This window comes from Jaculus jaculus, chromosome 7, assembly GCF_020740685.1.
Source record: "Jaculus jaculus isolate mJacJac1 chromosome 7, mJacJac1.mat.Y.cur, whole genome shotgun sequence".
NCBI classification, from domain to species: Eukaryota; Metazoa; Chordata; class Mammalia; order Rodentia; family Dipodidae; genus Jaculus; species Jaculus jaculus.
In genome coordinates, this window is record NC_059108.1 from 38249692 (window position 1) to 38523143 (window position 273452).

At 45.8% G+C, this 273452-nt stretch overlaps 1 protein-coding gene across 1 annotated transcript; it reads right to left on the reverse strand.

The window, feature by feature from the left end:
- Nucleotides 1-102139: 102139 nt before the first annotated feature.
- Foxo3 (forkhead box O3) lies at nucleotides 102140-221293 on the reverse strand. The gene is made up of 3 exons (XM_004660615.2): nucleotides 220631-221293; nucleotides 125911-127346; nucleotides 102140-106810 (listed from the first exon to the last, which is right to left on the reverse strand). The coding sequence occupies exons 1-2, from the start codon at nucleotides 221258-221260 to the stop codon at nucleotides 125946-125948; spliced, it is 2031 nt and encodes a 676-aa protein (XP_004660672.1). The 5' UTR covers nucleotides 221261-221293; the 3' UTR covers nucleotides 102140-106810; nucleotides 125911-125945.
- Nucleotides 221294-273452: the final 52159 nt, after the last annotated feature.

Below are 273452 nucleotides of genomic sequence, written 5' to 3' on the forward strand. Positions count from 1 at the left end.
AAAAGGAGAGATTTGGGACCAGCCTCACGTGTTGTGGTTTACATGAGACATCCATCCAAGTCTCCTGCAGCGCACCCACCTTTTTACTTCCTTGGCTGGGTTTCTATCATGTGGGTCTGGGAGTGCTCCCACTAAGGTGGTGATTCACAGCTTCCTGAACACTCTGCCACATTATCTTGTTTGCATTTTGATTCTCACGCTATTTCATAGAAAGGGTGAGGGAGGCATCATCATCTGCAGTTTACGGCCAAAGAAGTCCAGGCCATGTTGAAGGTCTCCAGGCACATGGGCAGGCATGATCTCCCTGACACCACGCCCCTGAACCTTGGAGGAGTTCTTCCAGGAAAAGCAATGCTGGCCCCAAGGTACCACCCAAGGAGATGCTCTTCATTCCCAAATACAGTCATGGAGCGTGGGTCTCGGGGTGGGAGTGGGGCATCTGCCCATCCATGCCATGGTGTTCATAAACCTGACTGTGTGAACAAAGCACATTGAGAAAGTGGAACTGAGCAAGGGCTCCCTGCTGAAGAGCCCCCTCTTACAGAAACATGAGAATCCTGTGATATCAACACATTAGTTAGCATCTACGTACTGTTCTTTTTCCTCCCTCTTGTGCACCAGTCACAATGGTAGAAAGGTGACAATTCCCCTCTGATGGTGCCTTAGTCTTCACTCAGATGATTTCTACCCTACATGGATTAATTAGGAAATCTCAACTCTCTTCTGCCCACATTTGTGTACATTCCTACACAGACACACATATTTGTATGCATGGATACCATTTTATGTCTTTCTTTATTTTAATTTATTTTTTTCAAGCAGAGAGAGAGAGAGAGAATGGGGGCACCCCAGGACCTCTTGCCACTGGATACCATTTTTTAAAAACAGCTCTCTTAAGATACCAATTCAGATAGCATGCTGGGGTAGAGCACTTTCTGGCCATGATTTCAGGAGTGCTTTAGGTTAGAATGCTGTCCTCTGAGCAGAACTCCGTGACCCTCTTAGTCAGAAGAGCTGTGAATAACCTGAGACCTTCCAGACAGGGAGGAGGTAGGGAGGGTCAGCCGATCTCACCTGAGATCCAGCCAGTCCCTCCTGCACCTGCCTCGCAGCTGGAGGGAATTGTATCCAGCTTGGCAGAGATCTCAGGAGATGCCCAGCTGGAGTACAGAAGACACATGGATTGGTAGAAGAGGAATCCATCCACGCAGCTATAGGGAAGCCACTGTCAATTCTGGGGTGACACTTTCCAGCGACCCAGCAGTTTTGGAGTCACTAACACTCTTGTAAGTGACCCTCACCTATGGTCCTGTAAGTTAAGCTCAGTAAGCTCACTCATTCACCAGATTGGACTTGGGCAAAACCCTTACTTTGGTCTGCCTGTCATTAGTGTCCTCTTTGGTGGGGGCAGACATTTATTTATGTCTCCTTGGGAAAAGTTGATATGACAATGAGGCTCTGGGTTCAAGGTCCAGCCCTGCAAAAGTAAATACAGTTGATTCACATCCACATGATTCATTCATTTGGAATGCTTAATTTCGGCTGGGAAGATGGCTTTAGTGGTTAAAGGTACTCGCTCATAAAACTTGGCAGCCTGTGTGTGTGATTTATTGTTTATTTATTTATTTAAGAGAGACAGTTCCAGGACCTCTAGCCACTACAAGCAAACTCCAGACACATGTGCCACCTTGTGCATCTGGCTTTACATGGGTACTGGGGGATTGAACCTGGGTCCTCTGGCTTTGCCGGAAAGTGCCTTCTCTCCAGTCCCTGAATGAGATTCTTATTCTGTGGGGGATCTCTTCTAGGAATCCACTCAGAGGGGAAGAGAACAAGGAAGGGCTCTCCAGGAGTGGGAACAGTGTGCGTGTGGAGCCTCAGTCTCCCTGCACAAGGCTGACTTATGAACCCCTCTGGAAGGCTCTCAATAAACTCTTATCACCTCTGCCACCAAAATCCTCCTTTGGGATGTCATTACTGCCACTGGCTGTGAATATGGACAGCCAACAGGCAAGCCTCCTTGTGAGGATATTTTGTGTAATTAAATTTACCACCCTGGCCGCCCCACAAAAGAGGGCAAGAGCTCTGGGTATAAATGTTTTTTTCCTAATCCTGAGTGACAGCAGGCTATTGTTGATAAATGCTTATTTTTTCTGCCTTTCAGATAGAAGGTGACTCAAGGGGTCATTTTCATAACATGTCTGTAAGTAAGCAGGCAGTTACTCTACTTAGATGCTCTTTAAAATATTATCTGCTAACTCTTGGACTGTGTATGTGCTGGTGTGCACATTAGACATAAAAAAGGAAGAAGGGGAAAGTCTTTGCTATTGACCCATCCTATTTAAAAGGTTTATTGCATGAGGGATCTGGGGTTAAAACATAAGACTTTAGGGCTGGAGAGATGGCTTAGCAGTTAAGCGCTTGCCTGTGAAGCCTAAGGACCCTGGTTCGAGGCTCGGTTCCCCAGGTCCCACGTTAGCCAGATGCACAAGGGGGTGCACGCATCTGGAGTTCGTTTGCAGAGGCTAGAAGCCCTGGCGCGCCCATTCTCTCTCTCTCCCTCTATCTGTCTTTCTCTCTGTGTCTGTCGCTCTCAAATAAATAAATTTAAAAAAATTTAAAAAAAAAAACATAAGACATTAGGAATGCAGTATTTGGGCAGCAATAAAGATTCTCTGGTATTGTCTCTGCATGCAATTAAAGAAGAAAAAAAAAAAAAAGGTTTGGGGACTGAGGAGATGGATCAATAGTTGAAGGTGTTTACTTGCAAAATGTGCCGACCCAGATTCAATTCCCCAGGACTCACGTAAAGCCAGATTGTTGCAGTCAGGTTTATGTTGCTGGTAGAAATCACCCAACCAAGAGCAGCTTGTTGGAAAAAGAGTTTTATTTTGGCTCACAGACTCAAAAGGAAGCTCCACATGGTAGGGGAAAATGATGGCATAAGCAGAGGGTAGACATCACCCACTGGCCAACATAAGGTGGGCAACAGCACCAGGACAGTGTGCCAAAGACTGGCAATGGGCACTGGCTATAATACCCATAAGCCCGCCCCCAACAATACACTGCCCCAGAAAGCATTAATTCTCAAATCTCCATCAGCTGGGAACCTAACATTCAGAACACCTAAGTTTATGGGGGTGAGGCACCTGAGTCAAACCGCCACATTCTTCCCCTGGCTCCCATAAACTGATAACTATACATGATGTAAAATGCAGTGTATTTATCCAACTTTCAAGTCCCCATAGTTTTTATCAAGTCCAATGATGTTCAAACATCTTCATAGTCCAAGATCTTTTAACTGAGCCATGATATAAAAAAAAAAAAACACCCATAATGTTACAGAATAAACACTCACACTGCCAAAGGTGGCATCAGGCATAGCAAAGAATATTCAGTCAATACAAGATTTAAAACAACCAGGGCAAAGATCAAACTCTTTAGTTCCAAGTCCAATAACTCTAGCCAGTGACCAATCTCGAGCAACCAGCAATGTCCCTGGCATTCCAATTCCGCCCCTCCAGCTAGGCTACTCATAGTCTTGGAAAACTTCATCTGGCCGTCAGCTCTCCTTAGCAGCCATCTCATGGTCCCAGCATCTCCACTGGGTCTCCACTGCAACCCACGGTTCATCCTCACGGCCCCATGGGGTCTCCATGCAGGCATCCAGCAAACCTGCTTCACAATGCCCATGGCCATTTCCAAAACACAAGACCATGTTGCAAACTCAATGACCCTCTCTTTCCTGCATTTCTTATACTCCACAATACCAGATAGGGTGCCAACTTGTTAATCCAGGGGGGAATAAAGCAGACTTTGAAGAACAAGACACACCTTGAGCACTCAGGCCCCTTCAAAAGTCTACATTCTTCCTGCCCCAACGCAGGTCAGCTAGCCCAGTCTCAAAGGTTGTAATCTCTCAATTACAGCTGAACAGGCAGTAGTTCATCCAAAGATTTTTATTTCTGTGCTATATCCCTCTGCTCACACCAGTTCACTTCTACACAAAGCAACCCTGCACAACTTCTCAGGACCCAGGCATAACAGCAAGCTTCCCACACAAACTGCTAGCCCAGTCCAGGCAAAGCTCTTTCTCACCCTCATAAGCCAAACCTCACAGTCCATAGTTCTTACTGCATTCAGGCCTTTCAACTCTGACCAGAGCAGTCAATCAAGCTGTACTTACAGCACTGCAAGGTGTCTTAGAGGCCAAGGTTTCAAATCCTTCCACATTCCTCTTGAAAATCAGCCCCAAGAGGCCAAAGCCACACAGTCAGGTGTCTAGCAGCAATCCCACTCCTCGGTACCACTTTACTGCTGCAGTCAGGTCTGCATTGCTGGTAGAAATCACCCAACCAAGAGCAGATTGTGTAAAAAAAAAACAGGTTTATTTTAGCTTACAGGCTTGAGGTAAAGCTCCATGATGGCAGGGAAAATGAAGACATGAGCAAAGGGTGGACATGCATCTGAAGTTCCTTTACAGTGGCCAAGGGCCTTGGCACACACTCTCTCTCTGTAAGTAAATAAATAAATTTTTTTTTTTTTTTTTTTTGGTTTTTCGAGATAGGGTCTCACTCTAGCCCAGGCTGACCTGGAATCCACTATGGAGTCTCAGGGTGGCCTCAAACTCACAGTGATCCTCCCACCTCTGCCTCCCGAGTGCTGGGATTAAAGGCGTGCGCCACCACGCCCGGCTAAATAAATAATTTTTAAAAATTTAAAGTTTTTCTCTTTGATTTTGTTTTTGTTGAGAAGAGTCTTACTTTGCAGCCCAGGCTGACATAAAGCTTACTATATAGCCTAGGTTGAACTTGAACATTTTGTCTCAGCCTTCTAAAAGCTGGGATTATAGGTGTGAGCTACCATGCTAAATTGAGATCAAAACTTTTCATCCATGCTAAGTTTTAATTAAATGAAAAGCAAGAATCCCCACAAAACCAAAACACACAGACTCCTACTTGAGGAATAAAGCAAACACAGGAAGCTCAATGTTTGTGATTGGCACTGCCAAAAATATGAGCAGGCTTTTATAAACATGCAAGCTTGTATTTTCAAAATCAAAGTAAACTGAATATTTCATTGAGTTATCAAGAAAAGCCAAGAAAATGGGAACTTTTGTGGGGGATTGGACTACAAGAGGGGCAAAATTGACCAGAACTGTAGCTCACAATTGTAATCCCAGCACTTAAGAATGAATTTAAGAGGCTGAGACAGGAGGGTTGTGATGATATGATGAATTTGAGGCCAGCCTGAGCTACATTGTAAGACCCTGCCTCAAAAAAAAAAAAAAAATCTAGGCTGGGGAGATAACTTAGTGGCTATTGGTGTTTGCTTGCAAAGCCTGCCAACAAGGGCTCAATTCCCCAGCACCCATGTAAATCCATAATAAAGCCAGATGCAAATTGGTGCACGCCTCTGTGCTCTGAAAGCCCCCATAATAATGACAGGTTGAGCCAGAAGGATCCAAAGCTCCTGGGCCTCAAAGAAGGCAACTCCTCTGACCTCCACACGCACACTCACTGTGTCATGTGTATACACACACACACACGTGCGCGCGCACACACACACACACACACACACACACACACACTGTAAGTAAATAAAATTTTTGTTTGTTTATTTAAGGTAGCATTTTTCTCTAGCTTAGGCTAACCTGGAATTCACTACATAGTTTCAGGGTAACCTTGAAATCACAGTGATCCTCCCATCTCTGCCTCCCAAGTGCTGGGATTAAAGGTGTGTGCCACCATGCCCAGTTAAAATGTTTTTGAAAAGCAAGGGCTAGAGAAATGGCTTAGTGGTTAAGGCACTTGCCTGTGAAGCCTAAGAACTCATGTTCTAATCTCCAGGTTCCACATAGTCAGATACACAGTGACACAAGCATGCAATGTTACATATGCACCACCAGGGGGCTCATGCATCTGGAGTTTGTTTGCAGCAGCTTAAGGCCCTTAAGACACATCCATTCTCTCTCTCCTTCAATAAATAAATAAATAAATATAAATAAAAATAAAAAATAGGGCTGGAAAGATGGCCTATCGGCTAGGCGTTATCCTGCAAAGCCTAAGGACCCAGGTTTGATTCTCCAGAACCCACACAAGCCAGATGCACATGATGGTGCTACATGTCTGGAGTTTGTTTGCAGTGGCTAGAGGCTCTGGAGTGCCCATTCTCTCTCTTTCTCTCTCTCTTTCCCTCCCTCCCTCTCTCTCTCTCTCTCTCATAAATAAATACATAAAAAATAAAAAAATAAAATAAAAAAACATGTAAATGAAAAATGTCAAAATTCAGTCTAATAAAAATTACAAAAAGATAAACTATGCACATGTATATGCATACAATCATCATACAATTATGAACTTCTTTATAAACAAGAAAATGTTCTTTATCCAGCCAGAGATTTTTCTCTACAGTCAGAGAAATTTTCTCTCCCATCAGAACATGATCTGGCAAGTATTCTGATTGCAGAGAAAAGCTCTCTTAGAGATCATAGGTCTGTTTGGTATTAAAATAGAAGTATAATTATGTTTGCACTTGCTGAAGAATCAGTTCTCAGCCAAGTATATTCAACACTAAAGCAATCCTGGTGACTAAGTTGTCACCAGGACTCAGGAACTTAAACCTTTAGGACCATCATTACAAACATGAAGTCACACACCAAGGCAGAAAAACTGAACTCCAGTTGGCGGGGTGTGGGTGTCTCAAACTGAAATGTTCCTTTTTTTAAAAAAAAAATCTTGCCGAGCATGGTGGTTCACGCCTTTAATCCCAGCACTCAGGAGGCAGAGGTAGGATTGCCGTGAGTTCGAGGCCACCCTGAGACTCCATAGTAAATTCCAGGTCAGCCTGGGCTACAGTGAAACCCTACCTCAAAAAAAAAAAAAAAACAGAAAAAAAAATCTTTATTTATTTATTTATTTGACAGAGAAAGAGGGGAGAGAGAGTAAACTAGGGCCTCCAGCCACTGCAAATGAACTCCAGACACATACCCACCCCACCACGTACATCTGGCTAACATGGGTCCTGGGGAATCGAACCTGGATCCCTTGGTCCTGCAGGCAAATGCCTCAACCACCAATCCATCTCTCCAGCCCCTCCCTTTTGCTTAAGACTGACTCTCTTATGTAGCCCAGGCTCTCCTTGGACTGGGGATCCTCTTGCCTCAGCCTCCCCAGTGCTAGGATTGCAGGCATGTGCCAGCATGCTCTTGGAAGGGTTTAAGTACTCAGCTACTGGTGGAACCCCAGCACACCAAGAGAAGATACCTCTCCGTTTTGCTCTTTAAGGGTGCGCCTTGACATGGTTCCAGCATAGGATGAATTTTTTTTGAATAATATTATGGATAAGTGAATAATTCTGTAACAGCAAGTTGGATTTTTTTTTTTTCTGTTGCTTAACAATGAGCTTCTGCTGATGCCCAAAGTTGACCTAGGTAGCAAGTGGACCCCTATACTAAAGAAAGATGCAGCCAGCCTACCATCGACATAGGTCCTTTAATAAAATTTTTAAAAATTTATTTGTAAGGAGAGAGAGAGAGAGATTGATTCCTTAAGAGAAACCTAGTTCCTTCTATTTGACACATTCCCAGATCCTGGAAGGAGGAGAGAGAGCCATGAGGCTCATGAGACTTAGGGAACTCAGAAAGTTACTAATATCCCTAAGACCCCTCCCCAGGGTTTCATACACAGTAAACAACTGCTAGGATGGAGAAACTCTTTTTTTTTAATTAATTTATTTATTTGATTGAGAGAAAGGTAGAGAGAGAGAAAATGGGCGCACCAGAGCCTCCAGCCACTGCAAATGAACTCCAGATGCATGTGCCACTTTGAGCATCTGGTTTACATGGGTACTGGAGGATTGAACCAAAGTCCTTTGGCTTTGCAGGCAAGCACCTTAACCACTAAGCCATCTCTCCAGCCCAGGATGGGGAGACTCTTTGGTGGAGCTGCCAACAAGTTGAGCAGGGAGCTCCAAGGATACAATTTTTGTGAACTATTATTACTCATGCTGGAGTGATATAGCTACCTTTGAGTCACCCGTGGTCCTATAAGTAACCCTTCACCTACGTTCCTATAAATAGCCCCAATAAACTCATTGCTTCACCAAAGTAGAGTTGAGCAGAATTGTTTCTTTGATCTGACCTTGATGCACTAGCTGGGTGAAAAAAACGATTGCTCACATTTCCCCAGGAAAAAGCCACACCACAGTCTCCAGCCAGTGAGCCAAGTCAGAATGGCTTTAGAAGTATCACTTTGAGAGTCGGAGAACTGGCTAGCGACACTCCAAGTCTGGAAGCTTCCCTCTTCCTAGTACGTGCTTGCTGAACTACTAGGTCTCAAAGACCTTCTCTGACCACCAACCTCTTGGGAGTGAACATCTCGTGGAAAAGCTTGCAATTCTGAGCTTGCTAGGACAAGAAGTGATAGGTAGTCCATAATCCACATGGGCTCTACAGATGGTAGTGGGTATGGGTGCCCTTGATGGGACTCTAGCTCAGGGCCCTTACTACCAGGGTGAGGTGAGCCTGGCATTTGATGGTCCCTGGAGTTGAAGGGGAACCCCGAGTCTGCCAGGAGGTGCATTCTTCCAAGTCCAGGCACTGCAAGGCACCAAACCAGAGACTGCTAAGGTGCCTTTCAAGATGCCAGCATCTATACTCAGAGGACATCACACATCAAAGGTGATTATGGGGGATCTAGAGAGATGGCTTGGTGGTTAAGACACTTGCCTGCAAAGCCAAAGGACTCAGGTTTGATTCCCCAGGACCCACATAAGCCAGATGCACAAGGGGGCACATGCATCTGGAGTTTGTTTACAGTGAGTGACTGGAGGCCCTGGCATGCCCATTCTCTCTCTCTCTCTCTCTCTCCACCTGCCTATTTCTTTCTCTCTCTCTCAAATAAATTAATATATAAATAAAATATTTTTTTTTTAAAGCTAGATTGTGGCAGCCACAGCTAATGAGGAAGGAACTTCTGCATACTTATTTTTTTCTTTTTGGTTTCCAAGGTAGGGTCTCACTCTGGTTCAGGCTGGCCTGGAATTAACTATGTAGTCTCAGGGTGGCCTTGAACTTACGGCGATCCTCCTACCTCTGCCTCCCAAGTGCTGGGATTAAAGGCATGCGCCACCACGCCTGGCTTTCTGCTTCTTTTTTATCTTTCCCTCTTCTCCCCACACTCCCCTGCCTTGGCCTCGGCTTAGGCAGGCAAGAAACAATGCAAGGCAGACTGTGCAATCTTTTTAGTTTGGATCAGGTCTGAGCTGGGGAAAGAACTAAGAGCGTTATAGAAAACAGTTTAAAATATATATTGGCCTGGTCTGCTTACTACTCTGACATAAGCACAGTTCATGAATGCCTGTGATGGACTGAATTGTCATCATGGGATTGCCTGAGAGACTGACCAGAGGAAAAAGACCTAAGAGAGCAGGTGTAAGGGCAATGATCAGAGAAGGGAAAAGGCAGGAACTGCTGCAATTTCCTGGTAATTTCCCATCAAGTCCTTGCCCATTGGATACATTTTCTTCCATTTAGTTGGTGAATAAGAGAGTGAATGACTTTCTGTGTAATTTGATTGTCACTATGACCACCGTACATATGGTGGTCCATACATTGCTATGTCCAGCGCCCCACACTCACCCTACCTGACAGCGGTCAGAGGATATCTTTCCTGGAGCTTCAGGTAAAGGATAGGCTGAAGGCCTCCAGTAGCTTGGGAGGTGTGGCTGGGAAGTCACCAAGTTCGTGAGTCAGGTGAGGTTGTCCTTGGCCACTCCTGGCTTCTCTCAGGTATGCCCGCAGGTTAATCACCTTATCGTGACTGCTGCCTGCTCCTTGACCCCAATAAGAAACAACTTCTAGAGACAAGTTAGCAAAGTGTTGGGGTGTGCCATCACTCTGTGTTCTGTACAGGGATAGCCACACCTCCAGCCTGGGCAACATGCCTGAGAATATTTCAGAGCCCTCACCTTGCTCTGTGGGTCTGTGTATTATGTGGGGGGAGGGGGAACCCTGCCTTCTACCCTACGAGAAGAGTGAATGTTCCTGTTCTAACCCTTTCTCTCTACTGGAGAACACCACACACACCCCAAGATGAACCCTTCTTTTTTTTTTTTTAAGTTTCTGTTTATTTATTTGCAAGCAGAAATAGATAGAAGAGAGACGAACAGAATAGGTGTGCCAGGGCCTCCAGCCACTGCAAACAGACTCCAGATGCATGCACCCCCTTGTTTGTGTGGCTTATGTGAATACTGGGGAATTGAACCTGTATTTTCAGGCTTTGCAGGCAAATGCGTTAACCACTAAGCAATCTCTCTGGCTCTTTTATTTTCTTACTTATTTAATTTTTTTTTTTTTGGTTTATTTTGATTTACTTATTTGAGAGCGGCAGACAGAGAAAGAGGTAGAGAGAAAGAGAGAGAGAGAATGGGCGCACCAGGGCCTCCAGCCACTGCAGACAAATTCCAGATGCGTGTGCCCCCTTGTGCATCTGGCTAATGTGGGTCCGGGGAATCGAGCCTCGAACCGGGGTCCTTAGGCTTCACAGGCAAGTGCTTAACCGCTAAGCCATCTCTCCAGCCCTAATTTTGTTTTTTTGAGGTAGGGTCTCACTCTAGTCTAGGCTGACCTGAGAGTCACTATGTAGTCTCAGGCTTGCCTCCATCTCACAATGATCCTCCTACCTCTGCTTCCTGAGTGCTGGGATTAAAGGTGTGTGCCACCATGTCTGGCTCTCAAGTGGCTTACTTTAAAAAAAAATGTTTTATTTATTTATTTGTGAAAGAGATAGGAGAGACAGAAGGAGGGAGGGTGGGAGAGAAAGAGAGAGAGAGAGAGAGAGAGAGAGAAAGCATGCCAGGACCTCTAGACATTGCAAATGGACTTCAGATGCATGGATCACTTTGTGCATCTTGGCTGTACCTGGGTACTGGGGAATTGAACTCAGATTGGCAGGTTTTGCAAGTAACTGTCTTTGACCATTGAGCCATTTCCCCAGCTCAAGTTGCTTATTATAAGCAGAACCGCAGGAGGAGGTTGGATATGGTGGCTCACATCTAGAACCCCAGCACTTAGGAGAATCACTGTGGCCAGGCTAGGCTACAGAGTGTGTTCCAGATCAGTCTGGACTAGACCAAGGCCCTGCTTCAAAAAGAAAAAAGGAAACACAAAAAGAAACTGGAAGGCAGTGCAGCAGACATCTTTCCCCACATTTCATGGGCACAGGGGTGAGGGGATGTGCCTGAACGGGCACAGGTATTAAAGGAACAATGCATGATGACCTCAGACATGTCCTCCCAAATCTGTGAGTGGCCACCAAATGTGGTCACACCTAACCAAATGTGCACAGTGGGGCATCTTGAGGAACAGGCAGATGTCCCTCTGAGCTATGGACCTGGGTCAGGAGGGCAGATGGCTTTCTGTTTTCACACATCTTTATGAGGCTTCTTCGAGGCTGTCCCATATGGGTTCCCCCTCCCTCCCCCCCCCCCGCCCCCGCCCCCGCCCCCGCCCCCGTGAACAGGACAGAACTCTGATTCCCAGGGGAAGTGGTGATGAGGCCCCTCCTCCTCATTCCCCTGCAGTGTCCCAGGAGCCTGTGTGCTGAGCCTAGTGCCAACTTGGGCTTCCAGGGCTCCTGCTGAGCCTGGGCAGGACAGATCACTGGATATGGAAGTGGCTCTGGGGTAGAGACACTGCCATCTGGGAGCAGCTACTGTGCCAACACTGCCATTTCCTCTCCAAAAAGTCAGGCAAGAGGTGAAATCAGCAACGGACAAGCTTTGGTTTCTGTTGTCAGTAGCCAGCATGTTTCACTTGCTTTGGAGGAGCATCTCAGCATAAAGATAAAACAGCTTCTCAAATTTGGCATTTTCTAGGGTTTAATTGACAAAGTTAGGTCCCGCAGATGGAATGGCTTTCTAGGTTTTGTTTTGCTAAATGACATGCCAGAAATGTCTTTTAATATTCAACTGGCTTTGTCTTTTTTATTTTTTTATCTTTTATTTTTTGGTTTTCTGAGGCAGGATTTCACCCTAGCTCAGGCTGACCTGGAATTCACTATGTAGTCTCAGGGTGGCCTTGAACTCACAGTGATCCTCCTACCTCTGCCTCCCGAGTGCTGGGATTAAAGGTGTACGCCACCACATCCAACTAGCTTCGTCTTTTGATGTCAATACCAGCTCATGCTGAAGGTAACAAACACTGTAGTGTCTTGCCCAGTTAATATTCATGAAGAAATTCAGAAGTATGGCTTAGGTGACAGAGGTGTGCTCAGCACTGAAACATCTCTAACTCACCTTCCAAAGAGCACGGTCCATTGCAGAAGAGGTGGCAGAAAGAATGTAAGAGCCAAAGGAAGGACAGGACTCCTGACAATGCAATCTTCTACACACAAAAAATACCAGTGCCTGGTACTACCTAGAGAGACTAATTGAGAGGGGGAAGGGATATGATAGAGAGTGGATGTATGAAGGGGAAAGTGGAGGAGGAAATTGTCATGGTTTATTGTCTATAAATATGCAAGTTGTAGTAAAAAAAAAAAAGAAAAAGAAAACAAGTGACAATAAATGCTGGCAAGGATGTAGAAAAAGAGGAAAACTTCTACACTGTTGGTGGGAGTGTAATCTGGTACAGCCATTGTGGAAATCAGTGTGGAGGTTCCTGAGACAGGTAAAAATAGATCTACGAAATGACCCAGTATAGCACTCCTAGGTATATATCCTAAGGACTTGTCTCACTACCTTAAAGATACTTGCACGTCCATGTTTATTGCTGTTCTAGTCAGAATAACTAAGAATAGAACCAGCCTAGACGTCCCTCAACTGATGAACGGATAAGGAAGATGTGGAACATTTATGCAATGGAGTTCTATTCAGCAGTAAAGAAAAATGAAATTATGAAATTTGCAGGGAAATGGATGGATCTGGAAAGGATAATACTTAGGAAACTCAGGCCCAGAAAGCCAAACGTCACATGTTCTCTCTCATGTGTGAATCCTAGCTACAAATGTTTAGATTTGTATGTGAGTTGGAGTAAAATTCAGTAGCAGGGCTGGAGAGATGGCTTAGTGGTTAAGGCGCTTGCTTGCAAAGCCAAAGGACCCAGGTTTGATTACCCAGGAACAACATAAGCCAGATGCACAAGGTGGCACATGTATCTGGAGTTTGTTTGCAGGGCTGAAGACCCTGGTGTGCCTATTCTCTCTCTCTCTCTCTCTCTCTCTCTCTCTGTCTCTTTCTCTCTCCCAAATATAAATAAATAAATAAATAAATAAATAAATAAATAAATAAATATTTAATAAGTCAGTAGCAGAGGCCAGCAAGCTAGAAAGAGGCTATAAAGGAGGGAGGAGAGGGTAGGACTTAAGGAGAGGGTATTGTATATATGTAAGTAGGTGAACAGATTACTGGAAGTATAATGTCCTAAGTGAAGCCAGGGAGAGAGATTGAGTAAAGGAAGTGTGAGAGGAGAGTTAATAAGATTTTAAAATGTTATAAAGCTGGGCATGATGACACACACCTTTGATCCCAACACTTGGGAGACAGAGGTAGGAGGATTGCCATGAGTTCAAGGCTACCCTGAGACTACATAGTGAATTCCAGAATAGCCCGGGCTAGAGTAAAACCCTACTTCGAAAAAAAAAAAAAAAGATGTTATGAATAAGTCATGTGGAAACCCACTTCTTTAGATCATGCCACATCCAGAAGCCATAGATTGTTACTAGAAAAATTTCAGTGCCAGGGATGGGATACTTTCCAGTGACTTGTTGGCAAGGGAGGTCCCTGAAGCCCTAAAAACATTACAGGTCATTGCCAAGGTTCTTGGTTTTATTATGTAGATAGTAAGACCTTATTGCTGAAGATTCCACATGTTTGTGCTTCCAGGCCACTGAGAAATCAAGCTGAGCTAAAATCCTCTTCCCCGTGGACCAGCTGACAGAAAGCTGGAAAAAGCTACACTGTATGCAGCCCTATGGGAGAGAGAAGTCATCACTGGAGATAAAGAACAGTGGACACTGCAGCTTTAAGATTGGCCAGCCAGGCCAAATGTGCCAACAGGTGCAATAGTGTCATGTCTGTTATGGGAGAAACCAACTGCTCTCTAATTGTACTGGAGACCAACTCCACAGGAAGGAAAACATGCATGGAACTGATAATCTAGTCAAAAGTCTGTGGTGGGGAAGGTCATGAGCCCTAGGAGAGTAGTGACTGCTGCTGTCTGGCTAAATGTATATATTATGCCCACCAAACTACCCTATAAGCACTTTTATTTCCCTTTAAAAATATTTTTCTGCTACGTCCACGGCGACCTCGCCTGTGTAGCAAGCAGAGATGCTTCTGTACTGGATGAGAGCTGAGGACAGAGGGCCAGCACTCCTCGGAGGGATGCCCCCGGTGACCCCTTGGCAGTCGGTTACTGTAAAGGTTCCTGCTGCCCATGAAGTCACGACGACCTAATTGCTGGTGCCAATGAGCTGTGTTCTACGCTCTGTTTCTTTCCTGCTCCCTTCTAGTTGTTTGTCAAAGAACAGCTAGTTTCTACGCTACACTTACTATTAATCATGCACACAATCAAAGTAACAATTTGAGTATTGAATGTGCCCCTCCTATGATTAGGGCAATGGAGGAAATGTATAACTCTACTAGGAATAAAAAATTAACTCTAAAACAGTTTTTAGATGGTGTAAAGTAGAAACAGCTTATGATGTTTTAGAACAATACTGATCCTGAGAAAGTGAAAGTAGAAATGTTAATCGGTAATGTTCATTAGAAGCATGACAGTTCTACAGGAAAGGAGTTACAAAACTTAGGCATTCCCACCAGGAAACTTCCTGGGGGGTATATTCAGCACTTGATCAAGGGCTGATAGTAGACTCCCAGAGCTGGGAACTACCTAGATCCACTCCCCTATGAGGGAGGATATGATAAATTCGGTAATAGATGAATAAATTATAAAGGAATAAGGAGGCTATGGCATTCTCTTCCATTTATGAAATGCTTAGCAAGGACACGTAAGCCTTAATGCTTATACTCTAGACAAGAAAGAAAAGAAAAAAAAAAATAAATAAAAAAATAAAAAAAAAAAAAGAAAGAAAAGAATTCCTGGAAAACATTAAACCAGCCTTAAAATATTGGTGGTCTTTTGGATAAAAACACTTTTATAATAAATATGAGGATTATATAAATAATCTAATAAGTGAAAAGAGATGGCTCTCTGCTCGGTTTATAAAAAATAAATAACCTATTGTTCACCTTACATCCCTTACCCCAAGCTTCTATTCATGTAAAGCTGTGGTCAATGATACAAGATGTCCTTCTTAAAAAATGGGTACAGTTTCTGCCTGATCAACATTACATGTATGCTTACAATAGAACAATACTCAAGATTGTTTAGATTAATGATTTCTGAAATCACTTGTTGGCTTGCTAAGTTTCCCTGTGTAATCTGTATAAAATCTTTATGAAACCTTCAGTAAATTGCAGCAGCATATTCTACCTAGAGTGTGTCTGTCTGTCATTTCCTCGCTGAATCCCGAGTTCTCCTTGAGCCTTCGCCCTTGTTCTCCCTCGGTCCTGATCTCCCCGAGAGTCAGTCCGCGGCATTTTTCTTTATTGGCAAGGGGGAAGAGAGAGGGGGATGCAGATAGAGAGAAAATGGGCACACCAGGGCTTCTAGTCACTGCAAATGAACTTCAGATGCATGTGTCACCATGTGCATCTGGCTTACATGGGTTCTGGGGAATCAAACCTGAGTCCTTAGGCTTCACAGGCAAGCACCTTCATCACTAAGCCATCTCCCCAGCCAGGATAACTGTCTTTTTTTCTTTTTTTGAGGTAGAGTCTTGCTCTAGCCCAGGCTGACCTGGAATTCACTATGTGGTCTCAGGATGATCTCAAATTCACAGTAATCCTCCTACCTTTTTCTCCCAAATACTGGGATTAAAAGTGTGAGCAACCACCTCCAGCTTCTCTTAATGTTCATACCCAATATTAATAATAGTCTCACTTCTGGTTAGCGAAGCTTCTCTTTTCAGATGGCAGTAACCACTGGAATGACTCAGAAGGCACCATAGTGCTGAGAAGAAGTGACAGAGGAGAGTGCTCACCACTGAAACATCTCTATCACTCCTTCCAAGGCTCAGGGTCCATTGCAGAAGAGTTGGTGGAAAGAAAGTCAGCACCAAAGGAAGGATGGGGCTGCTTACAATGCAATCTTCCAGTCACAAAATGGCCTGGACACCTATGATCTCACAATGCTTGGTATGACCTACACAAGATCTTTTTTTTTTTAATTAATTAATTTATTTATTTGAGAGCGACAGACACAGAGAGAAAGACAGATAGAGGGAGAGAGAGAAAATGGGCGTGTCAGGGCTTCCAGCCTCTGCAAACGAACTCCAGACACGTGTGCCCCCTTGTGCATCTGGCGAACGTGGGACCTGGGGAACCGAGCCTCGAACCGGGGTCCTTAGGCTTCACAGGCAAGCGCTTAACCGCTAAGCCATCTCTCCAGCCCATGATCTTTGTAATAGGAGGAAACGAGGACAACATCAAAATAAAAGAGAGCTAGGCGTGGTGGCGCACGCCTTTAATCCCAGCACCTGGGAGGCAGACGTAGGAGGATCGCCGTGAGTTTGAAGCTCCACATTGAGACTACATAGTGAATTCCAGGTCAGCCTGGACTAGAGTGAGACCCTCTAAAAACAAAATAAATTAAATAAGTAAATAAAAAAATAAAAAGAAGTATGGCTTAAGTCGGGCATGGTGGCACACGCCTTTAATCCCAGCACTCAGGAGGAAGAGGTAGGAGATCACTGAGTTCAAGGCCACCCTAGACTACATAGTGAATTCCAGGTCAGCCTGACCTAGTGAGACCCTACCTCGGAAAAAAAAATAGAAGTATGGCTTATATAAAGGGTCTTCTTCCCCCTTCTTCTTCTCCTCCTCCCCCCACTTCTTTCTCCTCCTCTTCCTCCTCCTTCTTCTTCTGTTTTGAGGCAAGTTCTCACTCTGGCATGGGCTGACCTGGAACTCATTCTGTAGTGCCAGGCTGGCCTCAAGTTCACAGTAATTCTCCTACTTCAGCCTCCTGAGTGCTGGGATTAAAGGTATGAGTCACCATGCCCAGCACATTGTGTTATTGTTATAGCTCGTGTGGGCTGGTGGTATATGCATGTATATGTGGCCATGAGGTACCCTGCTGCACTTGACTGTGGGGAGAGAGGTGCTCACCTGCAGGAGCCAGAGCAGAACTTTGGTGTCCAGCGCCATTGCTATTCCACCTGTTCATTATTATTATTATTTAGAAAGTGTATGAATGCATCACGTGTTGGTACCATCATTTCCCTCCTCCCTGCCCCATTCCACTGAGGGCCCTCCTCAGTGGGATTGCTGGCATTCACCATGGGGTTATGGTTTATGAATTGTGAGAGCAGCAATCAGTCATGGGGCCTGGGAAACAAGGCCTCTGGATATTCCCTCCCACCTTGTGGCTCTTACAATCTTTCTACCTCCTCTTCCACAAAACTGCCTGAACCTTGGTGGATGGTTCAAGTCTACTTCAGTGTTGAGCTCTCAGCAGCTTCTGGATTTCGGCTTTGGGGCATTTTAAGTACCCACAGTGTCTGTCTCCATCACCCTGGTGCAGGTTGTCAGGCTTGAGGTGCAAGCAGCATTCTAACTCATCTCGCCAGTTCCCCTGGGGTTTCACCTGGGCCCTGGCTGCTGTGTGAGGGGTGCTTCATCTCCTGCTGGGGAGTCGGCTATATTTTCTTGTCTTGTTGATAGCTATTGGTGGTCCTTGGATTTTACCGCCTTTTATAAAAGAAAAACAGATTCTCTAATGGAGGGTGAGATCAGCATAGGTTAAAGGGGATCAGTATAGTTAATTAAGAGAGATTTTGATGGGTGTAGCCTCTGTATTGGCCAAAGGCTAGTGGGAGTTTCTCACTGGAGTCCATGACCCTGGTCTTCATAGGATTCTGATTTGGTTCCCAGTTCCAGCTATGAGTTCCTTTCCATTGAGTGACTCTCTTAGCCAGTCAATAAGCCATTAGTTACCCACACAGGCCGGGTGCTACCAGTGCACACGAGTGTACAACTTCTCAGTCTGGTTGCTTTCATATAACAGTGATCCTTCATGCTCACAACATTGTTGCCCATTTGAATCAGAGTCTCTTACTGATCCTAGAGCTTGCTGGTTTTTTAATTTTATTTTTGAGAGAGAGAGAAAGTGGAAAGGAGGAAGGGAGGGTGAGAGAGAAAGAGAGGGAGAGAATGGGCACTCCAGGGCCTTTCAGCTGCTGTGAATGAATTCCAGACACATGTGCCCCCTTGTGCATATGTGCGACATTGCATACTTATGTCACTTCTGCATCTGGCTATATGTGGGACCTGTAGATTCGTTCAAGAATTCTTAGGCTTTGCAGGCAAATGCCTCTAAGCCATCTCTCCAGACCCCACTTTTTAAAATATTTTATTTTTATTTATTTATTTGACAGAGAAAGGGGGGAGAGAGAGAGAGAATGGGTGTGCCAGGGGCCTTCAGCCACTGCAAATGAACTCCAGACGCGTGAGCCCACTTGTGAATCTGGCTAACATGAGTCCTGGGAATCAAACCTAGGTCCTCTGGCTTTGCAGGCAAATGCCTTAACTGCTAAGCCATCCCTCCAGCCCCAGCCCCTGTTTAAAAAAAAATTATTTTATTTATTTATGACAGAAAGAGAGAGAGAGAGGGAGAATGGGTGTGCCAGGGTCAGTAGCCACCGTAAACGAACTCCAGATACAGGCACCCCCTTGTGCATCTGGCTTACATGGGTACTGGGGAATCGAACCTGTATCCTTAGGCATCGCAGGCAAGTGCCTTAACCACTAAGCAATCTCTCTGGCCCCTGGTTTTTGTTATTTTGGGTGTTTTTTTTTTTTTTTTCCACGAACTCTAGCAATCTTGGGTCTCTGCTCTCCTACCAGAGTAGAATTACAGGCACCCATGGCCACACCCAGCTGTTTACGTAGATTCTGGGGATCAAACTTGAGCAGCCTCTCGGGGCTCCTCAAAGCCTCATGTTTGAACAAGAAGTGCTCTTCACTGAGCCGTCTCTTCAGCCCCCAAATTACTTTCGGATTTTAATGACAAAGCATGTGTAGACAGACTAACTTTGGCTAAATAAATAAATATAAGTTCAGAGACTTCACTTTACAAGACCACATTTCAAAAGCAACGGGAGACATGAAAGGCAAAAAATTCTACTCAGACTCAAATAGTTTCCAAGGAAAATTTCTGTAACCTTGAAGAATAATAAAAGTTCATGGATGTATTTGGAATTTCTGAATGGTGAAACTGTTTCCAAGAGAGAGTTTTTTTGTTGTTTTTCTTTTAAATCCCAAATGAAAAAATTAGAACAAGTTCTAAATTGTTTGGTAAAGTGCAAGAAGCTCAAGAAAATGAGATTGAATGAGTCAAAAATGTGGCAAGTGGCCTTGGATACTCTCCACTCAAGTGCATCTTTGACAGTGTTTGCAAGCCATTAGTATGTATAGCTTTACTTAAAACGTTTTATTTATTTGCATGTGTGACTGTATACCTTATGTCCATGCACACACACACACACACACACACACACACACACACACAGACATGCAAGTAGTAGGTTTCTTTCTTTCTTTTTTTTTTTTTTATTTATTTGAGAGCGATAGACACAGAGAGAAAGACAGATAGAGGGAGAGAGAGAATGGGTGCGCCAGGGCTTCCAGCCTCTGCAAACGAACTCCAGACGCGTGCGCCCCCTTGTGCATCTGGCTGATGTGGGACCTGGGGAACCGAGCCTCGAACCGGGGTCCTTAGGCGTCACAGGCAAGCGCTTAACCGCTAAGCCATCTCTCCAGCCCAGTAGTAGGTTTCTTGCCAAAGCAAATGGATGCCTATCCAAGTTTACGTGGGTAATGTGGAACTGAATCCAGTCCAATGGGCATTGCAAGCAAGTGTCTTTAATCGTTAACACATCTCCCCAGCCCTTCATTTTGTGCTTAATGAAGTTTTTTGTTGCTTCAAAAAAATAGTACAAGGAACTAGAGATTGACATAAAATATGAATAATAGCAGGGTTTTTTTTGTGGAGGAGCGTGTTTCAAGGTAGGGTCTCACTCTAGCCCAGGCTCATCTGGAATTCACTATGTAGTCTCAGGGTGGCCTGGAACTCATGGTGATCCTCCTACCTCTGCCTCCCGAATGCTGGGATTAAAGGTGTGTGCCACCACACCCGGCTAATGGCAGTTTTTAAATTTTTTATTTATTTATTTGTGTGTGAGAGAGAAATATGTAGATATATATATATATATATATATATATATATATATATATAGACAATGGATATGCCAGGGCCTCCAGCCACTGCAAACAAACTCCCAGATGCATGTGCCACCCTATGCATCTCATTTCATGTGGGTCCTGGGGAACCGAACTCGGGTCCTTAGGCTTTGCAGGCAAGTGCCTTAATCACTGAGCACTTTCTCTAGCCCAATGGCAGTTTTTGCCTGAAAACTTTGCACCCAACACCACATACAAAGAATATATATTACAGTTATTGTTTGTATGGTTGGATTTGTGCCAGGGGTGGGTGGGCACAAGTATGCCACGCATGAGGAAGTCAGAGGACAACCTTGGGTGCCAGCCTCAATCTTCCATCTTGTTTGAGGTGGGATGTTGTTGTTTCCATGGCATCCACCAGCTAGAGAGCCCATGAACCTCCAGAGTACTGTTCCATCTCTGCCTCTCTTCCCAGTGTCCTGGGATCTCACATTCCCACTACAGCCTCTGGCTTTTATTTGGGATTCGAACCCAGGTACTCACACTTATACAGCAAACACTTTATCCACTAAGCCATCTCTCTGACCCTGTACAGTTAGTTTTGAGACTGGATAGTGCAGACTGGGCTGGCCCTGAAGTCACTATGTACTCCAGGACACACTGTGCTCCTGATCTTCCTGCCTCGCCTCCTCTCCCATGCTGGGCTAACTGGCGTACTCCACTGCTCTCCATTTATTCCTTTTATTTATTTATTTATTTTGCTATTTGAGGTAGGGTCTCACTGTAGCCCACACTGACCTGGGATTTACTATGTAGTCTCAGGCAGGGTGGTCTTGAACTCGTGATGATCCTCCTACCTCTGCCTCCTGAGTGCTAGGGTCAAAGGCATGCGCCACTACGGTTGGCTTATTCTTTTAATGTTTAGGTCTATTTCATGCCATCTTGAATCCTCCGAGTTTTTCTTTTTAGGACAGGTTGGTGGGATCATAGCTCTATTGAGTGGGGCTTACCAGGCAAAGGGGACAAAGCAAGCCCTTTTTCCTGTTTCCGTGGGACTCCAGGCCATCTAGTGCCCCTCTCAAAACATGCAGTGGGCAAGGTGCTGAGGGTGGGTGCTGCGGCCACGCCACAGGTGACTTGAGCCATGGTTCAGATTTACGGTTGTTTCTGTATTGAAGGTAGGAGGGCCTTTGAGAGCAAAGGAGTAATGAGTCACGAGGAGGAAGGGACTCTGGATGCACTCAGGGGACCCTGAAGCCACTGAAAGTGACCCCATTCCAGTGTTCTTGCATCCTACATAGGAGTGAAAGCGAAATGTCCACAGCTCTCTCTCTGGTTTCACAGACGCTCTTCCTGGCCTGGGGCTGAGTTCTAGGGTCCAGGCTGGAGGGGATGTCCACCCTCGCCCTTCTCACTGGTGGCCATCTAACATCCCAGACATGGGACAGCAAAAGTGCCTGACAAGCTCCCTCCCACGGACTGGACCCAGCAATGAATACAAGCCTGAAGGCTTCTAGAGGCCAGGCCCCCATTCTGCTCCTCTGGGGCCCGCTGGCATTATTAGGTTTCCCAAGTACCCAAGGGTGTTTATTTATACCCCATTTTAATGTCACGAATGAAGGGAGGATTGCAGAATAACTTTGGCAACATGATTCAGATGTTGCACTTTTCCCCTTTGGCAACGTCATCCCAATTCTTTAACACAAAGCATCAAACTTTGCCCGACCATACCCACCCAGCTCCTCTGGTGCCTGCAAAGCCTACCCTACCTTGTTCCCCTGTCTTGTCCCCCACACACACACCACCACCTCCAACAACGGCATCAGGGGAACTGGGCGGGGAACGTTCAATCTTTTATTTAGTGAGAGCAAATGTAGCCTTCTCCCTTTGACCCCCCGCTACCAAATACACACCTTGCCTGGGGCCAGGCTACAGATCTTGCACCAAGCTCTGTTCTAGAAACCTACCTACCCCATCCTGCAGCTTAGCTGAGGTCATTAACTAACAAGTCCATTAACATAGGCTTGCTAAGAAGAGTCACCTCGCTCTGGACTACCATCCCTAGGGGCTTCCAGTAGTTCCAAAGAGGTGCCTCAGAATCTATGTTAAGGGCCTGGAGAGATGGTTTAGTGGTTAAGGTGCTTGCTGGTAAAGCCAAAGGATCCAGGTTCAATTCCCCAGTACCCACATAAGGCAGACACACAAGGTGCCACATGTGTCTGGAGTTGGTTTGTAATGGGTAGAGGCCCTGGCGTGCCCATTCTTTCTCTATTTGGCTCTTTGTCTCAAATAATGGTAGATAGAAAGGAAAAAGAAAGAAAGAAAGAAAGAAAGAAAGAAAGAAAGAAAGAAAGAAAGAAAGAAAGAAAGAAAGAAAAAGAATCTGTGTTAAGTACAAAAGGATATTTGTTGGATCCCATTCCAACCCCTTTCAAAAACTGGAGAGGGTTAGAGAGATTGCTTAGTGGTTAAGGTACTTGCCTGTGAAGCCTAAGAACCCATGTTCAACTCCCCAGATCCCATGTAAGCCAGACACATAAGGTGATGCATGTGCAAGGTCACACAAGGTGGTGCATGTGTCTGAAATTCATTTACAGTGGCTGGAGGCCCTGGCATACCAATTCTCTCTCACTCTCACTCTTGCTCTTCCTTATAAAAAAAGAAAGGCATCTGTTGGGCTTGCCTCAAAAGAGGGAGAGAGAGAAAAGGACTTTATCAAAGTGAGGCATAGTTTGGATAATTTCAAAAGTCTGGAGCTAGCCAGGCATGGTGGCACATGCCTCTAATCCCAGCACTTGGGAGGCAGAGGTAGGAGAATTGCTGTGAGTTTGAGGCCACCCTGAGACTACATAGTGAATTCTAGGTCACCCTGAGCTAGAGTGAGACCCTACCTTGGAAAAAACGAGTCTGGGGCTAAAGGGATTGCTTAGTGGTTAAGGCACTTGCCTGCAAAGCCAAAGGACCTACATTTGATTCCCCAGTACCCACATAAGCCAGGTGCACAAGGGGGTGCATGCATCTGGAGTTCATTTGCAAAGGCTGGAGGCCTTGGTGTGCCCATTCTGTCTCTCGCTCCCCCTCTCTCCCTCTCCTGCTTTCTCTCTGTCAAATAAATAAATAAATAAATAAATAAGGATATATTTTTAAAAACAATCTGGAAGCTGGAAACTTATAACAGGCTCCACAGTGAGTAATTCTCACACCCAAGGCTGCAAACTTTACCAACGAGCTGGGTTGAGAGACTCAATAGCATGTGCTCACGCGCACACACCCTTGTCTGCATCTCTCTGCACCTGCTGGCCGTCAGGCACCAAGGTGGCTGCTGTCTCCTCCCTCACCTGTCAGTCAGACCTGAAAAGCTTCAGGTGCCCGGATCACTCTCTTCCACTCCTACACATAGATACACGTTCCCAGGGCTGAGGCAGAGGTCTCGTGCAGAGTAGATGACATCAATTACCTCCAGCAAAGTTTGCTCATGCAACTGTTTGATGAGCTCTGTCTCAAGCCCTGAAGAGGGCTGTGGATATACAAAACCCAGCCCTTGCATTCCAGAAGGCTGTATCTTCATGCTGGGCACAAGAGAAGCTAACCTTTAGACCTAAACAAGGAGGGAGTCGACAGATGCGCAAATGGAATGGGTCTGGCACAAGTTTGCTTCCATTGGCAGGACAAAGCTACTCACATTACTTGGGAAGAGAACTGGCACCTGAACCCCAGAAGAAACACGATGTGCCTGGACACCAGCCCTTTCCTCTCCAGCCTATCGCCGTAGCTATGGCAACCAGTATGCACTGCAATGGTTTTTCTTGGAACCATGGAAAGGTCTGACTCATTCAGTGTCCTGGAGACAGGTACACTGGGAAGCATAAGAAAGATATTTAGGAAAGATCAGAGGTAGAATTCAAGTTTTTAGAACTTGTCCAAAGTTAAACATATGCAAACTAAGAATCCATCCATATCAGTCCATCCACCTATATCCCCACTCACACCATCCACACACATTCCCTCTCATCCACCCATCGACCAGCCCAACTAACCACTCATCCACACATCCACCTTCCCACTCATCCCCTCCTCCTCGAGCCCATCCTTAAACATACCCATCCATTCATGCATCCACCCATTACACAGCCACCCATGCAGTACTATTTCTATTTCGCCATTAGAAGGGACAATAAAGGCAAGAGAGGGCCACAGTATTATGGAATGCAGGGAGGGGTTTCTTATTTTATTTTATTTTTTGAGGTAGGGTTTTGCTCTAGCACAGGCTCACCTGGAAGTTACTATGTAGTCTCAGGGTAGTCTAGAACTCACAGCAATCCTCCTACCTCTGCTTCCCAAATGCTGAGATTAAAGCCATAGGCCACCACCCCTGGCTTCCTGTTTTTCTGTTTTAAAAAAAAAACAAAAACAAAAACAAAAAACTCTTCTTTATTGGCAACTTCTATAATTATAAACAATAAATCATGAAAATTCCCTCCCCTACCCCAATCTCCCCTTCACAAATCCACTCTCCATCATATCCCCTCCCCTTCTCAATTAGTCTCAATTAGTCTTATGTCATCATCTTTTCCTCCTTTTATGAGGGTCTTGTATAGGTAGTGCCAGGTACGGTGAGGTCATGAATATCAAGGCCAATTTGTGTCTGGAAGATTGTATTGTAGGCAGTCCTACCCTTCCTTTGGCTCTTACATTCTTTCTGCCACCTCTTCTGCAATGGAGCCTTAGAAGGTGTGATGGAGATGTTTCAGGGCTGAGCACTCCTCTGTCACTTCTTCTTAGCCCCATGGTGCCTTTTGGGTCATCCCAGTGGTCATCATCATCTGAAATGAGAAGCTTCTTTAACCAAAAGTAAGAATAGCATTGATAGATGGGTATAAACATTAAGAAAAGTGCTTACAGAGCAGTTTGGTGAGTATAATATACATATTTAGCCAGACAACAACAGATGTTACACCCCTAGGGCTTGCAACCTCTGTCACCATACACTTTTTGACTAGGTTTTCAGAACCAGGCATGCGTTCCCTCCTGTGGAGCGGGCCTCCAGTCCAATTAGAGAGCAGTTGGTTTCCCCCATGAAAGACATGCCACTACTGCACCAGTTGGCTCATGTGGCCTGGCTGGGCAAACTTAAGGCTTGCAGCGTCCACTGTTTATTCTCATTGATGACTTCTCTCCCTCCCTTAGGGCTGCATGCAGTGTAGCTTTTTCCAGCTTTTTGTCAGCTGGCCCATAAGAGGTTTTTCACTTGATTTCTCAGTGACGTGGTAGTACAAGCATGTGGAGTCTTCAGCAACAGGGTCTTACCATCTATTCCTGCTGGGAAACCAAGAGCCTTGGCAATGGCTTGTAATGTTTTTGGGGCATCAGGGACCTCCCTGGCCAACAACTCATTGGAAGGTATCCCATTCCTGGCACTGAAACTTTTCTAGTAACAATCTATGGCTTCTTGGTGTGCCATCATCTAAAAAAATTATTCATAACATCTTAAATTTTTAAAACCCCTCCCCCACCCTTCTCTTTTACTCAGTTTCTTCCCCTGACCTCAGTTAGGACATTCCACTCCCCGTAATCTACTTACATGTATACAATGCCATCTCCCTAAGTCCTCCTCTCTCCTCCCTCCCTTAAAGCCATTTTCTAGATTACTGGCCTCTGCCATTGCTTTTTACTCCAACTCATATATGTCTAAACATTTGTATCTGGGATGCATATATGAGAGAGAACATGCAACATTTGGCTTTTCCCTGCAAGTTTCATAATGTCATTTTTACTTACTGCTGAATAGAACTCCATTCTGTAAATGTACCACATTTTCATTATCCATTCATTAGTTAAGGGACATTTAGGCTGGTTCCATTTCCTAGCTATTGTGAATAGAGCAGCAATAAAAATGGATCAGGGGCGAATGGAGAGATGGCTTAGTGATTAAGGTGCTTGCCTGAGGAACCTAAGGACACAAGTTCAATTCCCCAGTGCCCACGTAAACCAGATAGACTTCAAACCAACATAACTGAGGAAAGATAAAGAAGCTCACTTTATACTGATTAAAGGAACACTCCAACAGGAGGACAGTACAGTCTTAAATGTATATGCACCTAACATGGGGGCTCCCAATTTCATCAAACAAACACTATTAGATTTAAGGTCACAGATAACACCAAGCATAGTTGTAGTGGGTGACTTCAATACCCCACTCTCATCAATTGATAGGTCATCCCAGTAAAAAAATAAATGGAGAGACATCTTGATCAAATGATGTCATGGAACAAATGGACATAACAGATATCTACAGAACATTCCATCCAAATGTTGCAGAATATACATTTTTCTCAGTAGTGCATGGACCATTGTCCAAAATAGACCATATAGTAGGACACAAAGCAAATCTTAACAAATACAGGAAAATTGAAATAATTCCTTGTACTCTATCTTACCACAATGGGATTAAACTACAAATCAGCAAGAAGAAAAACTACAGTGTATACAGAAATTCATGGAGACTACACAGTACAATATTGAATCATGAATGGGTCATTGAAGAAATCAAAAAGGAAATCAATAAATTCATAGAATCAAATGATAATGAGAATACAACATACCAAAACCTTTGGGACACAGTGAAGGCATTGCTAAGAGGGAAATGTATAGCTTTAGGTGCCTATATTAAGAAATTAGAGAGCTCACAAGTAAACAATTTTTTGCTTCACCTTAAGGCCTTGGAAAAAGAAGAACAAGGCAAACCAAAAATCAATAGATGGGAAGAGATAATAAAGATTAGGTCAAAAATTAACAAAATAGAAAATTAAAAAAAAAATCAATGAAACAGAGTTGGTTCTTTGCAAGGATAAACAAGATTGATAAACCCTTAGCAAATCTGACCAGAAGAAAGAGATAAGAGACAAAAATTAATAAAATTAGAAATGAAAAAGGCACCATTACAACAGACACCAAAGAAATTCAGAAAATCATAAGGACATACTTTAAGAATATATATGCCTTAAATTTGAAAACCTGAAAGAAATGGATGATTTCCTTGATTCATATGGCCTACCAAAATTAAATCAAGATGAGATAAACCAAAATTTAAATAGACCTAGAACATCTACAGAGATCCAAGCAGTTATAAAAAGTCTCCCACCTAAGAAAAGGCCCAGATGGATTCACTGGTGAATCTTAACAGGCCTTCATGGAAAAACTAACAGCACTGCTTCTCAAACTTTTGCATAAAATAGAAAAGGAAGGAATTATACTGAACTCCTTCTACAAAGCCAGCATCACCTTGATACCAAAACCAAACAAAGACAGAACAAAAAAAAGAGAAAATTACAGCCCAATCTCCCTCGTGAACATAGATGCAAAAATTCTCAACAAAATATTGGCAAACAGAATACAAGGATATATCAGAAAAATTATTCACCCCGACCAAGTAGGCTTTACCCAGAGATGCAGGGATGGTTCAACATACGCAAATTGCTAAATGTAACACACTATATAAATGGACTGAAGGATATAAATCACCTCAATAGATGCAGAAAAGGCATTTGACAAAATCCAACATTCCCTCATGGTAAAAGTCCTACAGAAACTGGAAATAGAAGGAACATATCTCAATATAATAAAAGCTATTTATGATGAAACTACAGCCAACATAATACTCAATGGGGAAAAACGTGAAGCCTTTCCAATAAATTCAGGCACAAGACAAGAGTGTCCACTGTCCCCACATTCACTTAATATAGTAATGGAAGTCTTAGCTATAGCAGTAAGGCAAAAGACACTCATAAAAGGGATACAAATTGGAAAGAAAGAGATCATTATTTTATGATATGATTCTATACATAAAGGACCCTAAGACTGCCAGCAAACTGTTAGAGCTGATAAACACTTTTAGCAACATAGCAGGATACAAAATAAATACATAGAAATCAGGAGCTTTCCTATATACTAACAACAAACATGTGGAGGATGAAATCAGGGAATCTCTCCCATTAATTGCCTCAAAATAAAGAAAGAAAGTACCTTGTAATAAACCTAACCCAGGATGTGAAGGATCTCCACAATGAGAACTTTAAAACACTCAAGTGAGAAATTGCTGAAGATACTAGGAAATGGAAATATATCTCATATTCTTGGATTGGAAGAACAAATATTGTAAAAATGTCAATCTTACCAAAAGTTATCTACAGAGTTAATGCAATCTCCATTAAAATTACAATGGCATTCTTCACAGAAATAGAAAAAAACAATCCTAACATTTATTTGGAAGCACAAAAATCCTTGAATACCCAAAACAATTTTGAGCAACAAAAACAAGGCTGGTGGTATCACCATGCCTGATTTTAAGCTATATTACAAAGCCATAGTAACAAAAACAGCATGATATTGGTACAAAGCAGACATGTAGATAATAGAACAGATGTTAATCCAGGCAGTTACAGCCATCTGATTTTTGACAAAAATGCCAAAAATATTCATTGGAAAAAAAGACAGCCTTTTCAACAAGTGGTGCTGGAAAAATTGGATATCTATATGTAGAAGGATGAAAATAGATCCTCATCGTTTTTCATGCACAAGAATCAAGTTCAGATAGATCAGGACGTTCAAATCAGACCTGAAACTCTGAATATGCTAGAGGAAAATGTAGGGGAAACTCTTCAACATATTGGCATAGGTAATGACTTTCTGAATATAACTCCAATTGCTCATGAAATAAAACCACTAGTCAACCAGTGGGATCTCATGAAATTACAAAGCTTTTGTACAGGAAAGGACAATGTGAATAGAGCAAAAAGACAACTTACAGAATGGGAGAAAATATTTGCCAGCTATACATCTGGCAGAGGATTAACATCCAGAATATACAAAAAAAATTTTTTAAAAATAAGAAATCAAACAACCCAGTTAAAACTTGGGCTATGGGCAGGTCATGGTGGTGCATGCTTTCAATCCCAGCATTCAGGAGGCAGAGGTAAGAAGATCACCGTGAGTTTGAGGCCACCCTGAGCCTACATAGTAAATTCCAGGCCAGCCTGGGCTAGAGCAAGACCCTGCCTCGAAAACCAAAAAAAAAAAAAAAAAAAGATTTACCATATGATCCAGCTATAGCACTCCTAGGCTTATATCCTAATTACTTTTCTCACTACCTTAGAGATACTTGCACAACTATGTTTATTGCTGCTCCATTCACAATAGCTAGGAAATGGAACCAGCTTAGATGTTCCTCAACAGGTGAATGGATAATAAAGACGTAGTACATTTACACAATGGAGTTCTATGCAGCAGGAAAGAAAAATGAAATTATGAAATCTGTAGAGAAATGGATGGATCTGGAAAGAATTATACTAAGTGGAGTAACCCAAACCCAGAAAGCCAAACATCACATGTTCTCCCTCATATGTGGATAGCTACAAATGTTTAGACTTGTGTGTGAGCTGGAACCAAAATTCAGTAGCAGAGAACTGTAAGCTAGAAAAAGGCTATAAGGGAGGGAGGAGAGGGAAGATTCTAGGGGATATTGTATATATGTAAGTAGAAGAACAGATTACAGGGAGTGGCATGGCCTAAATGAGGCCAGGGGAAGAGATTAAGAGAAGGGTGGGGGAGGGTCAATCAAAATTCAAGATATCCTGAGTAAGACATATGAAAGCCTACTTTTAAAGATGACGGCACATCCATAAGCCATTGATTGCTACTAGAAAATTTTCAGTGCCAGGGATGGGATACCTTCCAGTGAGTTGTTGGCCAGGGAGGTCCCTGTTCCCTCCAAAACATTACAGGCTATTGCCAAGGCCCTTAGTTTTCCATGAGTAACAGATGGTAAGACCCTATTGCTGAAGACTTACATGCCTGGGCAGCAAGGTCACTGAGAAGTCAAGCTGGTGCTGAGCTGAAAAAACTTTCCCAGTAGCCCAGCCAACTGAAAGCTGGAAAAAAGCTGCATTGTATGTAGCCTTATGGGAGACAGAAGTCATCAGCAGAGAAAACAGTGGACACTGAAAGCCTCAAGTTTGGCCAGACAGGCCAAATGACCAAACAGGTACAATAGTGGCATGTCTGCTCTGGGAGAAACCAACTGCTCTCTAATTAGACTGAGGCCCACTCTATGGGAGGGAACACATGCCTAGTACTGAAAACCTAATCAAAAGCCTATGGCAGGGGAGGTCATGACCCTTAGGGGCATAAAGCATGCTCTTATCTGGCTAAATGCCTATATTATTCTCACCAAACTGCCCTGAAAGCACAACACATAATGTTCATATTCATATATTAATGCTACTCTCACTTTTGGTTAGAGAATCTTCTCTTTTCAGATGGCAGTGATCACTGGGATGACCCATAAGACAATACAGTGCTGAGAAGCAGTGACAGAGGAATGTCCAGCACTGAAACATCTCTACCACACCCTCCAACGCTCAGGGTCCATTGCTGAAGAGGTGGCAGAAATAATATAAGAGCCAAAGGTAGGGTACCACTCCTTACAATGCAATTGTCCGGACTGAAATTGGCCTTGATATCCATGACCTCACAGTGCCTAGCAATACCTTCACAAGACCCTCATAGTAGGTGAAAAAGACAATGACATCAAAATAAAAGAGAGACTAATGCAGAGAGGGAGGGAATATAATGGAGAGTGGAGGTGTGAAGGGGGAGGTGGGGGAGGGAATTATCATGGTTTATTGTCTGTAAATATAGATGTTGTCAATAAAAAAAAAAAATAGTGAAGCTGTCCACTAGGATATCAATCAAATCTACCACATGATCTGCCCTGACATGGAAGGTAGTTAACACTTCCAGAGCCGGTCTATATGCCAGGCTTTGGGTCCGGTTAACTTTTGAGATGGCTTCGGTCTGTCCTATGCTGAGTGCCCACTTGGGTCCCTCTTTACTGCTCTGTGGACTTGGGTAGGCTGGTTGGGTCAGTGGATCTGCTGTTCTGGTTGACTATCTGGCCACGATCCCTTAGTGGTCCCCAGGGGTTGCTGTGCTGGCCGCTGGGGGAGGGGAGCCTGTGGAGAGCGCCTGAAGTCCCCGGCTGCTCAGCTGGTCCCTGCAGTCTTCTCTTTCAGGTTTCTTGACTTTTGGGGACTGGTGTGAGTGGAGAGTCCCTTCACCATGGTTCTGCTCCCCAGGCTCAGGCAGGGGCTGGTGTGCACGTAGTTCTTCCCAGCAGACAGCCTACCCGGTGGGAGCCGATCCTGGCCGCTTGCGTAGCTGCTAGAAGCTCTGGGTCTCTCCTGCTTCTCTGCTGTGGTTGATAGATAATTCCTCATACACCTTCACTTTTCAGTAGAAGAGTGTATTGTGCTATTTTATTTCTGCTGATTTCCCCTCCCCAGGCTGCTTTGGCGTGGCCACTATGCGGCCATCTTGACAGGAAGTCTCGGTTTCCTGTTTTAATACATTATGCCAACCAAGAACTCTTCTTACAAAAGCCACTGAGTTTCATGGGGAAATAAATCAGACCGCACTACATGGGAAGGTTGCGTCTAATTGGAGTTGTGAGGAAGTAGTCAGTTGTATTCTAAGCTCCCTGCCCTCACCCCAGCAAATACAGTCTAATTTGAGAGCAGAGACATGAAACTGGAAGGAGATATCTGTTTCCATGTGCCCTGAAAGGAATATTTCTCCATAAACAACTGAGGGCAGGCTTGGAAAACAGGTTTCCAGACGAGACATGTAGAACTTTGGCATGAGGGTTCTCTGGAAATGCCCACCATCCCACTAAGAGGCAGGAAGTACAGGAATAAATGTGTATTCTGGCTTTTTTCAAACAAAATTATTTAAAGAGATTCAATTCATAAAGCTACCCAGCTAATTTTCCAAGAAAAATGAGCATATTTTGTTTTTCTTCATTCTTCAAAGAATATTTGGACCATGAAAAGAACTGAGGCTGAATTTCCTTAAAGGACTTAATAGGGGCAATGTGATTTATTGGGAAATAATGATGAAAAAAGCAAGTTTAACATAAATAAAACCTTTTTATTTTTAATCTAAACTTTTTATCTTTTTATTTTTATTTTTTTTTACAGGCATGGTGACGCACACCTTTTTTTATTTTATTTTATTTTATTTTATTTTTTATTTGAAAGTGACAGACACAGAGAGAGAGACAGATAGAGGGAGAGAGAGAGAGAATGGGCGCGCCAGGGCTTCCAGCCTCTGCAAACGAACTCCAGATGCGTGCGCCCCCTTGTGCATCTGGCTAACGTGGGACCTGGGGAACTGAGCCTCGAACCAGGGTCCTTAGGCTTCACAGGCAAGCGCTTAACTGCTAAGCCATCTTTCCAGCCCGAATCTAAACTTTTTATATCTTAGAAATTAGACAGCAGAGGTGGGTGTGGTGGTGCACAACTATAATCTCAGCACTCAGGAGACTAGGTAGGAGGTAGAAGGGTCACCAAAACCTTGAGGCCAGCTGAACTACATAGAGAGTTTCAGGCTAGACAAGACTACATGGCAAAATTCTTGTATAATACCAATAATAACAATTAATAATAATAGAGGCTAGGGAGATGTTTCGATGGATAACATTCTTGTGCAAATATGAATATATGAGTTTAGATCCCAGGGCTCCACATAAATGCCAGGTGGGTGTGGCAGCCTGCCTGTAATCCCAGCACTTGGTTGTAGACAGGGTCATCATTGGAAGAGGCTGGCTGAGACAATCACTGGGGTTGGGGTTCAATTGAGAGATCTTGTCTCAGTAAAAGAAGTGGAGCGTGCCATCAACCTCCAGGTTCCTTCACGTACCAGCACACACACAAACACACATACCACCACCACATATACACATGCATGTGTACACCACACACCCCATCACATATACACCACATATACATATGTGCATGCACACCACACACACACACACACATACACACACACATAGACATATCAAAAACCGACATCAGTTTAGCTCTTAGAGTAATCTCAAATTGAAAGGTACACACCAATTTCTTCGAGTTTTGGAAGAAATCTCGTAGAGGATACAGTTCAGTTCTCTAGGTATGTGTTAGCAGCTGTAGTTTTTCTAAGACACGAAGAGCACAAACTTCAGTTATAAAAGCTGGCATTTTCATACCTACATGGTCCACTTTGCCCAGACTATCTGTTAGGACCTTATGTTGCTACATACATAATATATTTTCCTTTAATCATAATTTTGTTTTTTAAAAAGCATTCATAATGTAGTTAAACACACAAACACACACACACACACAGAATTACCACCTATTCAGTCTTCTGGGCCCTTCTTCTCACCTGTCCACCTCCACCTCTATTACCTGTTGATCCAGGTGGCCCCTGGCAGCTAGCCTGCTTATCTTTGCTCTCTAAGGCTACTGCCCCCAATATGAAGCGTTGTTCTTCCCTCATGACTACTCCAGGGCAAGGCTGGTCTCCCCAGCTCTTCACTTCTCTCCCATTCCTTGAAATAGGGAAATGAGAAATCAGTTCCCCTTTAACTTAAAGGACTTACTGCCAGTGCCCTCTGGGGAAATGCTGAGTGGCCACAGTCATAAGAATAAGAATAAATTAGCACACATCTTTAATCCCAGCACTCAGGAGGCAGAGGTAGGAGAATCTTAGTGAGTGTGAGGCCGCCCTGAGACTACGTAGTCAATTCCAAGTCAGCCTGGGCTAGAGTGAGACCCTACCTCAAAAAAAAAAAAAAAAAAAATCAAACAAGCAAAAAGAATAAGAGAGTTGTGAAAGGTCAGTGATGCCCTCTCAACCTCCAAGAGGCAGCCCCCTGATGAGCTCTTGGCAGCTTCTTCTGTGTGGGATGTGGCGTTCACACCACAGGAACCACAGAATCGTCTGCGATCATCTAAGGTAGTCCTGTCTGGGATGCAGGAAGCTGCTGTTCCTCTAGTCTGGAGCTGCAGCAGGCTCAGGTAACCAAACACAGATTCTTGCGGAGCCCCTTCTCACAAGGTGCTCCCCCTCTAGCAGCTTTTTGGCATGAGATAGATTTATTTATTGTACCTGCTATACTGGGTCACATCCTGGTGCGCTGTGTGAGATGTACACACTCACAGTTAAAAGCCTATGTCCAGGGGCTGGAGAGATGGCGCGGCAGTTAAGGCATTTATCTGCAAAGCCAAAGAACCCAGATTTGGTTCCCCGGCACCCACATTAAGCCAGATGCAGTGGCTAGAGGCCCTGGCACACCTATTCTCTCTATATATCTGCCTCTCTCTTTCTCAAATGCAAATAAATAAAATTTAAATATTATTTATTTATTTGAGAGAGAGAGAGGAAGGGGCAGAGAGAAAGAGAGAATGGGCATGCCAGGGCCTACAGCCACTACAAACTCCAGACACATGTGCCCCCTTGTGTATCTGGCTTTCATGGGTCTTGGGGAATCAAACCAGGGTCCTTAGGCTTCACAGGCAAATGCCTTAACCACTAAGCCATTTCCCCAGCCCCCAAATAAATAAAATTTTAAAAGTCTATGTCCATCTTCCAGAAAAGCTTGTTTTTGATGTTTTCTCAGGGAGAGCCATCAACAGATAGGCATTTGGGTATTTGATGATGTGTGTGTGGTGTGCAGGACTAAAGTTTTTTTGTTTGTTTGTTTTGGTTTTTTGAGGTAGGGTTTCACTCTAGCTCAGGCTGACCTGGAATTCACTATGTCGTCTCAGGGTGGCCTCGAACTCACAGCGATCCTCCTACTTCTGCCTCCCGAGTGCTGGGATTAAAGGCATGTGTGCCACCACATCTGGCCAGGACTAAGCTTTTTAACAACTCTCACCAGTTACCCAATTAGTGCATACGAATTAAGCCAGGGGCTAATTCGTACTTGGTCTAAACATGGAATAGTAAATTCACCTGATGAAGATGAAGAGTTTATTCTGGTTTCTAGAGAAGGACTGGGGGAAAACTTCCTATGGGATCCTCTGCAGGGGAGGAAGGCGGTAGGGAAGACAGACTTGGCAAACCCTGAGAGGTGGTCAAGGAAGTGACTAGATGGGGAGCTTCCTTCCAGCTCATGCCTTCCGCTGCAACCAGTTTGTAGGGTGCCTGGAATCAGAGCTGGGCACACAGCCAGTTGACTTTAATGGAGGCAAATGGGCAGGCCATAGAATCTCAGAGAGATTTACTAAGCAGCATTCCCGGATGTAGGTCTTGTTAGAATGAACAAGCTGTCATGGGCCTCACCTAGCTGCACCTTCTCGCTGTGATACACGTTATTGGAATGTATTGTATGGAACAGCCTGTGGGGGCGGAGCGACAGCGGGACAGTAAAAGGGCAGATGTCCAGCTACCCATGGGCTAGGGTTGGAAAGGAAACAGAGAGAGCCTTTCTTTCCCAGTCCCCGCCTGGCCCGGGTGCTACAAAGCCACAGATCTGAAACACAGCAGAACTATTTAGTGGAAATTAAAGCCTAATTTAAGAAGAGTCATAGGTTGAGGCATATGAATCATACATCAGTTTCTCTGGCCTCCTCTGAAGTCTGAGCCCAAGGGTGTGGCTGGCTTATCAAGCATCTGTCCCGTGTGGGTGACTCAATTTCACTGGATGGGCCACTGAAGTATCTGCTGAAGACCCTTGGGTTAAAAGGCTTTGTCCCCAAGGTGGTGCTGTTGGAAGATGGTGCCCTAGGTCATTGGGGGCATCCCCTTAAAGGGGATAATACATTCCAGTTCCTTTGTCATCTCCCTGGCCGTAATATGTCGCCTCAACATAGGCCCAAACCAACAGGGCTACTCAATCACGCACTGAAACTCCAAAACGTTGAACCAAAAACAAAAACAAAAGCAAAAACAAGGGGCTGGAGATATGGCTTAGCGGTTAAGTGCTTGCCTGTGAAGCCTAAGGACCCCGGTTCAAGGCTCAATTCCCCAGGACCCACGTTAGCCAGATGCACAAGGGGGCACACGCGTCTGGAGTTCATTTGCAGTGGCTGGAAGCCCTGGCGTGCCCATTCTTTCTCCCTCTCTCTCTCACTCCCTCTTTCTCTCTCTGTTGCTCTCAAATAAATAAATAAATAAAATGATCAAAAAAATTAAAAAAAAAAAAAAAGCAAAAACAAAATACCCAAAAACCTCTTTGCTCTGGAAAGGTTGAACTGACTGAGAAGTTTTTGCTGCTTTCTTTGGGCTATGACATTTTTTTTGACATTATTTAACACTTGGTTCCAGTGAACAAGTTTTCACATCTGCTTCATCTATAATCTTTAACTATACCAACCAGTTTTATTTTGTTTTCTCAACTTAGGGTACTTTTAGTGTTTGTGTAACAACTTAACTTTAAAATTCAGCATTTTGACATTTGCTCAATAGCAAATTAAAAATATATTAGTGGAGCTGAAGAGATGGTTCAGCAGTAAAGGTCCTTGCCTGCAAAGCCTATCAACCTGGGTTTGATGCCCCAGGACCCACATAAGGCCAGATGCACAAAGTAGTGCATGTGTCTGGAGTTCATTTGCACTGGCTAGAGGCCCTGGAGCATCCATTCTCTCTCTGTGTGTGTCTCTCTCCTCTCTCTCTCTCTCTCTCTCTCTCTCTCTCTGCTTGCAAATAAATAAGTACAAATATTTTAAAATATGTATGTTAGTAAAAAACATAGTAAATTAAAAATAGATTAGTTGAGAAAAATATAAATGTAAAAGTTGATTTCTCTCAGGTATTTGTTATAGTAACACAGAGCTAACTAACAATATCATATTGTCTGCACTGAGCCAAAATATGCCTGACACATCACAAATCAGCTGGAATGAGATTAAAAGTTAACACTAGTAATATAGCTCTGCATCTAAAGTTGAGATATACTTTTAATTTAATACATCCCATAGTTCTAGAAGATAGATTCTAAAATGTCAACAATCTCTTGACTTACTCTGATTAAAGACCAATTCTAGGTCTCTAACTACGATCTGAGGAACGTTCTCTGGGCTGCTTCTGGGTCACTGCGAACATATCCACATGTTCAAATAGTTAAAACCATGTATCATTAAAAATGTCGTGAGGAGCCAGGCTTGGTGGTGCACACCTTTAATCCCAGCACTCAGGAGGCAGAGGTAAGAAGATCACCATGAGTTCGAGGCCACCCTGAGACTACAGTGTGAATTCCAGGTCAGACTGGGCTAGAGTGAAGCCCTACCTTGAAAAACAAAAACAAAATCAAAAAAGTCATACGGGAACTGGGAAGATGGCCTTTGTTGTGCCAGCCTGATGACTGTAGTTCAGATCGCCAGAACAGAACGCACATAAAGCCAGACACATTAGCACATGTCTGTAACCCGTGCATGCCTATGGGCAAGATGGGAGACATGGAGTCAGGGGAATATTCCTGAAGCCTCTGGGCCAGCTAGTCTGGTATATACAAGAGATGACCTGTTTTAAGCAAGGGGAAGGAATGGTCAGACACCCTGAGGTTGTCTTCTAACCATCACCCGTGTGTCATGGCATGTGCACACACACACACACACACACACACACACACAAAAGGCATTTTGTATGCATGTGGATTTCTGAAGGGACAGCCTGCACGTGTAAAAGAAGTTCACCTTCTTCTCTGAATGTAGTGCCGAGGTCTGACCTCTCTGGGTGCAGAAGTTCATATTTCTCCTTTTAACTCTTCTTTTCATTTCTGGCCAAATAGTTTTCCTTTAAATTAGGTATGTCCTGAGGCCTGGGACCTGATGTCAGCGTAAAAAAAAAAGGTCCTTCTCGGTTCGCTGCTATTTTGCCGGGTGGTATGATGGACGCATCCTATGACTAATGGAGGCCCACCCTCACCGTCTCTCTCACCCCTTTCAGGTTTCTGCAATGACTCACTTCTCCGCACAGCAACGCCTCCCCCACCCACCCACCTGCTCCCTGCAAGGGATCTTGCTGGAATGTCCATTTTGATGGGCGTAAACTAGATGAGATAAAGGAATTCTCTATTGAGGGTGGACATCCTTAACAAGAACACGGGAAGCCAGACGTGGGGGCACGCTCCTGTAACCCCAGCATTCAGGAGAGGCAGGCGGAAGGATCTTTAGTTCAAAACCTGCCTGGGGAGGCTGGAGAGATGGCTTAGTGGTTGAGGCACTTACCTGCAAAGCCAGAGGACCCACGTTCGATTCCCCAACATCAGTATAAGTCAGATGCACAAGGTGGTGCACGCACCTGGAGTTCGTTTGCAGTGGCTGGAGGCCCTGGTGTGCCCATTCTTTCTTTCTATCTGCCTTTCTCATAAATTAATTAATTAATTAATTAAAACAGTCTGGACTACATAATACAACTCAAAACAACAAACCTTTGGCCTTCATTCTGGAGTCTCTGAGGTCCTTGGCTAACCCCTTTTCTCCTCTCCCGGGGGTCCCCATCACAAGACAATGACTAATGACTCATGTGTCCCATCTTCCCAGGCTGAGCCCTGGGGCTCCTTGTAGTGAGTGCTCCACTGTCTGCCAAGCGGACTTCAAGCAGGTTTGGCACATTTCCCCATTTTTGTAGGGAAAAATGAGGAAAAGAGAATTTCTTTAGTAAGGGTCCCAGATAGTCATCTCTGGATCCGCCGCTAAGTCCCTGTGGCAAGAAGGTTCATGGCCTGGTCTCTGGTTTCCTTTCCCAGTCCCTCTTGGGAGGGGTGGGGCAGAAACCCACCCAGGCCCTGCCCAGGCCTAGTGAGGTAGAAACGCCCCTCTCTGAGAAGCCCTGGAGTGTACTACCTTAGAGATCAGACCCCTCGAGGCCATGGGGACACCGTGGCTGCTGCCCGGGGAGGCAGTGAGAAATGAGAAGGGGACAGTGAGAAGGGGGTAGGGAAGCTGGCAGGGCAGCCCCAGAGCTTTGAAAGGACAGTAGGAGAGGACATCGGTTTGGTCCTTTATTGTATGGAAGGGCCCCACCGCGGGATTTCATTTAAAGGGTGCAGCACTGCCTCTCTCAGCATAGCTGAGGCTCAGGAGGGGCGGAGAGGACCTTATTGCTGGTCTTCAACTCTTAAGGCCCTTCCCAGGGCTCCAGGACAGCCCAACACCTCAGTGACTACAGCCCTCTGTTACTAGTAGCTGTAAGTCCTCCAGCAAGGTCCATCCAAGACCTTGTCACATCACCCTTCAAGGCCACAGTGCCTGTGGAAATCAACTTCCTTCCTTCCCTCCCTCCCTTCTTTCTCTCTCCCTTTCCTTTCTATTCTTAATACTTTTTTTTTTTTTTACTTTGATTTACTGTTATTTATGTTTAGCTCCATTTATCAAGGCTTTTCATCATGTTCTTACAACTTAAGTTTCACCTCTCAAAGAAGTCATGGTATTCAGGGACTGGGAAAGGGGTGTTGTCTATCCTGCAGGTGGAGTTGCCCTTCTCCATCCTTGGAATTCCAATTTGGAAAACATATTTATCAGAACTTTAAAGGAGGCGGTCATTAGAACAGCAATTAAAAAATTATTTCTATTTATTTATTTGAGAGAGAGAGAGAGAGAGATTGAGAAATAAGCAGGTAGAGAGAATGGGCACACCAGGGCCTCCAGCCACTGCAAATGAACTCCAGACATGTGCGCCCTCTTGTCCAGCTGGTTTATATGGGTACTGGGAAATTGAACCTGGGTCCTTTGGCTTTGCAGGCAAGCGCCTTAACCACTAAGCCATCTGTCCAGCCCAATTCTTTTTTTCTTTTTTAATTTTTATTTTTCAGATAGGCTCTCATTCTGTATTTGTAGCCTAGCTAGTCTGACCTTGAACTTGTGGCAATCCCAGTTCTTAAAGTAAAGCATAGACCAAGGTTTTAAAATAAACCAACAAACAAAAGACCTCAAACCTTTTAGTATTGACTGCAATTATTTTCAGTTTCTGGACTATACCTCAACTAAACGGAGGTATGAAATTTACTAAAAACTTTTAAAAGTTGGACAGGGTGGCTCGCCTTTAATTCCAGCACTCGAGAGGCAGAGGTAGGAGGATTGCTATAATTCGAGGCCAGCCTGGGATACAGAATAAGTTGCAGGTCAGCCTGGGCTACAGTGAGACTCTACCTTGAGAGAAAAAAAATAAACAATAATCTCTTTAAGTTTATGGCTATATGATAGACATCTAGCTTTGCTTAAATAAAATTGCCAACCTTGCAGTGGGTGGGGGGAGGACGCGTGGGTCCACATCCCACCTCTGCATTGGGGTTCGTGAGGCTGGGGGTGTTGTCCACCCAGGGGATGGGTGGGCAGACACCTTCAGGGCTCCTTACCACCCAGGGTTGTCAGCCCCTGTTAACCAGAGTTCAGTTAAGCAATTCCGAAAGCCAGCTCTAGCCACGGCCTTCTGGGATCTCTGCTTTCTCCTTTGACGGGCTTGCTACAGTGCCTTGATTCTCAAAGTATGGCTCCCAAGCAAGTATTGCCGATATCACCTGAGATTTGTTTAAAAATGTGAAATTCTCCAGCCCCATCCCAAGCCTACAGAGTGAGAAACTGGGGCCTATGTTTTATTATTTATTTATTATTTTTATTTTTAGAGAGAGAATTGGCACACTAGGGCCTCAGCCATGGCAATGGAACTCCAAACACTTGCGCCACCTAGTGGGCATGTGCGACCTTGCTCTTGCCTTGCCTTGGTGCAGCTGGCTTATATGGGATCTAGAGAGTGAAACATGGGTCCTTAGGCTTCACAGACAAGCACCTTAACAGCTAAGCCATCTCTCCAGCCCGACACTATGTTTTAATGAGCATCCCCCCCTAATGATTCTGATTCCCCTGAAGACTGCTACAAAACAATGAGATAACTAATGCACCCCAACAGCATCACTTTGAAAACCATAGTTCCTCATAAGGGCTGGCCACTGCTCATCATCAAGGCTCTCTGTAAGACAAGGACCTGCAGGGCATGGTGGCACACACCTGCAATCCCAGCATTCAGGACGTGGAGGCAGAAGAAAGAGTTCAAGAACAGACTGCGCTACATGAGACTCTGTCTCAAACATGCCCCCCGACACAAATAAACATCCGATCCACCCCACGAGAGGCACCAGCTTGTTCTTGAATGGGTGTCAGTCACTATCAACAAGCAGAACTGCCCATCAGATGAGAACAAACCCTTTCTACAGCAGAAGGCTGAGAAGGGAAGGAGTGTGCATGTCAGACGAGGGGCCAGGAGAGAGGAAGGCAAAGCTTGAAGTCATACAGCGGGGGTCCTTATTCCAGCGTCACATGTATATGCGCTGGGGCCAGCTCCTCTTCCTCCTTCTTTTGGTACAAATGTGCATGCATGTGTATGTACAGAACATTGTGGTAGCATGTGGTATGGGGTGTGCATGTGTAGTATGTGAATGTGTGTGTGCCCCGTACGCATGTGTGCAGAGGAGAATAGCGAGTGTTCTTTTTATTTAGCTCATCCGCCTACTTCCTTGAGACAGGATCTCTCACTCAACCCAGAGATGCAGTTTTCACTGTGTTTTTGGTCAGCAAACTCCAGTGGTTCTCTGGTATCCAATCCCCGCAGGGCTGGAATTACAGACACGTGTGACTGAGCCCAGGTGTTTACTTGGGTGTTGTGGGGAGTCTAACTCTGATGGTTTCGGGCCCTCTCAGGCCTCATGCTTGCACAGCAAGCACTGTTCATTGCTGAAAGGCCAGATTTTTAAAAAGTATTTCATTTATTTATTTATTTGAGAGAGAGAGAGGCAGAGAGAGAGAAAGAGAGAGAGAATAGGCATGCCAGTGCCTCTAGCCACTGAAAATGAATTCCAAACACATGCGCTACCTTGTGCATCTGGCTTACATGGGTACTGTGGAATTGAACCTGGGTTCTTAGGCCTTGCAGGCAAGTGCCTTACCCACTAAGCAATCTCTCCAACTGGAGGGGCCACATTTTTTTTTCAAGCCTGAAACTGCTCTTTTTCAACTTCTATATTAAAATACAGAACACAGGATAGCTTGTGAGGAACCAGAAGGAACCATAGCTTGTGAGGAACCATTTTGAAGACAGGATATAAGGCTGAATCCAAGCATCTTTTCTTTTTTCTTTTTCTTTCTTTCTTTTTTTTTTGAGGTGCCTTCTGATATTTTTTAAATTTAATTTAATTTAATTTTTCTCAAATTTTTAAACATTTTCCATGATTATAAAAAATATCCCATGGTAATACCCTCCCTCTCCCCCTTTACCCCTTTGAAATTCCATTCTCCATCATATCCCCTCCCCATCTCAATAAGTCTCTCTTTTATTTTGATGTCATGATCTTTCCCTCCTCTTATGAGATGGTCTTGTGTAGGTAGTGTCAGGTACTATGAGATCATGGATATCGAGGCCATTTTTTTGTCTGGAGGGAACACATTGTAAGGAGTCCTACCCTTCCTTTGGCTCTTACATTCTTTCTGCCTCTTCTGTATTAGACCCTGAGCCTTGGAAGGTGTGATCAAGATGTTACTCGGTACTCCAGTCACTTCTTTCCAGCATCATGATACCTTCTGAGTCGTCCCAAGGTCACTGCCATCTGAAAAGAGAAGATTCTCTACCCAAAGTGAGAGTAGCATTAATATAAGGGTATGAATATTAAGAGAAGTGCTTACTGGGCAGTTTGATAAGCATAGTATATATATTTTTTCCAGACATCAGCAGATGTTACACCCCTAGGGCTCATGACTACCCCTGCTTTAAGTTTTCAGTATCAGGGATATATTCCCTCCCTTGGAGCGGGCCTCCAGTCCAATTGGAGGGCAGTTGGTTTCCACCATGACAGACGTGTCACTATTGCACCCGTTGGCTCATTTGGCCTGGCTGGCCAATTATAAGGCTTGCAGTGTCCACTGTTGAGTATCTTCACTGGTGGTATCTCTTTCCCCCATTGAACTGCATGTAGAATGGCTTCTTCCAGCTTTCTGTCAGCTGGTCTACATGGAGGAGGTTATCAGCTCAGTTCCAGCAGGATTTCTCAGTGGCCTTGCAGCCCAAGTATGGAAAGGCCACATTTTTAAAGGACCCCACAACCCTATGCTGATGATCCTCACAGGAAGGTCACCGGAAGTGTCAAGCACACATAATACAAGGCAAAGTTCATGTAGATATTCAATAAGCCACTCCCATCCTTAGCCACAGGGCATCCAGACTCATACCCAGACCTGGTCCTCACTGCTCTCCCTACCATCCACCTATGACTGTACTGTCATCACCACAACTTCCTGTCTTAAGGCGAGAGACGGCTTAGCAGTTAAGGCGCTTGCTTGCGAAGCCTAAGGATCCATGTTCCACCCTCCAGGTCCCATTTAAGCCAGACACACAAAGGTGAGGCAGAAGCAAGGTCGCACATGCCCACTAGGTGGCACAAGCATCTGGAGTTCGATTGCATTGGTTGAGGCCCTGGCATATCTCTCTCTCCCTCCTTGTGTATCTTTTCTGTCTCGCTTTCTCTAAAAAGAAAAAAAAAAAGTCACCACCCAGAGATTCACCACTGAGGAAGTCTAAGAATCTACCTGCTGCAATTGGGTTATTTTCTGGTCCCCAGAGATAGCCCTGATATGGACCACATTTGGACACCTGAAAGATGTCAGGCAACCAGAGAAACAGGTCTTTCCTTGGCTTCCTACCTCAAACTGATAGCCAACAGAGGGTGTGCTCAGGGGCAGCAGTCAAACAGAAGAAGGAAAGCGCTGCAACGGGGCTGCTCCCTTTGGAAGTGCCCTGAGCAGGATGGGAAGCTGGGCCCCAGCGAGGCGCTCCATTGCACACTCCAGATGACGGGGTGAGGTCCGGCAGGGAGACACCCTAGAGGCAGCACCCGCGCACCCTCTCCCTAGGGCTGGAGGTGTGGCAGGTGGGGCCCTAGATGGGCAGAGCAGGCAGGAGACGACCACAGCCATTGTTAACACCGGTGGATCCGGCTCACCCAGATTTCATCCCCCAGGTGGCTCCGGACACCTGTCGAGCCAGGTTAAAACTCCGAGCTGGGTCACACGGGCTTGGCTCTCTTCCCTGCGTGACTCAGTGCCTGCTTGCTGCCTAGCAGTGGTCCTCAGCTCCCCTCCCACTAATGAGAGGGTTCCTTTGACTGAGTAAGGACACTCCTTGAGGCTGCCTTTTGTTTGTTATCCCTCCACAGTGGGAATTCTTTAATGAGCAGAGAGTCACGCCCTCCCCTCCAAACAGGGAGGCTATGGCACCCCGACAGCGCCCATTTCCCAATAGCCGGCCCACAGGTGAGGGGCCCAGGGCAGGTGTGGCCTGGGTGGCCTGGGAGGGCCACCCACTTCCTGGCCTGCTAGCTCAGTCCCCCTGGGCTCCTCCACCTGGGCTACTGCACCCCCACACCCCACCTGTCCAAACATCCGGGGGAGGCGCGGTGGCGCAGGCGAGGGAGGCAGAGGAGAGATGGAGGAGTTGTGGAACTGGGCACCCCACAGTCTTTGAGTGGAAACCAAAAGAGGCTGTAAATGGGAGGGGCGTGGCCCCAACCTGCTGGGTCCATCACTCCAGTGCCCGTTGCAGCCCCTTCAGCGGACACACGCTGCCCCACGCTGTCGCGTCTGAGTTTAGTCTAACCAAGTGCTGGAGAGTAGTTTTTATCTCGCAGGCGGTTCAGGAGAACCTGGGAACTCACCTGGGGTCACAAGCGGGTAAGGGGTACACCTAGGACCTCTAACCACTGCAAAAGAACTCCAGACGCATGCGCCGCCTTGTGCATCTGGCTTACAAGGCCAGCAAGAGCCTTAACCGCTGTGCCATTCATTTCTCCAGCCTTTCTTTGCTATTTTCTATGAACTTATAAGTTCGTTCAACATTATTTTTAAAAAAGCTTTAAAAAATCTTATGTGGATCCCCAATGGTTGCAATTTATGAATGAGAAGCAATTACGAAGGAGAAATGTGTACAGATGTGGTGACGTATTTGTAATACACATGGGAAGCTGAGGTAGGAGGATTGCATAGACTACATAGTGAGACAAAGATCATGTCTCAAAAAAAAAAAAAAAAAAAAGATCTAGATGTGGTGATGTAGGCCTTTAATTCCAGCACTTGGGAGGTGAGGTAGGAGGATCACCATGAATTCGAGGCCACCCTGAGACTACATAATGAATTCCATCCAGGTCAGCTAAGGTGCTTGCCGGCAAAGCGAAAGGACCCAAGTTTGATTCCCCAGTGCCCACGCAAGCCAGATGCACCAGGTAGTGCAGGCACTGAGTTGGTTTGCAGTGGCTAGGAGGCCCTGGTGTGCCCATTCTCTCTATCTCTGCCTCTCTCTTCTTCTGTCACAGAAATATTTTTAAAAGGTTGGAGAGATATAGCTCAGCACAGAGCCCTTGCCTAGCATGGAAAGGGCCCTGGATTTGATGGTCAACTACACATGGAGAGAGAGAGAGAAAGAGAGAGAAGAATATGGTGCCCTTGAAGGACAATGTGAAAAGTAAGCAGTAGGGTAGCGGAATGGGGTTCTGGGAACTGAACATGTTCAGTACCTTGAGCTGGGCTCACTATACGGATGTGCTCAGTTGGTAAAAGCTCATTGAATGTTGGGGATGTGGCTGGCTCAGTCATCGAACGCTTACCTAATGAGTGCAAGACTCTGGGTTCCATGCCCAAAACAAAACCGCTTCATTGAGCTGTGCGCTTATAGTCAGCTCACTTTCCCGTGTGAATGTGGAACTTCAAAAAGTCACAAGCAGGGCTGGAGAGATGGCTTCTGGTTAAGGCACTTGCCTGCGAAGCCTGAGGACCCAGGTTTGACTCTCCAGATGCCATTTAAGCCAGATGCAAAAGGTAGTGCATGCGTCTGGAGTTTGTTTGCAGTGGCAAGAGGCCCTGGCACGCCCATTCTCTCTCTCTGCCTCTTTCTCTCTCAAATAAATGAAATCTTTTTTAAAATTTATTTATTTATTTATTTGAGAGAGAAAGAGGGAGACGGGGAGAGAGACAGTGAGAATGGGCACACCAGGGGCTCCAGCCACTGCAAACAAACTCCAGATGCATGCGCCTCCTTGTACATCTGGCTTACGTGAGCCCTGGATAATTGAACGGGGGTCCATTGGCTTTGCAGGCAAATGCTTTAACCCCTAAGCCATCTCTCCAGCCCCAAAATCTTCATATATATATATATATATATATATATATATATATATATATATATCTTCATATATATATTGTTTATTTTTATTTATTTATTTGAGAGCGACAGACAGAGAGAGAAAGAGGCAGAGAGAGAGAGAATGGGTGTGCCAGGGCTTCCAGCCACTGCAAATGAACTCCAGATGCATGCACTCCCTTGTGCATCTGGCTAATGTGGGTCCTGGGGAAATCAAGCCTAGAACCAGGGTTCTTATGCTTCACAGGCAAGCGCTTAACTGCTAAGCCATCTCTCCAGCTTCCAAAATCTTTTTTTTTTTTTTAAGTAAAAAATAGGGGCTAGAAAGATGGCTCAGCAGTTAAGGCACTTGCCTGCAAAAGCCTAACAACCCATGTTCAATTCCCCAGTACCCACAGATGCACAAAGTGGCACATGTATTTGGAGTTCCTTTACAGTTGCTATAGTGCCTTGGGGTACCCATTCTCTCTCGCGTGCTGTCTCTTTCTGTCTTGCAAATAAATGAATAAATAATAAATAAAGTAAAAAATATATCAAAGTGGCTTGGTGACCACCTGTAATCCCAGTGTGAGTGAGACAGAGGCCAGATTCCTAGGGCAAGCTGGCTAGCTAAGACTGACTGAACTGGTTTTGATTTTGGGACTCAAGTGAGACACCCGCCTTAGTAAAATAAAAAGACCAATAGAGAATGCCCCATGTCACGTTCTCACCTGCACATGTGCACACACGTACACCCACACACAGATCAAAGGGGAGGTCTGTGGTTGAACAGGAAGAGGGGTGGAAGTCACCAAGTTTTCCTGAATCTCCTCATTTTAATGTACATACTTTGGGGGAGAAGGATTTGGAATTGGGGCTCTGATTTCTCCCGTCCAAGCCAGGCTGGTATCTTAATGCCATTCCCCATTATTTGTCATGGATTGGATATGAAATGTTCCCTCAAAAAAGCTCATGTGTTGAAGACCCAACTACTGATGCTATAGAGAAGAGGTTGGTTCATGAGAGCGCTGACATCACCCATGGCTTGGTGCATCAATGAATTCATAGCTGAATGCAGTTTTAGGATGTGAGGCCTGGTTTAAGGAAGCAGGTCACAGGGGCCATGTCTGTGAACAGTATATCTTGTCCTGGATTCCCTCCTGCCTCTCTCTGTCTCCTCACCCCTGTGAGATGTACAGTTATATTCCACCATGACTTTCTGCCACATTGTTCCACCTTACCATTAGCCCAGAAGCAATGGACCATAGACTGCAACGTCTGCAATCATAAGCCACAATAAACCCTTCCTCCCTTGAGTTGATTTCTAAGGTATGTCACAGCAGTCAAAGCTTGATTGAGTTATAAGCCATGGGCCTCTGTTACACACGACTGCTCACACACACATGAAGAGGAAGAGGCATTTAATCCTGGTGTGGCAGATACAGGACAACAAGACACCCAGTACAAAAGTTGGCATTGGGCACTTGGAGTCCCACTGGGACAGGGCAGCCTCATACTGACCATGTAAAGTGAAGGACTCCCAAGGAAGGCTGAGTTAAAAAATAATAATAAATAAATAAATAAATGCTGTGTAACATGAAGGAAGTGGTTTAAACTCACAGACACAGCTTATGGGAGGAAGGGATTTATTTCAAGCTTTCAGATCCGGGGGAAGATCCATCAATGGCGGGAGAAGCTGCTCACTTCCATAGCAGAGAGGAAAACTTCAGCAAGCAAAATACCAATGGCCTGGCCAGAGCTCACACCGTTCCCTACACCTTGGGGCTGGAATCCAGATTCCCTCCCAGTGACGCCCCCACCCCCTGTAGCAGGAGTCTGCCAGCTAGGGGCTGAAGTGGTAAGCTCAACTTTCATAAAACACCTGAGTCTACGGGGCCACCCACAGTGCCTTAGTGGAGTTGTTTGTCCCCTTATGCTTGGAGGATGCAGTTAATTTTGCCTTTAATACACCATGTTAGTTTCTGCGGGTCCATGCCCATTGCTATAACTGGAGTCCAATGTGTGGCTAACAGCACATGTTAGTGGGCAGTGAATTGGACCAAATTAAAACTATTACAGTTTAACACGCTCTCTCCAGGGCCTATCATAGAAGAGCTTCTGCGAGGTCCCCCAGGTCTTAAGGAACTTTGAGGGAAGTGGCTCTTGCTATTAACAGTAGCAAGGTCCCCCACTTTATTTGTCAAATAGGAACTCCACAGACTGCTGGAGGACAGGGTGACGAGACAAAGGAATACCTTCCAGAGACAGCGGTTCTCTAAGGAGTTTAGGAACTATAAACAGAATGAATCAGACTTGAGACAGGATTACAGGGTCAGCATCTCCTACGTATACGGAGCTTTGCTGCGATACAACAACTATCCCAGAAGAGAAATGGATCCTGTGATACCCTCTCCTTCACGAGACCCTCCATTGCCAGAGAGACCGGAGGTCCCAACTGATGGAGTTTAAGTGGCTGGGGCAATACATGGCTTTTACAAAGCTGCCAACCAGCCCCGGTCACAGGCGACATTCACTGAAGGTTTCTAGCCATCTAGGGAAGCGATGGTGTGGTCCTCTCTTGTTCTCTGGACACTGGATTTGCAGAGTCAGTACAATCCTGGATGGCTTACTTAAAAGCACACTGGCATTCCAGAACCTTCTAGAAAAGGGAACAGCATGGTAAAATGTCTAAAGCTGAGCTAGCAGAAGAGCATTGGGACGTGTGGGCCAGAGAAGAGAGGGCTTGTCCTGGGGGTGGGGCTGAAGTGGAACCTCTGGCAGCAGTTATAACGGGGGGCTGTCAAAACCCAACTCCAGCATTGGCTTTCGCATGCCCTGCTTACCTATGTAAACACAATATATACTATGAACCCATGCAGTGCCCACAACAGCCTATGGAGCATCAATTCTAATTATTATCTCCATTTTACAGATGTGAAACAAGTTCAATAACTTTCCCAGTCTACAATGAAATTGGAACCCAGCTTTTTTTTTTTTTTTTTTTTGAGGTAGGGTCTTGCTCTAGTCCAGGCTGACCTGGAATTCACTCTGTAGTCTCAGGGTGGCCTTGAACTCAGGGCAATCCTCCTACCTCTGCCTCCTGAGTACCAGGGTATAAAAGCATGTGCCACCACACCTGGCTCAGTTTTCATATATATGTAATTTATTTATTTGTTTGTTTGAGAGAGAGAGAGGAAGAGGCAAAAGACACACAGAGAGAATGGGCACCCCAGAGCCTCCAGTCACTGCAAAGGAGCTCCAGACACATGCGCCACCTTGGGCATCTGGCTTACGTGGGCACTGGGGAATTGCACCTGGGTTCCTAGGTGAGTGCTTTAGCCACTAAGCCACCTCTCCAGCCCTGAACCCAGCTTTCTTACTAGCCCAGGACTTCTCAACCTCAGCACCCTGGGAATTTGGGATGGGTCATCCTTGGTTTCTCTGAGAGCTTGTCTCTGGTTTCTGTCCACCCAATGCCAGTAACACTTCCCCACCATGAATCAAATGTCCCCAGACGTTTGTCAAATGTTTTCTGGAGGGCGAAATCATGAAATGACCCAAGATGATCACTTGCCACATGCATCAGAGGAATTCCCGCTGCTATACTCCTACAGGACCCTGGGATGGATGCCATGGAGGTTCGACCAGCCACAGAGCCTCATGGGGAACAGTGTAGTTGTACCAGACCCTGTACCTGCCTAGGGGCATCCTAGTTCTAGAGGTGGTTCGGTTTGTAACAGTTCCTGCACGTCCCAGCTTTGTTGTCATTTGCCTCTGGCCCCAAAAGCTGAGAGCCAAAAAGTAATTTGGATTCATTTGACCCCCCCCCCAAAAGCGCAAAAGCTTAAACTTACCCAGTGCTTTCAGTATGTGCCTACATAATCTTCACAGCCACACTACAGTGGTACTTTCATCCCCATTGTACAGACAAGAAAACCAAGGCCCAGGAAGTTTAGTAACTTGCCCAATGGCATAGCTAAGAAGTAATGGAGCCAAGATTTGTAGCTACATCTGTTGACACCAAAATCCCTAAACTGGGGCTGAAGAGATGGCTCAGCCGATATAGGCACTTTCCTTGCAATGCCTGCTGGGCCAGGTTCGATTCCCCACTATGCAGGTAAAGCCAGATGCACAAAGTGGCACATGCATCTGGAGTGTGTTTCCAGTGGCGAAAGGCCCTGGAGTGCCCATTCTCTTTCTCTTCCTTCTCTTCATAAACAGATCAAAGAATAATATCGTCGGAAGCCTGCTGACACCCCATGCTTGCAGGGGGCACTGGAGGGAGAGCTTCAGGAGCTGGAGGGCTGTGGATGGACGGAGAGGTTGGAGAGCTCTTTCCTTTTCCTCTCAGTGCACAGCTGAGTCACGGTCACTGTCGGGCTGAGACCAGACTCAAAGAGCAGATTGGGGTGCAGGGGGGCTATGTATGCCCAGCCTCCTCCTTGTCCAGCTCAGGCCATATCTTTTTTGCTGGGCCTGCAGCATTCTTTGACTCCCTGCCTCCTCCCCGGCTTCCAGAGTGATCCATGAAAACCACATCACCCTGTGTCACATCCCCCCGCCGCTGACCTCCACTCAGAGTAAAGCTTGGTTCCTCACCTTGGACGGCAGGCAACATTGAGCAAATATTCATATTCATAAACTCTCCTACCATCAAGACCGTGAACACTTTCATATCCCCTGAAGACTTCCTTGTGCCCAGTACAATCTATCCCTAATCCATCCTCAGATACCCAATGACCTACTTTCTACCACTAAAGGTTAAATGTGCTTTAAGAAAAAAAAAAAATCTATAGGGCCTGGGGAGCTGACTCAGCAGTTAAAGATGCTTACTTGCAAAGCCTTCCAGCCAGGTCCAATTTCCCACACCCACATAAAGCCAGAATCAAAAAGTGGCACATGTATCTGACATTGGTTTACAGAGGCAAGATACTCTGGTGTGCCACCATATGCATGCATGCATTCATGTGCACGCAACACACACACACACACACACACACACACACACAAATAAATAAGCAAAAATATTTTTTACACTCTTTTTTTTTTAAAATTATTTATTTACTTATTTGAGAGCGACAGACAAAGAGAGAAAGACAGATAGAGGGAGAGAGAGAGAGAATGGGCGCGCCAGGGCTTCCAGCCACTGCAAATGAACTCCAGACGCGTGCGCCCCCTTGTGCATCTGGCTAACGTGGGACCTGGGGAACCGAGCCTCGAACCGGGGTTCTTAGGCTTCACAGGCAAGCACTTAACCGCTAAGCCATCTCTCCAGCCCTTTACACTCTTTAGACGTTTCTAGCATATGCATTTGGGAGGCATCTGGCTGCTTTTACCAGCATAATGATTGTAGGATCAGTGGTGTCGCTGCATAGGTCAGCAGTTGTCTCTTTCATGGCTTAGCAGCATTCTGTCTCAGCCATATATCATAATGTGTTCATTTGTTCCTCTGAGGTTGGATAGGGATGTTGCTTCCCAGTTGGGCTTATTACAAATAACTCTTTTTTTGTTTGTTTATTTAGTTGAGAAAGAGATAGAGAGTGGATGCACCAGGGCTTTCAGCCACTGCAAACAAACTCCAAACACACGTGCCACCCTGTGCATCTGGCTTACATGGGTCCTGGGAAATCAAACCTAGGTCCTTTGGCTTTGCAGGCAAGTGCCGTAACTGCTAAGCCATCTCCCCAGCCCACAAATAAGACTTTTTAATGTGTGCTCCTTCTGTGGGCATATGTCTTCATTTTTCTTGGTAAATTCCTGGAAATGAATGGCTGAGCCATTTGGGCAGTGAATATGTGACTTTTTAAGAAGTACAAAACTGTGGGCTAGAGAGATGGCTTAGCAGTTAAGGTGCTTATCTGTGAGGACTAAGGACTCAGGTTTGATTCCCCAGGACCCATATAAGCCAGATGCACAAGGCGGTACATGTGTCTGGAATTCATTTGCAGTGGCTGAAGGCCCTGGTGCACCCATTCTCTCTCTCCACTTCTATCTCTCTCTCTCAAGAAAAATAAAATAAAATAAAATAAAATAGAAATACAAAACTATCAGTATCCACGTAAGCCAGATGCACAAGTTGGTGCATATGTCTGGAGTATATTGGCAGCAGCTGGAGGCCCTGGTGAGTCCATTCTCCCTCTCCCTCTCTGTCTCTCAAATAAATATTTAGAAAAAAAATGCTAAACTGTTTTCAAAGTAGTTGCATTATTAGCTTGCCTTACCAACACTGCAAGGCCATTGCAGGGGCCCCATGTTTTCCTGATATTGACCACAATCAGCACAGAACCTCGGCCATTCAAATAGTGGTTTAGTGGCAGTTTGTTGTGGTTTTAATTCATATTTCCCTGGTGACTGAAAATACTGACCACTATTTATTTAGTTATCTATTTATTTATTTATTCATATGAGAGAGAGAATGGGCAAGCCAGAGCCTCTAACCACTGCAAACAAACTCCAGATGCCTGTACCACCAGGTGCGTCTGGCTTATGTGGGTTCTGTGGAATCATCTCTCTAGGCCCTGACCACTTTTTATGTGCTTACTGGTATTTTATAAAATATCACAAAATATCTGTTCAGATAGTTTGACCATTTTTATTGCCTTTTAAAAAATTTAGCTGTTGGGCTGGAGAGATGGCTTAGTGGTTAAGCGCTTGCCTGTAAAGCCTAAGGACCCCTGTTCAAGGCTTAATTCCTCAGGACCCACGTTAGCCAGATGCACAAGGGGGTGCACACATTTGCAGTGGCTGGAAGCCCTGGTGTGCCCATTCTTTCTCTCTTTCTCTCCCTCTCTCTCTCTCTCTGTCACTCTCAAATAAATAAAAATGAACACAAAATTTAGCTGTGCTTTCTTTATATGAAAACATCCTTTACCTAGTACATATGTAATGAACTGATTTTCCCAGTGGTTTGGCTTTTCACTTTTTTATTAGTCTTTCAAAGACAAAATTTTAAATTGTAATGAAACTAATTTATTGTCATTTGGTGAACTAAGAAAGCTTTGCCTACTCCATTTTCTTTTATGTATACTATGTTGTAAAAAAAAATCTATGACAGAGACAGACAGAGAGAGAGAGAGAGTAAGTGTGGGGAGGGAGAGAATTGGCATGCCAGGTGCTCCAGCCACTGCAATCAAACTCCAGAAACATGCACACCCTGTGAGCATGTGCGACCTTCTTCTCTTGTATCAACTTGTGTGTCTGGCTTACATGGGATCTGAAGAGTCAAACATGGGTCCATGAGTCCTTAGGCTTCACAGGCAAGCGCTTTAACCACTAACCCATCCCTCCAACCCTGTATTCTACATTTAAACTTTATGGTCGCTTAATTTAATTATTATTCATTTACTTATTCACTCACTCATTCATTTAGTCATTCAGTCAGTCATTTATCATTGCTGGGATAGAACCAAGGCCTTGCTCATACCAGGCGAGCACTCTGCCAGTTGGTGCCCATTACCAGTCCCTTGAGTTGGTGGAAAGTAAGAGATAATGTTCACTTCTTCCTCTATAGTATTCAGTTGTCTTTCATCATTTGTTAAAAACCTTCCTTTCCACTATTAAATGGCTTTGATACTTTTCCTTAAAAAAAAAAAAAAAGCATCCTTTGCTTTGTGTAGTACACTGGATACTCTTCATGTTTCTATGATAAAATATAGGCCAAAAGCAACTTAAGGAAGGAGATGTTTATTTGGGCTCATGGTTTGAGGGGATCTACTCAACCCATCACAGTGGGGAAGGCATGAGAGCTTGGATGTGAGGTGGCTGGTCACATCATGTCTACAATCAGGAAACAGAGAGATGCGTTCTGGTACTCAGCTCACATTCTCTTTTCCATGCAAGTCTGGGACCCCAGCCTTTGGGAGGATATCACCCACATTCACTCAGTTAAACCTCTTTGGAAATGCCCTCAAAGACATCTCCAGAGATGTGTCTCTTTGGTGATTCTAGATCCAGTCACGTTGACCATTAGAATTAGATATCAGGGGCTGGAGAGATGACTCAGTAGACAAAGTGCTTGCCATGCAAGCATGAGGTACAGAGTTCAGATCCCCAGGACCTGTGGAAACCCAGAGTGGACAGAGTGGCTTCCTGTCATCCTGGCACTTGGGAAGCAGAGACAGGAGGTCCCTGGAGCAAGCTGGCCAGCTAGACCACCTGAATTGCTGGGTGTTGCAGTCTGGTTCGCATTGCTGGTAGAAATCACCCAATCAAGAGCAGCTTGTGGGAAAAAGAGGTTCATTTTGGCTTACACACTTGAAAGGAAGCTCCACGATGACAGGGCATAAGCAGAGGGTGGACATCACCCCCAGCCAACATCAGATGGACAATAGGAACAGGAGAGTGTGCCAAACACTGGCAGGAGACACTTGCTGTAACACCCAGAAACCCGCCTCCAACAATACACTGTTTCCAGGAGGCATTTATTCCCAAATCCCCATCAGCTGGGAACCTAGCATTCAGAACACCTAAGTTTACGGGGGACACCTGAATCAAACCACCACACTGGGCTCAAGTAAATCAAATCAAATCAAAGTAAATAAGATTGGTAAATAAAGGAGAAATGTTAAAGAAACGACTTAATATCAACCTTCGGCCTGCAGATACATGTAATAGCACATATGCACACACATACACATGTATGTATGCCCACATGCATACATACCACAACATTCATATGAAAAGAAGAAAAAGGATTAACCATCCATCACAACTTGCTATATTTTCAGACTCTCTGAGAGTTTATATGTCACTGCAGATTTTTCTGGATTACTGCAGCATTACAATAAAGTTGTGAGGGCAAGTAGGAAAATTCCTCCAATTTAAAAAATTAATTTATTTATTTATTTGAGAGAGAGAGAGAAAGAGGCATATATATAATATACATATAATAATATACATATGCATATATATACATATATATTATATATAACATATATATGTAGCATATATATTATATATAACATACATATGTACATAATATACATATGCATATGTATATATACATATATATGTGTATATATATATATCTATATATACATATATATATATATGTATATATATATATATGAGAGAGAGAGAGAGAGAATGGGTGAGCCAGGGCCTCTAGCCACTGCAAACAAACTCCAGATGTATGTGCCACCTTGTACATCTGGCCTATGTGGGTACTGGGAAATCAAACATGGGTCCTTAGGCTTCACAGGCAAGTACCTTAACTGCAAAGCCATCTCTCCAGCCCAAATCCTCCAACTTAAAATATATATATATTATTTATTTGAGAGAGAGAGAGAGGCTGAGAAAATGAGCATGCCAGGGCCTCTTGCTACTGCAAATGAACTCCAGACACATGCACCACGTTGTGCATCCAGCTTTATGTGGATACCAGGGTACTGAACTCAGCCAGCAGGCTTTGCAAGCAAGTACCTTTAACCACTGAGCTATCTCCTCAGCCTGCTTTGATGTATTTATTTAAGAGAGAGGGAGAGAAGGAGGCAGATAGAGAAAGATGGGCACACCAGGGCCTCTAACCACTGAATACAAGCTCCAGATGCATGTACCACCTTGTGCATCTGGCTTATGTGTGTGCGGAGAATCAAATCTGGGTCCTTAGGCTTCACAGGAAAGCACCTTAACCACTAAGCCATTTATACAGCCCATTCTTCTCTCTTTTTTTAAAATTGCTTTTCTATGTGTTCTATGCACATGTGTGTGTGAAGATACATGTACCCATGTGGAGGCCAGAGGAAGGTGCAGTTTGCTGGGGTTTTTGCTTAGATTAGCCAACCAGTGAGCCCAGCAATGCTACGGTCTCTGTGCTCCTCAGCACTAGGGTTACTGGCATGCACAGCCAGGCCTATTATATGCAGGTACTTGGGACTGAACCCAGATGCTCATGCGTGCACTGAAAGTGCTCTTAAGTGCTGAGCCATCTTTCTAGCCCTCTTTGGGTTGGTTGTTGTTTGGTTTTTATTTTTAACATAGGGTCTTATGCTAGCTCAAGCTGGCTGGCCTTGAACTCAAGGCCATCCTCCTCCTACCTCAGCATCCCTAGTGCTGGGATTAGAGGTGTGAGCCACTATGCCCAGCTTTCCTTAATCCTCTCTCTCTTTTTTTTTTTTTTCCAGGCAAGCCCAACAGACTGGCCTTGCATATATATATATATATGTATATATATATGTGTGTGTGTGTGTGTGTGTGTGTGTGTGTGTGTGTGTGTGTATGTATATGTATATGTATATGTATATGTATATGTATGTATATATATGTATATATTCATATGAGAGAGCAAGAGCTAGAGAAACACAGAGAGAGAATTGGCACACCAGAGCCTCCAGCCACTGCAATCAAACTCCAGATGTGTGTGTCTCCTTGTGCACATGTGCAACCTTGCACACTTGTATCCTTTGTGCGTCTAGCTTATGTGGGATCCAAAAAGTCAAACATGAGTCCTTAGGCTTTGCAGGCAAGCATATTAACTGCTAAGCCATATCTTCAGCCCTCATTTATGCTTTTTTAAGTGAGTTTTTGCTATCCTGTGTCCTTTGTATTGTCACACACATTACAGGATCAGTTTCTTGATTTTTTACAAAAGATCTTGAGATTTTGATTGAGAATATATTGAATCTATAGATGAATTTGGGGAATTGTCATTCTATAGATGAATTTTAACAATGCTAAATCTTTCAAAGAACACGGTATAACTTTCTATTTATGTCATATATAACACCTCAGAAATGATTTATAGTTCTCAGAGAAAAAGCCTTGGATAACTTTCATAAAATTTATTTCAAGCTAGTTTGTGTTTTGCTGCTATTATAAATGGCATTACTTTTTGAAATCTCATTTTCCAATTGTTTGTTGCAACAATTTATATAAGAATACAATTTCTGGGCATGGTGACACATGCCTTTAATCTCAGCACTTGGGAGGCAGAGGTAAGAGGATCACTGTGAATTCAAGGCCACCCTGAGACTACCAAGTGAATTCCAGGTCAGCTTGAGCTAAAGCAAGACCCTACCTCAAAGCAACAAAAAAAAGAAAAAACAAAACAAAAACCCACAATTGATTTTCCCCCCGCCCCCGCTTTCTTTTATTCCACGATAGGGTTTCTCTGTAGCCCAGGCTGACCGGGAATTCACTATATAGTCTCAGGGTGGCCTCGAACTCATGGTGATTCCCCTACCTCTGCCTTCCGAGAGCTGGGATTAAAGGCATGCGTTACCACACTTGGCTAAGAACACAGTTGATTTTTATAATAATTTTGTATCTTGCAACCTTATGAAGTTCATTTATAGTTTTATTCATTATTTTGTAGAATAAGGGAGAGAGAAAGAGAGAGGGTGTAGGAGAGAGAGAATATAACCCCAGGCCTTGTGCATGCTTATGGTGGCTTGAGCATGGAATGTCCCCCATTGGCCTCGTTGACTGAGCCTCATGCTTGATCACAGCCGGTGGAGCTTTGATGGAGGAAGTATGCTGCTAGTGGTGAACCTTTAGGTTTATTTAGCTAGCTAATTTGCTCTTGCTACTTCCTCCCAGCTAGTATGTGACCATGTGAGCCAGCTTCCTCCTCATGCCATGCTCTCCTTGCCATGATGAAACTTCCTTTCAAAACTGTAAGCCAAAATAAACCCCTTTCTCCCATAAGCTGCTGATTTCTCCAAACAACAATATGGTAACTGCTACAGAAAATTGGTACCAGGAATGGGGTCATTGCTGTGATAAGACTGACCATGTGATTTTTGGTTGCTTGGAACTGGTTTGCAGGAAAAATATGGAAGGATTTAGAACCTTAGGCTAGAGAAGCAGAGCTCAATGGGACATTCTGGTGAGAATTTGAAAAAAAACACAACATTCAGAGAGGCATGTGGACTGTGCAGGCTCGGCTTATGAGGCTTCAGGGGAGACAGAAGACTTTGTTGGGAGCTGGGTGGAGAGGCTCGCTGCATTTTTGGCTGTGTCCTTAGAGTTTAGTAAAGTTGAATGTAAGGTTAATGGATGGGTGTGTTTGGCAGAGAAGACATCAGAGTAGAAAGAACAAAATTTGGCATAGAAAAAGTGTGTGCAGGTTTAGATCCTGGGCACAGAGACTATGGAAGCTTTAGCTGCAATATTTTAAGAGACTGCCACTCTTAAGGATGGGCCAGCTGCTTGGCATTGGGACAATAGGAGGACTGCTGATTCTTCTGAAAAAAGAGGGCCTGAAGAAAGAATGCCGAGGGAGTTTCCTGCTCTCAAAGTAGGCTTCTTTCTCCCTGCTCAACACATTTGGTAGCACACAATTTGGTACTCATTTTGGAAGTATAATAAATATAGGAAGTAAAGAGATATTGAGCCCAGCCCCAGTTCTGGGAGCTGCTGAGGCTTGATAGTTTGAAAGCAGGGTTGAGGACCCTTCGGGAAGACCCTGCAAAGCCCCTGCATGGAGCTGTGAAGATGAACTGTGAGTTGCAGTGGGGTCCCCAGGATTTTGGAGATGCTAGAACTGTAGGATGGGTACAGGCTCAGGGTCGATTCTGCCCAGGTTACCAGCAGTACAGCTGGAGGGAAAGGACTGAGTAAGCCTTTGGAGCCCAGAGGATTTCATCAGGAGTCTCAGGTGCCAGATATGGCCGTAGGATTTGATGTTTGCCCTACTGGTTTTCTATCTTGCATTGTTCTAGTCTTTCCTTCCTGTGCACTCATTTCTTACTCTTGGAGTGGGAATGTTTACCATGTGCCATTATGTGTTGGAATTATATAACCTCACAGTTAAGAGACTGTCTTGAATCTCAAGTGAGACTTTGAACATTGGACTTTTGAACAGAGTTGAGACTGTTAAAGAGTTGGGACTTTTATAGTTGGAATGAACATATTTTTCATTATGAGGTGGCCATGAGTCTATGGGGTCCGGGGTTCGATTCCCCAGTACCCACATAAGGCCAAATGAACAAGGTGAAGCATGATGGAGTTCATTTGCAGTGTTTACAGGCCCTGGCAGGCCCATTCTCTCCCCCAGAACTCCCCACCCTCCATCTGTCTTTCTTCTCTCTGTGTCTGCTTGCAAATAAAATAAGTGAAAAAAATTTTTTAAAGGTTTCAGTGAGGATTATTAGAAAATGCATGCATGATGTCTAGTACACATATATGATGTATACTTCTACAGCTGCTGCTGGATGGGAAACTGAAGGTGTTGGTTCTTGAGAGCAGACTGTCTGCAGTTATTCACGTGTACAACTGTGACAAATAAATAAACATCCCAAGCCACCCTCAGCTAGGGCTATGGATCATTCTCCCTGCTTTGTTTTCTTGTGTTCTGTTGACTCTGAGCACCGTCCGAACCAGTGAAAACCATGTGCTGCCAAAATGGCTTTGGTTTTTGCTGCAAGAAAAAAAAAAAAAAAAGCCCAGATGGCGGTGTACATGAATCCAGGATATAAAGCTTATCGTTTGCAAGAAAGGCATGCATCTAGAGACTATTCATTCAGTCACAGATTTAAAAATAATTCATGATGACTAAATGGGTAGTCACGGAACACCCCGAGTTTAGGTTTCCAATTCAACTTAAAAATTATCTTTGAAATTGTCACAGCAAATTAGATTACCCAATCCTTGGGAAAGACCACACTGGGAGCAGAGTATGAATAGTCCGACAAACAAAGGGTCCCCAAGGTCAAATAAATGTGTCAGCACTGGGTTAATCATAGGTAAACATTCCTGTGGAGTCACAGGACTTTAAGATACTAAATGTGAGACTTCAGGATTCATTCAATCTCTCTTTCATTCTCTCTCTTTCTCTCCATTTTATACATACATACATACACACACACCATATAGATGATATAGATATAGATATAGATATAGATATAGATATAGATATAGATATAGATATAGATATAGATATAGATATAGATATAGATGATATAGATATAGATATAGATATAGATATAGATATAGATATAGATATAGATATAGATATAGATGTAGATGTAGATGTAGATGTAGATGTAGATGTAGATGTAGATGTAGATGTAGATATAGATATAGATATAGATATAGATAGATATAGATATAGATATAGATATAGATATAGATATAGATATAGATATAGATATAGATATAGATATAGTTTTTTCGAGGTAGGGTTTCACACTAGCTCAGGCTGATCTGGAATTCACTATGTAGTCTCAGGGCAGTCTCGAACTCATGGTGATCCTCCTACCTTACCCTCCCAAGTGCTGGAATTAAAGGCACCATCCCTGGCTAATTTTGTATATATAATTTTTAATTGTTTTTATTTTTATTTATTTATTTGAGAGAGAGAAATAGGCAGGGGGAGAGAGAGAGAGAGAATGGGCATGCTAGGGCCTCCAGCCACTGCAAATGAACTCCAGATGCATGCACCTCCTTGTGCATCTGGCTTACATGGGTCCTTTGGCTTTGTAGGCAAGCATGTTAACTGCTAAGCCACCTCTCCAGCCCCTAATTTTATATTTTTTGAGACAATGTTTCTCTATGTAGCCCAGGCTGGTCTTGAACTCACTGTGTAGCCCAGATTAACCTCAAAGTCACAGTAATCCTTCTGCCTCAGCCTCCCCAGCATAGGCTTACAGGCCATGCCACCACATCCAGCCAAATCAGACATCGTTAGGACAATTTAAGTTTCCTCCCCACAACTTCCACAGAGCCTAGCCAATAGTTGACTACTAATGGGTTAGATTATCTGAACCCATTTTACAAATGAGGAGGAAAAGTCACAGCAGATGCGAAACACTTTGGGGTTCATATAAATTGATCATCTCACAAAGTAAGCGTCAGTGATGCCACATGACAGCAGTGGCAGATGAAGTGACTTGTCCATGGTCACACAGCTTGAGGAAGAGTCTGCGTTGGTGACACAGTGATAAATTGGTGGAAGAGTAAGAAAGGGTGTCCAGGCCTCTGGCACTGGAATAAAAGTCCATCCTAACTGCCTCCATTTACACGAGGTAAGCTAGTCACTGGGACAAAACTGGACAGAGACATAGGTGTGTCTTGCAGCTGGCTCAACCCCCCTGCCTGCCTCCCAGGTAGAGCTGAGAAAGAGGAAGGAAAGAGAATGTAGGTGTTAAGGCACTTTAAGCTCCCTGAATAAAAAGGGTTTTGTTTTCTGTGACACCAGATCTCTTCAGGAGAACTGTCATCCTACATGACAGTGTGCAGATCTATAAGGCTCTATCCTTAGCTCCCATTGACCTTACTGGTTCCATCTGACTGACCCAGTTTGGAGTAAAGTGGGCATAAGCCCTCCCTCAGATGTCCACACGCATGCGCTCCCCTGCCCCTGGCCTTGCCTCAAATGATGCTGAGTGACAAGGAGAAGTGAGCTTTGAAATTTCAGGAACTCGTGGGTGGAGGGCCATGAGGAAAAGTGTTGCCCTGACATTTGAAATTAAAAGTTGTCCACAAGGCGGTTACTTGATGCCACTAATTGGAAGGGTGTGGAGAGGAAAAGACCTCATTGGAGGAGGAAGCAAAGTTAATAATCTTTCAGAGACACAAAACAGATGCTGTGCTCAGACTAGAAATCTGGCTTGAAAGGTGCTTTGTAGGTGGAGGACAGGACACAGTTTGCCTTGCATTTGAAGTCACTGAGCCTTGCCACCTGGTGTCCAGGTTGAGGTTGGAATGTGATGGGGAAGGGCAGGGCTGGGGAAAGATGGGGAGTGAGATGTTAGCTTGTCAAAGCTACACCACCCAGAAGCTTCCTTGGGTCCAGTGATTCTCACATAAAGATTACCTCAGCTGGTCAGAGTGGCACACGTCTGCATTCGCATCACTCTGGAGGCAAAGGCAGGAGGATCGTGAGTTCAAGACCATCCTAGGATACATAGGAAGACCCTGTCTCAAAACAAACAAAAAATCACCTATGAAGATAAAACAAAAATGAAAATGAGAAATTAAACAGATTGGAGAGATATACAGACAGGCTACATGGCATCAAAGGTTCAGGCAATAGTTTCATCCTCTGTAGAGTCATGGATCCCCTTGGGAAGCTCATGAAAACAGATACAAATACATTGAACATTTTATAGAACCTGAAAGTGCTTGCTGTCCCTGGGGACCTGATCTTGGACTTCCCAGGCATGGGTAGCCTAAAGCAAGGAGCCCTGATCTTGGCAGAAACCAGATTTAAATGGGCAAGTGGTATTAGGATTCTCCCTTTAGTTATGAGGTAATTAGCCAAGACAACTTTCCAAGCTGACTCTGGGGCAGCTCCAAGAAATCATTTCACTTCATCATCCGAGGAAGTCTATTAAATATTGGCCCTTCTGAAAACCTGCCCAGCAGTCTGCCAATACTGGTGATTTATGAGACTTGATAAAAGACATCCACCTATAGAATGAACTTGGATCCTATTAGCCCCTCCCTGGCTGGGGCACAAATATTGAACAAAATAGCAACATTTAATGAGATGGGCTTCGGGGTGGGCTCTTCAACCTCACCAACTATGGATTCCAAGGGAATTGCTTTTGTTCTTGGCAAGGCACACAATGTGACAGACTGAGTCTTTGTTCTTTGTTTCATAAGTTTTCTTCTCCACGGAACAGTTGGAGAAGTGAAGGCAGAGTAAGGTCCTAGAGTGATGAGGGAAGATCTTACTGCTACCCTCCTCATAGTCCAGGCTAGGAAGGGGAAATGAATGAGTTGGAGCCACCTGCTATCCCAGCTGCCCTTTGACTTAATACAAAGAGGATGGAGAGGCAGAAGAGTATGACCCGCCACAGAGCAGAGATGGCACTGCCCAAGTCCTCCACATGTGCCCTGCCAAATGTGTGTGGCACATCCACAATTTTTTAGCATGTGTATAATTTGCTTTAAACATACTCATCTTCCAACATCCACCTCTGTTGTCCTCTGTCCCTTCCTTTTCCCAAATGGGCCTACTTCTACTTTCTTTCTTTAAAAAAAATATTTTATTTTATTTATGGCAGAGAGAGGGAGGGAGAGAAAATGGGCACGTCAAGGCCTCTAGTCATTGCAAACGAACTCCAGAGGCATGAGCCACCATGTGCATCTGGCTTATGTAGGTTCTGGGGAGTTGAACCTGGGTCCTTAGGCTTCCCAGACAAGTGCCTTAACAACTAATCCATGTCTCCAGCCCTACTTTCAAGTTTTACGTATTTATTTGCAAGTATAGAGGGATAGAAGAAAGAGAGACAAAGACAGAGAAAGAATGGGTGCACCAGGGTCTCCAGCCGCTGCAAACGAGCTCCAGATGCATGTGCCATCCTTTGCAACTGGCTTTACATAGGTACTGGGGAATCAAACCTGGGGCTCAGCTTTCACAGGCAAGTGCCTTAACTGCTAAGCCATCTCTTCAGCCTCCTATGTGGTAGTTCTATTTTTAGTTTTTTTAAGAGTCTCCTTACTGATTTCCAAAATGGCTTCACCAATTTCCATTCCCATCCATAGTGTGTAAAGTGTAATAACAATGTAATTTGAGTCAAAATATGAGCTGGGACTCTTGTGGTCTAGTCTTGTGGTCTGTGTGCGGAAGATCAGGGGAGAGTCAGCACAGGCCAGGGCTCGGAGCTGAGAGGCTGGGAGGACCACATGACACATGAAGGTGGGCCTCATGGCATGCATGTGAAGGCAGAGGCAAGTGGCCAAGCTTGTTTTTTAGGGGCAAATGGCCAATCTGTGGCACACTTCCAGGTACTCATAAGTGACTATATGACAAATGAGGTTATATTTCAGAGTTTAGATTTGAATCCACATGCTGATTTTTCAGATTTTTTTTTTTTGAAGAATAATGAAAAAACCCTTAAAATTGAAGACGAGAAACCTATCAAGCTAATTTACCCTTTGCCTCCTCTCCTCCTCCATGGAACCCTCACATCCAACACTCTCTCCCTAGAGATGAGAAGAGACTGCATTCTTTGCCTTGGGAACAAATCACTCCAATCCAGTAAACACTGCTGAGAATCCCACCATTTAAAGTTTTATAGAAAGGAGAGAAGCGTGAGGGGCTGCCAGAGAGGGTGTGGGGAATTATTACTGCTGGTATTACCTGGATTAAATTTTAATATGGTTGTCTGCTTATAACAGACATTTCCTTTCAGCCTGGCTTCCTGTTTCCTAAAAAATTAGTAATAATCATAGTTTCTCACCTCACTTTCCATTAAGACTAACAATTAAAATGTATTTCTAACTGTCTAAAGGATTTGGATTCCATGAGAATTCTTTCTATTCAGACTTTCTTTTAAAATTTTTTTATTTATTTATATGAGAGCGACAGACACAGAGAGAAAGACAGATAGAGGGAGAGAGAGAGAATGGGCGCGCCAGGGCTTCCAGCCTCTGCAAACGAACTCCAGACGCGTGCGCCCCCTTGTGCATCTGGCTAATGTGGGACCTGGGGAACTGAGCCTCGAACCGGGGTCCTTAGGCTTCACAGGCAAGCGCTTAACCACTAAGCCAGTTATTTGAAACAGGAGCCTAAAGATGTATATTTCTGGGCTGGAGGGATTGTTTAGTGGTTAAGGTGCTTGCCTGCAAAGCCTAAGGACCCATGTTAGGCTCCCCAGATCCCATGTAAGCCAGATGCACAAGGTGATGCATATGTCTGGAGTTCAGTTGCAGTAGCTGGAGGCCTTGGCATGCCAATCCTCACTCTCTCTCATAGAAAAAATTTATACTTCTTATGGCTCCCTAGCGGGGCAACCTTAGGAGGCAAACACCATCCACATCCCTTCAACTCTCCAACTACTGGCTTTTCACATTGCTTTAATTAAATGTTCTCCAAAATAGCTGACCAAGAAGTATTGGGAGGCCAATGAAGCTAGGTTGTGTGGTAAGCAAAGGATGGCAGTGGGCAGCCACCAAGTAAGATGGAAAGGTGAGCATGGCACTCACATCTCTTTATATCTGGGAAGCTGCTGGAAGGACTGCCTGCTCTGGGGGGGGAGGGGTCTTCCTTCCTTCACTAGTCTATCCTGGAAATGCCCTCACAGATCATCAAGTCACATCCCTTAGTTGATTTTGGATCCAATCAGCTTGACAAACAAGATTAACATTATAAGCCACAAGGCATATTGGAAGAATATGTTCCTTCCCTTATCAGCTGATGATGTAGTCTGCGCCACGCTGCTGGGATGAACTTCCAAACAGACACAGGTTATGGGAGGAACGGGATTTATTTCAGTTTACAGATCCAAGGGGATGTCCTATCAGTGGCAAAAGAAGCTGGCTCCCATTCATAAATCCAAGGAGAGACAGAGAGAGGGAGAGAGAAACAGAGAGAAGGAGAGAGAGAGAGAGAGAGAGACCACCAAACAGCCAGAACCACAAGCACAAACACAAAGGATAGCAAACAGCAGGGAGCCCAGGCAGAACTCAGACCTCTCTATATACCTCTGCCCTGGAAATCAGATCCCCCCCCCAGTAACACCTTAGGACTAGACCCAGGATCTGCCCACAGCGATGTCTCTTCCAGCCAGGCAGCTGGAAATCCAAGTTTTATTACAACACTGAGCCTATCGGGGACATACCCTCAAAGTCCCATAGCTGGTAATGTTAAAAAATCATTTAGTTTCTCAGAAACTCCATTTTGTCTATATAAAAATGAGTGTGATGATGTGTCAATTTGTATTTGAATACTAAAATCAATGACATCTGAAATCCTGGGGAGCTGTCATTTATAATCCTGCCCTAGCCCCCACATCAAGGGGATCTGGACCACAGTGAGCTGGTTCTTGGAAAAACAGAGGTGGGCAGTACATGGTACTGCATACCTATAACCGCAGCATGTGAGAGGCTGAAACAGGAGGAGCAAGTGTTCAAGGCCAGCCTGGGCTACGTGGTGCAAAGCCAACTTCAGCCACTTAGTGAGATCCTGTCTCAGAAAACAAAACAAAACAGTAAAAAATAAAATAAAATAAAAATCAATCAATCAATCAATCAAGCAACAAACAAACAAAGCAGAGGTGGGATATTGTAACTTCTCAAAGTTATCAAATAAATTGTGAATGTTCTCATCACACATACAAAATGTGCTAAGTTGGTAAAGTGAAGTACCTATTAATCAACCTGATCAAATCTTTTTTTTTTTCTAATTTATTTGAGAGCGACAGACACAGAGAGAAAGACAGATAGAGGGAGAGAGAGAGGGAATGGGCGCGCCAGGGCTTCCAGCCTCTGCAAACGAACTCCAGACGCGTGCGCCCCCTTGTGCATCTGGCTAACGTGGGACCTGGGGAATTGAGCCTCGAACCGGGGTCCTTAGGCTTCACAGGCAAGCGCTTAACCGCTAAGCCATCTCTCCAGCCCCTGATCAAATCTTTTTACAACATAAAATGTATCAAACCACACCATGTACCCTATCAACACATTATTCTCAATTAAATCAACAAATAACTTTTTTGTGTTTTTTTTATGAGAGAGAGAATTGGCACACCAGGGCCTCCAGTCACTGCAATCGAACTCTATCTTGTGAGCATGCGTGACCTTGCACACTTGTGTTACCTTGTGCGTCTGGCTTATGTAGGATCAGGGAGTTTGAGCATGGCTTCTTAGGCTTTGCCAGCAAGTGCCTTAACCACTAAGCCATCTCTCCAGCCCAACAAATGATTTTTTTTAATTTTTTATTTATTTATTTGAGAGCGACAGACATAGAGAGAAAGACAGATAGAGGGACAGAGAGAGAATGGGCGCGCCGGGGCTTCCAGCCTCTGCAAACGAACTCCAGACGCATGCGCCCCCTTGTACATCTGGCTAACGTGGGACCTGGGGAATCGAGCCTCGAACCGGGGTCCTTAGGCTTCACAGGCAAGCGCTTAACCGCTAAGCCATCTCTCCAGCCCTCAACAGATGATTTTTTAACAAGGGAGATTGAACTCTGAGATGATGAAACGTGGAAACTCAGAGTACACAGAGAAGTGGAATGGTACCCATTGCTTGGAGGGAACTCCTTGACACTTTGGGGTCAGCACACACTCAAAAATAATTTTTAGAGGGTAAGGGGGGTTCTCTTAAACTTTTTGCTTTTGTTGTTTGAGATAGGATCTCACTCTAGCCTAAGGTGATCTGGAATTCACTATGTAGTCTCAGGCTGGCCTGGAATTCACAAGTGACTGTCACAGGCCTGGCTTCTAACAATTTTTATGTATGTATATGATGGACATTGATCATAAGCTACTTTCTTTTGTCCCCCCTCCCCCACCTATCTCCCTTCCACAGAACCTCTTCTTCTTCTCAACCAGTCCCTCTTCTACTTTGATGTCTTTTTGTCTTCCACTCTTCCACCATGCGTGATGGGCCCAACGTTGTACCAGTCTTATGCAGGTAGTGACAGTTGCTGTGAGGTCATGAATGTAATAGCCACATTGTGTCTGGAAAACCTTGTTCTGAAGCACTCCTCTCCATCCTCTCCTCCTTACATTCTTTCTGCCCATCTTCCACAACATTCCCTAAGCATTTCAGGTCATGAGAGAAAGGTCTGAGCTATTCAACAGTCGTTTTTCAGCACTTGGATGAGTTTTGAGTCTCCCCAGTGGCCAACACTAACTGCAAAAATAAAGCTTTTCTGTGAACATTTACTGAGAGTGGCAGACTTTGCTCTCTATTGTCACAGTCTTCCACAGAGGTGATAATAGTCTCATCTACTTTCCCAGTAAGGAAACAAGCCAGCAAGTTAAGGACACTCAGCCGGGAAGTGGCATAACTGGTGTCCAGATTCCCAAGTCTGAGCCCTGCCAGGCTGGCCTCAGACACCTCAGTCTACTCCCCAGCCCATGAAGATCGGGCATGTGTGGGTGCGTCCACAGCTTAATCACGTTCCTGAAGTCCCTACCCCTCATCAGAGAGAAGACACAGGACATTCTCCCAGTCATCAGGACGCACAAGCCTTCCTAAGTGTTCCCAACTCCCAGTTAACCATTCCTGCTTTCCTTTCTCTGGTCCCTCGAAGCAGTGTCTCAACGTCTCAGCTTCAGTCTCCCAAATGCTGGAGTTACGAGTGTGATTCACCACGCCTGCCCACCTGCATCACAAGACCAGTGTCCAGATCGCTGCATCCTTTCCTGCTCTCTGCAGACCACTCTGCCCCACCTGGGTCTCTTGAAGCAGAGACCCAGAACTGAAACCCATGTTTGAGTTGCCTGCCCTGCCCTTGTGTAAGCAGGATTGGGAAAGCACTTCTGCCCATCATTTACACACACACAGCAAAGGGCAGAATTAGCCTGTGGGGCAGTAGACAGTGGTTAACACCCACTCTGTGCAGGAGACAGCCTGCTCTGAGGAGGAGGGCATTGGCCATTTTAACAGAAGGCGCTCAGTGTCACGGTGGAGTCCCAGAGAGAGCAGGCCAGGGGATGAGTGGCCCTGCCCAGGTGGGACTGCAGAGCTGTGTCTTAAAAGGCATGGTGGGCTGGCTGTGGTGGCACACACCTCTAACCTCAGCATTTGGGAGGCAGAGGTAGGAGGATCGCTGTGAGTTCGAGGCCACCCTGAGACTATATAGTGAATTCCAGGGCAGCCTGGATTAGAGTGAGACTACCTTAAAAAACCAAAAAGAAAAAAGAAAAATAGAGAAAAAAAAAGCATGGTGGCATACACTTTTTTTTTCTTTTTTTTTTTTAATTATTTATTTTTTTATTTCTTTGAGAGCAACAGAGAGAGAAAGAGGGGGAGACATAGACAGAAAGAGAGAGAGAGAGAGAGAATGAATGGGCGCGCCAGGCCATCCAGCCACTGCAAACGAACTCCAGACGCGGCATCCCCTTGTGCATCTGGCTAACGTGGGTCCTGGGGAATCGAGCCTTGAACCAGGGTCCTTAGGCTTCCCAGGCAAGCGCTTAACCGCTAAGCCATCTCTCCAGCCCGGCATACACTTTTAATAGGAGGATTGCTGTGAATTCAAGGCCAGCCTGGGACTACAGTGTAAGTACCAGGTCATCCTGGGCTAAAGTGAGACCTTACCTTGAAAAAAACCAAAAAACAAAAACCAGGCATGGTGGCACATACCTTTAATACCAGCACTCAGGAGGTAGAGGTCGGAGGATTGCTGGAAGTTCAAGTTCGAGGCCAACCTGAGACTACACAATAAATTCCATGTTATCCTGGGCTACAGTGAGACCCTAGCTCAAGTTCAGTAGTGGCGCAGAGCCAGGGTGGGAAACCAACTGCTCTTGATTTGGCTAACTGATCTGCTCAGTGGAATGGGACCCATAGCTAGAGCTGGGAAACAAGTCAGAACGATATCCAAAATTGAGCCCACTCTCCATTGTCAAGCTTCCACCAATCATGGGCTATTAGAGGGTCTGCACCTATTAAATTCTCTCTAAAAAATAATGGTTTTCCCATTTATCTTGTTCTAACTTACTCTCCATTGGAGAATCTGCTTCTCTTTTTCAGATACACACAGATCCTAAGGACAGAACCATCCCATCATGCCTTAAAAGGACCCCAGCTGAAACTAAGAATCATTGGGGAAACAAGCAAAAGTGCTGTTTTCTTGGTGAACCTGGTACCAGCACAAGGGTGAAGGAGATAAACACAGAGAATAATCAACTCCTACCAATCCAGATATCCACAGAGACACAGAGGCTCCCAAGATCTCATCACTGAAGCAGACCTAAAATAAACCCAACATGGCTCAGGGAAATTTTGTGGAAGAGGGGCAGAAAGAATGTCAGAGTCACACATAGAGCCATGATATACAGAGACATTTTCTCCTACCCATAACTGATGGCTAACTCCACAATGCACGACCCATATTCCCCAACAAGGAGGAAGGAGGGACCCTGTGGATGGGAAGGACAGGGAGGAGGCTAACGATGGTACCAACTTGACTGTATTCCCTGAGTACAAAACTAATTTAAAAAAGAAAAGAAAGGAAGGAAGGAAGAAAAAAAGAAAGAGAGAGAGAAAAAGAAAGGGTGAGCTGCTAGAAATCTAGCAGGTGACCTGGGGAAGAACATGAAACAGTGTATGGGGGGTGGGGTGGGGGAGAAGGTTGTGATTGGTGGCCAGGTCACATCTTAAGGCCCTGCTATGATCTCAGGAGAGACCTGGAGCCCAAGGGAAAGGAGTTTTCTGAACCCCTTATAGTGTCTTGATCCTTGTGAAGTCATTTCAAGCTTTCGGCTAAGATCTTTTCTTTCTTTTTCTTTTTTTTTTTTTTTTTTTTTTCCATGTAGGGTCTCACTGTAGCCCAGGCTGACCTGGAATTCACTATGTAGTCTCAAACTGGCCTCACACTCACAGTGATCCTCAAACCTCTGCCTCCTGAATGCTAGGATTAAAGGTGTGCACGCAGCTGAGCTACGATATTTATGACCTTCTCACCCTATGTCATCAAATGAAACCAAAGTTTGGAACTTTTCACTCACCCCACTTTAATTTCATTGCCCATTACTTCAGCCTGTCTAGATCCTGTTTATCATATCTAAACTGTTGAGTGTCCCTTCCCCGATGTTGTACATCTGCCCTTTGAAATAATGATTGAGGGCTGGAGAGATGGCTTAGCGGTTAAGCGCTTGCCTGTGAAGCCTAAGGACCCCAGTTCGAGGCTTGGTTCCCCAGGTCCCACATTAGCCAGATGCACAAGGGGGCGCACGCGTCTGGAGTTCGTTTGCAGAGGCTGGAAGCCCTGGCACGCCCATTCTCTCTCTCTCCCTCTATCTGTCTTTCTCTCTGTGTCTGTCGCTCTCAAAAAAAAAGAAAAAAAAATTATTAAAAAAAAAGAAATACTGATTGATTACCAGTGTCCCAGAAACAACAGGGCTCAAGGCAGAGCCTTGCTGACCACCCCCCCAATCCCGACACACACACACACACACACACACACACACACACACGATTTCCTCTGAGTTCCCATGGGCCAGCATGCTTCAGGCTTATGGAGGCCAGAGGTCATGAGTTCTGAGTACAAGCCCCCCCAACTCACACTTTCCCAGTCCTTGTTCCTTGTTGGTCCACAAAGAAGTCACAAGAAACTGTCAGCTGTCTTGCTGAAATCCAGATGTGCCATATCATCAACATTGGCGGGATCTACCAGTTCTGTGAGACCATTCATTGAGGAAACACAGGCATGAATGACCCCTGGAGGTCATGGTGAGCTGGGTGCGCTCCTCTTTCTTAGGGGCATGCACTGGTGGCTGGGGAGCCCCATGACACTCCTTTTGGCGTCCCCTTCACGCTTGCAAGATCTAAAGGGCTCTCATCCCCTTGCACAGTGGGACTCCTGCCTGACCCACTCTTTGGGCTGCCTGGCACTCTCTAGGGTTTGAGAGATGAATGACTCTCTAGTGTTTCTGTTGCTCAAGAATTTGAACGTGACCTGGTGAACAGCGACGTCTGAAGTTCTTTAGAGAGAGGCGTGATGCGGCCCGATGTTCAGTGGAGAGTTGAAAGCGTTTGATTACCAGGTCGTTAGCACATGACGTTAGCTTTTACCTGTAACTGTGAGAGGCAGTGCAAACATGTCTGCTATGCTTGGCCATTTTCGACTTTCTGCAAAGAAATCAGGGAGTTTCCGGAAGTAGCTATGAGAAGGATGTGGAATCTGACAGATGTGGGTTTAAACACCAGCTCCATGGCTCCAAGGCAGGGAACCTAAACAGTCGTTTTCATACCTCTGAGCCCCAGTTTCCCCATCTACAATAATTATTCCCACCTGTTGTGGTTTGGCTTTGAAGGGTCCCCCGTTCAAGATCTGGTGTTTGTACACTTGCTAGTGGCAACCATGGAAAGGTTGTAGAATCTTGGGGAAATGGGACCTAGTTAATGGACATAAGCCACTGGGGGCAGACATTTGATGTGTATAGGTGAACTTTGTTCCTGGTCTAAACTCTGTTTCCTCATCCACCAAGATGTGAGCAAGCCTCACTGTAAACTCCAAGCTGAGGCCACCACCATGCCTACCCCACCATGGTGGACCCATTCCATGAAACTGAGCCAAAGTGCACTGCTCCTCCCTGAGTCCCTTCTGTCAGGTATTTTATTTTATTTTATTTTATAGAGCGAGAGTGAGTGAGAGAGAGAGAGAGAGAGAATTGGCACACCAGGGCCTCAGCCACTGAAATTGAACTCCAGATGCTTTCTCCACCTACTGGGTATGTGCGACCTTGCGCTTGCTTCACCTTTGTGCATCTGGCTAATGTGGGATCTGGAGAGTCGAACATGGGTCCTAGGCTCTGCAGGCGAGTGCCTTAACTGCTAAGCTGTCGCTCACAGTGACAAGAAAAGTAGCTACCACAGCACCTCCCAGGACAGCTCCGAAGGCAGAGCTCATGGATGGAGCTTCCAGCGTCAGGACTGCACAGAGGTCACCGTGCAGGATTCCTAAGTCTGAGGTCAAGGGACATCCTCCTGGAGCACCTGGGCAGAGCAGGGTCCAATTATCTGTGGGCTCCGTGCCTATAAAACACCAAGCCCACAGTGAACTGCTGGGGAGGCTGGCAATGAACTCCTACAGTTTGGGCATTTGTGCCATCCTAATCAGCACAATTGGGTGTGGGGACTCAGGGTTGCAGGGTTAATAGCTGGAAGAACCGGGTTTGGAATGTACCTTCAGGAGTTGGTCTGAGCGACTCTTCAGAGGAGCCCGGAGCCCGGATGGGAGGAAATGGCACGCGTCCCAGGCCACTGTAGCTTCCTGCACACGTGGCCTCCCACACACCTGTGCCACCTCCTCCCATCCAGCTATGGGTTTGCAAAAGGAAAATGAAGCACTCCCAGAGGAGGCGTGGTGAGCGACAGGCCAGCCATGCCTCCACCCAGTGTCTTCCCATCTGCTCCTGGTCGGCCTTCCACAGCTGAACAAACTGGCTCTAGAGAGGGCAGGAAGGCTCGGGACAGGCTGCCAGAAGCAGTCACAAGTCCACCCAACGTGACTTCCTCCAAATAGACACAACACACTTGACCCCATCAAGAACCCCTGAACTTTACAGTCACTAAAATAACGTCTCAGGCGAACAGTTAAGGGATGCACAGGATGGTGCATTTAGTCCCCACTGGGTGCCTGTGATGAGGGTTATAGCGCCCCCCCCCCATTTTATAGATAGAAAACCAGCAGCTGAGCTATCAAATATCTTGCCCAAGTTCCCATAACCAAGTAAGTGACAGACATGGGATTTGAACTCTCAAAAGCTTACTTGCTTCTATTTCTTCCTATGCCATAAAAAACTGGAGTTTTGTACTGTTTATCATATGCCTAATAGTTGCTCAATAAACATGCTTTGGAAGAATGACAGGCATGGTCTTGTCAGGAACACCCAAATCTAATGCCAATCCTTGTGCAGTGGTCTCTCACACCTGTGGTTTCACATTCCACACTCCCATTTACCAGTAGACCAAAGTACACTAAAAGAAAATTTCTAGAAATAAGCAAGTCCTAAGTGTTAAAAAAATTTATTACAAGAAAAAAACTGGAGTTTTGGAGGCCTAATGAGAACCAGTAACCAGACTCTGGGCCCCAATTCACTTCCTCTAGGGTCTCTTCCAAGCAAGAATAACTCTAGACAGTCTAGTGGCCAGATTCATTTGAGCTTTTAGGACCACTAGAGAAGACCAGAAGCAGAGGAGAACCCCCTCGACTCCCTCCTACACACGCGTGTCCGTGAACACATGTATGAGCGCACACACTCAGTTCCTACTGCTCCTAGGTTCAGGCTGCAGCCATAGCTTGAGTCCTGGATTCTTAATTCCACCTTTTTTTATTGTGGTAATATACACACAACAAAACTGACCATCTCAACTATTTTTTTTTTGTTTACTTTTATTTATTTATTTGAGAGCAACAGACAGAGAGAAAGAGGCAGATAGAGCGAGAGAATGGGCACGCCAGGGCCTCCATCCACTGCAAAAGAACTCCAGACGCGTGCGCCCCCTTGTGCATCTGGCTAACGTGGGTCCTGGGGAATTGAGTCTCGAACCGGGGTCCTTAAGCTTCACAGGCAAGCGCTTAACCGCTAAGCCATCTCTCCAGCCCTCAAATATTTTTAAATGTATAGGTCAGGAGTGCCAAGCTTACTCTCAATGCTAAATATCCAGTCTATAGGACATTTTCATACTGTAAATGGAATTATGTAATATTTGTCTTTTGTGGATGGTTTATTTCACTTAGCATAACGTCCTTGTAGTCCCTTCATGCTGGGAATGACAGTATGTCCTTCCTGTTTAAGGTTGAATAGCATTCCATTGTGTATATAGAACACAGTTCTTATCAACTCATGCATTTATGGCTATTTCAAGGCTACTATGAACATGAGGGCTCAAACTTGCTTCAACTCTCTTGGACGTATAGCCCCAAATGAGATTGCTGAATCACATGTTATTTTTCATTTTCTGAGGAACCTCCACCTTATTATTTTTATAACAGTGACACCAGTTTACCATCCCACTAGCCTTCCATGAGGGTTTAAATTCTGAACATCTTTGTCAACACTTATTATTTTCTGTATTCTTTTTTTTTTGGTTTATTTTTATTTATTTATTTGAGAGTGACAGACAGAGAAAGAGGCAGAGAGAGAGAGAATGGGCACACCAGGGCTTCCAGCCACTGCAGACGAATTCCAGATGCATGTGCCCCCTTATGCATCTGGCTAACGTGGGTCCTGGGGAATCGAGCCTCGAACCAGGGTCCTTAGGCTTCACAGGCAAACGCTTAACTGCTAAGCCATCTCTCCAGCCCTATTTCCTGTATTCTGATGGTGGCCATCTTAGTGTCTATGAAGTCCACACCTATCTCTTATGCTGACAGTCCTGCGCAGGCAGGCTGGAGCACGGGGCCTCCCTAGGCTCAAGACACACAGCAACAAGAGTTCCCAAGAGGTTTTTGCCAAGTGATTCTGGAAATGCATGGACATGTTACTGCTTAGAGAACTGCCGAGGAATTTCTCTGTGTTCGTGGAAACCTTTCCTGGGTGAGCAATTTTCAGTGTGTGATACGTGGACATTAATGGTGGCAGAATGTAAGCTCCAGGCAGGCAGACACATTTGGCCGGTCACTTTTCCCGCGAGCACTTGGTACATGAGAAGTGCCTAATCAATATTTGTTGAATGAAGAAATGAAGAATTGTCTAGCCTTCTATGTTGGTAGAAAACAGACCCACTGAGCTAAATTCACCCATAGCGATGGCCACTTGCTGGCTAACAGCTCCACATTCGGTAGCTTGTAGACTTTCCTGAGAAAGCCCAGCTGCCCTCCCTCCCTTCTGCTAAAGCATTCTACATCTGGCTTCCAGCCACTGTCCCGTTCCTGTCACTCCTCTCTTGAGAATGATGCTGGATTTTGTCATTCTGACTAGGCTGACAGGGAGAGACTTTAAAACGTTTGGGAAGTGATGCCTTAGAGGGAAGTTTTGGCAGGTGGCGATGAATTGTCAGCTTTGCTTCAGAAAAAAAAAAAAATCAGTGTCTTTTCCCCCTCTTTTTTTTAAAAAATTTTTTTATTTATTTGAGAGTGACAGACATAGAGAGAAAGACAGATAGAGGGAGAGAGAGAGAATGGGCGCTCCAGGGCTTCCAGCCTCTGCAAACGAACTCCAGACGCGTGCGCCCCCTTGTGCATCTGGCTAACGTGAGACCTGGGGAACCGAGCCTCGAACCGGGTCCTTAGGCTTCACAGGCAAGCGCTTAACCGCTAAGCCATCTCTCCAAACCCCCCCCCCTTTTTTTTAAGAGAAAGAGGTAGATAAAATGGGCATGCCAGGGCCTCCAGCCACTGCAAACGAACTCCAAACACATGCACCACCTTGTGCATCTAGCTTACGTGGGTCCTGGGGAATCAAACCTGGGTCCTTTGGCTTTGTGGGCAAGTGCCTTAACCGCTAAGCCATCTCTCCAGCCCATCCTTTTTTTTTTTTTTTTTTTTTTGAGGTAGGGTCTTGCTCTAGCCCAGGCTAACTTGAAATTCACTATGTAGTCCCACCAAGCTGACCTTGAATTCACAGCAGTCCTCCTACCTCAGCCTCCAGAGTGCCGGGATTAAAGGCATGTGCCACCACACCCAGCTTTTTGTAGCAAACAGTGATATCTCACAGTTTGCTAAACACACCTCTCTGGACACAAAGACATTTTAGTGAGGAATGAGGATGAAGGGTTTCAAGTAACACAGACACAACAAAACTCGCTTCCTCCAGCATTGTAGGAGAAGAAGGAAATGAAGTGTGGCCAGCTGAATGCTCTAGTTTGACGTCATAGCCAGTAAAGAACTGAGTGAGAAACACAGTGTTCCTGGCCCTACTCCAAGTGCTTAACACACAGCAACCTTTGAAATCTTCCCTCGGTTTTAGAGGAGATTCACATATTCATGTTCACCCATTGAATGGTTGGCAAAAGCAAGCCACTGAGAGGTGAAGTCACCTGCCTCTTGGTGGCGAACTTCTGATGTTCTTTAGTTAGTTGTCAACTCATTTCTCAATTCAACAGCTGTTTATAGGGAACCTACTATGTGCAGCTTCCAGTCTAAAAAAGTATGCCAATTCCATACAGTATCTTTTTTAAAAAAAAGGTTTATTGTTATTTATTTATTTATTTGAAAGTGAGTTAGAATGGTTGCACCAGGGCCTGTAGCCACTGCAAACTAACTCTAGATGCATGTGCCTCCTTGTCCATCTGGCTTACATGGGACCTGGAGAATAGAACCCAGGTCCTTAGGTTTCACAGGCAAGTGCTTTAACCACTAAGCCATCTCTCCAGCCCCCATATAGTATCTTTTTTTTTTTTTTTTTTTTTGTGAGAGTAGACCAGGCTAAATGAGACCCCGGCCTCACAAATTGCAAAGCCAACGATATCTCCCTAAAGTAGGTCTTTTTACATCACTCGAAGTTTGTACTAACCCTACTAAATACCTAGAAATGCCAAGGTCAATTTAGGTTAGAGGAGGTGGAAACAGTAGCAGGATCTTCCAGTTCCAGGTCTATCCAGTAGCTGAAACTTCCTCCCTCCAACCTTGGCCTTAGCCTATTGCGTGTGTTCACACCTGGAGTGCCTTTCCCACCCCACTTGCCCTTCTGGTTTTCTTGTCAGTGAGACTTTGCAGCAAGCAGACATTGGGGACAAGCACTTGCCTGAGGCCTTACTCTCAGAGCAGAGGCAGGACAAAGAGGGAGAAGCCAAGGACGAGCTCAGCCCTACAAGGGCCTCCTGAGTATGCGCCTTTGAGCCACTCCTGCCACAGAGAAGGGGCAAGAAGCAAGAGCAGGCCTAGGGAGGTGGCTCAGCAGGGTTGGAGGCCCTTGCTTGCAAAGCCTACCAGGCCTGGTTCAATTTCCCAATACCCACACAAAGCCAGATACACAAAATGGCACATGCATCTGAAGTTCATTTATAGTGGCAAAAGGCCCTGGTGCACCCATTCTGTCTTCCTCTCTTTGTCTGTCTATCTCTATATCTATCTATCCATCTATTCATCTATCTATGTGTCTATCACAAATAAATAATTTTAAAGGGAAAAAGGAAGCAAGAGCAACCTTGGTGGTTGCTGGAGGCCGGAGTGGTCTGCTCCTGTTATGAACTGCTCCAGGGAAGGCAGGCTTCCCATTCACATATCCATAGGCTCTGTGGGTCTGGAAGGCCCAATTCCCAGAGATCAGACACCCTCACCAGGCACAGAGCCCCACTGAACAGAGCCTCAGTCTATGGCAACCAAAGGGTTATGGGAAGAGGGGGGCTCCCCCACTGGTAGGCCAACAGGCTGAGACACTTTGCCATAGGAGCAGGGATCACTCTCCCGGAGCAGGGAAGGAGGTTGGGGACCCACTCAGTGGGCAGTGGGACCAGGTTGTAACATGTGTGGAACGCAGGGCACCCCCAGGTTACACCCCAACCAGTGTAAACTGTGACCAGGCCATGACAGCAACTACAGCCATAATAAGCAGGGCCTGAGACTCAAGGACGAAGGCCTGCGTCACCTCCTGGGGGAACAACAGGGAAGCGCCAGGTGGGAGAGGGGAGGTGGTGAGGAAAGTCACGTGGCCTCCTGGTGAGCCCTTCTCTGGCCAGTTGCTCTCCACAGATTGCCAGTCGCCATGAAACAGATTCCAGAACTTCAGTGTGAAATGGGAGGGGACAATGTCTATGTCCTATCCAGGCCCTGCCAAATCCCTGTATCATTCTTGTTTGGCTCTAGCCTGGGTGCCCTCTGCTTTCCAGCCCACTCCTGGTAAGCTTGGGTTCCCCAAAGCAGCACGCTGTGTGCTGTGAGGACACTGGAAGGTGGGGGGCAGGTGGGCAGGGTCAGATTGCTGCCCACATGAGTAGAGGTGCTCCAGGCTGCACGTCAGCCTCCAGGCTCTGCCCAGCCAATACAAGCAGGTCCAGAAACCCCAAGAAGAAAGGAGCCATAGTGCTTTGGTAGCTAAAACACCCCAGAGTGCATCAAAAGAAGTCAAGTAGGGTCTGGAGAGATGACTTAGTGGTTAAGATTAAAGCCTAAGGATCCAGGTTCGATTCTCCAGTACCCACATGAGTCCAATGCACATGGTGGTGCATATGTCTGAAGTTCATTTGCTGTGGCTAGAGGCCCTGATGTGCCCATTCCCACTCTATCTGCCTCTCTCTCTCTCTCTCACTAAAATAAATAAATAAAAATAAAAGTTGTTGTTTTTTTTTTTTAAAGTAGCCAAGTAGTGTTGGGGGAGGGTAGGAGACCATTGATATCTTCTGTTCCTTCTCTACTGTGAAAATGGTTTTGGGAGCCATTAAAGGTGTGGTGGCGCACACCTTTAATCCCAGCACTCAGGAGGCAGAGGTAGGAGGATCACAGTGAGTTCCAGGCCATCCTGAGGCCAAATAGTAAATTTCCACGTCAGCCTGGGCTAGAGCAAGACCCTACCTTGGAAAACAAACAGAAAGAAAATGGTTTTGGAGCCCTTCTGCCCTGGCAAGAACAAATTCAGGCCCAAGTGAAGATAGTGAGGCCTGAACTGCACTGGAAGTGAGGCTCGTGTGCAAAATAGGAAGGCGAGATGCTACCAGCAGCCACCTGCCTCCGTGGACCCTACCTTCTGGGCTGGGAGAGAGTTAAAGCCATAGGCCACGCAGCCTGTTAGTTCAGGATAGGAAGAAGTGCTGCCCCCTGGAGATCAGGGACTGGTGAGGTCACTGGCAACCCAAGAGGTGCAAAAACAAATCAGACCAGACAGAGAATTGGCATTGACAAGTTCAAGACACAGACTGCTTCTTCAAATTACACTTCCTTAAGTTTTTGCTTGGGCTTGCTTTCAAGCTGGGCGACTTTCCAAAGGTCCAAAGCAAGCCATCCATTGGTTTATCCACTGCTTTGTCCTTTCAGGGCACATTCCAGGAACCCCACTGTCTTGGAGGGCTGGGGTGCAGCTCTGTGGTCGAGCATTTGCCTGGCATGCCATAGGTTTGAGTTCATCCCCAGGACAGACAGGAAACAGGCCTTGCATGTGGACAGGCCTCGGGGAAAAACAGACATCCTGCCCTTATGGGCTTTACAGCTTAGTAGGGCGATAGTCATTAAACCAGGAAGTGCACACAAAAATATGGAAATGCTGCCAAATGTACCAGCGGGTGCAATGGTGGCATGCTTGTTATGGGGGAGACCAAATGCTCTCTGATTGGACTTGAGGCCCATTCCACGGGAGGGAATTCCCAGCTGGTACTGAAAAGCCTATAGCTTCAGAGGTCATAAGCCATAAAGGGGAAAGTACTACTGTTGCCTGGCCAAATATCCAACGTTATGCCTACTAAACTGCCCTCTAAATACTTATGTTTATGCCTACATATTAATGCTACCCTCAGTTATGGTTAGAGAAACTTCTCTTTTCAGATGGTGGTGAATCAAAACTCACTAAAGTGCTGAGAAGAAGGGACAGTAGTCCCTCCAAAGCTCAGGGACCATGGCAGAAGAGGTGGCAGAAAGAATGTAAGAACCAAAGCAAAGGTACAACTGTTTACAATGCCATCTTCCAGACACAATATCAAGTGGCCTTTATATTCACAGTGGCTGACACTACCTACACAAGACCTGCATAATAGGAGGGAGAAGAAAAGATGAGATCAAAGGCCAGGTGTGGCTCAGGCCTTTAATCCTAGCACTTGGGAGGCAGTGGTAGGAGGACTGCCGTGAGTTCGAGACCAGCCTGAGACTACATAGTGAATTCCAGGTCAGCCTGGGCTAGAGTGAAACCCTACCTCAAAAAATAAAAAAATAACTAAATAGAAGAGATACTAGTTGGAAAGAAGGAATTCAGAGGAGGGGGTTTTGAGATGGTAGGAGGGGATTATGATGTCATATATTGTTTAGATTTATGGAAGCTGTCAAAAAAAGTTAAAATAAATGTGAAAATACAACTTGTGATGCTGTCTTCAGGAAAAGCTGGAGTGCTCTGAGGGAGAACAACATTGATTTTCCAGACAAGAGCCCTCTGAGGCAGTGTGAATAGGGTCTGAAAGACCAGGAGGAGGAAAGGACAGGGGGAGAGAGGTAGACATGGTGAGGGGTGCTGTCCTGCGCAGTGGACAGTCTGGGTGCAGGCCTGGGATGGGGAAAAGTGGTGACCGAACAGACACTCAAACTCAGCCACAGCGAGCAAGCCCACCACAGCTGGCTCCAGTCCCCCAAGGGGTGGATTCTGTGTGCGCAGCCAGGTGAGGCCCTGGAACAGTGATACGGATACCCATCAGCCCAAACTGTCCCTCATCACAACCTTAAATCAGACAGAATAATTAGCCATCCTGCCACAAGATAAGTCCGCACAGCCCTGGGTTAATGTAAAGTCCTGGGGTGCCATGTCCAGGGCGAGCCTGTGGACAGGGCCACTGGGGAAGGCAGTGAGCAGAGGAGAAGGGAGTCTGGGAACAGAATGAGGAGAAAAAAGAGGCAGTTTCGAGTCTGTAAGAGGTTGAATGTTCCAGCATTAAGAAATAAAAATGTTCTGAGGGTGAAGAATCAAACCAGTGAGTTAAGAGTATATAAATGGGAAGGGATGTTGAACAGAAGAGGAATGCTGGAGAGATGGCTCCACAGTTAAGGCGGTTGCTTGTAAAACCTAATGATAGAGGTTTGATTTCCCATTATCCAGTACCCATGGAAAGCCACATGCATAAAGTGGCACGTGCATGTGGAGTTTGTTTGCACTGGCTGGAGGTCCTGACACACCCATTCTCTCTGTCTCTTTCTCTCTTTCTCTCTCTCTCTGCTTGCAAATAAACAATAAAAATATTTTTTTCAAAAAAAGAAGAGGGGACTTTTCCTGGATATGTTGACTCCCACCTGGAATCTCAGCATGCTGGAGGCTAAGGCAGGAGGATACGGCACAAGTTCCAAGCTAGCCTGGGCAATATACTGAGTTCCAGATAGCCAGGGCTACAGAATGAGATTCTACTAAAAGAAAAAGAAAGAAAGAAAGAAAGCAGAGCATGGTGGTACTCTCTTTTAATCCCAGCACTCAGGAGGGAGAGGTAGGATTGCCATGAGTCTGAGGCCAACCTGGAACTACAGAGTGAGTTCCAGATCAGCCTGGGCTAAAGTGAAGCCTTACTTTGAAAAAATAACAACAAAAGAATATACAATCTTTTTATTTTTTCCCCTCTGTAACAAATAAATTTCCTTCAAAATTCTGATAGATTATATTGAAGCAAGTAGGTCAGGTCCTTGTGAAGTGAGTTACAGTTCAGTAAGAGGGAAAAACAGTAATTTAACACAAGAACAAATAGATAATTGTAAGTTGAGAAGAGGTATGAAGAAGACATCTGTTTTGGGGGGGCTGTGCCAGTGTCTTAAAGAGGGGTACCAGTTTCCTTGAGGAAGTATTACTTACCATTTGTGGATAAAACCAACAGCAATGATGTCTGAACAGTGCATCATGCTTGACCACATGATTTCAGATATTTTATTTATTTTTTATTTTTAGTTATTTATTTATTTGAGACAAAGAGGCAGAGAGAAAGAGAGAGAATGGGCATGCCAGGGCCTCCAGCCACTGCAAATAAACTCCAGACACATGCGCCCCTTGTGTACCTGCCTTACCTGGGTCCTGGAGAGTTGAACTGGGATCCTTTGGATTTGCAGACAAATGCCTTAACCACTAAGCTATCTCTCCAGCCCGACCACATGCTTTCAGATCACGTGAGTCAATTCCCCAAACAACCTATTGGAGACAGACCTTGCATCCCTGTCCATGGATCAGGCTCAGGACTGAGTGCCATTCTCAATGCCCCTCATTTATTTATTTTAGAAAGAGGCAGAGAGACAGAGAACAAATGGGCACACCAGGGCCTCCAACCACTGCAAACAAACTCCAGATTCATGCATCACCCTGTGCATATGGCTTATGTGGGCCCTAGGGAATCAAACCTGGGTCCTTTGGCTTCACAAGCAAGGGTTTAATAGGTAAGCCATCTCTCCAACTCCACCAGGTAATTTTTCTTTTCTTTTTTTCTGCTTTTTTTTTTTTTATGGTAGGGTCTCGTTCTAGCCCAGACTGGGTGTGGCAGTCCACCTGGAATGCCAGTGTGTGGGAGGTTGAAACAGGGGTTGCCCAGGGGCAAGCTGGCTAAGTAGACTAGCTACATTGGCGAAATCAAAAAAATCTGGGTTCAAGTGAGTGACCCTGTGTCAAGAAATAAGGTGACTAGTGATTGAGGAAGACATTTGATATCAACCTCTGGCCTACATGCATGCATGCCCTCAAACATAAGAACATAAATATATATACACACACATACACATATTAAAAAGTTAGTATGGCCGGGCATGGTGGCGCACACCTTTAATCCCAGCACTCGGGAGGCAGAGGTAAAAGGATCGCCGTGAGTTCGAGACCACCCTGAGTCTCCATAGTGAATTCCAGGTCAACCTGGGCTATAGTGAGACCCTACCTCGAAAAACCAAAAAAAAGAAAAAAAAGTTAGTATAGGGCCAGAAAGATGGCTTAGTGACTAAGATGCTTCCTGGCAAAGCCAAAGGATCCAGGTTCAATTCCCCAGTACCCACATACTGCAGGATGCACCTGGTAGTGCATGCGTCTGGAATTTGTTTGCAGTGTCTGAGGGTCCTGGGACATCTATTCTCTCTCTTTCTCTATCTGCCTCATTCTCTCTCTCAAATAAATAAATTAAATTAAATAAGTTAGTATATAAAACAATGTGCTTCATTATGACATTTTAATAGATGCATATAATTATACTTTTCATATTCATATCACTTTGATCCTTCCCTCTCCCCTAATCCCCTTCCTATCCTCTGAATAGTCCCATTTCCACTTTCAGGTTATTCATTCACACACGTATGTATGTATATATGTATGTATGTATGAACATATGTATGCATGTTTGTATGCATTTTAAATATCTAGGATTGGGGATAGAGTTAGGTTCATAGAGTGCTTGCATGGCTTGCACAAGGGTCTGGGTTTAATCTTTAGTACTTACAACAAAAAATTAGGTTACAGCCAGTTGTGGTGGCACACACTGGTAGGAAATCACTGAAAAGGTGGAGGCAGGAGGATCAGGAGTTTGAGGCCAGCCTGGGCTACACATTTAAAACAGAAAAAGAGAGCTGGAGAGATGGCTTAGTTGTTAAGGTGTTTGCCTGCAAAGCCAAACGACCTAGGTTTGATTGCCCAGGACCCATGTAAGCCAGATGCACAAGGTGGCATATGCATCTGGAGTTTGTTTGCAGCAGCTGGAGACCCTGGTGTGTACCTTCTTTCTGTATCTGCCTCTCTCTCTCTTTCTCTGCTTTTTCCTCTCTCTATCTCAAATAAATAAAAAATAAAAAGGTTTTATTTTAAAAAAGAAAAAGAAGAAGGGGGCTGGAGAGATGGCTTAGCAGTTAAGCTTGATTTTGTGGGGTTTTCTGGATCAAGGGAGTAGAGAACCATTTTCAAAGGTCACTTCAGACCTCTTACAGAAAGAAGAAAAGCTTTGTAAAAAAAAAAAAATATATATATATATATAATATAATATATATATATATATATTTTTAGGGCTGGAGAGTTGGTTTAGTGGTTAAGGCATTTGCCTGCAAAGCCAAAGAATCCCAGTTTGACTCTCTAGGACCCACATAAGCCAGATGCACAAGGTGGCACATGCATCTGGAGTTCGTTTGCAATGGCTGGAGGCCCTGGCACACCCATTCTCTCCCTCTTTCTCTCTGCATCCTTTTCTCTCTCAAATAAATAAAAAAAAATATTTAAAATACTTTATTCCTTTATTTGAGAGAGACAGAGGTAGAAGGGCAGGAAGGGAAGGAAGGAGGGAGGGAATAGGCACACCAGGGCCTCTAGCCACTGCAAACGAACTCCAGACGCATGCACCACCCTGTGCATCTGGCTTCATGTAGGTACTGGGGAATTGAACCTGGGTGGTTAAGTTTCACAGGCAAGTGCCTTAACCACAGAGCCATCTCTCCAGCCCCCCCTTTTAGTTCTTTTCCCCCTCCTTCTGCCATCAATACCTTTCTTCCTCCCAAATAGTCTCCCTTCTATTTGAATGTCCTATATAGGTGCGTGTCATTTTTATATATTTGGATTCCACATATGAGAGAAAACATGATTGTTAGACTTATTTGTAAACAAGCAGAAAATCTGTCTTACTTTGTCAAGTGTATCTTACACTATTATATGAATGAATAATTACTGAGTGTTTATTCTGGACAAGACCATGTTTTCACATTTTACATGCCTTAATTTACTTAATGGAATGGAAGAGTCCATTGCTGTCCATTTTCATCAGTTGTACAATTTGACCAAGGATGGGTCAAGGGTGAAAGATGACATATAATTCAAAAAACAAAGCCAACTCCTAACTAAAAAGTTAGTCGGGCGTGGTGGCATACACCTTTAATCCCAGCACTTGGGAGGCAGAGATCGGAGGATAGCTGTGAGGTCAAGGTCACCCTGAGACTACATAGTGAATTTCAGGGCTAGAGCTAGACTTTACCTCAACCCCTCCCCTCCGAAAAAGTTGAGACAACATCTATCTATGGGCATTAGTTGGTCACAGGAGACTTTCTTCCACTGTGTGCTTCCGGGTGGAGGTAATGAGATACCCAAAGCAGTATGGGGGAAAAGAAGGAAGAGGAGCTTAGTCATCTGTCCCTGAGTGTCACAAAGTTTCGTTTGCATGTAGCAGACATCAAATAATTGCAGGTTTGGTCCATAGAATGAATGACAGGTGTGAAACAAAAAGGAATGAGGGTGATGTGGAATTGATGGCCTAAGACCTTGCCGAATGGAAATAGAGATTGAGGCTATTTGTCCAGAAAGGTAGAAATGTATGCTAAGATCAGGTGGGGATATGGAAGAAAATGCGCTCTGGCTTCAGCTTTAGCTCCAGGCAGACACTGGAGGGCCTGATACTCCTCACCCTATTCACTCCTCTAGCCTAGGTCTTAGGCAGTGTGTGCTTTATTCTTGTTTTATTATTATTATTATTAGTAGTAGTAGTAGTAGTATTTATTTTTGAGAGAGAATGAGTGTGCCAGGGCCTTTCAGCTGCTACAAATAAACTCCAGATGCATGCGCCCCCTTGTGCACATGTGTGACATTGCATGCTTGAGTCACTATGCATCCAGCTAGGTGGGACCTGGAGATTGGAACATTAGTTCTTAGGCTTCACAGGTAAGCTCCTTAATGGCTAAGCCTTCTCTATGCTTTATTCTTATTATTGAAAAAACTCTAAGTAGCTCCTTCTCTGTTCTAAAGAATTGCTTCCGCCCATGAAAGCAGTGTGAGGTGGTTGAAGGGCAATTCTACCTTGCTTGCCCAAGTCTAGAACAAGTCCACCTCAGTACAGATGGGTGACCTTAAGCCAATCATTTCATCTCTCTGAGCCTCAATGTTCTCTGTGAAATGGCAATGATAATAAGAGTTGTCAAGAAGACATAAAGCTAGTGGAGTGACTGTCAAAATATGAAAGCTAGCAAGGCATGATGGCACACACCTTTAATTCCCGCACTTGGGAGGCAGAGGTAGGAGGATCTCTGTGAGTTCCAGGCCACTCTGAGACTACAGGGTGAATTCCAGGTCAGCCTGGGCTAGAGTGCAACCAAAAAAAAAAAAAACATATATATACTTACATATGAAAGCAAACATGAATGTTGGCTATAGCAGTTACTTAATTCAGGATCCTGGAGCATGGAGAGAGGCTGTATATAGTTTTCAGTGATTGGTTCTCACATTTGACAGGCAGCCTCAGGAGCAACAATGAGAGAGAGAGATGGAGTAGGAGACAGGAAGTGGACATGTGCATGGGTAGAAGTTTACTCCAGCAGCAACCAGCCAAGACTTTGTGGAGAAATATTACAAGATCCATGAATATGAGAGGTCAAGAGCCTGAAGTATTCTGTCTTCACCCAAACCTGGGAGAAAGCTTCTTGTTCAGAATGCCACAGCGGGCTAGAGAGATGGCTTGGCAGTTAAGGCTCTTGCCTGTGAAGCCTAAGGGCCCAGGTTCAATTCCCTAGGACCCATGTAAGCCAGATGTGCAAAGTGGCTCAGGCATTTAGAGTTCATCTGCAGTGGCTGGAGGCCCTGGCGTGCCCATTTTCTCTTTCTCTCTCCACCTGCCTCTCTCTCTCTCTCTTAAACAAACAAACAAATAAATATCACACACACACAAAAAGAATGTCACATGCCCCAACTTCCCCACCTTCTCCTCCCAGAAATACTGAGGCTGGATGGACTTAGGTTGATGGTGTAGTTGACACCACCCCTTAAAGTCAGAAGGGCTCCTGCTCTTTACTCAGTAAAGTAATAAAAACCAATGATTTGGGGCTGAAGAGATGGCTCAGTGGTTAAGGCACTTGCCTGCAAACTCTGAGAACACAGTACCCATGAAAAGCCAGATACACAAGATGGTACATGCATTTGGAGTTTATTTGAAGTAGTTAGACACCCTGGTGTGTCCATTTTTTCCCTCTCCTTGCAAATAAATAGATAAAAATAATTTTTAAAAACCAATGATTTAGGGCTGGAGAAATAGCTTAGCAGTTAAGGAATTTGCTTGTGAAGCCAAAGGACGCAGGTTCAATTCCCCAGGACCCACAAAAGCCAGATGCACAAGGGTGGCACATGTGTCTGGAGTTCATTTGCAGTGGCTGAAGGCCCTGGCGTGCCCATTCTCCCTACCCCCATTCCCCCCCCCCACGCCTCTTTCTCTCTCTGTCTTAAAATAAGTAAAATAAATTTAAAAAAAAACAAAAAACAGAATGATTAGCCGGGTATGGTGGCGCATGCTTTTAATCCCAGCACTCACTTGGGAGGCAGAGGTGGGAGGATTGCCATGAGTTCAAGGCCACCCTGAGACTACATAGTGAATTCCAGGTCAGCCTGAGCTAGAGTGAAACCCTACCTCAAAAAAAAAAAAAAAAAAAAAAAAAAAAACAGGGCTGGAGAGATGGAATAGCAGTTAAGCACTTGCCTGTAAAGCCTAAGGACCCTGGTTCGAGGCTCGATTCCCCAGGACCCACGTTAGCCAGATGCACAAGGAGGCGCACGCGTCTGGAGTTCGTTTGCAGTGGCTGGAGGCCCTGGTGCGCCCATTCTCTCTTTCTCTCTCTATCTGCCTCTTTCTCTGTCTGTCACTCTCAAATAAATAAATAAAAAGTAATAAAAAAATTAAAAAAAAAAAACAATGATTTAGCTCAGAATGTGAACTAAGGGGTGGTTTCACCCAAGTGCATTTACATTTTATTCCCGACTTTCTCTCTGACATGCAGTCTTGTGCCCCACCAAAGCCAGCAAACAGCACCAACCAGGGCGACCCAGCAGGCAGCCATCTATGAGTCAGAGATGCCACCTCCACGTCCAGTTCTGTGTGGCGCTGGGTGGTTTAGTTGCCTATTTCTGTCCTTAAAACCTTCATTAAAGAGGCCCTAAAGTCCTTTCCAGACCTAAAATAAATAAATAAATAAATTTGATTTTTAAAAAAAGGTATCTGTGGCAGTGGTTTTAGTTGGAGAACCTGAAATCAGACCAGAAATCACCCACAGACATGTATGGTAAGCCCACACCCTGCCTGCTCCAGGCAGTGTTGAACACCCACCCACAAAATATACATCTCACCTAGTCTCCCCCTTCCCCATGTGAGGACAGGATCACCAAAGCCAGGCTTTGAGGGTGATGGTGCTCCTCTCCACTTCAGCCTCACTGTGAAGTCTCCCCCATTTTCCTCTCTTCCCCTGCCCTCCTACCCCCTTCCCTACCTGGCAGATCTACGGAGCAGTTCAAAGAAGCAGAGGACATGGGGCTTTTCCTGCTTCCTCCCTCTCCCCAAAGGCTTGCATCTAAGCTGGCTTCAGTTTCTAGCAGTTCGCCTTGTTCTCCCCAGCCCCCCATAGGTAAAAATACCCCTGCCTGGAACATCGCAGCTGCTCCCAAACCACCGCTCAGACCTCCTGGCCAGCGGCGGGCGGGCAGAAGGCAGCCTTGGGAAGCGCTCAAAGCGTGGAGTCTAATTAAGTGCCAAGGAAACAAACCAAGGCCTTCAATTTGAAGCTCTGAAAATAGTCATGGCTCAGGATTCCTCCTGGTGACCTGAGCTAGATTTGTCTGCCTTTGCCTGAGGGGCCAGGAAGCAAGTGAGAGAAGCAGTCTTCCCTTGGTTGAAAGGGAGCCAAGCACCCCAGAGAGTGGAGCACCCCCCCCCAAAACTGTCTATGAAAGGCATCCTCACCCTGGGCTCTGGACTGAATAGACATGCAGGAGTTCTGTGTTCTAATAAATGTACCTCCAGGGCCCAATGTGGCAGCTACGAATGCTAAGCTTTGGCCAAAGTCGTTGAGTCTCTGGGACAGGGACAGATGCACCTTATAGTGTCATGCATACTCAGTCCCCCTGAGCAATGAGCATATCCAAAAACAAGTGGATACGTGCAAAGGAAAGTTAGTACAAGTCAACTGATTGTCTAAGTGACCACTCCGATGTGACCCTTGCTCCTAGCATCTTCCCATCCCATCCGCCCCCACCCCAAGAGCCAAGTCACTCTGGGTGTTGGTGAGAGGGGGGTGGACAGGCTTGGGAACAACTGACCACACAAATTATGGTGTGTGGCCATTTGGCTAACTCACTGGCCATTGGCCCCTCCTTGAACACGATCACTTAGGCTCCGGTCTGAATGCATGAGTCCACCCAGAGGGCGACTGGCTGGCAAAACTGGCAGGAGGCCGCTTCCATTCATGGAAGCTATGCAGACAAGTGTCTGGGGTGCTGTCCTCCCTGCCCCCCCCCCATACTCACTGACCCTGGAGAACTGCTGGAATAAGAAGAAAGGAGAAAAGGCAAAAGGCAGAAGGCAGGCAGAGGCCTAGGCTCTTACTGCTTCCATTTTGCAAGAACCCATCCATCAAGGCAAGGTTGCCTAAAGGGGGCAGATCTCTTCCATAGCCCCTCAGCATCTTCCTGAGGCCCCCTCAGGTTTCTGTGTTTCCTTCTTTATTAAATCCCGTGCTCAGTGTGTCTTGAGCGCCTACCACAGCTGTAAGGACAGCAAGAGCCCAGCCAGCCATGTGGGTAACTTGTCCACCTCTACTGAGGCTGAGAGGAAAGGGGACCAGAACTGAGGGGAGTGGGGTCTGGGCAGAAGACCCCTGGCTGCCCGCAGCCATGCAGAGGACTTCTCCCCTCAACCTCTCCCAGGTGGGGCGGTCTCCCTGCTTTCTCTGTTTCTCCCAGCAGCTTTAGCCCACGGTGTGTGGTTGTAGGGGAAGCAGGCTGTCAGAACACAGTCACTCTGCAGGGCACCTCTGGCCCCTCGTCTCTCTTCTCTGCTTTCTGGACCTCCTACCTGATGCTAAGCGCCCCTTTCCCCACCCCACCCGTAAGTCTGACCGTGAGCTTGCTATCCTCCTGCTTCCGGCCTTAATAGGATGACAAGTAGCACTTTGACACCCAACATGCACGAGGCCAGAATCCAGGCCACACCAGGGCCATGGTAATTATGCCCAATAAAGGGAGGGGTGAGTGGCCGAGAAGCTTTTTATTTTATTTTTTTTTTACCATGAAGCCCCACCCTACGGGGAAATGTCCCAGGCCTGACCGTGCTTGTGGAGACACATCTCAGGAAGGCCAAACCAAACCACAGCGTCCGCATTTGGATGGTCTTGTTTTCTGACCGTTGGCTCGGCATCAGTGGCAATGGTACCCCACAAGTGGCAAGCCACTGACTTTGGGAACCCCTGGTGCCAGGGCTCAGAAACCAAATTCCCATACTAGGGAGTCCCTTTAGAGTGTAGGACACGTTCAGAAATATGAAAAACAAAGTTTGCAGCCCAAGTTTCCTGCATGGGAGACACCCTGGGCTGGGCCCCTCCTCATAGCTGTGAGGCTTTCCCACTTCCTGGGCTGGCCCCTCATTAGGAGCTAATGATCCCCAGCTGCACCAGCTTCTGCGCCTCCTTGTTAACCCCTTGGCTTCCTTTGTCACTGTGGGGAAAATATAGAGCCTCAGAATTCCTGAAGAATCCCCCCGACAGACACAACACTGGAGGGTAGGAAGCTTTTATCCTTGGAGCCTGTGTGGCCAGCAAAGGCAGGCATGATTTAAACTTGCCCTCTGGGCTCTTCTCAGCCACCCTGCCTTACATTGGCAAAATTAGATCTTCATTGTGCAGATTAAAGAGATAGACACCTTGGCATCGTCCACCGGTAGTCGCTTTTAAGTTTGAAAAATCATAAAACTCTGTGCTGAAATTGAGAATTGGAGTTTCTTTCTAGCCAAAGGGGCCTGGTTGACTTTTGGACATAAAACAGTTAGTTTCCCTGAACTTCAGCTACCTTCTCTGCAAAATAGGGCAAAAAAGAAAATATCTGCCTCTTTGGCTGAAGGTATAGCTCAGTGTCAGTGTGCTTGCTTAGAAAGCATAAGGACCTGCATTCTCTCCCCAGTACTGATAAGAACTGATAGAGAAGTAGATGACAGACCAATAGATAATAGATAGATGGTAGATTTGCCTCTCTTCCCTCTTGAACCTTTTTTTCTTTGTTTTGTTGTTTGGTTTTTCAAGGTAGAGTCTCACTCTAGCCCAGGCTGACCTGGAAATTCACTACGTAGTCTCAGGGTGGCCTCAAACTCACAGTGATCCTCCTACCTTGGCCTCCCAAGCGCTGGGATTAAAGGCATGCGCCACCACACCCAACCCTCTTGAACTTGTTTGAAAAGCCCAACATACAATTGGGAAAAACCTTGTGAACTCTTGAAGGCTCTAAAGAAAATGAGACTCCCTGACTCCCAATGGGAACACACGAAATTACAAGACTGGCAGACTTAATCAGGTTGTTTCTGAGTGAGTTTGAGGGCCTGGTATCCCAAAGAGCCCTTCATTCCATGCAGAAGAAGCCGGCTCTGAGGTCCTCTCTGCAACGCGTCTTCAGTGCTTTATGTTAAGTGAAAGAAGCCAGATCCAAAAGACGGCATACAGAATTACAGTGTGATTCCATGCGTGTAGCCTTGCTTGCCAGGAAGGAGGGCGTGGGCCTACCCTTGGTGTCCCTATCTCCAGTGGGCACTGGTGTGGGTGGTGGTGGGTACCCTACCCTGGAGGGAAGGCTCCTGGTGTAGTCCTTTTCCTTTCCTGGGGTTCTAGGAAGAGCTAACTGAGCCATTTTCAGGTCTGGGCCCACAGGATGAATGATATGATAGAGACTCTCTGGCCCTCCAGACTGTAATTTGTGAGCCCCTGGGTTTAGCAGGTATCTGAGCACCAGACTGTAAGGAAATAGGAATAAATGGCAGAGGGGGCCAGCCCAGCCATGAGGACAGCCACAAGCCATCCTACACTCCACGGCCAGATATAGATTTCAGTAGGTCTGCCATATCCAAGAAAGGACCCAACTTGGAAAAGAGGATTTACTGACTTCCTACTCCTGCTTGTGACAAACCACCATGAACTTAGTCACTTGACCCCTCCTGAGTTGATTATCTGATTCTGGAGGTCAGAAGGCCAGAGTGAGGCTCACTGGGCTAAATCAAGGGATCTGCTAGGACTGGCTGTTTCTGAAGGCTTGAGGCAAGAACCCACTTTTACAATGCCCCAAAGTCACCCTCACTCCCTCACTCAACCCTTTCTCCATCTCCAATCCCTGTAATGGCTGGACACGTCCTTTTACACTGGCTTCCCTCTGGCTTTGAATCTGGTTCCTCTATTCCATTCAAGAACCATATGATGTCTGGTCTGTTGTTAATCCTTAATTTCCCTTGCTGTATAGCCAAACATACACACAGACCTGGGATTAGGACCTGGACATATTTGCCTACAGAGGCCATTTTTACCTTTGACCCCCCACCTAATCTTTAAACCTTAATATACTTCAGAATCATGGGAGACAATGTTCCCAAGTATTAAGCTAAATATTAAGACTTCGTGGGCTGGAGAGATGGCTTAGTGGTTAAGCACTTGCCTGTGAAGCCTAAGGATCCCGGTTCAAGGCTCAATTCTCCAGAACCCACATTAGCCAGATGCACAAGGGGGTGCATGCATCTGGAGTTCGTTTGCAGTGGCCGGAGGCCCTGGCGTGCCCATTCTGTCTCTCTCTCTATCTGCCTCTTTCTCTCTCTCTGTCCGTCGCTTTCAAATAAAAATAAAAATAAACAAAAAAAATTTAAAAAAAAAAGACTTCGTTAGATTCTGTGGTGGTTTGATTCAGGTGTCCCCCGTAAATTTAGGTGTCCTGAATGATAGTCTCCCCAGCCGATGGCAATTGGAAATTAAAGCCTCCTGGAGGCAGTGTGTTGTTGGGGGAGGGCTTATGGGTGTTACAGCCAGTTTCCCCATGCCAGTGTTTGGCACACTCCCCTGTTGCTATTGTCCACCTTATGTTGGCCAGGGGATGATGTCCACCCTCTGCTTATGTGAGCCTGTAAGCCAAAATAAACCCCTTTTTCCCCACAAGCTGCTCTTAGTTGGGTGATTTCTACCAGCAATGCGAACCGGACTGAAAGAGAGTCTAAATATCAATTTATTTATTGAAGAGAGAGAGAGAGGGCACGCCAGGACCTCTAGCCACTGCAAACAAACTCCAGATGCATACACCACTGTGTGCATCTGGCTTATGTGGGTCCTGGGGAATTGACCCTGGGTCTTTAGGCTTCACAGGCAAGTACCTAAACCGCTGTGCCATCTCTCCAGCCCTCACTAGCTTCTAATTCATTTCTTCTGGCCCAAAGTATCTGATTTTTCAGCTAGCTCCCTCATGCCTTCCTGATGCAAAGACCACAGACTGAAGAGCCCTGTTTTCCTTTATTATTAGTGACAATACTGTATGGTGGCTACATTTTAGATACATAATTACAGGACCTGTGATCAGGGATTAACTGATTCCAATATACTAATAATTCCACTATACTAATAAATATAGCTAAGCTAAGCTTAAGTTCTTACTCTGAGCTAGGCTCTAAGAGCTATTCATGCAATATTGTATTTAATCCTCACAAGAACACAATACTATGATTATTATTGCCATTTCTATTTTGCAGATAAGAAAGTGAAGGTTCAGGGGTTAGGGACCTTACCAAAGGTCACACAGTTGAAGCTGGCTGCTCCCATTGCCTTTCTTTCCTTAGCACTTAAACTAACCACATACGGGCTGGAGAGATGGCTTAGTGGCTAAGCGCTTGCCTGTGAAGCCTAAGGACCCCGGTTCGAGGCTTGGTTCCCCAGATCCACGTTAGCCAGATGTACAAGGGGGCACACGCATCTGGAGTTCATTTGCAGAGGCTGGAAGCCCTGGCGTGCCCATTCTCTCTTTCTCCCTCTATCTGTCTTTCTCTCTATGTCTGTCGCTCTCAAATAAATAAATAAATAAATAAATAAATAAATAAATAAATAAAACTACATACTAGTCCTGGGTCGTTCTCCACAAACACATGTTGCCTCACAAGGTGAATGAATACACGGCTGGTTGGCATGCCTTAGCTCTGCTTCTTGTAAGGACCCTCACGGGGGGTGTTATTATTTGAAGCAGACATAGGCTCTGAGGCTTGGAGAAGCTCAAGTCCCACAGTAGTGTCTATCTCCAAAGTCCATGAGCTCGCTACAGCAGGAGACGTAAAAGACACAGGCCATATATTCCCACAAAAGCCTGTTTTCCCATATGATACCACCAAAGTGTGCACCATTCTAGTCTTCCTTTGCTTGGGGTTCCTTGGCTAACAAACATTTCTATCACAAAGAACCTCTTTGTTGTCAGATCTATGTGGGGTGTACTACTCAGGGCAGATGTTTGTACTCTTCCAGAGGTGGAGCCAACCTTTCTCTCCCAGCACCTCACCTGGGCATTGCCAGGGCTGGGGGAGGAAGCTTGGATCCTTCCACTCAGGGAGGCATAAACATACGAATAAAGCTTAAACTACCCTGGTAGGTCCTCTTTGATTACATTCTTTCCCCAATACCAGCAAGGCTGACAGTCCTATGGGCAGGAAGTGGTGGACTGGTGCCCATCCCAGAGATGGCAACATCAGAGGGCACCTGTCTCCCTCTTCTTCTCTCTCACACACAATCCAGGAGACAGTTTTCGTATGTGGGTTCCAAGTCGCTCCCATTCTCTGTCCCCTTCAGCCTAGTGCCAGATTCTTCTGGTCACCTCTCGGCGTTAGGCAGTTGATCCAGCTGGATCACTGCGGGTCCCTGTTTCATTTGATGACGTCTTTGAATAGAAATCAGAGAGACTGCGTGTCATGCCAGGCCACATATGGCGCTGGAGTCTGTGCTTAATGCATCGCCTTTTATGAAATGGACATCATGAAACAGGCTCTCTCTCCCTCTCCCCCCACCCTTCTCTCTCTTTCTGTATTTGCTGCTCACCAGTGCTCTGTGCTCCACCTCCATCTTCTCGAGATCTCCAGTCCTCATCTCCGTCAGTATCTCCTCTCTCCTCACCCCGCCCCCATTTCCATCTCTCTCTCTCTCCACGTTCTTTACCATCCTCACTTCTATCCTCATCTTCATCTCCTCTATTTTTTAAAAAAATTTTTATTTATTTATTTGAGAGCGACAGACACAGAGAGAAAGACAGATAGAGGGAGAGATAGAGAATGGGCGCGCCAGGGCTTCCAGCCTCTGCAAACGAACTCCAGACGCGTGCGCCCCCTTGTACATCTGGCTAACGTGGGACCTGGGGAACCGAGCCTCGAACCGGGGTCCTTAGGCTTCACAGGCAAGCGCTTAACCGCTAAGCCATCTCTCCAGCCCTCATCTCCTCTATTTTCATCTCCATCCTCATCACCATTTCCTCTATCCTTATCACGATTTCCATCTCTCTCTCTCCCCCATGCTCTTTTTAAAATATTTAATTAATTTATTTATGAGCGAAAGAGGAAGCTAGAATGAGAGAGGAAGGGAGCGGGGAGGGAGAGAATGGGCGCGCCAGGGACTCCAACCTCTGCAAATGAGCTCCAGGCGCGTGTGCCACTTTGTGCACCTGGCTTTACATGGGTACTGGGGAAGGGAACCTGGGTCCTTTGGCTTTGCCAGCAAACTCCTTAACCTCTAAACCATCTCTCCAGACCTCCTCCCCCCATTTTCTTTATTTTCATCCCACCCCCCACCATCTCCATCCCTCTCCCCATCATCTTCTCATCCCCTCCTCCATCATCGCCGCAGTCTGCATCTCTATTTCCACTTCTGTCACCGCCCTCACCCTCGACTCCACACTCATTTCCATCTCTGCCCCAGTTTCCCCTCTGGAGAATCAACATATTAGCTACACCAGCTTCTTAACTAAGAGTGCCTGCGGCCCCGACGCAAGCTTGTGGGTGTGTAAGGCGTGTGCCCCGCTTCCTGAGGTGTCCTTCCTCACCACCTTGTGAAGTGTGAGATGCTCTGCAGCTAGAAACAACAACGACAACATTTTTTTGGGGGTGTTTTGAGGTAAGGTCTCGCTCAAGCCCAGGCTGACTGGAATTCATTATGTAGTCTCAGGCTGGCCTTGAACTCATGGCCATCCTCCTCTTCCCCAAGACACAAGAGTCTCTGGGATCATGACTGATTCTACAGTACACAGCATGGAAGGAAGCTGACCATACACATGGCTCCCACCAACACATCCTAAAGAACATCAAAGAAAATGAGGGCAGAAAAGCCTTACAAGCTGGTTACCTTTCATTCTTTACTACTCCGCAATCTAATTAGGCTAATGAGTTCATTACTATTGGATTAGGTCCTCTCTCCCCCACCCCGCCAGGTAGCGTCTCACTTTGGCCCAGGCTGACCTGGAATTCAGTCGGTAGTCCCAGGGTAGCCTCGAACTCACAGCGATTCTCCCACCTCTGCCTCCCAAGTGCTGGGACTAAAAGCATGCACCACCAGGCCCGGCTAGTTTTTTTTTTTTTTTTTTTTTGAGGTAGGGTCTCATTCTAGCCAAGGCTGACCAGGAATTCACCATGTAGTCTCAGGGTGGCCTTGAACTCATGGTGATCCTCCTACCTCTGCTTCCTAGATCACTGGGATTAAAGGCATTGTTGCATGTTTTCACTCAGTAAAGTTGACGATCACCCATGGAGTGTGGGCTGACGAGATGGGTCTGCAGAAATGAGACCCGGATGAAGAGCTTGCTCTGGACTTGGCTTGAAGGGACTTCTGGGCACATGCACAGGATTCTCCACCTTGATTCCCTTTCACCGGGACAGAGGCTCAGTCATGAATGGACTCACTTAGCATCATTCCGCCGGTGCCTGGCAGTGCTGCATTCAAGGGGACTGCTCTCTCTCCAAGGCTGAGTTTCCCGCCCTGCCCGACTCTGGCTCTGCAGTCCATAGAGGTGGAAAGGGCTTAGTCCTGACCTGGCTTCCTGTCGGCAGGGTCAGTATGTCCTGGCTGTCATGCCAACCTGCCTGGTGGGTTATTCCAAGAGTGGTTGTGCAATCTCACTCTGAATATGTCTGGGCCAAGGAGATCAGCCTTGTTTCTATTGGGGTGACAGCTTCCCTTTGGAATTCGCAGATGAGGGAGCCCATTTGTGAGGTCACGCTGTGGATCCCAGGTGGGTTGGTCCAAGCTGGTGGCCACGGGAGGGGAGGCACCTGTGGCCAGACTGGACAGACAGGCTATCAGAGTGACTGTGCCTTGAGTGGTGTGGCAATCACCTGAGTGCGCAGGGAGCCGTCAGCAGTCTATCCAATCTCCTAAGCCTCCCTCCTGCTAGCCACTCCCATCCTCACCTGGCCAGGTCATTGTTTAGTTTACCTTAGAGGTAGGGTCTCACTCTAGCTCAGGCTGACGTGGAATTCACTGTGTAGTCTCAGGGTGGCCTCGAACACTCAGCGAACCTCCTACCTCTGCCTCCCAAGTGCTGGGATTAAAGGTGTGCGCCACCATGCCTGGCTTAAAACTGAATTTTTTAAAAAAGAAATTTATTAACTTCATTTATTTGCAAGCAAAGAGAGAGAGAGAGACAGAGAGAGAGACAGCGAGAGAGGGCATACCAGGGCCTCCAGCCGCTGCAAACAAATTCCAGAGGTACGTGCCACTTTGTGCATCTGGCTTGACATGGGTGCTAGGGAACCAAACCTGGGTTTTAGGCTTTACAGGCAAGCTCCTTAAACACTGAACCATCTCTCTATCCCTTAGAATTGTATTTTAAAAATACAAAGCATATGAGGCTGTGAGAAAACAGGGATTCTAATACATTGTAGGTGTTGTGAATTGGTTGGTACAGTGGAGAATAGCCAGGTCAGCTTCCATCAAAATTATTATTTTTTATTTATTTATTTTTTTAAATTTTTTTTTTTTTTATTATTTGAGAGCGTCAGACACAGAGAGAAAGACAGAGGGAGAGAGAGAGAATGGGCACGCCAGGGCTTCCAGCCTCTGCAAACGAACTCCAGATGCGTGCGCCCCCTTGTGCATCTGGCTAACGTGGGACCTGGGGAACCGAGCCTCAAACCAGGGTCCTTAGGCTTCACAGGCAAGCGCTTAACCGCTGAGCCATCTCTCCAGCCCAATTCCATCAAAATTATTAATGCCCATACTTTTAGCCCAGGAATTCTACATTTGGATATTAGTCCTACAGAGATTTCTTGCATATGTATGAAATAATATGTCCATGAGGTTATTTTTCACAGTATTGCTGAGAGCAGATGCTGGGAAATAATCCAATGACCATGTCTATCAACAGGGGATTCCTGGTTAAATGAATTATGATGCATTAACAGAATTAATAGAATTCAGCCAGAGATGGTGGCTCACACTTGTAAACCCAGCGCTTGAGAGTCTGAGATAGGAGAATCACTGACTTGAGGACGGTTTGGTCTACATAGCATGACCATGTCTGAAAAGCCCAAGCAAACAAACAAAAACTATACTGTAATTCTAAGTAACCATAAGCAAGAATGAGGGAGCTGCTTATAAACTGTCACCTCCACATGAGAAAGTCATCCAAAATGCAGGCTGACCAGTGGTGAGAATAATGCCTTCTGGACAATAAAAGCAGGAAACAAGAAGTGAGGCTTCCATGACTAGAAGAACATACATAGACCTTCTAAAAGGGCACAAGAAGAACTCTGGGGTGCAGGGCTGGGGGATGGCTTGGTGGCTAAAGGCACTTGCTCTGCAAGCCTGCCAACTAGTTCGGGAGCCCGAGCACCCACATAAAGCAGATGGATGCAAAAGCGGTGCTCATGTGTGCAATCCCAGTGCGCCCACAGTAATGGGAGGCGAAATCAGGAAAATTCTGAAGGCCCAGGCCATTCCAGGGGCAAACAAGAGGGAGCCTGTCTCAAACAAGGTGGAAGGAGAGGAGCAACGCTGTAAGGATGCCTTCTAACTGCATTTCTATGCTTCCCCCACACCAACAAAAATAAATTCTTTAAATAAAGGAGAGTTGGAGTGGAGAAACTAAATAGATGGCGTTTGAGGATGGGAGGAAGACACTCCTTCTGTGTGGCTTTTTATACTTTATACGCTTTTAAGTCATAAAAATTCATCATCTTTCAAAATATTAGGGCTGGAGAGATGGCTTAGCGGTTAAGCACTTGCCTCTGAAGCCTAAGGACCCCGGTTCAAGGCTCGATTCCCCAGGACCCACATTAGCCAGATGCACAAGGGGGCACACACATCTGGAATTCTTTTGCAGTGGCTGGAAGCCCTGGTGTGCCCATTCTCTCTCTCTCTCCCTGCCTTTTTCTCTGTCTGTCACTCTCAAATAAATAAATAAAAAATATTAAAGAACAAAATAAAAATAATTTTGGGGCGGGTTAGGGTCTTGCTCTAGTTGAGACTGTCCTGGAATTCACTATGTAGTCTCAGGCTAGCCTCAAACTTAAGCAATCCTCCTACCTTGGCCTCCTGAGTAAGAGGATTAAAAGCATGAGCTATACCGTGCCCAGTTTAAAATGAAGATAATTTTGACAAAAAAAAAAAAAAAAAAAAAAAAATCTCCAGGTCCCAGTTCCTGAAATACAAAGAATATTTGTCCCCGGGGGGACTGAGTACCCCCTTCCTACTTGGGGAATAACCCACCGCTTGCATCTTGGTGGGAAGAAAGCATCCTCTTCTGGAGAGACCTGCGGTTTCCTGGTCCCGGCTGTGGCCAGCAGGGGGGGAGGGGGGTGTGGAGTTTGCAAACCACAGGTGGTGACAACAGCAAAGGTTCGAGTCCCGGTGGTGGTGGTGGGCGGGGCGGGGGGAGCCCATAGTGTTTAGGACTTAAGCACTATTACTGATCTCATTGTTTTTTGAGATAAGGTCTTGCTCTAGACTAGGCTGAGCTGGAATTAGTCTCAGGCTGGCCTTGAACTCACCATCCCATCTCTATTGTTATTTTCATATTTACACTGCAGTACTTCTCCATAGCCAATTTTACAGGGTGCATACTAGTATTCTGCATTGCATTTTTCTTACGTGAATAAATAAAACTGTAAGAACAATCCATTTCTGAGTGTCTGATATGAACGTTTTCTATGTGTGAGGAGAGTTTTATAATTATTATTTTAATGGTTGTTGTGATTAGGTACTTCCTGACACCCAAGTTGCTGACAGGAAGGAGGTAAGGAAACCCAAAGTTATGAAGATGCAAATTTGCAACCACCCTATTCTTTCAGCAGCTAGGTACTTTTATTTATTTAAATACTTTTATCTGCTGGGCATGAGGGTGCATGCCTTTAATCCCATCACTCAGGAGGCAGGGGTAGGATTGTTGTGACTTTGAATTTCAGGTTGGCCTGGGCTAAAGTGAGATCCTTCCTTGAAAAGATAAAGAGAAAAATAAAAACTCATTTATTTATTGAGAGACAAAAAGAGAAAGACAGAGAGTATAGGATGTACCAGGGTCTCCTTGCCACTGGAAATGAACTCCATATCCATGTACTACTTTGCCACTGCCTCCAGATTTACCATGTCGCTCATTATTTCTAGATTCCAGCTTCTCACAGAGATGCTCACGCCAGGACAAGCCCCAGAGACAATGTCTCTTGTGTTAGGACAGCTGGAATGTTTGGCCTGTGGAGTACATGGCTGTGATCTGATCTGGCTTGCTCCATCACTCTGTTGGGTCACATAAATGTCCTCATCTATGGGTGCCGTGCCATGGAATAGTTTTCCAATTACCTTCGCCTCTCCTTCCTTAACACCTTCCTTCTAGGATCTCTCTCTCACAGTGCACTTTAGGTCACTGCCCTTCTGGCTCCCACATAGCTTGGTGGGTACCGGCTATGGTTTTATGACTTCGTGAGCATGTTGGAGGCTTTGCTGCTGAACGGTCTATGACTGACTGCTGGTAAAATCAATCTCCTGAAGTAGTAGAGATTAGTCCAGAGATGCTGAGGCAGGGGCAGTCAGCCTGGCTTGGCTCTTTGCTCCTTCTGATAGAGCCAGGTGCATCTCATTGAACTTGTGCATGACCTGAAGGCCCGGGTCACCATTCTCTTGGGGTGTCGCAGGCCACCGCCACACAGTGATTGACTTAGTGATCAATGATCATTAATTTGAACTAGAGTTTTGTGGCATTACCTGGTTTTGGAGAGCTCTAGTGAGGCTTGTGGTAGCTGACGTAGGATTTCCATTTTTAATCTTTTGGGAGAGGAATAAGAACTGGGATGTATCCTACGTGAGAAAGTGTTTCTCAGTTGGCACTGGTATTGGAAGATGGTCAGGCTTGCCCCCTGTAAGTCATTCAAACAATGGTAGAGAAAATAACTGAGGGCACCACTCACACAGAACTGATCCAAAGGGCCTGCTCTCAAGTCTCCCTATCTTTAAGAACCCATTGTATGACTTGGGGGCCCCTCAACACAGCACAATCCACACTAAGAAGAGTATATAGAATAGGGCTGGAGATGGCTTAGCAGATAAGGTGTTTTTGCCTGCAAAGACAAAAGACCCAGGTTTGATTCCCCAGGACCCACGTAAGCCAGATGCACAAGGTGGCACATGCATCTGGAGTTTGTTTGCAGCAGCTGGAGGCCCTGGCATGCCCATTCTCTCTCTCTCCCTCCCCCGCTTTCTGTCAAATAAATAATTTTTTTTTTTTTAAAGAGTATAAAATAGTCATGCCATTGCTGTCAGAAACCAGCAACACTGTGCTTGGCTTTCCATGTGCCCAAGGATCCTGTGATGACCAGCACTCACTTCTCGCTCTCAGGAATTCGCCAGGGTCAACCCGCTGCGCTCGGTGGAGGCCGGCTTCCTGCCTCCACTCTGAGCAGCTCCTCGGGGCTGCTGACTTGGCGGGCACCGGAGCATGGCCAGGCCTGCGGGAATCGACTTCTATTAAATCGTCTGCTTGTCTGTGGAGGTCAAAAGTGGGCCAGGAAAAGGTTCCTAGGCTCATGTAGGGATCTTCTAGTGAAGTCTGTCAGCCTCTCCCAGCCAGTGACACAGCTCCACTGGAGACTTCCACGTAAATAGCTGCTTCATTTTTGGGAAGGAGGGATGATGATGATGATGATAACAGAGTGAGAGAGAGAGGAAAAAAAAAGACTTTCTGGAGTAAGATAGAGTGTCATTGATGCTTTATTTACATGCGTCACCATCTCTTTTACAAACTGGATTACGGATTTAAATGGAATACACAGGCAATATCTACAGACACCAGGAAAGAAAGCGCTGCATTTCCACGTTATGTGGAAAGGGGAAGGTTCCCAAATCAAACTGGTTCTGATCCTTGAAAAGAGAGGCGGCAGAGTTAACTCATGGCAACATAAGGTTAGACAAACTCCTCAGTAAGAATGCAAGATGACGGTGTCCGCTTTGAGAGGACAAGGTGCTTTGAACCAAAGGAGGGACTGCTGGACTCTTGGGTGTTTGAATATGGCCATGCGCCATAACTGAATTCTAGCTTGGATGGGGGATCAGCAAGAAATCAAAACAGATAAGACAGTTTTACAGATACTGTATACAGAATTGTTTTCCCATTCATGCAACTTTTTTTTTTCTTAAAAAAAAAGTTAAACATGTGAAGCCAAAATGCATAATACATTGTTCTCAATATTCACTAATTGATCTGGTCCTCCTCACACCTGATTACATTTCCCACGTGTATGTATGGGCAGGACAAGAAGACGAGAGAAGGCTGATTGCCGGGCAATGAGATAAGTGTAGAGAAATAACTGACCAAACACACAGAGATTTTTTTTTCTTTAAAGCAGCCACGCAAGTTATTTCTGGAGTGTAGCAAAGGCCTTGTAATCATTCACTCATCCAAGAAAGATACGTACGAACAAAACTAAACAAGAGGAATATATTCTATTCACTCCATCTGCGTAAATATGATTCACTTAAAATTTAGCCTTAACTCTCACATAATTTTCAGTTACTTGTGCATCTGCTTTAAGATCTTGTTGGACAGACACGATTCCACAAAAACTTCACTGCCCCCCCCACCCATCCACCCAGAGGTGATGTTGCCCTCTACAAAAAGTTTGCTTTTCTTAATTACAAAAAAGTTAAAACCCAGTAATATTGTGCCTAATCATATGATGTTCCCAAATATACAAAAATGTCAGTCAGAGCCTGTGTCAAGGTTTTCTTATGAGATGAGAGAACACAGGTAAGTTTTATTTCCTTCATCAGTCCCTGACACCAGCTTACACAACGGAGGGCTTACTTGTTGCCCACTTTACTCTTGGTCTTTTTCAAAAGGTTTAAATGTTCCTTTTTTTTTTTTTTTTTCTTTTTCTTTTCATTCATTGGAGCTTCTTAGGAAAAGGTAAAGAAATCTGTCCCTATGAACCTTAAACCTGTGTACAGGTCTGGAAGCTGTCTGCAGTAACACCTGAGATGGGGCGTACCTGTCCTGAGTAATGAGCTGTGATGTCCTCTCCTTAGGCTGGGGAAGCCACACACACACACTAAAATGCTAAGAATCAACACCAAAAACAAAGTCCATCTGGTACTACACCTGTGTGCATCATCTTCTATCAAAAGGATCCCCCCCCCACCGCCAAAAAAAAAAAAAAAAAGTGTGTCAGCAATCACTCTGTTGGCAGAGGGTTCAACAAAGAAAACCAACCTCAGGTGCAGTCAGTCAGTGGGTGCCCTGGACCTGGTGCTTGGTTCTCATGCCAGGACAGTGATGGCTTGTGGTAAAGCTCTTTCCTAGCTTTGGTACAAAGGTGTCAGGTTCTGGAACAGGAAGAGAACCATAGGGTCCTAGCATGCACACCTGGTCTTCAACACTAGGTGCTGTGCTTTCTAAATTCCCATCCCAAAGTGGACTGGGTTCCCTAAGGCCCCTTAAGGGACCCTGCAGAGAGTTTTTATCAGGATTCTACCATAGCTACTGGTCCTGACCCAGGGGCTGTGGAGTCATCCGCTGAAATGTCCCAGACACAACATTTATTGTTAGGAACTCAAGACATTCAGAATGCTATCAGGTGGTCAGAAGCTGGTCTACTCTGAAAGCAGGGTCCCGACAGAAGGGAGAGAGGCCCCAAGCTGCCCCTCTACCCAGTCTGACCACTACAGTGGACCTGTCTAAGGAGCCCGGCCTCTCTGTGTGGCAGAATCTGAGGGTGAGGACGCAGGAGTCCTGGACCGACTCCTGCTCTCTCCATAACCCTCTACATGTGCTGTTTGTGTTCTATTAAAAAAAGAAAAAAAAAGAAAAAAAAAAAAAGCAAAGAAAATCAAAGCATTTCCCTTCTGCTTTCCTGATCTGTTATGAGGCCTGCTCTGGCCTCAGACCTCCTGTCCCTCCCTCAGCTGTTTCAGATCAAATTATAATCTCTTTCTGGGACATTTTGTAAGACACGGTGCCTGAAACCCAACAAACATTAGAAAAGAGAATAAATGAGATGCCACATGTCTGAAAGGAATTCAACATTTTAAAGCTGGAGGAACACATTGGAAGATTGCCTTTCTCAATCCCAAAGCAGTTCCCAGGGACTGTAAACGGCATAGGCAAATAGCTATCTTGTGAGTTTGCTCATTTCTCTGAACTTGGGAGAGAATTCTCAGGGCCCTCATGTTGGAAGCACTTGGGATTCTGCCTGATACCTGAGTTCTCCCCAACTCACCCTGTGTTCCCTCCTTCTTGATGCACCCCACCCAGGCAGCAGCAGCACTTAGGAAGTCAGAAAGGCAGCCCTGTGCCCCAAGTGGGACAACTTTTGTGGACAGCCGACTGCCAAAGAAGCAAGGAAGTGGTTAGCATCGTCGTAAAGGACTACAGTAAGCAAGTGTGGCTCACTGAAGAGCAGACCACATGGATACAATACGTCGTTTTCAAAATTATACATACTTTAAAAATGAAGAGCATAAACATGTGGCGGTTTAGAAAAGGTGATACGCTACAGGTCTACTATAACCACAACTGTTCGATGATTGACAGATCTGCAAAAGGCAGGGTGAAATCAACAGGGCTATTGCTCAAACATGACGATGCAAGCGAGGCAGTAGACGTGTGACAATACCAAATGGAACGCTTAACATGTGGGGAGCTGTGATGACCACCAATATCACCCCCAGAGGAGTTATGAAGCAAAGGCGCACAAGGGGGTCCCTGGTAGCCAGTGGTGGGTACAGGGGGTTGGGTGGCACATCTGCGTTGGTGCCCACTGCCCCAGTGCAGGCAACAGCGAGAACTCAAGTGGAGAAGTCTATGCTGAAACATTAGCCTGGTTCCTAACGCCCATGCATAAGGTTCCATTTCTGTACTGTACATGATAAAATATATTTATACATTTATATGCCTAATGCTTTTTATGCAAAGAAAAGAGTCTTCATGTATCACTTTGGAGAAGTGCGTATATGCTGTGCTAATCAGAGCGGCCTCACACCAGTTTTAATGTACCAAAGGTGTTCCCAACTAGTCCGTCCACCAAAGGGAGTAACGAATACAATCACACTTTGCAGGTTAAACAGAAAGCACCTATACAGCACCATAACTTTTTGGAACAAAACAATGAAATCCATAGAAGCAGGAAAGTTTAAAAAAAAACACACAACTTAAACTGCCTTGTACTTCTGTTGTGTGACTTGTAGAATTACACTCTAGGCTTATATAAAAACTCAATTTTCATATGCTATTGCCTTTCACTCATTCACTCCTAGGTCAGATTATACACCGCAAGGCTGAAAAATATCACAAACAGTGAAGTTAGACCTCGCTTAGTGCAGACCTGGTGTGTTCTCTCCACACATTGCTCACTGCAAGCTTCCACGACTCACCTGTAACTTCATGTCTTTTGCAAAGCTGAACAGGACCCTTTTTTTCCCGTTTATTTTTTTTTTTTTTCTGTCCTTAAAACTAAATCCTTTACTGGCATTTGGCAATGGGTGGGTAACTGAACTGATTTCTTTCTTGAAAAGATCTTAATTGCTCATCAACAGACCAATACTGTCTACCACATTAGCTGAGGGGAGTAACATGACTCAAAGTCCTACGAACTGGTCAGCTGCAGACCAGGCACTGGAGGTCTCATCCACAGACCCCCCCCTAGCCCCCCGACTCAGCACTGGAAACTACTGGGTCAGATACTGTGCTCCACTCATTTTGCTCATGTGTGGTTTAGTCCTGGACGGGTACGCAGAGCAAACAATTGTGCCATTGTTGAGGTTTTAGAAAAGGATAATTTTCTACCAAACAAAAGGAGGAAGAAAAACTCTCCTTGCTTATGTAACGTGTTAGTTTATGATGTTCTATGGGCTCAAAAGCTTGTGGCACCCAATGCCAGAATGGTAACTGGTATGACATCTTCCTTCTACTGGAAGTTTGCTAGGGGAAGATGGTTAGCGATTTAACAACAACAACAACAAAAAATACTGCAGGTTAATGTGCGTGGAAAAACTCAGGAGGGTCAAAGGAAAATAACACAAACACAACACTTAAACATCCCATAAACCATCGCGATTTTAAAACACCACAGAATCGCCAGTGGGGGCTCCCGGTGTGCTCTGGAGGAGAGTGGGTGGTGCTGACGGGTGCTGTCCTCGCTGACAGGTGGCTCCTCGCCACCCCGATGAGGAAGACTTTGCATACTTTATAGAGTTCTGTTCCAGGGTTAAGTGCTTCACCCAGGGTGAGGGGCTGATAACAGTCTCTGCTGGGTTAGGAAAATGGCGTGGGATTCACAAAGGTGTTAAGCTGTAAACGGTCTCACTGTCCACTTGCTGAGCAGATTTGGCAAAGGGTTTTCTCTGTAGGTCTCGTGTCAGTTTGAGGGTCTGAAGGAGGAGAGAAGAAAACCAGAGATCACCAAGAGCATTCACACAGCAGGAATGGGCGAGGGGGCCACGCTTCCTCACCTGCTATGTGCTTCCCCACTGGGAGCCCAGGGCACGTGCAGCGACGATGTCATTATGGCATCTGAAAGACTGGGACGGCAGGGACACAGCAGGGAGATGACTTACCTTATTCGTTTTGTGTCCTTGTTACAAGCCCAAAGGAAATGGAATCATGCATGTTGTGAGGGGTCTTTTGGTGGGTGGCGATGAGGTTTTGTTCTAGATTCTGGAACCTGGGGCTCTTGGGACATAGGGCTTTCGTGCTAAAGATAGGCAACTTGGTCTCCTACAGCAGAGCAGAGGCATTTCTCAGACACGGCCCTGCGGGCCAGGCAAACTAAGGGATCTTGCTCCTCCCTTTATCATCACTACCAAGTTCTAGAAGGGGCAGCTCAGCTACTTTCTAACAGGTTCAGCCAGCCTGCTCTGTAGGCAAAGAGGAATCTTGACTTCCTCACCGTAGGAGGAGCGAGTCATATCTCAGTGAGTTTTATCTTTGGAATCTGATTTTTATATTAAAAATCTGCAGAGAAGGGCTGGGAATATCGCTCAGTCAGGGAAGTGCTTGCCGTGTAAGCATGAAGACCTCAGTTGGATCCCTAAGACCCATGTAAAAATGCCAGGCACAGTGGCACATTCTTGTAATCCTAGTGTGGAGAGGAGACAGGCAGATCCCTGGGGCTCCCTGGCCATCAAGTCTGACCTAGTAAGTTGAGTTCCGTGCCAGTGATAGACCCTACCTCAAAGGGGGGGGGGGGAAAGACCAAAAACCAATCAACCAAAAAAAAAAAACAAAAAAACCAAAGGTGGATGGCATCTGAGGAATGACACTCAGTGTCCTCTCTGGCCTTCCGGGCACATACACACAGATATACACACACACAGCCACATAAATTCCCCACAGAGCAGCCCGTTAACATTATTTTGTTCTACAAATCTTCAGTGAAAAGGCTCAGCAGAGGTCCTTCCTGAGCACAGGAATCTAACAAGGTCTTACCAGATTTCTGGGGACCACTGAGCTCAGGAAAGTTAAGAGGATTAACATGAAAAGCACGCTGGGGGGGGGGGGTGCAGCTAAAGGAACAGACAGGACAGCCCCGGGCACTCACTAAAGATCTTTTGTTTACAGAGTCGGCAGGAAAGAGGGGCAGAACAGACGGAAAAGGAGAGATGAAGCCCGTAAGGTCGAGGTCTTCCCCCCAGGCAGGGTGACTAACAGACACGCTGGTCAACTCACACACAAGGTGGCACATACATCTGCCTCCCTCCTTTACAGAAGATATTCTATGTTTATTTGGAACCATCCAGCCCAGCATCCATGTGACTTCAATCTCTTCTATGACTGCCACTGGGGCAACCTTCCCTTTCCGTATCTTTGCGGGAACTCAGCATTTTGGATGATATATATTTCTATATATAGAGTTACATTTGCTACAGCTCCAAAGAGAAGGGGGGTAGCCGACCCAATCTATCAGGAGAAGAAAGCCCCTTCTCCCATGTATCCCCAGTTTGCTTGGCTGATGGTTTTTCTAGGGGTATTCTCTGTCTTGCCAGAAGATACCATAACTTTGGATTATAAAATGATGGCTTGCTGCTTTCAGAGGGAGAAGAAGCTAAAGTAAGCCCAAGACCTCAGTGTCAGGGAGGAGCTTGGCCTGGAAGAGTAGAAGCTATTGTAAGGCCTAGGTCCCTAAAGCACAATCCAATACAGGCTCACAGATGATGTCCTTTGAAGGGGATTCACAATAGCAGTCAGTTAATCATAATCTAACATCACAATGCAATTAATCATCAGGGAACTCAGGTCCCCAAGTCCCGATCCTGACTTTCTGTAAGTGCCAAGGGAGAAGCGGCGAGGTATTACCTAATTCAGACCCTTCTCGTTGGTTCCCTTTGGTGTTAATTAGTCTGCTGTGGAAACCAGTGCATGATGGGAAGATGACACACTTCATTCCCCAAGTACAGAGGCAGAACATGTGGCTGACTTTGCAGCTGGGGCTGGGCCAACCCACAAAAGGAAGCAGCTGGGGGGTACCTAGGCACCCCCTGCAACATGGCATTGAGGCACAACAGGCCACAGGCCCCTGAAGTGGGGCAGAAGGTCTACTGGAGTTATCCTAAAACACACCACGACCAATCCCCAAGTCATACACTCATTCCCTCAGCAAAAGGTCCAGAATCTTCTGGGAGCGTCATCATTAAAGGAGATGCTAATCATCACCCTTTCCCTTCTGCTGAGCAGGGGGGGCTGGGGCCACCTGTGACACTATGCTGGCGTTTCCTCCAGGGTGGCAGGCAGGGGCCTCCTGGGGAGACCTGTGCAGGAAGTTGCCTCAGTGCCTATGGGTTGAGCCAGAAGGGCTCCAGACAGCTCCTACAGAGGGCACACTGAATGCAAAGAGTGTCACTCCACCCATCTGAAAGGCCACTGGTTTTCTCTGTGACACAAGGAGAGTAAAACAATGTCACAGAAACCAGGCAGTCGCCGAAGAGAAATAGTCATGCTAAGAGAAACTTGTTGAAGACCCAGGTAATAAAAACAGTCCTACAGCAAGCAGCAACTCCCCTGCCTCGGACTTCTGACCACATTCTTCTGCAGCTTGGTGCTGGCAGTGTTCATCTGCCTCAGGCAGGGACTGACAGAGTGGGGAGACAAAGGGAGGAATCCAGCCACTGAGCTTAGGTTTCGATACTGCCTGGCGTGGGCATGAGTTCCGTAGGCTGTAAGGAACCTCACATCACTGTCGTATAGATTTTAAGTGTGGCCCTTTAGTTAGCTGGGAGACGCACCCGTGTGTGTGTGTGCGTGCGTGCGTGTGTGTGCACGCTGATCCCCTTGTATCTTAAAAACATCAGATTAAGCAAAACTTTGGGTGGAAAAGGAAGCAGAGAGCTGACAGAACTGCAGCCGTTACTTCTCAGCTAGTTACTAGGCAATACACCAATTGACAATAAATACAAAAGCACTACCCTGTCTCAGTGGCAACCTGAGCCTGGCCTGAGATGAGCCCTCCCTCCTTTGGAAGTTTGAAAGCAGGCTTTTGATGCAAGGAAAGTGAACCGGGGAGACCAACTAAATGATGAGGTACATTCTAAAAATATCTGGTCTCCAGTGGGAGTTGGTCCCTTTGTAATCCTGGCATTTGTAGGGAAGACAAGTTTCTGCCTAATTACCACCACTAAGTCATATGATCTTCTAAGAAAGGGACACACTTCCAAAATGACACCAAACCAAACAATCCACGGAGCAGAACTGTCTCTACTGCTGTCCCCCGAGGACACCTCAACTGTGTAAGCATGCGTCTGTCATCAAGGTTTGTATCTTCTTACTAGAAAAGGAATGAAGTCCCCAATATTAAATGACAGAAAAAAAAGAAAAGAAATAGTTTGATGAAATGCTCATCCACATCCCATGAATGTTACCATTTCCTGGCTAGAACTTTAATTGGGAAACAGCACTGCCCTAGTGCCTTAAAAACAGGGATAATTTGGGCTGGACAGATGGCTTAGCAGTTAAGGTAGTTGCCTGCCAAGTCAAAGGACCCAGGTTCGATTCCCTAGGACCCATATAAGCCAGATGCACAAGGGAGGGGCATGCATCTAGAGTTCATTTGCAGTGGCTGAAGACCCTGGGGGTGCCCATTCTCTCTCTTCTCTGTGCCTACTTCTCTCCCCCTCTCAAATAAATAAAAATAAATTTTAAAAAGCATTTATTAAGAACACAGGGATAATTCAAGACAACCTGCAACCCCCAGGCCAACTTGGAAAAAGGAGGGATCCCCCTCAATTGACAGAGAACCCTGTGTAGAATTCAGCAGAGATGTGTGGGCTTCAGTGTGAGTTTAAGGAAGTACCAGTAGACATGTCCCACACCTTTTCTGCTCTGCTCCCAAGAACTCAAGGAATACCAATTCCTCTACAGCCACAAGCGAGCAAGTCATCTGCTGGCATCCACTGAGGAGTTGGTGTCACCTTAGGAAGAGTATTTCAGGCAGTCTCAGGTTAGGCAACCATCTCCCCCTACCTCATGTAGCCCAGGCTGTCCTTGAATTTGGTATGTAACTAAAGACCTTGAACTCTGGTTCCTCCTGCCTCCCAAGTGTTGGGATTACATATGTCTGGCACATTTTATTTGAAACACCAATATGCCAGCCATTCCCATGGAGTTCATCTCCACAGGTGAGCATTACACAGCACAGGAAAACAGCTACCACTCCACCTTGGTCATTCTCCATTGCCATCTACACTGGGATAGGAGAGGAAGCCTGGTTAAGTTGCACCAGGGGTTAGGCCAATGCACACCCAGCACTGAGCCTGTGATCCTGGCTACTGGGAGCCATCTCCTATGTCTGCCAGTGAGAGAACTTAGGAGTTTTGGCCATATAAAAATCCATCATGGGGCTGGAGAGATGGCTTACTGGTTAAACGCTTGCCTGTGAAGCCTAAGGACCCCGGTTCGAGGCTCAATTCTCCAGGACCCATGTTAGCCAGATGCACAAGGGGGCGCACGCATCTGGAGTTCGTTTATAGTGGCTGGAAGCCCTGGCTCGCCCGTTCTCTCTCTCTCTCTCTCTCTCTCTCTGCCTCTTTCTCTCTGTGTCACTCTCACGTAAATAAATAAAAATGAACAAAAATATTAAAAAGCAAATCCATCGTGGGGCTGGAGAGATGTCTTAGAGGTTAAGATGCTTGCCTACAAAGCCTAATGACCCAAGTTTGATTCTCCAGTACTCATGTAAAGCCAGATGCACAAATTATAGCACATGCATATGGAGTTCCATTTGCAGCGGCTGTAGACCCTGGTGTGCTCATTTGGTCTCTTTCTGCTTGCAAATAAATACAATACAATACAATACAATACAATACAATACAATACACTACACTACACTACACTACACTACACTGTGGGGCCAGAGAGATGGCTCAGAAGGTGCTTTCCTGCAAAGCCTAATGACCTGGTTCAAGGCCCGAGTACCCACATAAAGCCAGATGCACAAAGTGGCATATGGATCTGGAATTTGTTTGCAGCTGCTAGAGGCCCTGGTGCACCCATTTTGTCTGTCTCTCTCTTTGCTTACAAATAAATAAATTTAAAAAAAATTAAGAAAAAAAAATTTTTTTGGTTTTCTGAGGTAAGGTCTCACTCTAGCCCAGGCTGACCTGGAATTCACTATGGAGTCTCAGGGTGGCCTCGAACTCACGGCGATCCTCCTACCTCTGCCTCCCGAGTGCTGGGATTAAAGGCGTGCACCACCACGCCCGGCTTAAGAAAATATTTTTAAAAATCCATCGTGCTTAGGATTTGCCACATGATGAAGCACCAGATGTTTTATGAAAAAAGGGAAACACAATAAGTAAGGAGGTTCCTGTCAGGCTGGGGAACAAGTTTCTATTTGATGGCAAAGCCTCTCAAAAGGTTGAAATCTGGCCTCTGGTACTTTTGACTGAGCGAGTAAATGTGGAGGTGACGCTCAGGATGAGCTTTTCATGGCAAAGGGAACATACTCCGCACGGTATGGAAAGGAGCTCGGCTGTACACGCTACCTAACCAGCACAGGCAGTTTGCATGAAAACAAAGCTTCACTTGTGGAGAACCAAGTTGTGCCACCTCCGAGCTGGGGCTTTGCAGGCCTGAGGAGGAGGAGACAGGCCTGCAGCGAGCCTTCTCCAGGACACCTCGACTTCGCCCAACCTGTCCTGCTGGCCAGTCTTGAGCTGTGCTGACCAAACATGAGGGAAGCCAGCAGATAAACCAGCATCCCAGCACCTTGGGCTGGGGGGCGAGGGGAGGGAGAGACAGAGCATGGCTTACTGGTGACAAAAGTAACTGAAGCAAAATGGCAGACCTCAGCCTCGACGCTGGAGTGGGGATGATATTAACCAACTTCTCCATGGCAGAAACGGGACAGGTGTTGATTTCCTGTCAAGAGCTAAGTTGCAGAGAATTCTTGTTTTCTTGACTTTCAGGTTTGTTCCCCCTCCCGAGGTAGGGTTTTGCTCTAGCGTAGGCTGACCTGGAATTTACTACATAGTCTCAGGGTGGCCTCAAACTCAGAGATCCTCCTACCTCTGCCTCCCAAGGGCTGGGATTAAAGGTGTGCGCCACCATGATCGGCTTGACTTTCAGGTTTTACAAACTACTTACAGGAGTGGATCCCTTGGACTGGTGATTAATGAACTTTGTAAAACCCAAAGCGTTTGAGTTGGCACACAGCGAGTGGTGGGATGAAGTCCCACTGTCTTCACCTTCCCTCTGTGCATCAGTGTTGCTGAGGGCCAGGCTAACATCCCTCCGCTGGGTCAAGTTCACGGACACTTTGCCCGGCTTATTCTTTTCCCCGCCCATGTGAATCATCCACCCATTGAGACAGCTTCTCCGCCCACCCTCCCCAAGCTGTTCTCTACTGAGCTTCGTGCTTTGCACCTGGCACCTAAACATTTAGTGCCCAGAACGGTTTCTTCTTCCTGGACGCTGAGTCCCCCAATAGGCTGACCTCCCTGAACGAGGGCAAATCAACTCAAGCACTTTAGGGAGTGCGTACTATTTGAAGAGTACTGTCTTTAGACACACTCTCTGCCCGCAAGCAGCATATATTCTTACAAGTGAAATAAAACTCCTTTACAATGTCCCAAAAGTGGCCTGGAAAGCTAAAAGCACAAAATAGGTTCACAATAAACGGGAGGTGAAAAAAAGTGAACGAGTCATCCTCTGGAAATACCCTCACTTCCTCTCTGCCCATTCTGACACTTCCCTTTCCCTACCTGCTGCCTGGACAGTCTCCTCACATTTGCCAAGTGTCTTACTGGAGCCCCAACAAAAACTATCACTGGGCTGGAGAGATGGCTTAGAGGTTAAGCGCTTGCCTGTGAAGCTAAGGACCCCGGTTCGAGGCTCGGTTCCCCAGGTCCCATGTTAGCCAGATGCACAAGGGGGCGCACGCATCTGGAGTTCGTTTGCAGAGGCTGGAAGCCCTGGCGCGCCCATTCTCTCTCTCTCTCCCTCTATCTGTCTTTCTCTCTGTGTCTGTCGCTCTCAAATAAATAAATAAAAAATTTTAAATAAAAAAAAAACTATCACTGTAGGACAAAATCTAAAAAAAAAATTGTTGTTGTTTTTCAAGGTAGGGTCTCACTCTAGCCCAGGCTGACCTGGAATTCACTATGTAGTCTCAGGCTGGCCTCGAACTCACGGTGATCCTCCTACCTCTGCCTCCCAAGTGCTGGGATTAAAGGCGTGCGCCACCACGCCCGGCCCAAATCTAAAATTTATAATGCTTTTTTGTTTTGATTTGGAGAGGGGTGGTTTCTAACTAACTTTTTTCCTTTTTTTGTTTTCTTTTTAAAACATAAACAATAAACACCTTTATTACATGGGCTCAGGCTGGCTTATTTGCCTTTTCTGGGCTTTGATCTTCCTCAGACAGAGCTCTAGCTCCTTTCCCTCTAGCATATAGCCATCTGCTCTGCCACACTGGCCAGGTCATGATGCAATGCAGCCCAGAAGCTTGTCCCACTGAAACTGCTCCTCCAGAAGAGGGCTGATTTTGGCATTCCTTTTCCTTTCATCGCATTTCTTTTGAATTGTCTTTGTTTTCTGTTAAAAATCTCTTCCTCCTCAGGAGTCCGCTTGGTCCCCTTTTTGTGGCCCAGGGGCAGCGTACAGTGGGAGTCATACCACTGCCCGTACAGTGTGCTGTGTGAGCACAATGCAGTTCTTCACCGGGGTCTTGGTGCAGACAAATTCCTTTTTTTCTTTTGAGGTAGGGTCTCACTCTAGCCCAGGCTGACCTGTAATTCACTATGTAGTCTCAGGGTAGCCTCGAACTCACCTCTGCCTTTCTAGTGCTAAGAGCAAAGGCGTTTGCCACCACGCCTGGCTACAATTCCTGTTTCTTGTAGAAAGAAATGACTACAAAGCACGCTTGAACCCGCTGCGGAGTCTCAGGTAAGAGTTGGCCTTCCTTTGTTTCTGCACATCCCGTCATGAGCATTTTTTATCACCAGGGATCCGGATGAGGAGTCCTGCTTCTTAGTTTGAAGCTACTGTTCGGCCACTGAACCAGAAGGGAACTAGAGCCCAGGAGGAAATGCTTACAGGCGTAAGCCATGACCTAACTATCCCTATTTACCTTGGCTGGGAGTGGTACTGTCTGGTATTTATTGGGATGGCATGGTGACAAAGTGGGTGTGCATGATGCCCTAAATCTTCTGAGGACAGGTGGAAGTCCAAGAAGTCTAGCTCCTAGACATAGAAGGTTTCAAGTGTGTGTGTGTGTGTGTGTGTGTGTGTGTGTTTGATGGACTAACTTTTCCAAGTAATTCCGAATCTGACAACAAACAATGAGCTTTTTGAATTCCACAAGTAATTCAGACTATTCACCCACTTGAAAGGTGAAACTGGGACATGCAGGTGACATATGCAAAAGCCCAGAAACCACCATTACAAGAGCTGGACTTAGGATGGCTCCAAGACTGAGGGAGATAAGAGGGTCCACTGTGATGCTAAGTCTGTGTTCTTGTGGCTCAGTGGCCCTCACCTAGCTGCTCAGAGTCTATGCGCACCACACAGGATGCCCACCCAGGCCAGGGCAGCCCACGTGCAGCTCAGCCAGGACCAAGCGGAGAGCGCGTTCTTGGGTGGAGGCACTCAGTGGTAGGCAGTGTTTTAGGCTCACTTTCTCACAGGTCTGTCATTTCTTAACAACGCATGACTATGTTGGATTGTATGGCTTTTTGACTATTTCTGATCGTACCAATGACCAACAGATGCTCCAATTAATTACAGTGGCATGTATACAATTGAAGGTCCAGTATAAGTTATTTAGAATTCTGACCTTTAGACCCCTACCTCTGGGCCTTCTCTTCTCAGCCATTCATTTCCCTTAAGAAGTCCAATCAGACACTTAAGAAGGACATGGATACTTAGCTTAAAAAAAAAAAAAAGAAAAGAAAATGTTCGGCCCAGACTTCTTTATCAGAGAGTAAGAGGGAGGAGGAGAGGATTGGTGGGGGAAGGAAGAGAGAAAGAGAAAGAGGGGACATAGTGACACACAAACCTTCAATCAAATCAAGACTGGCAATTAAGAGTGTGCCCTCCAGAGACACTGGAATTACCCTCTGAAACTTCATGACTAAGTGATTCTCATCCTCTAATAAATGAATGTCATGGGCTCTTAGCAAAAGAAGGTTATTAAACAAACAGAAAGTCTTGAATCACAGAGTAAGTTCTGCATCTTTTACTAGGAGAGAAACAAAAGTAGACCCTTATTTGCCAGCTCGGGGGAGGGGGGCTCCTGAGCCTTGCACCTCAGTCTAGTCCACTCACCGCTCAGGGGCAGTACCTGGAAAAGGGCAGCCTGCCTCTTGGATTTTCACCCAACAGCAAGAGAGCCTATAGGTACACTGACTGTATTTCCGGCCCCCCGCACTGTAAAGTGTATCCCGAGGGCTAAACCATCAGCTTTTCAGGCCACTGTGAGCGTCATGCTAATACGTGGCAGCCCTTTTGCTTCCAAGAGGCCCTAGGAAGGGCTGGGGGCAGTTCCGCACTTTTGAGTGGCCTGGCAGGAATGGTGACGCTGAGATGCCCAAGGTCCCCACCACTGGCTGGAGCAGCTCGAGAGAAAGGCTGCAGAGAGCTCTTCCTCAGGGGCCTGGCCCTGATGGAGACCAACAGCACCCTAAGGAGAGCTGGGGCCACACAGCTGGGCTGCTCAGGCATGCCTTCAAAGTTGGTGACGGAGCACTCTGGTACCATCTACAATCTCATCTGTGGCAGAGGCTCCCTCTGAAAGTGGAGAACATGGGCCTTTCTGAGTACCCCCACCCAAAGTGGTAGCCGGATTTCTAGGGAACACCTCTTTCTTTCTTTTTCTTTTTTTGGAGGCAGAGTCTTGCTCTAGCCCTGGCTGACCTAGAATTCACTACGTAGCCTCAGGGTGGCCTTGAACTCATGGTGGTTCTCCTACCTCTCCTCCCCCACCCCCACCCCGAGTGCTGGGACTAAAGGCGCACGCCACTACGCCTGGCTTCTGGGGAACATTTCTACAAGACAAAGATTTCACCCAACAGTTAAGTGCTATGTTGTTTGATAAAAAGAAACCTGATTGGTTCTAGTTTACTGAGGAAAGCAGCCGCTCTCTCTGCCAAGAGTGTAAGACTGGCTGGGGCTTCGTATAGTCTGCACTAACTTATGAGATTTTTTTTTTCTTTTTTTTTTTTTACTTCAAGTCAGGGTCTCACTCTAGCCCAGGCTAACCTAGAACTCACTCTGTAGTTTCAGGCTATCCTCGAACTCACTGAGGTCCTCCTACCTCAGCCTCCACACCTAGCTTTTGAATACTTTTTTAGAAAGGTCACAAAATACTCCTTGTCAGAGCTGGCCCTTCAAAAAAAAAAAAATAGACATTTTAGCCCCATTTTACAGATGGGCAAAGGGACACCCAGATACAAGTGACCAGACTCAATGCTACAGAACCACACAAATGACAACTTCCGTCTGCCAATCCCACCGCCTCTCTGGCACACTGCATAGCCCCACGCAACTTTGAATGAGCCACACACAGAAAGGCTTTCAAATCCACAAGCCCCAGGGACAGTGAGCTGAAGAGGGCGGCTGGCTCAGGGCCAACAGGCAGAAACTGGTCCTAAACCAAACATAAGTTGAAGCAAGGGTTCTGCTGGGGTACAACACAAACTACCATCTGTATTGGACTCAGCCTGAACTCTGACCTATTTATATGCAGTTCCAGAAGCAGCAGCGGGGTCTATTTATTTATTTATGAGACAGAGAGCATGGGCACGCCAGAGCCTCCAGCCACTGCAAACAAACTCCAGACGCATGTGTCTCCTTGTGTATCTGGCGTACGTGGGTTCTGGGGAGTCAAACTTAGGTCCTTAGGCTTTGCATGCAAGTGCCTTAACTGCTAAGCTATCTCTCCAGACCCAAGGTCTGTGTTTTTATGTCTGGGACAAAAACTTGTGGAAAATACCATGTGGCAATGGAGTGGAGTCCTTTAAAAGAGTTAAGCATACAACTCTAGCATGTAGGTTGCCATCCTACATGGTTTTTGGCACGCAAAGGAGTCTTATTACAGGACCAATAGTCACCACACTGCCACCACCTTCCCAACCAGGCCATGCATCCCCTTGAGGGCAAGACCCAGTTTGATTCACCTCTACCTGTGCCAGCACGCCTCAAACAGACCTCATTTGATGACTTCTGGCTTTTCTTGAACAGTTCCACCAACATGGGGCCCGCCACAGTGCCAGGGAGAACACATTTCAGGGCTGAGAAATGTTCGATATGTCTAAGGAAAACAGCGGCAGCAACAATAAAACTCAATGACATGTGGCTTTAATCCCAGCACTCAGGAGGCCGAGGTAGGCGGATCACCGTGAGTTCAAGGCCAGCCTGGGACTACAGAGTGAGTTCCAGGTCTGTCTGGGATAGAGTGAGACCCTACCCTCAAAAAACCAAAACCCAAACCAAATCAAACCAAACCAAACAATAACAGAAAACCCCACAAAACACTAGCACAGATCAGGAGGAAAAGGGGAAGGAGTCTAGTCAAGAGGGTTGCTGAGCTCTCAGCCATACCTGAGGCAGGACTTTCTAGGAAGATTCCTTAAGAACACTGGTTCTGAGGTTTCATGGTATATTAAAAAAACAATCACAGGATCGCTTTTCTACCTTATGCTCAGGAACAGCCAAAGTATTTTGTGTAACTTTTTGAGAACCATCCACGTATGGGACCTTTCCTTGTCCAAAATGTCACTAGTTCCTGAAGCAACCTTTAAACTCATTTTAGTATAGGAAAGTTTAAATACAGAAACTTGGAGGATGGTATAAAGCAACACAATGAAATCAAAGCCTCCGAAGACCCAGGCTGAGGTAGATGCGGTCTCAGACAAGGAGGACAATCTTCATCTTGGGGTAAGATTGGACCCATCTCTCTAAGTCAGGCAAACCAATACTCTCGGGAATGCACGTGGCCAACATGGACCCCTGGCAGGCAGTTACGCCAACCATGGCACAGATGTGGTCCCTGACAAGCCCCCCTTTTTGACCTTTATCCAGAGAAGCAGAACTGGCTGGTGGGGAGACTCCACTTCAGAAGTTATTATTGACCAGATGCTGACTTTTGACTTGTGTGAGTATGCACAAAATATTAAATGGGAGTTTAAAGTTCACAAGAATTATAAACAGTAATTCTGGTGATTTATTAAAAAAATTTTTTTTTAATTACTTGTTTGAGAGTGACAGGCAGACAGCGAGAGAAAAAAGCAGACAGAGATAGATAGAGAATGGGCGCGCCAGGGCCTCCAGCCACTGCAAATGAACTCCAGATGTGTGTGCCCCCTTGTGCATCTGGCTAACGTGGGTCCTGAGGAGTCAAGCCTCAAACCAGGGTCCTTAAGCTTCATAGGCAAGTGCTTAACCACTAAGCCATCTCTCCAGTCCATGGTGATTTATTTTTATTTAGAGAGAAAGAGAAAGAAATAATGGGCACACCAGGGCCTCTAGCCACTGCAAATGAACCCCAGATATATGCACCACCTTGTGCATCTGGCTTACGTAGGTCTTGGGAAATCAAACCTGGGTCCTTTGGCTTTGCAGGCAAGCATCTTAATGGCTCAGCCATCTCTCCAGCCCAATTCTCATTTATCCTGTTCATTTATGGTCTATATTAGGTTCTATAGCCAAAAGAGACCTCCTACCAAAGCCACTTAGAAAGGTAACTGCTTATGGGGCAGGCTGGCCACTGGTAAACACAGGTATATAATAAATCAACAGGCCCCGGAAGAGCAGTGCTCATGCTGAAAAGTAACATAGGCAGGGAGCGTACTGGCCTCAACAAGCAAACAAACAAAAAAGAAACCCCTTTTCACAACTGGATTATAGTTTTCCTTTACTGTTATTTACATTAGAAAGATACAATCAGTCTTCTATGAATGACAGGTCAGCTTCAGGCTATTTAAAAAGGGACTGGAGAAATGGGATGCTAGCTAAAGGTTCTTGCTTGTAAAGTCTAACGACCCAGATTCGATTCCCCAGTGACCACATAACCACATAAGCTAGATGCACAAAGTGGCACATGCATCTGGAGTTCATTTACAGTGGCAAGAAGCCCTGGAGTGCCCATACACTCTCCCTCTCTCTCTCTGCTTGCAAATCCGCCACCCACATTCACGCAGGCAACCCTAATTAAACTCGGGGGGGGGGGTCTCCCCCTTTCACACACAAGGAAGTAAAGGGACTAACTGGGAAGAGAGGGTTCAGTGGGAGAAGGATGGGGGGTGACAAGAGAAGGTAATGGGAGTTTATGATCAAAATACATTAGATAATATACAAAAACTGTCAGTAAAAGAAAGATGCCTGCAGATGCAAAATCCTTCAGGCTGCCATACTCTACTATGATGACGCAAAAGGCAGGGTGGGTTCTCCACACAGCACATCCCAGACTTGTATTTACCATGTTACCTTCTCTAAAATGGAAGCTCCCTCTATCAAGAAAAACATGAGATCAACAAGCAAACATTTCCTACATTTGGTTCAAATTGGTCCCTTTCTCCACATAATACTTAAATTTTGTTTATTTTTATTTATTTGAGAGTGACAGAGAGAGAAAGAGGCAGAAAGAGAGAGAGAATGGGCGTGCCAGGGCCTCCAGCCACTGCTAACAAACTCTAGGTGTGTGCGCCCCCTTGTGCATCTGGCTAACGTGGGTCCTGGGGAATCGAGCCTCGAACCGGGGTCCTTAGGCTTCATAGGCAAGTGCTTAACCACTAAGCCATCTTTCCAGCCCTCTCCAATAATATTTAAAGACATGATAGAACCACAGCAGTCAAAGACCAGTGAAGCTGACACTACAGACTTAACTCTCTGGACAAGCAGGCCAAATGTCAGTTCTAAAGTTTAATTTTACGTGGGTCTACCACCACTTCTTTACAGCAGTGGTCATCGCTTATCAACTCACTAGGGCCATTTTATAGGCAGGCTGGATCTTAAGCTTAATCTCTACACACTGCACTCCTTTGAATCTGATAGCAGATGCAAACCCAATACTCTTAAGAGACCTAGCGGTCTTCTATTGAAGCTAATAGCAGAATCAAGAAGAGAACTACTCCTCTCTCCAACTGGCTTTTCTTAATGGATGCTCTACATTCCTTACCATAAAGTAGTTTAAACACAAAATGGCATTCTGAATTCTCCCCAGAGGGGTCTCCCAGTGCCCAGAGGTCATAAAGAGTGAGAGAGCTTGGAATATGGGCACCTTTTGACACTAACAACTATACTGAGACTAATGTTACTTTCTTTAATGAGGAGACCTGTGTCAAACTCAAGGTGCTCATGGAGGCTCCGGTCACCACGTTAGCTCATGGCCATCTCTGCCACTAGTGTGCATGCGCACTGTGCCCATGAGCACGGGGCTGGGGGCGGGGAGAAGTATGTCTCAGGGGCTAGCCATCACAAAACATATGGCTCCTTTTTGTTTTGCAGATAGACCTGGATGTCAAAGAATTCTACTCAGGGCCTAAAATAAATGCCATGTGCGAGACTTCCAGCTCTCCAGAGAGGCAGCACTGTAGTTTTCCAGCAAGATTTCAACACAGCTGCTCCATTAACCATGATGGGGCCACGTAACCTCCTGCTGGCGAGTTGCAAGCCAGTCTGGAGAAATATCAGGACCAAGACAAGCCAACAGAGGCACTGCAGGACAGATCTCAGGAAGCTGGGTGCTTAATTCAGAAATAAGACCTGAGACTTTGCTCGTAGGCCTATCTGCTGAATTTAGGACAGCCTTCTATGAAGTGACAGCCACAAGTTCAGTAACAATGCTTTGGGCCATACATGCTCCTGACAGTTGAAAGGAGGATTCATTCCAAGGCAAGATGAAAATCCTACATCCAGAAACCAGACTCCCTCCAGCAACGCCCCCAGCCCCTAAGGAGGCTTCCTTTCTGGGTCTGTAGTCCCTCTGGGCTGGTTTATATTCAGGGAAACTTAGTGATGTTTCGTTGTCTTTAGAGGGGGTCTTGCTATGTACAGCTCTGGCTAATTTCAAAGTATTGATCCTCCTGTCTCAGCCTCCTAACTTCTGGGATTACAGGCATGTACCATGACACACATGCCTGTATTTTTTTCCATTTTTATTACTTATTTGTGTGTGTGTGTGTGTGTGTGTGTGTGTGTATGTAGGCAGAAGGACATCCAGAATTCTTCTGCCTCATTTTCTTGATAGGGTTTCTCACTGAACCTGTAGTTCACCATTTTTTTGCCTAGACTGTGTGATGAGCAAGACCCCCAGCAATCCATCCTCCTGCTTCTGCCCTGACTCAGTGCTGGGGCCACAGGCACATATGGCCATGTGTGGCTTTTTATGGAGGTACTGGGGATCAAGTTCACACAGCAATCTCCCTTACTCACTGAGCTATCTCCCAGCCTCTAACTTTTCACTTTTTTACAATTGTTTTATTTTCGAGAGAGAGTTGGAGAGAGAGGATGGGTGCGCCAGGGCCTTTCAGCCGCTATGAATGAATGCCCGATGTGTGCGCCCCCTTGTGCACATGTGCGACACCGCACGCTGTGTCACTGTGTCTGGCTACACAGGACCTGGAAATTCGAACTTGCATTCTTAGGCTTTCCAAGCAAGCACCTTAGCGGCTAAGCCATCTCTCCAGCCCTTACTTTTCATTTTTATCCAAAACAAATCCTTACGTCAACCTCCCTCAAAATGTCCTGAGAAGATGAATAATGATTCTAAGTTCCTTTAGGGTATAACAGTGAGACATATTATCTCCAAATTAGGAATTTATCATTTATTCCTAATAAAACCATAGTTCAAATCAACTTTAAGCCCATGTATTTAAATCCTCCTTAACAGATTTTTGTGCCTTTTATACATGCACACACACTCATATGTGCTATTCAACTAAAAGGAAAATCCACACTTGAAATATCAAAAGTTGGTGGCACATTTTCTTGTGAATTGTTTCTTTCTAGTGAACTTGGAAGGGTCTCCTCAAAAAACAGGCCAAGTAAAATTTCCTTGTGTCTTCAGAAGCCACAGCATATTCCTTTTCTTCAAGGATGACAAAACTACTTGTTCTTCTAAAAGCTAAGCATCGGGCTGGAGAAATGGCTTAGCAGTTAAGCGCTTGCCTGTGAAGCCTAAGGACCCCGGTTCGAGGCTCGGTTCCCCAGGTCCCACGTTAGCCAGATGCACAAGGGGGCACACGCGTCTGGAGTTTGTTTGCAGAGGCTGGAGGCCCTGGTGCGCCCATTCTCTCTCTCTCCCTCTATCTGTCTTTCTCTCTGTGTCTGTCACTCTCAAATAAATAAATAAATAAAAATTAAAAAAATATATTTTAAAAGCCAAGCATCTACGTTGCTAAAGGCCAACCTCCAGCGGCCGTGTTCTGGAATGGTCTGCAATGGTTGGGAGGAAGCACTGTCGCCCTATTTAGCCTCCATTACAGTCTTTTGCCTGCTCAAGGGCTATTAGATGACGAGAGCAGATGTCTGGGTTACATTGGGAGCCTGCTCACGCCTGAGAAAGCTGAGCTGCTTTCGACTCACAATGCCCTTGACATGCTGCTTTGTACAGCCACCCTGGGCTTCAGTGAGCTCCCCAAGGGGAAGGTTAACCAGACTGGGGGTTTATGGCTTTGAATTCCTTTTCTCTTTGATACCACTTAAAGAAGGGGGTAAGTGTCTTGCTGAGACTGAAGTTTATAAAAGAAAAAGGAGCGGGGTGTGGTGGTGCATACCTTTAATCCAGCACTTGGGAGGCAGAAGGAGGAGGATTGCTGTGAGTTCGAGGCCACCATGAGACTAGTGAATTCCAGGTCAGCCTGAGCCAGAGTGAGACCCTGCCTTAAAAAAAGGGGTGGTGGTGGACTGAAGAAATGGCTTGGCAGTTAAGGTGCTTGCCTGCAAAGCTTAAGGACAAAGGTTTGATTCCCCAGTACCCATGTAAGCCAGATGCACCTGGTGGTGCATGTGTCTGGAGTTTGTTTGCAGTGACTAGAGGCCCTGGTGTGCCCATTCTCCCTCTCTTTAATAAATAAATAAATAAAAAGTAAAAAGGGACTGGGAGGTGGCTCTGCAGTACCTGTGGGCCCCAGTTTCAATTCCCTAGCACCCACGTAAGAGCCAGATGCAAAAATGATGCATACATTTGATTTTCATCTATAGCTACAAGAGACCATGGCAGTTCCTCAATTTTTTTTTTTTTTTTTCCCAAGGTAGGGTTTCACTCCAACTCAGGCTGACCTGGAATTCACTATGTAGTCTCAGGGTGACCTCGAACTCATGGTGATCCTCCTACCTCTGCCTCCCAAGTGCTGGGATTAAAGGCGTGTACCACCACACCCGGCTCAAATAATTTTTTTAAAAGAAAAAAAAAAAAAAAACTCAGGTAGCTGGGGTGCAGTGCCTTTTAACATGAGGTATCTGGTATGCACTCTGTTGGCAACAGTCCCTGGAGTTCTGTGATTGAGGGGAGAGTTCCATGGTGAGATTGCCATTACCCATGACTCTGGCTCTACCCAGAGTATCTATCTCATCTTTTTCCTAACTGAGAAAATAAGTAAGAACTCTCATGGTTGCAGCCACTGGAGAAATACAAACTCTGGGTCTAGCTGTGTAGCCGTGGGCAAACTAAACCTTTTGGGCTCTCTGCTTGCTCACCTGTCAGTAAGCTCACCTAATTACACTGAGGCATCTCAGTCCATGGCAGTTTTTCAAGCATTTCCACACACTCTGTAGATTTCCTTCTTGCAGTGACCCTGGGGTATAGTAGCAAGGGGCATCATCCTCCCTTTATAAAGGGGAAGAGGAGGCTTGAGGCCTGAGACTCTCATCATAGCAGGTGGAAAGCAGCAGAAGTGGGAAGGAACCCTCAATTCTTGGCTATAATCAAACATTTTTATTCACTGGGGTGGGGGTGGAATGGGCAGGGTCTTGTGAGTGAGCCCAGGCTGGCTTCAAATGCAAGATCCTCCTGCCTCTGCCTCCCAAGCGATGGATCTAAAGGCGTGCACCACCACACCCAGGTCACATCACAGTGCCTGCTCTTTAAGGTTACGAGAGCATAAAAATGCATGCCACCCTTTTATAAAAAAATCTGTCACCACTCACAGCCATGTCACTCTGTGTCTGACATTGCTTATCGATTGAGGAGTCCGTGACCGATCCTTCATATAAAGACTTGGTTTCCAACTTCATTCATTGTTTGTTAAAATGCTTAAATCCTGAGCACTCATGTCTAGCACTGAGCCTGGAAATACACGTTCTATAGTTAAATTAGAAACTATGCAAATAGTTACTTTATTGGGGGAATAAAAAAACAGAAGAATTACAGCAAAGACTGAGTGGATGCGTCTCTGCAGGAAAGTCCTTGTGCTGGGAGCCTTTGACCTAGGCTTCCCCTCCCTCCCCTGCCTTTCCTTCTGTACCTACCCACCCACCTGGTAGGAAATACGAGGAAGAGGATACAAAGAAAACCCAGCTCTCCAAATGTGCGTGTGTTCTTTTTATTTTTAAGTTTTATTTATTTGCAAGCGGAGAGAAAGAGAGAAGAGAGACAGACAGAATGGGCGCGCCAGGGCCTCTAGCCACTGCAAACAAACTCCAGATGCATGTGCCCCTTGTGCATCTGACTTACGTGGGTCCTGTGGAATTGAACCTAGGTCCTTTGGCTTCACAAGCAAGTGCCTTAACTGCTAAGCCATCTCTCCACCCCCCCTCACTTTTAAATTTTTATTTATTTATTTGCAAGCTGAGAAAGAGAAAGAGAAAGAAAGAAGAGAGATGGACAGAGAAAGAAGTGTGTTCTTTTTACTGGCAGTAAAGTTCTCAGTTGTGAGCAAACTGAAGGACACCTGACAGCCCTGTCTGGTCTGCGGGCAAAGCTCGGGTGAAACGCTGGGAGCACCCAATGGCTGCCCTGTTCTCCAGGGGCAGTGATGTAAAGAGAAGTCAGGCACCCACCCCCCAACCTGGTCACTGTTACGCCACAGCGTCGGGCACTGACCTGCTTTGCCCACTTCCCCTTTCCTCAGTGATCCTTCAGCCTGGCACCCAGCTCTGAGATGAAGCCTGCTTAGCACCAGTGAAGTTCCCCACGTTCAAACCAACAACATTCTGTGTGGAGATGAGGGAATCAAAGTTAAAATCCAACCCATCAGCATCCATGAGTTCACTGCGGATAATGGACTCCATGTCACATTCCAAGCTCCCATTGAACATGTCCAGGTCCAAGTCGCTGGGGAACTTCTCGTGGCCCATGACGGGAAGGTTTGCACTAGCTGAGTACAAGGAGGAGCCTGAGAGAGAGTCCGAGAGGGTTTGCATAGACTGGCTGATGGGAGACTGCTGCTGGTGTTTGGCTGACCCAAGGCTGCTGGAGTCACTCAAGCCCATGTTGCTGACAGAATTCGACAAGGCACGGCTGCCACCAAGAGCGCCCTGGGCTTGGTGCTGGTGGTGGAGCAAGTTCTGATTGACTAAACTCCCCTGGGTAGGCTGGGCAGCAAAGGACATCATTGGATCGCTGCGAAGCATCACGTTCCGGCGGGAGTTCTGGGCAGACACAGCGGTGCTGGCCTGAGACATTAAGGGGTCTGACTGGGTCATCATGACATCGCTGTGGCTGAGCGAGTCCGAAGTGAGCAGGTCTTGGAGTGTCTGGTTGCCATAGTGCGACATGGAAGAGAAGGTGGCTGGCTTGTTCTCCTGGATGGTCTGCATGGGAGACTGACGCAGGGAGTTCAGAGACGAGGGTCCGAACACAGTGCTGTTAAAAGAGCTGGTTGGAGAGCCCAGGCCAGAGCCCTTGGCGGTGTACTGGAAGCTGGAGCTCCGCTGCATGAGCCCCCCAGTGGGTGACGACTGGGATGATGGGAGTGTGATGTTGTCCAGCAGGTCATCCATGAGGTTATCAGCCAGTCCATCATTCAGATTCATGGTGCCCGCCATGTCAGTCAGCCTTGGCAGCTCCACAGTACACGGCTTACTTACGGAGGGGGACAGGCTAGCTGAGCTGCTGTAGAGCATGGGGGAGAGTGGCGCGTCATCATCCTGTACATCGTCCAACTCTGTGCTTGCTAGGATGGGTGACAGGCGACCACTGACTGTGCTGGCATTGGAATTGGTGCGGGAGCGGAAGTCTGTCCACGCATCCAGCTCATCACTGCTGCGGGACGTGGGGCTGCCAGGCCACTTGGAGAGCTGGGAAGGACTGTCATCTGCAGACTCGGGGGCAGTCTGCAGGGCTGCCTTCTTCTTGGCGGCACGGCCGCGGCTCTTGGTGTACTTGTTGCTGTTGTCCATGGAGACAGCCCGCCGCCGGGGGGCCTTCCCGCTCTTCCCCCCATCTGGGTTGATGATCCACCAAGAGCTCTTGCCAGTGCCCTCGTTCTGGACCCGCATGAATCGACTGTGCAGCGACAGGTTGTGTCGGATAGAGTTCTGCAGACAGAAGGGAATATGTGTGAGACAGGATGGTCCAAAACTGAACACACGAAAGAAATCACTGGGGCTGGAGAGATGGCTTAGTGGTTAAGGCACATGTCTACAAAACCAAAGGACCCAGGTTCGACTCCCCAGGACCACGTAAGCCAGATGCACAAGGGGCACATGCATCTGGAGTTTTGTTTGCAGCAGCTGAAGGGCCCAACGTCCCCATCATCGCTATCTGCCTCTTTCTCTCTCTCAAATAAATAAACGGAAAAAAAAAATTTATCAGGTTCTGGCAGTGACCTTGGGATGACTCAGACGGCATCATAGTGCTGGGAAGAAGTGAAAGAGGAGTGCTCAGCACTGAAGTATCTCTATCACACCTTCCAAGTCTCAGGGTCCATTGTGGAAGAGGTGACAGAAAGAATGTAAGAGCCAAAGGAAGGGTAGGACTCCTTCCAATATGCTCCTCTAGACACAAAATGGTCTGGATATCCATGACCTCACAGTGCCTGATACTACCTACACAAGACCATCATAATAGGAGGAAAAGGTCATGACATCAAAATAAAAGAGAGACTGATTGAGAGGAGGAGGGGACATGATGGAGAGTGGAGGTTCAAAGGGGAAAGTCGGGGGAGGGAGGACATTATCATGGGATATTGTTTATAATCATGGAAGTTGTCAATAATAATAATAATAATCAGGCTCCTCAGTTTTTAAGGCTGTCTCAATTCTAAAAAATATTTTTGTTTATGAGACATAGGGAAAGGAAGAAGGGAGGGGAATGAAGGGGGGAGGAGAGAAAGATAAAGTATACGGGTATTCTGGAGCCTTTTGCAGCTACAAATGAATTCCAAATGCATGTGCCACTTTGTGCATCTGGCTTTATGTTGGGTTCTAGGGAACTGAACCCAGGCTGGCCAACTTTGCAAGTGCCTTTAACCACTGAGCAGTCTCCCCACAACTCATTAAAGCCTTGTTGACACCCCAACCCACCCCTAGGGTCTTACTGTAGCCCAGCCTAGGCTGTTTTGAAATTCACTGGGTAGCTCCAGGCTGGCCTCAAACTCTCAGAGATCCTCCTATCTCTGCTAGGATTAAAGACATGCGCCACCATGCCTGGCTGGCATTCTTAGTTTTACAGGCTAAAGAGAGGGTTTTTTTTTTTTTTTTTTTTTTAAAGAGACAGCTGTATCACTTTCTTACTAATCACCAGCATTACCTTGGAATAAAGTCCAGTTAAATGGGAGACTCATGCCTGAGAGATGGAGACCATTTCATATGAAGGAAATGATGCAAATGTATAAACCCAGTGATATTGGCCCCCTCTAGATTCCTGTATTTTATTGTCCCATTATTGTATTTCCTACACTACAGTTCACACTACCAATTCTGTTAACATGCCATTCCCATACTTTACAAAAAACAAACAAACAAACAAACAAAAAACCCCACAACTCCCTGGATCTCTAAGTGTAATCAGTCACCCAGGTGGCCATTTCATTCTCTAAGGGCTCCTTCCTCCACAAGTAAAGAGACAGCACCTACCTCTTCTAACTGCTTCTATACACTCAGACGTAGTGTGAACCGTCACCTGTCTTTTCTAAGACTTGATCTCTTTCATCTATTTCTCACTCTCTTCCTCAAGTAAATAAATAAATAAAAATAAAATATTTTTTAACAAGGGGGAAGCGAGAGTAACTCCCATGGAGAGAGCCAACAAACACCATGGCACACAGGAGATCAAGACCAACAGCAGCAGGTGCCGGTTACGCTGGCAACATGCATCCTAGATGAAAGGTATTGAGTTTTCTAAGTCTTCTTCCAAAACGCAAAACCCCAGACTAATAATGAGAAAAATACCACAGAAAACCCAGTTAAGGGCATTTACAAGGCCTGTGCAGTATTCCTCAGGGCCATCTCAGCCAAGAACCAAAGGAGACTGGCAGTTATAGTTAATGTACTCTACACGGGGTTCTGGGACAGAAAAAGGAATCAGGAAAAATACAGGATGTCTGAATAACGTGTGTGGCGTTTAGATCAGAATAATGACAAATAATTGGTTCATTGGCCATGATACATGTATCAAACAGTAAGATGTTAAGAGGAAAAACTAAGGTCAGATGTAAAGGAATGTGCAATCTTTACAGGTTTTCTGTATACCTAAAGCTGTTCTAAAATAAAAGCTATTTAAAAATATTTTATTTTAATTTATTTGATAGAGAGGAGGGAGAGAGAGAAAGAGGGAGGAGGGAGAGAGGGAGGAAAAGAGAGAGAGAGAGAAAATGGGCACACTAGAGCCTCCAGCCATTACAAATGAACTCCAGACACGTGTGCCCCTTGTGCCTCTGGTTAACATGGGTGCTGAGAAATTGAACCTGGGTCCTCTGGCTTTGCAAGCAAACACCTTAACTGCTAAGCTATCCCTCCAGTCCCTAAAAGTATTTTTGTTTTTGTTTTAAATGAAAAGTGGGGCAAATATCCTGAAAGCCCTAATGATTGCACCAGCTTCAAGAATCCACCTCCTGAGCCAGAAGTGGCGCACAACTTCAACCCCAGCACTCGGGAGGCAGAGGTAGGAGGATCTCCATGAGTTCGAGGCCTCCCTGAGACTACATAGTGAATTCTAGCTCAGCCTGGGCTAGAGTGAGACCCTACCTGGGTGGGGGTGGGGGGAAGCCACCTCCTGGCTTAGTAGATACACCCAGTTGTTAGGGATGACCTTAGTTCAGTGTTATTTCTGCCACTGACCAACCATGTGCCCCTGAGCAAATCACTTTATCGATCTGCAGGATCCCTTCTTCATTATAGTCACGATCGTCTCCACCAGCCCCTTCCTGCCAGAGGTGCCGCGATCATGACCACGATACTGCACTTCAGAGGCCAGTCACGGTATGGGATGCAGAAGGACCCCGAGAGTTCTTACTGCTCTGAAGGCAGTGCAGAGTCCAAGGTGAGAAGTGCTCACGGTCTGGAGTAGGCCCCTTGCAATCTGCAAAATGCCTCATGGGTAAAAAAGAGGAACTGGTAGCATTCAACATCTGGACTACCACCTGCAAGCCAGATGAATTTTTTTTTTTTTTTACTTGCAACTTAAAAGATAAAAGACATTGTCTAAGTGCTGTATATTAAATATGAACAGTACTAAGAGTTACCATATTTTTTTGAAAAGAAATTGGCAATGATCAACTGTATTTATGTTGAAGATACAAATACATGTGTTCTACCAGAATGTTTTTAAAACACAGAAAGTCAGCAGGATTTTGTCACAAGTAAATAATTCAAAATACAGTGTTTCTTGTATACGTTACGATCCAGGAACAGCCAGCCACAAGAGCACGGCAGTCCCGAGCCACAGGCCAGCACTTCCACAACTGCCCTGAACACGCGCCGAGAAGGAAACAGGTAGCGTGCTGAGCGCCCCAAGAATCACGTGTTGCCAGGAAACTATGCAGCTTGCTTCCTTTTCAATCCTAAATTTTGTGGTTTTTTTTTTTAAATAAATTCAACAGTATGCTAATGGTTCGGAAACTGTATCTCTTTAAAAAGAAGAACACTTTCTCTGCAAAGCAGGTATGAAGCATGATCCTGGCATGCACTCGAAGGAAGTGTAAGGTGGCTCCACTGCTGACCACTGGGACGACTCAGTGCATGAGATGCATGTGTCCATGTCAGCTCCTGGGGAAAACAGTGGCCTGAAACAGAGGTGGGGAGCAAGCGCAGATTCCTCCCTGATCCCTCCCACCCAGCAGCCTCTTCACTCTGGATTCTGGGAATTTCTTCATCCAACGCCCGATGTGTACAAGGAACAATCTTATGTATCTAGCTATCCTGTCTTTAAAAAGCATTTGGGAAGCCGGGCGTGGTGGCGCACGCCTTTAATCCCAGCACATGGGAAGCAGAGGTAGGAGGATCGCCGTGTGAGTCCAAGGCCACCCTGAGACTCCATAGTGAATTCCAGGTCAGCCTGGGCTAGAGTGAGACCCTACCTCGACAAACCAAAACAAACAAACAAACAAAAAAAAGAGCATTTAGGGAACACTAATTGTGTGTGTGTGTGTGTGTGTGTGCGCGCACATGCATGCAAGTGTACATGTGCACATGTGGAGGTCCAAAGACAACTTTCAGGTCAGTCCTCCCTGTCCACCTCTTCGGAGGTAAGGTCTCTTGCTGTTTACCACTCCCCTTGCAAGCTCCCTGTTTCTGCCTTCCCTTTAAAAAAAATTACTTGAGAGAGGTAAAGTGGGGGGAAGGTTGAGAGAGAGAATGGGCACCCTAGGGCATCTAGCCACTGCAAATGAACTCTAGATGCATGTGCCAGCTTGTGCATCTGGCTTATGTGGGTCCTGGGGAATTGAATTGGAGTCCTTCGGCTTTGTAGGCAAGTGCCTTAATGGTAAAGCCTTCTCTCCAGCCCCTGCTGTCCCTTTTTGCGGCTGTGCGCTAGGGTTACATAAACCAGCCCCAGCTTCCGGCTTCTATTCAGAGTCTGGGGATACAAACACAGGTATGCAGTGTTGTGGGACAAGTGCTCTGTCCACTGAGCCATCTCCCCAGCCCTGGAAACAGTATTTTAAAAATGTATTTTACTAGCTGGGTATGCTGGTTCACACCTGTAATCAGCACTTGGGAGGCTGAGGCAGGAGGATAACAAATTCAAGGCCAGCCTGAATTACAGTATTTTTTTTTTAGGTCTATCTTACTGTCACCAATTCCAAACTTACTCAACAAAGAATCAAACATTTTATAGGATTCCAAAATGTCCGATATGGACTTCTGGACAGCCATTTATTCCTGACTCTAACCTCTAACAATGTATGTATACATAATTTTATACAATTACATGTTACAGATGCCTAAACTGAAGACAGACATTAAGCTTCTGTTAGGGCATGTGATAACAGCACAGGAACACCCACATTGAGGGCTAGAACCACAGGCAGCTGGGGGCAGGAAGGGACTATAACAACTGGTCCTCTGTCCAGGTCCTTAAGTGCAAAGTGAAGATCCAAGGGCCAGTCTCTGGGCCACAGGCTTGTGGTTCACTGTCTTTAATCCTTCTCATAAGCCTGCCACCATAGGAGGACAGCAGAGCCCTAATTTTGTACATGAAGATTCAGGCTCGGAGACAGAGTTACACGAGGTCCCACAGCTAGTGCATAAAGAACAAACAGGAATTGGGTTTTCTGACTTTAATGCAATGCTTTTTTTATTAACCCTTCAAGGGCCTGCCACCAAGTTACTCAGAAGGCACCATTTAATCACCTGGGTACTTCCTGGAGATGGTGTCTCCCTCAACACAGAACCATTTTCAGTCAGTGAGCCCCATGGCCCTCCCTCCACCTCCACTGGGCTTACAGACATGGTGACTGTCTTGCTCCCTTGGTAGCACAGGCTTGCCCAGCTTTAGTCAGGCAGCCACCAGGGCACCCCAAGGGGAGGGCAGTGGAGAACGTACTAACACCAGCTTCTTACACAAAGCCTACCTGATTCAAGGGGCGACTGGCTTTAGTCTTTGGCCAGACTTGCTTGACTCTCATTTTTGAGAGTTATTTACTAGTAGCAGAACGCATTCCTTGAGGCTTGTATCTGTAGAGCACTCAGACCGGTTTTTCCAGTACTTTACTAAGAAAACAAACAAAACTGGGCCACAACCATCCTGATAGGCCCCAATCCCAGCGGCCACCTCTTCATACAGGCTGGCCAGTCTTCCATCATAGGATCCATAATCCAAAAGGGGGACACTAACTAAGGCCAATAAACACGGCTCTCCTGACCATTACGGGTTTGAATGCCCTGTGCCCTGCCAAAGCCACATGTCTTGGAACGCATTCTCATGTCTTCCTCAGGGTAAGGGTTCGGACGGCTAACTTTTCCACCTACGTTTCTGTGAAGCAGGAAAGGGAGATGAAAACCTGCCAGGCAAAGCGGGCTGAGGCACTCCTCCATGTTCCTGACAAGCGCGCAGTGAGATGGCTCCTGGAAGGTGCAAATGGGCCCTCCCCTACCTCGCTTGCAGGAAAACTGCCATCAAAACATTCTGACTTTGAGTAATTCATGTATCATCCTACCAAATAACCTCAATGTCTGCGATTTCACATTAGTGCGGAGAATGGGAGCCAACCGCAACGAAGGAACGGTTCGGTAGACCTTGAGTTCTTTCAAATAGGACTGAGATGCACATATTGAAACACATCGTGAGCCAGCCGTGTTCACTGGCCAGAGAACTGGAGATGCGCTTTCTTCAAGGATACCAGGATCAGTTACATAATGCCCACAAGGCTTTTTCGGCACCAGCCAGGCCGTTCTGCCTCCACATTCACTCTCACACAAATGACCCCAGTCCTCCACTTAGTAATCAAGATTCTGATGAGATTTAAGAAAAGCAAAGCTGGGTGTGGTGGTGCACACCTTTAATCCCAGCACTTGGGGGGCACAGGTAGGAGAGTTTGAGGCCACCCTGAGACTATATAGTGAAGTACTGAATTCCAGGTCAGCCTGGGCTAGAGCAAAACCCTCCCTCGAAAAACAAAAAACAAACAAACAAAAAAGCAAGTATCTCTAGGAAGAAAATGCACCAGTTTTTCCTCAACACATAGAAGACTTCTAGAACGTTGAGACAACTCTCACAATGTGTCTAAGAAAGCTAAGCTAATCTCCCTTTCACATCCATGTCAATCTCACACCAAAGCAAGCCTGCGCAGGGGCAGAACCCTACTAAATGGGGCTAATTGAGCAGAGCTGGCAAACCTGCTCCTGTGGGACTGAGGGCCCCGTACCCTTCAAGGAGGCATGTGTGGTAGGTAGGTGCACGGATAGGCAGCATGCTGACTGCGCTGTGGGGCCACTGCTTAGACATGCCTTCCCTTGGCCTACCTAGAAGAAATCAGCATAAAGATGACTGCACTGATCAGAATCTGTTAATTATTTTCTTGCTGTTAACAGTTTTCTACAGCAAAATACGCCCATCGATGGTAAAGTGTTCATGCTCTCTCTACACATTTGCCAGCTGGCTGGGAAGACAGATGGACTCAAAACAGAGTAGAATTGGTCCACCCCTCACGTGTGGAGAGCCGGGCCTGCGAGGCTGGGGGGACGGCAGAGGAAGGCAGCGGGATGTTCAGGGCAGGCCCTGGCTCTGGGCTCAGGTTTTGTGCTAGAGCCCTGGTGCTTGCCTACAATCTGAACCCCACTTGCTCCTCTGGAAAACCAGGATCAAACATTCTTTCCACCTCTAGAATCTCTGTGAGGAGGAGGAGGGGGAGGAGGGAGAAGGAGGAGGGAGGAGAGGAAGGGGAGGAGGACTCGAAGGCCCGCAGGCCCTTTTCTCAGCTGAGTGCCCTGTAAGATCCCACACACAGAAGCAGTGACGTCACAAACCTTCGCCTACTGTTTTCCGAGCATCATGTGCTTTAAGCCAAAAGGTGAGAGGATGGTTCCTTCCAAGAAGGATTGCAAACTTGTGCAATGTTTAAAGGTGCTGTGCCAGTCAAGAGTAACTGGAAATTTCTTAACGGTTGCTATTCTCTGTCTACTCCAGCCCCTTCCAAGCCATGTTTACCTTGTGGAGACTGTCCACTAACCCAGACACCAGCTGCATGTGTGTTCCTTGGAACACAGAGCGGGTTTTGTCTGGAAGCAACATGTGGTATCATTTATCTTTCTCAGCAACAAGAACTCTACTCACTTTAAAAATAAAAAAGGAGTTGTGTAATTAACTCTTAAAAGCCCCCTCTTTTTTTTTATAAACACTATCCTCTCTTCTTTCTTTCTTTTCCTAGGCTGTCTACAGAGCAACAAAATGAACTGTGGTTGTCAGTTTTGGAGCCCACCAGCTCCTACCAGGTGACAGCAGGTGTTTATTGGTACTTAAGAGGGACTTGGGGGAGGCAGTACTCATCTGCCTCTCACACAAGACCAGAGTTTCAAGTGACCCTCAAGCTCAGCTTGTGGCGACTGACAACTCCAAATGAAGCTGCTGGATGCCTGGATCCCAGCATATACACCTGCTGAACCATGGGCAACCAAGGCTTCAGGGACAGGCCAGCGGACACAGTGAGTGTCTATGCACCAAGCTGGACAACTTCAGGATGCGGCTTGAGAAGGCACCTTTGGTTTACGGTGACGGGCTCTCTCAAAGGCCACTCCCTGGACAAGACCCTTGGTTACCCTTCAGTAGCAGAGCTTCACTCTGGCTGTCCACCATCATCACCAGGAGACTTTCAGCACCACACCCTATCCCAGAGCTGATTCCATGGGTGAGTAAGATACGGCATAGGCACACTAAAGCCCTCCGATTAGCCTCGTTGGCTATCGGGACCAGGAGCCTCTGAAATTTCCACCTTCATATTCCACGGGCTGAGAGTCCACTCCAACTTACTGACTCCCAGGTTTGGTGACAGAACCTGATACTTGAAGTCTCTGTTCCTCCCACTTACAGGACAAGGGAGACAACTTGGGATTGTATGTGTACAGTAGAATAGAGAAGTAAGTACTTTAGATAATTGAGGCCCAGATGTGCTTTTTCTTAAAAATGATCAGGCATGGAAAAGGACCTTTGACACGCTACTGGACAGGTTCCTCTTTCTGCCCTGTGGCGCTTCTTCACCAAGCACACAGTAACATGAAGAGGGACACACTGGGACAGCAAGCGATGCCTTCGTTCTCTTAGGCACCGTTAAAAGTCTAGCTGCCTTCTCTCGGCCACTGCATTTAATCTCCTTCAGTCTGGTATAAGACAACGAACCTGAAATTAGAAAAACATTCCACATGTCCATGCCTGAGATGGCCAAAAAAAAAAAAAAAAAAAAAAAAAAGCCTCTTAGCTTCAGGGAAAAATGTAAACAAGCCTTTGTTTTTAAGTTTCATCATCACTCTGAGGTATAAGGTTTCAGTCTTTCTCCACTCTTTTGTCCAAAAGTCAAAGTTTAAACTATGAAGGGACTTAAAATAAATATTGTTGGAAATCTGGCGGAAGGACTGTATTTCCCACTGGAAACAAGACTTCCCAGTAAATCTGCTGGCAATATCCTCCACCCACAGAGGTCGTCCTCTAGAAGTTAGCATTTGTTTTAAGTTGTCATCCAGAAAGCAATAAATAGCAGGTTCTAGTCACTCATCAGAAGGAGTAAAATCACAATCTGATGATCAGAATACCGAATGCAGCTTCCAGCAGGAAAGGCTGGATGGGCAGTGGATTCTGACCTCCACTGAACAGCCAGTCCCCAGAGGGGAGGCAAGTCCTCTTAACTGGAGTGGAAAAGATGGCCTCCACTCTATTGCACAGTTTTGCTAGGTTTCCTAGTGTGGATTTTATTTCACATCCATTTTGTTTTTCTTTTTTTCACTTAGCAATCTTCTTTTCAAGCTATTCCACAGCTGTTTCTGCTCTTGGAGGGCAAGAGGGAACATTCCATTCCCCCTGCCAAACCTGCACTTCCGGCACACGCAGACCCCTGGCAGTGTTGCAACCTCTGCCCACACCCACTCCCTGCAGCACCTCCCCACAGGGCAAGCAAGCTCTTCTACTTCCCACTCCCTGTCCTGCGCACAGACTTAGGAGGCATTTGTGGGTACAGTCAATGGGATGCCGGTCCCCAGAAAGCAAGGGAAAGGGCTGCATCTGGTCTCAGAGTCTTTGGACTTTGTTCTTCCCAAACTCCTCCCCTGATGTTGCTGAAACTCTTTCCTTCTCCCGAGACGGGCTTGGGAGACACATGCTACTGAATTCCCTTTTAGGATCATGCTCACCTATCTAGCTGAGAAACCAATGTACCAAGGAGTTAGAAGTCAAGGAATTACAGAACATTCTGGAAACTGACTCTGCAAGTTAGAAAAGAAATAGTATTAACCCAATCTTCATTTAAATTTAAAAAATAAGGCTCCACCCTTTTCCAGTTTGGAAATATATTGTGTGCGGCAATGGAGACTAAATGGGCATTGGAACTACACATCCAAAACTCAGGAACCATATTGAAGTTTAGAATAACTTTCATGATATTACACAAAGGATTAGGGCGGAGAGCTTGGTAAAAATTGACAATGGGGGAAGTGTGGGGCTATGAAATAGTAGCCCTAACTTTATAGTGAAAGGAAATGAAGACCAGAAGTGCAAGACCACACCTGAATTCATTCAGCCAGTGGGGTAGCAGTAGGGCTTCCAGAAACTCAGGTTACCTGGCCTTGAGATAAGAGTAATGCAACACAGAAACATAGTATCAGACCCAACAGTTATATTATCACACCAATCGAAGGGTTAGAAATACCAGGGTCAGGGCTGGAGAGGTGACTCAGTGGCTAGGGCACTCAAGTGCAAAGCCCTAACAACCCTGGCTCGATTCCCCAATACATACATAAAGCCAGGTGCACCATGTGTATGGCTCATGCACCTGGAGCTCGTTTACAGCAGCTGGAGACCCTGATGTGCCCATTCTCTCTCTTTCCTTGCAAAACAATAAAAAAAGTTTTTTAAAAATAAGGGGCACAACTGATAGACAATGCTATCCATCTCCTGCCTTTTCATTTAAATTTTTTTTAATTTGAGAGAGAGAGAGAGAGAGAGAGAGAGAGAGAGAGAGAGAGCACGCTAGCGCACACCAGGGTCTCTAGCTGCAGCAAATGAACTCTAAATGCATGTGCCACCTTGTGCATCTGGCTTACATGGGTCCCGGGGAAATCAAACCTGGGTCCTTTGGTTTTGCAGGCAAGTGCCTTAACCATCAAGCCATTTCTCCAGCCCTCCTGCCTTGTTTTATAACTCAAGGAAGAACAGTCTGCCTCTTCTAACATAAATCCAGCTTTTAAAACCAGGTACCATGCTTTACATAACATAACTCACTGGTATAATAGGGCTGGTCCATAGTACGGGTTCAAAACTACTCATTTAATCAATGAATTTGTGGCAAGGGTGCAGGAGCTACAAAACATCTAAACTACACTTACCAGTTAGAAGTGACACTCTGATTAGAAGTGACACAAGTGAAGATGGAATAAACTTCTGCTACTGCAAGTGCCTAAGACCCATCTGGGATGGGACACGAGCTGACTCCCAGCCTGTCTTGGGATGTTGCAGGTCCCTTATTACTAGGGACTGAGGGCAGCTCGTAATCCTCAGAGGCAAACTCAAAACCCTCACAACACACCCTGATTCCGAGTTTACTCCCAGCAAACACACAAGAAAGTAAGAGAAATCCAAGAGTCCATTCCACCTGCATTCTAAAGCCAACTGCCGCATTTGCTGCCTGCCAGGATCAGTGCTCCATCCCTGACTCCTCTGATCTGATCTCATTTTCACCACAAGCTTGGTGGGAGGAAACTGAGGCGTAGGAAGGTTAAGCAATATTTCAAGTAGGTGTTGGTGCTGGAAATCCGGCCCGAGGCTAAGCCCGAAGTTCTCCTCGTGGGGGACCATGTGCTTCCCTCTGGTTACGGCGCTGGCAGAGGAGGGAGAGCAGGAATCACGGAACGCGAAGCTGTGGGGACTTCTCGGTCTATGTAACCTGACTACAAGTTCTGTACGTGCTCGACTGGCAAGTGGAAAGGCGGGGACACGACAAGCCACAGAGCAAGCCTTCCTGGAGCCTGATCTGTCCATGTGCCAGAGCAAACTTTTTAGAACTGGCAGGCAGCTCTTTCCCTGCCCCTTAGACGTGTCTGCAGTAGGGGAACTACTGAGAGGTCCAACCTGTTCTGGGATCACCATTTTTAGCCGGCAACCAAACATGATTCTAGCCATGAGCTACTGTTAAAGCCTTCCTTAGTGGCTTCTGTGCCCAGGGTGACTTAGCCCCCGAGTCAAGGCAGTAGTACCTGGCTAACCCTGGCCGGCCTGTAATCAGACCTTCAAACAGCTCGCACCACCCTACAAACCCTTAAGCCACAGATACTGGGCAAATGTCTGCTCGTGGTCCTTGCTGGGATGAAGCTTCACTGGAAATAGGGACTTCTCTATATTACTTAAAACGTAATTAGTCTATTACTGAGCCAGAGGAGATTAGATTGCTTTAGAACTACTAGAGTCTTAAAATACGGAGTCTTTTGCCTGCCAAGCGACAGCAGTCAGGATGTTTCTGTTTAACCTCAATTAAAAACCCTGGTGGAAAACGCGCCAGGGCTGCGTGTGTGTACCGTACTGTTTGTCTTCTGGCGACAGGACCTGCCACAGCAGGCATCACGGCTAGCATGTGCACGCTGACGGGGTGGCTATGGGGGTGCTGAGCGGGCAACGTGAACACCCAGAGCACCTGACATCTGAACTCCAAGAAAACGGCTTCTCTGCTCTTAGTTTACAGTCTCTCCCTTCCCGTGAAGTTTACTGGCTGTCGCATCACACAACACAACTGTTTCCAACTCCTTAGATGTTACAACTCAGAAACTTTTTTTTTTTTTTTAAATTTTCAAAAGCAATCCATTCCTTTTTCAGTAGCTCTGAAATAACATGCCAATGTGTGGGCACAATCAAAGAGCTATACACAGGCTCCACACCCCAGAAAGGTCGGGAGAGGAGACACCTTCCTGACTTAAAGGAGGAAAAAAAGTATTTACAGAAAGTACACGTGTGCTTGTGTGAGGAATACGCTGTCTTCCAAGTGCCAGTGATCAGGACTCTAGTCCCCTTACCTCACAAGCCAGGGCCATATACCAGGGGATGACATGCTGGCAACTACAAACAAAACCATCGGTGACTTCTTCCCAGGACTGAAGAGCGTAAGCGGACAGCTGTGGAGGGACTCGGGTCAACAGCTCCCGTCTCCCCCACACCTCTCTGAAGTGCAGCTAGCCATGAGCCCGAGGAGCTGCCTTCCACCCTGACCTGATCTGCACATGCAGTATTCACTGTACTGGTTTTACCAGGTTTTCTTCTTCTTCTTCAAAACCACAGGGTGCAGAAGTGGACGGAGACCAACATAACGACACTGCTAAGCGCTGGAGTGAATCAACCCTCAATTCAGGGACGCTCCTGGGCACCAGTTATACAGACAGATGGGCACATGAGCAAAGGGCACTTCTACCAGCTACAGAGCCACACACTCAGTCCATTTTCCTGGGAAACATTCCACCAGGCCACTCAAATCTATACATTTCAATGGAAAATCTAGGCCGTTCCCTGAGCTCTGAGGAGTGCAGGAAGCCAAGCATGCACGGGCTAAATCAGCTTTGCTAAAAGCCACAACAGGAATGCAGTGCACTGGCCTCTGGCTCACGGCATGTCACTGCTAGGTAAGCTTGGTGCACCCGAAGTGGAAACACCAGTTTCCAATAGCAGCAGCAGATGGAGGAGGGTACCAGTAGGGAGCAGTAGTGGAAAGAGTGGTAGCTACTGCTCAGAGGCAGTAGGAATACTAACAAGTGGCCAGGAGAGTCATAAGAAACCTATAAAAGCTGAACACATAGCAGTAGGAATGGAAAATTCCTATGAGTGGGTGTTTCAAAGGCTGCAGGAATTTAGAGCCAGTTCTTTTAGACTCCATCTATGGCTAGAGGTGAGAGAAGGGTGTAAGTAAGAGGAGGAAGTCAGACCATAAGAAGGGCTGGGTAGTGGGCCACCTTAACAGCCAGCAGGTGCTGACAGTTCACTAGGGCTCACTGGTCCCTCCCTGCACCCTGGCTGTCAGTAATTCTAGGCCCTTCATGAGAATACAGGGAACTCCTGGCCATATAGCCATCTCCTTGGTAGTGGCTAACCTGGCAGGTTAAGTCCTTAGATTCTCTCCTTCAACTTCCTTGAAGCCCAATCGATAGCTCCTGATATTCCCAGCTCCCATCCCTTAGGCTGCTCATGTGCTAACAGAAAATGTGGGACCTAAGGCTTAAATTATCGTACAGATGGTGGGGTGGTGGGGAGATTAATACCTTTACATCAAGGGAGGAAAAGTACACAGAAATAGATGTCGCTGAGCCATTTCTCAGGCTCAAAGGTATCATCAAGTAACACAAGTCCAACTCTTCGGTATCTTGTGAAAGAACACTGCCTGTGTTACTGCATGTTTCTCCAGAAACAAGTCCATCAGGCTCTTTCAAGCAGCTATGACCTCAGCAGCCTTCCCAAGGAGGAAAGAGGGCCAAGCCATGATGGTAATCTGTGCACAGAAGGAGAAGTGAGGTACCAGCTTCTTTAAAAGGAACACATGCTTCCAGGGTGTCCCGGACACTGCAAGCCTTGAAAACAAATTACAATGACCCTTTGTTCTGGACTATCTTTCAAGATATCTGCAGTTACATAGTAAACAGCCTTGAAAGATAAGTAAGTGATAGTGTCTCCTTTCAGAGCAAAGGGCAGACATGCTTATTGCCTATTAGAAAAGATTTAAGATCCTAAAGTAAGGATGTCTGGACTACCTACAAGATGCACAGGCATCAACTTGGGTACGTTTGGTTTAGACCCCCAGCCCCAGTGGCACCTGGAGACAGAGAGGGAACTGATGCACAATGCACTGTTGCTAGCCAGTAATTGAACACACAGGAGGCTGTAGCAGGAGGATGGATCAAGAGTTCAAGGCCAGCCTGGGTTTACATAATAAGTTCCAGTCCAGCCAGAGCTACAGAGAAAGATCTAGTCTAGCAAAGAGGAAGAGAGGAAAGGGGGTGGTGGGAAGGAGGGAGCTGTTGCTGAGCCATGAGGAAATGATAAATTCCTGTGCCTCTGACCCAAGAGTCCCATGGAGGGAAGGTCCCACTTGAGTCCTTGTAGCTTGTGATAGTCCACCACTGTGGCTAATAAACTTTCATATGTCCTTGACTGCAAAAGAGGACCCTAGATGGTACTTTTCTTGCCATTTTCTTCTCCCCACCCACAAATGAGATGGAATCAAGATAATCAGCTGCAGAGGGCATGGAGGCTGTGGCCATGACAGAACATCAGATGTTCTGACCTGGCACTGCTGAAAACCCTTTAAGGCTTCTAGACAATAAGCCCTGAATAAAAGAAGGGGGTGGCCAGCGTGGTGGCGCTCGCCTTTGATCCCAGCACTTGGGAGGCAGGGGTAGGAGGGCTGCAGGGAGTTCGAAGCCACCTGGAGACTCCATAGTGAATCACAGGTCAGCCTGGGCCGGAGTGAGTCACTCACTACCTTAGAAAGAAAGAAAGAGAGAGAGAGAGAGAGAGAGAGAGAGAGGGAGGGAGGGAGGGAGGGAAAGGAAGGAAGAGAGAAAGAGGGAGGAGAGGAAAGGAGGGAGGGAGGGAGGGAGGGAGGGAGGAAGGGAGGGAGGAAAAAGAAGGGGATAAAGGGAAAGAATCCTTAAGTCACCATCTTGTTCACCTGCAGCTACTTGTGGAGCAGCTGTTAGGGGCTGCAGAGAAGGCTCAGCCAGCAAAAGCCCCAACACCCACATAAAAAGCCAGGCACTGCTACACATGCCTGTAACCCCAGTGCTGAGAAGGAGAGATACATGAGGCTCACTGGGGCTTTTTGGTCAGCTAGGCTAACTAAAAACAACAGTTCCAGGTTCACCGGAGACTGTCTCAAGGAAGAGCAGTGGAGGAGGAAAGTCTCCGCACGTATGTGGATGGGGCACATACACATGCACAGACACCATGCACACTGAGCAGAACTCATTTCTTACCTTTCTCTTCTACCAGACCAGAGAGCAGAGCACCTGCATCTACTTATGCCCATCTCCTTGAACACTGGCATGCTCTATCTCAAGGCAATGCTCACTGTAACATTTGTTAAGTTTCTCAAGGGTCCAGACTGCCATTATGGAACATCAGTTCCAGACCTGTCCATGGGCTTCCCTTTACTTAACTTTGCTCTCTGCCCTGGCCACAAGAACTCTGTCCCTGTAATGTGTCACAAATGTAGAAACCTACGATTCCCTCCTCTTTCCACGTCAGACCGCTCACATCACCTCACTTCTCTCCATTCCTCTGACAATGGTTAGTGGCTTTGTATCTACTGAAGGAAAACAGGTATAGGCAGTTCCTATAAAAATAACACATGCGGGCTGGAGAGATGGCTTAGCGGTTAAGCGCTTGCCTGTGAAGCCTAAGGACCCCGGTTCGAGGCTCGGTTCCCCAGGTCCCATGTTAGCCAGATGCACAAGGAGGCGCACGCATCTGGAGTTCGTTTGCAGAGGCTGGAAGCCCTGGCGCGCCCATTCTCTCTCTCTCCCTCTATCTGTCTTTCTCTGTGTCTGTCGCTCTCAAATAAATAAAAAAAAAAAAATTAAAAAAAAATAACACATGCATGCAATATATATTATATGCTCTCTCCAAGTTTCTAGAAGAGAGGTAATTTTCTATCTTATTAACAGGACCAGGGGGCCTTTGCTATAAAACAGAAAAACAACAAAAACCTTACATGATTTTTCTGTACTACCGTTTAACTACTGATTTAAGCCAAACATGTTCTGGTACTGAAAAAAAAAAAAATAGTATTTTCTGTTCTTCCTCTTTCCTCCTGGATAACCTACTACCAAACAACAAGCTTTCTGTGGTTACTCCTTACAACAATCAGAAATTGCTTTAATTTGCTGGGATGCTATTTGTGGACATGCATGGCAAAGAATGCTGACATCTAGGAAGAAAGCAGCCAACCCACTCACTTCAGCAGATCACAGCAAAGCACTTGAGAAAACTGTGCAGGGACCCAAGCCTGGGCTGCGTGACAAAGGCCACAGATACAAGGACTTACCACCAACAACTTCAAGTCATTAATTTTTAGTGCTTCCAGCCTAGGACAGCTGCCAAAAGAATCTGGCAAAATATTTAAAACAACAAAACCCACCAATTGAAGCTACAGTGAAGGAAAGAGATTGTAGTTTGTCTATCGCCATCGACACAGGTCTAAAAGTAGAAAGAAAACAAGGTGAGATTTACATTTCAGGTACCATTTGGCCTTTGAAAAGATGCTGCGATTTCCTATCTTCCGCTTGCTCACTCTCTTTCACATGTGCTGTGAGGATTATTCGCAATTTCGTGGGGGAGGGGCATGTAAACTATGTGAAAGTCACAAGGGAAGGGTTAAATAATCTTGGAGATGTCTGGGATGTGGGAGATTCACAAGAGATACACCTTCCTCAAAGGGCAACCAAGTCTCCTTCCTCTCACCTGTGGAGCTAACTGTGCCAGAAGAGGTTACTGCAAGCATGCGGTAAAGCGGGCACGGAAGAGGGAGGCTCTCTCTTCTCAGATCCTCCATCGTCACGGAAACTCCCCTTTCACAATGAAAGGTCAACAGTGAAGCATCAAATTTATTTATTAAATATAGTAGGTTGTCTGTTTCAAACGTCTCAAGTATTTGGAAGTTCAAACTGGGGATACTATTAGTTCTATTATAAGTTATTCTCATGCTTGAAGTAGACCACACAATTCAAACATATCCAAGAAATTTTTAAAAATTATTTACTTATTTGCAAGGGGAGAGAGAGAAAAAGGACAAGGAAGAATGGGCACACCAGCGCCCTCTTACCACTACAAACAAATTCCAAATGCATGTGCCATTTTGTGCATCTGCCTTTATGTGGTTTCTGGGGAATGAAACTGGGGTTGTTAGGCTTTGCAGGCAAGTGCCTTAACTGCTGAGCTATCTCGCCAGCCATGACATTTTTAAAAGTTATTTTTATTTATTTATTTATTTTGGTTTTTCAAGGTAGGGCCTCACTCCAGCTTAGGCTGACCTGGAATTCACGATGGAGTCTCAGGGTGGCCTTGAACTCATGGCGATCCTCCTACCTCTACCTCCCAACTGCTGTGATTAAAGATGCGCACCAAGATGCCCGGCTTGACATGTTTTATTTTTAAATAAAGTTGAGAATATTTTTGATGGCTGGGAAAAAGAGCACTGGTTCACTGGTGAGTGTACTGAGGGTACAAAGTCTGGATTGCTTTGGTGGCAGGGTTAAGTGGATGTAAACTTTTTGGAGGACTAGGGTTTACCAGTAATGATTGGCATTAAACATATGTAAGTTCTGACTTAGTGGAACAGGCCCCTTTATCATCTTTTTGAACAGAACGCTGACTGTTTCACTTGACTCCAGAAAATGGTGATAATCTTCTCCATTGTTCCATGGCTGTCTCACTGAGGTCTGTGGGGCTTTCAGGAAGACTGTTCAAAGGCAGCCAGCTCAGGTGAAAGCTAAACCCTTCTGTCCCTCTGTCCTTCTTCCCCCTTTTGACCTATACTGGATGGACCACGGAGGTGACCTTGAGGATGAAAGCTACCTGCTGAGATGGAGGGCCAGAACACAAGAGACTTATTCTCACTTTTGATAGTGGCCCTGCCAGCTTAGCCATCTCGTTACAGTGTACAGGCTAGGTCTGAACTTCTGAGCTCAAGTGATACTTTTGCCTCAAGGCTCTGAGTAGCTGGGACTATAGCCTGGCCCTAGATCTATCTTTTATAGAAGAATAACTCACCTTACTCTGTTACACATAACTAAACCTAATCCTGATAGACATGGCACCTATATTATTAGGAATCAATCATACTGAAACACCCTTCTGCATGTGGCATACATGTATATAATTTCTCTGGTGAGTTCTCTTCATAAAGACATTAAATTTGTAACAAAACCATGTAATTATAAAAGTCCGGGTCTATGGGTGTGGTGGTGCACACCTTTAATACCAGCACTCAAGAGGCAGAGGTAGGAAGATTGCCATGAGATTACAAAGTGAATTCCAGGTCAGCCTGGGCTAGAATGAGGTACCTTGAAAAAGAAAAAAGAAAGAAAAAAAAGTACAGGGCTGGAGGGATGGCTTAGTGGTTAAGGCACTTGCATGTAAAGACAAAGGACCCAGGCTTGATTCCCCAGGACCCATGTAAGCCAGATGCCCAAGGTGGCACATGCTTCTGGAGTTCATTTATAGGGGCTGAAGGCCCTGGCATGCCCATCCTCTCTCAAATAAAATAAATAGAAGTCCAAGTATTTATAATGGTGACTAGAGACTTCTGCTCACTTAAAACAGTAAGATCACCTAGCAGAAAAGGTTCCTTTATGTACCTGCCTGCCACCTACTTTAACATACATGTCATCAGGCATACTGAAAGTGCTTTTCAAGGAATAACTGAATCAGTGCTAAATACTGTCACCCTTCAATGTCACAGGGAGCAGGGAGCAGAGAGACTGAAGTCCTGCTGGCCATGAAGGCTAGTGCGTTCTCATGGAAGGCAACTAAGACGGAAGCGTGGCATGTTTAAAGTGAAGAGGCTGTCTGTGTTAGGATGTTAGGACCAGATCAAACACTGGGCACCTTTTTTTTTCTTTTGGTTTTTTGAGGTAGGGTCTTACTCTGGTCCAGGCTGACCTGGAATTAACTATGTAGCCTCAGGGTGGCCTCGAACTCTCAGTGATCCTCCCTCCTACCTCTGCCTTCTGAGTGCTGGGATTAAAGGCATGCACCACCACACCCGGCTCAACACTGATAACCATTTTGAGTTAACCTGAATGACAAGGGTAAATGCACTCTGAGGTTCAAGACATAAAAATAAATCATGGGAGGGCTGGAGAGATGGCCTAGTGGTTAAGCGCTTGCCTGTGAAGCCTAAGGACCCCGGTTCGAGGTTCGGTTCCCCAGGTCCCACGTTAGCCAGATGCACAAGGGGGCGCATGCGTCTGGAGTTCGTTTGCAGAGGCTGGAAGCCCTGGCGCGCCCATTCTCTCTCTCTCCCTCTATCTGTCTTTCTCTCTGTGTGTGTCGCTCTCAAATAAATAAATTAAAAAAATTGTTTAAAAAAAATAAATCATGGGAAAGATGTCCTGGAGAGAATGTACTCTTAAGTTCATGGTAATAGAATACATAAAAGACAATTTTTCACCAATCATGAGCATTACTTGCGGGTCACAATCGCAGCAATAATATTCATACAACTATCAGGAAAAGAACATCAACAACCAATGAACTTAGAATATTTGCAGCACAGCACAGCACAGCATTATAACTTACACCAAAGCTGTGATTTCATTGACACTGAAGCAACATCCCCAGTCCAGAAGAGCAGCAAACCCAAACCCGAACATGCTATCCATAAGAAAGCTAATAGGGGCTAGAGAGATGGCTTAACGGTTAAGCGCTTGCCTGTGAAGCCTAAGGATCTTGGTTCGAGGCTTGATTCCCCAGGACCCATGTTAGCCAGAGGCACAAGGGAACGCACGCATCTGGAGTTCGTTTACAGTGGCTGGAGGCCCTGGTGCACCCATTCTCTCCCTCTCTCTCTGCCTCTTTCTCTCTCTGTCACTCTCAAATAAATAAAAATTAAAAAAATTAAAACAAGAAAGCTAATAGTCTTATACTTGACATTATGGGATTTTTAAATTCTAGACTCCTACTAAACCCGACCCTAAATGTATTGTCAAAACTTAGGAAATAGGTAAATATGAAATCTGTAATAAAGTTCTTCCAAAAGTCTGATTAACGAATGCTAGACAAGACGATCTTAATTGCATTAAGGGTCTACCTGGCTGTCTCTACTTTTCATATCTATAGGGTGAATATTGAAAACCATGTCTCGGAGGCCTAGGAAACAAGGCAGGATTATGGGTGTTTGCTGACATTAAAGACATGCTGGGCAACAGCTCTGTATGCAAAGCTGTCATAAACGTGGGGACAGGGCCCTCCCAGAAGAGGAGCCCAGTTTATCCAAAGAGACGAAGGTCATTTAGTAACTGCCATTTTATTATTAAACCTTTAATTTATTTTCCATGCATGCACATATGCCAAGGTCTCTTGCTGCTGCAAACAAATGTCAGATGCACGGGCCACTTTTTGTGCCTGGCTGACATGGATGCTGAGGAATGGAACCTGGGCCAGCAGGCTTTGCAGGTAAGCACCTCCCACTGCTAAGCCATCTCCCCAGTGCAGTGACTGGCATTTTACGTGGCATCATGTACGTTTTACTGACACCATCCTCACAGTAACTCCCTAAGCCTCTGTGGAGTGAATGAGGTCTTCACTCCTCCTGTGGGTGGTTCAGTGACTGATAATGCCGCAGCTGGCTCATGGGAACCATGCCCCAGGCCAGGCAGGGCAAAGACACAGAGTCCTTCTTGCTACCTGGCCTTCTCTCCTACAGGATGGTCAGGAAGGAAAGTGGAGCCAAGAGAAGAAACTGCCTTTGAATAGTTCTCTCATTCCACCACCAGAAACGCCAACAAGCAAATGAACGCAAATGAAATACAGCCCTGTTACTGGCTTTGTCTGAGTCCTGCGCGGCTTGTCTTCAACACCCACCATCCTTGTACCTTCCCGCCACCTTGAAACAGTCATCGGAGCCCCTCAAGGGTGAACACTGGTTTCTGGGGTGACCTTAACATCCAAATCAAGCACCCTCAGTAAGCTGTGGGACTCGCCTGGTCCTTCTCCTCCCCTGGTCTCTTCTCTTCCCTGTCCTTTCTGCTACCAGTCAGCTTATGTGTAGTTATCAGATCATGTGAAACACCCATTCTGTTATAGTTTCTTCCAAATGGTCTAGACACTACACAAAGGCCAGAACCAAGAGAACTACAACAACAAAAACAGATGTTACACTAGTTGAGGATGAACTGGTTTTATAAACTTTCAGAACCACAGGCTGAACTCAGCTGGACAGGGGTTAGAGCTACTTGGACCTGGGACCCTCCTACCACTGTTTAAACAATGCAAGCTAAGAGTTACATTTTACACAAGTTCTAACTTCTCTATATCCCTTGTCGTTTGGAAGCCTTAAAGTGGGTGAGAGCTGCTGAACGTTTTTGTTTTCAGTCCTTAACTTTTCCTCAACCACGAAAGTAATAGATGCATATTCGGGGAAAAATCTGGCAAGATAAGGACTGTGAAGATACAGAGCAAAACATTGTGAAATCAATGCTCTCCATTCAATCTGTACATTTGCCATTTATTTTCTGTGCTTTGTTTATCTCAACAAGAACATTCTGCATGCTGTCCTGATTTTCCCCCAAGTTAATGCTGTAACATTACATATATTTCTAAAAGCTTCGATAAACTTTGGTAAGCAACTCACTAAAATTCAAGATACTAGGTTTACTAAACTGATTGCTTTCGAGAACAGTTTAGTAGCATTAGTAAAACTGTTCTGGTTCTGTCATTAACAAAACACCTGACCAGAAGCAACTTGTGGAAGGGGAGTTTCATCATGGTGGGAGAAGCATGGCAGGAGCAGTCAGCCAGTGTCACACGGTCACATGAAAGCAAGGAGGAAGCAGACAGAGCTCTATGGAAGTGGGGCTGGGCTGTGAAACCTCAAGGCCAGCCCCCAGCGATATACTTCCTCAGCAAGGCTCTACCTCCGAAAGGTCGTGCAACCTTCCCAAATAGCATCACAGGCTGGGACTAAATAGTCAAACACATGAGTCTATGGGGACATTTTACATTCAAATCATCACAAATATTTTAAGTCAGCTCAATTACCTACTCAAAGGCATTGCAAGGAAATCAAACTCACCAAAACACAGAACTATTGATTTTCTAAGCCTGTAGCAATGCTAATTTAATACGCAGAATAGTGCCCAGCACATTAACATGCAAACCACATATTCGTGGAATTAACTTATGACTGAATGAGATCCATCAACTTTGCAGAAAAAGAAAAAAACTACAAAGGCAAGCCAAAGCAGTAGAAAGGAAGATGCCCAGAAGGCATTACTATAATAAGCTATATGTTTAATCACCCAAAGTTTATATATATACATATATGTGTGTGTATATATACATATATACACACATACATATGCACATACACACAAATTATATATATAAAACTGTGAAAGATCAAAAACACAAGTTGATTAACTGGCGTAAATATGCTACTTAATGGATGATGAAAAGTTCACACAAGAGAAAATGATGCATAATTTTTCAACATCTGGATAAAAGAAAATATATAACCAGCTATATGAAATGCTGACTTTTTTTGAACAACATGTATTTGTGAATTCACTAAGCATGTAATTAGTATTCATAAACATGTATATAGCTTATCATCCATGATCTAAAGGGAATGCTGCTACTATTAACATTCTATGCCCAATACAGGGTGTAGGAGGAAGCACATGACTAGCTAGTTGGGAACCCTGTTTCAATTTCATCTTCACATACCGCCATCCTAAAGGAAGCGCCTGAAAAGCCATGCCTGGCTGTCCTAAGGCCACTGTACTGCAGCCCTGTGATTGTCACAGTATCACCCCTGTCAATGCAAAGGGTTCATGTGGAAGCACAGGTCACCCACTCGTACCAGTCCGATCCTTTAAATCCCCTCCTGAAGCAAGGCTGGCTCCACATCAGATCCCTGCTATGGCATTTGCATCTGGAAGCAGGTGTTGGAAACAGAACTTGAAAAAATTTATTTTTTTTTTTAGAGAGAGACAGAGGGAGAAAGATGGAGGGGGGGGGGAGAGAGAATGGGCATGCCAGGGCCTTTCAGCTGCTGTGAACAAACTCTAGACATGTGTGCCCCCTCGTGCACATGTGCAATGTTGCATGCTCGTGTCACTTTTGTGCCTGGCTATATGTGAGACCTGGTGATTTGAACAAGCGTTCTTAGGCTTTGCAGGCAAGTGCCTTAACCATTAAGCCATCTCTCCAGCCCTTTTCTTTTTTAAAAATTATTTTCACTAATATTCATGAGGACTTTGGGATGTTCTTTTTGATAATTTCTGAAGTGTGCCATAAAATTTGATTATATAATCATTTACCTAAGTGAAGGAAAAAATTTTCCTGACAATGTTAGGTATAAGGGAAGCAGATCAAAAAGTTGTTGGAGGGTTAGAGAAATGGTTCAGAAATGGCACTTTCCTGCAAAGCCTAAGGACCCAGGTTCAGTTCCCCAGTACCCACATAAAGCCAGATGCACAAGATGGCACAAGTATCAGGAGTTTGTTTGCAGTGGCTAGAGGCTCTGATGTTCCTATTCTCTCTCTATGTGCCTCTTTCCCTCATAAATAAATTACATTTTTTAAAAAGTTATTGAAGCTGAGACATTGAGGGAGAGCAGGTCAAGAGGAACACACTGCCAACTATCATGTGAGAAAACAATCCGTCAGGGAGACTCTAAAGAAATCCTTGCAAGAAATAGTCCCACAAAACCATGATTCCATAAAAAAATGAACTATTTTTTGCATTTGTTGGGAGTCTAATGTGTGTAATAAACCTGTCCAGTCAAACCCTATCTAATATATTTTTGTGTGCATATACATGAAAACATTCAGAGGTTAATCACATTGTTTTGACTACTGAGCAGCTTTCTCCCACCTCCTATTCTGAGAGAGTATCAAGGACAGGATTTAGACACATTTCAATCATAAGGAGGTGCCAGGGAAGTGGGCAAGGCCATTGGCTCATTTGCAGGCTGGCTTTGGCTCTTGCTATGGCATCACTGCGCCTAACGCACCTCAAGAAACAACCGTTCCCTGTGTGCACGGAGCCCATCAAACTTAAATGCTAAACTGCAGAACAATTAAGGAACACAAAAATAGGTAACTTCGGCTAAGGTGTGCTTTTTCCATAGCTCCCTTCATTTTATTTTTACTAGCCTGGGGACAGGCTTTATTAAGGGAAGACATAAAGCTGTAAACTAAACTACCGGGCAAAAGCAATGTGGCAGAGCCCATCACCCAGAACCCCACACCGTGATCATTCTGAACACCTAGCATTGATATTGAGGTGGCTCCCTGGGACTGCCTGGGAGGACACTGCATAGCTGCCAGGTTGCCTGGGTCACAGGACCTCCCAAAGTCTTCCTGGGAACGCAAGGAAGGCTGGGTACAAGGCTCAGAGGCGAGGCTCATGCAGTCTGGGAGGGCTCAAAAGAGGTGAGTTCACTCCAGTCCTCGTGTTAAAAACCTCCAGAGCTCACCCCAGAGTCAGAGATGTTCACCAACACTCAGCCATGGAGGCCACTTCCCAGATGCACAGTGACGAAGGGCCATGCTCGACTGGTGCTCTCCTTACGCAGAATTCAGGGTGCTAGCACACAGTGCTAAAAACACAAGGTCTCAGGAAGCGTGGTGCCTCCCCCATGCTCCTGCAAGCAGGCTCCACAGTGTGGGGCACACTGCATTTCTTCCCCCAGCTCCTTCTGCTCAAAGAGCCCTCGTCACAGCCTCTGTTGGCAGGTCCAAGAGACAGCCAAGAGTAACTGTTGACACCCCCACTCCTCATGAGACAGTGTGTACTGGCCCTTCTTACCCCCAACACCTGTCAGTATGTTAAGTCACGCACAGCTCAAGACCTGGGCACAAGGACCACTTCAACCACTGGGTCATCGTCCTCAGAAACAGAGGAGGCACCTAAGAGGTGCCAGGCATATTTTTGGAGGCACCTCTTCGGTTAGGGTTTGGGGGTATCCCTAATGCTTGCATCAGAGCTGTCTTCTCCCTGGTGAGCTGAGGGGTAACTGCACAAAGGCTGACTTGGGCAACACACAGCCAGCCAATCAGTAGAGGAGCTAGCTCTCTTCTGTATGACAGGTCCTATCTGGGGAAGCAGATGGCATGCACGAAAGCCCAGATTTTCAAGCTTCTCCCTTTTCCTGGTTGTCTCCAGCCCCTCAAGTCACTGTAACCGACTCCCCCTGTGGCCCAGCCCCTCTGCTAACAATGGTGGCAGGACCCCCTGTCCTAGATAACACACATTCTGCTGCATCCAGCTGCCTTGAACTCAGTCTACCTTCCTTTCTTGACCAGCGAGGCCCAGCAGCTCCATGCCCAGCTGCAGGGCGCAGTGCTCCCCAGAGAAAGGCGCCCCCCAGTACCTCCCACAGCTCAGCTCCTCAAGGGCCTAAAAATACTTCTCACAGAATCACGGCATTTCATTACCTTGGTATTATGACATACTTTAAACAGATTAAAAAATACTTATACAGAATAGAACCAACACCCAAGTACCCACTTCTCAACTCTAACAAGTTTTAGTTTTTGCCATATTTGCTTCAAATATTTTTAAGTAAAATATTACAGATATAGGTGAATCACACTATGCACTCTCTGTTCATTCTATTTCTCTATCTTGTTTAGAGTTCATCAGTATCCTGAAGTTAATATTATTTTAATAATATTTTTATTTTCATTATGAGCATACAACCATAAAAATATACCATATATACATGAATGTAATGTTATTTGCTCATTTTTAAAAGAATTATTTCTAGGGTTGGAAAGGTGGCTTAGCGGTTAAGACATTTGCCTGCAAAGCCAAAGGACCACAGTTCGACTCCCCAGGACCCACGTAAGCCAGATGCACAAAGTGGTACATGTGTCTGGAGTTTTTTGTTTTATTTTTGCTTTTCAAGGCAGGGTTTCACTCTAGCCCAGGCTGACCTGGAATTCACTATTTAGTCTCAGGGTAGCCTTGAACTCATGGTGCTCCTCCTACCTCTGCCTCCCAAGTGCTGGGATTAAAGGTGTGCGCCATCACACCAGGCTTTGGAGTTTTGTTTACAGTGGCTGGAAGCCCTGGTTATGACCATTCTTTCTCTCTCTCAAATAAATAAATGAAAATAAAAAAGAATTATTTCTATAAAAAGTACCATATTATCTATACTGCTATGCAACTTACATATTTGCTCAATTTTTAAAAATAATTTTTTTCAGGCTGGAGATATGGCTTAGAGGAGTAGGTGCTTGCTTTCAAAGCCAAAGGACCCAGGTAAGCCAGATGCACAAGGTGGCACATGTGTCTGGAGTTTGTTTGCAATGGCTGGAGACCCTGGCATGCCCATTCTCTCTCTCTCTCTCATGCAAATAACTAAAAATAAAATAAAAGGTATGTTACTTATTGATTGATTTATTTGAGGTAGGGTCTAACTCTGGCTCAGGCTGACCTGGAATTCACTATGTAGTCACAGGGTGGCCTCGAACTCATGGTGATCCTCTTACCTGTACCTCCTGAGTGCTGGGATTAAAGATGTGTGCTACCACACCCGGCAAAAATACTTTTTCATAGAAAGATTTCAACATAGGCAAAGGTAGAAAGAAATGCTATGACAAACCCCATGCACTCATCGGGTAGGATCCCACCCAATCTTGTAAGTGAATATACATTACTAAGTCTCCTCTCCACCCCAGTGTGGGCCTCCCATCCTTTTGAAACAAATTCCAAACATGAAGAATCTTGAGAGGTTTCATTTCTCTTGGAGCTTGTGAAAGAGAAGCCAAAGCAGAAGTGGGGGATCTGGTAGACAATCTTGGCCCCTCTAGGAATTACAGCTCCGATCACCAGCAGACAGATCCGGAGGGCCCGGGAGGAAAGTCCGGGACTGTTACGTTTCATGGCCGAGGGCTTCGCTCCTCCTTTCTCAGGGGCTTCAAGTCAGGGAGGAAGTCAGCTACTACCTCTGCCCTCAGCTCAGTCTTGTCCTCTGAAGTCTGGAAGCAGCTGGGGCACATCCACCTAGGGAGAACTGCCACGCTCCCCTCCACCACGCCACGGACATGGATCTGCATCTCTAAGTAGCTTACACAAGCTGTTGCTAATATTTGAGTGATTTCCTTGTGCCTGACAAGGTTTTCCATGCCACACGCTGCACTATGAACTCACCCTCCGGATGAGGAAACTGGCACATAGGAGTGAAATACTTCCCCAAGGTCAAGCAGCTAAGAAGCAAAGCCATGTGTTGAGCCCAGGTCCCACAGGGCAGCACACACCCCGTCGGCTGCAGAAGGACCCGCTCTACTGGAATGCAAAAACGGTCATATTACTTTTGGACCTTTGGAGGCCATCAAAATTCCCCTATGTGATAAAAATCTTAGTAACAGAACTAGATGGAAAGCTGCCAGCAGCCTGCTCTGGGAAGCTGGCTCTCAACTCCATGAAGTTCAGTGTTTCCTTTTAAGAGGTTGCAGCCTCATTGAGTACTGTGTAGGAGAAGTGAAATCTAGTACAAAGGTACAGACAAAAGCAATTCATTAGCCCAGATTTGGCCTTCAACCTTATACCCTCAACAGCCACTTAAAACCAGGAACAGAGAGGATCAAGCTCGTAATGCCTAGAAAACACGTGACGGTCCTTCGTCATAAAAGAATGTATTGTACTGCGTGAACAAAGGGGGGGGGGGGCTACGAGGATCTAAGTATATGACCTTCAGGCCAACACATCAACTTTTGGTCCCCTAACAATTTTTTGTCATTTATAGTAGAAATTGGTTTTCTGAAAATGACAGCATTCTTTTCTTTTAAAAACAAAATGAAACAATATGTTCAGCAGCATTTTAGGCTGTGTGTATCTTAAATGCTATTTTGTTTATAATAAGCATACAATCTTTAACATAATGAACAGATAAGCCAAATCTCTCTCCTATTTGCTCCTCCCACACACCCTTCTTGGGCATGAGTCAAAGTCTCTTATGCGAGGCGGGGAGGGCTCAGTTATTCACTATGATCATTTTGTTTACTCACAATTTCTAAACAGGAATAAACACTGCTCCAACCTCTCATTTTGTTTATTCAATCAGTATTTATGGAGCACGGAGAGGACTGTACAACATACTAACACATAACAGCAAGAAGTCACTCCTCAGAGGATGTCTTGCTTTTAATACATGGAAGAACTGCCCTTTTTGTTTAAATTTCTGGCTTATGAACACTTTTGAGAGATCATTTTTCCAGTGGGGAGGTGGCAACTGGACAGAGATAAGGCACAGATAAAAAAAGGGACTATACTGTTGGCATGCTTTTTCAGAGGCATTTAACACTCCTTTACTAGAGCAGCCCCAGGCCATTTGAAAGTTCCAACTTCATTCTTGGTAAGACACAAATCTCTCCATGGCATCTCCCCAAAAGAAAAATGCCGAGGTGTCCAGGATGCTGACATTTCCTCCTACCCACATGTTTCTGTGCTTTGACTTCCCAAGTTTGGGAAGGGGGACTAGAAGACACATCTGGCTGACACGGTTGAGTCGCCAGTTCAAGTGTGGTGTCGCCCGCTGCCCTCCTCTCCTGAGTCTCAATAACCAGACATGGAGTTGCAAGAACTCTGCAGGCCCACCCTGACCTGAGAATACAAAAGATAGCCACATGCCAGTTTCTTTAGTAACGAAATCCACAGCAAGTTAGGAAGGAGAAGTTTAGAAAGGCATGAATGCAATAAAGCCAGTTGCAACAAAGGACAAAATTGCCACAGTATAGGTAAGATATTACTGTACTAACATTTTCAGAGCATTAAAATTTCCAAGGATTCTTGGGCAGTTGCTCTTAGATATGGGAGCATTCTGTCTCTGGAAATGCTTACACCACTATCCCCACTACACTTTACTGAGCCCCCCAATCCCCGTTACAATGCTCACCACAATCTTATTTCCAAAAAGAAATGGACGGACGGCAGCCAAGACCATATGCGATTCACCTCTGCATTTCTTAGCGCCTAGCACCATATCTACAAGCTCAATGTCCACTGTTTTCATTTTTTTAATATTTTTTATTTATTTCAGAGAGATAAAGAGGCAGACACAGACAGGGAGAGAGTGAATAGGTGTGCCAGGGCCTCTAGCTATTGCAAATGAACTCCAGAAGCCTTGCCCCCCGCATGACCTTGTGCATCTGGCTTATATGGGTTCTGGGCTTCGCAGGCAAATGCCTTAACAGCTAAGCCATCTCTCCAGCCCCAATTAAAAAAAAAATTATTTACTTATTTGAAGGAGAGAGAGACAAAGAGGCAGGGATAGAGAGAAAGAGAGAATGGGCACACCAGGGCCTCTAGCCACTGCAAACGAACTCCAGACACATGTGCCCCCTTGTGCATCTGGCTTACGTGGGTCCTGGGGAATCAAACCCAGGTCCTTAGGCTTCGCAGGCAAGTGCCTTAACTGCTAAGCCATGTCCCCAGCTCCAACCCCAGTTTTTAATTTTTATTTAAGTAAATCAAAGAGCCTTTTCCTATTGGGAAGCATACAACACTCCCATCTATGAAGGCTGAGCTTGAGTGTAATCAAGCCTCTGAGTTAATTTCCAGTGTCAGGAAATCCAGGTGCTAGAGAACACGATCATGACACAAGAGAAGAGACACATCCCCAATGTGGGGCGCTCTGCAGAGCGGCTGACCCACTTTCTGAAATAAGTCAATAGTGTGACACAAAAGGATGCAGAGTATGTGGCCAGCAACTGTTCTAGATTAAAAGAGATGCAACATACCATGCGTGGCCCTTATTTAATCCCGATTCTAACAAAACCCCAAAGGATATTTTCTTTAAACAACTGAATTTTTAAAAGTCATATACTGGGTATTAGACAATACCAACAAAATATGGTAACTACAGTCAGATATGGTAATGGCACTAAGGTTAGGTAAGAACACTGTAGCATGCAAAGTTGAAAGAATGGAGGACTAACATTTACTTTAAAGCTCCAATAAAGGGAAAATAGTTACAATAACAAATGGGGGGTGGGGGTGAAAGTTGAGGACAAAGTAGATGAGGGAAAATATCTTGAATGTGTGTGTGTCTGTGTGTGGTGTGTATGTTTCACAATTTCTAACTCCAGGAAGCTCTAAGGTGTGCTCTAGGAGAGTATGTATACTCAAAGAAACAAACATTTTTAGACCTCTGTGACCACATGCTCAGACTCAACAGCAGAGCAGAAGCGCAAACAGTTCCTAACTCCTCACTCCTGAGATCTGGGGAGGGGGAACAAGGGTACACAGGGCTACAAGCCAAGTTGGGCTGGGGAAGATGCGTGGCTGAAAAATCTCTGAAAAAATGGCAGGCGTTCTCTTCAGGGCCAGCTCCCTGGACAATTATAAAAGCCAAACTTCGTTTTGATTGTTTCTGCTACATATTTTTCACAAGGACAAACCATTTAACATAATGTCCAGTATGTCATAAATAGGGATCCCATCAAGCCCTCTGCCGTTTCTCCTGCACACCTCCGGTGAGTCTTAAGACACCAGCAAGGATAGCGATTCCACCCGGGCCCTTTCAGGCAACTCTGACAGAGAAGTATTGGTACGAGCAGGGCAGAGGAAACTGCCGAGAGCCGAGAATGCCGGCTGGCCCCTTGCTGTTGGCAAAGCACCACACTTCGCACAAGTGATTATCTGAATTCCTCTCAAAGGTGCTTAAGGACAAGTGCTACTTTATTCTTTAAAAAGCCCGAGAAATCCACATAAAAGAGCTGGCGCCCCACTTATTTAACGTCTTCTGTCAGGGGAAGAAAGCTTCTTTTTAAAGATTATAGAATAATCATTCAGAATGTAGAAAAATCCAAGACTAACGCTAACGCAGCCGTCTTCACGCCAATTACCACGTGCCCTTCCCTTGTCCTCTTCCCTCCCCTGCACCCCGCCAGCTACCTACTTGTTAGGTCAGAGGCGGCGAGACCTAAAGAGAACAATATTCCACTTATCTGAAAGAAGTTTGACAACCCCATAGTCATTCAGAGCGTGACAGGGGGGCTTTCTACATGGTCCAGGTCAGACTGCCCCTCAGAATTGAGATGAGACCCAGCAGCATAGGGATGGTGTCTTGCCACAGCACAGAAAATACTCAGATGGATGTACCCACAACCCTAACTCCCCAGGCTCTTGAAAACCATGCTGGTAGGCTAGGGTGCAGAATTAGTGTGAAAAAAAAAAAAAAGTATAATTTCAGAAAGAATACCATTAAAATACTTAAGCTGGATATGGTGGTGCTTGCCTAGCATTTGGGAGGTGGAGGCAGGAGGATCACAGATTTGAAGGACTACATAGTGACACCCTATATCCAACTTATCAGTCCTCTGGGGCAGTTAAAACAACAACAAAAACTATCTAGGGCTAGAGAGATTGCTCAGTGATTAAAGGCACTTGCTTGCAAAACCTGGCCGCCTAGTTTCAAATCTCCAGTATCCATGTGAAGCCAGATGTGCAAAGTGGTGCATGCATCTGGAGTTCATTTGCAGTGGCTGGAGGCTCTGGCACGCACCGATTTCTTCTCTCTGTCATATTCTCTTTCTCTCTCACTTGCAAATAAATACTTTTTAAAAACTCTCTAGCCAATGGAATGTATTATGGGATCCTAAACCCCAGTCTTACGTTCCACATTCTCATCCGTTAACAGACTTTCTGTACTCACTTCCTGAGAAGGAATACAATGACCTTTGGCACCAAGGAGAGAAAAAGGAAACAAGGACAGCAAACAGGAGTCTAGCAGAGTCCGTGAGTGTGTGGGGGGGGGGTGGGAAGGAGACGCACAATTTTTTTTTCCATTTGTAGTACTGGGGATTGAACCCAAGGTCTTGTGCAAACTAGTCAAGTGCTCTAGCACTGATCCATGGCCTAAGCCCATCTTTTCTATTTACAGTAAAACAGATTACAAGGTGTTAAAGAGAAAAGCGGCAAGACTTGTGCATTAGTTAACTCTAGTGAACTTGAACAAAGGAGGCAGCCATGTAGAACTAGCTGACTCGACAAAAGCTAGCATTAGTCACAAGACCATAAGACAGTACACGCACACGCGCACACGCGCACGCACACAGGAAAACCACACTAAGTTCTCTTCTATGACATCCTCCTACCCCACAGTACAGGAGTCCAGGTGAGCCCATTAAACACAAATGCCCAGTGACTCCCAATGTCACTCTGTATACCCCACATTCTCAAATTCTCTTGAAAGTCTCATAGTCATAATGACGTTTCTCTGCAGTTATCTGTCCCTTACACCTTCGGGACCAGCCAGCCCCCAGCTAATGCACTCGCTTTCTCATTGTCCACCTCAACCCTTTGGCCCAAGGCCACTCCTACCCAAGACATCAACTGTCCTCTCGGGTCTGTTCCTAAACTCCTTATCATTAATCTGCTTTCTTTCTCTTTCAGTTTGCACATCCCTCTTTCTCCATCATGCTCTTCAACCTTTATAACTGTTCTAGAACTTCCTCACATTTGTGTCCCCCAATCTATTTGGACATCTCCTTCCTCTCTCCATGCTATAGATATACCTGTTTCTTTGCAGCCTAAGACCAAACCAGGAGAAACAACCTCCTCCAGGAAAGATACAACAGGAGTTTAGAACAATACGACAGAAAATAATTGGTCATATTTGAAAAACATTTTAGATCATCAAGGGTGTCCTGGAAGGAGTAAGGAGGCCCCCAAAGTTAGGAGGGGGAGGATTTGATACTTCAGTACCAAAGATGCAGAATTTATAACTAAATATACCTGAATCAATTTCCCAGTGTGTATTTCTAATCTTTTTATTATAGGTTCACTATCAAGGCCACAGGGATTTATGGATGGGAAAGATGTTTCACTGGTTTATTATCTAAATTCCTATCAAAGATATTTAAAGACAAGTGCTACTTTAAAAGGGTTGAGCAAACCACATTAAAATGTAGATACCTCATTATTTAATGCTTCTTATCAGAAAAAAGTTTTAAGATTATAAAACCATATTGCTAAAGAGAGAGTTTGCTATGTAGTATAATTATGCTCTAACTAAAATTTCTATTTCCTCTAATATCCCTTCTGAAAGACAAAATATGTGTTTATATTAGTGATACAGTGAGATTCAAATTTCTGGACAAAGTCCCCAACCAAATGCAGCTTTCAGGAGGAAAGGGTTTATTCTGGCTTACAGCTTCGAGGGGAAGCTCCCAGATGGCAAAGGAAAATGTGGCATGAGCAAGAGGGTAGACAAGAACAGAAGACTGAACCAAACACTGGCAAAGAGAAGCTGTCTATAAACACCCATAAGTCCACCTCCAACAATATACCACTTCCAGGAGCACCCAATCCCAAACTGCCATCAGCTGGGGACCTAGCATTCGGAGCACATAAGTTTATGGGGGACACCTGAATCAAACCATCACAATTAGCATCCTTGATGACAACACAGTATACATGTTGGTATGATAGTTATTAGCACCACACTCCAACCACCTGAGCTAACCAGCCAGATTGGATATGATAAAGGAGAGAAATATTGAACAAAGGAACCTCCCTTAAACTGGTATCCCAACCACCACTCTGGCCCTGTAGCTCAGCTCTTAGACATACAGGGAAAAGCGCCAGAAAGTTATATAACCCATCTTTTCAACCTTGCATGCAGAACAGAACCAGATCTCAGGAGGGTCCTTCACAATCCACAGGGCAACTTGTATCTCTTACCCATCAGAATGCTGACTGCCTCCTCAGCTCCTCTAGCATACTTCTGACAGCTTCTAGGGACCATCACCACAGTAACAGATAATGTTTAAGTTACCTCTTGCTAGAATATATGTACAACCTCAACTTCATTCTCAATTCAGTGTCACCAGTAAGAAAGCAAGTTAGGCCTGGAGGAATGGCTTAGCAGTTAAGACGTTTGCCTGTAAAGCCAAAGGACCCAGGTTCTATTCCCCAGGACCCACATAAGCCAGATGCACAAGGGGGTGCATACATCTGGAGTTCGCTTGCAGTGGCTGGAGGCCCTAGCACACCCATTCTCTCTCTCTCCCCCTTTTCTCTGTCAAATAAATAAATAAATAATATTTTTTTAAAAAGAAAGCAAGTTACAGAACTTGCTCAAGGTCATCATCTAATAAGTCAAGCTCACACTGCAATCTAGAGCTAATTCTAAAGCCCAAACTCTTAACCATGACCTGACCTTAGGCAAAAGAAATTTCTGTGCCTTTGTGCCCAGTCCAGAATCCAGCTTTTTAAAAAATTTTTATTTTTATTTATTTGTGAGAGAAAGAGTGAGAGAGAGAAAATGGGTGCACCAGGGCCTCTAGCCACTGCAAACAAACTCCAGACGCATATACCACCCTGTGCAGCTGGCTTATGTAGGTACTGGGAAATCGATCCAAGGTCCTTTGACTTTGCAGGCAAGCACCTTAACTGCTAAGCCATCTCTCCAGCCCCCAGGGTTTTTTGTTGTTGCTGTTTTGTTTTAAAGTTTTGTTTTTACTTCTTTATTAGAGATGGGGGAGGGGCAAGGAGAGAGAATGGGTGCACCAGGGCCTCTAGCCATTGCCAAAGAACTCCAGATGCATGCGCCATTATGTGCACATGGCTTATGTGGGACCTGGAGAATCTCACCTGGGTCCTTAGGTTTTGCAGGCAAGTGCCTTAGCCACTAAGCCATCTCTCCAGCCCTGAAGCCCAAAGTTTTAAGTGTCTAGCTGACAGTGTATTACAGCAGTCTACAGTGGCCATGAAAATCATTTACAACCCAAGATTAAGGGACATCCATCTTGGCCTGGGCACTCTGCTTAAGGCACAACATCCACTCTTTTTTTTTAACCTAAACTCCTAGAGAAATTCAGGTTATACCCTCTCCTATGGGAAGCCTTTGAAGATAGTAATCTCAGATGTCTGGTTCACAGAGGGTGTGAAAAATCACCCACATTCCAAGCAAAATCACTGCCACAGCCAGCTGGAAAACAAAAAACTTCCAGATTAATGATTAACAAGATTATTATTTTTTGATTTTTTTGTTTTTGTTATTTATTTATTTAAGAGTGACAGAGAAATAGGCAGAGAGAGAGAGAGAGAGAGAATAGTCGCACCAGGGACTCCAGCCACTGCAAACGAACTCCAGATGTGTGCGCCCCCTTCTACATCTGGCTAACATGGGTCCTGGGAAATCGAGCCTCGAACTGGGGTCCTTAGGCTTCACAGGCAAGGGCTTAACCACTAAGCCATCTCTCCAGCCCTAATAAGATTATTTTCATCAGGCAATTTGCTCTGAAAGAGGCAACAAATAAAACAGAATAAAATGAAAAAAAAAAAAAATAAAGGCCCAGGCTCCCTAGAATTCACATTGAGTCAGTAAAGCACCCACACCACGTTAAGCTGACTGCACCCTCCCCTCGCTGTCTCCAAGATCAATGACCTGCCTGTTCACCAGTTACATAGTACAAGCCATTAGTCTAGGAGTTAGAATTGCCTTGAAGGTAGTAACAGATATTCCAGAAAGCAGTGGTTACTTGCTAGGAAAAGTACCACACAAGTTTCAGGCTGGCAAAGTATGGCAAAGCCTTGGCACCTGGGAAAGAAATCAGGCATCCTCTTAAGAGCACACAGTTAAAACCGAGCCTGGTGCTCATGGGGCACAGACAAGTGGGTACTTGGATGAATTTAAAGAAGTACCAGGCTGAGATTAACTCACTGGATCTCTAGATGCCTCAGGGTCACACTGCAGTGCGCCTCTCCACTGTGCGCTTCTCACTGCTTCACACAGCTTCCTCGCAGCCCAGCTTCCCTCTCACCGGCTGTGACCGGGGAGAGCTGAGAGGGCAAGCTGCCCGCTAAGCTTATGCAACGCAGCAGCTGCATTTAGACAGACCCGACGACAAACCGCTCAAGCTTTCCCTTACAAGGAGGCACGAGGCAGGAAAAGAAATCCTGACCCACTGAGCGTTCCAGGCAGGGGCAGCACTGTGTTGTCACTGCTGTCCTCGTGGGATCACCTAGCAACGTACCTTTTATTTTAAAGTTGAGACAATAGAGTCCTGGCGAGCCCTAGGCTCACCCAAGGCTCACGGTGGTAGGTGCAACGTGAGGCTAAGGTCCAGTCTCCTCACCCTGAGTCCCAGCATCTTGTAATGACACCAGCCACCTCACAGCTGGGTGAGGTATAGCCAGAGGACCCTGACTCAGGCAGTAGAGCTTAGAAGGCTACTTAGCATGACTGCTCAGAGCACGGATTTCTTCCAGTGCAGACAAACAATTTCGGCCACACATTTCTAATCATATAATCTTCTAAAAGGTTAAGTTTATTGGTTAGGGCTGAAGAGATGGCTTAAGGCGCTTGCAAAGCCTAAGGACCCAGGTTGGATTCCCTGGTACCTATGGAAAGCCAGATGCACAAGGTGGTGCACATGTCTGGAGTTCATTTGCAGTGGCTAGAAGCCCTGGTGTGCCCATTGTCTGTCTTGCTCAAATAAATACAGTATTTTTTAAAAAGTTATTGGTTAGTGGGCTGAAGAGATGGCTTGGTGGTTAAGGGACTTGCCTGGGAAGCCTAAGGACCCAGGTTCAATTCCCCAGAACCCATGTAAACCAGATGCATCAGAGGCCCTGGCAAGCATATTCTCTCTCTTTCTCTCAATCAATATATAGATAAAAATTTATTGGTTAGTATAAATGATCCATACAGTGTATCTTGTATTACATACAAGAGCACAGTTGTAAGTGTGGTCCACAAACAGACTGGGATTGGCACCAATTTTTATTTTTATTTTTAATTTTTTGAGGCAAGCCCAACAGACTGCCCCTCCTTTTCTTTAAAGTGAGAGAAAGGAGGGAGAGAAATTTCAAATGCCAGGGCCTCCAGCCACTACAATTGAATTCTAGATACATGCAATCAAATGAACCAGCAAAAATTTGCAGGTTGTTTATTCTCTCTCTCTCTCTCTCAAGACTGAAGTACCAATTGTTCATGAAGGTATCATTGAGAATAAGTGTTCATGCATGGAGGAAACTCTTGTCAAGTCCAGTTGATGAACTCACAACTCAATCTCCCTCCTTTCCCTCCATTTCAGCATGGATTGATTTACTTCTTGAGACAGATGCACAAACTGGCACATGCTCTGTTACAACTTGTGAAGACAGTGCTACAACAAAGGTCAGAGCATGGCAGGTGTACATTCCTTTGTCTTCCTGGAGGATTTTTCTACAGTAAGAGCATCAAAAAAGCAAATGTTGTAAGGGGTGCTGGCACACGCCTCTAATCCCAGCACTTGGGAGGGAGCGGTAGGAGGATTGCTGTGAGTTCAAGACCAGCGGGATCAAGAGTGAGTTTCTGCTTGGGCTAGAGTGAGGCCCTCCTATGGGGAGGCGGGGGGAGCAAATGTCCATGTATGACAAGGCTGTCCAGTTGAAAAAAAAATTTTTCCCCAAAGCTGAAGGCCAGGGTGAATGAGACATCCAAGAGACAAGAGATGGAGCTAGATAGTCCCGAGCCTGAGACAGTGTGGCGGGAGAGATGAGGAGGTGAGACATCAAGAAGGAAAGGTCTACATGTGTGGAAGGGCTCACTCACTAACCATGCCACAACCGCAACCCGCACTCAGCAATGGCCAGAAATCACGAAGGAGCCCAGCTCCTAAGCTCATCAGAGAAAGCTCCGGAAACACGCAGGGCTTTCCACGTCCACACAGGGCTTTCCATGTCTGTCCTGTCACTCCCCAGATCTAGGCCTGCGAGCTCCGTCCGCATCCTCACCAACTCCAGGGCCAGAACCCACCGGCTGCCGGCAGGCCCCTAAGCACACACCAGTCTTCACACACATCCGAGATAAGCCATGGGGTTGGGGGGGTGGCCACAGCAACACCGGTCCTGCTCAGACGCCTTCTGTGTCTGTCCCCTGCTGCACCCACTGCCACTCTGGGAGGGGAATGCTTCCAACTTGTTTTCAAGCGCAGTGTTTATAATAGAATGATTGAAGGAGAGACACTGCGCACAGGGGGCCCGGCTCTCAGACATCATGCAGCATGAGTCACTTCATCCGCACCTGTCGCCGCCACCACCCTTGCTCAGAGAAAGCAAGGGAGACACAGGGATCCATATGGATCTGTGGAAATAGTGTGTGTGAGCCTCGTTTGGCAACGGGAAGGGGGACCAGGAAAAGATCCCACGGCCTCCTCCCACCAGGAATAGAAAAGCTCCCTTAGCTTCAGGTGCGGCATAGAGGGTGGAGAGTGGGGGGGGGGCACTGAAGGAAGGAGACACGTTAGAAAGACAAAAATGACACACACCCCCCACAAACAGTGGAGACAAAACTAAGCGCAGCCAAACTGGGCTGCATAATGATTCTCCAGAGATGAGGACTCTTCCCTGGATTTGATCCCCAGAGGAAATTACTGTCCAGTTCAGCTTCCTCCCCTCCCCACGGCTGCCTTCTGACTCAGCCAGCACGCAGCCTTCAAGCCAGAGCGCTTCCTCTCCCTGACCAGAAAACTGCCCTTACCCCCACCTCTCTCCACCGCAAGGACAGGACCGCATGAGGCCTGAGGTCAAACTGCAGACCTCTCTCCACAGCTTATCAGGCACCGCCTGCCTGTGAGCACTAAGGGGCTGACATCAGAGGAGACAAAAAGACATTTCAGCCGGCCAGGCGTGGTGGCGCACGCCTTTAATCCCAGCACTCAGGAAGCAGAGGTAGGAGGATTGCTGTGAGTTCGAGGCTTCTGAGACTACATAGTGAATTCCAAGTCAGCCTGGGCTACAATGAGACCCTACCTTAAAACATATATGTATATATGTATGTATATATGTATGTATGTATGTATATATATATATTTTTTAAAGGACCTCTCACCTCCACAATCTTCCCAACCCAGCTGTGAAATGGGCTGTGTCCCTGTCAGGAAGCAGGTAAGGTTTCTTAGTCTTGGTGCTACTGGCATGTGGAGCCAAAGCTGTTCTGTGCCCTACAGGACGCTCAGCAAGTCTCTTTCCTCACCACTCAAGTGTGACAGAGTATCCAAATGTCCATCTTCCACACTGAGAAGAAGCCTGACAAAAGCATGATGAGGCAGGTGAAATTGGCTTCCTCAGTAACAGGAAGCCAATGCAGGAGAAAACGACTTGCCACCACCCCTGCCCTTCTTTATGTGGAAAGCCCAGTGGAATTCAAGGCCTATCTGAACCAAAGACTAAGATTAGAGACTTGTCACTCACAGAAGCTAACAGGACCTCATGGAGGCCAGCCCAGAAAACACCCATAACCAAAGAGTCAAACTGGACCCGAAAAATGCAATGAAGCCAAAAACCTTCCTACTGCTGCTAAGAAAGGTCTCTAGGGCACCTGTGCCCCACATAGGAAACCTGAAGAGACTCAAGCCTGCAGTATTTTGTGAGGGTTGGAACGGGTGGCATGATTCTGCTGGTGGCCTTACAGGGACTCTGCACCGCATCTGAAAAGAACCCATCAATTATTATTCTAGAAGATCTGGTTGGTACACAGAAGGTTAAGACATTTCTGCCCTCAAGTTGCTGACAATCATGCTGGAAGAGAAAAGATTAATTACACATTCATCACCTAATAGCAGCAGCTAAACTTTATGGGAAGCTTATACTTTGCCAAGTTCTACCGCCTGCCATGTACTTTATAGTCAGGATTGTCTGGTCACCCCTCCAGCAACCTGCGGCACAGGAAGCAGGCCTATCGGCATCCTAGAAAAGAAGAAAATCCCAGCAGTTCAAAGCCTCTGATTTGTCAAAGTCATAGAGCTGAATGAAAGTGGTACAGCCGAGCTTCAAATGCTGATTTCTTTAATTCTAAGCTGATAGCAATGACTCCTGTGCAGCACCGCACGGAGACCCCAACGCTGAGTACAAACAAGCCAGGCCCTTAGGCTGGTAGACAGCTGGGACCTCAAAGGAGGGCCAAAGCCTAGGGTTACCAAAGAAGAAAGAGTGCTTCCATGGCAAAAGGTCCTTCAGAAATAAGCTCTGTGTCTCAGAGCTGCTTGACCAGCTGTTGGAAATGTTACTGCCCACAAGGAAAATTGAAGCCTTTCTTCAATACAATTCAAGGGCTGGAGCAAACAAGGTGCTGCAGAAGGACAGTGACCACTCCTCTTTCTTCCAGAGTGAAGGGTCTTCCTTCCTCATGTGTATGTGGCCTTGGCTTCCTTTTCATAGCAAGCTTATCTCTCCAGGCCAGCGGCCATGGTCTCCAGGGGAGTCATGGACTCCTCTCAGAGTGCAGACGATGCGGTGCACCCCCATACTAGGAAACATTTTACAAACATACCCTTTTTCAAGACCACACGTGACAAGGTCAGGATGATACAAGTTTACATTTCACTCTTTTTGGACTTATTTTTATTATTATTACTCTACTCACCTACTTCTTCCAAAGTTGGACTACCTTGGGCTGAAGAAAAAATAACAAAGTAGGTCAAAGACTCACTTCCAGAAACTGTCACCAAGGCTCAGACACAGCCTGCACTATACATGTAATGTATTTCTTCTGGACACTGCCTTGCTGGACTTAGTTTAAACTGTGCCTCTCAAGAATGACCAAGGAAGTCCCTGGTTTGGCTTGACATCAGATGCCTTTGTGACTCAAAAGAGCAGGTCACCAGCAAGGCAGCTGGCCCAGTCACACGGCGAAGAGCTAGCTCCCTGTGCCACCCAGTGACTACCAACTGGAGGGACTTTTTGCAGCTCCTCAGGGGAACTCCTGGTTTTTCAGGCAGAGCAAGGACACACAAGTCTGGTTTCCAAAGTGCTAATGGTGATCACACTGGTGTGGTGATTCACTAAGCAGCACAGGATGTGACCAATTAGACACTGTTTTCGCCAATCTTATTTCATAAACCCAGTTTCACAAAAACACAGATTTGCCATCTAAACAAAATTATACAACTTGAACAATTAAAACAATGGTGATCCTGAAAATGCTCTTTGGAGGTGAAGGTATGGATAACACATGATTTTATTTATTTATTTATTTAATTTTATTTTGGTTTTTCGAGGCAGGGTCTCTTTCTAGTTCAGGCTGTCCTGGAATTCACTATGTCATCTCAAGGTGGCCTCGAACTCATGGTGATCCTCCTACCTCTGCCTCCCAATAGCTGGGTTTAAAGGCATGTGTCACCATGCCTGGCCTTTAGTAATATTTTTGGTTGCATAATTTATTCAAACATCTAAGAAGGGCCTACATCTTGGAGACTGTGGGAAGGCGACAGGACACACAGTACTGACAGCCAGAAACAAAACACCACAGAGTGCAGATACCAGGATAGGCCTTGTATCAAACAAACTAGTGTAACAAATGCAAACACTTCTCCGTTCTCTTTTACTCCCATCCAGGATTAAAAACTCTAAAGTGAAGTCTTTTGGGAACAAGCTGCCAGCAGCAGTTGCTATTGACTGAAAGAAATCTGTCATAACTATAATCAAATTTTTAGTTCTTTCCAAAATAAATAACGACTTAATGTTCTCTTCCTCAGACTTCGTACCACCGTCTCTCCCAGCTCCACCAGAAGAACCTCATGCTTTCGCCTGCCTCTGCAGTGTCTAGGCCCTCTCACCAGCAAAGTGTGACGGGAGACATTAATACAAGGGTCCTGCCTGCAAAAAGTAGGTAGCTTTAATTTTTAGGGAACACGTCTGCATCCCACATGGAATGAAATCATGCCATTACCACCACGTTTTCCTCCTAAAGAAATTTTCCTCCTCCTGTTTAAGGGAAAGGGTAAGGAAAAAAAATTATGTACCACTAAATACTTAAGAAAACATGTTCCACATACAAAAACAAATTAGGAGGCAACACGAGACCACACTAGGACCCTGAGGACAAGAATCAAAGCACCTTGTATTTCTGGGTTCCCGGATTCCAGCATAATCTGTCTTTCTGACCCCCAAATTAGTCAAAGCACTTAAAAAGATTTAACAAAGGTCCCTGTTAGAAATGGTTTGGGAAATGAACCACACTCCCAGCCAAAGAGTGTTTCTTTAACCATGCGGGGCTATGCATAATCTGTAGAGTCTCTCCCTCTCGCTCCATGCAAGCTGGCTCTCCTCCTGTGAATCCACTGCGCAAGGGTCCCAGGCAGGTTTAGGAAATGAGGCCTTGAGAAGGTGGTGCCATGCCTGAGCGTGGCGTGTGCTGACGACTCATTTGTCAGGCTTTGCAACCAAGCTCAAGTGAGATTTAAGAGTAAGACATGCCAAATTAAAACTCTTAAGAACTATTAATCATGCCCTCATGACTTCACACACGGCAACGCAACACACGCCTACGTGGGCCTGGCCTTTGTTCTTCATCAGGGTTTTTCTGTAGCAGTCTATAGAGGAGCTGTCTGCAATATGGAACAAGCATGGCTCTGGCCAGTTGTTAGTTTCAGTAGTTACAAAATGCAAATAGTCTCACAAATGTGACTAAGAAAGTTTTGTGATTCTTGAATACAAACTGGGAGTGAAGAGATGAGATTTGCTTTCCATCTAAGAATATGCTGTATTCTACTTTCAGTCTCTGAATGAGTAAGCTCAGGAGAAAAATTCAAGAACCCTATGTCATCCTTGTAATGAAAAACAATGCTATTTTTATTGCATTTGTTTGGCATAGTCCAACCACTAAGAAGCAGGAATAAAGAGAAGTAATGCCCACCAAAGCAAGCAACACTCAGAGGCAGTAAGTATTACTTGGATGACTAAACAAATGGGAAGGGCTAATTATTCAGACACTGGCCAGTGGTAATTCTTAGATCACAAACGCCCTAAGTTAGAGAGGAAAGCTGATCATGACTGGCACACAGGCAGAAAGCCTTCTGCCTTGGCCTCAGAGCCACATTAACATCTTTTCCTCTCCTCTCCTCTTGTAGCAGGCTCTTTTTCGAGTTAATGCAGTAGCACATTTTGGTATTAACATCACACCACTATAAAATCTAGTAACCATAGGAAGATCGGACAAATGAAGCAACCATTTTCAACATATATGAAACAACTGTTTCTGACAAGCTTAATCCATAAGAAAAGAGAAGCAAATGAATCAAGCTTTCTTTCTGCCTCAGCCAGAAGGCAGGTTTCAAGCCACAGCACAGCGAAGGGGATACTAGAGGGCGCAGTGGGGGGTCACAGAGCACAGCAAGCTGCGGTCTGGAAGTGGTCACGAAGGCCATGTGTAAGGTGACCGAGGCACCTAGAGTGGAAGGCTTGGAATTGTTCGCGTTTCCCCAGCAAAAGAACGAGCTCATCAATACACTCAGACCTGGAAGAATATCACTTGAGTAGTGTAGTCAAATCACTCCTGATGTCTGCACTGGACCTTCCTTACCAACGCTTACGAACCAGCTTCCAAATCATGCAACTGATTGCGAGTAACTGCATCAAATGCCAAGGAATAGCTGGCGCTTAAAAAAAAAAGTCTAGTATCCAAACAAAAATTATCAGGCATGCAAAGGAACTGGAAAACGTAACCACGTAACCCATCACCAGGAGAAATAGAGCGGAAATGACAAGAGATGATGAGATTAATAGACAATGGCATTGAACAGCTGCTGTCACTGTGCAGCTTCTTTGGAATCCCATCTTGGTAGGTCTTCAAACTTTTGAACAGAGATCTTACAGGAAGCAGCAATTCCACTCCTATGTCCATCCCCACATGTAAGCTAACACAAAAACTTCTAATCCCAGCACTTGGGAAGCTAAGGTAAGAGGATTGTTTGATTGGACTACAGAGTTCCAGGTGAGACCCTGCTTCAAAAAATTTAAAATTAGCCAGGCATGGTGGTGCATGACTTTAATCCCAGCACTCGGGAGGCAGAGGTAGGAGGATCGCTGTGAGTTCAAGGCCACCCTGAAACTACAGAGTGAATTCCAGGTCAGCCTGGGCTAGAATGAGACCCTACCTCATAAATCAAGACAAAAAAACTAAAATTAAATAAAAGGCTGGGGAGATGGCTCAGCAGTTAAGGAACTTGCTTGTAAGTTTACTGGCCTAAATTTGGTTCCCCAGCATTCATATAAAGCTAGTTGCAAAGTAGTAAATGCATCTGTGATCCCAATGTGCCCACAGCAAAGGGAGGTGGAAACAGGAGAATCCGGAAGCTCACAGGCCAGCTAGACTGGCACAACAAGAGAGACCCTGTGACCACTGCAAAAAGTGGTGGCAGGAAGAATATAAGAGCAAAAGGAGAGGAGGACTGCTTATAATACTGTCTTCTAGACACCAAGTGACCTTGATATTCATGACCTTACAGTGGCTGATGCCAACTACACAAGGCCTGCATCATACGAAGAAAAATGATGACAACAAATTGGAAGAGAAACTAGAAAGAAGAAGGGATTCAGTGGAGGAAATTCAGAAAGAAGAAAAAGGAAGGTGGTGGAAGGGGATTATGATTATGGCATATAGATTATAGATCATGGTATGATGAAAATTGTCAAGAAAGTTTTTTAAAGAAAAACTTTATCTCAACAAAGGTGGAAGCGCTCTCTCTCTCTCTCTCTCTCTCTCTCTCTCTCAAAAAACTTTGAAAGGGCTGAAAAGATGGCTTAGTGGTTAAGGCGTTTGCCTGTAAAGTCTAAGGACCCACGTTCGATCTATCTCCAGATCCCACATAAGCCAGATGCACAAAGGTGAAGCAAATGCAAGGTTGCACATGCCTACTAGGTAGCAAAAGCATCTGGAGTTTGATTTCAGTGGCTGAGGCCCTGGCATGCCAATTCTCTCTCTCTTCTTCTTCTTCTAAAATAAGAACAAAGAAAGGAAGGAAGGAAGGAAGGAGGGGGAAAGGTGGAAGAACTAACACCTCTAGGCTGTCCTCAGATCTCCACATGTGCACTGTGCACATGTACACAACCCTACATCATACACATCCATACACACATGATTTAAAAAACTTGTAATATATGTTCCCAGCACCAGTATTTATTAAAGTCAAAGAGTGGAAATAACTCAAACATTCACCAGTTGATAAAATGGATTTTTAAATGTGGCATACCCATACAATGTAATATTACTCAGTAATAAAAAAAAATAGCATTGATTAATCCCAGCACTCGGGAGGCAGAGGTAGGAGGATCTCCGAGAGTTCGAGGCCACCCTGAGACTACATAGTGAATTCCAGGTCAGCCTGAGCCAGAGTGAGACCCTACCTCGAAAAACCAAAAAAAAAAAAAAAAAAAAAAAATAGCATTGAGAGATGGCTTAATGGTTAAGGCGCTTACCTGTGAAGCCTAAGGACCCAGGTTTGATTCCCCAGTACCCACGTAAGCCAGATGCATTAAGTGGCACATGTGTCTATAGAGTCCATTTGCAATGGCTGGAGGTCCTGGTGTGCCCACTCTCTTTCTCTTCTCTGTATCTCTCTCTCTGCTTGCAAATAGTTTTTTTAAAGCAGTGCTGATAAATACTACCATATGGATAAAGTTTGAAAACACTAGTTTCTTTGAAAGGCTAAAAAATGGCTTTAAAAGGTCATAAATTGTATTGTTCAATGATATACAATGTCTAGAACAGTTTCTATAGACTGAACATTTCATATCAATAGAAGACTGAGGAAAAAAAAGAAGTGACTGTTAATATGTACAGGATTTCTTATGGTATAATTAAAATGTCCTGAAATTAGTTTGTGGTGATGGCTGCACAAATCTCTGCATGTTCTAAAACCCATCAATCTGTACATTTTAAAATGGGTAAATTATATGGTAATTTGAATCATGGCTCAATAAAACTGCAAAAGATAATTACAAACATGCCCCATATAATAAGAAAGAGCAAAGCTTCAGAAGCCTAAAAATAAGAGAACGAGGGCTGGAGAGGTGGTTTAGTGGTTAAGGTGCTTGCCTGCGAAGCCTAAGGATCCAGGGTTGATTCTCTAGGTCCCACGTAAGCCAGATACACACAGTGGTACACATGTCTGGAGTTCGTTTGTAGTGGTTAGAGGCCCTGGCACACCCTCTCTCTCTCTCTCTCTCTCTTTCTGTCTCTAAGGGAAAAGTTCATCATTGCTTTAAAAAGAAATAGAGAATGAGACAAAACCAACAAACAACATAAACGACCTATTCTGGAAGTACTTTTAATGAAAAAATAAAAAGTTAACTGAATTTTTAAAAAATGGAAGCAGCAGCACTCGGGAGGCAGAGGTAGGAGGGTCACCATGAGTTCGAGGCCAGCCTGGACTAGAGCAAAATCTTACCTCAAAAAATAAATAAATAAATAAAAATAAACTAAAAATGGAAGCAGAATAGGATTAGCAGCAGATTAGACAAAGCATGAGATCAGAAGACCTTCAAACACAACACCAGCTATCCAAAGCAAGTAGAGAGAGAAAAGGACAGGAATAAAATTAAGAGTATTAGTGACCCCCGACATAGTTTTAAATTGCATATAATGCATGTGTACCTGGAAATAGATAGATAGATGGACAGATAGGGAGAAGAAAAAAATGCTAAAGAAAGAGGTGGAAGCTGGAGGATCAGAGGGGTGGACATTCAAACCTGGCTACAGGGCAAAGTTGAGGCTAGCCTGGGCTACATGAGGCCCTATCTCAAAGAAACCAAAAGAAAAAAAATAACTTCACCAAGCAGACAATGATATCACACTTGTGACAAAAATGATGCATGTTCAGAGCACATAAGGAGTTCCCAATAACAGAAATAGTGTGAACACAATACCATTGTTAAAAGGGCAAAAGATTAACATAATTCCAGGACTTGGAAGACTGAAGCAAGAGGATGTAAGTTCAACATGAGCCTCTGCCCTATAAAACAATAATAAAATAAAAAAGTAAAAATGCAAGCTGGGTGTGGTGGCGCACACCTTTAATCCCAGCACTCAGGAGGCAGAGGTAGGAGGATCACAGTGAGTTCAAGGCTACTCTGAGACTACATGGTGAATTCCAGGTCAGCCTGAGCTATAGCAAGATCCTACCTTGAAAAACCAAAAATAATTCTTTTCAAAAAGTAAAAAGGCAAAAAAGGTTTCAATAAGCACTTCATTCCAAGGAAGACACAGGATGAGAAGAGACATCTGTCAGAGCAAACACCCTGCATCCTCACAGTGGGTATAAGTAAGGAGACTGCTGAGCAAGTGTGGGAGACGATGTGGGGCAGCTAGAACTCCCTACACCGCCCGCCAGTGGAAATGCAGACTCATGTGTCCACTATGGAAAACAGCTGGCACTGTCTATAAACACACCCTGAGCTATGGCAGCCAGAGATTTATCCCTGAAAAACGAGCGATACCCAGTAGTGTTCATGACTGAGTTGTTCGTGAAAGTCAAACCTGCAAACGCCATCTACTTACTGATGAATGGACAAAACAAAGCATCCATACTTCACTAAAAAGAACGAGGTTCTGATAAAAGGCACAGATGAACCTCAGATGCACTACATAAGTGAAAGATATTACCACAAACAGCTACACAGAGCATGACTCCATTTATGTGGAATTTTAGAAAGGCAAAAAGCAGCTCAGCACTTGCCAGGGGACAGAAGTAAGGGAGGGGAATGAAAGTGAAAAAAGCCACTGGGGACAGAAATGTTTGAAATGCTTTATATCGTAATTTTAGCCTTACTTGCACATTTATTAAAACTTAAAATTTTATGCTTAAGTTGGTAGGTTATTTTCAAATTATAACTCAATTAAATCTGATTAAATTTTGTCCAGAGGTGGACTTGCAAATCAATTGTCATAATTTAAAAAATGAATAAGACCATCTCACTCCTAAAACATTATCCAAAAGCCTCAAACACAGCAGGATCACTGGAGAAAGTCTGTACTCTTTCAGCAGTCAGGGTGGAGGACCAGCAGTGTGAGCTCTGGAAGCCGTGGGGCTGCTTCTAAACTGTTCCAACTGTACAGAGAAGCTTCAGATTTCACCCAAACTGATACCTGCTTACAGAGGCCACAGAATGTGTTCTTTCTTAAACCATGGCACACAGAGACCCCATTCTTCCTCCTCCTGTGACTCAAGAGCACAAAGGTGAGGAGGCTCAGCCCATTAGGCTGAGAGGGCCAGTCCCATGACCCTCATTTATACTGAAGAATGCTTTCGATTCCATTGAGTTTTTGTGTGAGAGATCCCTGAGAATTCCTAGACAGGAGAGCAGTTAGAACCCAAGCCATTTGTAGTACTCTTAGATTCATTCACTCCTTTTAAAACACAATTGATGATGTTAAAGAAACAAGGACTCTTTGATGGGGAAACAGATAAATTACAAATTCATTCAACATTGCCCTATGAAAACAATTCCTTACAAATACTCAAAAGGTATTGAAATTCCATGGGGAGGGGCGGATATGGCAAAAGCAAACACACCCCTCACTGCAGAAAGAAAACGCCACAGGGCCACACAAGCAAGGCTGCAAGAGCTTAGGGAAAGGTCCCAACTTCTTTTTGAGAGAGAGAGTTTAATGAACAGTCTCTGATCTAAGCAAGAAGGAGTCCTTGCGTCAACATTAAAGTCCTCTAGACACGTTAGCAGCACGTTCGTTCATGTGTGTTAAGCCATAAGCTACAATTGAAAGGCTCTCTATGCTAATGAGGTATGGCCTGAAGAAACAGGCAGGTAAGAGCATCGCTGAGCTTTCCCGTTTAAGAGGGGTCAGCGCTGGCCACATGATTGACCCAGAAACACAAATGCCTTCTTACAGGTGACCCACTGCACTGCACAGAGAACGATGCAGACAGAAACCCACCAGCCCACCTGGTGTGGGCCTTGCCACTCCCCCCCCCCCACCTCGAGGGGTCTCACTCTAGCCCAGGCTAACCTGGAATTCACTTTGTTGTCTTAGGGGGCCTCAAACTCACAGCAATTCTCCTACCTCTGCCTCCTGAGTGCTGGGATTAAAGGCGTGGACCACCACGCCCAGCCAGATGTCCCCTCTTAACACCAACACTTGGATTTGCACCCCCACCATGAAAAGCCTCAGAGTAGTGTTTTCAAACTTGGCCCAGGGAGACTCAAGACCAAAGCAACTAAACCTGGTCTAGAGCCCAACAGGTGCCCATGCCTCTCCATCTGCAGTGGACAGTACTCCGTGGTCACCAAAACAATGGGTGTCCTCTGCCTTCTCCTAGAAACGACTCTTGAAATCCACCAAGCCTCTGAACACTGAGCCCGAACTTTCTGGAAGTGACGTGACGACTTGCATTCATTTTGGGGAGTGGGGCTAAAAATAGTAAAGCTTGGAGATAATCCATTTACTCAGCTCACAGTTATGAAGCATGCTCCACAGAATGTGAACTGCAACAGGCTGGACTTACAGATAGTTAAGAACTCATCTCTAGGAACCTCTTGTGCGTCCTGTACTTCGGCAACTGTCCCTTTGAACTAAGGTGAAACTGACCAGAGACCCCCCTCAGCACCCCCAGCTATCAAGGCTACCAAGCCTTCCTAGATGGCAGTCTGGCCACGTCACTGTTGACAAAGGGACAGGGCTTTACACTGCGAGCATCAAGTACCCAACAGTAACTACCCCAAGGGGGAGATGAACCTGTCTACAGAGTCCAGGGTCAGCTTTCTGACTGTGGACAGGTAACAGGTAGAGAAAAACAAAAAGGTAAGCCTTTCCCACATGTGTGTCAATATCCTATTTCTTTTCAAACCTTCTGAAGAGCTTACTAATGAAAATGCTAAACCTTTTATGAAAGAACCGAGGCCAAAAGAAGAGCCTTTACATTGCTATCCACTTACACACAGTGCAGGGTTTTCAAATAAGCCCAAGATGGCTGAGGGGTCCTAAGCCGTACACTTAGCCCAGAAACCAGAGTTGATTGAGAGCAGGATATTCGGTTCCTACTTTTTTGTTTTTGCTTCTAGATTTTAAAAAATATTTTATTTAATTATTTGTGGGAGCGGGGTGGGGCAGATAGAGAGAATGGGCCCGCCAGGGCCTCCACCTGCTACAAAGGACATGCACCACCTTGAGCATACTCTGCACGTGATCTAGACGGCAGAGACAGCACTTACGGGCTATTAAGAGTTTTTGAGACAGAATCACCCTTTGTGGCCCTGGCTATCCTGGAACTCACTGTGTAGCCCGAAGCTAGACTTGAACTCATGGTAATCCTCCTGCCTCAGCCTCCCAAGTGCTGGGATTACAGGTGTGAGTTACCACACCTAGTGTGCTATATATTTGAAACAAAATTTGCAGTGCTTCTTAAGACAGACTAGGATTCTAACTACTTATGATGGATGAAGTGAGAAAACGGGTCTAGAAATTCCACACAGCTTTCAATCCTGGCATTCCATGATCCCAAGGTTCTTGGAAAATGAAAGCATGTAGTATAAGACTTCAGGCTAGCCCTGTCACCCACTCTCCAAATGCTATTGCTCTGACACAAGAAACTAGTAATGATGTCAGGTCTTTCAAAACAACAGACTGCACTAGAACGTGCACACCAATAAGAATGTGCTCTCCTTCCGGTGAAAGCATGGGGATGTCTTTGTAACTAGCAGATTCCCTGCGTGTAGAATGGTGCCTGTCACGCGGGAAGCATCAGTATCTATTAAGTGAATGCATTTTCTTTCAGTATCTGCATAAACTCTGTATTTAACCAATGAGCCCCAAAAGGAAAGGGGCACTTATATACACTACTATGTGTCTGATGGCAGAAAAACCAGAACCCAGGGGCTCCCCAGGACTTTAGAGACCGAGCAGAACTTAGTCACAATAACCTGGGCATCTGCATGAAGGCACTCCGTGTTAGCAACATGCACTTTTTATAATCCCAGTGTCAAGACCTGTAGCTTTCCCTGAGGCAGAGTGCATGGTGCCGGTAACAGCTGAGGAAGGAGTGTGGAAAGTACTCCGAGGTAGTTCACTTCAGGATAAACACCCTTCCATCTCCTAAGTGAGCTCCTTTTAGGTTTTCAAGACAAAACATACAAGTTAATAATTTACAAGTCTGTGGATACTAAATACTGCAAATCTGAAAACAATGACAACAGTGCTTCTAAATGTTCTTGGATCTCAATGAGTCATTTTTTTCCCCAGACTAACAGAACAAATGAAAAAAAGTCACCATGGATCCCTGCTGGTAAAGCCAGCAAGCAGTCTTCCACAACCACTGCAGCTTCCTCCCGGCTCGCGGACCACCACCCTTAGTGACTCCCATGCTGAACCGCAGACAAAAGTAAAACTGCCCGCGACCGTGGCCCCGCAGCCAGCTCCCGGGAGGCATCCATGACAGACGTGCACATCAGCGTGTGCGGGGGTGGGGGTGGGGGTGGGGGGGGTGGTCCATGCGGACCTTTACAACGTTTTAAATGTGCGGGTAGGAAAGGCTGGTGAAGGAACTAGAAGTTTCTTGGCTCCCTGGCCTCTTGAAGCTGCCTGTCCACAAAGTGGCTTCCCGGGAAGAAGGGAGAGAAGGCTTTCGTAGAGCTCCCTAGGACACGCCTTACTCACACCCGGAACTGCACAGATGTCAAAGTCGAGGCTGCTTTCCCACCGCCCCCCTTCCGAGCTGTGTTCTGCCAGTGGCATTGCCACTGTATGTCAAGACGAGCAGGGAGTTTAGGGGAAGGGGCAGGAATGTTATAATTGCAGGGGCCTGATTACTATGCAGAAAACACTGCCCTCCCGAGCCATCCTTGGGAAGAGCCAGAGTGCCACGTGGTGGTGGTGGAGGACCCAGGTGAGGCAGAACCAGCACGGAGACAGCCTCAAGAACAGCCTGCCGAGACTGCAGTAGCACGCAGAGCCCTGGGCTTCAACGCCTCACTCCCAGCTTAGTTCTTCCGTAGTAGCCAGCCCTGCCTCTTCTAAATTCGTAAGTGCTCTGCTTCACACAAGAGCTTCTTTGAGACACAAACTGCCTTCATTTACTTGTAACTCTTACATAACCTCCCCCCAAACCTTTCACCAGCAACATTTGGCAAAGCAATTAATGACTACGTATCACATGCTCATATTATAAGCTAAAACTTTTTTTGTGCGGTTCTTGGGGTGACTTAAAAGCATGTCATCCTAGAACCTGGATGGGTCTTGTGACTTCTCCCTTCTACCCACTTTTCTTCTAGTTTGCTGGCCCACAGGCTAACTCGCCGCCTGCTGCTGTTCCCTGCTCACCTGATCTCCCTCGGGACTGTTGGGCCATCCTGGCCTGGTCCCTCAATTATCTAAGTAGGTAATCAGAAAGGGAACATCCCAGGGACTGGAGAGATGGCTCAGTAGTTAAAGCGCTTGCCTGCAATGCCTAATGACCCAGGTTCAACTTCCCAGTATGCACATAAAACCAGAAGCACAAGGTGGGGCATGTGGCTGGGAGTGTGTCTACACTTATGCACCCATTCTCTCTATCTGCCCCTCTCATCAAATTAGCAAAATATTTTAAAAGGAACATCCCAATGTTTCCTGTGGTAAAACAAAGCAAAATAAAATCTACAATAGTCCTAATCATCCTGGGCCATTGGTGAAATAAAAGAAAATCTAACCTGTGATCCATTATTTAGTGGAAACATCATCTCGGGCAAGCTTCAAATTGTTCCCAATCTGTTTCTGCTTCTGAGAAATATACACCTTTCAAGGTGTGGATTTTCTAGAAGCACTGCGGAGCCTGAGACACCGTGAGCACGCAAACCTCCAGTAGTAAGCACACAGATCCTCACAATAAAGAGAATAACCAAGAACTTCGCTGACCCCAACTAAAAGGTTGCTTTGGCCAAAGGCCACAACGTAAGCTGAAAAATAAAAATTACCAAAGCCAGAAGCCATGCTTTGTGGAACAGTATCAAGAAATGTACAAAAGAAGCATTTGACTTTAAATACCTTTGTTGTTGGTGCAAACCACCCAACCAAAACCAGCTGCTGGCAGGGAAGTTTTCACGTTGGCTTACAGTCTTGAGGCATGGCAGAGGAAAGCATGGTATGAGCAGAGGCTGAACATCACCTGTGCCACAGCAGGTGGCAAACAGCAGAGGAGAGTGATCACTGGCAAGGGGGAGCTTGCTGTTAACACCCCTAAGCCCACCCTTAACACCACCACCTCCAGCAAGACCTCACCTCCCAAACTGCCACAGCTGGGGACCAAGCACCCAGAACACATGCGTTTATGGGGGATACCTGATGCAAACCACCACAGCCTTTTCGTTTCTTTTCTCCAGGTCATCATGATCCACAGGTGGGTCGAGTTATAGGATGGGGGTACGGCTTAAAATTACCGCCCACACATGACACTTAGAATTGGCACAGGAGGGCACCTCCATAGGGATGAACCAGGGCTACAAACTGGCTCAGATCAAACCAGAAAAGCAAAATGACAGCAATAATAACAACAATAAAAACAAACCTAGACTAGCCACTGTTTCTAGCTAAACACACAAAGGCTGTTCAGTGTCGGCTCTAGCACAGACCCTGACACTCTAACATCTATTTGTTGTTCAAACATAATAATGAACATTGGCAATGAACCGGCTGTTCTTTGCTCACGAACAGATCAGCATCAGAAGTGATAAAGCCACCCCTCAGTATGGAGGGGACAGGTCCAAGACCCTCCATCCTCCCAGTGCACTACCCCCTGGCAGACAGCACAGTCCTCACATGCTCAAGTCTCTTAGGTAAAGCAGCAGACTACTGGCTAGGCATGGTGGCGCACACCTTTAATCCCAGCACTTGGGAGGCAGAGGTAGGAGGCTCGCCATGAGTTCAAGGCCACCCTGAGACTACATAGTGAATTCCAGGTCAGCCTGAGCTAGAGTGAGACACTTGAAGGAAAAAAAAAAAGTAGCAGATCACTTTCACATCATAGGCACAACCCTCCTGGACACTTTAATCATCTGGAGACGGCATGTCTAATGTAGATGCTGTGTAAATAAGTCATTACACTATTTGCTTAGAGAATGATGACAAGAAAAAAAGTCTGTGTATGTTCAAGCACACAGACCATGAGGGCTGACTGTATTCATAGACTAATACATCATTATATTACATACTAATACATCATATGATGTTTTTATACTTTAATACACTCGCTGCAGGCAAAAGTGTACATCACACTGTTAAATGTCATCCAAACTGAAAATGAACAGCGAATACGTTATCCAAAAGTACCGTCATCCACAGACACTTGTCTGCTACTGAAGAAGACAAAGGAACCTAACGATTCTCACCTCACTATCACCAAGAAATGGACTAGCACTTGATCCCTCATCTTTAGTTTCTCTTTGCACCTTGCAACATCCACCTGAGTCAAATTTTGTTAAAAGTAGCTAAGTAGTAGATCTTCATTACCTAAAATAAAAAGCATTTTTCTTTTCTAGCTCCATCCTAGCTCTCATGAAATGTCTTGCACGGTACTGACTTGACTAGTGACCACTCAGCTCAGAACCAGGCATCAGCACCCACAGCCGAGTTCTGACGCTGCTGGCACTCCAACTCGCTCATCCTCAGCACCACATTCCTTCAGAAGAGCTCCAGTCACCAGTCTTCAATTTTAGTCAGAAATTATTGTAGTTCTTGAACCCATAGATAGGAAGGCAGAGGTGGGAGGATCACTGTGAGTTTGAGGCCACCCTGAGACTACAGTGAATTCCAGGTCAGCCTGGGCTAGAGTGAAACCCTGCCTTGAAAAGACAAAAAAAAAAAAAAAAAAAAAAAAAAAAAACCCTTCAAAACAAAACTATAACATACCATGCAAAGAAATCTGTATCTCAGAACCAGCTGTTAACTGAAATACAGTTGAAGTATGCAGGGCTCATCCCTGAAGGACATGATGCTTCAACCAGTCCCAGAAAGGCTGTGCACGTCAGGCTCACAGAAAACATGCGGTCCAAATTTACCCACATGGTCTGCCCTCTTGCTAGTCCTCTTTATATCGTAAGTCATGTTTTGGAAGTCAGATTCAAGAACGACCATCTCAGGCTGGAGAGATGGCTTAGCACTCAAGGCACTTGCCTGTGAAGCCCAAGGACGACCCAGGTTCTATTCCCCAGTACCCATATAAACTAGATATACAAGGTGGCACATGCTTCTGGAGTTCTTTTGCAGTGGCTAGAAGCCCTGGCACACCCATTCTCTCTCATCTGCATCCCCTCAACTAAGTAAATAAATTTTTAAAAAGGGGCTGGAGAGTTGGCTTAGTGGTTAAGGCACTTGCCGGCAAAGCCAAAGGACCAAGGTTTGTTTTCCCAGGACCCACATAAGGCAGATGCGCAAAGTAGTGTGTGTGTCTGAAGTTTATTTGTAGAGGCTTGAGGCCCTGGCACATCCATTCTCTCTCTCTCTTTCTATGCCTCTTTCCCTCTCTCTACCTCTCTCAAAATAAATAAAAAGAAATGACTATCTCGATGTGCAGCATGTGCAGGAGTCCACTTAGATAACATACTTGAAATGACATAATTATAAATATGGAGAACAGCCAGGCGTGGTGGTGCACACCTTTAATCCCAGCACTCAGGAGGCAGAGGTAGGAGAATCACTGTGAGTGTGAGGCCAGCCCAAGACTCCACAGTGATTCCAGGTCAGCCTTGGCTAGCAACAGGCCCAACTCAAAACAAAGAAGCAAGAAGTCTAAAAAGCCAGGTGTGATGGTGCACGCCTTTAATTCCAGCACTTGGGAGGCAGAGGCAGGAGGACTGGCATGAGTTTGAGACCACTCTGAGACTACACAGTGAATTCCAGGGCATTGTGGGCTACAGTGAAACCCTACCTTGACAAACAAAGTAAAATAAAAGGAGAGAGAGAATGGCTACCCAAGTAAGAATGCAGATACAGAAAAGGAGGTGGGTGTGGCTATCCAAGAGCAGGAGGAGGGACCCTGCAGTCTCTGCAAAGGTCTGGATCTTGGCTACAGCAATGTGATGGCTATCACTGGGGAAAACGACATCTGTTAAACTGCAGTCAAAAGTAGGCCCACCAGAGCCAAACTTGGTGATCAGAGCCTGTAGTTCCACATAATCTGGAAGCTGAAGTAGGAGGATGACTTTTGAGCCCAGGTTTAGTTCAAGGCAAGCCTGAGAAATAAACTGAGACTGTTTAAAAATAAGTAAATAAATACATTTATGGAAGCTAAGGAGATGGCCCAGCGGTTAAAAACATTTGCTTACAAACCTGATGGCCTAGGTACGATTCCCCAGTACCCATGTAAAGCCAGATATACAAAGTGGTAATACATCTAGAGTTCAGCTGCACTGGAAAAAAGGCCCTAGCATGCATGCCCTCCTCCATCTCTCTCATGGGTACTCTGCTTGCAAATAAATAAATATTTAAAAAAATCAATTTGGGGACTGAAGAGATGGTTTAGCAATTAAGGCACTTACTTGCAAAGCCTAATGACCCAGGTTTGATTCCCCAGTATCCATGTAAAGCCAGGTACATAAGTATCTACAGTTTGCAATCTGTCTCTCTTCTATCTCTCTCCGCTTGCAAATAGATAAATCAACAGTATCTATCTATCTATCTATCTATCTATCTATCTATCTATCTATCTATCTATCCATCCATCCATCACACACACACACACACACACATACATATATATAATTTTGTTTTTGTTTTTGTTTTTCGAGGTAGGGTCTCACTCTAGCTCAGGCTGACCTGGAATTGACTATGCAGTCTCAGGGTGGCCTCAAACTCGTGGTGATCCTCCTAACCTTTGCCTCCCAACTGCTAGAATTAAAGGTATGCACCATCACGCCCAGTAATAGTATATTTTTTTAAATCAATTTGAGGGCTGGAGATTTGGGCCCAGTGATTAAGGCACTTGCCTACAATGCCTAATGATCTGGGTTTGATTCCCCAGTACCCATGTAAAGCCAGATGCACAAAGTAGCACGTAAGTCTGGAGTTCATTTGCAGTGGCTAGAGGCCCTTAAACACCCATTCTTTTTTTCCCTCTGTCCTCTTTTTCTCTCTCTGCTTGCACATAAGTTAATTTAATTAAATATTTTTAAAATAAATAAGTAAATTTGGGCTGGAGACATGACTGAGCAGTTAAGGCGCTTGCTTGCAAAGCCTAATGAGCCAGGTTCAATTCCCCTGTAACATGCAAAGCCAGATGCATCAAGTGGTGCATGGGGCTGGAGAGATGACTAAGCAGTTAAGGCACTTGCCTGCAAAGCCAAAGGACCCAGGTTCGACTCCCCAAGACCCACATAAGTCAGATAATCAAGGGGCACACACATCTGGAGTTAATTTGCAGTAGCTGGAGGCCCTGGAGCATCCATCCCCACCCTATGCCTATTTCTGTATCTTTCTTTCTCTAATAAAAAAATAAAAATAAAAAAATAAAGTGGTGCATGCCTCCAGAGTTAGTTCGCAGCAGCTATAGGCGCCCTGGTGTGCCCATTCTCCCTCTCTCTCTCTCCCCCTCCCTCTCTCCCCCTCCCCCCCCCTCTCTCTCCTCTCTCTGCTTGCAAATAAATAAATTTAAGAATGCTGGCACACTGAATCTGGGAAAGCTGCTCCGAGGGCAAAGTCACAAACAGAGATCTTCCTGGAAATGAAACACTCCTACCAAGCCCCAGGGCAAGATGGACACTGATGAAAGCTCATTCAAGCATTAGGAAAATCCAACAACCTTTAGCTATTTGTGATACTTTCTAAGTAAAATACTAGACACAAACAAGAAAAAATGATTTCAAATGATATTCAAAACAAAATTGTAGGCATAGCTGAAAACATAAGCGATGTGTACACATTGAGTCAGAATATGTCTTGATCTTAGAGTAAGCAAGCCAGGCAAGTGTATGAGGTGACTTTCTTTTATTATAACTTTGTATCTTAAAGAAAATCTCAAATTCAAGGTTATGTTTCTAAAGAACAGTCCCGAACCTACTTCAATCAGAAGAGGTAGAAACTTACTAATTAGAATACTAACATGGAAAAGAGAAGGTGGAAGTCAGAGAATGGGGGAAAAATGTGTTCTTACAAAGTTACTCTAACCCAGGACTACGCAAGCAGCTTTCATCCCATCCCTAATGAATTCTGCTTACATCTCAAAATTCTTACATAACTGTTAGTGACCTTTTTATCGGTTACATATAAAAAGATGGAAAGAGGAAGGAAGGACTTGCACAAAATCCCTCCCTCATGGGCCACCACGACAAGCTGAGAGTGACAGAGGTGGAGGCATGTCTGCAGGTGACAGTGCCTGCCCTAGGCTGCAGTACCAGAAAGAGAGATTATCAGCCACCGGCATTTTGCTGTTGAAATCTGCTTGGGCATTTCTGGAAGCTATTTGTCCACTGAACCAGTTCCACGAATGGGAGCCTTCCCAGAGCATGCTTAGAGTTCTTTCCCTACATCTGTTTCCATGATGAATTTCCAGTAGGTCCATCACCATTAAGTGTGTAACAGCCCCTCCCCGGCCAAAACGAAACAATCTGCACGCCCTCCCCTCCCCCCCTTCTGTAATGACGCTTCTGATGGATTCATGTTGTGCTTAACTTGAGGAGAAAGCACTCTGGCCCACCTCTGCCCGCTCTGCAGCAGCTCACAGAGAGGCTGGCTCAGAGCAATGGGTCAGGGAGTCCCGGGCACGCTGCTTTGTGGGCCCAGCTTGTGGCTGCCTCAGCTGAGGGTATCACTCAGCAATTGCTTGGTAATCCCCTGTCATGCCCACGCTACAAAAGCCCGTATCAGCAGCTGACTAGCAACACATCAGCAGACCAGCTTGGCCAGCCTCCACTGCCTGAGTGACTAAAGAGAAAATGAAGAAACTGCTAAGGAACAGTTCTAGGACCAAAAAAAAAAAAAGTAAAAAGAAAAGAAAAAGGAAGCATGGGGATTTTCCACTGCCTACATTGGGAAAGATGCGGGAGGGCAGGGAGGGAAGGGTGAGGTGGGAGAAGGCAAGAACTAACGCAGATCGAACTAAACACTGAAGGAGAAACCCTCGCCCCACACCAAGCAACAGGGAATCGCAGACTCCACACAAAGAATTGGTGTTTTGTCTTCTAGTTCTTTTCTCTTGCATTAGTTTGAATATTCATAAATTTTATTTTAGAATTTGTGAGTTTAAGAGAGGTTATTTAACACAGGACAAAGAATCACTAATTTAAAAAAAACACAAACAAAGCATGAATTCTAATTTTAGACCCTCTTTAGTACTCTAGTAGGTGGCATGCGATAGACTGCGATTCATCTCCAGAGTTAGGCAGACCTAAGTGCTTATTAAAAATTAGAGGAAACATGGGGTTTGTTCCTGAAATAGCTCACTGGCTACCTCACATGTTGCGGCTGGACTTGGCCACACACAGGTCTACAGAGTGAGTCATGAAAGCCTGCTGGGTATCTGTACTTAGAAAGAATCTTGAAACACATGAAAACGTACCACCTCACCAAGTGTGCTGGCCTCGGGACTGGAGGCAAGATGTGGGAGGATCAAAGGGCCCTGTGCCTGGTGTTGCTAGCTTAAATTTAGCTCACAGAGCCCACAACGTCACACAGACATTATCCAGAATGGATATAAACACCCCAAAGCAGCAGGCAGATATTCGGATACAGTTAAAAGCAGCACAATCTTTTTGTTTAAGAAGGCAATCTCTCTGAAATGAACATCTAACTGTTGTAGACAAAGGTACCTTCCAAGTTCAGAATCACAAGCAGTCTCTTTGGGCCTACACCCATTACCTATCCTCAGCCTGGTGTGCTTCCGGACTTAAGGGTCAGAGGAGTTGACATTGTTCCTAATTGCTCAGCTGAGCACTCTTAGGCTTGGCTCCCTGCCACCTCTATGTACAGTAAGGACTTACACAACACCAAACCTGATGGGTCTCTAACACAACCAATCAGTGATGCCACTCATGCTGTGTCAGTTTCCCTTCTGGCAAGTGAAGACCCAAGCACAGACCTAGGTATGTTCTCCTTCAGCTCCCTAGAGTGAAAAGAGACTTTGCTTCTTTCAAGGTATCACCTGCACCCCAAGCTTTAAGAAAGTCACAACGACTAGGCATGACATGGCCACGCGTTCATGATCTCACAGCAGCTGTGGTTACTTGCACAGAGTTGGGATCCATCAGTACTCTGTCAATGATGATGGAGAAGGGCTTAAGGGCATAAGGATCCCCAAGCCTTCCTGCGGAGTTAATGGTTGTCGGAGGAAGGGAAGATATGTTCTTCAGGGGAGTAACCACCGGTAAGTTGCAGTGCTTTAGAATATAACCCTCCACCCACGCTCATGTGGGCAACCCTAATTAAACTCATGGACTAGTTGGAAAGGAGGTAGGGCTCACTGGAAGGAGGAGGGACAAACGAAGGTAATGAGAAGGGCTTATAATCAGAATACCTTATATACATGTATACAATTATCAATAAAATTTTTTAAGTTTTTAAAAAATTATCAGTAAAAGTTAACAAAGGGTTAGAGTTGGCTCAGTGATTAAAGGTGCTTGCTTGCAAAGCCTGACAGCCCAGGGTTCAATTCCCCAGTACCCACATAAAGACAGATGCGCAAAGTGCCACATGTGTCCGGAGTTCATTTGCAGTGGCAGGAGACTCTGGCCCATCCATACTTACTCTGTCTGTCTCTCTCTAAAATAAATAAATTAAAATATTTAAAAAGAAGTTTCCCAAAAATGGGGGAAAGAAAAAATTTTAGTTAATCTGTCCCAGCATTTCACTTCCCATTCCAATGTTAGCTCTTTTCTGCACTTCTCCCCCAAATCCCTTGAACCGAAAAGCTGCTTGGGATGTACTAGTAACAGGCGTCTTAGTACAGGACTTGCCAGGGGCTTCAACTTGCTGGCACACCCACATCTTTTTTTTTTTATAAGGTAGGGTCTCGATTTAGCCCAGACTGACCTGGAATTCACTATGTAGTCTCGGGGTGGCCTCGAACTCACAGCAATCCTCCTACCTCTGCCTCCCAAGTGCTGGGATTAAAGATGTGCACCACCATGCCCAACTCACACCCACATCTTGATGTGTGAAGTGTGAGGAGCAAGGCATTAAGTCTTTTCCAAACTCAAGCACAGATCACTTCCCAAATTCCAGGTCCCTGTGTCTACAGCCGCAGGTTTACCTCCCTCTTCCTCTGCATGTCCCTTCTTAGCACCCAGCTGTGATTCCCACTTCCACCCTCCTATCTCCTCCCAAAACACACCTGACCGCCATTCACCATCTACTCCTAGCCCTTTAACATCTCCCCTGTACCTCAGGAGTCCACAGATGAGACTTGGAGGGGCTGCAACCTAAATCATATGCAAATCACATACAATGTGCACACCCAGTACAATTTTCTCAAAGGGGCCCACTATTCCTCAAAACTCATAACAGTAGCAAAAAAAGGGGGGAGGGATTATATTTATTTTTCATGCTAAAGGACAACACTAAAGAGAGGAGAAATGCAGAAAAGCAAGCACTGACCTTCAGTTGAAATAATACATACTGACAGACTGTAAGTCTGGGAGGCATTCTATTGAGTAAAGGAACATCTTAGGGAGGAAAAGTTAAGGGTGGTGAGTTTAAACAAAGGACAGGATTAGAGAAGAAGAGTGTGGTCAGTCTGACAGAATGAAAGGAACCAGGGCTGCCACCATGAAAATGTTCATCTTACTTGAATCTTAAAGTATTCCATACTTGGCTCATTAAGGCAAAATCAATTTCCACAAAATTATGAGGCATATTAAGGACCCAAGAAAATGGCATGAGGCTCGACTTCCCATCTCCAGAACAGGGAGGAGGGAAGGGAGCCAGCCAGCCAGCAAGTGTAGTGATGCACACCTGTAAGTCCAACACTCTGGAGGCTGAGACAGGAGGTCAAGAGTTCGAGGCCATCCTGGGCTAGGAAGTCTAGGAGGGGAACCGGGGAATAAGCCAGTAGATAAAGTGACATTTTTACCACCAGCAGACCTCTCACACCCATGTGCAAACACATAGGTCACTATGATTCCAGGCTTGAAAAGACGTCTCAGAGAAAACATAAGAAGGTAGATTCTACACTGTTTCTATTTTCTCTCCTAGAGCCAAGTAATCTACCTTCAGGACTTACATTAATAAATTACCTTCTCTCCAGAAAGATACACTTTTAAGGGAGAGCAAGAACATCAAACAATAAAAGTTGCAAAAACTCATGAGTGGCTTCAATGAAAGGGCAAAATGTTTTCTGGTTTTAGCCAGTTTAAAAAAAAAAAAAATTTAAACCTTAACAAGTACTTCATACAAAACAATGAGCAAGCTTGGAAAATGAATGGGACCACAGAAGCACCAAGTGTGTCCAGTTAGTTAAGCTTAGCTGAAATTTAAGAGTGGGAGAGCTAGCCAGGTGTGGTGGCGCACGCCATTAATCCCAGCACTCGGGAAGCAGGGGTAGGAGGATTGCTGAGAGTTCGAGGCCACCCTGAGACTACACAGTGAATTCCAGGTCAGCCTGGGTTATAGCGAGACCCTACTTGGGGGGGGGGGGGGGAGTGGGAGAGCTGACCATTATAATGCAAAGGGTTTCACTCTCCTCACTTTACAAATACCTCAGCACTCCTGAAAGTATCACCTGCACCTCACATCAGAACATGCAAACAACACTATGTGCTCACAAATTCAACAGAGATCACTGAAGGCTTGACCTCATCAACTTGTGACTTGACAAGTCTGCAAATCTCAGCTGCATGGGGGACGGAGGAGTGGGTAGGTGGAAGTGTGGCTCCTGGAAAACAAACGCACCCCTAAAACAGTAAAATGCCAGAAAGACAAACTGAACTCTCCACTCTTGCCAGTGTCTGGAGCCAGGCATGAGCACCCCTGGGTCACAAGCGCCTGTACCAAATCCCATATCTTCCCTAACAAAGCCTAGACACATGCTGAAAGGCTACATGAGAGAGAGGGAGAAAGAGAGAGGGAGGGAGGGAGGGAGGGAGGGAGGGAGGGAGGGAGGGAGGGAGGGAGGGAGGGAGGGACCTGCCCTACACAAGGTGCCCTGCCAGATTCAACAAGCTCCATGTGGGGACACGTGGGCCTGCCAGTACCTGGAGACCTGCCCGCCCTTGCCCTTCATCAACTCAGTCACTGAAATTTGTCAGACCCACAGACCCCTGGGGATCAGGGGCACCACAACGCAGGCAGGGACTGGACTCATCATCCATCCTTCCAGAATTTAGTGCTCCAACAGCTTTAAGAACAGTCAAAGTTAAACACAAGCCAAACAGGGCCCAAGAAATACACAGCGCAGGAAGAAAAAAAAAGTTTACTTTTCCTTCTCACACCAATATTTAACTTTCCTTAAGGCCAGTTGACCTTCCAACACAACTTCTTCTCACCCCCTCACACTCATCTATTTAAGAAACAGTAAGATCCACCCTATTTCACAATCATCATCTTTTGATAAACTAGGAAGTAAAAGAACATCTTGTTACTATAATGTGTAGCCCTCCCTTCTAAGAAAAAAAACACTTGTACTGAATCCAGCTAACAGGATCCATTAAGAGAAGCTAGTTATTTGGAGGCTAATGTTCATGTGGACTAGACACAGAGGACTTGAACTTGAAAACGAACACTAATACCTAGTTCAAATTACCCACTACATAATTCCTGAGCATGCCATCCATTTCCCTGTGGACACACTAGAGAAATACTCTTTCTAAACTCTTTTTTTGTTTGTTTGTTTTCTTTTTAGGGTCTTACTAGGTCAAACTGACCTAGAACTCACTCTGTAGTCCTAGGCTGGCCTCGAACTCACAGCGATCCTCCTACCTCTGCCTTCCAAGTTGCTGGGATTCAAGGTGTGTGCCGCCTTGCACTCTTTCTAATTCTAATGGCATCAAGACTAAGATGAAAGACCAGAGAGCCACGAACCCAGGAAGATGACTCCCACTCCCCATCCTCTCCTCTCAGTTACTACCACACCATACTCAGCATGTTCGAACAAATGGTTTCTCAGAGTCTCTGAATCACAACTCATGTGTAACGGAAGCCCAGGCTGTACCAGAGAACTGCTAGGCGAAGCTCGTGCCCCTCTGTCAGCTGCTTAGACAGGTGGCCTGAGATATGCACACCCTCCTCCCAACACACCTACCCCACCCAAACCACCAATGCTTATAAAACCCTCTCCTTAAAAAACTGTTGGAGATAAAGGGTGGAGAAAGGAAGGGAGGAGGATACTTAATAGGTTGATATTGTATATATGTAATTACAATGATTGTAATGGGGAGGTAATATGATTGAGAATGGAATTTCAAACGGGAAAGTGTGGGGGTGGGGAGGGAGGGAATTACCATGGGATATATTTTATAATCATGGAAAATGTTAATAAAAATTTAAAAAAAAAAAAAAAGATAACAAAAAAGAGGACATGAATGAACAAAGGAATAAAATGGAAGAAAATGAGCAAAAATAATGCAGTAGAAAGGCTGGAGAGATGGCTCAGTGATTAAAGCACTTGTCTTCAAAGCCTAAAAAAAAAAAAAAAAAAAAAACTGTTGGAGGGAAGCCGGGCGTAGTGGCGCACGCCTTTAATCCCAGCACTCAGGAGGCAGAGGTAGGAGGATCACCGTGAGTTCGAGGCCACCCTGAGAATACATAAGTTCATTCCAGGTCAGCCTGGACCAGAGTGAGACCCTACTTCAAAAAAAAAAAAAAACAAAAAACTGTTTGACGGGGTTGGCGAGATGGCTCAGCAGTTAAAGGTGCTTGCTTACAAAACCTGACAGCCTGGGTTCAAATTCCCCAGTACCCACATAAAGCCAGATGCACAAAGGGGCGCATGTGTCTGGAGTTCCTGTACGGTGGCAGGAGGCCCTGATGTGCCCATTTAAAAGCATAAATAAATGTGAACCCAGGGCTGGAGAGATGGCTTAGCGGTTAAGCGCTTGCCTGTGAAGCCTAAGGACCCCGGTTCGAGGTTCCCCAGGTCCCACGTTAGCCAGATGCACAAGGGGGCGCACGCGTCTGGAGTTCATTTGCAGAGGCTGGAAGCCCTGGCGCGCCCATTCTCTCTTTCTCCCTCTATCTGTCTTTCTCTCTGTGTCTGTCGCTCTCAAATAAATAAAAAAATAAATTAATAAAAAAAAATGTGAACCCAAATACAGGCCACAAGGCCCTTGCTAAAAATCTGGCCCAAGTGTACTACCTGTTCTTAAGTTAGACACAGAAACTTCCAACGGTTTCTAAGCCTTTCTTATGGTCTGTTTAAAAAGACCTTCCATGACCAGAAAGCGAGCCCCCGTAAGCACAGTTAGGTGGGCCTGGCACATGGGCATCCCCAGTGCAGCATCCGCAATGAGCAAACCAGACATGCTCTGGATGCGCCTCCTCCCCCTCCTCCCGCCTCCGGGACCGCAGCAGCCTATCACCGACTTTCTCTCACTATAGGACAGTCTTGCCTTTTGTAGGATGTCACAGGAGCGAAAGCAAATAGCATTCACCCTACTCAGCAGGCCACATTTGCCCAGGTTCCACGGAAGAGGCTCATTCTTTTGTTATTACTGAGTAGTACTTCTTTTGTGTTAATCTACCAATTTTCCAAACTTTGAAAAAATAAGAAACAATGCTTTAAAACACACATATAAAGCTTTCTAAGGATACCAGTACCTTTTTCTGGGTAACTGGAAGCCACAAGTAACCCTCTGTAAATGAAAATTCAGAAACACAGCACTTCTTCTTTGCTTTACTTCCCTAAAGAATAGAGTGTTCCATCAGAGGAGGAGGAAAGGCAGTAACCTGAAATTTGTGTTTACTGCCAACTCCAGATGCCATGTCAAGCTGCCGAGAACCTATGAAGAAACGTGATCCAAGCATGCTCTCCTGTGCTTCCTGAATGCCGACCCAAACGTGAACTTTGGGGTGACGGCTTAATTTGGGTTCTAGCCCTTCCGCCTTTTCCTGACTGTTCAGGATTTTGCACTTCAAGCTGACTCCTGAGTTGCCCTACCGCCAGGATGTGATGGGGTTTCCCCTGAGACACGATTGCTCTGAGAAGTCCTGTTTACAGAAGAAAAGAAACAACCATGTAAAGTTTGTTTAGCCTAACTGCCATGCCATGTCAGCCTACTAGTGTTTCCATGGGAACAAGATACACCATGCACATGGCTCACATGACACTGGCCTGTCTGTGACAGGCAGGGCCACCCTGTCTTCTCTGGAAATGGACCACCCTTGCCCTAATATAGTTCCTTCATATTACTACCATTGCTATCTTATTTGTAATTCTTTATGAACTTCATTTGGTTCTAAACATGAATCCGACTCCACTAAGCTTGTGAGGCAGTAAGGCTAGTACCCCCAGGCTCAGAAAGAAGCCTTCTACCTTGAGCCCCCACATCCCTGACCATACCCCAAACAGGGATTTATGCTAGGAGAGCAGCTGCAACATCGCCTGGGGTAAGGAGACTACCAGCTACTGCCCGGCCTCTCAAGCCAGCTTAGTACGCAGAGCCCACATCCAAATCCTGGCTCCGGCTTCTTCTGTCAAATGGGAAGGCTGAGTCTGAATGAGTTCTAAGGTTCCCTCCAGTGCAAATGCTGGGAACATGGTGCTCATAAATGGGCCACAATTCCAATACTAAACTGAGAAAACTTGCATATTTTTTAAACCACAACTGAATTTGTGAGCAAAACATCCAAAATCCTGACAGAAATATTAGCCTGGATTTCCTATTCATAATTCATGCCATTATAGTCCCTAAGTAAATTCACTTCTTTCCTTTCCTCAAGTTTGAATATTATACCTTAGAAATTTAAATTAAATCCAATTAAGGAGTCCCATGGAGCCTTATATTAAGTTTACTCATCTATGTGCCTGTTTTATGTGAATATGAATATTTAAGGTCTTTTTTTATAATGAAACTGTGCAGAACATGATGTTCTCTGGTTAAGAATAAAGCTCTTAGGGGCTGGGGAGATGGCTCAGTGGTTAAAGGCATTTGCTAGAAGTCTCTTGGCCCAGGTTCAATTCCCTGCACCCATGTATGATGCAAGAACTTACACATGTAGCTAGCATTCATTTTCAGTAGCAAGAAACCCTGGTGGGGGGGGGGGTGCATGCACACATGCTTGTGTTTATGCAAATAAATAAAATATTAAAAAATAAAATTAATGTCAACAGCCTAAGAGGATGAAAAATTCCTTTAAAAAATACCACAGGGCTGGAGAGATGGCTTAGTGGTTAAGCACTTGCCTGTGAAGCTTAAGGACCCTGGTTTGAGGCTCGATTCCCCAGGACCCACGTTACCCAGATGCACAAGAGGGCACATGCGTCTGGAGTCTGTTTACAGTGGCCAAAGGCCCTGGCATGCCCATTCTCTCTCTTTCTCTCTCTGTCTCCCTCAAATAAATAAATAAGAATAAACAAAAAAAAAATACAACTTTTGCAGCAGCACCCTGAACACCTGTTTTTGTTGTGCGTGAAACTCATATAACTTGACTAAGATGAAGGGTTTGTTTGCTTGCTTTCCTTTTTCTACATGCTTGTAGTTGGGAGGGTCTGCCTCAGAATGTGGAGAAGTCAGCCCGGTGTGATCCGAGATAAGTTTCTCACTGGCATGTGAGAAAAGCCCCACTTTCCAAACGTTGGTCTCAGAAGCCCACACTGAGCAGCCGCGTCCTGCCTGGCTCCTGCTGGGCGCCTGAGGTTCCAGCGTGGGCTGGCTGCAGGGAGAGGCGGGCGGGCCCGCGCTGGAATCCAGGAGCGGGTCACGCAGAGCAGCGAGGCCTGTACGCTCGCTCGGGGAGCAAAAGTCTGCCTCAGGGATGTGGCGCTTTCCAAGACAGGCAGGAACGCGAGGCCTGAGAAATGTTTGTGCAAGCGCGCGGCCCTTCTTGGTACTGAATGTCCCCAGCACTTGGAGAGGAAGTAAACAAAGATTCAGGTCGGGCCTGTGTCTGTGTAGCCCAGGGCAGCCAAGGCCCGGCCTGGACTAGAGCACAGCGCCCGGGCATGGGCTGCTTACGTCAGAGCTCCCAACTGCGGGCTGCCTGTGACCGGGAAAAATTACAAAGGTCAGTTTAAGTACAGTCTCTGTTTCTCTCTACCACTTAGCTAGCTTTTTTTAAAAAATTCAAAAACAATAATTTTCTATAAAGAAGCAAAACTGTACCCTGGAAAACAGCTACTTGTGGAACAGGCCACTGGGACGGTACCCAGACCAGACCTTCTGAAAGCCATCCATGTTTCACCTCAGAACAGATTTGGACCAAACTACTCCTACCCTACCAAACTCAGAGCAAATCTGGCCATCTAGTCTAAGCACATTCAGGAACACCCATCTGTAATCGTTTACTGGAAAACCTGGGGCCGTTTGTTTACCTAATACATGTTAAGGAACTAGCACCAAAAACTGTAGGGACTCCAAGCTCTTCCATTCTCCCCTCCCTCCTTCCTTCCCATGTCCCTTTCCTCCCCTTCTCCTTATCTGTCTTCCCCTCTTCTTTGCCCTCCCTCTTCCTCCTCCTCCCGCCCCTTCTCTCTGGGGCTAGTGGCAGAAAATAATCACAGCACCACAGAAAGCAGGACCCCAGCCCTAGCATCCCAGGCCCAGTCAGGGTATATTTTGTTTCTCCAGCTTACTATAGGAATTGCAAACAGTTCTGGAAGTTTGTCTCCCAGCCAGCAGGGCACTATGGCTTAACTAACCACGTTGACAGTCTTCCAAGTCTTAATATTTAAGTTTCTTCTTGGCCTCTCTGCCTTAATGGTTTGGGGGAGAGGAGGCCGGGGCAGGAGAGAAACTGAGGCATTTAACGCAGAAACAGAACTGACCAACGGGAAGAAAGGAAGGCATGGTTTGTGTCTGTGCACACATATTTCATTTGTATAACAAATGCTTTGTTGTAAAACTGACTATAACTGAATTTCTGAAATAGTAAAATAGCCCATTCATTAAAAATCACAAAATATAACAGCTCATTAAAGAATTTTTAAAATTTATTTATTAGAGTCAGAGAGAGAGGGAAAGAGAGAGAATGAGAGTGAGAATTGGGCATGCCAGGGCTTCCAGCCACTGCAATCGAACTCCAGACGTGTGCATCCCTTCTGCATCTGGCTAATGTGGGTCCTGGGGAATTGAACCTGGGTCCTCTGGCTTTGCAGGCAAGCACCTTACCCTGTAAGCCATCCCTCCAGCCCTCATTAAAGAAATTTAACTGGAGGTGGAGAGATGAATTAGCAGTTAAGGCACTTGCCTGCAAAAACCCAAGGACCCAGATTCAACTCCTCAGGACCCACGTAAGACAGCTGCACAATGTGGTGCACACGTCTGGAGTTCATTTGCAGTGGCTGGAAGCCCTGGTGTGCCCATTCTCTCTCTCTCTCTCTCAAATAAATAAGTAAATATAAATATATTTAAAAATTTTTAAATTGTGTAACAATCCCAATTTATTCTTTTGTAAATCTTAATTTTTCATACAGTTTAACTTCAAAAACAACTACATCCAGTGAATATATTCCATGTCCATGCAAATGAACCAGCAGATGGATAAGCCCAAGCACAGAGAAAAACAACATGTTCTTTTCCCTTTTTCTTTGAGATAGAAAAGGTTTCACAATGTAGCTCAGGCTTGCCTAAAATTCATAATCCTGACTCAACCTCCCCAGAGGGACTACAGGTATGAGTCACCAGTTCAGCTATAAAATAAGTGTTGAACAGTTTAAAATAATTCACCTAAAAAAAACTCACCTATTATCTCCACAGTTACTCAATTTATCAATTAAAAAAAGACAAAACACATTCTTAAATGGTCTTAAGCAACAAAACTGGTTAGCATACTGTCATGGAACTTAGCGCCTTTGATCTGAAGCAGCTTACAATTAATCTTCATCTTAAATTTTGCTCTTCTGAGGCAGACCTTATGCCTTCCTGTAAGCAACAGACGGGCTCTGGGAGGTACAGCTGCGGTGAGTTAGAAAGCTCGAGGTCAGAGGAGGGAGTGGGACCCTTCTGCAGGCATCCCATTTAATATTACAAGTGTGGAAACACTGGTTAGAGTGTGGGAATTCTCAAGAGTTCTCTAAAAATATGAGTGTCCTGTCACTGACTTAACACAGCACAGGTAGGCAAAAGGAAAGTTCCAGGTTCCAGAACCCAATGTGCCATCAGGCAAGTCCATGAAGTACACATAACCTCAGAGAGAAATTGAACATTTCATCAAGGGTTTCTGATGACGAGGCAAAAGCAGGAGAGTACATTGTACTTTAAACAATGCCTTGTCTGTTTGCCTCGTCTGGTCTCAAACAGAAGGGAGGAAAAAAAAAAAACAACACACACAAGGCCAATGCTGAGCCTCCGCAGCCCTCGCTTCGAGAGCACAGTGCACATCCACGCTGGGTGAGAATCTGCACCACCACGCATCACAGGCAGGGAGGCAAAGCTCCCCGTGGCAAACCCCTCACTCTCACCCTCCACCTGACGCTCACTCCTCAGTGTCTTCCCACAGTCCTCCGACAGCCCGGGACCAGTTCTTTCCCAGAGAAGAGCAACCGCAGACCCTTCTTCCTGTCGCTTAGGTTTGTTCCAGGGCTGAAGGGGAGGGATGCCTGGAATGGAGGGGCAGACTCACAGAAGCTAGGCGAGTTGGGTCAATGGGCTTAGTAAATGAAGCCAGGTCGGACCTGGCACTGGGCCTCATTTCTTTGACAATTAAAATAGAATGCTTTTTGAGGACGGTGCTCAATGAACACTCCTGTCGTTTCCTCACTGGCTCTGGAGCCCTTTTCCCAGATGCCTGCTTCATCAGGACCAAGATCTTGTCAGGAGGAGGGCAAACAAACAAGCTTGAAGTCAGCACCTTCTTGGAAAAGTGACCTCTGCTGGTCCATTCGCTGAGTCCACCCACAAGGGGCAGATCTGTGCCAGTTTTTGAGGCAATAAAGCCCGAGCCTGCTGGAAGAGCAGGATGGGAAGTCAGTCAGGTGTCGCCCCTCATCATTCTGCCACAGACCTCAGAAGGATGTATAAAGGGCAAAAGCCACAAGAAGGGCACCAAAGCCTGGGGCAGCACAGGTCACCGCTCTGTGGAAGCATCATGGTGAGTCAGTCAATGTGTACGCAAAGTGGTTTAGATTTTCATTTGGCTAAACCCTGGGAGGCTGCAGGCTAGCAGAGTAACAATGATGGCTTTGCCTAATGTGCCTGAAGAGCCTTTGAGCACTCTAATGGGAGGTGAAAGATCTGCACACAGAAGGAAGTATGGGGCACACCTTGAGAGGCTCCCAGCTGTCTGGGAGAAAGGAGCCAGCCTCATTCTGCTCAAGTGCTGACAGAGAGTAAAGGGGCCATGACCTCACTGCCACCTCGGCTCCAATCACAACCTTGTAGGGGAGGAGGGAGGCCAAGAGGCCTGTAAGCCCCTGCAGGCTTTGGGATTTTGAGGCTTGGATTTTAGGGGCCTTCGAGAGAATGTAAACTCCAAGTGGGAAACTGTTACCCAGGGGCCGAGGCAGTCAGGATGCACAGATTCTTCAAGCCTGGGACATTCAGGAGAACACAACAGTCACTAGGCGAGAGCCAAGCCTTGGGTCAGGATTCAACTTGTCATTTCAAGAGAGCCCTGTGACTTAAGAACCCTGGGCCACTGTATGCTTCAAGTTCACTATCACTGTATATGCCTCAAGTTCATCACTAGGCAACAGAGCAAGATTCCTGCCTTTCACCTGTCATGAGAGGGCATCTGAGGCTGTCCAGGGTTCCTTGGGAAAGCTATCATTATTATTCTATTAGTCTATAACCTCCTGGGTTTTAGCCAAATGAAAATATAAACCATTCTAAATTCACACTGGATCGAGTTTCATCCCAAATTGGCTCTGTATCCTGGTAAATTCAAGTTTCCAGAACTGGAAGTGAAATTATCATACCATGACAGAGAGCCTTGCCTCATGATGTGCCTCCATGCATTAATTCACCTAATACTCTGCCTGCTAAGGGCGAGCCAAGTTACCTCCTTTATAAAACACAGAGCCCAGGTTGGAGAAGTGGCTTAGTGGTTAAGGCGTTTGCCTGCATGGCCAGAGGACCGAGGTTCAGTTCCCCAGGACCCACGTTAGCCAGATGCACAGGGGGTGCACGCATCTGGAGCTCCTTTACAGTGGCTGGAGGCCGTGGTGCGCCCATTCTCTCCCCCATCCCCCTTTCTCTCTCTCAAATAAGTAATATTTTTCTTAAAAAAAAAAAAAGCAGACCTCAAATTCTTTCATGGTCACACAAACAGCAAAGCCAAAGTGAACAAAGGACACCCCTCTTCCCTGTACCCTGCAATCTATCAAACAGGCTTTGTGCTCTATCTCTGTTCCTGGGAGTTGTGAAAGTTCTGCAGAAATTTGATTACTGTAATACTTTTATCAACAAAAGAAAATGAACTCCAACAACACACTCTATTGTCAGGAATTTTATTATCAGTGGGAAAATAATGAGTAATACCTGCCCCAAGGCCAAGCTCAGCAGGACGCCATTCTTTCTAGACAATGGATGAATGCTGTCCCCCAAGAAACAGGGCAACTTTCGGTCTGTGCATACCTATCATCCATTAGGCTGCAGACTTGTCCAAAAGCAACACTAAGGCTGAACACAGGGGTGTCAGCTACCCGGAAAGCTGGGCAAGAGGATCACATTGAGCTCCAAAGATTGAGGACAGCCAGGTCAGCATACTGAGACCCCCATCTCTAAAAGAAGAAACAAGCAATGCTGTGTCCACAATGAATAAAAGCAGATGGATGAATAACCATGGCTCTGGTCCAGGCAGCACATCCTCAAGTCCTGTCTGCAGTGACCAACTAATGTGAGCCCTGGTCATGTATACTTAGCCCTTAGCTGTAGGTCTTGACCTGACTGTGGCTGCAGCAGTCAATACCAATGGCACCACCCATTGAGAAGGGACCAAATCATTTAGCCATCTGTGTGACTAACAAAACTGTTCAGGGGAGTTACATTCAGATGATGCTTGGCTACATTTTCACTGTACCTTTATAGTTTGCTTAGATTAATTCACAACATTAAATATCCTTTTCGCCACAAATTTTTCAATGACCAGTGTTGAGAATGAAATCTCCTGGTAACATTAAAAGTGACTCAAAGTGGCAATTTTGTTCTCGGGGCCAAAGCAAACAGAATTCCTCATTCCAAATACCACCAAATTTCTCCAGTGTCTAAGAAGAGCTTAGCATTATCAATCAGGCTTTAATACATTCAGAAGGCTGTGCTAGGGGCCAAATCTCACTAAAAGGTATCCAAGTCCACCCGGCAATATTTAACGTACCAGCTGCCTCGCATGAAGAACTAGTGGAACTACAGCAAACTGCTGCCAATTAAAGCCATTGATCCAGCTTACTGTGCCCACTCCTCTGGCACAGAGGAACATCCTTGTAAGCATTACACGCAGCGATTTCTTCCCCCATAGTCACAATTCTCAGTGTTATTACAACCACTTAGAAACTTGGCCTCATCATATGGATTAGAGGGCTGACACCAGACAGGCATCCCTCAGGGTCTACAAGGTTTGACCATAGCATATGGGCCACTTAAAGAGGTCACCCACAGGCATACTTTAAGCAATGCCTCTGCTTTGTTTAAAGAGCCTTGCTCCTCCCTAGAGACTAAGGCAGTGGTACCTGTAATTAAGATGGTGTCTAGGCAGACACAGGCACCTTTCGACCTTCATTAGCCAGGCACCTGATCTCCTCAATAAAAAAGCTGGTGACAGGGCTGCGGAGAGGCCTCGGAGCTAGAAGTGCTTGCCTGACCACCAGTGTTCAGATGCCCAGAACCTGTGCATGGCCAGATGCAAGTACTGCATGCAGGCTGTCTACAAACCCGGTGAGCCTAAGGCAATGGGAGGTGGAGTTTAGAGAATACCAAAGCCAAGGGCCAGCTAGCCGGTGCTCTCAGCAGCAAGAACAAGAGAGAACCTGCCCCGAACAAGGTGGAAAGCAAGGGCGTCACCCAAGGTGGACATACACACACACAATGGTGGTAAATGACAGTCATGGTAGCACACCTCTATAATCACAACATATGAAGTACCAGTTTAAGACCCATCTGGGGGCTGGAGAGATGGCTTAGCGGTTAAGCGTTTGCCTGTAAAGCCGAAGGACCCCAGTTCCAGGCTCGATTCTCCAGGACTCATGTTAGCCAGATGCATAAGGGGGCGCACGCATCTGAAGTTCATCTGCCGTGGCTGGAAGCCCTGGCATACCCATTCTCTCTCTCTCTCCCTATCTGCCTCTTTCTCTCTCTGTCACTCTCAAATAAATAAATAAAAATGATCAAAAAAAATTTTTTTCAAGACCCACCTGGGTTACATGGTGGCACATGACACTGTCTCAAAAAAAAAAACGGTGACCACCAAGTGAGCACATAATTGAGAGGAGCCTCACTATGTAGGTTCAGGGAAGCTCTCTATCTTAGGCCTTTAGTGTCCCAATGCAAACTGAGGACAGCAAGGCATGAGCGCTGGAGTTCAGTTTTTCAACTACGCACCATCTGCTTCTCAGGAAACAGCCAGGGGTCATGGACACAAGGCGGAAGAAGCCTGGGCCCTGACCACAGTATGGAAGAACTTTCTGGCAATCACACCCAGCCCTGATCTGTGTGGCTGGCCACGTGCACTCCTTTCTGGGTCAGGCTTGGCTTCCCCATCTCCTACCTGGCTGACACAGGCAGCAAGAAAAAGAACAATACTGAGTGTGTCCTAAAAACTGTCCCCTCAAAAAAGAACGACCTGGGGCTGGGGAGATGGCTTAGCAGTTAAGGTGCTTGTGTGCAAAGCAAAAAGAACCCAAGTTTGATTTTCTAGTACCTATATAAAAGCCAGATGCACAGGTGGCACATGTCTGGTGTTTGCAGCGGCTGGAGGCCCTGGCGCACCCATTCTCTGTCTCTCTCTCTCTCTCTCTCTCTCTCTCTCTCTCTCTGCCTTTCTCTTTCTCTCAAATAATTAAAATTAAAAAAAGAAAGAAAGAAACAAAGACCTCACTGCTAACATCATTCAGAAGGGGTCAACCTTTACTCCTTCATAAGACACACTCCAGAGGAATTAAGGTGAGTAGAATAAATGCATTACCTAACAAATAGCTAATTTATTTTCTTCCAGGTCTTTTAGGACATCTCTGTTTTATATCCAAAGGATATAAATTTTATTTTTAAAAGTTCAACTATTCTAAAGCCACTACTGGCTTGTGACTGAGGAAAAAAAAAGTTTCGCAGTTCCTGTAAGAGATACAAAGACTTGCAGGTGAATCTTCAGGAGCGGGCTGGGAGGCTCAGCACACACTTCACCCTACCTGCATTCAGCCGGGCAGGCCTGCGGCCACCTGGAAAGAGGATGCCTGGGGTCAATACTCTGAGCTAAGGGGACTTCGCCAGGCCCTTGCTTCAGAGCCAACCCAAAAGAAGGAGGGTTGATTCCTTCTTCCTGAGGGCTAGGAGTGCAAGAAGAAACAGTGTGCCTCTATATGACAGTTGAAACTGTTTATGTAACATTCCAAAAATAGTCTGCACTGCTTTTAGGGTTTTTCTTGGAGAGCCTATATTTTAAAATATTGAGAAAGCTTGTATCTCCCATTAATCTCAGAAAAAATACAGATATTTTTTATTTTTTCATGCAGATGAGAAGTACCAGACAACCATGTGTTTTGAACCAAGTGTGGGCAGCAAGTTGCACATCATTTTTCACAGGGAGGGTGATAATAGGGGAGATGGCATGGGCAGGTTCCTATTTCTTTCCTCTCATTCCTTCACCTCCCGAGCACCAAGGACTTCGGAGCTAGTTTATAGACAGTACGTCTGTCCCACCTTGGCAAAGAAATGTCTTACAACTCTGAACTCCTCAGAAGGTACAGAAACACAGAACCCTGTTGATTTCAGAACCCCAAAGAAATTCCCTTTTTCTTGCAGTATGGGACTGCAATGGCCTGTGTTCATTCCAGTCTCGATGGTTCCACAACTGAGAATGAAACCAAGCCTGGTCTGCATTTTACATACAGTATGGTTATTAGTGGCAACATTTAACTGTGAGCACACACGCATTGTCCGACAATGTTCTCTGAAGGAAGTACATACTGGATAAGCTTCCCTACATCTAGCACTGTCCCTAAATTATTATTACAGTCATACAGATAGACCCTCTGGCTTCTGCCAGGGCGTTTCTACTGGGCCGTCCCCCACGCTGCATCAAGTAACTGCCTCCCCCTCCATAACCTGGCCTTTTCCACCTGCTCCTCCCGTCATTCAACGTGGTCCACTGTGGTCACCTTCCTGAACCACTACCATGCGCAATGGCTTGGGCTACAGAGTGAAGCAAATCCAAAGAGAAGAATGAGCGCTTCCCAGGGCGATGGGGCTAGTCACCAAATGCTGGTACACACTTAGGACCTCACACTGGAAGGAAGAGGGGGAAAGAGAAAGAAGTGGTCCCAGGCAAGATGTGTTTCATTTCTGAACCTGCATAAGATGACCAGGCCACCACTCCTGTTGTTTCGTTTCTCTCTGCAGCCCAGCCCTGAGGAAAAGGGACAGTTTGGAGAGTGTTGTCTCTAAGAATAATCACGTATCATCACCGGAGCGTGTGAAACCTGCAAGTGTCTGCAGGTCACTGTCTGCACCCTAACACTCCTGGCTGCTCTGGCGGCAGATTCTGAAACACTAACAGGTCAGCTGAATGCACTTGTCTCCATTCCAACAAAAGATCATGCAAACTCTCCTCCCTTCTCTTCTTTTAAAGCAGAATAAGAATGGATAAAAAAGAGTATCTGTCGGGAGTGGTGGCGCACGCCTTTAATCCCAGCGCTGGGAGGCAGAGGTAGGAGGATCGCTGTGAGTTCGAGGCCACCCTGAGACTCCATAGTGAATTCCAGGTCAGCCTGGGCTAGAATGAGACCCTACATCGAAAAAAAAAAAAAAAAAAAAGAATATGTAGGAGGAGGGCATGAGGCCCCCCCCCCTCCCTGAGGAGTTACTGGCAGTTAGTGGTTGCAGGGAAGTGTGGGGGGGATGGCAGGAGAGGGTGAAGACAGTTTCTTCAGTGGTAGACACTGTTAAGTTGCATGTACTTTGGTTAATAACGCCCATCCAGCGTGGAAGCAAGCAGCCCTAGTTAAACATAGTGGGTCATGCATTCACGCGGGCAAGTGCACGCGCACGCACGCACACGCGCACACACACACACACACACACGCACGCGCGCACACACACGAGATATCAAAGTGAAAGAGACATTACTTGGGCAGAAGAAGGGGATTAGTGGGAGGGAAGAGGAGGGGCAGGGAGATAACAGAAAGTAATGGGAGTGTGATTATGATCAAAATACATTCTATACATGTAAAAATAATTCATGCAGATCTAAATACATAATTATCAGACATAAGAAAAGAACACCCAGTAGGTAAAGCTTGGCTAGATGACTGGCTTTGGAGTTTATCATCCCACTTCTATCACTTCTCAGTTCCCTTACCTAATCTGTACCTCAGTTTCCTCTTGTGGAAAAGAACAGCAATAACACCCCTAACAGCACCTGACACACTACTAGTACGTGTTCAGTTAACAGTCCTCTGAGTTACAGCCATGAAAATGATTAATGAAGGCTGTGACTGCATATGTTCCACCAATGCAGACTGCAGATGTGCAAGAGTTTCGCCCCTGTTCTGAGTGGGGGCAGATAAAAGCTTTCCAACTTCACCTATAACTCCCTGCCTTCCGCAGCATGTACAAGTGCAGGGACCTTCTCTCGAAGCCTCCCAGAGTATCTCCATGAGGTTTAAACAGATATGCCCCTTCATTACCATCTTCATACAGGCCATAGGAGCCAAGGTCTCAGGTCCCACTGGCTGGGGATCAAGACATCCAGAATACTGCCAGGCAGGCTTTTTTTGTATGACCCTAAGTCTTTCTGAGACACCTTACTTCTCAGTAGCCCAGTTGATATGCCAGACCCTTTCAAAATCCACTGCCTTTTCCTTGCTCCCCCACACAGCCCTCCTTGTTCAATGTTCACAACACACACAAGTAGAGGTTTGCCGTCTCCTCTGTGAGCAGCAGCAGCTTTGGAGAGCACCCACCTCCCACCAACTACGTCCAGCAGACTTCTGATCTCGCGCCTTCTGCAGTCCAATGTGACTGCTGCCAGCCGTGTTCAGAACTCATCACCCTCAGACTCTCAAACTCTGGCCCCCGACAGAACTGTCTCCATGCGCCTGTCCCTTCTGGGTGGACTTTCTGCTAGTGGTCCAGCACCTAAATTCACCTTTTCTTGCCAGAAGCCCTTGCCACTCAGAACCCTGCCCTGTCCAAGCTCAGAGCTCAAAGGCCCTATCATCATGGCTATGCTTCGTAACCATCGTGGAGAAGATAACGCTACTCACAGCAGAAGAATTTGTAATCCAAACTAATAGGCATGCCCCCACAACCCCAATGTGTGAGACAGAAGTGTGTTTGTGAATGTCAGGCAACGTTGTGAGGCAGCTGCTAAGAGGTCCTGAAATGAACTTCTAGTCCTGGCCAACCCCCTGTTCCTTCACTATTTATATTCCAAAAGTCCTCAGCTCTGTCTGATATGGCTCATCGTGAGGCCCTGCTTAGTGGACTACAGAACCTAGAGAGCCCGGCAAGCAGCAGTACTCATCCAGCCCTGGCTGCTCCTGGTGCTGAGAGAGGCCAGGCGCCCGTTAGGATCCCGAGCCAAGATGGATGTCACCTGGTTCTACCATCTCGGCCCTGGCCTCATCACCACAGCTGCACCACTCTCCCCTCTCCCTGATTACACCCAGCACATTTTAATCTTATCTTTCTCTCACATGTCCCGTGTCCGTCTGGGGATGAGTCAGTGTGGCTACTCCCTGTCTGATGCTGGTCCTAAAACTAGGGACCAAAGACCAAAAAGCCATCAGGAGGGATGAGACCATTAAACCACCAGAATCCACCTGAACACAAGCCCTCGGAACATAGTATACCCACTAGAATGAACAGTGGTTTCCTTTGTACACCTGAGTGGATCCTTTGTTCCTGCAATAGTCAGACTAGATGGTTTGAGGCCCTCGCCTTGTGCAGAAGGCTACAGGGCAACAGGGCCTGGGAAGAAGTACAGATCCTCACGGCTGTGCAATGCTGCAGCAGGTCCCCCAGAACAACGTCAGCTCACGTCTCCCGATGTCGGCATCCAGAGGCCGGGCGGATGGGAATTCTCACTCCAACTTCGTCCCCACAAGAATTCCACCCGTGAGCAAAGGCCTTTAAATGACTTGTTCTGAAACACCAGCCTGCAGTGGCTCGCCTGGAGGGCTTACTGGAGCACAGGCTGCCAGGTCAAGTTGCTGATTGAGTACGTTACGTGGGCCTGATAGTCTGCATTCCCAGATGGTGGTGTTGGTGCTGCTAGTCCGGGAACCAAACTATGAGAAATACTAGCTTAACACATCAGAATATGGTGGAACCCGCTAGCATACCACAGTAGGTTACCCAAAAGCACGTTAAGTTTATATGTCTCAGTTTTCTACTTTTATGTAGTCTTGAAATAGTACCATCTCTTGTACAAGTTCCTGCAAACTTCAAATTAAGCTAACTAAGCTCCAATGGAGACTAGAAAAACAAGCAGGAGTTGGAGACTTTATATAAACCACATGCAATTATTCAAAAGAAAGGAGGGGGAGGAGATCCTCTTTAAATATAGCTTGTTACGGGGGGGAGGGGGGCTGGAGAGATGGCTTAATGGTTAAGGCGCTTGCCTGTGAAGCCAAAGGACCTAGGTTCAATTCCCCAAGACCCACAAAGGGTGCATGTGTCTGGAGTGAGTTTGTAGTGGCTGGAAGCCCTGGTGTGCCCATTCTCACTGTCTTCCTTCTTTCTCTGCTTGCAGATAAATACATTAAATAAATTTAAAAAAAAAAAAAAAGAAATACAGCTTGTTACAGAATGCCAGGCACACTCTTAGATCCTCACTCCATGACACGTCTGTTCTTCCACAGCTTCCAGGGGCAAACTCTCTACCCTTGTAACCGGCCCATGGAACAGGGTAATCTGGGTCCAAAAGTCAGTACTGAAATAGTCCATAAAGTCTCTTATCGCTCTAAGAGTACACATTATAACCACCTGAAAAGTTCAAAATCTACAGCTGTCCCAGCCCCACACCTAGGGATTCTGACTTAACTGCTTTAGGATGGAACCTGGCCAATGGTGTTTCAAGGCTCAAAGAGTGATTCTAAAACATGGCCAAGGTGTGACCTGATTTGCCAAAACCTTGGTAACAAGTCCAAAGAACCCCTTCTATTTAAAAAAAAAAAAAAAAAGACTACTTGGGCTGGAGAGATGGCTCAGTGGTTAAAAGTGCTTACATGCAAAGTCTGATGGCCTGGGTTCAATCCCCGCAATACAAACATATAAAGCCAGATGCACAAAGTGGTGCATGTGCACCCAATGTGTGTGTGTGTCTATCTGTCTGTCTCCCTCCCCTCAAATAAATACTTAAAATAAATAAATAAGAATTCAAAATTCAAGAGGTGTGTTTTTTTCAGAGCTAATAACCAGAAACTGAAGGCAAAGAACTTGAACTCTTCGTAAGTTCTCTAAAGGCTTAACCTTGAAATCGTGTGCCAGAAAGACAACAAAATTTCTCCCCCAGCACAACTGTGTTTACTAAAGAGGGAAAAGGAAGATTGAAAGAGTAACTTGTAGAGCACTTGGTAGTTGAAACTATCATCCGTCAACTATTCTGACAAAGGGGCTTTGAAAACTGTACGATCATGTGACGCAAATGATAAAACCAAGATATTTCTTCTAGACCAGCACAGATGCATGAAAGAACAAACAGGGGAAAAAATGTAAGCTTTAGAGCTGGGCATGGTAGGAGGGTTATTGTGAGTTCGAGGCCACCCTGAGACCACATAGTGAATTTCAGGTCAGCTTGAGCTAGAATGAGACCCCACCTTAAAAAAAAAAAAAAAAGATAAGCTTTATAATTCTGCTTTAAGGCCTAAAACAAACTGATCAGAATAAGGGCCTGGGAGTCAATGCAAAGAGCCACGACTTGTGAGGCAACTACCAACCTGTCAAGTGAAGTTATCCTGGAAACCCAGAGAGAAAATTCCAGGTATAGCTGGGTGCCATAGCCCATACTTGTAATATGGGCACTTGGGAGGCTGATGCTGGAGGACTGCTGCAAGTTCAAGGCTAACATGAGCTACACAGTGATTTCCAATCCAGCCAGGGCTAGAGAGAGGGAGAGAGACCCTGTATCAGAAACACAAAAACTGGGCTGGAAAGATGGCTCAGCGGTTAAGGTGCATGCCAACAAAGCTGAGGAACCCAGGTTCGATTCTCCAGGACCCGCGTAAGCCAGACGCACAGGGTGATGCATGAGTCTGGAGTTCATCTGCAGTGGCTAAAGGCCCTGGCACGCCCACTTTCCCTCCCCATCCCCACTGCCTCTCTCTCTCTCAAATAAATATATAAAAATTTTCTAAATTAAAAAATACTACAGGGCTGGAGAGATGGCTTAGCGGTTAAGCGCTTGCCTGTGAAGCCTAAGGACCCCGGTTCGAGGCTCGATTCCCCAGGACCCACGTTAGCCAGATGCACAAGGGGGAGCACGCATCTGGAGTTCATTTGCAGTGGTGGAAGCCCTGGCGCGCCCATTCCCTTTCTATCTGTCTCTTTGTCTCCCTCTCTCTCTGTCGCTCTCAAATAAAGAAATAAAAATGACAAAAAATATTTTAAAAAAATATTACAAAAACAAAACAAAAAAGTTCCAAGTAAATTTCCAATGCATAGAGAGCTAAAACAGACCAATCAATTGACATTTTAAACACTGGCCTAGAGAACATAGAGATGGATAGTATATCTCTAAAACAAAGGGCTGGAGAGATGGCTTAGTGGTTAAGACACTTGCCTACAAAGCCTAATATCCCAGGTTCAAGCCCCCAGTACCCATGTAAGATAGATGCACAAAGTGGCACATGCTTCTGGAGTTCATTTACAGTGACTAAAGGTCCTGGCACACCCATTCTCTATCTGCCACCCCCCCCCCACTCTCTCTCTTCTTTGAAATAAAAATATAAATAAAAATGTTTAAAATGAGAATCATATGACCTGATAAAAAATTAACTTGTTAATAACTCTATAACCATTTTAGAAGATGGCAGTTTTCACAAATGCAGGACACCCTTTTGGATTTAACACATGGAACCTCACTTTCTCAGAAGGGTGGCCCACAAGTTAGCTGGAAGCAGTCTCTGATTTTATGAGACTATGGAGATAAACTGCTCCCCTCCGGCTGAAAGAAGTCAAGTACCAAATTTCGCCTTAACAACTGACATGAAAGTTAAGTGTGATAAAGCCTAAAATGCAGCCGAAATCACAGGACCTTTGGTAGAAAATAAGGATCTTTCTTGGAAAGGGAGGAGACTAAAAGGACTGATTTAGATAATTCAGTTCAGCAGAGGACAGAAGGCTGTAAACTTACCTGTACTGGACAGGGTTGAAGATAGAAGCCCTGATCTAGGACACTAATTTCAAGAAACAGTATACCAGCTCACCTAGGAAGTTATCTACATGGAGCTTAAGAGCCCAAGTGTGCTAAAGCCAGCACACAGAACAGTATCTGCTGAGAGACAGCTTCCAGGTGACCAGGCCCGTGACACATCCATTAGTCAATTCCAGGCTTGCTTCTCGGGGTCACATAAATGATGCACCTAGTCTAATGGTTCACTATTCTTTCTAAAGAAATCTACACTAGTGCTAGAACTCAGAGCATCGAATTTTATTTAAAAATTATCTTGCTTAAAACTGTGTTAGTCTGTGGGCTAATATTTATTTACATTATAGGTATGCAGCAAACTACTACTGACACAGGACTATACTGGGAAAGAACCAACAAGCAGAGACGTGTTCCTTCCCATACTACCAAGTGAGCAGACTATGGGGAAAGAGGGAATAAAGAGACAAGAGAAGGGAGGGAGAGGAGGGAAGGAAGGAGTGGGGAGAACCCAACACAGACTCAGGTGGAAAAGTAAGAAGGGTGAGATTAACAAATCCTTGACTTGAAAATGAATGCTGGCTAGCCATACAAACTACAAAGGCAAAAACACTGGTAGACCTGAAGCAACAATTTTTAAATAAGGTGGGCTTTTTTTTTAAGTGGGTGGTAGGGTTAATATATCTGGGCGGGGGGGGGGGGGGAAACATGCCTATAATCCCAATACTCAGGAAGCTGAGCCAGCAGGACTGCAAGCTCCAGGCCAGCCTGGTCAACATAATAGAACCCTGTCCCAAAAAATAATCATAATTTTAAAAGCTCAAGTGGAGAGTTCTAGGAAAAGTTATACTTTGTAAAATTGTTATAGCAGGGGAAAAAATTAAACCAAAGTCAATATTAAGTAAATAAATATTAAGGATAGGAAAAAAGGAGAGGAAAGCAATCAAGAGGCTTTAAACATCATTCAGCCCAAGCTTGCTGTGAAATATGAAACTAAGGCAATTATCTGGATAATTTATAACTCATTTTAAAATCAATTATTAGAACACATCAGGAAAAAAAAAAAGCAGTTTTGAGATTTGAATGATCCAAATTAATGCCTTAACTGTGTACATGACTTTCCCCCCAATGCTGGAGATGGAACCCAAAGCAACATCTATCACTGATACGCCCCAGCCTCTCAATTTGATCATTAGTACCAACTTTCCAAGGACACAATTCAACAAGCACTACTGGATGTAATTTTATGCCCTGTTTAGATGTCAGGTTTATACCTAGAATGGTACCTTCTTTTAAAAGGTCATCATTGGCACCGTCATCTACCATCTGAGCCCATCCCCTCCCATCCTTGACCCCACCCTGTCCGCATGCTGGCTGACGAGTTATCGGGCAGAACCGTCCAGCACGCTCCCGTTATCTCAGGGCTTCAGTCTACGCTCTGGACGCGCTCCAAAGACGACTAACCTATCTTCACTACAAGAGCCAGAGTTCGGACGTTTTCTTCCAACACACACAGAAAGAACACAGAATACCTAGCATGCTGCTAGCTACTCAACTTCTATTCTACGAGTACACAGCTAATGCCTCCCTGAGGCTGCTCCAGACCACCTCACATTTAGTTTTACCTTGAAGACAAAAGCAGTGGGCTCTTCAGCAGAGACAAACACTGGCCTGGCTGGCAATGTGCATTACGCAACATCTCCCGTCTCAGTCTTGGCAGCCTGCCTGTGAGGCCGCTAATAACTGCGCTGCAGAGAGTCAACCACCTCAGAAAAGTATGTTTAATACCTTTAATTATGAAATCTGACTTAGCAGCCAAACTTCTGCCAAGAACTTGTAAATGTGTTTTTGTCCTGGATTTCTTGGGGCCACCGCCTCCATTCATCTCCCTGCTGGAAGACAACGGAAGGATAAATGTCCTGCTGTCCCAAGGCAGAAGTTTCTCAGCCATAAGAGCCCAACTCAAACGATTTCTACACATTATACATCGCTCTATCATTTGTAAATAGTACACCCTGTATCCGGCCCATCATCAACCATGACAGGCACACAAGGCTGCAACCAATCAGAAACGAGAACCCCCAAAGCAACAGATGTCAATTCAAGTCATGCAAGACACCACTCCTCGCCTACTACTGGCTGAGGCATGGACTGATTCCTAGAGGTCACTGGCCCACACAGGCATTCAGGGAAAGACCTAACCCTGGCCCACCTTCACCCCCCACCACATACTCTGCAGGATTAAAGTGAGGATTAGTGGTAACTCGAACGCAGCACCTAGCAGGAACTTTCTAAAACGCCACCACTTCATTGTTCATTACTGCATCCCACCCACACTCCAGGATGTAGTAACAGAAGGAATGCCAGACCAGGGTTTGAATTTCTAGCCAGTCATGTTCACCTCTGAACCATTTCCTTGTTTTGAATTTTACCTAGCTTATAAGATCAAGTGTGAAAAACATAGCTGAACACCTGGCACATAGTACGTGCTTAATAAATCACGGCTGCTGTTGTCGATATTATTATAATTATTGCTAACTCGATCTGAGAAGGTCTTGGGTAGGCTCATCATTTTATTATAAAAAAACAAGCCGAGCCAGGCGTGGTAGCGCATACGTTTAACTCAAATCCCAGCACTTGGGAGACAGAGGTAGAAGGATCATTGTGAGTTTGAGGCCACCCTGAGACTACATATTGAATTCCAGGTCAGCCTGGGTAGAGCAAGACCCTACATTAAAAACTGAATAAATAAATAAATAAATAAAACCATGTTTCCTACATAATCTCAAAGTATCACTTTGCAATCTTGAGGACAGACACAATTCTGATTCTTAAACATGTATGAATATTTCAAGCCCAACGCCTACCAGGAACCTAGAAAGCACCTGCTGATTCCTGTAGGAGGACAGCCAGTCTCTGTTTCACCTGGCCAGCTGTTTTGGATAAGTGTAAGTATAAACACACACAGAGGGAGGTGAGCCCGAAGTCTCCACTGCAGGGGACTTTAAAAGCTTTAAATAGGCACAGAACAAACTAAGACAAAACCTGAGACTTTGCCACCATCACCAGTAGCAATAAATAGGACATCCCTCCTGTTAGGTCCAGAGAAAGAAAACTTTTCTCCAAAACTGTGCTGTCCCTGAGGACCCTCCCCACAAAAAGGGTCTACTTTACATGACTATTCTGCAAAAAAGCCCTCCACCACCAGACCTCATAGTGGCCTTCCCTGGATCTCCTTGTGTCTGTCCTCTTTCTTCCTTTCAGGGCACAGGCACTGGATTGGGTAGTCTCTCTAATGGAGTATGACCACATCATAATTTAACTAACTGCATCCAGCAAGGCTCCATTTCCATGTAAGATCACATTCTGAGGTTCCAAGTGGATGTGAAGTTTGGAGAGACATCAATCTACAACAACTGCCAAATCAAAATAAACTACCACCACAAAAAGAGAGAGGGGGCAAAACAAAGAGAAATGACCAATTATAGCACTGTAGAATTACAGAACTTTCAAAGTCTTCGGAGACCAAGGTTTTAGTTTTTAAAAGCTACCCGAGGTTTTATTCTCCATCCCCAAATTATGCTTTTCTAATGATGACAATTAGTCTACAAGTAAGCACTAGACACTAAGAGTTATTTGTGTGATGTGCATAGTGGATGTATGTGTGTGCGCACACATGTGCACGCTCTGCACAAAGAGGTACAGTGGCCCAAGTGGAATGTCAGGTGTCCTCCGTCACTCTTTATTTTCTTGAGCTGGAGTCTCTCACTGAAGCTGCAGCTGCCATTTTCTGTTAGTCTGACCGGTTAACCACACAATTCTCCAGCCTGTGGCCTCCTCAGGGCTGAGGCTATAGACGGACGTGGCCATGCCCTGCTTTTTTTGTGGGTGTTCTGGATCAAGCTCAGGTCCTTGTGCTGTGCAGCAAGCATTCTTACCTGCTGAGTCTCCTCTCCAAACCCTAGGATTCTTTTCTGAATGAAGGTATTTTAGCTCTGGAGAAAAAAATACTTGAGATCAGCTTCAAGACTTGGGTACTCCCTCTGCTGGCTCTGACTTTAAAGAAATTTTCAATGGCTTTAGGAACTGAATTTCCATGTTACTAGAATTTCCATGTTACTAGACATTTAAAACAAGGAGAAATTATGGTACTGATTCACCTCTTATACACACAGAAATAGAAAGTGAGAAACTGGAGGGGAGAGACACAAAGAAATAATAAACCCCAAAACATGCACTAGAAACTGCCAATTGTTATCTCTGAAGATTTTATTACAGGTTCATATCCGAAGAAAGCCAATGCCCATGTCACTGGTTTGGGGGAGAAATCACTTCCTGCTTTGTCTTTGTCCCCTACAAATGTGTCATATTCCCTGTTTTGTGTTCACCTCTTCACTGCAGGTGTTCGGCACCTCTGGACCCCCAGCCGTTAGAGGCCCCTAGAAGATAACCGAGTTTCTTCACCATAGGCAGTGACCCAAGCACAGACCTGCTGGAAGGACCACAGCCAATCAGAGAAGTTAAGTCTTTCACTTCGCAATGTTACCTCCTCATGGTCACTGGGACACTAGCGGAGTGGGCGGGTGCGGGGGGGGGGGGGGGGGATGTCTCCTGATGAGAAGTGGAGCATGTGCGTTCTAGAGCCACCTGCAGCCTGGCTTGCCACACTCTCTAGTCGCCCATCTACATCCCACCGGGATCCATCCAGAGACATGCATCCGCCATGGCCCCTGACACGTGCTTCTTTTTCCTATGAGGGAAACTGAGACACTGGGAAATCAAACGGCCTGTCCACGAACAAAACGGTTAAAGATACTGAGGTTATCTGACAGTGATGGAATCAGAACTGAGGCCTCTTATCAGAGACATGGGCCTGATCATGTTTTCAGAAAACTCCTAACTTAGAAAAGCTCCAGGTTGGCTCCAAAATGGTTTGTATACAGAATGACGATAATATCCTCTTCCTTCATAGGTGACGGATTTCACAACTATGGATATAAAACATCAAGTACATCTGCCCCCAAATGGTGAACATTACAAACAATGTCATGTTACTTAACAGCTTTGCTCCTCTAACTTTCAGGTGATTCTTCAGTGACTGTCCAGGCAGGGTGTATTGCTCCTGCATGAAGTGGGGTTCATGGGTAAATCTGATTTCATCTTTCTCTTAATCAAATGTCATCCCACCACGTTTCCTTCTATTTCTGGTGTTTAGTAAAGCTGCACTTGAGACGTTTCCAGGGACTTTGAGATGAATGGAAATGAGACACTGTAAGAAATACCAGTTGCACCACATTATGTCAACATCAGTGCTAGGAGGACTATGGTTCCTAACACCTTTGTATCTGCACATGACATTGGCTCATCCCTGAGTCACAGTATCTCCTTTCAGAACAAAGCCATCTTCATGTGCTGAGGGCACAGGTAGTTTCAAGTATCAGAAACACTTAGTCATCCGATTCTAACACTGAGCGACATACAAGAGTCCTAGGAAGATATAAAGAGCCAGACGAGAGTCATGACACGCGATGAGAAGACATTTCAGCAAGGTATGCTAAGAGAGTCAGTAGAGAATGCAAGAGAGAGAGAGAGACAGGGTAGGGAGGAGAAACACCACCACTTCAGTGCGCATCAGCCTACAGGAGGGGAGAAGGAGAGCAAATGAAGTAAGAGCTTGCAGAACCGGAGGTGAACAGCTGTAAAACCTCAATGGCTAGCAGCAGATGTTATACAATGGAGGTGCACTGGGCTCAGCAAGCACACTTGGCTGCACTTTGGCTAGCCCCAAGTCCCCGGCCTGCGACCCACACGCTCCTTGCCTACGGCCTCACCTGCAGAACGCAGCAGGAAGACAAGCTTTCACGACTCAAAACTCTGAGCTCTGAATTTCGGCAAGGAGCACTGCAGATGAGTCAGCTGCATGACGGTCCCTCCACTCCCCCTCGGAGGGAAGCCACTCCTGTAGCAGACTGCAGATGACAGAACTGGAGGTCACACATCTGGGCAGGGCCACAAGCAGGCTTTAACTTGGGCGGACGCTGGAAAATCTAAGCTTCTCCCAAACAGACTAGCCAAAGGTCCCATGTTCCAGAGGCCTTACCTCTACGCAAAAGGCTGAAAGTCAGCTAGCCCCAAGCTATTGCCCAATGTCACCTTTGCCATTTGCAAGTGACTTCTGGGCAGAGAGAGGTAGGGCACTTCAGAAAGCATAAGTGCAGATGTAGAAAAGGCAAAGAGGGGACTTTAACAACGTGCTCACAAAGTACAGCTGTGCACGTTAACGGACAGTGTCTCCTCTAGATGCAAGACAAGGGAAGAAAAAGGAAATTAAGAACAGGACCAAGTTGGGTAGGTAGTGAAACAATAAATCCCACCTTCTCTGTAGCCTCAGCAATCTGGAATCAGAAGCAATGGGGATGGTTAAGTGGCGCTCTCTCCAAACGCACAGGCTGAACACTCTTAGCTCTGCATTCTCTTCCCAAATTTTGGGTGGATGAAGGTCTGCTAGGTTTTTTTTCTAGTCTACAAAGGTAACTTTTTAGTAGACAAGCCCTCTTGATTAATTTTCCAAATAAAAATGCCTGGTAGGTTTTAAGTACAAGTCACAGAGTACTAAAGTGTATCTTCAAGATGTTCTTCTATGACATCACTTTCCTAAAATAGAACCCTCCCAAAATTGCCTAAAAATAAGCCTGGTATAGTTTCGTTTTGTTTCATTTTCTCCAGGGGAGATAAACACATAAAAACATAAACTTGGCTTTCTTTATGAAGTCTCTCTGCTATATGGGGCTCAAAGAGCAAAGTTTAAAAGGTCCAATTTCTTCATGTCACCGTCAATGACAACAGCTTTGAAAAAGAGGGAAAGCAGCCCCCCATGCATGGCCACAGTGGAAAGAGGAAGTACATTAGTTGAGAATCACTGACAAGAGACCACACTGCCAAAGGAAATTACAAAACAACATCTTGGCAACACGGGCCAAGCAGAAGACAGATAAGACACACACACACACACACACACACACACACACACACACACACACACACGACCAGAGCTGGCCTTCTGGGGAGTAGCTCTGAGAGGTGACAGAGGTCAAAAGGATCAGCTGAAACTTTCTGAAACGTGTACAGAGGAGCTGGAGGCAGTCATTTAAGACCAAGTACCAGGCGGCCATGAGTGGCAGCAGCACCAGGGGTTGGCCCTCATCCTTGCCCTTGGAACAGCTACAGGAGCGCTCTCACCTGAACAAAGGCTCAGGTGTGGACCTGGCCTCTGGGGTAACAGCAGAGGGGTCCACACATCCCTAGGAAACCCATGGATGTCCGAAGATTCTGCCCTGAACCACCGGAAGTTAAGTGGGGAGGTTCCAAGTAAGTCCTAGAGCCCTTAGAAGTCTTCCCAAGACAAGGGGAAACTGAGAGAACTCAGGAGTTCAACTACGGGTGCACTGCAGGTAAACTGACTCTGAGCTAAAGGAAATGTAACCTTTTCCCCTCAAAACCACATCGGATTATCCATCTCTACGCTTGAGAGATAGCCATCATCCTTCTTGCTCCCTGGAACAGTGTGCTTCCTCTTCGTTAAATGCTATCTTTCTGACCACTTGTGCCACTTCATACTTCCCAGGCAAGCACACAAGGGCACAGCTACCCAAACATGACACACTGGCTTGGCTTCCATCCTTATATGTGTAAACCTGATGCTGAAATAATGGCCAAGGTGTTTTCAGACTGAGGGGCAAATGTGCTTTTCAGTGAAGCAAATGCTACATACTTAAGGTTCCCCATTATCTAGTAAATGGTTTCAAGAAAATAGTGTCAACAGGGATAAAGATTCTGGAGCTGCAGCCACCACTTATCTTCGTACTAACTAGCTGTGTAATCTTAGACAAGTCTCTAACTTCCGGAGGGGGGGTAAACTACATCAGCAAACGTCTCAGGATCCCCTGAGAAACCAAAACAGTAACAAAACAGCCAATGTTTTTAAATCACACAAGAATTCAATTAATTTAAGACTTTCTGGGTGCTGGTATTTTTCAAATGCTAAAAAACGACTGGTCTAGATTGCCATTTCCAAATCCTCTTTTCTGTCTTTCTAGGATCTTAGGGTAGTAACTCCAGTGATGCATTGGTTCAAAAAGCCAAAAAGAAGTGAGGCATAGACCTGCTTACCTGTCCTGTATGCGCATGTCTACAAATTGACCTCAGTTCTAGACATTCTTAGAAGCTAAAAGTCCTAAAGCCTAACTCAGAATGAGAGAGATGTGGATGGCATGCACACCGTGCTTCCAGAATGACTAGTCCTTGAGAGGAAGCAACGTGTTCACGTGGATACATGGAAGCAGGTCACAATCAGTGCCTGACCTCTCCCTTTTCCCCCTTCTCCCACCCCCACTACAACACACACACACACACAGCTGGCAATTAGTCATAATCAGAATATGAAACCAGCCTGTATCAAAGGGCCTTCTCCACTACCAAAGATATGGAAGATCCTGCATGACTGCATCTGTTGACCAAGGTCAGTTTACAAAAACCTCAACCAAATCATACCCCGTTTGTCTCCAAGGATTATTTGACATATGATACTCAAAAATGGAATTGGTGAAAAAAAAATTTTAAGTAAAAAAAAAAAACAATTATAAAATCTATGCCCTGAGTTTACACAGTAAGCCTTGAAATGTTCTATCTGTAATACTTAATAAGGTGTTAGCTGAAAAGGAATGAATGAGATACGACAGAAAAACCCATAAGGAAAAATTCTGTGATGTAAAACCACAAATGACTAGACCCCATATCTCCACTGCAAACCTTCAAGGTCTAAGAAAATATAGTTCAACCTCAATCTATGGCTACTCTGGAAGTAACATCACTTCCTGAAATCTTCAAAAAAATCAATAAACTGATATCTTATTAACACAAAAGTAAGAAATAATACTTGTGAAATTAAATTATATTTATAATCTTAAAAATCATAAGAAAGGAGAACTTTACCTTAAAAGCTAGGTGACTTTCACCTAGCAGATGCACTGTACCAAATTCTAACTTAATTTTAAATGTGAAAATTTTTTAAAATATTCCAGACCCCCAAATCCATTTACTCCAATTCTACACATTCAATTCTTCTAGGCTCTACTCAGACATTAACCCTTGCAATCCAATTGGAAAGCTGGCACTAAAAGCTACCACACTGACAATATTTTCAAACAGAACTCCTGTCCCTTCGGCAGGCAACCCTGACATCACACAAGTGGCATCCCTCTGGAAATAAATAAAATTAGGTCAAATATAAGATCTATGTTAGCAGTTGTATCATCTAAAATGAGGTAGATCTGAGGAATAATATCAAAGTTTTGTTTTGCTTTTAAACTATTTAAACTATGCCTAGTATCCAAACAAAGCAGGCACTTTGCAAAGAAAGCTCTGCTAAAACCAGATTAAAATGCTCCCTAAGTCCTTCAGCCTTTTCATACGAGCTCTTCTCTCCTGCTTCGCGTCTGTTCTCTAGAAAGATTCAGTTTATTTTGTACACCTAGGAAACTTGGAAACCAAAAAGACAGAGCTCCCTTGAAGATGACGGAAGAGAGAAGGAAGCAACTGCTGCTTTTGTTTTAAAAAGAAAAAAATTAAATTGCAGATAGAAACGACTGGTAAGTGACGTCTAACTCCAGGGAGGCAGGCTCTCCCCTGCATGGGTCTGCCATGCACGTCTTGGAGGAAGGGGCCAGGGCATAGATAGTGCAGTATATCAGGAGCCCAGCACCGAACGGAGTTAAATCTCTTTGGATGCCCAACTGCAGGAAGTCATTACATCATAAGTCTTTCCACACACCTCTCTCCCTACCACCAAGCCCTGTGCCCCAAGAGGCTGAAAAGGAACCAAGGAGTCTCCTCTGGTTCATGATGACCCAGCCCTGCTATCAATCTTGATAGGAGTGAAGCTCAGGTCTTGGTACCCCACACGTGACACCTGTCTCAGTACAGCCTAGGCCTCTGTGGGAACAGCAGGTGTAGCATGTGCATCATTCCAGACCCCAGAACATTCCAGAAGCTACTCCTGAGGGCAGACTTACTGGGGCAAAATTTCTGAGAAATAAAGAAAAGGAGGCCAGCTAGGGAATGAGTGGCAATAGTTGCTTCTTCTTATGGGATCAGTTTGCCTGTGGGAGTTAACGTGACCAGCACAAGGTGGATCCTGGGCTTCTCACTCGCCTAGCTTACATCATGTTCCAGCTCCGGACTCTAAACTACACAGCTAACCCCTCCTCTGGCACGGAGTCCCAAACACTCCCCCTATACGCCCCTCCACTCCACCCACAGTGTCCTCGCTGCACCCCACTACACGGAACTCTAGAGCAAAGTCGGCCGCGGACCTAATTCTCTATTGCTTTGGGGGGCAACCCAGCAGATGCACTCCTGTCCCTCAGTCCATCCATCCCTTGTCAGTGACCCTTGCCAACTCCCTCCTCACTCTGGTCCCGTCCAAGGTTTCTCTGGGACCCTCCAGCCCCCATTCTGAGGTCGTCCACAAGTATCCCTCCTACAGAGATGAAAAAGGACGCCCCTCGCCACAACCTCACAGCGGAGGTTCCCCACCCCCATGCCCATCCTCCGGGCACTGGACGATCCGCGTCGGTGCTGCGCAGGAGGCCTGGCAAGTCGGGCCGCCCCGGCCAGCACCAGGTGAGTACGCACCTTCCAGCCGGCAGAGCTGTTGCTGTCGCCCTTATCCTTGAAGTAGGGCACACAGCGTACCATCCACTCGTAGATCTGGGACAGGGTGAGCCGTTTGTCCGGGGAGCTCTCGATGGCGCGAGTGATCAGGTCAGCGTAAGACAGGTTCCCCCAGGCGTTCCGCCGCGAGGAGCATTTCCTCGGCTGCCCGGAGCCCCCAGCAGCCCCGGGTTGTGGCGCTGCCAGCGGCTGCTGAGGCTGCAAGGCCGTCGGTGTGCCTGCGCTCGACGCGCCCGCGGCGGCAGCTGCCCCGACGCCGAGGTCCTGCCCTCCCGGGGCCAGCAGCCGGGCCGAGCCCTCCAGGAGCAGTCCGGAGCCCAGCGGGCCGCTCCCGCCGCCGCCGCCGCCGCCGCCGATCGCCATGGCCGAGCTGGCTCTGCCGCCGCCGTCCTCGTCGTCTTCGTCGTCCTCCTCCTCGGGGATCATGGAATCGGCAGCGGTCTCCCCCGAGGGCTTGGCCGGGCTCGCCTGGAGCTCCGGCCTCTGCAGGGGCCAAGTACAGGAGCGCGGTCGGCTCTGAGGCTCAAACTCCGGGTCCAGCTCCACTTCGAGCGGAGAGAGCGGGGCCGGGGAGGCCGGTGCCTCTGCCATCTTCGCCGCCCGCCCGCCGGCCCCGCGGCTGGGGCTGCTCTCGCTAGCGCGCGCGTGCGGTCCTCTCGCGCCGCCGGGGCGGGGTGCGGCGGGGGAGGGACGGGGGCGCCGCCGCCGCCGCCGCCTAGAGAGAAGGAGAGTTGGTTATCCCAGGAGGGAGCTCGGTCCGCGGCGACTCCTCGCCAGCCGCCGCCTCTTCCTCCTCCTCCTCCTCCCTGGAACCAGCAGACCTGGGGACGTGCGTCCCGCGAACCTGGCGCCGCAGACGCCGCCCCCTGGTCAGGCCGCGGGGGAGACGCCGAGAGCAGAGCGAATCGACGGGCTGGCCCGGGGCAACCCCCTCCCCCGCCACCAGCTCTGCAGGTCTGCCCCCCCACACCCCAACACACTCACACACACCCCACGAACCCCGAGCTCGGGGCGGGGCGGGGCTGGGGAGGGGAGGGGCGGCCGCGCCTTTAAAGTGGGCAGCAGCCCCGAGTGCTGCAACCGAGCGGCGGGCGGACAGACGGACGAACGGAGGGAGGGAGAGAGGGCGTGCGTGCGTGCGTTTGTTTATGTTTCGCTCGGGCCCCGCTCAAGTCCCTCCCGCGGCAGCGCCACCACCGAAGTCGGTGGCGTCTGGGGCTCTTCTCCCCTCTTCCCAGGCGGTACCGCCTCCGCGCCCCCCTGGCCTGCTGCTCCCGCGCGTGGCCCGGGCCCTGGGATGGCGCGGGCAGCTCCCCAAGGACCAGGAGGGTGAACGGGGGCTGGGTGGGTGGAGGGGAGGAAGGGAGGGAGGGTCTGGGTGCTGACCGGCCACTTCCACCCAGAGAGAAGGGACTGGCGGGTGTGCGCTAGGGGTCGAGCCCCGCAGGGACGACCACTTCGGGGATCTGGGTGGTTTGTTTTCTCCTGGACGTGGTGCCTGCCCCTCCGCCCCCTTCCCGGTCAGGAACGCGGAGCAGGAAGCAAGTCGGAACGTCAAATCTTCCAACAGGTCGGGAAGCGCCAAGTCTCCGGGGCTGCCAGAAAACCCAGACCAGTACGTTCATCACCTCCTGGCTCCCGCTGCTGCCATCTTGACAGTCCCCCCCCCCCCTCCATACACACACACACCCCTTCCCTCCAGACCTTTAGAAACACTAGCGGGAGGGGAGCGGGGGAGCACACCGAGTCCACGGGGAGGGAAATGGGAAGCGCCTGGCCCAGCTCGGAAACAGATCCGGAGTCACGGGGGAAGGCGGCCGCCCCGGGCGCTGCACCGCTCCGGCGCCTACCTCGGTTCCTTCCCTTCAGGGACGAGGAGGGAGGACGCACGATCGCGCGTGGGCCCGGGCCACAGCGAGGAAGGGGCGCTCGGGCCGCCGCCGCAGCCCGCGCGAGGAACCGCCTGTCACTCTGCGCGCCGCCGCTGCCTTCCACATTCCTCCTCCTCCTCCTCCCTTGCACGAGCAGGGCGGCCGCCGCGGCGGCACAAAGTTATAGACACACGCAGGGAGCCTCAACCTAAGCTGACGGCGGGCGGGCGGGCGGATCCCCGCCCAGGGGGAGGGCTGGGGCGGGGGCCCGGGTGTGCTGCCGCCGCCGCCGCGGCTGTGCGTGCGTGTGTGAGGGCGCGTGTGCTCGCTCGCGCCTGCGCGGCCCGGCTCGGTGGGGCTTGCGGGCGTGGGTGGCGAGACTCGGCGGGCTCCGGCCGCTGTCCCCTCCTCTTCCTCTTTCCTCAAAAGCCACGGGTTCTTGGCGCTGGCCCGGGAGCAGGAGGGTGCGACCGAAGAGCTCGGATTCCCCGGACGCTCCCTGCAGCGCTGTAGCCTGACCTCCGCGACTCCCGGCCCGGGCGCCTGGCACCAACGGGTCCCCTTGGCCTGCGTGTCCGCCGGCCCTAGTATCCGGTTCCCCTTTAGAACCCGACACCAGGTAACACCTGAGAGAAGATGCTGACCGCAAGATAGTAAGGGTTACCTCGGCGTGGAAACACCCCCGCGAGGATTCTGGTGCCTACGGGACTCTCCGATAAGCTGATGTTCTCAGATTTGATTCAGGTACCAAAAGGTATGTCCCGAGTCCCTTACTTTGGACGCTCTACCACCGTCGCCTTGCACTTTGCATGGATTTTTAAGGCAAAGACGGGAGAAGAGTAACTCAGGAAGGTCAACCCTGCCTAAACACAAACACACACCCGTCCTAAACGCTAGAGCAGATTCCGAATAATTAAAAGTGGAGGACACTTTGGTTGCAATTGTAAAAGCAAAGTAGCTAACTATGCATGACTTAAGAGCTGTGCTTTTGGACTTAAAATAGTATCTTCTCAAGTCCATTTCCCTGGAAACATTCATTTATACCTGAAAGCACCACATTGCGACATGCACATGGTTCGTACAATGTTTAAAATAAAACTTTTAAGAAGAGAGAGAGAGATCCGTTTTAAGTTAAAGGAGATATTTCGGTTTGGAAGTAGGCTCCCCAACAACCCGATCCGCAAAAAGAAATCAGCAGAGGAGCGTCGCAGGAGTCCGCCTACTGGGTGAACTCCCGGCTCCGGGCTTTGCTCGGGGCCCGTCACTCAAATGACGCGCGTCCCCGCCCCTGCACCAAGCTAGATCGACGCGTACAAACAGATGATGTCATCGTCTCCCCACGCGCGTGACCCCGGAGCTCTGCGCCGCGTCGCCATTCGCTGCGCCGCTCACTCGTCAAGACACGCCGCGCGCTGAGTGGCCGCCGCCGCCGCGAGTCTCCAGGCCCCCGACGCCCCTCTCCGCCCCCCCCCCCGCCCCCGCCTCAGCAAATAATAAACAATCGAGTAAAACAGGAGGAGGGGAGGGAGCGGGGGGGGGGGGGGAAGGGGGAGGGCGCTCTCGAAAGCAGTCCTTTCCCGCGCTCCGCGCTCGGGGAGCCGGAGAAGGGGAGACGAAGGTGACCGAGGCGGGGAGCGGACCTCGATCAGCCGCGGTGAGCCGCTGCCTGGGGAGGAAACTTGCAGAGAGAGCGCTCCCCCAGGCGCGTCGCCCGGATTAACGGGCGCTAGGACCCCGGAAACGCGGGCCGGGGGACGGGGCGGGGCCCGGGGGAGGGGGCGGGGGCGGGGCCTGGCGCCACGTGCGGGAGGAGGGCGGCGTGCGCGGGCTCGCTCCCGGTGGCCGGTCCGCGGCCCCGGAGGCCGCGCGCTTGTTTACCAGCGCACGTGGGTGTTATTTTTAAATGGAATGTGGCGCTGGGCGCGTGGGGCAGCCACGCGTCGGCGGAGGGACGCGGCGGCACGCAGAGCTGCTGCTCGGGCGGGCCAGGCATCCCGGCTGCGAGTAGTTGCACGAGGCACCACGGCATTTGCGAGTGGTTCCGACGCCGCCTGCGTTCAGCTCCGGGGAACAAAGCCGCGGGCTTGTCCTTGTCTTCCGCCCCCCCCCCCAACCCAGCCCCAGGCCGCCGCAGGCTCAGCCCCGCCAATGCATCCCACCCACACACTGGCGCGCAAGCCCGGGCCGCCCGAGCCCCGCGTGGCCTGTGCCCTTGCTCCGAGTGTCCCCAAGTCACATGTCTGGCTTTTGGTGCACATGGCTTTCCCCTCTCGTGGGGGAAGAAAAATGCAAGATTTCTGCCACCAGCGCTGCTGTATGGCCTGAAGGTCCTCTCTCTCGTGGGCCTGCTCCTTTGAGAAGCCCTGAACGTGAACTTGATGTACAGCCTGCAGAGTGGCCTCTGGTGTAGGATCACAACTCATCTTCAAGTGCCAGGATGGAGTCCAAGTGTGGAAAGCGTGAGAGTGCTAAGAGCTTTTCATCCAGAGTTCAACTCTGTCCCCCAAGTCCCCGAAGCTAGATCACTCAGCTGAATCTTGAGTAGCGCGATATCCAAAGCATTTTCATTTGCTGTTTTTAAAATACTTAAGAAACATGCTATGAAAGAAGAAATCGGTGCTGTACAAGCTGTTCTGTAAATCTTAAGCAATCTATGGTCGTTAGAGCATTAGAGCGCAGACCTGCAGAAGTAAAAAGAAAGTGTTTATGCTGAATGGGCCATTAGAGTTTCACTATAAACGTGGCTGAGTGTTCATTTAGGAAGTGCATATCCCATGGGCATCTCAAGCACAAACAAACAAACAACAAAATAAAGCACGGGAATTAAAAGATGCATTGAGGGGGGAGGGAAGGTATTACCATGGGATATTTTTTATAATCATGGAAGTTGTTAATAAAAATTTGGAAAAAAAAGATGCATTGAAAGACTATGATTCTCACAGTGAGGAACGACAACCAGGCGCGTAAAGACATTTGTCTCTATGACCTATGATCTTAGTTGTGGGCATAAGAGATGTTTAAAAATGAAATATTTCAAGAGTTCAGAGGTAGTGCCAGAAAAATCAAGAGAGCATGCATATAACATTGAGTGTCATGTTAGTTGGGAACCAAAAAAAACCCTAAAGATGGCAGTTACTCCAGATAGGCACTCACAAGAATCTGCCCTTGCCATCTCTTCCTTGGGGCAAAATCCTCAAACTACAGATGGAATCTCAGAAATTGTACTTTCAACTTCAGATTGCTTTTCTTATTGCTTGTACCTATTTGGCCTCCTTGGTCTTTTTCTGTTTCTTCCCACCCACCACCCATGATTTCATCTAAATGTCATGTTTGTTTTGTTTTGTTTTTTGAGGTGGGGTCTCACTCTAGCCCAGGCTGACCTGGAATTCACTATGTAGTCTCAGGGCTCCTACCTCTGCCTCCCAAGTGCTGGGATTAAAGGCGTGTGCCACCAGGCCCCGCTAAATGTCATTATTCTTCATGGGGTTGGGGAGATGGCTCAGTAGATCAAGGCTTGCTGCTCAGGAGTGAATTCCTGAGTTTGGATCCACAGCATTCATGTAAAAGCCCGACAGGAATACAGTGATCAGCAAAGCTAAAGAAGGCTCTGGTGACCCAAGGTAGGAAGTGAGGACTGTACCAATATCCACACATACTGAGGCATGTCCATGCCTGCACTCATAAACACACCAAAAAAAAAAAAAAAAAGATTGTTGATTCAGAAGAATGCCCAAATTGCCCTTAGGGTAGATTTGTTTTTTCTTTCTTTCCTTTCTAGGTAGGTCTCCATGCTAGACTCAAACTTACTATCCTCCTGATTACTGGTATTACAGATACACACCACCATTCTTACTTAGCTGAGGTAGTATTTTTAATCAAAACTTTACCCCCTTCTTTATTTATTTATTTTTTTTTTTTGAGGTAGGGGTTTGCTGTAGCCCAGGCTAGCCTGGAATTCCCTATGTAGTCTCAGGGTGGCCTCAAACTCAATGGTGATCCTCCTACCTCTGCCTCCTGAGTGCTGGGATTTAAGGTGTGTGGCACTCTGCTGGGCTGCCCACTTTTTACTGATCAGGTTTATATCCTGTGATTTCTATGAATGATTTAAGGTGGTGATTATACACTTTGTAAATTCAAAATACATAACCAGGTAGCAAGAAGGATCTCCAACATGCAGGGTTATGGCTGCTCCCCAAGCTGTGGGACCTCATCAGTCAATCTGTCTACTTCCCCTCCCCCCCCCAGCAAACCAGTCACATGGAAAATGTCTTTGTTGAACACTATGTACTAAAGTACATGGTGAGCCTTGGCTTGTCCCGTAGGGTAGGTATCATTCCAGACAGGTTTCATCACCACCCTCTCCAAGAGAATCTGCACCTTCTGTCTTCTTTATTCCCCTTCGCTGCTCATAGGCATGACCTGAGGACATGCCCTGATAGCTCTCCAGGTTGTGACAGTGACTGCCTATAGTTCATTTGAAGGGCAAGCAAGTATGTAAAGGGTATGAGACCTGTGCCAACATGGTGAATGTTTACCTGAAGTAAAACTGAATAGACGAGAAACTGGGAAGAATTCCATCTTGGCTTTAGGAAGTAACGCTAGCTAGGCATAGTCACTGAGTATCTCGGGCCTGCTCTGAGCCCTTTATTTGCGTTGTAAAGCTCTTCAGAGGTCACATGAGGTAGGTTCCATAATGCTACACGACTTAAGACGTCAGGCACTTGGGTTAAGTCTGATTCCCCCACTTAGTAGCTTTGTGACTTCGGGGATGAATTTTTAGCCATAGATCCCCAGGCCCTATCCCTAAAGTAAGAATAATACCTTCTAGGATTGGGTTAAGTGGTATCATGAATCTGATGCATTTGGGATTAGAACAGTGCTAAGGAGGCTTTAAAACAAAGATGGCCAGACTCCATCTTGAATTAACTAAATTAGAATTTCTGAGGGCAGAGTCAAGCTTTAACTTTGCTCTTCTGCAGGTGAAGTCATAGCAGGGAAGGTGGGAACCACTCTACGACACAGGCCCATGTTTGCCCTCCATAGAAGCTAATCAGTTCCTTCCAAGCACAAGGACAGGCTATTAACTGATTCCATCCAAGGGGCTGGTCGGCGGCAAACCACGTCAGTTGATCTCTGGAACAACCTGCCCTGACAGAGACCATCCCTTTCATTTTGTAGGAATTCGCCTCAGGACACACACACACACACATACACAGCCTCCGAATCTGAACGGAGGGCTGCCTGTTTCTGTGCCATGTGAGTCTCCCTAATCCCCGCTCCATCCCATCCACAGGCCTAGAATAAAGAAACTGCATGCCAGCCACTTGGCCTTGATAAGAAAGCCAGAGGAGCCAATAAGCACCTTGAACGCTTCCACATCTGGTCCAAAGCTGGTGGCTGTCTAGTTAGATCTGCCTCAGTTTTTTTAGTTGTTGCCAGAATTTAAAAGTAGAGGGTTTTTTTTGGCAGGGAGGGGGCTTGAGAGATGCCTTAGCGGTTAAGGCATTTGCCTGCAAAGCCAAAGGACCCAGGTTTGATTCCCCAGGACCCACATTAGCCAGATGCACAAGGGGGCACACATGTCTGGAGTTCATTTGCAGTGGCTGGAGGCCCTGGAGTGCCCATTCTCTCTCTCTCTCTCTCTCTCTCTGTCTAATAAATAAAAATAAAATAGTATATAAAAAATAAATAAAAATAAAAGTAGAGGGTATTTTTTACCTGAAGTTTAGATTTCTGGCTCTTGAAAAAAGTGGAAAATCTGATAACATGGGCATCCATCCTGCACCCTTCCCCTAGACACAGTTAGTTGGCCTCAGCACTCTAGCTCACCTCAACCTAGTCAGGCCTCTTCCCTGGCCTGTGCCCTCTGCCTCACCTCAAGATTAATGTAGCCACCCTAACTTGTACCTGCCACCCTGTACTGGCTGGAGTGCTTTCCAGTTCATGAGAGACAGCTGTGCTTATAGATTGAAATGGACTACTATGGGCTTACACAAATCAACCCCTTGCTTCCATCCTTCTTTCCTTGTTTTCGCCTTCCTTCCTTCCTCTCCTTGGTCCCTGGGCACTGGTAAGCCTGCCCTCTTTGGCTTCTGTCTTACATTCTAAGGTGGAAGAATTGTTCTGAATAGAAAGTGGGCGAGATCTGGAGTGTGATGGTGTATATCCATGACCCTAGCTCTCTTGGGAAGTGGGCCAGAGGTTTGACAGCTGGGGGGGGGTTAGTGTGGGCCACTTAATGAGACTGCGCACAACAAAAAAGGACACACGCACTTGAGAAACTGTACCTTAACACTGCTCAGCAACTAACTGCATTCTCTAATCCTGTGTTTAAGATACTTGAATCCAATAAGGTAGAGTAGTACCCAGAATAAATCTCTTAATAAAAACTGAAACTGATAAATGAAAAAAGAAAACTAAACTTAATGCTTTGGGTTTTTTGTTTGGTTGGTTGGTTGGTTTGGTTTGGTTTGGTTTTCGAGGTAGGGTCTCACTCTAGTTCAGGCTATCCTGGAATTCACTATGTAGTCTCAGGGTGGCCTTGAACTCACGGTGATCTTCCAACCTCTGCCTCCCAAGTGCTGGGACTAAAAATGTGCGCCACCATACCTGGCCAATACTTTGTTTTTTAAAAAACATTTTTTATTTTTACTTATTTTATTGATTTATATGAGAGAGATAGAGACACAGAATGAGCATGCCAGGGCCTCTAGCCACTGCAAATGAACCAGATGCAATGCACCACCTTCTGCATCTGGTTTACATGGATACTGAGGAATCAAACCTGGGCCCTTAGGCTTTGAAGGCAAGCAACTTAACCATCTCTCCAGCCCACCCCCCCTTTTTTAATTTTTAAAGGTGAATCTTTAACCTGAAGATAAAGCAAGAGGCACCTGCCATGGTGGCTCACACCTTTAATTTGGGAGGCAGAGGTAGGAAGATTGCTATGAGTTCGAGGCCAGCCTGAGACTATCAAATGAGATCCAGGTCAGCCTGGGTAAGAGTGAGGCCCTACCTTGAGAAAGAAAGACAAGAAAGAAGAAAAGAGGAAGGGAAGAAGGACGAAAGGAAAGAAACCAGAGACAAAGCTAAGACAGGGCCCCTGGAAAGGGAACAGATGCCTAGAAAACCCCATAGGCAACAGTGTCCTTGAACTTCCTCTTTGTAGAATCTAAAATACAGAAGACAAATCTCAGGCATGCCCAAGATCAGGAGAATAATAGGAACCTTCCCCATAAAACTTAAATTACACAGCCAGGCATAGTGGTACACGCCTTTAACCCTAGCACTTGGGAGGCAGAGGTAGGAGGATCACCATGAGTTCGAGGCCAACCTGAGACTACATGGTGAATTCAGGTCAGCCTGGGTTACAGGGAGACCATACCTTGAAAAACCAACCAAACAACAACAACAAAAAAAAAAAAAAACAAAAACAAAAAACACCACTTTGATTGCAAAGGACCATGGTAGAGATGAATTTGGAAATTTATCTGCTTTACAGAAGACTTTCTTGTCCAAAAGTGCCTGTGCTGATGCTGGTGCTGGGTGAAGGAGAATAAAAAGATAGTCTTGGGGTTTGGAGAGATGGTTTATTCACATAAAACCAAATGCCCCAAGTGCCACATGTGTTTGGAGTCTGTCTGCAGTAGCTAGAGGCCCTGGCATACCCATTCTCTCTTGCCATCTCTTTCTGTCTCATAAATAGTATTTTTTAAAAATACAGTCTGGCTGGAGAGATGGATTAGCAGTTGAGGCACTTGCCTGCAAAGCCTAAGGACTCATGTTCAAACCTCCAGGCCCTGTGTAGCCAGATGCACAGTGATACAAACACACATCTGGAGTTCGTTTACAACAGGCTGAAGGTCCTGGAGTGTCTATTCTCATTCTCTCTCTCTTTCTCTGTCTCTCTCTGCCTCTTTTCCTCTCTCCCTTTCTCAAAAGAAAGACAATCAATCCTATTCATAACTCTGATGTGGTCTGCAGCTAAGGTTACGAGTCAAGTTCATGATACCATGAGGTTGTTAAGCACCTCCATCAGTCACAGTTTGGGAAGAAGCAAACACGGGCTGGAGAGATGGCTTAGTGGTTAAGGCACTTGCTTGCAAAGCCAAAGGACTCAGGTTTGATTCCCCAGTACCCACGTAAAGCCAGATGCACAAGGTGGTACATGCGTCTGGAGTTGGTTTGCAGTAGCTAGAGGCCCTGGCATACCCATTCTCATTCTCTCTCTCTCTCTCTCTCATCTATCTATCTGCCTGTTTCTCTGTCAATTAAATAAAGAAGCAAACGCAAACCTCCAGAGGAATATCCTGAACTTAAACCCCAGAGAATTCTCACAGATAATGTTTTAGGAGCAGAAGCTCACAGTCCGCCAACAAAACAAATGGAAGCAAAGTTATGAGCAAGGACAAACAGACACAAATACAAAGGGCAGACACACAAAATGGATACTGAAAGATACAGAAAATAAATAATGTGCTCACTATATTTAAAGAAATAAAAAGAAGCCTGGCGTGGTGGTTCATGCCTTTAATCCCAGCACTCGGGAGGCAGAGGTAGGAGGATTGCCATGAGTTTGAGGCCACCCTGAGACTACATAGTGAATTCTAGGTCAGCATGAGCTAGAGTGAGACCCTACCTCAAAAAACCAAAAAAATAAAAATAAAAAATAAAAAGAGAAGTTTGGGAGTATAAGAAAGGAATGAGCACCTACAAAGCAACTGAAGCAGGGTGTGGTGGCGCACCCCTTTAGTCCCAGCACTCGGGAGGCAGAGGTAGGAGGGTCACCATGAATTTGAGTCCACTATGTAGTGAATTCCAGGTCAGCCTGGGCTAGAGTAAGACCCTACCTCAAAAAAAATAAAATAAAATAATATACATACATATATATATATATATATGTATATGTATATGTATCCTATTATAAGGTAGGAGATGGGAAGACATCAGAATTGATGCCGTCCTACATGGACTGGCCCCCAGCAGATGGCACTTGGCTTTATAAGTGGTCCATCTATTTCTCATCTGAGAAAAGTTGTGAAATGATCATGTGTTCATGCCCACTTGTTAGTAAATGTGTTTAAAGTTCCTAGTTCTTGACATCGTAAATACAAATTACTTTAAAACAATACACTGAACCAGGCATGATGGCACACACCTTTAATCTCAGCACTTGGAAAGCAGAGGTAGGATTATCACCATGGTTGGAGGGAGGTCAGCCTGACACTACAGAGTGAGTTCCAGGTCAGCCTGAGGTTAGAGTGAGACCTTACCTTGAAAAAAAGAAGTTGATGTGGGGGCTGGAGAAATGACTTAGCAGTTAAAGCCCTTGCTTGTGAAGTCTAAAGACCCAGGTTCAGTTCCCCAGGACCCACGTAAGCCAGATGTACAAGGTGGCACATGTGTCTGGAGTTCGTTTGCAGTGGCTAAAGACCCTGGCATACCCATTCTCTCTTCTTCTCTCTCTCAAAATGAAATTAAAAATATTTAAAAAAAACTAAAGACTGGGCTGGAGAGATGGCTTAGCGGTTAAGCGCTTGCCTGTGAAGCCTAAGGACCCCGGTTCGAGGCTCAGTTCCCCAGGTCCCACATTAGCCAGATGCACAAGGGGGCGCACGCGTCTGGAGTTCGTTTGCACAGGCTGGAAGCCCTGGCGCACCCATTCTCTCTCTCTCCCTCTATCTGTCTTTCTCTCTGTGTCTGTCGCTCTCAAATAAATACATTAAAAAATTAAAAAAAAAAACAACTAAAGACTGGGAGGACAGATGGCTTAGCGGTTAAGTGCTTGCCTGTGAAGCCTAAGAACCCTGGTTCGAGGCTCGGCTCCCCAGGACCCACGTTAGCCAGATGCACAAGGGGGTGCACGCATCTGGAGTTCGTTTGCAGTGGCTGGAGGCCCTGGCGTGCCCATTCTCTCCCTCTCTCTCTCTCTCTCTCTCTCTCTCTCTCTCTGCCTCTTTCTCTCTCTGTCTGTTGCTCTCAAATAAATAAATTTAAAAAATTTAAAAAAAAAGAAAAAAAAACCTAAAGACTGAAGAGATAGCTTAGTGGTTAAGGCACTTGCCTGTGAAGCCTAAAGGTTCATGTTTGATCTCTCTCCAGATCCCATGTAAGCCAGATGCACAAAAGTGATGCAAGCACAAAGTTTCACATGCCCACTAGGTGGCACAAGCATCTGGGGTTTGATTACAGTGGCTAAGGCCCTAGCACACCAATTCTCTCTCTCCCTCTCTCTCTCTTTCTCTCTCTCTCAAAATAAAATTAATGTGGTACTTAAGAGAAATTAAGGTCATATGGGACCATTCATTATGCTTCAGAATATATTGCATCTCCTTAATGCAGTTTGACATGGGTGATAATGTGTAAAGTGTTCTGGAATCCTCAGGTGCTAAAACAGTGTGACTTGAAGCTCAAAGGACATTAAATTTCATTATTGCTCCACCCATTGCTCCACACTTGAAAACAGAGTGAACCCTGAAATGGGAAGATGGTGGAAAATGAGAAGTTCTGCCAAGTTTGCTATTCTGATGTAAATATCAATATTCTCAGTCTAAAAGGTACATGGCCTGAGCTGATGTGACAGCAAACCCTGGCATGGAAGTGTGACAGGTGAAGCTACCACAATCACCATGAAGATTGTAGGTTGGCATTTGTATGCTATTCATTAGCAGTGGTTCAAATGTCTTAGAACTAAGTTTTCCTTTGTTGAAAGAACTTTTATGTCAGTTCAGATCTTAAGGAGTTCGTGGTGATTTATCAGAGTCACCACGATGCAGAGATGCCTTCAGGAAGTCAAGCCTGATACCACCTCTGAAGTGTCCTTCATTATGGTAGTTTGAGCTGGGCATGGTGGTACAGCCTTGAAGCCCAGCACTCAGGAGGCAGAAGTAGGATGATTTCTGTGAGTTCCAGGCCAGCCAAAGACTACTAGTGAATTTCAGGTCAGCCCGGACCCTACCTTGAAAAAACAAAACAAAAACAAAAGTATATTCATTGTGGTAGTTTGAATCAGATGTCTACCATAAACTTATATATTCTGAGTGATTGGTCCCCAGCCCTGGCAACTTGTTTTGGGAGGTGGAGCCTTGCCAGAAGAGGTGGGGGGGGCAGACCTTGAGGTTTATTATCCCCAATTATTACCTCCTACTGCTGTTTTCCAGCCTCTGCTCATGCCGTGCATTCCTCTGCCATCATGAAGCGTCCCTCAAGACTGTAAGCCAAAATAAAAACCTCCTCCCACTGGCTGCTTTTGGTCAGGTGCTTTGTGCCAGCAATAAGAATGTAACTGCAACATTTAGGCTGGAAAGAACACACTATGATTCCTTCCCCACTCCCTGGAGCAGTTCAGATTCCTTTAATACCACGTCTCTTGCCCTCTTGTGCTCATTTCAGGAAAAACAGCTGAAGTCACCAAAACGGACGACAGAATCGCCAAGTGAGACATATGTGAGGAGGAAGTGTCAAGGCCTCCAAACTCCAGTTTTGATTTATACAGCTCTCGAGTTCTCGGGCAGCTTCTCACATCTATCACTGGAAGTTTGTGTTTTTTTCTACTTAAAATGACTTATCAAATCGGTATACTGGAAAGGAATAATGAAGCCAGGTGACTACCCCATGAAGGAATGCAGTTCCTGTGACTTAGCCTGTCTAGGGCCTGATCACTTCAGTTTAGCCACCGAGTCAGCCCTTGCAGTTTTCTGCAGAGGAGAAACTTCTCAACCAGGTGGGAATTTTGCCAACCCATAAAAAGATGAGTTAGGCCCTTCCTTTTCATTTGCCAGCCATAAAAATATGTCATTGAAGAGGGAGTGGGTTGTCATGACAACTCTGACCAGAGGAGTCTGGAATGACATATACGGAGCTTAAGAAGGAAAGAGGCTGGGGCCCACATAAGTTGGCCTATCCCCAGTGAGGAGAAAGAGTTCATGGGCAGGTTGGGGGCCTCATGAACCAGTGTCACCCCGTACCTGATAGCTCTCTGGATTAAGTGGCACCTGTTACATAAAATTTAGGGCCAAGTGTGGTGGCACATGCCTTTAATCCCAGCACTTGAGAGGTCAAGGTAGGAGGATCCCTATGACTTTGAGGCCAGCCTGAAGCTACACAGTGAGACCCTACCTCAAAAAAAAAAAAAAAAAAAAAAGAAAGAAAGAAAGAAAGAAAGGAAGATTAGACTGCATCTGGGGAAAAAAAAAAAAAAAAGATGGCCTAGTCTCAAGAAGATAGCCATTTTGACCCTTCCCTAATAAATACAATGTTACAAATAAATCAGTTATTTCTAAATTAGTTGATTCCCAAATAAACAATTAGAATAGCATTTCTTTCTCAAAAGACTAAAATCTGCATGCTTTAAGTCAGTTCCTCTCTACTCTTTCACAACTGTACAGTGATCTTAAATTGAGTAGGTCTGAATTCAAATGTCACTATAGCTTAACTTCTGCAATCAAGACACTTAAGCAATCAGAAGGCGAGGCAGCTTGGCAAGTTCCTTCTGCGTGTCTATAATGTCATTCTTCTCAATGAGAGTTCATGCATTTTTTGTTTGTTTGTTTTTGTTTTTTGTTTTTCGAGGTAGGGTCTCACTCTAGCCCAGGCTGACCTGGAATTCACTATGGAGTCTCAGGCTGGCCTCGAATTCACAGCGATCCTCCTACCTCTGCCTCTTGGTGCTGGGATTAAAGGTGTGCGCCACCACACCCAGCCTAATGAATTTTTAAAAATTTTTTATTTATTTTTTGATACATTCTGCCCATCAAACTGTCCTCTAAATACTTATGTTTATACCCATCTATTAATACTACTCTCACTTTTGGTTAGGGAACCTTCTCATTTCAGAAGTAGGTGATCAGTGGAGTGTGACTCAAAACTCACCATAATGCTGAGAAGTGACAAAGGAGCGTCCAGCACTGAGACGTCTCTATCACACCCTTCAAGGCTCAGGGTCCGTTGCAGAAGAGGTGGTGGAAAGAATGTAAGAGCCAAAGGAAGGGTAAGACTTCTTACAATGCATTCTTCCAGACACAAAGTGGCCTTGATATTCATGGCCTCTCTGTGCTGGCCCTACCTATACAAGACCTTCACAATAGGAGGGGAAAAATAATGACATCAAAATAGAATAGTGACTAGCTAGAGAGATGGCTTAGTGGCTAAAGGCGTTTGCTTGTGAAGCCTGACAGCCTGGGTTCAATTCCTTACTACCCATGTAAAGACAGATGCACAAAGTGGCACATGTGTCTGGAGTTTGCAGTGGCAAGAGGCCTTCATGTGACCATTCTGTCTGTCTCTCTTCTATCTCTCTCTGCTTGCAAGTAAATATAATAGAGAGAGGTTAGAAAAAAGGAGGGACTCAATGGAGGTGGATTTGGGAAGGGGAAAATGGGGGTGGTGGGAGGAAATTATCATGGTTTATTTTCTATACTTATGGAAGTTGTCAATAAAGAGTTATAAAAACTTTTATTTACAGAGAAAATGGGTACACTAAGGCTTCTTGCTGCTGTAAACAAATTTAAGCCACACATGATGCTTTGTGTATCTGGCCTTACATAGGTACAAGGGAATTGAACCTCCAGCCAGCAGACTTTGCAAGCATGTGCCTTTAACCTTTGAACCATCTTCTCTGCCCAAGAATTCCTTCTTTAGATATAAAAACTGTTTGTTTGTTTGCTGGTGGGTAGGGGCAGTTTCCAGGTGTGGTCTCACTCTAGTCCAGGCTAATCTGGAATTCACTATATAGTCTCAGGATGCCTCAAACACATGGTGATCCTCCTACCTCTGCCTCCCAAGTGCTGGGATTAAAGGCATGTGCTCGGGAAAATAAATGTTTGTTTTTATTTTAAGAAAATATTTATTGGAGTTATAAAGATGGCTTAGCAGTTGAGGCACTTGCCTGCAAAGTCAAAGGACTCTGGTTTGATTCCCCAGGACCTATGTACGCCAGATGTGCAAAGTGGATCATGCATCTGGAGTTTGTTTGCAGTGGCTAAAGACCCTAGTGTGTCCATTCTTTCTCTCTGTGTATCTGCCTCTCTCTCTCTCAAATAAATAAATAAATAAATATAAAATATTTAAAAATTTATTGACCCCTAACCTTTGAACCTATCCAATATGAAAGACATTTATTTTATAAGGTATGCATGTTTTTATTTGTATTTCACTTTTATTTAAGATTCTAAATTGGGGCTGGAGAAATGGCTTAGTGGTTAAGGTGCTTGCCTGCAAAGTCCAAGGACCCAGGTTCGATTCCTCAGTAAAGCCAGATGCACAAGGTGGCACATGCATTGGAGTTCATTTCTAGTGGCTGGAGGTCCTGGCACACCCATCCTCTATCTGTCTCTCTCTTTCTTTTTCTCAAATAAATAAATAATAATAATAACAATTCTAAGTTGAAATATATGATAGTTGCACATGTGCATATGAGTTAGTCACTTGCACAATGGTTCCAAAATTGTAAGAAACTATGTTATTTGGACCAGTATCTCACTGATACCTAACCTTGCCTCATCCACTGCCCTTTGCCCTTGGTAAGCTCTATTCTCCTTTAGTTCTATGAGGTATATATGTGCCATACATTTATGAAAAGGGCACACCTGTGTTTTTCAATACATACTTTCTCCCCTGGTTTTTAAGACATGATCTCATGTAAAATAGGCTGTCCTTGAACTCACTGTGTAGCCAAAGGTGAACTTCTGATCCTCCTGCCTCAACCTCCTGAATGCTGGGATTACAAGAATGTACCACCACACCTGGTTTATATGGTGCTGGGGAACAAACCCGGGGGTTCTGCTTGGTAGTCAAGCATAGTACAACCTGAGCCACATGACCAGCCCCTCCCCTACTTTTAAATCAAAAATGCGCCGTGCATCTAGAAAATTGCTGAACACTTTCAAGTTCATGTGAACAGTGCAGCTTCATGAATGATAACACCCATGTGTAACTACCACCGACACCAAGAAGTCAAGGGATACCCTTGTTCACCAAAACCCTCCTGTCCCTGAAACAAATCTCCCCCTAGCTTTACTAGAAATCAGTTCTATGCTTTTATTTATAGTTTTTTTGCCTTTAACATGAATTTCATTTTGTCTGATTTCCATTTTCATACAAATAAGATCAAATGGTCCATTTTTTTTGTTCTGTTTTTGTTTTTGTTTATTGAGGTAGGGTCTCACTCTAGTCCAGGCTGACTTGGAATTCACTATGTAGTCTCAGGGTGGCCTCGAACTCGTGCTGATCCTCCTACTTCTGCCTCCCGAGTGCTAGGATTGAAGGTGTGTGCTAAAATGCCCGGCATGATTTTTTTTTATTTTTTCCTGTCTTGTTTCTATTTTTTTTTTTTTAAATATTTATTTATCTGAGAGAGAAAATGACAGATAGAGAATGGGCGCATTAGGGACTCTGGCGACTACAAATGAATTCTAGACACATGGCTTTACATGGGTCCCGGGGAGTTGGACTTCAGGTTGTTAGGTTATGTAGGCAAGTGCTTTATGCATCTCTCCAGTCCCCTGTCTTGGTTCTTTCTCTCAAGCTTCACCATGGTGTTGTGTTGGTGTTGTTCATTCATTTTCACTGTCAATAGTATTGCCTTGTATGAATAGTTACCTGCAATCTGTACATAGTGACTTTACCCATTTTTTTCTTTTTTTTTAATTTTTAAAATTTTTATTAGCATTTTCCAGGATTATAAAAAAAGTAAAAATAGGGCTGGAGAGATGGCTTAGCGGTTAAGCGCTTGCCTGTGAAGCCTAAGGACCCCGGTTTGAGGCTCGGTTCCCCAGGTCCCACGTTAGCCAGATGCACAAGGGGGCGCACGCATCTGGACTTCGTTTGCAGAGGCTGGAAGCCCTGGCGCGCCCATTCTCTCTCTCCCTCTTATCTGTCTTTCTCTCTGTGTCTGTCACTCTCAAATAAATAAATAAAAATTATTAAAGGGCTGGAGAGATGGCTTAGCGGTTAAGCGCTTGCCTGTGAAGCCTAAGGACCCCGGTTTGAGGCTCGATTCCCCAGGTCCCACGTTAGCCAGATGCACAAGGGGGCGCACGCGTCTGGAGTTCCTTTGCAGAGGCGGGAAGCCCTGGCGCGCCCATTCTCTCTCTCTCCCTCTATCTGTCTTTCTCTCTGTGTCTGTCGCTCTCAAATAAATAAATAAAAATTTAAAAAAAAAATTATTAAAAAAAGTAAAAATAAAAATTAAAAAATCCCATGGTAATTCCCTCCCTCCCCGACTTTACCTATTGTCTTGTGGCTATCTAATTGAGTTATAAGGACAATTGCAAACGTTGTTGATCTCAGCTCTGTTGGATGTGTGTACAAGAGTCTAGTACATAGTGAATTGTAGTCATGTGTCTTCTACGGTTCTCCATGTTCTCCGTGCCAGGTTATTCTCTAAAGCTGTTCGCATTCTCCCTGGCACTGTACAAGCATTCTGCTTGTGTATAGTCTCAATAGCACTTGCAATCGCTGGGCTGTTTAATCTTTGTATTCTCTTCTGTTAGTGATGATGGGTTGAAACAATTCAGATGGAGCTCAGGTTTACTGGGTACCTGCATAGGCAGCGCCTGCAGGAGAAGCTTCTATATATATGCCTTCTTCATGGTGTCGCAGTAGTCCCGTGAGGGAAATGGTGTTCTCCCCATCTGGTTGACTACAAGGACCATGCTCTCCCACATTGCTTCACAGCTCCATCACACCTCCGGCTTCCCCTCACCCTCCTCTGCAGGACAGCTGGCTGAGTTGGAAGCAAGTTCCCTATGGCCCCATGGGAGAGGGGGATAGGCCTGGCTCTGGCCTCACATGCATCCTGCTTTAGCAAACAGGTCTGACCACCAAAGGGAACCGCATCCAATCACATTTGTCTTGCCATAAAGGATGTCTTCCAAAGACTCCTTTAAACAGTTGGTCTGTTTACATGCTCAGAAACCTGCTCCTCTTCCTTAGGTCTCAGCCTTAGGCTTCTGTAGCTCCTTCTGCAGTGGGACCTTCCCTTTCTCACCTCGCGACTTGAGACCACAGGCTGTGTTCTAATCTCTTTTCTTTTATATTTAAATTTTATTTTTTATTCATTTGCAAGCAGAGAGACATAGAGAGAGGAGAGACAGAAGGGGCACACTGGGGCCTCCAGCTGCTGCAAAATGAACTGCAAGCACATGTGCCACTTCATGCATCTGGCTTTACGTGGGTACTGGGGAACTGAACCCAGGTCATTAGGCTTCGCAGGCAAGTGCCTTAACTGCTGAGTCATCTCTCCAGCCCCTTTTCTCTTGTTTCATTTCTTTAATACATTTATTTATGAGGCAAGAGAGAGAGAGAATGGGTCCACCAAGGCCTCTGGCCACTACAAACAAACTCCAGATGATGCACCATTTTATGCATCTGGCTTTACTTGGGTACTGGGAATTTGAACTCAGGCTTTGCAAGCAAGTGCCATAATCTGATGAACCATCTTCCCAGCCCTTGTTTTTTTTTAAATTTTTTATTTTTATTTATTTATTTGAGAGTGACAGACAGAGAGAGAGAGAGAGAGAAAGAAAGAATGGGCACACCAGGGCTTTCAGCCACTGCAAATTAACTCCAGACTCATGCACCCCCTTGTGCATCTGGCTAACGTGGGTCCTGGGGAATCGAGCCTCGAACGGGGTCCTTAGGCTTCACAGGCAAGCGCTTAACCGCTAAGCCATCTCTCCAGTCCTTGTTTTGTTTTTTTGAGGAAGAGTTCATTCTATCCTAAGCTGACCTGGAACTAACTCTGTAACCCAAGCTGGTCTTGAGCTCACAGCAGTCCTCCTACCTCAGCCTCCTGAGTGCTGTGATTAAAGGTGTGTGCCACCACGCTTGTTTTTAATCCATATTATTATTTTGTTGTTGTTGTTGTTGTTGAAGGCCAGGCTAGGAACCACAGTGAGAGAGAACTCTTAACCGGGACACCCGCAGGGCACTCTGCCACACCTCTCCTCTCTGGATCCATTGCCTTTCTTCTTTTTCCCATTTTAAAAGAGTTTATTTTGGCTTAAAGTCTCCAGGGGAAGCTTCGTCATGGCAGAGGAAGGTTGGTAGGGCAGAGGCTGGACATCACCTCTTGCCATAGCAGGTGGAAGATGGCAGCAAGAGTAAACTGAGCTCTTCCTCTGCAAAAAGACAGGGCTGGGCTACAGTTTTCCACACTGCATCTATCTGTGACCATGTTAATTAAGTTCTTTGGCAAGCAACTTCCACAAACAGGGTCCCTGGCCCCTGGCCTTGATAAGAACCATGCCCAGAGCTGTGTTTGTGTGGCTGGCTCGCTGGTGGTGAGTGCTCATGGCTTCATCACGCGTTAGCTCCTTCCAACCAGTAGCTCAAGGTCTTTTTCGGTAAGGGTCGGCTTTGTGTCCCACGAGACAAAAAGCTCAAGGAGACTAGATCTGCCATTTGCACGTAGCAGGGGCTCAATCAATGTAGCAGGAAGGAAAGGGGAAGGAGGGAGATAGGGGCAGGAAAGAAGGTGGAAAGGAGAAAGGAAGGAAAATGGGAGGGGCATTGATCCGTGGAAGCTGGTGCTGGGCACAGGCCCTGTCCACAGAGGGTGCCACTACTTTCAGGCTCTGACCTTTTCCCTGAATCAGCAGTCATCAGAACCATAGAGAATGACGTTACTTGTATCGAAGCCTTTTGTAGGTGCCTAATGTAAAATCATGATCCTGATAAAAGATGCCAAGTGTGCTTGAGTGTAAAGGAGGGGATAAAATGTTATAATTGAGTTATGACACTCACGTGGTTTCTCACCCTAGAAAAATCTATGGCTCCAGGAGAGCCTTATTTCTATCCTGCTGACGTTGCTAAGAGAGGACCTCTTTCTGCTAGCTTTCCATAACATTTTAGAGGTGCTATTTTGGGAGGACCTCATTTTTTAATTAATTTATTTATTAGAGACAGAGAGAGTGAGAACACCAGGGCCTCTAGCCACTGCAAAAGAACTCCAGATGCATGCACCACCATGTGCATCTGGCTTACATGCGACCTGGAGAATTAAACCTGGCTTCGCAGGCAAGTGCCTTAAGTGCTAAGCCATCTCTCCAGCCCTCGTTTTTTTTTTTAAACCTGAATCCAGCTCTGGATTCTGCTAAACTTTCTGAGATTTATTGCATTGGATGTACACATCCTCAGGTGCAAAAGACAGAATTTTTCTAATTTTTTTCCTTTTAAAATATTAAATTTATTTATTTGAGAAGGGGGAGGGAGAGAATGGGCACCTCATTCTAGCTACTGCAAACACCACCTTGTGCATCTGGCTTACATGGGGACAGGGGAATCAAACCTGGGTCCTTCACAGTCAAGTGCCTTAACCACTAAGCCATCTCACCAGCCCAAAAGACAGAATTTTTGTTTACTTAGCTGTGTTGTCTGTGAGCAACCAAGGCGACCTCTTGAACACACAAGGAAGCCCCTTGCCCTCTCCCAGAGAAGCTTTGCACTGCCAGCCACTCCCTAGGAGGCGGGGAGGAGGGATAGGCTGCCTCCCCTTCCCTGTCCTCAAACTCTGGCCCCTGGCTGGGCTTCCAAGCTAGAGTGGGCTGCTGTTCTGTCTTCTCTTCACTACTTCCCTGTAAGTATCCAGAGAAAGAGGACAGATTTCTAGGTAGAGAAGTGAAATGTATGTTTCACTATTCTGGAATGACTGGAGCAGAGCAGATGGACTCTTTTGGCTGACTCTGAAGTGTCCCCCCCACAGGATCATGTTTTGAGTTTTTGTCCTTCAGCTGGGGATGGGTGCTATTTTGGGAGGCTGTGGTACCTCTGGGAGGTGGAACCTGGTGGTGGAAGCTGGTCACTAGGGGTCAGCCTTTGAAGGATGTCCCACCCCTGGTCCTGGTCTTCATCATGGCTCCCTGGTCAGCTGCAATGTGAACAGCTTTGGCCAGTGTTCTGCCACCACGAGCTGGGTTAGCCACTCTGAATGCCTTCCCTGCCGAGGGGGACTGAACTCTGGAGCTGTGAGCCTAAATACATCTTTCCTCCTTTGTTTCTGTCAAGTATTAGTCACAGGCTGGTGGACTCCACTTGGCCAACATTTTTCATTTCTCAAGGGCAACATGGCTGGGAGAGGCTCTAAGGGCAGGTGGGCACCCATCTGTTCACAGCTACTTGATTTTTTTTTTAATCTATTTTATTTATTTGAGAGAGAAAGAGACAGAGAGAGAGAAAGAGAGAGGAGAGAGAGCATGCCAGGACCTTCAGCCAATGCAAACAAACTCCAGACGCATGTGCCACCTTGTGCATCTGGCTTACATGGGTCCTGGGGAATCAAACCTGGATCCTTTGGCTTTGCAGGCAAGTGTCTTAATCACTTGCTATTCTTATTACTGGAGTTGTTAAGAGTTAAAGCCTAAGCCCTGGCAGCCGTACCAAGCCAGGCTCAGCTACTCAACCTCCATGTGCCAATTCAAGAGATAAGTAGCAGTGAAAAGCAGATTTGTTCAATGTAGCCTCATTGGAAAGATGAAAAATCAAGACATTCAGTTATCTCCACCCACAAGTCCATCTTCAGGGCCCTGACCTGAGGTTTAGGTTTAAAGAGAAGGTGATAGGTATACGCAGCTAGGCAGTTGTGTTCCAAACCCATCGTTGTCTTGGCTCCAGTCTGTGTTGCAAGGTGGTCTAACAAGTTGTCAGAATTGGGTGAGCTCTCTTCCTGGGAGACCCTACCTCGAATATATATATATATATATATATATATATATATATATATATATATATATATATATATATATGACTTATAGATGTTCATTACATCATTGACCTTCCCAGTCAGAGGCTTTTGACTAAGTTTTCAGGATCAGACATGATTTCCCTGCTGTAGCGCAGACCTCACATCCGATCAGAGAGCAGTTGTTTCCCCTGACAACAAACATACCACTATTGCTCTATGAGCGCATCTTGCTTGGCTGGCCAGTTGTGTAGCTCCTGGGCTCCACTGCTGGTCAAGACTGTTGATGACTTCTTCCCCAGCAGGCTGCACAGTGCTTGTCAGTGCCATGACAGCTAGGCAATGGGGAGGAGGCTTCCAACTCACTTCTTGCTGGATTACTCAGTATCCTGCAGCCTAATCTTGGAGTGGCTTCAGCAATGGGGTCTTACCATCGAGTTCTGTGGGCAACCAAGAACGCTGACAATAGCTTGTACTTTTAATTTTTTTTTTTTCAAGGTAGGGCCTCACTGTGGTCCAGGCTGACCTGGAATTCACTCTGAATTCTTAGAGTGGCCTCAAACTCATGGCGATCCTCCTACCTCTCCCTCCTGAGTGCTGGGATTAAAAGCAGGTACCAACATGCCTGACTTAAAAATAGTTTTATTTATTTATTTGCAAGCAAAGAGAGAGAGAGAGAGAGAGAGAGGAGAGAGAGAGACAGAGAATGGGCACATCAGGGCCTCTAATCACTGTGAACTCCAGATCCATGGGCCACTTTGTGCATCTGGCTTTATGTGGGTACTGGGGAATGATGAACTCTGGTCATCAGGTTTTGCAGGCAAGCGTCTTAACTACTGAGCCATCTCTCCAGCCCTAGCCTGCACTTTTTTGAGTCTTTGGTAAATTTTAATTCCTTGAGGCCTATTTCAATAGTCTGATAGACACTGTCCCTGGCAGGCTAGGACTTTAGTCCTGAGACAGGTCTGACCACAGGTGACCTGGCCTTCATCTTATTCCCATAGAGGAGAAACAGTGACGAAACTGTCCCCAGCTCTATACCCTGTGATATTAAAACCAGAGAGGAGTGGAGGTCCTGGATGAGCAGGCTCATCTCTTTCTTTGGCCTAACCTGTGTCTCCGCAGGCTGGCTACAGCAGCTGGCCTGTCAGACTGCAGAACTGACTGTGGAGTTGTTGCCCCTCCTCCCAAGTCCATCTTCCCTTTTCTTGTCCTCAGTTGAACAAGGCTTCCAGAGGGATTTGTGGGAATAGGATTGTTCTGCCTACCTCATCACAAGGATCACAGTTGCCCATTGGGTGCTAATGTCAGAGCTGAGAGAGGGAAAGGAAGAATAAGGAGGAGGGAGAGGGAAAGAGGCAGGAGGAGGGAAATGCCCATTTAAAAAAAAAAACCTAGATGGGGGCCTGAAGAGATGGCTTAGCGGTTAAGCGCTTGCCTGTGAAGCCTAAGGTCCCTGGTTCGAGGCTCTGTCCCCAGGACCCATGTTAGTCAGATGCACAAGGGGGTGCACATGCATCTGGGGTTCATTTGCAGTGGCTGGAAGCCCTGGTGTGCCCATTCTCTCTCTCTCTCTCTCTCTCTCTCTCTCTCTCTCTCTCTCACTCTCTCTCTCTTTCTCTCTCTGTCTGTAGCTCTCAAATAAATAAATAAAATAAACAAAAAAAAAAAAACCCCTAGATGGGGCCTGGAGAGATAGCTTAGAGGTTAAGGTTCTTGCCTGCAAAGCTAAAGGATCCCGGTTCGACTCTCCAGGACCCACATAAGCCAGATGCACAAGGGGGCATATGTGTCTGGAGTTTGTTTGCAGTGGCTGGAGACCCTGGGGTACCCATTCTCTCTCTCTCTTTCTCCCTTTCTCTCTCTCAAGTAAATAAATAAATAAAAATAATTTTTAAAAAGCCTAGACGGCAGCCTTCTTAAGGGTAGAGTTATGCCTTAGCTTTTCCCATCTGGGTTTAAAGGAACTGTCATAACAGTTCTGCCAGTGTCCTCCAAACATCGCCTGGGATGGAAAACAGTATCTCACACACCCACACATTACTATTTTTGAATGAAGACACTGTTATGTTATTCAACGCCCCCCCCCCCATAAAGTAGTAGAGTAACTTTGGGAGAGACCTGAGCACCTTTTGATGTCATATGCAGAAATGTTAGGCACACAAAAAAATCCCTATACATTTTTCCACATATCTGTACTCTTTGAGGTGTGGTGTGTGCTTGTGTGTGTGCAAATGTGGGTGCCCTGTGCATGTGCATGCAGAGGCTGGCAAAGTGCATGGAGTACCCCTCCACTGCTCATCCACATGGTTCCTTGAGACAAGTCTTTCCCTGGTTCCAGAGATTGCTGTTTTCCATGAGCCCCAGTCACTTGCTAGTCTCTGCTCCCCATAGGACTGGGGTTCCAGATGTGCATGCCCACTCCCAGGCTGTTCACATGGGTGCTGGGGACTTGAACTCAGAGCCCCTTAGTCCTTCATGCTTGCAACTAAAGCGCTTTACCCACAAAACCATCTCTCTAACCTCCTGGATATTATTTTTATAGCTGAATGCCAATTCTGTCCATTCCTACACCCCTGGCTTTTTTTGTTGTTTGTTTGTTTGGTTGGTTGGTTTTCTGAGCTAGGATCTCACTCTAGCCCAGGCTGACCTGGAATTCACTATATAGTCTCAGGTGGCCTTGAACTCATGGCGATCTTCCTACCTCTGTCTCCTGACTGGGATTAAAGGCGTGCGCCACCACAGCCAGCTCTGGTTTCCTCTTAGCAATGAAGATAAGGAAAATGGCAGCACCGCACTAGCAGGAATCCTGCCTGAGTGGACACAGTGTGCTCAAGGCTTCTGAACTTCTGTTCATAGGGAAGAGTCAGCTCGAGGAAAAATGATCCCTTTTAATTAATTAATTTTACTCTTTAAGACAAAGGCTTGCTATGTAACCCAAGCTGACCTCAAACTCAAGAGCCTCCTGACTCAGCCCCTCAAGTGATAGGGTTACAGGTCTGTGTCTCTACATGTAGCAACGCCCTCCCTTTTTTTTTTCCAAGGTACTTTATTTTCTTTGGTGCAATTGTGAATGGGAGTGATTCTCTGATTTCATCCTCTGTGTGTTTGTTGTTAGCATATATGAAGGATACTGATTTCTGTGTATTTATTTTGTATCTTGCTACATGGCTGTAGGTGTTTATCAACTCTAACAGTTTGCTGGTAGAGTCTTTAGGATCCGTTATATATAGAATCATGTCATCTGCAAATAATGATAACATGATCTCTTCCTTTCCAATTTGTATCCTTTTTATGTGTGTCTCTTGCCTTATTGCTATGGCTAAGACTTCCAGTACTATATTAAATAAAAGTGGGGACAGTGGACACCCTTGTCTTGTTCCTGCTTTTAGTGGGAAAGCTTCCAGTTTTTCCCCATTTAGTAAGATGTTGGCTGTAGCCTTTTCATAAATAGCCTTTATTATATTGAGATATGTTCCTTTTATTCCCAGTCTCTGTAAGACTTTTATCATGAAGGGATGTTGGATTTTGTCAAATGCTTTCTCTGCGTCTAATGAGATGATCATGTGATTTTTGTCCTTCAATCCATTTATATAATGTATTACATTTATAGATTTGCGTATATTGAACCATCCTTGCATCTCTGGGATAAAGCCTACTTGGTCAGGGTGAATGATCTTTCTGATATATTTTTGTATTCTTTTGGCAATATTTTGTTGAGAATTTTTGCATCTATGTTCATGAGGGAGATTGGTCTATAATTTTCTTTTTCTGTTCTATCTTTGCCTGGTTTTGGTATCAGGATGATGCTGGCTTCATAGAAAGAGTTTGGAAGAATTCCTTCTTTTTCTATTTTATGGAAAAGTTTAAGAAGCAATGGTGTTAGCTCTTCCTTGAAGGTCTGGTAAAATTCAGCAGTGGATCCATCTGGGCCTGGGCTTTTTTTAGTTGGGAGATTTTTGATAACTGTTCGGATCTCCTTGCTTGTTATAGGTCTATTTAAGTTATTAATCTCATCTTGATTTAATTTATTTAGGTCATATAAATCAAAAAAAAATCATCCATTTCTTTCAGATTTTCATACTTTGTGAAGTATGTGCTTTTATAGTATGTCCCTATGATTTTTCGAATTTCTCTGGCATCTGTTGTGATGTTACCTTTTACATCTCTAATTTTATTGATTTGTGTCTCTTCTCTCTTTCTTTTGGTCAGATTTGCTAAGGGTTTATCAATCTTGTTTATCCTTTCAAAGAACCAACTCTTTGTTTTATTGATTCTTTGGATTATTTTTTTAGTTTCTATTTCATTAATTTCTGCCCTAATCTTTATTATTTCTTCCCGTCTGCTGATTTGGGGTTTGCCTTGTTCTTCTTTTTCCAAGACTTTAAGGTGAAGCATTAGGTCGTTTACTTGCGACCTTTCTAGTTTCTTAATATAGGCACTTTTAAGCTATAACTTTACCTCTTAGGACTGCCTTCATTGTGTCCCAGAGATTTTGGTATGTTGTGTTCTCATTATCATTTGACTCTATAAATTTTTTGATTTCCCTCTTGATTTTTTCATTGACCCAGTCATCATTTAGTAGTGTATTGTTTAGTTTCCATGATTTTGTGTATGCTTTATAGCCTTTCTTGCTATTGATTTGTAGTTTGATTCCATGTGGTCAGATAGAATGCAAGGAATTATTTTAATTTTCCTGTATTTGTTAAGATTTGCTTTGTGTCCTAATATATGATCTGTTTTAGAGAATGTTCCATGTGCTGCTGAAAAGAATGTATATTCTGCAGCCTTTGGATGAAATGTCCTGTATATATCTGTTAGGTCCATTCCTTCTATGACTTCATTTAGTCCATATGCCTCTCTGTTTCTTTTTTCCCAGGATGACCTGTCAACTGATGAGAGTGGGGTGTTAAAGTCACCCACCACCACTGTGATTGGTGTTATCTGTGACCTTAGTTCTAATAGCAATTGTTTGATGTGTTTGGGGGGCCCCATGTTAGGTGCATATATGTTTAGGATTGTAATGTCCTCCTGTTGGAGGGTGCCTTTAATCAATATAAAGTGTCCTTCCTTATCTTTCTTAACTAATGTTGGACTGAAGTCTTCCTTGTCAGATATTAGGATAGCAACCCCTGCTTGTTTTCTAGGTCCATTTGCTTGAAACACTGTTTTCCAACCTTTCACCCTAAGATAGTGTCCATCCATTGTAGAAAGTATGTTTCTTGGAGGCAACAAATTGAAGGATCCTGCTTTTTAACCCAGTCTGCAAACCTATGCCTTTTGGTTGGGGCATTGAGGCCATTGATATTAAAAGATATTATTGGAAGGTGTGTATTCATTTTTGCCATTTTTTGTAGTTCTTCCGGTTTTACCTTTGCTTTCTTATGTTAACTAGTGTTTGAGTATTGTTTGTTTTTTCCTGGTTCCTTATATGTGTGCTTTTCTTTTTCTTCAGCATGGAGGATTCTTTCAAGAATTTTCTGTGGAGCTGGTTTTATCTTCAAATACTCCTTTAGCCTGCTTTTGTCATGGAATGTCCTTATTTCTCTGTCTATTTGAATGGATAGCTTTGCAGGATAATGTAACCTTAGTTGACAGTTGTTATCTTTCAGAACTTGGAAAATATCACTCCACGCCTTTCTGGCTTTTAAACTTTGTGTTGAGTAATCTGCTGTAATCCTGATGGGCTTGCCTTTGTAGATAACTTGATTTTTCTCTCTGACTGCTTTCAATATTTTTTCTTTGGTTTGTATGTTTGGTAGTTTGATTATAATATGGCGAGGAGAGGTTCTTTCCAGGTTTTGTCTGGCTGGTGTTCTAAAGGATTCCTATATCTGCAATGGTACCTCTTTCCCAATTTGGGGGAAGTTTTCTTCTATGATTTTTTGAAGATGCCAACTATGCCTTTGTAGTGAAATTCTTCTCCTTCTACTATGCCCTGAATTCTTATATTTGATTTTTTCATAGTGTCCTGAATATCTTGAAATTCCCACTCATACAAGTTTGTCATTCTCTTTGTTGGACTGTATTATATCTGCCACCTGGTCTTTTATCTTAGATAATATTCTGTCCTCTCCTTCACCCATTCTACTGGTGAGATTTTCTACAGAGTTTTTTATTTCATTAACTGTGTTCTTTATTGCTAGTAATTCTAACTGGTTTTTCTTTATTATTTCTATTTCCTTATTTATGTCTAGTATTGACCTCTTTATTTCATTAAATTGGCGTCCTGTGTCTTCTTTGCTTCCTTTGATTTCTTCTTTGAGTTCTCTGTACATATTTATAATCATTCTTTTGAAATCTTCCTCAGGCATTTCCTCTAACTCATTCTCACTGAAGGTCATTTCTGATGCATTAATACTTTTCAGTGGATTTATATTGTCTTGAATTTTGGTGTTTCATGTATTATAATCTATATATTTTTGATTCTTGGATTATTTAATGATTGGATTTTCCAGTTAGTGGGTATTGTGAGATGTATCAGTCAATCTGATGTTATATATCTTTAGGCTTAAGGCACTAGGTGTGGCTCTGAAGACTCTCAGAGTATCTATAAAAGTGACTCTAGGTGTTGGGTGTGCCTGCTATGAGAGTATTAAAGTAGGCTAAGTGGAACAAAATACAGGCAGATTCTAAAATTTAACTATACAGGGCTGGAGAGGTGGCTTAGTGGTTAAGCGTTTGCCCATGAAGCCTAAGGACCCCGGTTCAAGGCTTGTTTTCCCAGGACCCATGTTAGCCAGATGCACAAGGGGGCTCATGCATCTGGAGTTCGTTTGCAGTGGCTGGTGCCCCTGGAGCACCCTTTTCTCCCTCTCTCTCTCTCTCTCTCAAATAAATAAATAAATAAAAATAATTTAAAAAATAAAAAATAAAAATAAAATTTAACTATACAATGTACACATTCAGTGCACAACAGCACATTGTATTTATCCAAGAGTAGGTATTATGACAACCAGGTCCTCTGTCTGTCCCTTAGGCTGTGTGGTGCCTCACCCACTCCCTTAATCCTGACAACAAGGCGGTTAAGATTTCTGGTGTGTAGAGGATTCCAAGTCAGCTTGTGACCAGGTGAGACCCTTCCCTAATGTATAACAGAAGAGTAAACAAAGCCACTATAATTCAAGAAGCAACAAATAATAAGCCCAAAATACAGCTTATTTAAGAATGGCAAATTTGACCATCCATCTGATTTAACATATAATTTATCCTGATATGGAAGGTGCAATTAGCACTTCTGGTTCAGGCCTATGTACCAGGTTTATTAGGCAGGTAGACCTGGTGTAGTCCCAGTCACCTTTTGGGATGATTTTGGTCTCAGCTCTGTTCTTCATTGGGTCCCTCTGGTGCTCTGTCAGTTCAAGTAGGCTTGGCCAGGTTTGTTCCCGAGGGCTGGGCACTGGTGGTGGGGAAGGGGAGGGAGCCGATGCTGCTCCTCCGTTTTTCCTGCCGCTCTCCTTTCACATCTCTTGAGTTTGCGGAGAGCGCGGCGTGAGTGGAAAATCCCCTCGCCTGGCTTTTCCTGCTGCTCAAGCCGAGCCTGGTGGCTGGCTGGCATGCCGCCGGAGGTGCTTCTGCCAGCCCGCGGGCTCTGGATGCTCTGGATCTCTCCTACTTCTCCGCTGCTGTTTCAATTTCCTATATAACTCACTTTTTAGTAAACGTGTGTATTTTGCTGGTTTTCTTTTTGGCTTTTTCCTCCTTAGGCTGCTTTGGCGTGGTACCAACGCCGCCATCTTAACCAGAAGTCCCCCCTTTTTCTTAATGAGAGAGAGAATTGGTTCGCCAGGGCCTCCGGCCACTGTAATTGAACTCTAGATGCATGCAGCACTGTGTGTGCATGTGTGACCTTGTGCGCTTGCATCACCTTGTGTGTCTGGTTTATGTGGGACCTGGAGAGTCAAACATTGGGTCCCTAGTCTTCACAGGCAAGTGCCTTGACTGCTAAGCCATCTCTCCAGCCCCAAATACCCCTTTTGAAAAGAAGCAGACTTGGGCTGTAGGTCACTGAGAAATCAAGCTGGAGCTGAGCTGGAAGCCTCCTCCCTGGTGGCTGGCTGTCAGGATGCTGGAAAGAGCTCTGCAGCCTGTTGGGGGAGAAAAGTCATCACTGGTCTTAATCAGCAGTGGACCCTGCAAGCTTTACAGCTGGCCAGCCAGGCCAAATGTACCACCTGGTGCAATGGTGGCAGGTCTGTGATAAGGAAAGCCAACTGCTCTCTGATTGGACTTGAGGTCCAGTCCATGGGAGGGAATCCCTGCCTGATACTGAAAACCTAATCAAAAGCATATGGCTGGAGGTCAGAGGCCCTAGGGGTGGGGTGGCGGGGGGGGGGGGGAGAGAAACTACTCCTGTTGTCTGGCTAAATGGATATATTCTACCCACCAAACTGCTTTCTAAATACTTATGTTTATGCCCATATAGTAAATGCTACTCTCACTTTTGGTTACAGAAGCTTCTCTTTTAAGATAGTGGTGACCACTGGAGTGACTCAAAACTCACCAAAGTGTTGAGAAGAAGAGCAGTGGAGTGTTCAGCACTAAGTGAGACTGCTCTGTCTCACCTTCCAAGGCTCAGTGACCATTAAGGAAGAGGTAGAAGAAAGAATATAAGAACCAGAAGAAGGGGAGGACTGTTTACCATGTTGTTATGCAGACACAAGTGGCCATGATATTCATGACCTCACAGGGCCTGATACTACCTGCATAAGACCCGCGTAACAGGAGGGAGAAAACAATAACCAAAAAAAAAAAAGATAGACTAGTTGGAAAGAAAAAGGAATTCAGTGGAGGGGAGACCAGGTGAAATTAGCAAAAGAAGGTGGTGGGAGGGGATTATGATGGTCAGGGTAAATTGTCTATGTACGGAAGTTGTCAATAAAAGGCTTTGTTTTTTGTTTTTTACAAAAAAAAAAAAAAACCGAAAACAACTCATCCTGTCTGTTCTGTTCCTCTAGAGAACCCTGCCTAATGCGACATGTATTGTAGGTTTTGTAACCAGCACCACCTCCCCCATTCTCAACTTGCATAACATTGAAAAGTGGAACAATTGCTAAAAAACGAATCGCCTGGAGGATGAACCCCAAGGTTGGGGTGTTTTTCTCCTGAAAGGGTAAATCTTCAGAACAACCCTGGGACAACCCGGAGTCCAGTGGAGCCTAGGTCAGCATTTGCCCCATTGATTTGCCTTTGTGAACCCTGCGGTCACCTGGGGTGGGCTGGCTGATTTTGCAACCTGTGCCAATTGCTATGTGAACAGTCCCAATGACCCCGGCTACTGCCACTCTTGCTGGAAGCGTCCACCAGTGCTGCTTGACAACAGGGTGCTCTTGTGTACATTCAGCCACACAGTGGGGACCATTAGGCTGCACTGCCAGCCAGCAGCTGGGTTGTGTATTAGACTGTGGCCTTCTTCAGCCTTCTAGAACATGTCAGCCTTATCCAAAGAAAGAGTTTTTTGGGTTTTTTTTTTTTTTGGGTTTTTTTTTTTTTTTAACCAATGGCATATCTTCTTTTTCATTCTCTTTCTCAAGTTCCTTTCTTTTGAACCACCAGACTTTCTCCAGATGCCTGTTCTAGTAACCACTCCCACTGGAGAAGCCTGTGTTCCTGAATTACTTTTCTTATTGCTGTGATGAAATACCCAGCAAAAGCCACTTGGAAATATAGCTTACAAGTTTGTTTCAGTTACTTTCTCATTGCTGGGACAAAATACCTGACCAGAAGCAGCATAGGGAAGGAAAGTTTCTGTGGGCTCATGATTTCAGAGGGGAGAGTCCATCGTGGTAGGGAAACCATGGCAGGAACAGGAAGCCAGTGTCACATCACATTGTCACATCAACAGGGAGGAAGCAGAGCAAAATGAACACTAAATGCTCAGCTAACTTTCCCCTCTTTGTGTGGTCCAAGGGATGGCACTGCTCACAGTTAAGGTGGATAATCCCACCTCAACTAATCTCATTTTGAAAATCCCTCATGAGATTTCTTTCCATGGTGATCCTACATCTTGTCACCTTGACCACCAGAGATGAAGCATCACACAGTTCTGAGGGATTATGGTCTATCATGGTGTTGAAAGTGTGGCCATGGCAGCAGCAGTGGGAAGTAGCATTCACAGTCAGGAAGCAGAGTGAGGACTACTGATGCTCGGCTTGCTTTCTCCTTTTTATTTAATCCAGAACCCCAGCCCAGGGAATGGTGTTGCCCAAAGCTAAGATGGACCTTCCCACCTCAATTAACCTCATCTATAAATACCCCCACAGAAATGCCTAGTGATTTGTTTCCATGGAGATTCTAACTCCCCCTCCACACACACAAATTGACAATTCAGATTAACTATTACAATTGCTAGACCGGGTTTTAGTACTTTGTCCAAGAGCCACCTGAGGCTTCTCTTGGCTGCCCTTGGACTACCTCATCCCTTGAGAACACCACTCAACACTTGGCCTCCTCCTCCCTGTGCTCAGCCTGACAAACAGCATCTCCTTCAGCTCATCTGAATTTCTTAACCACCATGTGTGAAGCAATGGGAGAGATGGGAGGAGAACTGAAGGAACCTTTGAGACATCTCCAGAACAATCTCCTGACGAGAGAGCACATAGCTGCCCCAGTTACATTGCTCAGCTCAGCCCAAGATATCAAGAAATAGTAGTTACAAGAGATGATACAGAGGCTCACCACAGGAGAAATAGCTCAAACTGTCAGGTAGCTACTCCCAGCAATAGCTAGTGCAGTGAAATGAAATGCCCTCAAAGCACAGCCCCCAACTTTCCCTGGTAGGGACACACAGACAACCAGGAACACAGTGTCCATCACATTCACATGATGGTGTCCAACTGTCTTCAGACTGGAATGGATGCTTGCCCCTGCCCTGCTAGACAGGTTCAAAACCGCCCTATTGAAAGCTTGAGGCCCAGAGGGCCAGGTGTGATCTCAGCCACAGTTGCTAGATCCCAGTCTGTTCCTCCCAGAACCCTCCCTTTCCAGGAAAATAGATTTCTCCATGAGTGGTACCTGCCAGGTGTCCACCTTGGGTGTTGGTATTTTGGTCAGCAGACTGGTAGCATGCTTGGAGCTCATGCCAAGCTCCTCAGACACCAGAAAACCATGACACCTGCATCTGGGGTGAGGAAGGGGTACAGATGCATGTGACACAGGGCACTGAGGTGGGGACTCATCTTCCCTTTCACTTGTTTTAGTGTAGTGATGCTGGTCTCACCAGAACCCCACTCTGTAGGCAGAGGGACAAGGCAGTACCACAGCACCCCTTCCTGCTGGCCACCATCACAGCTTTTGCCAGCACCTCGGATGGCTTTTACAGGGAGCACTGGAAAAAAAGAAAAAGATTCCTCTACGTGAGAACCCACCCAGAAGGGCAAGCATGCCAGGTTGTTGGCACGTTGTAACCGGCTGCTTCAAGGCAGGGAGGGTCTTTTGCCTTAATTTGCTGATCTCCGCCTGCCATCCTGTGGCTGGGAGCTGAGCAAATGTGCAAATGCTGGTCCCGCTGTCCCTACTTCAAGCTTCAATTCCATTCTCAGCCTGCTGGGGGATGGGGTGGAGAAAGGCGAAGGAGAGAAAGCTTGAAACACCTATTCCTGCATCTTTCCTGCCATCCACTGCCCACTGCTGTAATTACAACCATTCATTTTATTCGTTTCTATTTTATTTCATTTGTTATTATGTCTGAGACAGGGTGTCATTATGCAACCTAAGTTGGCCTTGAATTCACTGTGTAGCTGGCTCCAAAGTCGTGGTGATCCTCTGCCTTGGCCACCTGATTGTAGGGATTACAGGTATGCACTGTCAAGTCCAGCTGATCTTTTGGTTATTTTACTGGTGAGTTTTTGACAGGAATAGCATTAATATATATATAATACATGATATATATATATATATTAATGCTATTCCTGTCAAAATTCTATATATAATATACATATATTATATATAGCACTACTGTATACTATATATATATTATATATAGCACTATAATGCTATATATATATATATATATATATATATATATATATATATGTTCTATAGTCTAGGCTGGTATCTAGACTATGTAGAATTGTTGGCTGTCTGAACTTGCAGAGATTTTCTTCCAGTCTTTAGCTTATTTTTATCCTTTCAAGAGTATTTCAAAGCAAGTTTCTTTATTCCAATGAAGTTCAATTTATCACTATTTCCTATTTGATGTCAACTCTAAGAACTTTGCCCAGTCCTAGATCCTGATGATAGCCTCCTAACTTTTTTGTTTGTTTGCTTGTTTTTTGTTTTTTGAGGTAGGGTCTCACTGTAGCCCAGGCTGACCTGTAATTCACTATGTAGTCTCAGGGTGGCCTTGATATCATGGTGATCCTCATGCGCTCCTCCAGAGGGCTGGGACTAAAGGTGTGCACCACCACACCCGGCTTCTCCTAACTTTTTGTATGTGGTGGTGTGTGCCTATGGGTATGCATGCTTGTATGCACATGGGCACACGTGCACACAGGTGCACATATATAGGCACATACATGTGGAGGCCAGAAGTCAACACCTAGTGTTTTCCCAATCACTCTACTTTTTTATTGTCCTAACTTTTTATTGACAATTGCAATAGATATAGATAGTATAACATGATCATAATCCCCTCCCAACACTCCCTTTCCCCCCTCCCAACTCCCTCTTCATTGAATCCCTTCTTCTTTCAACTAGTCCTTCTTCTATTTTGATGTGATCATTTTTTCCCTTCTGTTATGCAGGTCTTGTGTAGGTAGTGCCAGCCACTGTGAGGTCATGAATGTCATGGCCACTTTGTGTCTGCATAAAAATATTGTAAGCATTCCTTGTTTTTCTTTAGCTCTTACATTCTTCCTGTTACCTCTTCTGCAATGGTCCCTGAGCCTTGGAGGATGTGGAGAGATGTCTCACTTAGTGCTGTTACTTTTTCTTTGCACTTTGGTGAGTTGTGAGTTTCCTCAGTGTTCACTACCATCTGAAAAGAGAAGCTTCTCTAACCAAAAGTGGGAGTAGCATTAATATATGGGCAGAAACCTAAGTGTTAGGGGGCACTTTGGTGGACATAATGCATCCATTTAACTAGACATTGGTTTTTTCCCCCTACGACTTATGACCTCCTTATCCATATGCTTTTGACTAGGTTTTTAGTACCAGGCAGGAATTCCCTCCCATGCATCAAACCTCACATCCAGAGACAAGTTGCCTTCCCCCAAAACAGGCCACCATTGCACCAGCTGGTACATTTGGCCTGGCTGGCCAGCTGTAAAACTTGCAGGATCCACTGCTGGTTAAGGTTGTTGATGACTTTCCTCCTCCCAAAGGCTTCATGTTGCATAGCACCCTGACAGCTCTCCACATATTCTTTTTAAAATTAACAAAATTATTATTTATTTGCAAGGAGAGAGAGAGAAAGAATGGGTGCACCAGGCCCTCTAGCCATGGCAAATGTACTCCAGATATATCTGCCACTTTGTGCATCTGGCTTTTCATGGGTACTGGGGAATCGAACCCAGGTTATTAGGTTTTGCAGGCAAACACCTTAACCACTGAGCAGCCCCCTCTCTGTTTTGTATCTTGGTTGGTTTCACTAAGGGTTTATTGATCTTGTTTATCTTTACAAAGGACCAGCTCTCTGTTTCCTTGGTTCTTTGTACTTTTTTTTTCTGTTTCATTAATTTCTTCCCTGACCCTGATCATCATTCTTTCTTTCCATCTACTAGTTTTACCCTTGGCTTGTTCTCTCTTATCCAAGGCCTTAAGGGGCATCATTAAGTTACTTATTTGTGACTTCACTAATTTCTTTGTTTAATTTTAGCCTTTATTTATTTATTTATTTTTATGCATGTGTGTGCATTTATTAGAGGAATCGTCTGTGCTCCAGCTTCTTTGAGACAGGGTTTCTTGCAACTGCAAGTGAAGGCCATGGATGGCTTTACATGGGTGCTAGGGAATTGAACCCAGGCCAGCAGAGTTTGTAAGCAAGCATCTTTAACTACTGAGCCATCTCCTCAGCCTCCTCTAATTTCTTTATATAGTATTTAAAGCTATAGATTTCCCTCCTTGTATCCCATAGGTCTTGCTATGTTGTAGGCTTTTTTAAAAAATTTTTTTTTTTATTTTTCAGGTAGGGTTTCACTCTAGTCCAGGCTGACCTGGAATTCACTATGTAGTCTCAGAGTGGCCTTGAACTCCTGGTGATCCTCCTATCTCTACCTTCCAAGTCCTGGGGTTGCATGCAATACAGCTTTTTCCAATTTTCTCTCAGTAGGTCTACGGTGAGGAGGTTTTCAGCTCTGTGACCTTGCAGGCCAAGAATGTGGAGTCTTCAGCAATAAAGTCTTATCTTATCATCTATTCCTGGTGGGAAACCAAGAGCTATATGCCCAACATTTTTTTTTTTCGCGGTAGGGTCTCACTCTAGCCCAGGCTGACCTGGAATTCACTATGCAGTCTCAGGGCCTCAAACTCACAGTGATCCTCCTACCTCTGCCTCCCAAGTGCTGGGATTAAAGGTGTGTGCTACCATACCTGGCTTGCCCAGCATTTTTATGTGGGTTCTGAAGACCAAACTCAGGTCCTGATGCTTGTGAGGGAAGTATTTTGCTGCCTGAACTATCTCCCCATCCCTGATCATACTTTTTATCATGAACATATATTCAATTTTGTCAAATATTTGATTTGATATGATCATATTAATACTATGAGTTACATTAATTAGTTTTCAAATGTTGAGTTAGCTTTGCGTCCTAACCTTTTCTATTGGTTATGGTATATAATAATTTTTTGAGACAGGGTCCATGTGTCCAGGCTAACCTCTGACTTGTGATCTTCCTGCCTTAGTCCTGAGTGCTGGGGTTACAGGCATGCACCAACATGTGTGGCTTATAATAATTTTTATATGCTGTTGAACTATACTTGCTGCTATTTTGTTGATGACTTTTGTGTTTGTATTCATGAGGGGTATGTGTGTATATGTATGCATGCATACTATTATTGTCTGGTTTTGATATCATAATAATTCTAGCTTCATGAGAAAAATTGAGAAATGTTCCCATTCCTTTCATTTTCTTGGAGAGGTCACATAGAACCAACGTTAATTCTTTGGTGGAACTCTCCAGGGAAATCACCTGTGAATAGAAACTGTTTGCAGGTCCTAGTTCACAGCTCTAGAGCTGCCCAAATGATCTTTCATATTGAGCGAGTTGTAGCAGTTTGTGCTTCTCAAGGAACTGGTCTGTTTCATTAAAGCTATCAAGTTAACGTGTGAGCTGTTGTTTGTAGCATTTCTTTATCCTTTCATGTGCAGATGTGGGACTATTTTTTTTTTTTTTTTTTTTTTTGCCAATGATGCTTGACATCATTTTTGGCTGCAAATCGCGTTATGGCAACATTGCCAGACTTGCTCAATGTTCTCTTTATAGCAGAGGTCACAGCAGTTGTAAAGAAGCTTCTTTCACACTCGTTGGAACACATCACCCTTCCATTAAAGGTGGTGATTTTAAAAACACTTGTTAGTAGTACAGCAGTGAACCACTTACTACAGGAGAGTGCAACCAAGTTAGAACAAGTTAGGTTTCTTAGTCTCATCTGTTCACCAAAACACAGTGCAGAATTCTTCTGTAAGTCCAGCAATGTAAAAACTTTTGTGTGGGTACAAAAGAATTGCATGCCATGCCTCAGCATTTCATTGCAAAATACTGTAAAGATTCTATCATTGGAAGATCTTGTCCTTAATAGTCATGTTGATGACACCCAGCAACACAGAGTACAGTGTGTGGTAATTCCTTGGTGGCAAAGGAACAAGTAAGGACGCTGTCATCAGGCCTCAGCAAGGTGGAGGCCACAATGCCTGGGCATGAAAGGTAGTACACCAAGGCTGCCCAACTGTGCACCACAGGAGGTTCTATTAAGTTGGCTAATCCCCCCACCCCAAGGTGTAAAACAATATTCTCTGCTTTTTAGAGAGAGAGAATTGGTGTGCCAGGGCCTCAGCCACTATAATTGAACTCCAGACACTTGTGCCAACTCATGGGCTTAAGCCTTAGGCTTAAGCCTAAGGACTTATGTTCAATCTCTCTCCATATCCCACATAAGCCAGACACACTATGATGCAAGAGCAAGGTTGCACATGTGCATGAGTTGGAACAAGTATGCACATAAAGCCAGATGCATAAAGTGGCTCATGCCTCTGGAGTTCATTTGCAATGGTAAGAGGCCCTGGCATGCCCATAATAAGTAACAATATTTGTTTATAAATAAAAATATTCATTCATTTATAAATAAAATAAAATAATATTTTAAATAAATATTTTTTAAAAAGAAAATTGTTGGGCTGAATTGAACCCTAGCCAACCCAGGCCAGCAAGCTTTGTAAGCAAGTGCTTTTAACCACTGGGTTACCTTCCCAGCCCCAACAATTTTCATTTCTGACTTTTACATCTGTGGTGGTTTGATTCAGGTGCCCCCATAAACTTAGGTGTTCTGAATGCTAGGTTCCCAGCTGATGGAGATTTGGGAATGAATGCCTCCTGAGGTGGTGTTATTGCTGGGGACCGGGGTCCCTTGCCAGTGTTGGGCACACTCTCCTGTTGCTATTGTCCACCTTATGGTGGCCAAGGGGTGATGTCCACCCTCTGCTCATGCCATCATTTTCCCCTGCCATCGTGGAGCTTCCCCTCGAGCCTGTAAGCCAAAATAAACCTCTTTTTCCCACGAGCTGCTCTTGGTTGGGTGATGTCTACCAGCAATGCGAACCGGACTGCAACAACATCCTAAGAATTTCTTATGCTTTCTTACCCCACCCCCGTGGCTGCCTCATGCCTTGCAGTGTGCCACAGCTGTGCTGGCAATTACTGCCCACGCTAGCACTTTCTCGGAGTGCATTCTACTCCCCCATCCCAGTGACAGTGAGCTGTGGGTTTCCAAGCTTCTTCCGAGCCGAGGCTCCGCTTGCTCTTCTAAACGGTCAGCACCGCCTGGATCCCGCCAACGGCGGCGAGTCCTGTGACACGCAGGTCACAAGTGGAGCGCAAACATAAATAAGAGCTTCATGCTGCACTGGGTGAGGGCTCAGCAGACAAGAGAGCGTAGGAGCCAGGCTGATGCAGGGCATCAGGAGAGTGGCACCAATGGCCTTCACGGTGGTTTCTTCTGAGCAGGATGAAGAAACTTGCTATAGGAGGAGGTGTCTGTTCAGAGCTCCAGAAAGGGATGTGGGGGGGGCGGGGATGGAGGGATGGCTTAGTGGTTAAGGCATTTTCCTGAAAAGCCAAAGGACCCCAGGTTCAACTCCCCAGGACCCATGTAGGCTGGATGCAGAGGACGGAGCATGTGTCTGGAATTCATTTGCAGCAGCTGGAGGCCCTGGCGTGCCCATTCTCCATCTGCCTCTTTTTGTCTCCCTCTCTCTCTCAAATAAATAAATGAAAAAATAAATAAAGAAAAGGATGAAGGGTCAAGCCAAAACAATGGATGAGGCTACTAGCCTCGGAGATGCCACCAAGCCAAAGAACCCATCAGTGGGACGTCTAGACGGGAGGGAGGGCTCCCTCTCCCAAGTTCAAGGACAAGCAAATCAACCCACAGGTGGCTGGCTGGGATGTTTCAGTGGCGCCATCCTCAGCAGTCCAGAGACACCCGGTAGGATTAAAATAAAAAAGTTTACACAGCTGGGGAAAACATCACTGGATGCAGATTTGCAGATGTTTTTCGTGCTGGTGATCTTTGGGTCTGTGCTTGCTTCTTCTCAGCGGACGGCCTCCCCGAGGGCTACACGGAGGGGCCCGCGGGGTCATTCTGGGCTGCCTGCAGGTGCCATCTCCTCTGTGCTCTCCCTGACTTGACAAAGCTTTCCTTCATTTCGTCCAGCACTTTAAACACATGCTGATGCTTTTGTGTTTATTTTATGATGATTTGCTGTCCCCTCAGTCCACACTAGAACGTGACAGTTAGGGGTGCTGTGCTCACTGATGTGGAGATGGAGTGACTTCACATGGATCTTATAAAATACTGTGTGAGAAGAGAAGCTGGATTAGGGACCCACTTGATGTGATTTCCCCAAAGAGATGGAGGTAGAGGTGGGGATTGTTTCAGTAAAATCTGATTTACAAAGTTAGCAGGACATTTTAGTTTAGTTTTTGTTTAAGTCCAACTTTGCCTGTTTCTCTTCAGTTTAAAAAAAAAAACAAAACTGGAGGGATGGCTTAGTGGTTAAGGCATTTACCCAGGTTTGATTCCCCAGGACCCATGTTAGCCAGATGCACAAGGGGTACACTTGTCTGGAGTTCGCCTGCAGTGGCTGGAGGTCCTGGTGTACCCATTATCTCTCCTTCTTTCTCTGTCAAATAAATAAATAAATAAAAATTTAAAAATTGGCTTAGTGGTTAAGGCGCTCCCTTGCAAAGCCAAAAGACCAAGGTTCAATTCCCTAGAACCCACATAAGCCAGATGCACAAGGTGGCGCATGCTTCTGGAGCTCATTTGCAGCTGCTGAAGGCCCTGGTAGGCCCATTCTCTCTCTCCCTGTGCCTGTTTCTGTCTCTCTCTTAAATAAAAAATAATAATAAAATCCCAACACTTGGGAGGCAGAGGTAGGAGGATCGCCATGAGTTTGAGGCCACCTGGAGACTACATAGTAAATTCCAGGTCAGCCTGGGCTAGAGTGAGACACTACCTCAAAAAAAATAACAATAATAACAATAATAAATAAATTTTTAAAAGTTGTGTTTTATGTCCCTCTCAAAGCTGCCTCAAGCTGTGGAAGCAGGTGAGAGAACTATTTTTTTTTTTTTTTTTGGTTGAGAGCACTATTAAGGACATTAAAAAGTACTTTGGAGGGCTAGAGAGATGGCTTAGTGGTTAAGGCACTTGCCTGCGAAGCCTAAGGACCCATATTTTTCTACTCTCCAGATCCCATGTAAGCCAGATGCATAAAGGTGAGGCAAGCACAAGGTTGCACATGCTCACTAGGTGGCGCAAATGTCTGGAGTTCAATTGCAGTTGTTGAGGCCCTGACACACCCATTCTCTGTCTGTCCGTCTCTCACTCTCTAAAAATAAAAATTAATAAAAAATACTTTGGAGAGCCAGGAGTGGTGGCACACACCTTTAATCTCAGCACTTGGGAGGCAGAGGTAGGAGGATCACTGTGAGTTCAAGACCACCCTGAGACTACATAGTGAATTCCAGGTTAGCCTGGGCTAGAGTGAGACCCTACCTCAAAACAAAAAAAAAGACTTAGGGGGACTGGAGAGATAGCTAAGTGGTTAAGGCACTTGCCTGCAAAGCCTAACGACCTGGGTTCAATTCCCCAATCCTCACATAAAGCCATATACACAAAGTAGTGCATGTATCTGGAGTTCGTTTGCAGTGGCTGGAGGCCCTGGTGTGCTCATTCATTCTTTCTCTCCTCTGCTTGAAAATAGATTTTTTAAATATATTTTATTTCTATTTATTTATTTGTGAGAGAAAGAGTTTGGGACACAGAGAGAGGATGGGCATGCCAGGGCCTCCAGCCACTGCAACTGAACTCTAGACAAATGCACCACCATGAGCATCTGACTTACATGGATACTGGTGAATTGATTCTGGGTCCTTTGGCTTTGCCGCCAAACACCTTAACTGCTGAGCCATCTCTCCAGCCTGCAAATAGATTTTTTTAAAAAGTGCTTTGGGGGCTGTAATCCCAGCATTCAGGAGACTGAAGTAGAAGTATCCCAGGGTCCAGCTTGCCAAAAAGCAAATCACAGCTGGGTGCGGTGGTGCACACCTTTAATCCCAGCACTCAGGTGGCAGAGGTAGGAGGATCGCCATGAATTTGAGGCCACCCTGAGACTCCATAGTGAATTCCAGGTCAACCTGAGCTAGAGTGAAACCCTACCTCAAAAAAAAAAAAACAAACAAAAAAAAAGACAAAACAAACCACAACAGGAAATGCTTCAGAAATGTCACTTGAGGGCTGGAGAGATGACTCAGCATTAAGGCTCTTGCCTGCAAAGCCAAAGGCCCAGGTTGGATTCCCCATTACCCACGTAAAGCCAGGTGCACAAGGTGGCCTATGTATCTGAAGTTCATTTGCAGTAGCTAGAGGCCCTGGTGTGCCCATTCTCTCTCCCTTTCCTCCCTCCCCCCCCCATCTCTCACTTCTCAAAAATAAATAAATAAATAAATAAGAATATTTTAAGAAAAAGAAATGCCATTTGACAAGTTAAAAATTCCTCTCTATGAAGAACATGTTTTCCTGTTTTAATTGTTCTGGTCCCCGAAGCAGTGATTGGAGGCAAACCTCCAGGCCTGTCCTCGGGTGGCTTCCATGCATTTGGTGCACAGGCAGTCTGCGCTCCCTTCCCAAGTGATTCCGCGGCACCGCGTTGGAGGACAGTAAAGTGGAGAATAAGCTGCGCTTAACTCCAGTACTGGCAGCTTCAAAGCTCCCCTCTGGGAGGACAATAGCAAAGATGCTACTCTGGACGTGCTCATTATATACTTGACCGTCAGACTCATGGATCCATAAAGGACCCTGAATGGAGCAAGCTTCGGGGTGCCCTTTGGCCCTTTGGGGCGCTTCTTGGGTCCCTGAGGCCACCTGGCTCTCCTGAGAGGAGTTTCCCGCAGATCAACCCTATGGCTTCTGACCACAGCACTTCAGCGGGTCGCCTGAATCCGGTTCCTTCTGAGCCGGAACATGACACCCACACTTGTGCTGGGCTGCGTTGCCTCACCTTACACATGGGGAAACAGAGGTTGGACAAGGTGAGGTTACACACCGGGGTCACACAGCTATCAAATTATGGCTGGGTAGATGGCTCAACAGTTAAAGGCACTTGTTTGCAAAGCCTGATGACCCTGAGTTCAATTCTCCAGTACCCATGGGTTGCAGTCTGGTTCGCATTGCTGGCAGGAATCACCCGACCAAAAAAAAAAAAAAAAAAAAAGGCGGGGCTGGAGAGATGGCTTAGCGGTTAAGCGCTCGCCTATGAAGCCTAAGAACCCAGGTTCAAGGCTCGATTCCGCAGGTCCCACGTTAGCCAGATGCACAAGGGGGCGCACGCGTCTGGAGTTCGTTTGCAGTGGCCAGAGGCCCTGGTGCGCCCATTCTCTCTCTCTGCCTCTTTCTCTGTCTGTCACTTTCAAATAAATAAAAAAGATTTAAAAAATTCAAAAAAAAAAAAAAAGGCAGGGGAGGTTTTATTTTGGCTTATAGAATTGAGGGGAAGCTCCATGATGGCAAGGAAAACGATGGCATGAGCAGAGGGTGGACATCATCCCCTGGCCAAGGGACAACAGGAACAGGAGAGTGTGCCAAACACTGACATGGGGAAACTGGCTATAACATCCATAAGCCCACCCCCAACAATACGCTCCAGGAGGTGTTAATTCCCAAATCTCCATCAGATGAGAACCTAGCATTCAGAACACCTAAGTTTATGGGGGACACCTGAGTCAAACCACCATACCACGTAAAGGTAGATACACAAAGTGACACGTGTCTGGAGTTTGCTTGTGGCAGCAAGATGCCCTGATGCACTTGTTTTCCCCCATACACGCTCTGTCTCTCTATGTTTTGTTTTGTTTTTTTTTCCAGGTAGGATCTCACTCTAGCCTAGACTGACCTGTCAATATGTAGTTTCAGTGTAGCCTCAAACTCTAGGCAATCTTCCTATCTCTGCCTCATGAGCGCTGGGATTAAAGGTATGCACCACCACACCCGGCTATAAATTTTTTTGTTTTGTTTTGTTTTTTGTTTTTCAAGGTAGGGTCTCACTCTAGCTCAAACTGACCTGGAATTCACTATGTAGTCTCAGGGTGGCCTTGAATTCATGGCGATCCTCCTACCTCTGCTCCCCAAGCGCTGGAATTAAAGGTGTGCGCCACCACACCCAGCTATAAAAATACTTTTAGAAAAGATCTAGTGTGCAAGTGCTGGAGAGATGGCTTAGCAGTTAAGGTGCTTGCCTACGTATGAAGCCTAAGGACCCAGGTTTGATTCCCCAGAACCCATATAAGCCAGATGCACAAGGTGGCACACGCATCTGGAGTTCATCTGCAGTGGCTAGAGGACCTGGCATTCCCATTCTCTCTCTCTTTCTCTCTCTCTCTCTCTCTCATAAATAAATAAATATTTTTAAAAGATTAAAAAAAAAACATATAGAATCAAAGTAGGCATTTTACCCCATGAATTCTGACTCCCAAGAGCAAGCTAGCTATCATTGCATGAATGGGGAAACCAAATCACCAAGTCCCTATGGAACTGGGATCCACACCAGTGTCCCTGGTTCCAGTATAGACCTTTCAGCCTCTAGGAAAGCTTTAAAAGAGGGTGAATGAGGGCAGAGCAGCAGTTCTTCAGTATTATTATTATTAATTATTATTATTGAGGTTTTTTTGAGGTAGGGTCTCACTCTAGTTCAGGCTAACCTGGAATTCACTATGTAGTCTCAGGGTGGCCTCAAACTCATGGTGATCCTCCCACTTCTGCCTCCTGAGTGCTGGGACTAAAGGCCTGTGCCACCATGCCTGGCCTATTATTGGGTTTTTAAGACAGCGTCAAAATATTCAGCCCTGAAACTCTCTGGTCTCAAACATAAGGTCCTCCGGCCTTTGCTATCCAAGTACTGGGGGTTATAGGCCCATACCACCACATCTGACCAATAGCAGCTCTTTTTAATATTTTATTTATTTATTGGAGAGAGAGAGAGGAAGAGGCAGATAGAGACAATGGGCATGTCAGGGCCTCCAGCCACTGCAAATGAACTCCAGATGCATGTGCCACCTTGTGCATCTGGCTTACGTGGGTACAGGGGAATCGAACCTGGGTCCTTAGGCTTTACAGGCAAGTGCCTTAACTGCTAAGCCATCTCTCCAACCCAACTGCAGCTCTGTAATGCAATGCCCATGTAAATGAGGAGAGGTCTGCGGATCTCCCCCAGCCCCACAGCCTGGAGCATAATTTCTAACCTTGATGCAGATTTGAAGGGGAGTGAAACTCAGCGAGACACCTGGTGACAGTAGAGCCTTGGAGGAGAAAGTTCTGGAGCCAAGGGCCAGGGCAGATCAGAAGAGCAAGCAGTGACTGGAGGGACAGGGAGGAACCAGGCCTCGGGCCTCTCCATGCTGCGCACACGTGTTCTAGCAGGAACGTGGAGCTGCCTGTAGCTGGCCTGGGTCACTCCAGACCCTCTAACTGGTGCTGTGACAATAACTGTGGGCGTCAGCATCCTGGCCTTCTCTGCCCCTGATGCCCTGACCCCCTTCCCATCATGTCCCTAGCAATCCTTCTCTTCCTTCAAGTGCAATTAGGGGCTACCCAAGTGGCCAGGGCTGTGCCAAATACTGGGCGTCTATTTTGTCCCAAACTTAACGTTGCATTAGCATGCTTTGATGGTTATTTTTGTGTTAATTTCATTTTGCCAGTACCATAAAAGTATAAGCAATTATTTTTATTTCTGTAGAGTAGGCTACTCTAATCAACAGAAACCACCTAATACTTCTTTAACAAATAAATTTAATATTCCACAGGTAAAGAGTTTGGCTAAAAATAAGATAGGTTGTTAGTGCAAAATGCACATTTTGATGATAGCAGCAGTTTTAAATACTATACTCCCTGAATTTTGGGTTCCCTCCCTGAATTTCCAGAACATTTGGTCATTTCTTGTGGAGATGGAAAGATTTGAACTTTAGTTGGGCATGGTGGTGCACCCTTGAATCCCAGCACTCAGGAGTCAGAGGTAGGAGGATCACTGTTAGTTCTAGGTTAGCCTGGGCTAGTGTGAGACCTTACCTTAAAGCAAAACAAGACTTGAACTCTTTTCTTCTGAATGTTCAGAGAGAAATTAGATAGAACTTGACCCTCAATTCCTCGTTAGAACCCCAAATTCAGAATGCACAGTGTAAAACCTGCTGTTGCTGCTTATAATAAACAGCACTTGAAAGCCCCATGGATCCGTGTTTTACCAAATGTGATCCTATTTCATGCTTCTAATTTTCCTGGGGTGGCTTGGCATTCCAGACCATTTGGTCTTGGCTGGCTGTCTCTGTTTCAATATATTTCCAGGTTGAGAGACAGGGAGGGAAGGAGGATAGGTAGGAAAGAGAAAGGAGAGAGAAGAGGGGGTAAGAGGAGAAAAAGAGAGAGAAGAAGGAAAGAAGAGAGAAAGACCTAGAAGCTTTCAAACTAGTCGAGTGCTTCATCTTGGAAGTGGCCTATGTCATATTACCTGTTCATTGGCATGACCCTTCCTGTGTACTTGGAAGGAGAAAACTAGCTTGAGCAAGCTGTAATACTGTCTACCACCCCTGGCTTTTTTTTGGTTGTTGTTGTTGTTATTGATTTATTGATTTATTTTTTGAGGCAAGCCTAGCAGACTGGCCTTTATTTTTTTTTAAAGAGAGAGAGGGAGAGAGAGAGAGAGAGAGAGAGAGAGAGAGAGAGAGAGAGAATTGGCATGCCAGGACCTCCAGCCATTGCAATCGGATTCCAGACACGTGCACCTCCTTGTATGCATGTGCAACATTGCACACTAACGTCGCTGTGCATCTGGCTCATGCGAGACCTGGAGAGTTGAACATAGGTCCTTAGTCTTCACAGGCAAGCACCTTAACCACTAAGCCATCTCTCCAGCCCCCCCCCTCCCTTTTTTGTTTGTTTCTTTGAGGTAGGGTTTCACTCTAGTCCAGGCTGACCTGGAATTCACTATAGTTTCAGGTGGCCTCGAACTCATGGAGATCCTCCTACCTTTGCCTCCCGAGTGCTGGGATAAAAGGTGTGTGCCACCACACCCAGCTGTCTGCCACCTCTGGAGAAGGGACTTCTTTGGTGCCTTGCCCTTTCTGGAGAAGCTCTGAAGATGTCTCTGTGTCTAGGAGAACAGCCCTTTGTGGCAGAGGCTAGAGAGAGACTCTGGAATGGGAAAAGGAGTGCAGGAACAAAAGGAAGGAGCACGTGGAAGATTGCCAAATTAAATTCCGTGACCCAATTCATCTAGATTCTGAATATCTTCTGGGTTAATTATCTGTACCCCAAACATTAACAAGGTTTTCATCTTAGGTGAGACGGGGAAATTCACGCAGAGTGGCTTGGCTTGGTGTGGCACAGACTATGGAGAAGATGGTATCAAAGCAGGGGAAGGCTGGCCAGGCTTGCTGACTCTGGTTTTAATTTTGATTTAGATGGGCAGTGGTCCTTACAACAAACACTGTCAACATATAGATTCTGCTACCAAAATGACTGCTTTTATTATTATTATTATTATTTATTTATTTATTTGAGAGCAACAGACACAGAGAGAAAGACAGATAGAGGGAGAGAGAGAGAATGGGCGCGCCAGGGCTTCCAGCCTCTGCAAATGAATTCCAGACGCGTGCGCCCTCTTGTGCATCTGGCTAACGTGGGACCTGGGGAACCGAGCCTCGAACCGGGGTCCTTAGGCTTCACAGGCAAGCGCTTAACCGCTAAGCCATCTCTCCAGCCCACGACTGCTTTTTTATTTTTCAGTTGGCATACAGAAATTAAGGTGCCATTATTCATCCCGACATTTTAAAATAAAATTTGTTTTGGTTGATTCTCCTCCACCCCGCCTCTCCCCAGTCCCCTTTCTCATACCTTGTCACCTTCTGTTTACCTATCACATGTGTCCTTTACTCCTTCCCCTACCTTCTTTCTATTCATCTTTTTTTTAAATCACTCTTTATACATTTTACCTTTATAGGCTTCCCCCACATTTGCTTTCCCCTTGTGTACACACTTACAGATACTGCAAGCCCGAATCTGCATATCAGAGGGAACATGCAGTTTTGGTCTGAGTTTGGGTTGTTTTACTTAATATAATTTTTTCCAGGTCCATTAATTTTCCTGCAAATTTTATAATTGCATTTTCTCATGCTTCTGAATAGAATTCCATTGTGTCTATGGACCACATTTTCATTATACATTCATCTGTCAATGCATGTAGGCAGATTCCATTTCTTAGCTCTTGTGAATAGTGAAGCAATAAACATAGGTGTGCAAGTGTTTCTGTAGTGGAATGTGGAGTCCTGAGGGTATATGCCCAGGAGTGAGGTGCTTGCCTGCAATACCTAATGACCCAGGTTCAATTCCCCAGGGCCTACCTAAAACCAGGTGCACAAAGTGGTGTATGCATCTGGAGTTTGTTTGCAGTGGCTAGTGGTCCTGGTGCACCTATTCTCTCTTTCTCACTCTCTCCTTGCAAATATATAAAATTGAAAAGAAATAGCCCAGGGCTGGAGAGATGGCTTAGCAGTTAAGCACTTGCCTGTGAAGCCTAAGGACCCTGGTTTGAGGCTTGATTCCCCAAGACCCGCGTTAGCCAGATGCACAAGGTGGCGCATGTGTCTGGAGTTCGTTTGCAGTGGCTGGAGGCCCTGGAGCACCCATTCTCTCTCTCTCTCTCTCTCTCTCTCTCTCTCTCTCTCTCTGCCTCTTTCTCTCTGTCACTCTCAAATAAGTAAATAAATTAATTAATTAATTAAAAAATAATACCCCAGCTGACTTCAAACTTTCAACCCTTCTGCTCTGGCATTCTGAACACCAGGATTATAGGTGTGCACAACCATGCCCAGCTAACATCTATCTTACCCTCTACCATGGTAATCCATAGCACACTTACAGAAAATACAGAAAATCCCTTTGCAGACTGCCATAATTTTAACAGTGAAATGTAGCCCTGAGACTAGAACGTTTGGTAACTACCACGGACTTCTCGCCTTTCGGCAAACTTTAAACATTAAGGTCTCCAGCCCCTCAGTGGGGCAATTACCCTCTGCCCCCATTTGCTCTCTGTCCCAGCTCTTCCACTGGACTTAGACACTCGGTTACTCACCAGGGTCCTGGTAGCCCTTGTGTGGACCTCACACACCCCTCTCTTCCCAGCCTGCAGCCTGTGGTCCCTGTCCTTTCCCTGGAAGCCCAGGGTGCTAAGAGCTGATGGTGGCCTCGGGCCCCTTCAGCACCCATCCCACCCCCTCAGCTGGATCTTGAGGGCCTCCACCATCCCTAGCAGACCTCCTCACCTTGGCACTCTCCTTAGGTTCTTGTTCTAGATGTTTGCCTCCCTTCTCTTTTTTTAGGCTACACTGGTACATCAGACTGTGGTGGCTGTACTCATGAGCTTGTGACACATGCATGTCATTTGTCTATGCAAGGCGGCCCTTTGCTGCTTCCTTTCTCATCCACCACGCCCCACCTCATTCCTTCCTCCAGTAAACACTCAGTGTATTTAAGTGATTTTCTTCCCTTGGACCCATCTCCCATGTATGTATTTTATTTTATTTATTTTAAAAATATATTTCATTTATTTATTTATTTGAGAGAGAGAGAGCATGAATGGGCACACCAGTGCCTCCAGCCACTGCAAACGTACTCCAGATGCATGTGCCCCACTGTGCATCTGACTTATGTGGGTCCTGGAGAATTGAAATGGGATCCTTTGGCTTTGCAGGCAAATGCCTTAAATGCCATCTCTCCAGTGCCCCCATATATGTATTTTAAATATCTATTTATTTATTTATTTGACAGAGAAAGAGGGGGAGAGAGAGAGAGACAGGGAGGGAGAGAATGGGTACGCCAGGGTCTCCAGCCCCTGCAAACAAACTCCAAATGCGTGCACCCTCTGTGCATCCAGCTAACATGGGTCCTGGAGACTCCAACCTGGGTCCTTTGGCTTTGCAGGCAAATGCCTTAACCGCTAAGCCATTCATTCATCCCCTCATATATGTATTTTAAATCTGCATGCCTGATAAAAATAATTTGTGTTGGTTTAGGTATTCTCCTCTACATTTATATTAGCAATACCAGCGTGGATTTCCCTGCAGACAGGGTTCAGAGCTTCACCCACAGTATCATATGTTAATCTAGGTGGCTGAGCCAGCTCCTCAGAGGAGCCTTGAGTTAGTCCATCTTTCTGATGCTCAGTTTTCTCATCAAACTGGCTGGAGAGATGGCTTAGTCTTTAACGTGCTTGCCTGCAAAGCCAAAGGACCCAGGCAGGACACACATTAGCCAGGCGCATACTACAGGCCCTAGCACACCCATTCTCTCTCCCCGTCTTTCTCTCTCTTTCATCCTCTCTCTCTCTCTCTCTCTCTCTCTCTCTCTCTCTCTCTCTCAAATAAATAGTTACAAGTTTTGAGCGAGTGTGGTGCACGCCCGTTTAATCCCAGCGCTCAGGAGTCAGAGGTAGGAGGATCATTGTTAGTTCGAGGACAGCCTGGGACTACATAGTGAGTTTCAGGTCAGCCTGCGCTAGAGTGAGACCCTACCTCGAAAACAAAACAAAAGAACGAAAAGTTTTTTTAAAAAATGGGACCAGTGGTGGGCTGGAGAGATGGCTTAGTGGTTAAGCGCTTGCCTGTGAAGCTTAAGGACCCCGGTTCGAGGCTCGGTTCCCCAGGTCCCACGTTAGCCAGATGCACAAGGGGGCGCATGCGTCTGGAGTTCGTTTGCAGAGGCTGGAAGCCCTGGCGTGCCCATTCTCTCTCTCTCTCCCTCTATCTCTCTTTCTCTCTGTGTCTGTCGCTCTCAAATAAATAAATAAATAATTTAAAAAAATGAGACCAGTGGTAATGACACCTCCATTTCCAGAATAACAGTGAGGATTTGGACGTCCACCTTAAAATTTTTTTTGTTCATTATTTATTTATTTATTTGAGAACGACAGACACAGAGAGAAAGGCAGAGAGAGAAAAAGAGAGAGAGAGAGAGAACAGGGGCGCGAGGGCCTCCAGCCATTGCAAACAAACTCCAGACGCGTGCGCCCACTTGTGCATCTGGCTAATGGCTACCGTGGGTCCTGGGGAATCAAGCCTTGAACTGGGGTCCTTAGGCTTCACAGGCAAGCGCTTAACCGGTAAGCCGTCTCTCCAGCCCGGGACGTCCACCTTTTACCAACCGCTGTGATTCCAGCTCTCGGACATCAGAAATGGCGCTGTGACCAACTACCACTGCCCAGTCTTTCCTTTCCCAGCCTTCAAGGCTGCCAATTACTCCTCCAATGGGCTGGGGGTACTACTACAGCTGAGAAGGCTACAGACAGAGGGTCCCGTGTCTCAAGAGCTGGGCTTTGCTAGTAATCACACCTTCTCCGTGCTATGGGAGACACAGGACAGGACGCGACACGTTGCCTCCAGGAGTAAGAGGCACAGATACCCACAGGTACCAGGCAGAACTTGAGATAGCCTCATGTGCTTGTGCTCTGGGCACCAGGAGCCACGAGTGTCACAGGAACAGCCGGTCCTCCCTTGAAAATGCTCCCGTCAAGGTGTCCTAAGTCAGGAGAGCCAGCTGAAGGCTGCTGAGTGACAGGCGACAGCTCTGCCCCGGGCTGAACACCAGCATCCCGTGGGTAGCATTAATAACCACTGGACCCGCCTCCCCCAAAGCACCTAAGTCTCTGCAACGCGCGAGGCCTGGGACTAGGAAGCAGAGGTGCTGCAATTCTTTGCAAGACTTTTCCCGCTGTCAGTTCACCCCGCTGACCACAAGATGGTGCCTCGTTTCTGGGAAATCGCCGACGTTCAACGACAATCCTTTTCCTGTATTGAGCGCTCCCGGAGGAAAGAATGGATTTGAATGTGACTTCCTTCTGCATCTCCTTAAACCAGAATGGGCCATTCGCCGTGGATCTTTTCCTTCCGCCAGGAACCGCTGGGGTGGGCTGTGTCTTCAGTTTTGCATTTCTCAAAGGTCCTAGCTGGGTAGGCAGAAGTGACCGCAATCATTAGCATAACAAGGATAAGCAGTTAGACCTTTACGGTTTGCAAGGTTCTTTGTATCATTTATCTTCAGAATAACCCCAGAGCACTGTCACGCTCAAGGTCACAAAGTAGTAACCGGCAGAACTGATGGGGAGCCCTTCCTACCTACCACACAGGTAGTGGGGACCCAAAGAGCGCAACCTTAGGAGAAGAGCGTCTCGGGACAACCTCTGGAAGACTTCATAACTAAGCAAGACAGACAAACAGACTTCCTGGGGCTTCTTTCACACTTCAGACAAAAGGTCAGTAGCCACAGACAGTCACCAGATGAGTAGAGTAAAGCTTCGAGGTTTCTAGGGCAATGCCAGACAGGGACAGGAGACACTCAATAAGAGGACAGATTTAAGTTTTCATTGTCTGATCCAGGAAAGGACAAATAATCTCAATGCTTCCTTCTTTAAAAACTTCGACATTTCTGGGCTGGGGAGATGGCTCAGTGGTTAAAGGCACTTACTTACAAAGCCTGA

Coding starts and splice junctions, on each gene's coding strand:
- Foxo3 (XM_004660615.2), bottom strand. CDS start 221,260: ATGGCAGAGGCACCGGCCTCCCCGGCCCCGCTCTCTCCGCTCGAAGTG. Junction 127,347..220,630: donor ACAGCTCTGCCGGCTGGAAG/GTGCGTACTCAC, acceptor TTCTGTCTGCAG/AACTCTATCCGACACAACCT.